General features: G+C 52.8%; 7 protein-coding genes and 29 non-coding genes across 38 annotated transcripts; 16 read left to right on the forward strand and 20 right to left on the reverse strand.

Annotated features, from left to right (window-relative positions):
• Positions 1-127: 127 nt before the first annotated feature.
• LOC142821694 (U1 spliceosomal RNA) lies at positions 128-291 on the reverse strand. Its single transcript, XR_012898383.2, has one exon. It is a non-coding gene; the product is annotated as a U1 spliceosomal RNA (small nuclear RNA).
• A 1147-nt stretch (positions 292-1438) lies between these two features.
• LOC149522844 (U5 spliceosomal RNA) lies at positions 1439-1554 on the reverse strand. The gene has a single exon (XR_016347440.1). It is a non-coding gene; the product is annotated as a U5 spliceosomal RNA (small nuclear RNA).
• Positions 1555-3856: 2302 nt separating this feature from the next.
• On the reverse strand, positions 3857-3930 carry TRNAT-CGU (transfer RNA threonine (anticodon CGU)). Its single transcript has one exon. It is a non-coding gene; the product is annotated as a tRNA-Thr (tRNA).
• Positions 3931-8008: 4078 nt separating this feature from the next.
• Positions 8009-8082, forward strand: TRNAI-AAU (transfer RNA isoleucine (anticodon AAU)). Its single transcript has one exon. It is a non-coding gene; the product is annotated as a tRNA-Ile (tRNA).
• Positions 8083-10047: 1965 nt separating this feature from the next.
• On the forward strand, positions 10048-10121 carry TRNAT-AGU (transfer RNA threonine (anticodon AGU)). The gene has a single exon. It is a non-coding gene; the product is annotated as a tRNA-Thr (tRNA).
• Positions 10122-11316: 1195 nt separating this feature from the next.
• TRNAQ-UUG (transfer RNA glutamine (anticodon UUG)) lies at positions 11317-11388 on the reverse strand. The gene has a single exon. It is a non-coding gene; the product is annotated as a tRNA-Gln (tRNA).
• A 604-nt stretch (positions 11389-11992) lies between these two features.
• Positions 11993-12102, reverse strand: TRNAY-GUA (transfer RNA tyrosine (anticodon GUA)). Its single transcript has 2 exons — positions 12066-12102; positions 11993-12028 (listed from the first exon to the last, which is right to left on the reverse strand). It is a non-coding gene; the product is annotated as a tRNA-Tyr (tRNA).
• A 3414-nt stretch (positions 12103-15516) lies between these two features.
• On the reverse strand, positions 15517-15598 carry TRNAS-GCU (transfer RNA serine (anticodon GCU)). Its single transcript has one exon. It is a non-coding gene; the product is annotated as a tRNA-Ser (tRNA).
• Positions 15599-17451: 1853 nt separating this feature from the next.
• TRNAV-GAC (transfer RNA valine (anticodon GAC)) lies at positions 17452-17524 on the reverse strand. Its single transcript has one exon. It is a non-coding gene; the product is annotated as a tRNA-Val (tRNA).
• Positions 17525-17957: 433 nt separating this feature from the next.
• On the reverse strand, positions 17958-18030 carry TRNAK-CUU (transfer RNA lysine (anticodon CUU)). Its single transcript has one exon. It is a non-coding gene; the product is annotated as a tRNA-Lys (tRNA).
• Positions 18031-19953: 1923 nt separating this feature from the next.
• Positions 19954-20025, forward strand: TRNAE-UUC (transfer RNA glutamic acid (anticodon UUC)). The gene has a single exon. It is a non-coding gene; the product is annotated as a tRNA-Glu (tRNA).
• A 584-nt stretch (positions 20026-20609) lies between these two features.
• On the forward strand, positions 20610-20682 carry TRNAF-GAA (transfer RNA phenylalanine (anticodon GAA)). Its single transcript has one exon. It is a non-coding gene; the product is annotated as a tRNA-Phe (tRNA).
• Positions 20683-21719: 1037 nt separating this feature from the next.
• On the reverse strand, positions 21720-21801 carry TRNAS-AGA (transfer RNA serine (anticodon AGA)). Its single transcript has one exon. It is a non-coding gene; the product is annotated as a tRNA-Ser (tRNA).
• Positions 21802-23689: 1888 nt separating this feature from the next.
• On the forward strand, positions 23690-23761 carry TRNAG-UCC (transfer RNA glycine (anticodon UCC)). Its single transcript has one exon. It is a non-coding gene; the product is annotated as a tRNA-Gly (tRNA).
• A 14513-nt stretch (positions 23762-38274) lies between these two features.
• TRNAE-CUC (transfer RNA glutamic acid (anticodon CUC)) lies at positions 38275-38346 on the reverse strand. Its single transcript has one exon. It is a non-coding gene; the product is annotated as a tRNA-Glu (tRNA).
• Positions 38347-41687: 3341 nt separating this feature from the next.
• On the reverse strand, positions 41688-41777 carry TRNAY-GUA (transfer RNA tyrosine (anticodon GUA)). Its single transcript is given in 2 exon segments — positions 41688-41723; positions 41741-41777. It is a non-coding gene; the product is annotated as a tRNA-Tyr (tRNA).
• A 1870-nt stretch (positions 41778-43647) lies between these two features.
• On the forward strand, positions 43648-43721 carry TRNAT-AGU (transfer RNA threonine (anticodon AGU)). The gene has a single exon. It is a non-coding gene; the product is annotated as a tRNA-Thr (tRNA).
• A 2040-nt stretch (positions 43722-45761) lies between these two features.
• On the reverse strand, positions 45762-45834 carry TRNAF-GAA (transfer RNA phenylalanine (anticodon GAA)). Its single transcript has one exon. It is a non-coding gene; the product is annotated as a tRNA-Phe (tRNA).
• A 5642-nt stretch (positions 45835-51476) lies between these two features.
• On the reverse strand, positions 51477-105686 carry LOC142821519 (uncharacterized). The gene is made up of 10 exons (XM_089771200.1): positions 105220-105686; positions 101839-101934; positions 101050-101262; positions 100719-100741; positions 99952-100067; positions 99348-99407; positions 97617-97817; positions 94571-94684; positions 93303-94274; positions 51477-53913 (listed from the first exon to the last, which is right to left on the reverse strand). The coding sequence occupies exons 1-10, from the start codon at positions 105589-105591 to the stop codon at positions 52790-52792; spliced, it is 3291 nt and encodes a 1096-aa protein (XP_089627326.1). The 5' UTR covers positions 105592-105686; the 3' UTR covers positions 51477-52789.
• LOC149522849 (zinc finger protein RFP-like) lies at positions 54053-63840 on the reverse strand. Of its 2 annotated transcripts, XM_089771170.1 has the most exons (7): positions 63371-63840; positions 61273-61368; positions 60636-60658; positions 59833-59948; positions 59222-59281; positions 54513-54623; positions 54053-54272 (listed from the first exon to the last, which is right to left on the reverse strand). In XM_089771170.1, the coding sequence occupies exons 1-7, from the start codon at positions 63740-63742 to the stop codon at positions 54196-54198; spliced, it is 855 nt and encodes a 284-aa protein (XP_089627296.1). In that variant the 5' UTR covers positions 63743-63840; the 3' UTR covers positions 54053-54195. The 2 variants fall into 2 exon arrangements, with proteins under 2 accessions (XP_089627296.1, XP_089627295.1); XM_089771169.1 differs by lacking the exons at positions 54053-54272; positions 54513-54623 and having other exon boundaries at positions 58743-59281.
• On the forward strand, positions 65427-114220 carry LOC142821523 (zinc finger protein RFP-like). Of its 2 annotated transcripts, XM_089771145.1 has the most exons (8): positions 65427-65864; positions 66166-66634; positions 68536-68631; positions 69206-69436; positions 69749-69771; positions 70324-70439; positions 112199-112258; positions 113132-114220. In XM_089771145.1, the coding sequence occupies exons 2-8, from the start codon at positions 66263-66265 to the stop codon at positions 113641-113643; spliced, it is 1410 nt and encodes a 469-aa protein (XP_089627271.1). In that variant the 5' UTR covers positions 65427-65864; positions 66166-66262; the 3' UTR covers positions 113644-114220. The 2 variants fall into 2 exon arrangements, with proteins under 2 accessions (XP_089627271.1, XP_089627270.1); XM_089771144.1 differs by lacking the exons at positions 65427-65864; positions 66166-66634; positions 68536-68631; ... (2 more) ...; positions 112199-112258; positions 113132-114220 and adding exons at positions 70987-71046; positions 72453-72566; positions 72873-78013 and having other exon boundaries at positions 70097-70439.
• TRNAT-AGU (transfer RNA threonine (anticodon AGU)) lies at positions 80892-80965 on the reverse strand. The gene has a single exon. It is a non-coding gene; the product is annotated as a tRNA-Thr (tRNA).
• Positions 114221-115904: 1684 nt separating the features above from the next.
• LOC102463042 (E3 ubiquitin-protein ligase TRIM10-like) lies at positions 115905-125307 on the reverse strand. Its single transcript, XM_089771199.1, has 6 exons — positions 125071-125307; positions 122192-122658; positions 120738-120833; positions 119914-120144; positions 119595-119617; positions 115905-118340 (listed from the first exon to the last, which is right to left on the reverse strand). The coding sequence occupies exons 4-6, from the start codon at positions 120118-120120 to the stop codon at positions 118331-118333; spliced, it is 240 nt and encodes a 79-aa protein (XP_089627325.1). The 5' UTR covers positions 120121-120144; positions 120738-120833; positions 122192-122658; positions 125071-125307; the 3' UTR covers positions 115905-118330.
• Positions 125308-126065: 758 nt separating this feature from the next.
• On the forward strand, positions 126066-146512 carry LOC142821550 (zinc finger protein RFP-like). The gene is made up of 8 exons (XM_089771107.1): positions 126066-127750; positions 128034-128129; positions 129157-129387; positions 129726-129748; positions 130485-130597; positions 137614-137634; positions 137894-137920; positions 145805-146512. The coding sequence occupies exons 1-8, from the start codon at positions 127334-127336 to the stop codon at positions 146362-146364; spliced, it is 1488 nt and encodes a 495-aa protein (XP_089627233.1). The 5' UTR covers positions 126066-127333; the 3' UTR covers positions 146365-146512.
• A 2352-nt stretch (positions 146513-148864) lies between these two features.
• Positions 148865-148946, forward strand: TRNAS-AGA (transfer RNA serine (anticodon AGA)). Its single transcript has one exon. It is a non-coding gene; the product is annotated as a tRNA-Phe (tRNA).
• Positions 148947-157085: 8139 nt separating this feature from the next.
• TRNAC-GCA (transfer RNA cysteine (anticodon GCA)) lies at positions 157086-157157 on the reverse strand. The gene has a single exon. It is a non-coding gene; the product is annotated as a tRNA-Cys (tRNA).
• Positions 157158-159815: 2658 nt separating this feature from the next.
• TRNAS-GCU (transfer RNA serine (anticodon GCU)) lies at positions 159816-159897 on the forward strand. Its single transcript has one exon. It is a non-coding gene; the product is annotated as a tRNA-Ser (tRNA).
• Positions 159898-161301: 1404 nt separating this feature from the next.
• Positions 161302-161373, forward strand: TRNAE-UUC (transfer RNA glutamic acid (anticodon UUC)). The gene has a single exon. It is a non-coding gene; the product is annotated as a tRNA-Glu (tRNA).
• A 972-nt stretch (positions 161374-162345) lies between these two features.
• On the reverse strand, positions 162346-162419 carry TRNAI-AAU (transfer RNA isoleucine (anticodon AAU)). The gene has a single exon. It is a non-coding gene; the product is annotated as a tRNA-Ile (tRNA).
• A 1956-nt stretch (positions 162420-164375) lies between these two features.
• TRNAS-AGA (transfer RNA serine (anticodon AGA)) lies at positions 164376-164457 on the forward strand. Its single transcript has one exon. It is a non-coding gene; the product is annotated as a tRNA-Ser (tRNA).
• A 1207-nt stretch (positions 164458-165664) lies between these two features.
• On the reverse strand, positions 165665-165738 carry TRNAT-AGU (transfer RNA threonine (anticodon AGU)). The gene has a single exon. It is a non-coding gene; the product is annotated as a tRNA-Thr (tRNA).
• A 1557-nt stretch (positions 165739-167295) lies between these two features.
• TRNAL-UAA (transfer RNA leucine (anticodon UAA)) lies at positions 167296-167378 on the forward strand. Its single transcript has one exon. It is a non-coding gene; the product is annotated as a tRNA-Leu (tRNA).
• A 1920-nt stretch (positions 167379-169298) lies between these two features.
• LOC142821722 (small nucleolar RNA U3) lies at positions 169299-169514 on the forward strand. Its single transcript, XR_012898410.2, has one exon. It is a non-coding gene; the product is annotated as a small nucleolar RNA U3 (small nucleolar RNA).
• A 14813-nt stretch (positions 169515-184327) lies between these two features.
• On the forward strand, positions 184328-184433 carry TRNAR-UCU (transfer RNA arginine (anticodon UCU)). The gene is made up of 2 exons: positions 184328-184364; positions 184398-184433. It is a non-coding gene; the product is annotated as a tRNA-Arg (tRNA).
• Positions 184434-192351: 7918 nt separating this feature from the next.
• On the reverse strand, positions 192352-207206 carry LOC149522855 (uncharacterized). Its single transcript, XM_089770973.1, has 8 exons — positions 206749-207206; positions 204468-204563; positions 203672-203902; positions 201529-201551; positions 200725-200840; positions 200120-200179; positions 195378-195491; positions 192352-195071 (listed from the first exon to the last, which is right to left on the reverse strand). The coding sequence occupies exons 1-8, from the start codon at positions 207118-207120 to the stop codon at positions 193732-193734; spliced, it is 2352 nt and encodes a 783-aa protein (XP_089627099.1). The 5' UTR covers positions 207121-207206; the 3' UTR covers positions 192352-193731.
• Positions 207207-209866: 2660 nt separating this feature from the next.
• On the forward strand, positions 209867-218742 carry LOC149522856 (uncharacterized). Its single transcript, XM_089771067.1, is given in 7 exon segments — positions 209867-210557; positions 211260-211375; positions 211941-212000; positions 213762-213962; positions 215205-215318; positions 215627-216311; positions 216313-218742. Coding segments are annotated over 7 exon segments (1593 nt in total). The 5' UTR covers positions 209867-210555; the 3' UTR covers positions 216728-218742.
• The last annotated feature ends 12221 nt before the right edge of the window (positions 218743-230963 follow it).

The raw sequence follows: 230963 nt of genomic DNA on the forward strand, positions 1-230963 counted from the left end.
GAGCAGAGAAAAATGCAAAAAACAAGCAATGCTCGCCACAGAGAGAAAAAAGAGCAAGGACAGGAGCAGTAATGTCCCCTCTTCATTTGCCTTGGTCATTTGTCAGTCTATTGTTCACAGCGAGCACCAGGGGAAAGCGCGAACGCAGTCCCCCACTACCACAAATTATGCAGTTGAGTTTCTCACATTTGGGGAAATCACAGGGGTCAGCACACCCGCAGTGCAATGGATGAGCCTCACCCTGGGAAAACAACCTTCATGATCATGGTATCTTCCCTGCCAGGTAAGTATGAGTTCCACCTGCACAACCACCGCCTGCCCCCCACCGCCCAAACCCTTTCACATCATGGGGGACGCCGCCTCGCGCACCCACACCGCCACGCCCCAAACGCTCCCCTACCGCCCACACCCGCCCTCAAGCCGCCCCCGACACCCACACCGAGCCCTGCGTGCCCAAGGCGGGCCCTGCTTGCCAGCCCGCTCCCGCTCCCACAAGCCTCTGCTCGCGCCCGCATCTGTATACATGCTCACACCGCTCCGCCTCTCCGCCCCGGACACGCCCCCGCCTGCCTGTCTGCCCGGGCCCGGCGCTTTATCCCCTCTCTGGCCTGAGTCCCGCTTCGGCAGTGAGGAGCCCAGCGGTGCTGCTGCACCCCGATTCCCGACCCCGCCAGCGCTCTCCCCAGCTGCGGCCCGCACACCCAGCAGGGGCTGGCTCGGGCAGAAGCTGCCACTCGGGAGGCACCGGGTCCGTGCGGCTTCTGCTCTCGCCCCGACACCCCTGGCCCAGCCGGGCCCGTCACCCTCCAGAGCCGGGTGCATCCGGGCTGTGTCTACACTGGCCACTTATTCCAGAAAATCAGCCGCTTTTCTGGAAGAACTTGCCAGCTGTCTACACTGGCCCCTTGAATTTCCGCAAGAACACTGACGATCTCATGTAAGATCGTCAGTGTTCTTGCGGAAATACTGTGCTGCTCCCGTTCGGGCAAAAGCCCTCTTGCACAAATCATTTGCGCAAGAGGGCCACTGTAGACAGCACAGTACTGTTTTCCGCAAAAAAGCCCCAATTGCGAAAATGGAGATCGGGGCTTTTTTGTGGAAAACCACATCTAGATTGGCCACGGACACTTTTCCGCAAAAAGTACTTTTGGGGAAAAGTATCTGTGCCAATCTAGAGGCTCTGTTCCAAAAATGCTTTTAATGGAAAACTTTTCCATTAAAAGCATTTCCGAAAAATCATGCCAGTCTAGACGTCGCCCCTCTTTTTAGCACTACATAGCTCTATTTTTTGTTTTAGCTAGACTAGACTAACACAACTACTACTATTAAAAAAGATAGTACACCATAAGATACAACAACATTTTCAAATAGACAGAGGCATTTACAAGCCTCACTACAAAAGCTAATGGTTCAGTTCTGTTTTTTCACACCATTGGGTAGCTTCACCAGAACGAAGCCTCAAAAAATTGAGTACAAACTCACAAATGTGCCTCTCCATGGAAATCTTTAGTAAAAGGTGAAAGATTTATACAATCTGAAGAGAAACCAGAGTATACCGCAGTTGCTGCAGAGGCGCTGCCAGAAAAATGGCGTCTGTTTCTCAACTCACGGTGGCTACCCCGGACCTTCTGCAAATCCCCACCCCTTCTGCAGCCTGTTGCTCTGCCACGCTGATAGCCCGAGTTTTGCATGGGAGCCAGGGGCTTTAGGAGCAAACTCTGCCCCATGGACGCGGGTCGTGAATCACTGTGCGCAATGCATCATGGATATGTAAATGAGCACCCCTGGGTATACCCGAGCACGCGGAGGAGCCCAGATCTCCGAGCTGCGGCTGCAGCCCCTAGCTCGCTGCTGCGGGCCGGGCTGGGCAGCTGCTGCCAGTCCCACCGCTGTTCCGGGCGCAGGCTGCGTGCTGGTTCCCCGCGGGCCCTCAGGCCGGTAGCTTGGGGGTGCTGGGCTCCGCGCTTCCCTCGGGAGGGGCAGGCGGGCTTGGGGCTCTGGTTCCTGCCGCGTGTAAGGGCTGGGGCACGAGCTGCTGAACTGCCCCGGGGGAGGGTGGGTCAGCCACGGAGCCTACAGAGGACCCAGCCCGCCCTGCGGCAGCAAAGTCCCCAGTCTCCAACGCTGCAGCCTGCACCTGCAGCCCTTCTCCGTAGCCCACCCGCTGTGATCGAGCCAGACCTGGGGACACCCGAGTGCGATTCTCCCCCGCCTGGGCCGGCTGGTGCTGCCCCCAGTTTGCTTGCGCTGTTTAAACACCTCAGTCTCCGCCCCTAGGAGCTTCCGCTCCCTAAAGGAGCCGGGTTGGTTCCAACCTTCTCAGGAACGTTCACAGCGCGGAACAGAACAGGAACAGCCGCGCTGGTGACAGAAAACCTGGCACGGGGTCTAGCGCGGGGTTTGTAACCCCCTCGTCTGGGAGCGTCACTGGAACAATTCTCTGACACGCTGTGCTTCTATTGCATTATCTACACGACGAGTTTTCTCAGCAAAAAAAGGTGCTAATTAGGGTCTCATTTGCATGAGTCATGATCTTATTTGCATATTTTCTGGCAAACTGATTTTGCGCTGGGGTTGTTGTGCAAAAACAAGCAGTATGGAAGTTTTCTTTTTGCACAAAACCCCCTTTTTCTGGAAGATCAATATACCTCTTTTGGGGGGGCATAAGAATCTTTTGGGAAAAGGGGGTTTTGTGCCAAAAAAGTGTTCTCACTGCTTATTCTTGCACAAAAATCCCATTGGCAGAAAATATGCAAATGAGATTGTGACACATGCAATTGAGTCCCTCATTAACATATTTTTTTAAGGAGAAAACTTCTAGTGTAGATGTAGCCTCTGTGGCTACGTCTAGATTGGCATGATTTTCCGCAAATGATTTAAACGGAAAAGTTTTTCCGTTAAAAGCATTTGCGGAAAAGTGCATCTAGATTGGCACGGACGCTTTTGCACAAAAGCACTCTTTGCAGTAAAGCGTCCATGCCAGTCTAGACACGGTTTTGCGCAAGAAAGCCCCAATCGCCATTTTTGCCATCGGGGCTTTTTTGCACAAAACAGTCCTGAGCTGTCTACACTGGCCCTCTTGCGCAAATACGTTTGCGAAAGAGGGCTTTTTCCCGAATGGGAGCAGCATAGTATTTGCGCAGGAACACTGACAATCTTACATTAGATCGTCAGTGTTCTTGCACAAATTCAAGCGGACAGTGTAGACAGCTGGCAAGTTTTTCCACAAAAGTGGCCAGTTTTGTGGAAAAACTTGCCAGTCTAGACGTAGCCAGTGAGTTACCAGCAGTGGGGCTGTTAGTGTCGGCATCTAACTAATTGCATCATTAGGCCATGTCTTCACTCAGGTGGAGATGGCTGCTGCAATCCATCTTCCAGAGCTTGATTTAGCAAGTCTAGCTAAGCCGCAGTAAATCAAACCCCTAGGGCACCTCCTGCTCTTTGCTACTATCCTACTCCTAAGCTACGTCTACACTGGCCCCTTTTCCGAAAGGAGCATGCTAATTTTCAACTTCAGAATAGGGAAATCTGCGGGGGATTTTGAAGTAGGAATAAGAGATCTTCCGGAATAGGGTTTTATTCCAGATGATCAGGCCAGTCTAGACGCTTTTTTCCGGCTTTTCCCCAAGCCGGAAAAAGGCAGTGGACATCTTTATTTAAATCCCGCGGGGGATATTTAAATCCCCCGCAGATTTCCGTATTCTGAAGTTGAAAATTAGCATGCCCCTTTCAGAAAAGAGGCCAGTGTAGACGTAACCCCACTGTGAGGGCACCACCAAGCTCAGCTGAAGGTAAAACCAACTCCAGATACATGTTGAAGAATGGTGGGAAGAAAAGACCCATTGACCTGGCAACAAGGCACCACTGGGAGTTGAACCCAGGATCTCCTACTTACGAGGCAAGTGCTTTAGCCAACTAAGCCATGGTGCCCTCCTTAAAAAGGGGCATGAAATTGTTCTACTTTATGGTGCCAGACACCCCCTTCCCGTTCCAAAGGGCAGCCGCTCCCCATTCCCCTCCAGCTCTTGCCATGACTCAAGGCCTGCGCAGCCCAAGAAATTTGATCAGCAGCTGGAACCCAAAACCTTTTTGTCAATTGTAGCCCCAAGCCCCAAAGAGACAGACCCAAGGCAGCCGCCTGGTCCTAAGGCCGGGCCTGCCGCCAGGGGGAGGGAGAAGAATCTCTCCTTTCAGCTGGAGTTGAATCAGCAACTTAAGGACACTTGCCCAGCACCCGCTACAGGCCTCTGCTCTGCCAGCTGAGCTACGTAATGGTACCTGCAGCAGGCTGCTTTGCCCAGGTGAGTTTTTTGACCAGTGTCAGGGCAAGAGCCCCCCGAAGGGGACGGCCTCCCAGGGGAGGGGCAGAGGAACCCAGCAGCACAGGAGTGTCACAGGCGCTTCACCCGCAGAAGGACCCTTGAGTGATCCAGGCAGAAACGCCGCGTCTCGCTCCCTGCAGCTCCCCTTGCTGTCCTGGCAGGCGCTGCCCCTTCTCCCACCGGCCTGGGCCTGGCCTCCCTCCCCCGCCCGGCACCACAGAAAGCCCCTTGGCGTGAGCCTGGGCAAGCCAGAGGCCTCAGGCCTGTCCCCTCTGAGGGGCTTGTGCCTTGGCCTCCTCTGCCCTTGGTGCCTGCTCTCCCGCCTGCCCCTGAGCGCTGCTGGCCAAAGGAGGCAGCAAGGCAGGAGAGGGGGGAGGAGCAAGTCCCGCTGAGGCCGACAGCTCAGGCTCAAGCCTCCAGCCCCAGCACAAAACCTTCAGCCGGGCCCGTGTGGCTCCCTCCTGACCCCGCACACGCTCACAGGGGGAAACGTGCCCCATGTCCCATCCCCGCGCCAGGCCTGGGCGACGGGCTCAGCCCTCCAGCAGCCCACAGGGCCTGTGAGGGACGGACTGAGAGCAGGGCCCCACTGACACCCCCCGTCCTGCCCCACTGGCCTGCGTGCGGCGCTGGCACGGGACAGGCAGGAACGGCAGCCGGGGAGAAAGCAGCTTGGACTGACGGGTGAGTCTCACTTGCAGACCAGACTCCCGGGTCCTGGGCTTTGGGGACAGCCTGGGGGGGGGGAGCGGGGAGGAGAGAGGGTGTGAAGAAATTCCAGGGGGGGCATGAGGGTTTTCACAAATCAAAAAGGGGGGGGCGTGATGCCAAAAAGTTTGGGAACCACTGCAAGGTGACGACCCAGCAGGGACTAAAAGTGAGTGCTCCACATGAGGTTTGAACTCACAACCTCAGCACGTCTCCTACAAGTACTGCCTTATAAGTACTGTGCGCTGACCCATTGCACCACTGGAACAGATATTTGAAGTCCTTCTTCAAAGTCCTTAGATTGAAAAAGTCAAGACGCACAAAGTGGAATTGAAGTTTCTGCCTGTGCCCTTGTTCTTTCTTTTCACAGGCAGAGCCGGGGGGCTCCGCACATCCAGAGACCCCTCCCTCTTCCTCTCTGGTCTCTGAAATAACCCACCCTAGTGGGGCACAAAGCTGCTGGAGGCCAGAGCACTAGAGATGAGTTGCACGTGGGTTAGTGCTCCCTTTGCACGTGAGAGGTAGCAGGATTCACTCCCATCTTCTCCCACCTGCTCGCTGGTGCTGAGGGGCCGGCCTCTTTCCTGCTGCCCCAACTCTCATTCCCACAATGCACTTTGTGCAGGGACCATTGGTCTTTGTTGCAAGGCGTGTGGCTGGGAGCCAGGACCCTTCCCAAAGTATACAACTCCCCCGCCCCCGTTCTGCTCACACTCTCTGGCTGCCTCCAGCATGGGCTGAGCTCAGGGGTCAGATGGGCGACCTGCCCTGACGCTGTGATGGCATCAGGCACCTGAGCACAAGTCTGCTCACAAAGCTCTAATGGGCTTCAGACAAGCAAAACCCCCCTTAGTGAACCTCAGGACAAGGAAGCCAAAAAGCCTGGAGCACGAGGACCTCCCAGCAACCACCCCAGCCCGTCCCACTGAGATTTAAACTCAGATTGGAGGATTCAGAGTCATTAGTGCTGCCCCTTACACCTGGGACCTAGACAGAAGGCCTGGGGTAGACACCTGGGGCACTCAGCTCTCAGACTGGCCTCTGCTCTCCTGGCTTCCCTCCGGCTGCTTCATCTCTCAGGACTCTCTGGCTACATCTACACGGCACGTTTATTTTGGAATAAGCTCTTCCGGAACAGTTATTTCAAAATAGCACGTCTACACTGCAGGGAAACCTCAAAATGAGTCTGAGGAGACTTCCCTAATCTAGACATGTTACCTTGATTTAGAGCCCCAGGGGGAATAACTTAGAATGGCCCTGGGGAGGGGATATTTTGAAATAGCAGAAGTGGAGCATGTACACGCACCTCATTTTGAAATAGCTATTTCAGAATAGGCATTTTTCTGCGTACAGTGAGGTCTACAGAAGTTGGAATTAGCCGTCCGTTATTTCAGAGTTACTTCAAAATAACGGAATTGCTGTCTAGACTCTTGCCTTGTTATTTTGGAATAACAGCCATTGTTTCAAAATAACTTTTCTGTGTGGACAGAACCTCTGTCCTGCCCCAGTTCTGCTGCTTTCTGGACAAACTCCATGTTAGGACCAGTCACAATCTGGGGTCAGTGAGGGTCCGTCCCACCTGAGATGTGTGTTCTACAAAAGCCTCCTGTTCCCCACCCACTTCTCAATACTGACTGCAGACACTTTTCTTCATATTGGGGTGTAGCTCAGTGGCAGAGTGTTTGACTGTGGATCCCAAGGTCCTTGGTTCAAATCCAAGTGCCACCTGCAAGAGTGTCTATTTAATAGAGACATTTCATTTGTATGTGAACTCTTTGAATGAATACAAACCTGTAGGCTACATCTACATGGCAGGGTTTTTGCTCAATGTTCTTGCACAAAAACGTGCAGAGCACAGCACGAGTGTTCTTGCATAAGTAAATTTGCACTACAGCGTTGGAAAACAGTGCTTCTTCCAGAAGAGTTATTCCTCTCCCCACGAGGAATAAGCCCTCTTGCACAAGAGCTCTTCCACAAGAGGGCAGTGTAGACAGGCAACATGAATTTCTTGTGCAAGAAACCCATATGGCTAAAATGCCCATCAGAGTTTTCTTGCACAAGAGAGCAACCACACTGCCATGGACGCTCTTGCACAAAGGCACATCTCTTGTGCAAAGCACTTGGCAGTGTGGACGTGCTCTTGTGGAAGATCTTTTGCAAAAGAACTCTTGCGCAAACAGTTCTTGCACAAGAAGGTTGCAGTGTAGACGTAGCAGTCGTGTTATGATGGTGTTTAGGTCAGTAACTGGGGCCACTAAATGGTGCTTGTGACCTGTGACCTAGGGATCCATGTTGGATCAGCTCAGGCAATGGCTGCTCAGAGACTGGTCAGAACTGGATTTTCCTGCCAAGTGGCACGAGGGTTCCTGACAATAAGCAGCAGAACGGCTCTGCACAAGAGGGTTTTTTTGTGCAAGAAGGAGCAGTGTAGACAGCTCCTTCTTGTGCAAAAGCCTGTGCTGCAAAAATGATGGCTCATTAGGTATGCAAATGATGTGCAGCAATATTCATTTGCATATCTTATTGCTCAGCAATGCGCAGCGTAGTCACAGCTAAGGAAGCCAAACACTGGAATTACCAAGGATTTGCAGCAAACCAGTATTTCGCCAGCGGGTCCCACTGAGGTCGTGGTGCAGGATTCAGACTCACTTGCTGAGGAAGGTTCTAGAATCTCCCTGCTTCACACAAAATTTTTTAAGCTTACACAGAAAGCACAGGGGCCATGTTTACACTGATGGGCTCTTGTGCAAACAATAGGCCAATGAGGCTAAGCGTGGACTATCACACTGCTCCTTCATGCACAAGAAACCCCTGTGACAATAAGCAGCGGAACGGCTCTGCACACGAAGGCTCTGTCTACACTGGCAGCGTCTTGCTCAAGAACAAGAATTCTTGCTGCCCCTGGGTGCACCCAAATGCCCTTCTGGGGGGGAAGGTTCCACAGCTTGAAAGGGCCACTGGTGAGCTGTATTTTCGTAGGCCAGCTAGCTCAGCTGGTTAGAGCATGGTGCTAATAACGCCAAGGTCATGGGTTCAAGCCCCATGCTGGCCACAGGGGTGTTTGGGTCTCTGACTTCCCTTCATTTAGTTGCCTGCTATGGACAGGGAAGCAGAAACAAGCAAAAAGCTGAGAGCTTTGCAGGAAGCAGGGCAGAGATCTGGTAGGGGGAGGCTCCAGTCTGCACAGCTCCAGTGGCTAAAAGGGCCTCGGCCTGGCTTCCTGTCCCCAAAAGCAGGGGACCTGATGTCCAAATTCCTGCTGCTGCAGTGGCTACCTCAAGGCACCAGCTGGGGGGCAGGCTCTGGAGCCCAAGCCACACGGGGAGACTCAATATGACTGGAAGGCCTGGAGCGTGTGAGCCCTGCAGAGAGGCTGCTGCTGGGGGCCTGCTTCAGTGGCCCATCTGCTTAAGTTCCTCTGAACCAGCTTCTCTCCCTGGAGCCACCCCCCAGCGCTGCTGAGGCCCCTGACATGAGGCAGTGGGACCATCAGAGGAAGGTGCCAGCCTTAGCCCTTCCTCCCAGCCTCCTCCCCCTCCCAGGGTCTTTCCCCAGCCCCTCCCCAGTTCTACATTCCCCACATAAACACCAGAGAGTTTGTTCTTTCAACAGGGAAAAGTCCTGTTTGTGTTACCAGCAGAGGGAGGGGGAGAGGGAGAGGGAAGGGGATAGCAGTGAGAGCACTGGATCCTAACCACTAGACCATCAGGGACACATGAAACAAATCTCTTTGCTCACCTACACTAGCCTTTCGCAGGCCATTTTCTGTCCACTTCAGGATGAGGGGGGGTCCATTCTCCCTTGCCCAGAGGGGACAAGAACAGCCAAATAGAACATCAAAGCAGCCAGACTGGGCCATGCCAGTTGTCCAACTAGCCCAGGATCCTGTCTCACAACAGCAGCCAATTTCATTGTCCGGAGGGAATCCTCAGGACAGACAGTTATTAAGTGATCCCTCCATTCCCAGCTTCAGGTATACACCAGCTAGGGACACCTCCCCTGTCCATCCTGGTTAAATGCCATTGATTGACCTTTCCTGCATTAAATTATCCAGTTCTTTTTTGGACCTTCTTGTAGATTTCACCTTCACAACATCCTCTGGCAAGGAGTTCCACTGGGCGCAAAAATGCTTCTTTTTTAACTTGGTTACTTACCAGTTTCATTCTGTCACCCTGGTTCTTAAGTAGGCGAAAAAATAATTTCTTATTTGCTTTCTGCACCCCTGTCATCATCACATAAACCCCTGTCCCGTCGCCCCTTGCTTGTCCCTTTCCCAAGCTGAGAAGAAGTTCCATGAACTCCTGGGAGCTGCTTTCCAAAGAAGAGGCATTTCCAGCAGAGAAGATGGCGAAGCCCAATCCCCTACACAAAGCCCCAGGAAATACCAGTGGAGACTGGGAAAGCTCCCTCTCGGGCAGCGCTACGGAATGGATCCGGCTGGCCATCGGGCTGACTAACCCATCAACAGACGAGTCCCCGTGAGACTTCTCAGCCCAAGTGCAGAGACTGTGGGGTCTCCCACTCCCAGCCCAGTGGCAGAGGGGCAGCGCCCTGAGGAGGCGGGTCCTGAGGCAGAGGAGACCTTTGAAGGGAACAGAAACAAGGGAGACGTGAGGTGAGAGGAAGGGGAGACGTGGTGGGAAACTGCCGGTTCCGGTGCAAGCCGAGCTCCAAGGGCTGGTTCCTGCCCTGGTGGCTTCTTGCAGGGCCTGGCTTGAGACGCACCAAGAAGTGCCATGTGTGGCCAGGAGAGAGAGTGTTTACAATCCAGACAATCAATGTTTGCTGCACTTCTCCCTCCCCTCAGTGATGCTAAAGCTCAAGGCCAACTCCCCAGGCCAAGCAGCTGGGGGAGATGTGCATGTCAGAGCCTCTGCCCACTGAGCTGTAGCCTTCTGTGCCCAGGGAGCCAGACACTGCCAGGGCGGGAGGGAAATGGGGATTGGCTGCACTTTGGGAGGCAAAGGTGTTGTCTGGGACCATAGAGTAGAACAGTTTCACCAGGCTCCCTGAGGAAGGCACCATGGCTTAGTTGGCTAAAGCACCTGTCTAGTAAACAGGAGATCCTGGGTTCAACTCCCAGTGGTGCCTTGTGGTGAACTTTGTTTACTTTTTCCTATGTCTTTCTGGCCTCTGACACTCCAGCACTGGGGCACTTGAGCCCTTCAGTCCGATTCAGACCAGACCAGTCAGAGTCTCTCATGCTCATCGAGGGGGATTCTGCACTTGATGCTTTGGGAGCCAGGGTCACATTGCAGAGCTCCCCCGGGGCCGTCCCACGGTGCCACCAGCCCAGCACTAGCTGCTCTTTCTGCCCTCAGCAATGTGGCTGCATTTTATCCTTCCCCTTCAGTGACAACTGCCCATTCCCCGCCAGCCCCAGCCCCTGTAGCACCCATTCCTTTCCCCAGGAGCAGCGTGAGCGCCAGTGCAGTGCCCTGCTGAGGCTGCGGCTGTGGGAGACTAGCCCCTGGCTTTGGAAGGGAGACATGATGTCAAGGTGTTAAGTTTCACCCATGTCTAGTGTGGGGTGACCCACAGTTGGGGGGCAGCTGGAGGTGCCTCCTGAGAGCTGATTTTCAGCCCTTCCTGTGTTTCTGGTTCCTTCCAACAGCTCGACTCGGTTATCTAAAAGTTGAGTAATGTGTATTGGGAAGAGGGAATTTCCGTCTTTTCAGTGTCACTAGTGTGGCGTAGTGGACAAAGCTTTGGTCTCCTAATCTTGGATTTGTGGGTTCAAGTCCCATCTGAAGTGATAGTTATGACATTTCCTAGTAAGTGCAATTCTCTTTGGCTTCCTTTTTGCCATATTATCTGTTAGATGTTTGAACACTGGAGAAGTGTCCCCTGGAACTGCCATTCCAGGGTTATGAGTTTAATTCTTGAAGGAGCCATTTAGAGATGTCTGAGGTAAATCTGTCAGGGATGGCTCTTGGCCCTGCCATGAGCATGGGGAGTGGACTAGATGACCTCTCAAAGTTCTCTCCAGCTCTATGAAATGGTTTATCTCCTTATAAAGAGCATCTGTGGAGACTCTCTTGTGCAAGAAAGTTCTAATGGCTGTTTTAGGCACAAGAAATCCCTCGTGCCTGTGCACACTGCCTTCTTGTGCAAGAAGCCCTCTTTTCCAATGGTTAACTGTACATTTTTTTGCGCAAGAATGCACATGCAGGGTAAACACTCAGCTAGTTTTTGCACAAGAATGGCTATTCTTGTGCAAAAGGCCTGCAGCATAGACAGAGCTGTGCAGTGTGAAAAAACCTCACAATAACAAGTTCAAACCAACAGGTCCCACTGAGACTTGAACTCAGATTGCAGGATTCAAAGTCCTGAGTGCTACCCCTTACACCATGGGACCTACCCACTGACCTCTTCATGGGCATTGGGGACACTCAGTTTTCAGGCTGGCCTCTGCACTCCTGGCTTTCCTCCTGCTGCTTCATCCCCCTGGCTATGACTACACATAGTGATTCCAAAATAGTTTATTTTGAACTAGCACATCTACACTGCAGGGAAACCGCAGAATAGTCTGAGGCAGGCTCCCCAGTGTAGACGACCTGTCTCAGAAGAATAAATTAGTATGTCCACAAGAAGGGGCTAGTTCAAACTAGCAGCAGTGGTGCATCTACACAGACCTTATTTGGAAATAGCTAATTTGGAATAGGAGTTAGTCTTTGTAGAATGAGGTTTGCAGAAGTCGGAAAAAGCCGTCTGATACTTCAGAATTATTTCAAACTAACGGAATTGCTGTGTAGACTCTTGCATTGTTATTGTGGAATAACGGCCATTGTTCCAAAAGAACTTTTGTGTGTGGACAGAACCTGCACAGCCCAAGAAATGTGATTGGCAGCTCCTCCCCACCATTGTTTTGTCAATTGCAGTGCAGGGTTCTGAAGACATGGACCCAAGGTAACCACCTTGGTTGTCTTCTGCTAAGGCCAGGCTGGAGGGAAAAGAATGGCTCCTTTGAGCTGGAGTTGAACCAGCGACCTAAAGATCACTTGCCACACACACACACACACACACACACACACACTACAGCCTTCCGCTCTGCCAGCTGAGCTATCAAAGGGTGCCTGAGTATGTCCTCTTTGTCCAGGTTGTCCTTTCTGCAAGTCTCAGGGCAAGAGCTCCCCCAAGTATATGGCATTGCTGATGAGGGGCAGAGGAGCACAGAGGCCGTTACAGGTACTTCACACGCAGATAGACCCCGTGAGTGAAACCTGATCTAGATCCATCCATGTCACAGCAAAAGGAAGAAAGTTGGGTGCTTCTCATGTGTCTTCTTTGTTCCAGAGTCTCTAGGGGTGCGGAAGGGTCAGGTCTACAAAAAAACAAACCAATTGAATGAACCTTAGTCTAGAAGCACCCCTGAGGGTTTCCTTCTATCTTTGGCCTGGAAAGGTCATCTGTAACAATGTGGTTTCTCTGTAACCCTATTGGAAGGCCTGTAGCTATTCAGTAGGTCTAAACTAAAGCCTTCTTCTGCAGCCAGACTGAAGAGCAGCAGCAATTAGCTGTAAAGCCTGGAGTCACATACTCACATTCCAGATAAATGACACTGAAATAGTGTCACACTAGACTGTGAGAAGGGGATCCTGTCCTAATGGCACCCACTGTTACCAGATAAGAAACAGACCTCAAGATGGGTAGAGAAAACTTAGTTAAACACCGTTTTGTCCGGCAAGAAACTGCTTATCAGTAGTTGTGGTTGTGCAATGGGCATTCTATGATTCTTGTCCTCCCTTTCCTATTGTTTGTCTGTGTGGTCGCTGTCTGGCTTGGATCTGTTTCTGTCTGCTGTAAAATTAATTTTGCTAGATGTAAATCAACTAAGGTGGTGGAGTATGATTGGTTAGGTAAATCACAATAGTATCTTATGACTGGTTAGTAAAATTATACTAAAGTAATTGGTTAAGATATTGCTAAGCAGGACTCAATTTTCACTATATAAACTGGGGTCCAAGAAGGAGACCAGCAAGAAGAACTCGCCTGTGAAAGAGCCTTCGACCAGAGCTTCCAGGACGCCTCTGCACAACAAGGGACCCAAGCCCTGAGACCCCCAGCTCAGAGTAGAACATGTCTGTCCCATCAGAGAGGGCACCTCAAGAGCCTGTGTTTCTATAGGGCTTTGAACTAAGGAGCTGCTGTACGTTAAATAAACACAGTGATCACTACACCACAGAGGCTTTTCTTTCCTCTATTTAAACTTGGGCAAATATTCTGTTACTAACTCTTTAGCCAACTCAGCTTGCTGCGGGGGAAGGAATTCTCTCTTGTTAATTCTGTGCCCTCAGGAAGGGACCAAACCCCCTTTCCCGTCCCAGGGACTCCAACCCAAACCCTGAGACCCAAACCCTGCCCTGAGGGAGCTCTGCAATGTGACCCTGGCTCCCAAGGCAGCAAGTGCAGAATCCCCCTTGGTGATCGCAAGAGGCTCCAACCAGCCTGGTCTGAATCCAGCTGAAAGGCTGGACGGCCCCGCTGCTGGAGTGTCACAGCCCCTGTCAACCAGCCCTGTGTTTGTCCCGTCTCTTTCAAGAAAGGGCACGGCAGGGCCCACACACCCACCAGGAGTCTCAGGCACGTCTCTCACACCCAGCTGACCATGGAGCAGGTCTCCGTGGCCCGTGTGTGATACCCAGGGGCTCTCTCCTGTGAGCCCCCCCGAGGGGAGTCTCACACAGAGATCTTGGGATCACAAGCTTCCTGACACTCTCATCATGCAACAGGGGCAGGTCCAGCCCTTTCTGTAAAAGCTGCTCTGGAAATCAGAGAGCACCTAAAGTGACTCCGGTGGGATTTGAATCCACAATGTTGGAATGACTACTCTAGCTCACACTAATAGCTACAGCTTAGAAACCCAAGACCCTGAATATTGCACTGCAGCTCACAGAAACCCTTGTCTTTTCACTCTGCTTTGCAGCAGGGCAATTGCTGGGCTAGAATAAAGGGAAAAGCTGAACCAGAGGAACACACGCTCCCCCTCCCACACTCAGACCCCCCATACCCAGCCTCCTGCCCAGAGCCTCAGCTGTGGCTTAAACCTGGTTCCAGGGAGAAGAGGCCAATGCAAACAGCCCCATGGCAGCGAGGGAGTCAGCACGTCGGTGGGTGGGGCAGGGAGCTGGGGGCAGATCTTGGCTCTAACTCACTAGGCGACCTTGGCCTGTTCAGTGAATCTCTCCCTGTCTCCATGGCCCTGTCTGTACCGCAGGGACAGCAACACTCACAGCCCCACAGGAGGGGGCTGGTTTAATGCTTCACCCCACGGCCCAGCAATGAGCCCCCAACTCCCCCTGTGCTCGGGGAGCCAGGTTTGATGTGTGAATTCTGTGGGGCAGGTGCCGTCAGCCCTGGGCACTGGGGTTAGTTACCAGTTTCCCCTGCCCTCTGGCACTGCTCAGATCAGAGCTGAGGCGGCTGAGTAGTTCAGGTTTTCGAGTAGAAGCCAATAGACTAAGCAGGTCCACAAAATCCACGAGTTCTGCTGCCCCAGAAAAGTAAATGTGAACCTCAGTCCTGCCCGTCCCTTCCCCTCACGCCATGGGGGCTGGAACACCAGAGGAGGGAGGTGACTGAGTTGGGGGCCACATCAGAGAGGGCTGGGGGCCTGTGGAGGAGGTTTTTTGTCTCTCACTTTTGTGGCCCCTAATTTTTATGTGGGTCAGTGGCCCCCGACCCAGAAAAGGTTCCCCTCCCCTGCCATAAATAAAGCAACATTGAAACCTTGTGTACTGGCCGTAATGTTTTCCTTTCTTTAAAATGAAGTTTGAGCAACTAACATGAGACAGTTCAAACGCTTAATCATTTAATGATTTAAATGAAACTTTTCTCCCCAGCTGCAGCCCTAGCAAAATGGCTGGGGTGTGATTATGTCATTAGTGGCGAGTGTCCATTAGTAACCAAGAGTCCATGGAAAGATTTGGGGAGGGCAGGGGCTCAGCAAAGGGGTGGGGTGTTGGGGAAGGGACGGGATAGATCCTGGCTTGCCCTGACATTGAAAAGGTGACCCTGGGGGCATGTGGCCCCCTGAGCAGCCTCTGATGTTCCCTGCTTGAGCCCCAGAACCAGCCCTGAGTGACAGTGGAAGGGGGAAGTAGCTCACACATGCCAAGGGGCTGGCCAGGGGCAGGACATGAGCCTGCAAGGCAGCAGTGACATCACAAGGGCCTTGTGCAGCACCTCAGCTCATTGGTTGGGAGACAGTGACCTCACAGAGGGTCCATGGCAACAGCCAGGTGGGAGAGGCTGCAGGGCTCGGGCAGCTCAGAGACCACCATGGCCTGGCTGCCTGGAGCCTCCTTTGTGAGGTTTCCCCTTGAGGGCAGAAGGGATTGAGGGTCCCAGCTGGGAGTGTCTCTGTGGAGATTTCCCCTTTCCCCAGGCTGCAGTGGGAGGAGCTGGGGCAGGCAGGGGTACAGGAGGGGCTGGTACTGAACTGAAGAGAGATCTGGAAGAAGCAAGAGGAAGGGCTGAAAACATCCAATGAGGATGGGATTTGAACCCATGCGTGCAGAGGACAATGGATTAGCAGTCCATCGCCTTAACCACTCGGCCACCTCATCTCATCTTTTGGGGTTTGTTATCAATTAACCAAAGCCATCACTGCCAGGAACCTTTGTGCCACTCGCTGCCTGGCCAGTGAAACCCAGGGTGGGAAGGTTTTGGCTTTTCACAATGTTCCCTGGGCTGTTGTACAAAGCTCAGCGCTGGTAACAAACCCAAACACCCCCTGGCTACATCTACCCTGCAGGCTTCCTACACAAGAACTGTTTTGTGCAAGAGTACTTGCGCAAAATGTCTTGTGCAAGAGCATGTCCACACTGCCATGTGCTGGCTCCCCTTTCTTTGCCACCAGCAGTTGCCATGCTGCAAAGCAGAGAGTGGCGATATCAGGCTCTGTGGTGCAATGGAAAGCATGTTGGACTTTTAAGCTGCAACAAAATACAGGACTATGTAGCACTTTAAAGACTAACAAAATGGTTTATTAGATGATGAGCTTTCGTGGGCCAGACCCACTTCCTCAGATCAAATAGTGGAAGAAAATTGTCACAACCATATATATCAACGGATACTATTAAAAAAACCGAACACATATGAAAAGGAGAAATCAAATTTCAGAACAGAACGGGGATGCGGGGGGGAAGGTAAATGTCTGTGAGCTAATGATATTAGAGGTGATAATTGGGGAAGCTATCTTTGTAATGGGTAAGATAACTAGAGTCTTTGTTAGGACCCCGCCGTAAAGTATCGAATTTTAGCATGAATAACAGTTCAGAGGATTCCCTTTAAAGTGCAGTTTTAAAAGGCTTTTGAAGCAGGATGCAGGTAATTAAGTCATTGAGATAATGTCCTTTCTGAGTTAAAATGGCAAGAAACTGGTTTTTTTCTGTATTTTGTTTCAGCTACCCTAGACTAAGGGTGTGTCTGGACTACTTAGTTTTGTCGACAAAAGTGGACTTTTGTCGACAAAACAATACCAGCGTCTACACTACCGCAGAGAACTGTCGACATAGCGTCGACAGAACTCCGCGGTTTTGTCAACGCTGGTATACCTCATTTTACGAGGCAAAACACCTTCTGTCGACGGAAGGTGTTATTGCCTGTAACGTTGCGTCCAGACTACGGAGTTCTGTCAACAAAGCGGCTTGCTTTGTCGACAGAACTCCATGTGTCTGGACGCAAATTGTCGATGGAAGTTTTGTCGACAGTATCTGTCGACAAAACTTCCGTCGACAAAACGCGGTTGTCTAGACGTACCCTAAGATGGCTACTTTTCTATCACTATTTTAAGCTGCAGTGATTCATGTGAGCCCAGCTAGACATTCAAAGTTTGTGGGATCAAGTCCCACGAGTGTCACTTTAGCTGCTTTCTCATTTCCAGGGCGCAGCTTTTACAGAACAGGCAATCCTTAGGGTGAAACTGGGGTGGGCTTGAGTCCAGACAGTTCCCAGCAGACCCCAGTGAGGATGGAGGGAAGAGCTGGTTCTTGCGGTTGGGGCTGGGAGTTGTTCTGAAAGGGTTCAGGTGCCATTAGATCGTTTTATCCCTCCCTGTCTCCTACCGGTGCTGAGCAACACTCAGGCTATGTCTGCCCTACACTGCTCTTCTGGGAAAAGCTACGCACATTTCAAAACCCAATTTGTGCAGCTTTTTCTTCTGCTTTTTTTTGGGGGGGGGGAAGAGGCTTTTCCGACATTTGGCCTGTTACACTGGGCAAGTCACACAAGGGAGGCAGCAGGCAGAGCCAGCCCAATGCACCAGCCTCCCAGGGCAGGGGAGGCCAAGGCACAAGCAGCTGCCCAGCCTAATTTATCTGGCTTCCCCAGGTTGGCACCCAGGGGCATTATCAGCTGACATTACCCCCTCTCCCCCCAGTCACATGAGCGTTGGGCACCGCAATAAGAGAAGACCCTGTGTTTCTGCCTGGTTTTGAACCAGGGACCTTTTGCGTGTTAGGCAAACATGATAACCACTACACCACAGAAACACATTTCAAGGGATGGGACTTGTCTGACTGTTCTGTTTCTGGCTCTTTCTAACACCCTGCTCTGCAGCGGAGGGGGATGCTCCTTGTGAACACTCCACCTCTTGTTCTCAGGGAAGTGCCTAATTTCCTCACCAGCCCCTTGAGATTTGTAGCTCAAAGCTGGAGCTGCTGTGGAAGGAGGTGAAGCTACAGAAGCTGACGGGGGACAATCAGCGGGTGGAGGGTTATTTTTTCTCCTCCCTGGGCTGATGTGGCTAGAACTGAGGAGAAGAAAATCCTCTTCCCTTCTCCCCAGAAGATGGAAATTGCAGTTGGTTCTCTCTTTGGTTCTACTAAAGCTGGACCCCAGGACTAGACTTTTTCTTTCTAAAACTCTGGTGAAAACTGAGAGCTAATTGCTCAGAGGCTGAGAATGTGAGTTTAGGAAGGGCACTGCCCAGCATAGGGCTTGAACCTATAACCCTGAGATTAAGAGTCTCATGCTCTACCAACTGAGCTAGCCAGGCTGCAGAGATGAAGTTTCCTAATATCCCATCTCAATATAACAGGAGCCAAGTGTTCTCCACTGCCTGAGTCAAGGCTCTTTCTTGCCCCTAAAGTGGGGTTCTGGTCTGTGGAGAGGTTTGAACTCGAATCCCACTCCCGACACACCCACTTCGTTCCCCACAAGGAACGGCCCCATTTCCATCTCTCCAGGGACAGGAGAAGGGCTCTGGCTTGTTCTCTGCAAAATGCTCAGCCTGCTTCATTTTCTGCAGGAACGAGTGGGATCCATGCTCCCTGTTCAGCAGTGACAAGTGTGTGTCCTCTCCCCCCTTTCTACAGACACAGCAGGCCAGGGGGCTATGAGCCTCCAGAGGCCCCTTCCTACTTGGCCTCCCACAAAGCTGGGGGGAAAAGCTGCTAGACCCCAGCCCTCCTGGGCCAAGCCATGGCAGAGGTAGCAGGAATCACTCCCATCTTCTCCTGCCTGTGCCCTGGTATCCCCCAGGTGTCCATGTTGTTCACTTACCTCTGGGCTTTGGGCACCTGCCCCCATCAAACCTAGTTTAAAGCCTCCTCACTAGGTTAGCCAGTCTGCACCCAAATACTCTTCCCTTCCTCGACAGGTGAACCCCATCCCTGCTGAGCAGCCCTTCCTGCAACAGCATCCCATGGGCAAGGAAGCCAAAGTCCCCTGCCCGCTGAGCTGTAGCTTTCTGTGCCCAGGGGGCCAGACACCACCTGGGCTCGATGGCTGGAGGGAAGTGGGGAATGGCTGCACTTTGGGAGTCAAAAGTGTTGTCTGGAAACATAAAGAGTCATTTTAAAAAAACTTTGGAGGAGGGCACCGTGGCTTAGCTGGCTCAAGCGCCTGTGTCATAAACAGGAAATCCTGGGTTCAACACCCAGTGGTGCTTTGTTGTAGCCCTTGCTCACATTTACTTATGCCCTTCTGGGACACAGAAGAGGCCTCCCCTGGCCACCCATGGAACTGCTGGTTCAGGAAAAGGCTGATTTGAGAGGGGTATTGGGAAGAAGGAAACCACAACCCGGGAGCCCCTGCAGAAGCTGCTGGCACTGGCAAGGCAGGGCTCTGACTGCAATTGCTGGGACAGGAGAGCCAGCACCACACGCCCTTGTGATTCCCTCTGGGGGTCAGGTCAGGGCCTAGAGATCCTGAGGGAGCAACCACTGCAGCTCCTGCAGCCATAGAGAGTCAGGGTCTGTGGGCATCAGGTGCTTCTCACCTGTTGTTTCCTTCTTCCAAACACCCCTCCCCAATCAGCCTTTTCCTGAACCAGCAGTTCCATGGGTGGCCAGTAGAGACCTCTTCTGTGTCCCAAAAGGGCCTAAGTAAATGTGAGCAAAGGTTACAACAACACACCACTGGGACTTGAACCCAAGATCCACCGTTTATAAGAAAGGCACTTTCGCCAGCTAAGCCATGGTGCCCTCCTTGAAAAGGGCTTTGAAACTGTTCTACTTTATGGTGCCAGACACCCCCTTCCCATTCCAAAGTGCAGCCGTTCCCCATTCCCCTCCAGCTCTTGCCATGACTCAAGGCCTGCGCAGCCCAAGACATTTGATCCAAAACAGAACTGGATCATTTAATGCAGGAAAGGTCAATCAATGGCATTTAACCAGGATGGACAGGGCAGGTGTCCCTAGCTGGTGTATTCCAGAAGCTGGGAATGGGCAACAGGAGGGATCACTTAACAATTGTCTGTCCTGAGGATTCCCACTGGGCAATGAAATCGGCTGCTGTTGTGAGACAGGATCCTGGGCTAGTTTGGCAACTGGCATGGCCCCGTCTGGCTGTTCTGATGTTCTGTTTGGTTTCTGTTCTTGTCCCCTCTGGCCAATGGAAAATGGACCCATGTCCTGAAGGGGACAGAAAGTGGCCTGTGAAAGGCTAGTGTAGGTGAGCAGAAAAGCATCTTGATGTGTCCCTGATGGTCTAGTGGTTAGGATTCAGCATTTTCACTGCTGAGGCCTGGGTTCGATTCCCAGTCAGGGAAACCAGCCTCATCTGTATTAATGAAATGTGCCAAGTCTTTGCCCTTTTCCATCACAGGGAGGGCCAGATGTCTGAGGGAAGGGAGGGGCTGGGGTGCCAGAGGCAGGCTGTGGCTCGGAGACACTCCCAGGAGCCAAGCACATTTCTCAGGCAGCCCCTTCCCTGCGCAGGGGGTACAGGTCACACGCCTGGGTGAATAAGAGCTTGTGGGGACTGGCCAGGGCTTCAAGCAGGCAGCTCCCATTGGCCACAAACAAGCCTGGAGCAGGGACCAGGCCTGAAGCCTTTTCCTCTACAGCTGAGAGACACAAAGGGCCCAGCAGCCCCTTCTCTCAGCTGTGCGTGGGGGCAGGGCCAGCAGGGAATCTGCCTGAGGCTTCTTGCTGCCATGTTGGGTGGCTTCATGGGCTGGATCCAGCCCGCTGGCCTGTCTTGCCCAGGCCTGGCTTAGAGAGAACCTTGGCTCTGGGCTGTGGGAGAGGGGCACTGTGGAAAGGCCAGTCTGGCCTTCCTGGGCAGGGCATGACGACATGCGGCCAAACATCCTGGACAGAGAATTACAGGCCACACGAGACTTGTATCACAGCCAAAGTAGCTCAGTGGGGAGAGCATTAAACTGAAGATCTAAAGGTCCATGGTTCAATTCCAGGCTTTGGCATGCTCCAATAGGGGCTAATTACTTCAAGTCAATGGTTTTGCTTAGAGCTGTTCTCACAACCTGCACTGCAGGAGAAAAGGGGAGATGAGCTGCATCCTGGGGCCCTTCCTGCTTTCTCTTGGCCCTGGGTCTCTATCCTGCCACAGGGCAGGTACAAGGGCTACAGTTGGGGGCAATCAGGTGACACCACAAAAAACACTCCCTGTTGGCAGTGCTGGAACATGGCACCACATGAGCATGTTGCTAACACCCATGTCTCCCCCCCTCAGGACCACTAGAGACATCCAGCTGCTCTGTCCTTGCACCCTGGGGCTGTCTGTCTGGGCCATGCACTCACACACACTGGCCCCTCCCTTTCTAGGGCAGGGCTCCTGTTGTTCCTTCCTTTACTCAACCTGGGAGTTGGGCTTATCCCAAGCAGCAGGGGCTGTGTTTACCTGGGGAGACACAAATAGGAGCAGAACCCCCTGTTCCCACTTTTTGCTTGGCTTTGAACCAGGAGCCTTTTGCAAATTAAGCAAACACGATCACCACCACCCCACAGAAACATGCTTGTCAGTTTTTTTCTGTACATAAACTTGGACAAATATTCTGTTACTAATTCTTTGCCCAAGGCAGAGCAAGAGCAGGGAACAAGACCCCCCCCCCCCCCAATACTTCTCTAGAACCTTTGCTCCCAACACGGGGGGGGGGGGGTGTGCACCTCGGGAGGAGTGACCCACATCATATCCCCAGCATTTCTGCCCTTCATGGATGGACCTTTGGGGGAGGCCCAGATGCTCCATCCTCTCACTCAACTCCTATCACACACTGGAGCAGGGCAGCACCCAGGGGTAGGGCTGAGCCATGGGGTGCTGGGCAAGGGACAGAGGCTGCAGGAGCTGAGAGTTTCCCCAGAGCCCACGGACCCATAAGGAGGCACCATGCCCTGTGTCTCTCTCGGAAGGCGCAGAAAGGGATTGACTGGGGTTGGGGAGAGTGGCTCAGGGGTTGTGCAGCTTGTTGCCCTGGTTAGGGCGTGGCCAAAACACAGGCCGCGCTGTGAGCAGGATTTGAACCTGCGCAGGGAAACCCTATTGGATTTCTAGTCCACCGCCTTAACCACTCGGCCACCACAGCTGTGAAGTCAGCAGTGTCCCAGGATAAGGGAAACTGGTAAATAATCCCAGTGCTCAGGCCTGACCTCACCCGCCCCACAGAATTCACACAGCAAACCTGGCTTCCAGCACACAGGGCAAGATTGGGGGCTCATTGCTGGGCCCTGGGGTAAAGCATTAAACCAGCCCCCTCCTGTGGGCCTGTGAGTGTTGCTCTCCCTGCTGTACAGACAGGGCCATGGAGACAGGGAGAGGTTCACTGAATGGGCCAAGGTCACCCAGCTAGTTAGAGTCAAAATCTGCCCCCAGCTCCCTGCCCCACCCACCGACATGCTGACTCCCTCGCTGCCAGGGGCTGTTTGCATTGGCCTCTTTTGCTGTCTTTTCTGCTTTGAGACATTGGGACAGTTGGCCACGGAGTCCCGCAGTTGCCATCTCCCTCTGCGCAGGTGCTGTCCAGAGCCCCGACTAGCAAACGCTGACACTGCTGTTAGGTCCAGACCAGAGGGGAGTGCTTAAGGGTTATTTCAGAAGAAGGGTTTTCTCCCCAAATAACTGCATCTAAACGGTGTTTTTTATTTCATAATAAAGTATTTTGAAACAGCGCCCGGACACGATTATGCAAATATAGCGCGGGATATTTAAATCCCGGTTTCATTTACAATTTTGAATGTCTCCATTTGGATCCCTCTCCTGAAGGAGACTGCAAGTGTCAACATGTCCTGGGTGTTGCAACCTCCCAGCACTCACCTGATGTTCCCTCCCTGCTACCTGAAGACGTTTGGGAGTCCTCCTGCATCCCCTGGAGCTGCAGGACATCAGCGTTGTCATCCTGAAGCTGCAGCCGCTGCTTCCCAGGTGTCTCCATGCCAGACTCCACAACTATCCCTGGAGACAGGGGCTCCCCACACCCCGGGATTCAGTCCAGTTCCTCACAGTATGCACAGTGCTGCAGTGCTTCCCCAGAGCGGGACCTGTCCTCACGGGCCCTCGCATACCCCTCCCGCAATTCGTTGACCTTGGGTCTGACTTGGTCTAGGATGCAGGAGGGGGGAGGTGGCCTTTCTCTGCAAGGCCATCAGCCATTGGGCCATATGTTAGATAATTTCATGGAGGTTAGGTCCATAAAAGCTATTAGCCAGGGGATAAAATGGTGTCCCTGGCCTCTGTTTGTCAGAGGCTGGAGAAGGATGGCAGGAGACAAATCGCTTGATCATTGTATTTGGTCCACCCCCTCTGGGGCACCTGGTGCTGGCCATTGTCGGCAGACAGGACACTGGGCTAGACGGACCTTTGATCTGACCCAGTACGGCCGTTCTGATGTTTTTATGTTTATAAATGTCTGCAATCCTCCCCCTGGACTGCCGGGCCTGCAGAGACTCCCCCTCGGATCACAGCTCCAAGAGGGTCTTTATCTCTGGCCCAGACACTGACAGTGTCCAGTGTTTCTGCCCCGTGCTTGGTCCTGTGATGTGTCCCTGGAGGGGTCTCTGGGGGCTTGTGCCCGTGACATGGCTCTCCGGAAGGCAGACGTGCTCGATCTTAGGCAAAGGACCCGGAAACAACACTTTACGGCAAAAAACACAACGACGGCTCTTGGTCCGCATCCCCGGACCACACAGAGTATCCAGAAGTCACTTCCCCACCTCTCCCTTGGCTGCTCTAGAGCTTAGCCCAAAGGCCGATAAACTCTACTCTCCCACCCAACAACCTCTGGGACTCCTCTCCTGCCCGGCTCCTCACACCACGGAGAGCGCAGAGCAGCCACTACTCTAGCATCACCACTTCTGGACTTTGACTAATGGCCAAGAAGTTCTGCTTTACCCAAACCACACGGGCACCCTCTCGCCTCTGGCCAGCCTCATGGCAGACATGGGTTTCCCTCACTAATTTTCCCAGCATTTTGGCAGGCATTGGTGGTATAGTGGTGAGCATAGCTGCCTTCCAAGCAGTTGACCTGGGTTCGATTCCCAGCCAATGCAATGTAAAGAGGGAGCATCAAAGCTCCTTGCTGAGGTTTTACTTGAACCCTGAAAAAACAGGCACAAATGGGTCCTGCAGCTGTGGGCTGCCTCTCGCCGCTTTTCATCCTCTCCGAAAGCATGCACAGTAATGCGGTTCCTCCCTACCTCTGCTGCGATTCCTTGACCTTGGCTCTGACTTGGTCTAGGATGCAGGGGTAGGAGGGACAAACGGCCATTTAGCCATAAATGTCCACATTCCTCCGCATGGACTGCAGGGCCTGCAGAGACTCCTCCTGGGACCACAGCTCCAAGAGGGTCATTATCTGTGGCCCAGACAATGACAGTGCCTGGTGTTTGCTGTCCCTTGCTTGATTTGATTCCCAGCCAATGCAAGGTGGGAAGGGAACAGGCGACCTCCAGGGGGAGATCTTATTTAACCCTGAACAACAGGCACAAGTGGGTCCCACAGCCAAGGGCTCCCTCTCACTGCTTTTCGTGGGGAGCAGCTCAAACAAAACTAATTTGGCTGTTGTGGGGTCTGCATGGGGCTTGTACCTGTGACCTGGGCATTATTAGCATCAAGCTCTAAACAGCTGAGCCAGCAGGCCCAAAGGTGACCCCACAAGAGCAGGAAGAGAAGAGTTTTCCCTCCTATTGGGGAAAGGAGGCCAGGCCAAGGGCCTTTCAGCCACTGGGTCTGTGCAGGCTGGAGCCTCCTCCTACCAGTTTTCTGGCCTGTTTCCTGAAAAGCTTGCAGTCTTTTGCCTGTTTCTGCTTCCCTGTCCATAGCAGGCAGCTAAGGGGCGGGGATAGAACAGTCACCACATCAAACATATCTGTGCCTAGCACAGGGTTTGAATCCATGACCTTGGCATTACTAGCTCCATGCACTAACCAACTGAGCTAGCCAGCCAAACAAAACACAGCCCACAAATAGCCCTTTCAGAAAGGCGCGTCCAGCAGCTGAAGGGCTGTCTCTGCAGCTGCCAATGGCTCTTCTCTGACTGGGCCACTAGTGACTCACTGTGACGTGGGCTGGCTCATCCAGCTGGTTTGAGGGTTGGTCAAGGTGGCTGGTGGCCAGCATGGTGCACTGACACCCAGGGAAAAGAGGCAGCCGCAATCTCTTGTTGCCAGCACCTTGCTTTAGTCTAGAGAACACATCTGCTCTTCCATAAAATTTTTTGGAAGAGCAGACATGCTTTTTTCGTATCTCTGTGTACTTCATTTTATGAAGAAGAAGGTGTGACGGACCGGGCCGTGTCTGGGCACAGCTGAGGGCGTCCGCTCAGGGCGAACTGCTCGAATCTGGGGCTACTTACAGCCCCCGACTGGTGACCTCTCCACACAGGCCACAAACCAGTCCCACAGAGCGCTTCAGCAACCTGCCTGAAGCCTCCCGAGAAAACCCCTCCTACACCCCAGCAATATCCGTGCCCCAGATGGCCCCAGGCCTTATACACAGGTGGGGGGTCCTAGCACCTAATCCCACCTACCCCAAACAAGTTCTGTCCGGTTCCAAGAAACCAGCCACAGATCCCTGGTCAATTTACCCTCTGGACCTTACCCACAAATCACGCTGGGCCAATCCTTTAGAATCTATATCTAAAGGTTTATTATTACAAGAAAGAAAAGCACGAGAGTAAGTTTATTAAAGTACAGTACGTTACATGCACCGAATCTCCCAGTTCTCGATGCAGGCTCTAGCAGAGATGTTACAGCTGCTGGTTTAAAAGTTCTTATTGCACATCCTACGATCAGGATGGGTTCACAGGTCTTCCGGGCTCTTCAATCCCTGCAGTGCTGCCTCTGGGATGAAGTGCTGAGCTGAGAACAAAATGGCATCGACCGCATGGCCTCTTTATACCTCCTTCTTGGCCTCTTCTGGTATGCAGCAGGTCACCTGGTCCCCAGCCTCTCTCTGCTGGCCGCTCTTAGATGTCCGCCCTCCTGCTTTAGGTGTGTCCTTGGGCCATCAAGTGCCATTGTTCTACAGGGCTTCACTACTCAGCCTGTCCATAGCAATGCTTAACCACATTCCAAGAAATATTCAGCTTCCACACAGATTAAAGATCTACACACACAGACATTATGTACTCACATAAACAGTGTACACAGGATCAGAAAACAACAAGCTCCCATTCAATACCCCACATGGCTCCCTTTCATACCAATTTCTGGGGCCAACACCCCCACCTAGGGGTGCAGCAGCGATCTGGCTGCTTCCCTCCAATTCGGTAATGTGACAGAAGGGATGTTCCAAAACAGATGATTTTTCCCCAAAATTTGGCCCAGTGTACACAGGCTAAATGTTGGAAAAGCCTCTTCCAAAAAAAGAAGCAGAAAAAGCTATGCAAATTGGGGTTCACACACTTCTTTTTCCAGAAGAACAGTGCAGTGTAGACATAGCCTGCCTGTTGCACAGCAGTGGTAGGAGACATGGAGGGACAAAAGGGTCTAACAGCACCAGCAGCCTCTCAGAACCACCCCTGTCCCAAACCCCAAGTCCTAGCCCTTCCGTCCACCCTTACTGGGGCCTACTGGGAATTGCCTGGATGCCAGCCCACCCCAGTGTCAGCCTAAGGACTGAGAGGTCTGTAAAAGCTGCATCCTGGAAATGAGGAAGCAGCTAAAGTGACTCTGGTGGGACTCGAACCCACAACCTCTGAATGTCTAGCTGGGCTCACATTAACCAATGCAGCTTAGAAGTGCTGGAACTAAGTGCTGTGTAGCCAGCGCCAAATTACAAAATAAGCTATTTCAAAATTGACTTGAAATAAGCTACCCAATTGCATCGCTTATTCTGAGCTATGGGATGCATCCTAGTGAGTTAGAGCCCAGCTCTCTGCTCCACCCACCCACGTACTGACTCCCTTGCTGCCATGGGGCTGTTTGCATTGGCCTCTTCTCTCTGTAGCCAGGCTTCAGCCAGGACTGAGACTCAGGCAGGAGAATGTGACCCGGCTCCCTGCACCTGGGCCCTGCATTTCTTATCCCTTCAGAGACACTTGCTAGTGGAGGAATAAATCAGTCACATTAGTGTAGATTATGAAATGTTGTTGTTGCCTTGGAAACTCCCCACAGACCTTCTCCCGGGGGCCCTGGGCAGCCAATCACACTGCACAGGTTACTTGGAGGTGAGTGTGCTGTATAGACGTGCCCGTCCTGTTGAGGGCCAGCCTGATAGCGGGAGGCTCTGGCCACTTCCTTTCCTTGTCTCTCTCAGGCTGTGTCTATACTGCAGGGCTACGTCTACACTGCAGGCTTTTTGTGCAAGAGGAGAAGTTCTTGCGCAAAAACTTGCAGAGCGTCTACACTGCACATACGTTCTTGCACATGTAAATTTATAGTGCAGCATCAGAAAACAGGGCTTCTTGCACAAGGGTTATTCCTCTCCCCATGAGGAATAAGCCCTCTTGCGCAATAACTCATCCACAAGGAGGCACTGTGGAGAGCCAACAGGGGTTTCTTGCTCAAGGAAGCCCTATGGCTAAAATGGCCATCAGAGCTTTCCTGCGCAGGAGAACGTCCACACTGCCATGGGCGCTCTTACAGAAAAGCACTTCTCTTGTGCAACACCACATGGGAGTGTAGACACACTGTTGTGCAAGACCTTTTGCACAAAACAGTTCTTGAGCAAGAAGTCTGCAGGGTAGGTGTAGCCAGGGGGTGTTTGGGTTTTTTACTAGCACTGAGCTTTAGGGACTGGTCCTAGCCAGGAATGTGTCTGGTGCTGGTTTGTGACACTCTAAGGCCGTGTCTACACTGGGCGTAAGAGCGACGCTGCCGTGGTTGATGTTCCAGGCTCTAGGGAAGACCCACTGATTAGAACTGAGCTGTGCAGAGTCTTGTAAAGGGAACCGCAACTTCTCTGGAGATTTGCTGAGTTTTATATGAGGGTTTATCAGAAGGGACGTTGTGGGCTCTGGAACAAGGTGGGTGGGGCAGAAAAACTCTTCAGAGGTAGGGGAATTAACTCAAGTGGTAGAGCGCTTGCTTTGCATGTGAGAGGCAGTGGGATCGATACCCACATTCTCCAGTTGTAAATTTTTGCTGCTTCCTCTTTTCCACAGACAGAGCCAGCCAGGGGCTAAGTGCTTCCAGGGCCTTCTTCCCTCTTCCATAAGGCAATGGGCTGGGTTCAGCAGTGTAGGAGGCGTCACGTTTGCCTCCCAGGGAGCAGTTCCCTGGCTAAAAGTCAGGCAGACAAAGTCCAGCCTGTAACACCCAGTGGAGAGGATTTGCCTGCCAGGGGAGGGCAGACACAGACCAGCACTTGGGAGCTTGGCTGCCAGCTGCTTAGCACATCTGGACACAGAAGAATCCCAAGGCTTGGTTCTGCCAGGCAGCAGTTTCCCCTCTTCTGTTTCTTTTCAGCTCCCTGCAAACTGCCTCCCAGCTGTGGGTGAGGCTGAGTGTGTGTGAAACCAGCTGCACTTTGGATGATTTTGTTAATTGTTTAAAAAGCCTCAGGCACCTCTTCTGCCTGGGGAGGTGGCTGTAACCATCCTTCCCGTGTGTCTATACCAGAGTCCAAGAGACAGATTAGAGTTTACTTCTCAGTGGTCCCGCGTCCCTCCTTTATCTCTGCTGTTACAGCCCCTGCTCCCTCCCATTTCTGGCCCATCCCCCAGGTGTCCATGTTGTTCACTTGCCTGTGGGCTTTGGGCACCTGCCCCCATCAAACCTAGTTTAAAGCCTCCTCACTAGGTTAGCCAGTCTGCACCCAAATACTCTTCCCTTCTTCGACAGGTGAACCCCAACCCTGCTGAGCAGCCCTTCCTGCAACAGCATCCCATTGGCAAGGAAGCCAAAGCCCCCTGCCCATGGAGCTGTAGCTCTCTGTGCCCAGGGGGCCAGACACCGCCTGGGCTCGATGGCTGGAGGGAAGTGGGGAATGGTTGCACTTTGGGAATCAAAAGTGTTGCCTGGAAACATAAAGAGCTTAGTTGGCTAAAGCACCTGCTTCATAAACAGATGGAGCTGTAGCATTCTGTGCCCAGGGGGCCAGACCCCACCAGGGCTGGAAGGCAGGAGGGAAGAGGACACCCTCACTGGGGTCTGCTGGGAACTGTCTGGACTCAAGCCCACCCCAGTGTCAGCTTAAGGATTGCCTGCTCTGTAAAAGGTGCCCTGGAAATGAGAAAGTAGCTAAAGTGACACTTGAACCCACAACCTTTGAATGTCTAGCTGGGCTCACATTAACCAGTGGAGCTTAAAAGTCCAACATGATTTCCATTGCACCACAGAAACCAATGGACTGGTGAGCTTCATATCTCCACTCTCTGCTTTGCAGCATGGCAATTGCTGGGAGTAAAGAAAGGGGAGCCAGGTCTGTCTCTTTTGGGAAAGCAGGTAGGAAGAGGGAGGGGCCACTGAGCTGAGTCAAAATAGGGGATGAAAACTGAGCTGTAGTTGGAGAATGTGGGTATCAATCCTCCCACCGCCTCTCACATGCTAAGTGAGCGCTCTACCACTTGAGCTAATTCTTCTGAATGTGAAAGTCTCTACTGCCCCACCCACCTTGTTCCAGAGCCCACAACATCCATGCGGCTGCCCAAGGCTCCTTTCTGAAAGGGCCACTTGCTCAAGAAATGGCTAAAATGGCCATCAGAGCTTTCTTGGAAGGAGAGCGTCCACACTGCCATGTGCACTCTTGCAGAAAAGCACTTCTCTTGTGCAACAGCACATGGCAGTGCGGAGACACTGTTGCGCAAGACCTTTTGCACAAGAATTCTTGCAAAACAGTTCTTGAGCAAGAAGTCTGCAGGGTAGATGTAGCCAGGGGGTGTTTGGGTTTGTTACCAGCACTGAGCTTTGTACAACAGCCCAGGGAACATTGTGAAAAGGCAAAACCTTCCTGCCCTGGGTGTCCCTGGCCAGCTAGTGAGTGGCACAAAGGTTCCCTGAAGTGCTGACTTCAGGTGGCTTGAAATAAATTTTTATCATTCAGTTGAGGTGGCCAAGTGGTTAAGGGGCTGAACTGCTAATGTGTTGTGCTCTGCACGCATGGGTTTGAATCCCATTGTTGTTGGGTGTTAATGACCCTCTCTGTTGCTTCTCCCAGAAGTTCAGTGCCAGCCCCTCCTGTTACCCTGCCTGCCCCAGCCCCTCCCACTGCAGCCTGGGGAAAGGGGAAATCTCCACAGAGACACTCCCAGCTCACAAAGGAGATTCCAGGCAGCCAGGCCATGGGGGTCTCTGAGATGCCCCAGCCCTGCAGCCTGTCCCACCTGGCTGTTGCCATGGCCCCTCTGTGAGGTCACTGCCTCCCAGCCAATGAGCTGAGGTGCTGTACAAGGCCCTTGTGATGTCACTGCTGCCTGGCAGGCTCATGTCCTGCCCCTGGCCAGCCCCTTGGCATGTGTGAGCTGCTCCCCCTTCCACTGTCACTCAGGGCTGGTTCTGGGGCTCACACAGGGAACCTCAGAGGCTGCTCAGGGGGCCACATTGCTAGGCCAGGGGCCCTGCTGTGAGTGTTGCTGTCCCTGCTGTACAGACAGGGCCATAGAGCCTCAGGAGGCTGTAGCCGTGGGAGACACTTCCCTGATTTCAGGAGGGAGGTGAGACGTCACTGCCAATGACTGGGAGCCAGCTACAGATACCCATGGAAAGCTGATTTTCAGAGGGGTGTGATCAGCCCTTCCTGTGTATCTGGATTCTTCAGAGGGGCTTAATCAGGAGCTAAAAGTTGAAGAGGGGACATTTAGAAGGGTGAATTTCTGTCTCTGGGAGTGTTTTCTGTGTTCTCCTTTGCCCTAATGGACAAGGCAGAGGCGTCTTCAGTCAGGGGTTATGTGTTTAAGTCCCACTTGGGGTGATAGTTTCCTCTTACTGACAAAAAACTTATCTTTCTTTGCTCTCTGAGACAGTTGGCAAGGATGCTCCTTACTCGGTCTGTCTCTCTACAGAAGTTGTTCAGACCCTTCAATAGCAAATGCTGGTGTTAGGTGCACGTCTGAGTTCTAAAAGCCCAGGGCTGCATCTAGACTGGCACGATTTTCCACAAATGCTTTTACGGAAAAGTGTCCATGCCAATCTAGACGTGGTTTTGTGCAAGAAAGCCCCGATCGCCATTTTCACCATCGCGACTTTTTGTGCAAAACAGTTTTTAGCTGTCTACACTGGCCCTCTTGCGGAAAAACATTTCCGGAAAAGGGCTTTTGCCCTAACGGGAATGTCAAAGCCGCTTGTCATATGGGCTCTGGAACAAGGTGGGTGGGGCAGGGCATTTGTTCCCATGCACGGGAATTAGCTCAAGTGGTAGAGCGCTTGCTTTGCATGTGAGAGGCAGTGGGATCAATACCCACATTCTCCAGTGAGAGATGGCTGCTTTTTCCTTTACTTTACAGGCAGAGACAACAAGGGGACCTAAGTGCTTCTAGGGGCCTCTTTGCAATAGGCAGTGGACTGGTTTCTGCAGTGCAGGGGGTGTCACGTTTGCCGGGCATAGAAAAGTTCCCTGGCTAAAAGCCAGACAGGCAAAGTCCTGGCTGTAACACCTAGCGGGGGGATTCGCCTGCCTGGGGAGGGCAGGAACAGACCAGCACTTGGCTGCCAGTTGTTTGCACATCTGGACACAGAAGCATCCTGAGCCTTGGTTTTACCAGCCAGTTTATTTTCAGCTCCCTGCAAACTGCCTCCCAGCTGTGGGTGAGGCTGAGTGTGAGTGAAACCAGCTTCACATTGGATGATTTTGTTAATTGTTTAAGAAGCCTCAGGCACCTCTTCTGCCTGGGGAGGTGTCTGTAATAGACGCCTAGTGTGACAACACCCTGGGGTTTTACCCCTTTAACCACACCCAGAGACTCTCAACAAGTCCACTCCTGTGTCCATCTCCGCCTCAGGCCAAGTGTTCGCATGTTTCATATCTAAGGAAACTCCTCCTCCCTTTTTCCTGCAAATCCAGAGCAAGCTCTACCCTTCTGTGCCAATATTCCAATAAAGTGCATTATCCCACCAAGTCCCTGTGATACCAACTTCTTCCTGCTTATTACCCATAGTCCTGTGTGTCTGTACCAGCATCTAAGACGCAGATTAGATTTTGCTTCCCAGTGGTCCCGCGTCCCTCCTTTATCTCTGCTGTTACAGCCCCTGCTCCCTCCCATTTCTGCCCCATCTCCCAGGTGTCCATGTTGTTCACTTACCTGTGGGCTTTGGGCACCTGCCCCCATCAAACCTAGTTTAAAGCCTCCTCACTAGGTTAGCCAGTCTGCACCCAAATACTCTTCCCTTCCTCGACAGGTGAACCCCAACCCTGCTGAGCAGCCCTTCCTGCAACAGCATCCCGTGGGCAAGGAAGCCAAAGCCCCCTGCCCATGGAGCTGTAGCTTTCTGTGCCCAGGGAGCCAGACACCACCTGGGCTCCATGGCTGGAGGGAAGTGGGGAACGGCTGCACTTTGGGAGGCAAAAGTGTTGTCTGGAAACATAAAAAGCCATTTTGGAGGAGGGTACCATGGCTTAGGTGGCTGAAGCACCTGCTTCATTAACAAAAAATCCTGGGTTCAACTCCCAGTGGTGCCTTGTTGTAACCTTTGCTCACATTTTCCTACGTCATTCTTCCCCACACACCTCTCCACTCAGCCTTTTCCTGAACCAGCAGTTCCATGGGTGGCCAGGGGAGGCCTCTTCTGTGTCCCAGAAGGGGCATAAGTAAATGTGAGCAAAGGCTGCAGCAGTAACTGAATCCAGGTGCTGCTTTTTATTAGACAAGTGCTTTAACCAGCTAAGCCACGGTGCCCTACTCAGACCCACCTCTAAACTGTTCTACTGTATGGTCCCTGACAACACCATTGTCTCGCAAAGTTCGTCCATTCCCCATTTCCCTCCTGCCTTCCCACCCTGGTGGTGTCTGGCTCCCTGGGCACAAAAAGCTACAGCTCAGTGGGCAGAGGCTCTAATATTCACATCTCCCCCAGCCGCTGGGGCTGTGGAGTCGCCTTTGAGGTTCTCCAGGGTTGGGGGAGGGCAAAATTGAGCAAACTTTGATTCTCTGGCTTGTAAACCCCTTGGCCTCAGGGTTTAGGTTGGAGTCCCCAGGTGGGGGCCCTGCCTCCTTCAGTTTGGTCCCTTCCTGAGGGCACAAAATAGACAACAGAGAATTCCTTTGCCCTGCAGCAATCTCTGTTGGCCAAAGGGTTAGCAACTGAATATTTGCCCAAGCTTAAGTGCAGTAGCAGAAAACATTTTTCAGTGTGCTTCTGTGGTGTAGTGGTTATCCCATTTACTTAACACGCAAAAGGTCCCTGGTTCAAAGCCAGGCAGAAACACAGGGTCTTCTCTTATTGCGGTTCCCCTGGGTGCCCACAAGGCAGTTCTAGGGCCTGCCCCCTGGTGCAGGGTTTGGCAGCATGTGTGCTGGCTTTCAGGAGCTTGTGGGAGACAGCTCAGCATGTTAGGCTGAGAAAGGAGAACGCTGAGGGGGGGGGCCTGAGACTTCTCAGTGGTGCCTTGCCTGACACCAGGTCATTGCGGCCACTCAGTCCAGGGCCCACCCTGGAAGTGCCACTACTGTGGCTGTGCACCTGCGGGGCAGTGTGGCTGTCACCTTTGGTGCAAGTGGACACAAAGCCACATAATGTCCCGCCTCATGCCCAGACCCCAGCCACCCCATTCCCCTCACTTTCTTCCCACCCAGCACCCCCAGCTTCCTTTGACACCCTCCCTTGTTCCTGCTCCCCCACCCTGATCCTTCATCCACGTTCCTTCTGCTCCCTCTCTCCTGCCCACACACGGCTCCTTGGCGCTTCTCAAGCCAGGCCCTGCAAGGAGCCACCAGGCAGGAACCAGCCCTTGGAGCTCGGCTTGCACCGGATCTGGTAGTTTCCCACCACATCTCACCTGGGAAGAGGTGACTTGTTCTCCTTCCTTCTGACCTAGCAGATCAGTGATTGCAGTTATCTACACTTAAAAATTCACAGAGGAAATTCCCTTCAGGCTCCTGGGGGGGGGGGGCAGCTCTTCCCCCCGGGGGACTGGTGCCTGCAGAGGGAGGGGCGCAGGAAGAGGCACCCACAGAGGCAGGGGGCATTTGCGACACCCTGGTTATAAACTTCAGAAATGTTGTTGGGGCAGAGAAGTTGGTGCCCTCAAGTGCCACGACCAGTCACCTCTGCCCTCCCCTCTTGCCCCACGGTGGTGGGGGAGCTGCCATTGTATCTTTCCCCATCTCCTTCTGTACAAGCCCTGCCCTGTGTCTCCCCTTCCCCAGCCAGGCTGCTCTTGCTCCCCCTGGCCCCTCCCAACCTCCCCTGCCCCCTTTCCCTTCCTGTGACCCCCCCAAGTTTCCCTCCATTGCACCCCTACTCCCAGCCACCCACTGACTGGCATGATCCCCCAACCTCCCTTCAGCACCTCCTGCCTCCCCTTCCTGCCCCCACCTCACACATCCCTGTTCCCTTCACCTCTCTTATCTTCCCCCACCCCACTTGATCCCCCTCCCCACCCTCTCTGGGGTGGCTCTCCCCGCCTCGCACGAGCTGGTAGCAGCTTCCCTGGCCCCAGGCTGGGATCACAGCCCCCTCTGCTGAGAGCAGCCCTGGGCCAGATACCCCCACAGAGTTCACACAGCAAACCATTGCAACAGCTGTGCAGAGGAGTCCCGGCCGTTCTGCTTCAAGGTCTTCTCTCCTCCTTCTTGGTCTTCCTTTCCCTTTCCCTTCCTCTTCTCTTCTCCCCTTTTCCTTCTTCTTGCTGGTCTCCTTCTTGGACCCCAGTTTATAAAGAGAAATTCAAGTACCGCTTAGTTCTACCTTAACCAATTATTTTAGTATAATTTCACTATCCAGTCGGCTAAGATCGAGCGCTTCCAGCCTCTTGGAGAGCCATGTCACAGGCACAAGCCCCCAGAGATCCCTCTGGCCCTTCCAGGGATACATCGCAGGAGCAAGCAAGTGGCAGCAAGTGCTGGGCACTCTCATGGTAGGGGCCAGAGATAAAGCTGTGGTCCAAGGAGAAGTCTTTGCAAGCCCTGCAGTCCAGGCGGAGGAATGCAGATATTTATGGCTGAATGGTTGACGGCCTTGCAAGGAAAGGCCACCTCCCCCCACCCCAGACCAAGTCAGAGCCAAGGTCAAGAAATTGCGGCAGGGGTATGTGAGGACCTGTGAGCGCAGTTCCCGCACTGGGGAAGCATCGCAGCACTGTGCATACTATGAGGAACTGGACCAAGTCCTGGGGGTAAGGGAACCCTATCTCCAGGGACAGTTGTGGAGTCGGGGATGGAGACACCTGGGCAGCAGCGGCCGCAGCTTCAGGATGACAACCCTGCTGACCAGCAGCTCCAGGATGAGGAGAAGGAGGATTCCAGGAACGTCGTGACCCTCACCCTGGAACCGGTCCCCCAGATACAGGAGGCTTCCCAAATGTCTTCGGGCACCCGGGAGGGAACATCAGGTGAGTGCTGTGAGGTTGCAACACACACAGGGCAGGCGGGAGCACAGGGGGTGATGTGCTATCGTGACGTGTCATGCTGATCGTAGGTGGGGGGACACCACACATGTGTGACCCCATAGAGGGCCGTGCTCCCGCCACCATGTGTGCAAGGCATCACCTGCTCCTGCAGAATGTGCTGCCAACGGCTAATTTCCTAACACTGGATGCAAACAAGCAAGTGTAATGGGGGTGTAGCTCAGTGGTAGAGTAACTGTAGGCAAAGTGGTTCCTCGTTCAACTCCAAGTGCCTGCTGAAAGGTTGGTCAACTTCATTGAAACCTTTGCATCTCCAATTGCATCACATTCTGTATTTCTGCTGTGCAGAGATTCCTAAATTACTGCAAACCCCTAGGCTGTGTCTACACTGGGCCATTTATTCCAGAAAAGCAGCTACTTTTCTGGAATAACTTGCCAGCTGTCTACACTGGCCCCTTGAATTTCTGGAAAAGCACTGATGATCTACTGTAAAATTGGCAGTGTTTTTCCAGAAAAACTATGCTGCTCCCGTTCAGGCAAAAGGCCTTTTCCGGAAAAACTGTTCCGGAAAAGGGCCAGTGTAGACAGCCCAGTAGTCTTTTCCGCAAAAAAGCCCCAATCGCGAAAATGACGTTCGGGGTTCTTTGCGGAAAAGCGCGTCTACATTGGCCACGGACGCTTTTCCGGAAAAAGTGCTTTTCTGGAAAAGCATCCTGCCAATGTAGACGCGCTTTTTCCGGAAATACTTATAACGGAAAACTGTTCCATTTTAAGCATTTCTGGAAAAGGGTGCCAGTGTAGACGTAGCCCTAATGTGTTTCTGTGTCAATGCACATAAACCAGGCAAACCCATCTCAACTGAAACAAGTTAAAATCTGCTGTGTCTGGTTTCTATTCCCATCAATTCAGCAAGGGTGTGATCTGAAAGTCCTTGGTCTACCTGGGCTGTTCTGTGCTGGGTGAACAAGAATCACACCCAGTGGGGGAGGAATGGCCACTATCTTTCAATCTTCCGGAGTTTGATTTAGCAAGTCCAACTAAGACTCACTAAATCAAATTCAGAGGGTACCCCACCAGTTTCCAGTACTTCTGCTCTTTGCTCCCTTTGGGTTCCTAAAGTAGGGACATAGCCAGGCTCAACTGATGGAGGCCAACTCTCCCTATGTAGGGTATGTTTACACTTGCACCCTCTTTCCAAAAAGGGATGCAAATGTAAAGACTCAAAACTATAAATGAAGCCACCAGGGACACATACAATGGGCCTGCAAAAAAATGAAACAGCTGAGCACTTTGCAGAGAACAGGCCATCGCCCTGCTGGGAGAGGCTCCATCATGCACAGACTCTGCGCAGGGCCAGACTGCTGGGAGGAGGCTCTGGCCATGGACTTTCCTCCCCTCTCTGTTACCTCCTGCACCTGGGGCTGAAAGGGACGTGGGCTGCAGGCTGGTCCTGCCCAGCTGCCTTCCCCAGTGGGAGCAGAAAATGCTCATGGAAGGGCTCACACATTGTCCCCAATGCACTCGCCTGAGGGCCTGAATTCTTGCTGCCCCTGGGTGCACCCAAATGCCCTTCTGGGGGGGCGGGCTCCCCAGCTCACACCCCTCCTGTCACACAAAGCTTGCAAATGGGGTTGATTTTCCTGCATCTCCTCTTGCTGCTGCGCTAAAAGAAATCTTGAAACCAGCCCCGTCTCCTGTCACCGGAGAGATGGCCCTGTGCTGGGATATGAGAAACCATCCCAGTGATGCTCCTCGCAGCCAGGAGAAGAAGGGGGCTCTGGGTGGAAGGAACCCAAGTAAAACAGGTCCCAGAGGGCATGAACTGGGCACCAGCTTGGCCCAGTTGAATGAGGGGAGGTTGGTCCCATGGTGTCAAGGGCAGCGTTCAGGAGTCTGCTGCTGCTGGCAGGGAAGAAGCTGGGAGGGGAGGTGCTGGCAGCAAGAGATTCCGGCTTCTCTTTGTCCTGGGTCTGCCGGCCACCAGCCACCTTGACCATCCCTCAAACCAGCTGGCCTAGCCAGCCCATGTCACAGTGAGTCGCTAGTGGCCCTGTCAGAGAAGAGCCATTGGCAGCTTCAGAGACGTCCCTGCAGCTGCCTGCAGCGCCTCTCTTGAATGGGCCACTGGTGAGGTGTGCTTTCGTAGGCCGGCTCGCTCAGCTGGTTAGAGCATGGGGCTAATAATGCCAAGGTCATGTGTTCAAGCCCCATGCTGGCCACAGGGGTGTTTGGTTCGGTGACTTCCCTTCCTTTAGTTGCCTGCTATGGACAGGGAAACAGAAACAAGCAAAAGGCTGAGAGCTTTGCAGGAAGCAGGGCAGAGATCTGGTAGGGGGAGGCTCCACCCTGCACAGCTCCAGTGGCTAAAAGGGCCTGGGCCTGGCTTCCTGTCCCCAAAAGCAGGGGAACTGATGCCCAAATTCCTGCTGCTGCAGTGGCTACCTCAAGGCACCAGCTGGGGGGCAGACTCTGGAGCCCAAGCCACAGTGGGAGACTCAATATGTCCGGGAGGCCTGGAGCGTGTGAGCCCTGCACAGAGGCTGCTGCTGGGGGCCTGCTTCAGTGGCCCAGCAGCTCAAGTTCCCCTGAACCAGCTTCTCCCCCTGGAGCCACCCCCCAGCGCTGCTGAGGCCCCTGACATGAGGCAGTGGGACCATCAGAGGAAGGTGCCAGCCTTAGCCCTTCCTCCCAGCCTCCTCCCCCTCCCAGGGTCTTTCTCCAGCCCCTCCCCAGTTCTACATTCCCCAACCAGAGAGTTTGTTCTTTCAACAGGGAAAAGTCCTGATTGTGTTACCAGCAAGGGGAGGGGGAGGGGGAGGAGGGGGGGATGCGTTGGGGTATGTTGAGGTTGGGAGGGAGGCACAGAGGGCAAACAATGAGGAGTAATATTAGTTAGTTGGAACCAAGGGGCTGGGTTTGCACTACTGCAGAAGAAAGGACTCTGCCCCTGGAGCTGCCCTGTCCTCTCCAGAGCCCTTAGGCTGGCACCGGGGAGGCCTGAGTCCAGGCAGTGCCCAGCCAAGGGGGAGGGGTTAGAGTTAGCCCCATGCTAGGTCTCAGCTGCTGTAACATGTGGCAAGAAGATTGACGAGGGACATGTTTTGGGAAAGTTGCAGCACATTTCCCTGATTGGGAATTGAACCCAGGCCACAGCAGTGAGAGTGCTGGATCCTAACCACTAGACCATCAGGGATACATGAAACAAGTCTCTTTGCTCACTTACACTAGCCTTTCGCAGGCCATTTTCTGTCCCCTTCAGGATGAGGCGGGGGGTCCATTCTCTCTTGCCCAGAGGGGACAAGAACAGCCAAACAGAACATCAAAGCAGCCAGACTGGGCCATGCCAGTTGTCCAACTAGCCCAGGATCCTGTCTCACAACAACAGCCAATTTCATTGTCCCGAGGGAATCCTCAGGACAGACAGTTATTAAGTGATCCCTCCATTCCTGCTTCAGGTATACACCAGCTAGGGACACCTCCCCTGTCCATCCTGGTTAAATGCCATTGATTGACCTTTCCTGCATTAAATTATCCAATTCTTTTTTGGACCTTCTTGTAGATTTCACCTTCGCAACATCCTCTGGCAAGGAGTTCCACTGGCGCAAAAATGCTTCCTTTTTAACTCGGTTACTTACCAGTTTCATTCTGTCACCCTGGTTCTTAAGTAGGCGAAAAAATAATTTCTTATTTGCTTTCTGCACCCCTGTCATCATCACATAAACCCCTGTCCCATCGCCCCTTGATTGTCCCTTTTCCAAGCTGAGAAGAAGTTCCATGAGCTCCTGGGAGCTGCTTTCCCAAGAAGAGGCATTTCCAGCAGAGAAGATGGCCAAGCCCAATCCCCCTACACAAAGCCCCAGGAAATACCAATGGAGATTGGGAAAGCGCCCTCTCCGGCAGCACTACGGAATGGATCCGGCTAGCCATCGGGCTGACTAACGCCATCAACAGACGAGTCCCCATGAGACTTCTCAGCCCAAGTGCAGAGACTGAGGAGTTTCCCACTCCCAGCCCAGTGGCAGAGGGGCAGCGCCCTGAGGAGGCAGGCCCCGAGGCAGAGAAGACCTCTGAAGGGAACGGAGACAAGGGAGACGTGAGGTGAGAGGAAGGGGAACAAGTCACCTCTTCTCAAGCGAGACGTGGTGGGAAACTGCCGGTTCTGGTGCAAGCCGAGCTCCAAGGGCTGGTTCCTGCCCCGGTGGCTCCTTGTAGGGCCTGGCTTGACATGCACCAAGAAGTGCCGTGTGTGGCCAGGAGAGAGGGTGAGGAGAACGGAAGGTGTTGAAGCAAGCTGGGGCTGCCGGGTCTTGGGGATCTGGGCATCAGGGGGGAACCTTACGTGGTTTTGTGTCCCCTTGCAGCAAAGGCCACAGATTTCCCAGAGGCTGGAGGTGCTGCCATTGACCTTGGCCTATGTGGTTGCCATGCCCTGGTCCCTGCCAAGCCACCACTGAGGACCCTCAACCCCAGCGGCGCCTCCTCCCATCTCAGCCTAACCTGCCTAGAGCTATGTCTACACTCGTGGCTTTTTGCGTGAGTAATATGCAAATGACGCTAAGCATGGAATATCACTGAGCATCATTTGCATACCTAATGAGCCACCATTTGTTTCAGAAGAGGCTCTTGTGCCAGAAGGAGCATCTACACTGCCCCTTCTGGCACAAGAAAAACCCTCTTGTGCAATGCCGTTCTTCCTGAAAGGTAATAGATGTAACGGCATTGCACAAAAGCGTTTCTCTTGTGCAAGAAGGGGCAGCGTAGACAGCTCCTTCTTGCGCAAGAGCCTCTTCCGCAATTTCTGCTGAGATGTGTTTTAGTAGTTAAATTCCTGGATTGCCCTTGCTCATTAAAACTGCTGTCATGTGGTTGGAAATGGGGAAAATATTGAATTTTATTAACATCAGCAGAACTGACTTACATAGGGCCTGTGTGTTGTGTAGTCTTGCCTTAATCTTTGTATTCATGCCCATTAGTGTGAAAGAAGATATTGAATATATATTTGCATATACAGACAACTGAAGATAATTCCCTGTAATATTATCACCCTCATATAACTTTGTATTAACATCTCCTTTTAGATATATCTCTAAGGCTATGTCTACACTCGCAGCTTCTTGCGCAAGAACATCTTGCACAAGGGTTCTTGTGCAACAAGTCGTGCGCAAGAAAATGTCCATACTTCCACGTGCACGCTGTGCTTTTGTGCAAGAGCTCTCTTGGCAGTGTGGACGCTCTCCTGTGCAAGAAAGGGGTGAGGATGTGGAAGGTAGAGAAGTCAGGGCACAGGATTTGGGATGGGAAGGAGGCTTGGGGCTGGGACTGTGTGTGTGTGTTGAGGGGATCCCTCTGCTCTGGGCTCTCCGACACCCTTTAGCACTCACGGGCTTTTTCTGCAGCGCACTTGGTGCCGTGAGAACAAAGCTTGGAAAGAGGGTTGATTTTCCTCCATCTCCCCTTGCTGCTGTGCTAAACGAAATTCTGAAATGGGCCTCTTTACCTGTCACTGGAGAGATGGTTCTGTGATGGAAGACTTCTGCAGCATAGAGCCTGGCTAGCTCAGTTGGCAGAGCATGAGACTTTTAATCTCAGGGTCATGGGTTCAAGCCCCATGCTAGGTGATGTCCTTCTTTAACTCACATTCTAAGTCTACAAGCAAATCACTTTCAGTTTTCACCAGGGTTCTAGAAAGAAAAAGTCTAGTCCTCGGGTCCAGCTTTAGTAGAACCAGAGAGAGGGGAACAAGCTGCATTTTCTATCTTCTGAGGAGAAGGGAAGAGGATTTCTTCTCTTCAGTTCTCGCCACATCAGCCCAGGGAGGAGAAAAAATAACCCTCCACCTGCTGATTGTCCCCCGTCAGCTTCTGTAGCTTCACCTCCTTCCACAGCAGCTCCAGCTTTGAGCTACAAATCTCTGTGTGTAGCCATATGGAATACTGAGTTTTCAGGCTGGCCTCTGCACTTCTGGCTTCCCTCCTTCTGGCTTCGACTACACGGCACATTTATTTTGGAATAAGCTGGCCTTGAATAGTTATTACAAAATATCTTATTTCAAACTAGCACGTCTACACTGCAGGGAAACCTCAGAATAGTCCGAGGCAGGCTCCCCAGTGTAGACGAGCTACCTCGATTTAGAGCCCCAGGAAGAATAACTTAGAATGGCCCCGGGGAGGGGATAGTTCAAACTAGCAGCAGTGGCGCAGCTACACAGGCCTTTTTTTAAAATAGCTAATTGGAACAGGCATTATTCTTTGTAGAATGAGGTTTGCAGAAGTCGAAATAAGCCATCTGTTACTTCAGAATTATTTCAAAATAACGGAATTGCTGTGTAGACTCTTGCATTGTTGTTGTGGAATAACGGCCATTGTTCCAAAAGAACTTTTGTGTGTAGAGAACCTGCGCAGCCCAAGAAATGTGATTGGCAGCTTGTACCCACAATCTTTCTGTCAATTGCAGCGAAGGGCTCCGAAGACATGGACCCAAGGCAACCACCTTGATTGCCTTCTGCTAAGGCCAGGCCGGAGGGAAAACAATCACTCCTTCGAGCTGGAGTTGAACCAGCAACCTAAGGATCACTTGTCAAACACACACTACAGTCCTCCGCTCTGCCAGCTGAGCTATCGAAGGGAGCCTGACTAAGGGTGGCTAGTCCAGGTTGTCCCTTCTATAAGTCTCGGGGCACATGCTCCCCCAAGTATATGGCATTGCTGATGAGGGGCAGAAGCGCACAGGTGCTGTCACAGGTGTTGTACCAATAAAAGCAAGCAGGCTCTTATGAGGGGGATAAGGCAAAAAGCCACATTTATTGTAAAGATAATAATAAAGAATAAAGAAAAGATAGAAGCAAACAACGTTGTTTAACTATTTATTCCTATCACTACTTAACCCTTATAAATATATATATATATATAAACATTCATTCAATCATTCATCCATTCATCCAGGTTCTGTGTAGTTGTTATAGTTACCAGCCTGGAAGTTGCTTGTGACAGAATACTGGCCAGGTATTCTGTACACAAGTGAGGGTAGTGGGGAGCAAAGTCCTGATCAGATGCGCATCTGAAGCTCCCGGTGGGCTGGCAGCAGAACGTTGGACTCTGACTCCATAGTCTTTTAGTCCAGTTCTTATAGGAATTTCTTCCTATGCCAGTCTATGGGAATTGCTGCATCATGTTCAGGGTGGCTGTCAGGTGCTCATCAGTGATCTCATAGGGTGGACCTCCAGTACTTGGTTTTCTCCACTTGACACCTTTTGGTTGCCCTGGCACCTGACGCCTTCTTCAGCCCTTTGTTGCTGCATTCTCAGGCTGGCACCTCTCAAAACCATTCATTCATCGTCCAAGCAATCTCTCTCTCTTACATACATTCCCTAATTAATGTTTCCCATACAGTATTTTGTATAATAATAACTTTACATATACAAGAGTTGTAGTTACAAAAAGTCACAGGTTTCTGGGTGGCATTTCTTAAAACATTCTCTGAGTGCTGAGTTAGTTACTGTTATAGTTACAATGTTTCACTTTGCGATTAGGGTTAATTGCTTCACAATGCTTTGAAGAGAATGGGCGTTAACTGTGTAACAATAAGTTTGAGCGTGTCCTGGGTCACAGAGAGGGGAGCTGTTTCTAGCGACATAGTATTATATTTTTAACAGTTTTCAGTTACAAGACCTAATATTACATTCCTAACAAATTATATTCTAGAGGGGCAATAATTATAAATCTAAACATTTAACAATCTTAACAAATAATAATAATAATAAATCTAAACACTTTAAGTTGTGGGGAACAAATTATGGGGAGTCACTTCCACTTGAGGGAATCATTTTTAATACATTTATATGTTATCCCTACACAGGTACTTCACATGCAGATGGACCCCTTGAGTGAAACCTGAGCTAGATCCATCCATGTCACAGCAAAAGGAAGAAAGTTGTGTTCTTCTCATGTGTCTTCTTTGTTCCAGAGTCTCTAGGGGTGCGGTCAGAGCAGGTCCACAAAAAAAAAAAAAAAACACTTGAATGAACTTCGGTCCAGAAACACACAGAAACACCCCTGAGGGTTTCCTTGCCTCTACTTAAATGTTGACAAAAAATTTGTTGCTAACTCCTTGGCCAACTCTGGTTGCTGTGGGGTTAAGAAATTTTCTCTTGTTAATTCTGTGCCCTCAGGAAGGGAGCAAATTGAAGAAGGCCAGGTCCCCTCATTGGGGCTCTAACCCAAACCCTAGGACCAAGGGATTTACAAGCCAGCTGATTAATGTTTGTTGCATTTCTCCCTCCCCACATCTGGGCCAAACCGCAAAGGCCACTCTATAGCCCCAGCGGCTGGGGGAGATGTGCATGTTAGAGACTCTGCCAACTGAGCTGTAGCTTTCTGTGCCCAGGGAGCCAGACACCCCCAGGGCTGGAGGGAAATGGGGATGGGCTGCACTTTGGGAGTCAAAGATATTGTCTGGGACCATGCAATAGAACAGTTTCACCAGCTTTCCTGAGGAGGGCACCATGGCTCAGTTGGCTAAAGCACCTATTTAGTAAACAGGAGATCCTGGGTTCAACTCCCAGTGGTGCCTTTTGACACCCTTTAATCACATTTTCCTATGTGTTTCTGGGACAGAGAAGAGGCCTCCCCTGGCTACCCATGGAACTGCTGCTTCAGGAAAAGGCTGACTGGGGAGGAGTGTCGGGAAGACGGAAACCACAAGTGAGAAGCACCTGCTGCCCACGGACCCTGACTCTCCATGGCTGCAGGACCTGCAGAGGTTGCACCCTCAGGCTTTCTAGGTGCTGACCCCCCTCAGGGAATCACAAGGGCATGTGGTGCTGGCTCTCCTGTCCCAGCAATTGCAGTCAGAGCCCTGCCTTGCCAGTGCCAGTCACAGCAGCCTCTGCACCCGCTCCAGGCTTGTGGTTTCCTTCTTCCCAATGTTCCTCCCCAATCAGCCTTTTCCTGAACCAGCAGCTCCATGGGTGGCCAGGGGAGGCCTCTTCTGGGTCCCAGGAGGACCTAGGAAAATGTGAGCTGTCACCTGGGAAACGTTCCTGGCTTTAGGCAACGTGTCCTGTCTAGGGCTTCATCAGCCTGGGAGCAAAGGGCAGGCAGCATCCCCCATGATGCAGAGAGGCAGGTCCACATCTCCGGCCCTGAGGGTGCAGCCAGGGGAAAAGTACTGGGGAGCATCTATGCTGGCATCATGCGCCTTCTCCGAGAACGGACCCACGTCCTGAAAGGGAGAGAAAGTGGCCTGGGATGACTAGTGTAGCTGAGCCAACACTGCAGGTTTGTGTCTGTTGAGTGGCTAGGATTGAGCACTTCCACTGCTGCGGCCGGGGTTGGGCTCCCAGTCAGGGGAAATAGCCTCCTCTATATTCATGAATTCTGCCAAGTCTTTGCTCTTTCCGCATGGGAAGAGAGGGGCTGGGGTGCCAGAGGCAGGCTCTGGCTGGGAGACTCACCTGGTTGAGCCCTGGCCAACACCCCAGCACATTTCCCAGGTAGCTCCTTTCCTGCACAGGCTGCAGGTGTCAGGTGCCTGGGGAAATAAGAGCCTGAGTGGAGGAGGGGGGAGGGCTTCATGCAGGCAGCTGCCATTGGCATTGGAAACAGTCCAGAAAAGTACGACAAAAATGATGAAAGTTTGAATCAGCTGCCATAGTTAGTATAAACAATTAGTAACACACATACTAAATGAAAGCGAATATGCTACAACAAGTCACAGCTGGAGAGATTTCTGAAAACATCCACTCCCTGTGCAGCCACAAATGTGATGTTAGAAATTATTTTAAAAGGCCTTGACAAGAAGACAGTGACTATCATATTACATCTCTATAAATCCACGCGGTGCCCACAACTTGAGCACTGACTGGAAATGTGGTTGCCTTATCCTCTGCCCCCCAAAAAACCATACCTTGGCATTGGAAACTTCAGAAAAGCACAAGAAAAATGATGAAAGGTTTGGATCAGCTGCCACATGAGGAGAGATTGGGACTTTTCACCTTAGAAAAGTGGAGACAAGGGGAGATAAGATAGAGGTCTATACATCATGGCTGTTGTTGAGACTGTAAATAAGGAAAGGGATTGTTCTTGTTCCCATAATAGAAGCACTAAGGGTGTGCCATGATATTAGCAGGTTGAAAACAAACAAAAGGAAGAATTTCTTCACACAAGCGCAGTCAACCTGTGGAACTCCTTGCCAGCGGATGTTGTGAAGACCAAGACTATAAGGACATGTCTATACTTGGAAACTATTTTGAAATTGCTTAAATCAACTTAATAACTTACAGTCTAAGAAAACAGAAATATTGTGTCCTATGTATGGAGAAGCCTCAGAATTATTCCGAGGCAGGCTCTGTTACTGTTCCTTTCTGGGGGCATGGAATTAAAAACAGAGTTGCAAGGCTGGGAGCAGCTGAAGCCAAGAGCTCTGTTCTACTGTGTCAACAACCTCTGAGGTGTCATGAAATCCCCTTTCTAGTTTCTATCCCTGAAATATGATCATCTTTATGATGTAATTCCAGGCCTCTTGGTTCAGCTTTCAACTCTGACTGCAGATGTTTGCTTACCAGAGATGGAGAGATGCCAAAACAGACTATGCCATATTGGCAAAGGTTTCTGCCAAAGCCCGGGATTGAACCAGGGACCTTTAGATCTTCAGTCTAATGCTCTCCCAACTGAGCTACTTTGGCAACTGCCTCAAGAAATCTGAGCAAATATCCAAAATAGCAGCAAAACTTGAGGAACAAAAGAAAAAAAACAGCTGGGTCACCTCATTCCCCCCCCTGAAATTTCTTCATGCCTACTCCGGGGGGCATCCCCCACCCCAGTTTGGGAACCCATGCCTTGCAGTGAATGCTGGGGGAGCTGGGATTCCACCCCAGAGGATGGGATAAGTGAAAATTCCCACTGCACATATTATGGCCTTATCAGAGTGAATGCTGGGTGGCCAGGGTCTTGTTGCACATCTTCCCCACCCCGTCAGCAGCCACAGCCCCTTTCAGCCACTGGGTCAGCCCAGGAAAAGAAGTGGGAAATGGGACAAAGTAGCTTGTCTCTGTTCATGAGCTTCTCCAATGGCTGAAAGGGATGGTGGCAAGAGGAGAAAATGGGCAACAAAGACCCTCCACTGAGCTGGAATCACAGCTCCCCCAGCGTTCACTGGAAGGGGCCAGAGAAGCAGGGAGTAGAAACCATCACTCCAGGGGAGGTTTGAACTCACAACCTCAGCATGACTCCCACAAGTACTGTCTTAGAAGTACTGTGCACAGGCCTTTTGCACCACTGGAGCAGCTACTATAGCTGTAGGAGCTTTGCACTTACAGGATCTCTGGGTGCTGACCCCCACCCACCCAAGGGAATCACAAGGGCAGGTGCTGCTGGCTTTTTTGTCCCAGCAATTGCAGCAAGAGCCCTGCTTTGCCAGTACCAGTCACAGTAGCCTCTGTACCCACTCCAGGATTGGGGTTTCCTTCTTCCCAATGTTCCTCCCCAATCAGCCTTTTCCTGAACCAGCAGTTCCATGGGTGGCCAGGGGAGGACTCCTCTGTGTCCCAGGAAGACATAAGAAAATGTGAGCAAAGGCTACACCAAGGTACCACTGGGAGTTGAACCAAAGACCTCCTGTTTACTAAACAAGCACTTTAGCCAGCTTAGCCATGGTGCCCTCCTCAGGAAGGCTGATGAAACCGTTCTACTCTATGGTCCCAGACAACACCTTTGACTCCTAAAGTGCAGCCATTCCCCATTTCCCTCCAGCCCTGGTGATGTCTGGCTCCCTGGGCACAGAAAGCTACAGCTCAGTGGGCAGAGGCTCTAACATGCACATCTCCCCCAGCCACTGGAACTGTAGAGTTGGCCTTGAGATTTAGTGTTGCTGGGGGGAGGGAAAAGTGAAGCAAACATTGATCCTCTCGATTATAAACCCCTGGGTCTCAGGGTTTGGGTTGGAGTCCCTGGGACTGAAAACCACCCCGAGATCTTATCTGCCCTGAGTAAGGGCAGCAACTGTGAGTGTGGTATGGAGAAAGTTTGGGCACGTGAGTGGGACACTTATATGGCTGGACTAACATTGCTGGCAACGGACACTGCTCAATCCTCTTGAGCAGGGACTTACTTGTGGGTTGGTTCTGAACCCTGCTTGTGTCCAAGCCTGACATAACCTGCCCCACAGAATTCACACAGCAAACGGGGCTCTCAGAACACAGGGGGAGGTTGGGGGCTTGTTGCCAGGCCATGGGGTGAAGCATCAAACCAGACCCCCTCCTGTGGGGCCTGTGAGTGTTGCAGAATCTGGGCCTCCTGCACCTGGACAAGAGCAAACAAAATGTCTCAGGGCCCCACAGAGACCCACCTGGACTGCCTGGGCCTGGGTCATGAAGCAGGAAGTGGCTGAGGCTGCGGCCAACCAGAGAGCTCCCTGGCCCCTGCGATTGCAGGCATTAGGGTTGCCAGATGGTTCCACAGAAATACTGGACTCACTTGACACCACCTCACAATCGACATTCCAGCTTATTTAGAAAATACCCGACATTTCTATTTCCTCATTTACACTTTCTCAGTTTGTTTCCCGAACAGAAAGCTCAAATACTGGACAGTCCGGTTCAGAACTGGACCCCTGGCAACCCTAGCCAGCATGGAAGCAAAGCGTAAGGCTGTGAGAGGAGGCCTCCTGTCGCCTCCCCCGGCCTGAGGCAACAGGGCTTCTTCCTCCCCTCTGAGGAGGGAGCAACAGAGGCCAGGCTGAAGGTTTTGTGCTGGGGCTGGAGGCTTAAGCCCGAGCTGTCAGCCTCAGTGGGACTTGCTTCTTCTCCCCACTCCTGCCTTGGTGCCTCCTTTGGCCAGCAGCGCACAGGGGGCAGCAGGGAGAGCCGGCCGCCATGGGCAGAGGAGGCCAAGGCACAAGCGTCTTGGGGGTGACAGGCCTGAGGCCTCTAGCTTTCCCAGGCTCACGCCAAGGGGCTTTCTGTGGTGCTGGTAGGAGAGGGATGCCAGGCCCAGACCAGTGGGAGAAGGGGCAACGCCTGCCAGGGCAGAAAGGGTTGCTGCAGAACGTGAGACGTGGCGTTTCTGCCTGGTTTCACTCAGGGGACCTTCCCTTTCTGCTACTGACTCTTCTCCTGTTACCTGAGAGACTGAAATGGGGCCATTCTTGTGGTAAAAGAGGCCAGTGTGCCTAGGCCTCCCCACACAGACCAGAGCACCCCATTGGGGACAGGCCAGAGCCTTGAATCAAGCATTTGAGAACACGCTGATCCTCTATCCTGTGACAGGGTATTGGGGGCAAGACACTGCACAGAGAGTGGCTAGCTCAGGCGGTAGAGTATGTGACTCTTAATTTCAGAGTCATAGATTCAAGCCCCATGCTAGACAATGCCCTCCCTTCAGTTATGTTCTCTGCATATAAAGCAATTCAGTCTTAGCTTTCTCAAGCTCTCAGGTAGGAAAAGTCTCTGATTTCTCTAGTAGAACCCAGGAGGAAGGACACTAACTGACATGTCCAGCCTCATAGGAGAGCAGAAACAAATTTCCCCCAAGCAAGAAAAAAGGGGGGGGGGAACCCCTCTCAGTATCTGATTGCTCCCCTTCAGCACTCTGAAGCTTCCTGTCCTTTGGCATCAGCTCTGTGATGGGACAATAAGAGCATGTCTGCACTGGAGAGCTATTTGGAAATAAAGTGCCTGTCTACACAGCAAGCTGTTATTTCTAATTAAGTACAAGTTGGCAGGCTTCCTACTCTGACTCCAGTAACCCCCATATCATGAAGAGTAAGGGAAGTCAAAGGGAAAGGTCTCTTCCTGTCAATAGCACCCAAAGCCAAGTTAAGCTATTTTGACTTCAGCTACACAAACAAGAAGCTGAAGTTGTGCATCTTAGTTTGACTTTTGCCCTGCTGTGTAAACATGCCCTAAATGAGCTACTAGTTAAGAAGCTGGCAAAGGATCCCTTCCCATGGTATTATAGCGCCAGGGAAGGGTACACACCGGGGCAGAAGGCAAAGCAGCTGGGGCTGTGTGAGAGACTGGAGTGGGCCTGAGGGTGCAGAGAAGGAATTGAATGGAGAAAGAGGGGGGCTCTTTCCACCTGGGTTTGACACAGACCTTTTGCATGGCAGACAAATAGGATAACACCAGGGAGCAGAAACAAAAGGCAGAGGAAATTTTTCAATGAAAGCTTCAAACCCCTCACTTGCAGGAACCGTTTACATCCATCGACATTTACAAAATGCTTCCCCACAAACATCTTTCCAGCCTGTGTGTCTCTGGGAAAGATTTCTGCCAAGCCCGGTCCCAGCCCACTGGTCAGAACCCCCTGAGAAACAGGACACCCTCACTCCCAGCCATGTCCCCGCCCAGGTGAGGAAGGTGAAATGAGCCAGAGGCTGCTGCCCGCTGGGTCAACAGAAGAGTGGGTTGACTGTTCTCAGGGACACCACAGCAACATCCCTGCTTCCCCCTCGGAGGGGGTTTCCTCAGGGCCAGACAGAGCCATTCCAGCACCCTGGGTAGTCAGGTTAATTGTACCCTGCGTTGGGGAAGGGCGCAAGCATGGCCCAGCCCTTGCCCGGAATGTGGGAGAGGGCGCATGGAGCTGGCGGTGGCCGGAGGCATGTGCCTTGCCTGGCCACCGCTGCTGGTGCTCAGCCTGGTGCCACAGAGCAGACCGAGCCTGACCGTGCAAGGGCCTCGTAGCCGTGGGGGGAAGGGTGCTGCTGGGTAGTGCTGCGGGGATTAACGCAGCCCCTGTCTTGGGCGGCCGCTGTAGGGTGACTGGTGGGAGCTGCTGCAGCTTGCAATACGGGCCCGTGGCACCTGAAGGCAGTTATCAGCTGTAAGGGTTGCACAGCACCCCTTATATCAGGCGCCTCAGGCAGCTGCCCAGCTAGCCCATGCCTTAATCCGGCCCTGGATTTCCTGCATAGAACGGCACAAGCCCCAGCCTCCAGAAGAGGGGTTCCCAGTTGGGGATCTCCGGTAGTAGCCATGGGATGGTGGGAGCCAGTTACTACAGAACAAAGGACACCAGGGCTATGTCTACACTCGTGGCTTCTTGCACAAGTACAGCCGTTTTTGGGCAAGAATCAGCAGAGTGTCCACACTGCCTGCCTGCTCTTGCTCAAGGAAATTTACAGTACCGCGTGGTAAGAGAGGGCTCCATGCGCAAGAGTGACGCTCTTTTTTAACAGGTGTAAGCCCTCTTGCGCAGGAGCTCCTACTCAAGAGGGCAGTGTGGACGCTCGGCAGGGATTTCTTGTGCAAGAAAGCCCTATGGCTAAAATGACCATCAGAGCTTTCTTGCGCAAGAGAGCTCCTACACTGCCATGGGCGCTCTTGCACAAAAGCACAGCTCACAGATGGCAGTGTGGATGTTTTCTTGCACAAGAACCCTTGCACAAGATGTTCTTGTGCAAGAAGCCATGAGTGTAGACATAGCTCAGGAGTGGGAGAAACTAACCATCTGCTTTATTTGCAAAGGAGAAACAAAGACAAACTCTTGTCCCCATCTCCACCCCCCTCAGCCTGGCACTTTGCACCCCAGCCAGGGCCGGATTAACGCATGGGCTAGCAGGGGTGCCAACCTATGAAAGCACCTGATTGAAGTGGTAAGGGATGCCGCATCAGGTGCCCCCATAGGTTGCCACCCTGGGGCAGAGATGTGCATGCAGCACGCGCCCGCTGCCCAGGGTGCAAGAATGGCTTGGGCCGGCCCTGCAACCAGCCCAACTCTCCCAGGCACCCCCAGAGAGCAGCACTCACATATGGGGGGCAGGAAAGTGGAGAGACTCCCTGAGACACCAACTCAAAAGGAATCTTTCTGGGTATGTCTGCACTGATATAGCAGCCCAGTGGCCAGGCTGTAGCTAGCCCAGCTCAGCTGTACCTGGCCTGGAGAGTTTTGGTTGGGAGATTAGAAACCTACAGACAGGGGCATCTCTGGGAGGTGGGGGGGATGTCACCATGTCAGGGCAACTGTCATGCCCCCCCATCTTCCTTTGCTCCAGCCCCACCACTGAGATATACTGACCATTGTCATTGCTTAAACTGCACACAGAGCTTGTGGCAAAGGCTAGCATATGGTTAAAATACAATGAACATTCTGGTAAATTATCAGAGGGGTAGCCGTGTTAGTCTGAATCTGCAAAAGCGGCGAGGAGTCCTGTGGCACCTTATGCTCCAACACTTCAGTTAGCCTATAAGGTGCCACAGGACTCCTCGCCGCTTTTATTCTGGTAAGTTCTCGTTTGTGTTGTGCTGTCTGCACATCTAACTAACCAGAGATCAAAGTGCATGACCCGATGGCCTTCACAGAGAGACAAAACCCACAACACAGGGTAGGTTATTCAACACGTTCACATTTATAAGAGTGAAACATAAGGAAATCTTTTAAGCCTCAGAATCTAGGAAATAAATAAACTTACTTTTCTTCTGCAGTGGCTAAACCTGCTTTATTTCTTGCCTCATTACATGTCTGTGTTAGTTAAAAAGTTCTATATGTCATTGTACTAAAAAAAAAACACAAGTTCACATGAACAAATGATCTGGAGTAGTCCAGAAAAGCCCAGCAGGAACTATACCCAGAGACGGAACCAGGGCTCTGAGATGGGACCAGTCACACTCTGCTGGGAGGTTCATTGGGATTTCCCTGTCCACACCAGGTCTTTCTCCTGCAGCCCTCAGACGCCGGACTTAGGACCACAGAAACCACACTGGGATTCCTGAGTATGGGGAGCCCAGGCCACTGGTCAGTGACCCTTGGGGTGCATCTACACAGCAGCCTTATTTCGGAATTACAGTGCATGTCTACACCGCAAGCCATTATTTGGAAATAACATCCACCTGGAAGACTTGGTCTTTTGACCAGGCTGCATCTGAAGGAAGGAGCCAAAGACCCCAGGGTGGGGGAGAGCCCTGGTTTGGAGGGGTAGCTGGGAAAGAGGTTTTAGGGGGAGTTTGTAAAAGTTTGTACTGAAGTTTCAGTGGAGCACTAACAAAACATTGTTTGTTACCTTTGAGTCTGTAACCTGCTTTGCTCTGCCTGTTCTCACTTATCACTACTTAACTCACAGAGCTTGTACTTAATAAAACCACTTTTACTTACTATCAAGCCCAGTGTAAACAATTACTACCTATGGGAGCAATCGGTGTGCACTTTCCCCTTTCATTACTAAATGGGGCTTACCCCATTCTTTGGGGTTTGATCCCATTTGGGGAGTGCTATCCCAGGAAGCTGGGCCCTAAACTGCTCTCTCCTCAGACCTGAAGAGGTTCAGCATCTGTAGCACTGCTCAGAGGCGGGGGTGGGGGCAGGAATCTCAGCTCAGGGGAGACTAAGGAGCTGAACCAGCAGGACCAGGTGGTGAGAAGCCCCAGAGAGTAGAAAGGTGAGTGGCAGTGGCCAGGTCAGTACCCCAGGAGGCCCTTCCAGAGAGGTCTTCTGAGACCACAGCCACTTGGCCAGGCAGCTTAAAGGGAACTCAGGTTATATGTTTCTCCCCTCTGTGGCTCCTCCAAAGGCTAAGAAGATTTGAGCTCTGACTGAAGCTTTCCCCACAGTCAGAATAACTGAATGGTTTTCTCCCCTCTGTGGACTGTCTAATCTTTAACAAAGTCTGACCTGTGTTTGAAGCCTTTTCTGCAATCAGAGCTTTTATAAGGCGACACTCTTGTATGTATTCTGATAGCTAGTAATGCAGGAGCACTGACTGAAGCTTTTCCCACAGTCAGAGCAATTGAAAAGTTTCTTTCCTGTGTGGGTTCTCTTATGGTATAAAAGGCTTGAGCTGCGACTGAAGCTTTTCCCGCAGTCAGAGCAACTGTAAGGTTTCTCTCCTGTGTGGATCCTGCTATGGATAACAAGGTCTGCGTTTCTTTTGAAGCTTTTCCCGCAGTCAGAGCAATTGAAAGGTCTCTCTCCAGTGTGGGTCCTCCTATGGGCAACAAGAATTGAGCTACTACTGAAGTTTTTCCCGCAGTCAGAGCAAGTGAAGGGTTTCTCTCCTGTGTGGGTCCTCCTATGGTTAAGAAGGTGTGAGCTTCTTCTGAAGCTTTTCCCACACTCAGAGCAGCTGAAGGGTTTCTCTCCTGTGTGGGTAATCCTATGTCTAACAAGGTCTGAGCTTAAACTGAAGCTTTGTCCACAGTCAGAGCAATGGAAAGGTTTCTCTCCTGTGTGGCTCTTCCTATGGGTAACAAGGTTTGACTTCTGACTGAAGCTTTTCCCGCAGTCAGAGCAATTGAAAGGTTTCTCTCCTGTGTGGATCCTCCAATGGTTAATAAGTTCTCCATTACTACTGAAGCTTTTCCCACAGTCAGAGCAGTAGAAGGGTTTTTCCCCTGTGTGGGTCCTGCTATGTCTAACAAGGTTTGAAATCTGACTGAAGCTTTTCTCGCAGTCAGAGCAATTGAAAGGTTTCTCCCCTGTGTGGCTCCTCCTATGGGCAACAAGGTATGAGCTACTACTGAAGTTTTTCCCGCAGTCAGAGCAAGTGAAGGGTTTCTCTCCTGTGTGGCTCTTCCTATGGGTAACAAGGTTTGACTTCTGACTGAAGTTTTTCCCACACGCAGAGCAATTGAAAGGCTTCTCTCCTGTGTGAGCCATCCTATGGATAACGAAGTGTGAGTTTGTACTGAAGTTTTTCCCACAGTCAGAGCAGTTATGGGGTGTGTCTCTTGTATGTATTTTCTGATGGTTTGTAAAGTGTGAGTGCTCACTGAAGCTTTTCCCAGAGTCAGAGCACTTGAAGGGCTTCTCTCCCGTATGGACCCTTTGATGTTCAGGAAGAGTTTCACAGTCACTACACGTGCAGGGTGACTGTTGATGGGGGATTTCCTGTTGGACGGTTTCTGTGTTTCTTTTCTCCCGTGTGCTCCTGGAGGTACCCTGTCCCTCTCCTAGATGATTTCCCTGCTGCTTTTCTGGGCTATGCTGACTCTCACAGCTCTCTCCTTGCTCACGTATCTGGAAAACATGTCCTTCAGATCGTCTCAATAATAGTCCACATGGAGACACTTGCTCCAGTTCTTCCTGCTGAAGACTCTTTTCATGGTTCTCAGTCAGTGTCCCGTCACCTGTTGGAATAGAGGAATGATCCAGACAGGAGTTATTCTCCACGATGAACTGCAAGGAAACTCTAAAAGAGCAATAGAAAAGGGGACACACGCTCAAATAATGGTCAAATTATCATGAGCTGAGTTCATTGTCCTCCTTCACAACCCATCCACAGAGAAGAGAACCCAGCCTTTCCTCGCCCACCACACTCTTACTGGAGTTGAAGACAAGCTGAACAGTCAGACTTCATGAAAACACACAAGTTACATCTGCTATAAGGAGACAGAAATTGGTTTCTGAGTCAGTTTAACTGATTGCTCACCTGTCTGGGTGTTGCTGATGATCTCCCCTTCCTCACAGCTCGGAGGATCTGGGATCCGCAGTTCCTCTTGCTCCACCCAGGAGATCACATCAGTTTCGGAGACTGGAAATGCTGTTTGAAGAACAAAAAACCAAGTACTGATCTTGTTCATTAAGGTCTTTGCCATTCCTGCTTTCAGAGCCAGGATCCGAGTCACCGACCCAGAGAGGCTCCGTTCCCCACCTTGCAGAGACTGGGCTCTGGCTGGTACAAGATCCCAGGACACACTCACCTGCAGTAAAGATGCATCACTCACCCATCTTGGGAATGGCCCAGCTCATTCCCCAGGGCAGCTAAGCGCTCTGCTGCACTCTCTAGGGTACAACTCAGACCCCCTCACAGCCCGGTCTATCCGCCCGGAATCCCACAGTTGGACAGGAACACACTGCTCAGAAGGGGAGCTCTAGTGAGGGCATGAAGGTGTGACACCAAGGTCCCCAGGTAGGGCTCAGACAGCAGCTGCCACATGGCAGGTCACTAGAACTTGGAGATGAAGGACCCCGCAGATGTCTAGCTCCCCAAGCTCTGTCCACAAAACCCCTGGCTGGTGGGCTGGGCTTGCCCTGATCTTTGGCTCAGATGTTCTACTTGGGCCAGGAGGAGGCAGAGGAAGTTGCCTGAGCATCTAAGTGAATCCTTGGCTGGTTGCTTCACGCCCTGCCTATGTGTCACACTCCTGATCCCAACGGCCTGTGTATGGGTGGGCCCTGCCAGCTGCCCACAACAGTTGCCATTCCCATGGCTGCCCAGGGTGGCGCTGGGCTTCTGTTGGGGCAAGCCAGGGCGGAGCCGGGCCGTGCTGCTTCTCTCGTGCTTGTGACTGTTGCTCAGCTCCCCCTCTGCAACCTCCATTCTACTCTGCCAGCAGCAGCCTTTGTGTGGTTTCCCAGTCTGGCTCTTGTGGCCAGCCTGGCCTTTGATTTGGTGCCCCTCCAGGGTTGCACTGAATCTATCACCTTTACACCTTGTGAGTGTGTTTCCCTCGGCTTTGGCCCACCCCTTCTTGGAACTTCATTTTCTGTTCAGAAGATCCACCTGGGACATGACCATGGAGATCACTGTGCTACTGCTGTTAAATAAGATAATCATAGTCATCACATCAGAACATTCCCATTGACGTGGCACCCAGCACACTTCGCAAAAGGTTTATTGCAGCTGTGTATGTCCATTCTTTTTGAACTAGAACAGGCTGGGCTTTGGCAGAATGGTGGAACACTGGGGACCAACTAACCAGGAAAGCGCATTCCTGAGCAGGAAGAGGCCAATCAACACACATCTCCACAGTAACTGGAAAAACAGTCCTAAGAGATGGCTCAGAAAGACACTGACCCTTGTGCACAAGAGCGGGATGAGGGGATAATGGATACGGATGTTTTGTTCAAAATAAACAGGCAGGAGGCTAAGGGGGTAGAACACATGGAACATGCATCTTGTTTGTGTCAATGTATGAGAAGTCACAAGAGGGGCATGTTGATGCTGGCTGAGGGGCAGCATTCTCACTGCTGACTTATTGGTACCGTTATTGGGTTGGGACAAGTCTCACTATACCTGTGCCTAAGGAGCTGGGACACTAGCATCCTGCTCCTTTTCACAGTAAACTTGGCCGAGTGCCTTAGCCTCCAAATGGAGCCTGAATCTTTCTTAGCAGCAACCCTGAGCTGTGCTGCATGGATAAGCCGCAGGCTCTGCCAGTGCTGCTGGCATCAGAGCTCCAGAAAGAGCCACACTGAACAGCCATAACAACGCTCTGTGGCATTAGCAGAAATTCTAATGGCACTGCAGTCACTGTGGGAAGAAAAATTATCAATCACAGCAGCACTGGGGAACTCTGGTGTAAATCAGGACCTAACTGTGCTATTGGGGTGCACATATGAAGCTAAGCATTATCACTCTTTAATGTAGGTATCTTTCCCAGCTCTGAGAAACAGCTCTCTCTTTAATAGCTATTAAAGAGAGAGGTGACTGCACACAGAGGCTGCGTCTAGATTGGAATGATTTTCCGCAAATACTTTCCAACAGAAAAGTTTTTCCGTTAAAAGCATTTCTGGAAAAGAGCGTCTAGATTGACACGGATGCTTTTGCGCAAAAGCATGTGTCAATATAGACGCGGTTTGGCACAAGACAGCTCTGGTGGCCATTTTCGCCATCGGGGCTTTTTTGCGCAAAACAGTTTTTACCTATCTACACTGGCCCTCTTGCGCAAAAGCATTTGTGCAAGAGGGCTTTTTCCCGAGCGAGAGCATCAGTGTATCTGCGCAAGAAAGCTGACAATCATACATTAGATAGTCAGTGTTCTTGCACAAATTCAAACGGCCAGTGTAGACAGCTGGCAAGTTTTTGCCAGCCTAGACACAGAGAGAGAGTTTGAGGGACTTGATTAAGGTCACACAGGAAGACTGTGACGGCCAGAGAACTGAACACAGGTTTCCTGAGCATGAAGCCAGACATACACACAGGAAGAAAAAGTCCCTACTCGAAAATATTTCACTCTAAAAACACAACACAGATGATGTGATTTATCTCCACTGCACACAGAGGCAAGTGAGCCCCAGAGAGAATAAAGCTGAACTCTTGAAAGGAAACCCAACCTGTGCCTGAAATGCAAGAAGAGCTCTGCTCACGTTTCTCTACTACAGAGCTACCTCGGACAAAATACTCACAGAGCGTTAACTGCCTCACCCACCCTCCCTCAGCCCCAGCATCCAGCCCCTGTCACTGACAAGAACAGCATGTCACAGAGATTAGCTACAGGCAGAAAGGACTTAGGGAACTGCACCCACCTAATACTGGCTCAGCCCACTGCCACAAGGTGAACCTGCAGGCACAAAGATCAGACAAACCAAGAGCCAGACCCAGATCTCTAGTACCTGCTGTTCCTGCCTGAGCCCTTCTACTCACACCTCCAGTCAAGGCACAAGATGGGCAAGATAGGGGGGGAAGCGCACTGAGACCTTAGCTGTGGGAAGAGCAGCTCCACTCTTACGTCCCTCAACCTGCTTTCCCTGGGAGGCAGTATGGAGGGGACAGTCTTTCACAGAAGAGCCAGGATTATTGGGGCAGATACTCATGATATTGGGGGCAAAGACAATGAATGATATTGAACCAAACCCAACCCAGCTACTCCAGAGCCCACCCAGCTTCCGATACCCGAGGGGACAGGAATCCTTACTTAGCCAGTTCACAGCCTCATAATTCTCCTGCATCAGATCCCTGTAGAGGGATCTCTGGCCTGGGTCCAGCAAAGCCGATTCCTCCTCAGAGAAATACACAGCCACCTCTTGGAAGCTAACCAGCTCCGCCACAGCCATTTCCTGTCCCTGGCTCTGAAGGCCAGGGGCTGAGCTAGAGACAGACATGGGTGTTCTGCAGCCTGGCAGGGGGAGAAGGTGAATTGGAGACATTTCAGAAGGGGCTTTAATCCTTTCCACACCCCCATTCTCCCCACACTCTGTCCCTAGTGACGTGACACACGTGTTAAACTTTTGTCCACAGTGGTAGAATCTTAGTCTAGATATTCCATTAACAGCGCACGGGATTTAGATCCCAAAACCATATTCATTTCTCTCTGCACCTGGCTTGAGTTAAAAGATTACTGCATCTGCAACAATGGGATATAGTTCTCAGCACCCAGTGTTTCTGATAACAAGGCACATATTCATCTGCCTGAACATGGACATAAGCCAAATGTAGGCTGTTGTATTTGAAAGCCTTAGTCTTCATTCACAGATTTGCAGCATAAACATTGCTCTCATCTCAGAGACGTTATAATCCCTTTCCAAAATAGAGAATCAGTGAAGGTAAGCATCTGAATGGTGGTGTTATAATTAAATACGTGTGCTTATTATTAAACACTTGTGCTGAGTGTTTGCAGGATGAGATCCTAAGATTCAGAAGATATCCTCAGTTATGCAGTCTGACCCCCTCAGTGGCACAAGCCATTACACTTAGTCCAGTTACCCAGGCACAAAGCTCTGTTTTCCCACAGTGTATTTTCTAGAAAGCCCCCAGTGATTTGAAGACATCAAGAGATGGGAGAATCCACCAGCTCTTTGTTCATTTGTTTCAGCAGCTAAACCGCTTCCCTATCAAACATTTGTGCCTCTTTTCTTGTCTAAAATAGTCTTGCTTCACCTTTCAATTATTGGCTCTCACTGAGCCGTATCCACTCGACAGGGTGGGTAATTAATTTTCATGGGGTGGCCAAATGGAAAGTGGCTGAGAGCTGCACTCTTCCGTGACATAAATGCAGGAAATGGAGGATCCGGGATGGGCACTGGGAGGAGGAGGATGCTTGGGGTAACGGTTTGGGATACAGGACAGATAGAGGGGTCTAGGAGGGAGTTTGGGTGAAGGAGCCTTTCAGCCTATTTATTGTTTGAAACCAACCTTATATTGAAACTGACTGAGCAGTGAAATCTGAGCCTGAAGGTGCCGTCCGTTTTGTGCTTTAACTTCACCCCTTTAGCATCACAAACCTATAGACCAGTGTTTCTCCAAATGTCCACAGGACCCCATGCAGCACCCCTGGGGCTCCTCACTGATCACTGGGTGATTTAGGGCTGTGTGCACCGTGGTCACTGGGTTTGGTTGGTAACTCCAATGACAATCCCATGAAGATGTTTTCACAGGAATTCTCACATCACTTAAAGAATTTCCACCAGCAAACTCACCTTGTCTGAAAGCTCCAAGGGATTTTCCTCTTGCTCTCTCCAGTGCACAGGGCAGAGTGTCTAGTGGGGGAAGGGATAAGAGAGGTGAGATTCCAGGCTCTCCTATTCATAACAATGTCCCACTCTGAACTCTGCATTTCAATTCTATAAGAGACACACTCAGGTATTTAGTATGAAAGAGTCTGAAACTTTCATTTCCTCTCTCACTCGGGCACCTTCCAGCAATGGAGCCAACATCCCTGCAGCCTCACACCTGTCCCAGGAGAGACAAGCTGAAAATGAGATTTACTCTTCCCTCCTCAGCCCCTTCCACTTGGTTTCCCATTCACTTACTGCCTCTTGTCATAAACTGGAGCTGTGGTGGCGGAACACGTGGCCATCACAGTAACTTAGCCATTTTGATCTCTGAATGGGAGGTTCAGTGTTTGCAAACCTCTGGTTCTATCTGCAAGCAGTTGGGTCTGTTCGCTCAGTGTCTCTAAGGAGAGCAGACTGATGGGGCCGTCATTCTCCACGTGGGAATTGAGGCAGGGGAAGTTTGGCTTCAGAGGCCAGATTCAATAGTCTCAGATACTTGAACCACTTTCCCCTCATCCATCTCTTCCAGGTACCTTTGAACTCCCTCAGAGTCTCCGACAGAGCAATCGTTCTCTGGGAGAAACCTCTGACTTGTTCTTCCAGTTCAGGGGAAATCTCTTCCGGCAGCTGAAATTGCCCTGTCTCACACCTGGACAGAAACAATTCAATGTGATTGTATGTCATTTGCAGCTGATAAGTTCTGGCTAGTAAGTCTCAGCTCTAACAGGCCTGGAGTTAGAATCCTCCAATTCTCGCAGCCTGAGAACAGGGACAACACATCCCATGGCCATGCAACCTTCCCCTCAAAGATCCCATTTCTGTTCTCCACTTCTGTCCTGGGGAGACTGGCTGGGGAAGTAGAGGGGAATAGAGTCTCCATGGCCAACTCACTCCTTGGCCTCTAGATGCTGAGGGACAGGAGGTTCCCATGTGAAGGGCTGAAGGAATCTGACCACTAGGGATTAGATTGAAACACCAGCTCCCCTCAACCCAGCTCCATCCACACAGGTCTCCAAACAGCCCTCAAGTGGGACAGACTCTTGATCCCTGCTGTCCTGGGCTGAATGTGCTCAGTGCCCAGCAGTGACAGGCCCATGTTCCACCCCACAGTCCTGCGGCAACCAATCCCCAGGGAGGTGACAGTTCTAAGAAACACTTGATCCTGAATGGGGAATTCCAGAGTCTCAAGTGCGAGGATGAGACCCTCAGAATTAAATGCGTCAGAGATATTCATGTCTAACATCTGGCTGTAGAGCTCTGGGGAGATGTGGTGCTAACATCCGCTCCAAGCCTTTTCCCTGCTCTGTGCAGTGTGAGGGGAGTGAGAGCCACGTACCTACTCAGGGCGCTTCTGCCATCCTAGAAAAAAGACACAGAAAAGAATCTCAGCCCCATTGGACACACACAGGGGACCTCTGAGAAGGGATTTTGCAAACCTGGGAAGAGAGGCCCTGCCCTGGCCCCAGGAACATGGACCCCCTGAGTGAATGGGGCTTTGCCATCTCTAATAGATCTGTGCCTGTAACTCTACAAAGCACAAGAGTCACTCACATGGCAGCAATGCACAAGGTGTTACACTGAGATCTGACAACTGGGACTGAGCACTTGTGATTCAGAAGCCCCCCTTCGCTGTGTGAGGAGCTGAGATGTTTGTCCCTCAGTCTCACTTGCAAGAATTCACTTGCTGGCTTCTGACATGTCCCCTCCAGCTCACCGATCCCCTCGCTGATACGGGAAATCTGCACAGAGAGGTTCCTGACAGTGTCAATCTGGAACCTCACGACCGCCTCATCTAATTTCTCCAGCTGCACTCATGCACTGACACGGATGCTCAAGGCCTTTTTACAGCCAGCGATTCATAATCCAGGAGAAACGCAAACAAGCCCAACCTCACCAAGGCCACATAGGAGTCTGCCTCCTAACACAGCCCTCCCACTGCCAGTCCCTGCTGGTCCATAGCCACAAGCACTTACCAGATGCTCCTGGCTTTTCCCTTCTGCTGTTGTTTTCCTTCTCAGCAGCTTTTCTCTCTCCTCCTTCAGAGTCTTCAAATGAGTCTCCAGTTTTTCCTGAAGAAACAGATATAAGCACGAGGGCAAACCACATTAGATGTTGGGAGCCTATGTGTCTGCCTTTAGGAGAGTCCCAGTTTTGTGGAGCTCTGCCTCTGTCCAGTAGGGAGTCAGCCCTGGACATGGCTTTGTCCATAGAAAAATACACAGGAGGAGACTGCGGATGCAGCAGGACACCTACGAGCATGGGGGACAGATCGGTGGTGGCACCTTCATAAAGAATGATGCAGGTGGTTAATAATATTAATCACGTAACCGATTACAATTTTACCAGTGACAGTATTTTTTAACCTGCTGACAGGCAGGGTTGGTAGCGGAAAGGGGCTCTCCTGGGGCCAGGGATCTCTTGCGAGGTCTGCCGGGGTGGCCACAAGAACTGCTGGCCAATGGGAACTCCCAGCAGCTGCAGGCTGACATCAGCTGCCAGAGGCAAGTGGGCACTTCAGGGGCAGTGGGGAGTTTAACCGGTAACTGGTCCAGATAAACATTAGCTCATCAGTTAACCAGTTTGAACTTTTGCTACAATCCAGTTGAATCCCAGTTCTGCCTGGCATAGACCTGCACTTCCTGAAGCCCTGCTATGGGTGGAGTGAAGGTGCTCGGGGCCCCACACAGCATCCAGCCAGCAACCTCATCTAGTGCCAGCTGCTGCATCAGAGTTTAACCCCTCATGGAGCAGCCCTGAAGTTCAGCATCCCAGTGGGAAACCTCTTCTCCCTGCCGAGCCTAGGGCTTTATCGAGGCATCTTTTTCTCCTAAGAGCCACACTTCATCACTGTTCAGTGATGCTGAGGGACAGGGAGCAGTGTAGTCTATCAATTGGACCAGGGTTCAGGACCAAACTCTATCCCTGATCTGTTTGGCGACTATGAGCAACTTGCTGCCCCACCTTCCCTTCCCACAGTTTGTCTAACTGGACTGTGACCTGCTCAGAGCAGGGACTTCCCCGTGCTGGGTATTGTGCAGGGTCACTGGAGATCTGTAAGGCAAATGACAGCTTATTATTCCTGTTCATCCAATCAGTAACAGCTTGTAACCTCCACTTCTCCAGTCCCAAGGCAGCTCACTGACAGAGTGGCCTGTAGCTCCTGTAATCTAAACCTCTCTGATTATTAACACCTTCCCTTGTGCAAACACCCCTCCTGCCACCAGTGAGGGCTGGGTTTAAGGATTTAGAGCCTCAGAGAAACATTTCCCACATCAGGTATCTGTAAAGACTTGACATAAGTTGCCACAAAGCCAGAACATTTACTTTTTGCTGCATCTCTTTAATCATGAAGGCTTTACAGAAGTGGTCACCAACCAGAAGATTGGGATCTACAGGTAGATCTTGGAGCCTCTGACAGGTGATCTTGACTGATTTGGCTAAGAGACTATCAAGTGCAGCACTTCAGCTGCCCCCTCTCCCTGCTGCTGCACATCTCCTGCCCTTTGCCTTGGAGCTGTTTCCTTCTCCCACCCTGCATTCTATCTCCACAAACAGAGGGAGTCTGTAGGCTGCTTTTGAGAGTGGTGCAGGGGCGAGCCTTCCTCAGCCCCACTACACCACCACAGAGGAGCCACCTGTGGTAAGCAGTGTGCAGCTGGAGCCTGTATCCTGAATCCCTGTTCTAGTCATGTACCTCTCCTGCACCCCAAGCCTCTTCTCTAACCCTGAGCCCCCTGAGCTCAAACTCCCTTACAGAGTGTGAACCCCCTCCTGCACTCCAACCCTCTGCCCCCTGCTTGATGAAAGGGAGAAAGGATGGGGAAGGGAGAAGGGATGCAGTGAGCAGAGATGGGGCCCCAGAAAAGGGTCACAAAGGAGGTGGGGCAAGGGTATTTGGGTTTGAGGTAGAATCCTGGATTGCACTTAAATTCAAAAAGTGATACTTTAAAAGGCTGGAGACCACTGCTTTACACTGGTTGGTTCACATCTGTGGGCGGTAACAGTCAGTGAAATTAGCCTGTAATTAAAACCCAATGTTATTTCCCATCACACTGGACAGTCACTCTGTACCTTGTACTCCTGGGCAGCTTCCTGTAAGGGCACCACCATGTGAGCCTGGGATCTGTCACACACCACACAGATGGGAGTTTGATCCGCTTCACAGAACAGCTTCAGAGCCTTCTGGTGCTCCCCACACACCCCGTCCCATCTTGCTCTCTTTGATGACTGGAAACTCAGCGGCTTGGCTAGTTCCACCATGTTTGCCAGCTGCCGGTTGGGCTGGAGGGGTTCCTGCTGCTCAGTGTCTCTGCCTTGAGGGCTGAAGGGGACCTGGCAGGAATTGTGCCCACACTCCAGAGTGACAGGGGCTGTGAAATCCTCCAGACAGACGGGACGCGGCGCTTCCTCCCGGACACTTTCCACAGAGCTCTCTGCAGCCATGGCTGCCTCTGGGCTGAGGGTCGTGTCACTCTCCTGAGCTCAGCAATGGAGGGGCAGGTCCGGGGGAGGAGGCGTGAGGCATCAGCACTGAGGACAAAAAAACCCATCAAATTTAAAAATCAAAAAAGCCCCAAAAGCTTCGCCCCCCCCCCCCAGCAGGGTCTCCATTGGGCCTCCCCCGCCCCCCCATCGCTGTGCCCCTCATGGCAGGGCCCTCCCCACCCTGTGTTCAAATCCCCCCCCCGCACACTCTGCAGCCCCCTCACAGCAACAGGAAGCGCCAACAGCCCGGGGGGGGGGGCGACCGCAGCGGTGGGAGAGGTCATCACCCAGCTGGACCCGCCCCCAACGGGCACGCCCCAATACCCAGCCCCTCCCCCACCCCGCCCCTCCCCCACCCCGCAGCGAGTAACGGTCCCAACGGCCTCTCACAACGGCTCCCGGCTCAGGGAGCGCGGCGCATGCGCAGTAACCGCGGCGCAGTCTGGTCCCTTTCCCTGCCCGCGCGCGGAGCGATGAGCGGGACCCGCCGAAAACCCGACCGCGGCGGAGTAGAACGGGGCGGCCCATCAGACCGCGCATGCGCAGAAGCTCCGTGACTCCGACCAGACTCCAGCGCCAGGGCTTCGCTCAGACCGGGCTGCTTGGCCCGGCCCCCCCGGCCAGAGGCTACTTCCGCTTCTCGGAGCCTGGGCCGGTGTATAGGCATTAAGTGAAACCTCTCAGTTTTTGTGACCGTCACAGTTTCTGTCAAACATACATGACATTCGGTACAACTGCTCAGGAATTGCTACCTTTGCTCCCCCTCCCTAAACGGGGGTTTTGTCCGCGCACAGGGTCTGGCAGTGTCCCCCCGCCCAGGGTTAACCAAGGCTACCACCCCCCCACCCCCCTGATTTTTCAAATTTCGCCCCCCTTCTGCAGCTAAAAAAAGAAGATTGATGCCTCCAGCCGGTAAATATCTGCCCCATGCTCAGAACCTGACACACACACACCCCTGCAATTTGCCCCCCTTCATCATTTTAAACACCTCCGAAGAGGAGGGAGCAAATCTGAGGAGGCAGTGAGGGCAGAGAGAGGGCAGCGGCTACAGCGCAGGCTACTGAGTTTGCTCAGTTCGGTGCGCATGCTCAGTGCACCCAAAGTAGCAAATCCTGAGAAGTTAAATGTTCCGGTCGCACGCGCACCCTCGGCCCCACGTGGCCCGCACTGGCCGGCGCCGGGGAATTTCGAAAGTGCGGCACAATCCTCCCCCCCCCCCCCTCCTCCTCCTCCTCCAGCCGCCGCCCCATCCCGCTGGCGCGGGGCATGTTGAAGCCTCCCCGAGTCCCCGCTCGCCCTAGAACCCACCAGACCCGAGTCCACGTGGAGCCGCGTCCCCCTCGGGACACTCGCAGCGCGCGGGCAGAGAGACGCGCCAGGGCTGCGCCAGAACCGCTGCGCATGCGCAGTGCCCGGTCAGGAGCCCACAGTGGCACCGCCTCTCAGGTGAGCATCCCCCGCCCCCCTCCGCGCGCCGCCCCGGGACCCACCAGACGCGCTGGGCAGAAGCCGGGACTGGCCCACGTGGGCATCTCTCGGCCCCGCCCCCACAACAAAGGGCCGGTCCCAGCCTCCCCCCCCCGTGCAGCCACGTGGGGCTCAGAGCGAACCCTGCAACCCCAGCAGCGCGCGCCGGCCCCGCCCACCTCGGGATACCCCCCCCGCTCCCAGCCCGGCAGGGAGGGAATCCCCCGGGTCGCTCCACGCGCTGCAAAAGCCCCGCCCCACCTGCGAGCCGGCCCGGGCTCCGAGAAGCGGAAGTAGCCTCTGGCCGGGGGGGCGGGGCCAAGCAGCGCCCGGTCTGAGCTAAGCCCTGGCGCTGGAGTCTGGTCGGAGTCACGGAGCTGCTGCGCATGCGCGGTCTGACGGGCCGCCCCGTTCTACTCCGCCGCGGTCGGGTTTTCGGCGGGTCCCGCCCATCGCTCCGCGCGCGGGCAGGGAAAGGGACCAGACTGCGCCGCGGTTACTGCGCATGCGCCGCGCTCCCTGAGCCGTTGTGAGGGGCCGTTGTGGCCGTTACTCGCTGCGGGGAGGAGTCGCCCGAGCGTGAGGGGCTGGGACCCGCCGTCCTGCGCTGCTGGTGGGTCCGGCTGGGCAATGGCCCCCCCCGCCGCTGCGGTCGCCCCCCCCACTCTCCCGGTCTGGCTGTTGGCGCTTCCTTATGCTCGCGCTGGCCTGGGGGGGAGGGGGGCTGTGAGGGGGCTGCAGAGTGTGCGAGGGGGGGGGATTTGAACACAGGGGGGCTGGCCTGAGGGGCGCAGCGATGGGGGGGCGGTTCTGGCCGGGGCAGTTAGCGGGGGAGGCCCAATGGACCCTGCAGGGGGAGCGAAGCTTTTGGGGCTTTTTCGATTTTTAAGTTTGATTTTTTTTTTTGTCCTCAGTGCTGGTACCTCACGGCTCTGCCCCCCTGGATCTGCCTCCCCCCACTGCTGAGCTCAGGAATGTGACACGGCCCCGGTCCCCAGCCCAGAGGCAGCCATGGCTGCAGAGAGCCCCGTGGAAAGTGTCCGGGAGGAAGCGCCGCGTCCCGTCTGTCTGGAGGATTTCACAGCCCCTGTCACTCTGGAGTGTGGGCACAATTCCTGCCAGGCCCCCCTCAGCCCTCAGGGCAGAGACACTGAGCAGCAGGGACCCCTCCGGCCCAACCGGCAGCTGGCAAACGTGGTGGAACTAGCCAAGCCGCTGAGTTTCCAGGCAGCACAGAGAGCAAGATGGGACGGGGTGTGCGGGGAGCACCAGGAGGCTCTGAAACTGTTCTGTGAAGAAAATCAAACTCCCGTCTGTGTAGTGTCTGACAGAACCCAGGCTCACATGGTGGTGCCTTTACAGGAAGCTGCCCAGGAGTACAAGGTACAGAGTGGCTGTCCAGTGTGATGGGAAATAACATTGGGTTTTAATTACAGGCTAATTTCACTGACTGTTACCAGCCACAGATGTGAACCAACCAGTGTAAAGCAGTGGTCTCCAGCCTTTTAAAGTATCACTTTTTGAATTTAAGTGCAATCCAGGATCTATCTCAAACCCAAATACCCTTGCCCCACCTCCTTTGTGACCCTTTTCCGAGGCCCCGCCTCTGCTCACTGCATCCCTTCTCCCTCCCCCATCTCTTCTCCCTTTCATCAGGCAGGGGCAGAGGGTTGGAGTGCAGGAGGGGGTTCAGGCTCTGTAAGAGAGTTTGAGTTCAGGGGGCTCAGAGTTAGAGAAGGGACTTGGGGTGCGGAAGAGGTACATGACTAGGACAGGGATACAGGCTCCAGCTGCACACTGCTTACCACAGGTGGCTCCTCTGTGGTGGTGCAGTGGGGCTAAGGAAGGCTCGCCCCTGCACCACTCTCAAAAGCAGCCTACACACTCTGTTTGTGGAGATAGAATGCAGAGTGGGAGAAGGAAACAGCTTCAAGGCAAAGGGAAGGAGATGTGCAGCAGCAGGGAGAGGGGGCAGCTGAAGTGCTGCACTTGATAGCCTCTTAGCCAAACCAGTCAACATCACCTGTCAGAGGCTCCAAGATCTACCTGTAGATCCCGATCTACTGGTTGGTGACCACTTCTGTAAAGCCTTCATGATTCAAGAGGTGCAGTAAAAAGTAAATGTTCTGGCTTTGTGGCAATTTATGTCAAGTCTTCACAGATACCTGATGTGGGAAATGTTTCTCTGAGGCTGTAAATCCTGAAACCCCGCTCTCACTGGTGGCAGGAGGGGTGTTTGCACAAGGGAAGGTGTTAATAATCAGAGAGGCTTAGATTGCAGGAGCTACAGGCCACTCTGTCAGTGAGCTGCCTTGGGACTAGAGAAGAGGAGGTTACAAGCTGCTACTGGTTGGATGAACAGGAATAATAATCTGTCATTTGCCTTATAGATCCGCAATGACATCTGGGCCCTGCACAATAACCAGCACGGGAAAGTCCCTGCTCTGAGCAGGTCACAGTCCAGTTAGACAAACTGTGGAAAGGGAAGGTGGGGCAGCAAGTTGCTCATAGTCACCAAATACGTCAGGGATAGAGTTTGGTCCTGAACCCTGGTCCAGTTGTTAGACTACACTGCTCCCTGTCCCTCAGCATCACTGAACAGTGATGAAGTGTGGCTGTTAGGAGAGAAAGATGCCTTGATAAAGCTCTGGGCTCAGCTGGGAGAAGAGGTTTCCCACTGGGATGCTGAACCTCTGGGCTGCTCCGTGAGGGGTTAAACTCTGATGCAGCAGCTGGCACTAGATGAGGTTGCTGGGCTGGATGCTGTGTTCAAACTGGTTAACTGATGAGCTAATGTTTATCGGTGCCAATTACCGGTTAAACTCCCCACTGCCCCTGAAGTGCCCACTTGCCTCTGGCAGCTTACGTCAGTCTGCAGCTGCTGGGTGTTCCCATTGGCCAGCAGTTCTTGTGGCCACCCTGGCAGACCTCGCAAGAGATCCCTGGCCCCAGGAGAGCCCATTTCCGCTACCAACCCTGCCTGTCAGCAGGTTAAAAAATACTGTCACTGATAAAATTGTAATCGGTTACTTGATTAGTATTGTTAACCACCTGCATCATTCTTTATGAAGGTGCCACCACTGATCTGTCCTCCACCCTCGCAGGTGTCCTGCTGCATCCGCAGTCTCCTCCTGTGTATTTTTCTATAGACAAAGCCATGTCCAGGGCTGAGTCCCTACTGGACAGGGGCAGAGCTCCACAAAACTGGGACTCTCTTAAAGGCAGACAAATAGGCTCCCAACATCTAATGGGGTTTGCCCTCGTGCTTATTTCTATTTCTCCAGGAAAATTTGGAGACTCATTTGAAGACTCTGAGGAAGGGGAGAGAAAAGCTGCTGAGAAGGAAAACAACAGCAGAAGGGAAAAGCCAGGAGTATCTGGTAAGTGCTTGTGGCTATGGACCAGCCATAGGGCTGTGTTAGGAGGCAGACTCCTTTGTGGCCTTGGTGAGGTTGGGCTTGTTTGTGTTTCTCCTGGATCATGAATTGCTGGGTGAGATCCATGTGTAGAAAGGCCTTGAGCATCCTTGTCAGTGCATGAGTTAATGTCCATCCTTTGTGGCTTTCCCAGACATCTTCCCCAGGTGAGCTCAATGTGCCCCTGACGGACTGTCTGCTCACTTGGTGCATTTATATGTTTGCTTCTTTTTCCTCCATGGGTATCTCTGTCAGGCTGGTGCTGAGTCGTGCCTCCTGGTGCTCTGGATATGAATTCCCAGAGTCCATGAATAACACAAGATGCTGCCCATGACAGACATGGGAACATCCCTTTCAGAGGGACACGGGGCAAAGGAGATGCTGGGAGAGACGCATCTGCCTAGTAATCACAAAGAGTCAAATGTCGCACATTTTAGGGTTTTCCAAGAAATTCTCCCTACTGCGCACTCAGCTCCCCGTGAAAGGGCCGTGGGCTCCATCCATGCCCCTGACCAGCCCTTTCCCTGTTTTCACACAGAAATGGACCCAAGCAGAGAGGCAGATGATTGTGGCTGAGTTTCAGCAGCTGCTGCAGTTTCTGGAGGAACAAAAGCAGCGACTCCTAGCCCAGCTTGAGAAATTAGATGAGGTGATTGAGAGGTTCCAGATTGACACTGTCAGGAACCTCTCTGTGCAGATTTCCCGTATCAGTGAGGGGATCGGCGAGCTGGAGGGGACATGTCAGAATCCAGCAAGTGAATTTCTGCAGGTGAGACTGAGGGACAAACATCCCAGCTCCTCACACAGCGAAGGGGGGGGGCTCCTGAATCACAAGTGCTGGATCCCAGTTGTCAGATCTCAGTGTAACACCTTGTGCATTGCTGCCATGTGAGTGACTCTTGTGCTTTGTAGAGTTACAGGCACAGAGCTATTAGAGATGGCAACGCCCCATTCACTCAGGGGATCCATGTTCCTGGGGCCAGGGCAGGGCCTCTCTTCCCAGGTTTTCAATATCCCTTCTCAGAGGTCCCCTGTGTGTGTCCAATGGGGCTGAGATTCTTTTCTGTGTCTTTTTTTCTAGGATGGCAGAAGCGCCCTGAGTAGGTACGTGGCTCTCACTCCCCTCACACTGCAGAGAGCAGGGAAAAGGCTTGGAGCAGATGTTAGCACCACATCTCCCCAGAGCTCTGCAGCCCGATGGGTTGGAACATGGACTGTCACTCCTGGGCTTTGAGCATATTCAGCCCAGGACAGCAGGGATGAAGAGTCTGTCCCACTTGAGGGCTGTTTGGAGACCTGTGTGGAAGGAGCTGGGTTGAGGGGAGCTGGTGTCTCGGTGTAGTCCCTAGTGGACAGATTCCTTCAGCCCATCACATGGGAACCTCCTGTCCCTCGGCATCTGGAAGCCAAGGAGTGAGTTGGCCGTGGAGACTCTATTCTCCTTTGCTCCCCCAGCCAGTCTCCCCAGGCCAGAAGTGAAGAACTGAAATGGGATCTTTGAGGGGAAGGTTGCATGGCCATGGCATGTGTTGTCCCTTTTCTCAGGCTGGGAGAATTGGAGGAATTCTAACTCCAGGCCTGTTAGAGCTGAGACTTACTAGCCAGAACTTATCAGCAGTAAACGACATACAATCATATGGAATTGTTTCTGTCCAGGTGTAAGATGGGGCAATTCCAGCTGCCGGAAGATATTTCCCCTGAACTAGAAGAACAAGTCAGAGGTTTCTCCCAGAAAACGATTGCTCTGTCGGAGACTCTGAGGGAGTTCAAAGGTACCTGGAAGGGATGGATGAGGGGAAAGCGGTTCAAGTATCTGAGACTATTGAATCTGGCCTCTGAAGCCAACCTTCCCCTGCCTCAATTCCCATGTACACAATGACGGACCCATCATGCTGCTCTCCTTAGAGGCACTGAGCAAACAGACCCAACTGCTTGCAGATAGAGCCAGGGGTTTGCAAACTCTGAACCTCCCATTCAGAGATCAAAATGGCTAAAGTTACTGTGATGGCCACGTGTTCCGCCACCACAGCTCAGGTTATGATAAGGGGCAGTAAGTGAATGAGAAACCAGGTGGAAGGGGCTGAGGAGGGAAGAGTAAATCTCATTTACGGCTTGTCTCTTCTGGGATAGTTGTGAGGCTGCAGGGATATTGGCTCCATTGCTGGAAGGTGCCCGAGTGAGAGGAAATGAAAGTTTGACTCTTTCATTCTAAATACCTGAGTGTGTCTCTGATAGAATTGAAACGCAGAGATCAGAGTGGGACATTGTTATAAATAGGAGAGCCTGGAATCTCACCTCTTTTATCCCTTCCCCCACTAGACACTCTGCCCTCTGCACTGGAGAGAGCAAGAGGAAAATGCGTTGGAGTTTTCAGACAAGGTGAGTTTGCTGGTGGAAGTTTTGTGATGTGAGAATTCCTGTGAAAACATCTTCATGTGATTGTCATTGGTGTTACCAACCAAACCCAGCAACCACGGTGCACACAGCCCTAAATCACCCAGTGATCAGTGAGGAGCCCCAGGGGTGCTGCATGGGGACCTGTGGACATTTGGAGAAACACTGGTCTATAGGTTTGTGATGCTAAAGGGGTGAAGTTAAAGCACAAAACGGACGGCAACTTCAGGCTCAGATTTCACTGCGCAGTTTCAATTTGGGGTTGGTTTCAAACAATAAATAGGGTGTAAGGCTGTATCATGCAAACTCCCTCCTAGACCCCTCTATCTGTCCTGCATCCCAAACCATTACCAGAAGCATCCTCCTTCTCCCAGTGCCCATCTCGGATCCTCCATTTCGTGCATTTATGTCATGGAAAAGAGCAGCTCTCGGCCACTTTCTATTCCCCCCCCCCTCCCCCCCATGAAAATTTGGTCCACCTCTTTGAATGGATACAGCTCAGTGAGAGCCAATAATTGAAAGCTGATGCCAGACTATTTCAGACAAGAAAAGAGGCACAAATGTTTGATAGGGAAGCCGATTAGCTGCTGAAACGAACAAAGAACTGGTGGATTCTCCCATCTCTTGATGTCTTCAAATCACTGGGGGACTTTCTAGAAAATACACTTTGGGGAAACAGAGCTTTGTGCCTGGGTAACCGGACTAAGGGTAATGGCTTGTGCCACTGAGGGGGTCAGACTGCATAACAGGATATCTTCTGATCCCATGAATCTTAAGATCTCATCCTGCAAACACTCAGCACAAGTGTTTAATAATAAGCACACGTATTTAATAATAACACCACCATTCAGATGCTTAATGTCACTGATTCTCTGTTGTGGAAAGGGTTTATAACGTCTCTGTGAGATGAGAGCAAAGTTTGTGCTGCAAATCTGTGAATGAAGACTAAGGATTTTAAATACAACAGCCTGCATTTAACCTATGTCCATGTTCAGGCAGATGAATATGTGCCTTGTTATCAGAAACACTGGGTGCTGAGAACTGGATTCCATTGTTGCAGACACAGTAATCTTGTAACTCAAGCCAGGTACGGAGAGAAATGAATATGGATTTGGGATCTAACTCCCATGAGCTGTTAAGAGAATATCTAGAGTGCAGCAGAGTGCTTAGCTGCCCTGGGGAATGAGCTAGGCCATTCCCAAGGTGGGGGAGTGATGCATTTTTACTGCAGGTGAGTGTGTCCTGGGCTCTTGTACCAGATAGAGCCCAGTCTCTGCAAGGTGGGGAAAGGAGCCTCTGTGGGTGGGTGACTCAGATCCCAGCTCTGGAAGCAGTAATGGGAAAGACCTTAATGAACAAAATCAGCACTTGGTTCATTGCTCTCCAAACAGGATTTCCAGTCTCCGAAACTGATGTGATCTCCTGGGTGGAGAGAGAGGAGGAGTTGCGAGTCCCAGATCCTCTGAGCTGTGAGGAAGGGGAGATCATCAGCAACACCCAGACAGGTGAGCAATCAGTTAAACTGACTCAGAAACCAATTTCTGTCCCCTTATAGCAGATGTAACTTGTGTGTTTTCATGAAGTGTGATTGACTGTTCAGCTTGTCTTCAACTCCAGTCAGAGTGTGGTGGGCGAGGAAAGGCTGGGTTCTCTTCTCTGTGGAAGGGTTGTGAAGGAGGACAATGAACTCAGCTCATGATAATTTGACCATTATTTGAGAGCGTATCCCCTTTTCTATTCCTCCTTTAGAGTTTCCTTGCAGTTCATCGTGGAGAATAACTCCTGTCTGGATCATTCCTCTATTCCAACAGGTGATGGGACACTGACTGAGAACCATGAAAAGAGTCTTCAGCAGGAAGGACTGGAGCAAGTGTCTCCATGTGGACTATTATTGAGACGATCTGAAGAATATGTTTTCCAGATACGTGAGCAAGGAGAGAGCTGTGAGAGTCAGCATAGCCCAGAAAAGCAGCAGGGAAACTATCTAGGAGAGGGACAGGCTAACTCCAGTAGCAGGAGCACAGGGGAGAAAAGAAACACAGAAACCATTCAACAGGAAATCCCCCATCAACAGTCACCCTGCATGTGTAGTGACTGTGAAATTCTTCCCGAACATCAAAGTGTCCATACGGGAGAGAAGCCCTTCAAGTGCTCTGACTCTGGGAAAAGCTTCAGTGAGCACTCACACTTTACAAACCATCAGAATATACATACAAGAGATGCGCCCCATAACTGCTCTGACTGTGGGAAAAATTTCAGTACAAACTCACAATTTGTTATCCATAGGATGGCTCACACAGGAGAGAAGCCTTTCAATTGCTCTGCGTGTGGGAAAAGCTTCAGTCAGAAGTCAAACCTTGTTACCCATAGGAGGACCCACACAGGAGAGAAACCCTTCAATTGCTCTGACTGCGGGAAAAACTTCAGTAGTAGCTCATACCTTGTTACCCATAGGAGGAGCCACACAGGGGAGAAACCTTTCAATTGCTCTGACTGCGAGAAAAGCTTCACTCAGATTTCACACCTTGTTAGTCATAGGATGAGCCACACAGGAGAGAAACCCTTCTATTGCTCTGACTGTGGGAAAAGCTTCACTAGAGGCTCACACCTTGTTACCCATAGGAGGATCCACACAGGAGAGAAACCCTTCTATTGCTCTGACTGTGGGAAAAGCTTCACTAGAGGCTCATACCTTGTTACCCATAGGAGGATCCACACAGGAGAGAAACCTTTCAATTGCTCTGACTGCGGAAAAAGCTTCAGTCACCGCACAAGCCTTTTAAACCATAAGAGGACCCACACAGGAAAGAAACTTTTAAGTTGCTCTGACTGCGGGAAAAGCTTCAGTCAGTGCTCGTGCATTACTAGTCATCAGAATACATACACGAGAGTCGCCTTATAAAAGCTCTGATTGCAGAAAAGGCTTCAAACACAGGTCAGACTTTGTTAAAGATTAGACAGTCCACAGAGGGGAGAAAACCATTGTTATTTTTTACTGTGGGGAACGCTTCAGTCAGAGCTGAAATCATCTTAGTCTTTGTAGGACCCACAGAGGGGAGAAACGTATAACCTGAGTTCCCTTTAAACTGCCCGGTCGGGTGGCTCTGGTCCCAGAAGACCCCTTGGGGAGGGCCTCCTGGGGTACTGACCTGTCCATTGCCACTCACCTTTCTGCTCTCTGGGGCTTCTCACCATCCGGTCCTGCTGGGGCAGCTCCTTAGTCTCCCCTGGCCAAGGCCCCGAGCTGAGATTCCCGCCCCCACCCCTGCCTCTGAGCAGCAGTACAGACGCTGAACCTCTTCAGGTCTGAGGAGAGAGCAGTTTAGGGCCCAGCTTCCTGGGATAGCACTCCCCAAATGGGATCAAACCCCAAAGAATGGGGTAAGCCCCATTTAGCAATGAAAGGGGAATGTGCACACCGATTGCTCCCATAGGTAGTAATTGTTTTCACTAGGCTTGATAGTAAGTAAAAGTGGTTTTATTAAGTACAAGCTGTAGCATTTAAGTGGTGATAAGTGGGAACAGGCTGAGCAAAGCAGATTACAAACTCAAAGGTAACAAATGCATCTGATGAAGTGGGTCTTTGTCCACGAAAGCTTATGCTCCAACACTTCAGTTAGTCTATAAGGTGCCACAGGACTCCTCGCCGCTTTTTCAGATTCAGACTAACACAGCTACCCCTCTGATAACTTACCAGAATGTTCATTGTATTTTAACCATATGCTAGCCTTTGCCATAAGCTCTGTGTGCAGTTTAAGCAATGACAGTGGTCAGTATCTCTCAGCAGTGGGGCTGGAGCAAAGGAAGATTGGGGGGAGGCATGACAGCTGCCCTGACACTGTGACATCCCCTCCTATCCCCCAGAGATGCCCCTGTCTGCAGGCTTCTAATCTCCTAACCAAAGCCCTCCAGGCCAGCTACAGCTGAGGTGGGCCAGCTACAGCCTGGCCACTGGGCTGCTATCTCAGTGCAGACATACCGAGAGCCATTTCTTTTGAGTTGGTGTCTCAGGGAGTCTCTCCACTTTCCAGCCCCCCATGTGTGAGTGCTGCTCTCTGGGGGTGCCTGGGAGAGTTGGGCTGGGGGCAGGGCTGACCTGAGCCATTTTTGCACCCTGAGCAGCAGGTGCATGCTGCATGCACGCTTCCTCCCCAGGGTGGCAACCTATGGGGGGCACCTGATGCGGCGTCCCTTACCCCTTCAATCAGGTGCCTCTATAGGTTGGTTCCCATGCATTAATCTGGCCCTGGCTGGAGGTGCAAGTGCCAGGTTGAGCAGGGTGGGGATGGGCACAAGAGTTTGTATTTGTTTCTCCTTTGAAAATAAAGCAGATGGTTAATTTCTCCCACTCCTGAGCTATGTCTACACTTGTGGCTTCTTGCGCAAGAACATCTTGCACAAGGGTACTTGTGCAAGAAGTCTTGCACAAGAAAATGTCCACACTGCCATGTGCATGCTGTGCTTTTGTGCAAGAGCGCCCATGGCAGTATAGGCGCTCTGGTGCGCAAAAAAGCTCTGATGGCCATTTTAGCCATAGGGCTTTCTTGCACAAATCCCTGCCAAGCGTCCACACTGCCCTCTTGCGTAAGAGCTCATGCGCAAGAGAGCTTACACCTGTTAAGGAGCATTGCGGAAGAAGCCCTTTTACCACGCCATACTGTAAATTTCCTTGAGCAAGAGCAGGCGGGCAGTGTGGACACTTTGCAGATTCTTTCCCAAGAATGGCTGTACTTGCACTTGCTCAAGAAGCCGTGAGTGTACACATAGCCCTGGTGTCCTTTGTTCTGCAGGAACTGGCTCCCACCATCCCATGGCTGCTGCCGGAGATCCCCAGCTGTGAACCCCTCTCTTGGAGGCTGGGGCTTGGCCCATTCTATGCAGGAAACCCAGGGCCGGATTAAGGCATGGGCTAGCTGGGCAGCTGCCCGGGGTACCTGATATAAGGGGCGCTGCGTGCCCTTTACAGCTGATAACTGCCATCAGGCACCACACGCCCGTATCGTGAGCTGCAGCAGCTCTCACTAGCTACCCTGCCGCGGTCACCTGAGGCAGGGTCCGCGTTAACCCCCTCAGCGCTGGCCAGCAGCACTCTTCCCCCCACGGCTGCGGGGCCCTGCATGGCCAGGCTCGGCCTGCTCCTGGCGGCACCAGGCTGAGCACCAGCAGCGGTGGCCGGGCAATGCATGTGCCTCCTCCTGCTGCCAGCTTGAACCTATGACTCTGAAATTAAGAGTCACATACTCTAACTACTGAGCAAGCCACTCTGTGCAGGGTCCCTCCTGCAATACCCTGTCACAGGATAGAGGATCAGCACGTTCTCAAATGCTTGATTCAGGGCTCTGTCGTGTCCCCGATGGGGTGCTCTGGTCTGTGTGGGGAGGCCTAGGCACACTGGCCTCTTTTACCACAAGAATGGCCCATTTCAGTCTCTCAAGTAACAGGAGAAGAGTCAGTAGCAACAAGGGAAGGTCCCCTGAGTGAAACCAGGCAGAAACGCCATGTCTCCCGTTCTGCAGCAAACCTTTCAGCTCTGGCAGGCACTGCCTCTTCTCACACTGGCCTGGGCCTGGCATCCCTCTCCTCCCAGCACCACAGAAAGCCCCTTGGCATGAGCCTGGGAAAGCTAGAGGCCTCAGGCCTGTTGCTCCCGAGAGGCTTGTACCTTGGCCTCCTCTGCCCATGGTGGCTGGCTCTCCCGGCTGCCCCCTGTGCGCTGCTGGCCAAAGAAGGCAGCAAGGCAGGAGTGGGGAGAAGCAGCAAGTCCCACTGAGGCCGACAGCTCGGGCTTAAGCCTCCAGCCCCAGCACAAAACCTTCAGCCTGGCCTCTGTTGCTCCCTCCTCAGAGGGGAGGAAGAAGCCCTGTTGCCTCAGGCCGGGGGAGGCGACAGGAGGCCTCTTCTCACAGCCTTACGCTTTGCATCAATGCCGGCTAGGGTTGCCAGGTGTCCAGTTCTGAACCGGACTGTCCAGTATTTGAGCTTTCTGTTCGGGAAACAAGCTGAGAAAATGTAAATGCGGAAATAGAAATGTTGGGTATTTTCTAAATAAGCTGTAATGTAGATTGCGAGGTAGTGTCAAGTGAGTTCAGTATTTCTGTGGAACCATCTGGCAACCCTAATGCCGTCAATCGCAGGGGCCAGGGAGCTCCCAGGCTGGTCGCAGCCTCAGCCACTTCCTGCTTCATGGCCCAGGCCCAGGCAGTCCAGGTGGGTCTCTGTGGGGCCCCGAGACATTTTGTTTGCTGTTGTCCAGGTGCAGGGGCCCAGATTCTGCAACACTCACAGGCCCCACAGGAGGGGGCTGGTTTGATGCTTCACCCCACGGCCCGGCAACAAGCCCCCAAACTCCCCCTGTGCTCTGAGAGCCCCGTTTGCTGTGTGAATTCTGTGGGGCAGGTTATGTCAGGCCTGGGCACAAGCAGGGTTCAGAACCAACCCACAAGTAAGTCCCTGCTCAAGAGGATTGAGCAGTGTCCTTTGCCAGCAATGTTAGTCTAGCCATGTAAGTGTCCCACTCACGTGCCCAAACTTTCTCCATACCCCACTAACAGTTGCTGCTTGCTCAGGGCAGATAAGATCTCAGGGGTGGTTTTCAGTCCCAGGGACTCCAACCCAAACCCTGAGACCCAGGGGTTTATAATCGAGAGGATCAATGTTTGCTTCACTTTTTCCTCCTCCCAGCAACACTAAATCTCAAGGCCAACTCCACAGTCCCAGCAGCTGGGGGAGATGTGCATGTTAGAGCCTCTGCCCACTGAGCTGTAGCTTTCTGTGCCCAGGGAGCCAGACACTGCCAGGGCTGGAGGGAAATGGGGATTGGCTGCACTTTGGGAGTCAAAGGTGTTGTCTGGGACCATAGAATCTAACAGTTTCACTGGACTTCCTGAGAAGGGCACCATGGCTTAACTGGCTAAAGTGTTTGTCTAGTAAACAGGAGATCTTTGATTCAACTCCCAGTGGTACCTTGGTGTAGCCTTTGCTCACATTTTCTTGTGTCTTCCTGGGATACAGAGGAGTCCTCTCCTGGCCATCCATGGAACTGCTGGTTCAGGAAAAGGCTGATTGGGGAGGAACATTGGGAAGAAGGAAACCACAAGCCTGGAGCGGGTACAGAGGCTACTGTGACTGGTACTGGAAAGGCAGGGCTCTTGCTGCAATTGCTGGGTCAGAAAAGCCAGCAACACATGCCTTTGTGATTCCCTCGGGTGGGGGGTGGGGAGTCAGCACCCAGAGATCCTGCAAGTACAAAGCTCCTACACCTATAGTAGCTGCTCCAGTGCTGCAAAAGGCCTGTGCACAGTACTTATAAGGCAGTACTTGTGGGAAACATGCTGAGGTTGTGAGTTCAAACCTCCCTTGGAGTAATGGTTTCTACTCCCTTCTGTTCTGGTCCCTTCCAGTGAATGCTGGGGGAGCTGTGATTCCAGCTCAGTGGAGGGTGTTTGTTGCTCATTTTCTGCTCTCGCCACCATCCCTGGCACGTGCAGTGGGAATTTTCACTTATCCCATCCTCTGGGGTGGAATCCCAGCTCCCCCAGCGTTCACTGCAAGGCATGGGTTCCCAAACTAGGGGGGAGGGGGATGCCCCCCGGAGTAGGCATGAAGAAATTTCAGGGGGGGGAATGAGGTGACCCAGCTGGGTTTTTTTCCTCAAGTTTTGCTGCTATTTTGGATATTTGCTCAGAGCTGTTGTGGCAGTTGCCAAAGTAGTTCAGTTGGGAGAGCATTAGAGTGAAGATCTAATAGTTCCTGGTTCAATCCTGGGCTTTGGTAGAAACCTTTGCCAATATGGCATAGTCTGTTTTGGCATCTCTACATCTCTGGTAAGCAAACATCTACAGTCAGAGTTGAAAGCTGAACCAAGAGGCCCGGAATTACATCATAAAGATGATCATATTTCAGGGATAGAAACTAGAAAGGGGATTTCATGACACCTCAGAGGTTGTTGACACAGGAGAACAGAGCTCTTCGCTTCAGCTGCTCCCAGCCTTGCAACTCTGTTTTTAATTCCATGTCCCCAGAAAGGAACAGTAACAGAGCCTGCCTCGGACTAATTCTTAGGCTTCCCCATATGGAGGACACACTATTTCTGTTTTCTTAGACTGTAAGTTATTAAGTTGATTTAAGCAATTTCAGAATAGTTTCCAAGTATAGACATGCCCTTATAGTCCTGGTCTTCACAACATCCGCTGGCAAGTTCCATAGGTTGACTGCGCTTGTGTGAAGAAATTCTTCCTTTTGTTTGTTTTCAACCTGCTAATATCATGGCACACCCTTAGTTCTTCTATTATAGGAACAAGAAAAATATCTTTCCTTATTTACAGTCTCAACAACTGCCATGATGTATAGACCTCTATCTTATCTCCCCTTTGTCTCCACTTTTCTAAGGTGAAAAGTCCCAGTCTCTCCTCATGTGGCAGCTGATCCAAACCTTTCATCATTTTTCTTGAGCTTTTCTGAAGTTTCCAATGCCAAGGTCTGGTTTTATGGGGGGCAGGGGATAAGGCAACCACATTTCCAGTCAGTGCTCAAGTTGTGGGCACCGCGTGGATTTATAGAGATGTAATATGATAGTCACTGTCTTCTTGTCAGGCCTTTTAAAATAATTTCTAACATCACATTTGTGGCTGCACATGGAGTGGATGTTTTCAAAGATCTCTCCAGCTGTGACTTGTTGTAGCATATTCGCTTTCATTTAGTATGTGTGTTACTAATTGTTTATACTAACTATGGCAGCTGATTCAAACTTTCATCATTTTTCTCGTACTTTTCTGGGCTGTTTCCAATGCCAATGGCAGCTGCCTGCATGAAGCCCTCCCCCCTCCTCCACTCAGGCTCTTATTTCCCCAGGCACCTGACACCTGCAGCCTGTGCAGGAAAGGAGCTGCCTGGGAAATGTGCTGGGGTGTTGGCCAGGGCTCAGCCAGGTGAGTCTCCCAGCCAGAGCCTGCCTCTGGCACCCCAGCCCCTCCCTTCCCTCAACCTATTGCCCCTTCCCATGCTGAAAGAGCAAAGACTTGGCAGAATTCATGAATATAGAGGAGGCTATTTCCCCTGACTGGGAGCCCAACCCCGGCCGCAGCAGTGGAAGTGCTCAATCCTAGCCACTCAACAGACACAAACCTGCAGTGTTGGCTCAGCTACACTAGTCATCCCAGGTCACTTTCTCTCCCTTTCAGGACGTGGGTCCATTCTCGGAGAAGGCGCGTGATGCCAGCATAGATGCTCCCCAGCACTTCTCCCCTGGCTGCACCCTCAGGGCCAGAGATGTGGACCTGCCCCTCTGCATCATGGGGGATGCTGCCTGCCCTTTGCTCCCAGGCTGATGAAGCCCTAGACAGGACACGTTGCCTAAAGCCAGGAACGTTTCCCAGGTGACAGCTCACATTTTCCTAGGTCCTCCTGGGACACAGAATAGGCCTCCCCTGGCCACCCATGGAGCTGCTGGTTCAGGAAAAGGCTGATTGGGGAGGAGTGTTGGGAAGAAGGAAACCACAAGCCTGGAGCGGGTACAGAGGCTGCTGTGACTGGCACTGACAAGGCAGGGCTCTGACTGCAATTGCTGGGACAGGAGAGACAGCATCACATGCCCTTGTGATTCCCTGAGGGGAGTCAGCACCTAGAGAGCCTGAGGGTGCAACCTCTGCAGCTCCTGCGGCCATGGAGAGTGAGGGTGTGTGGGCTGCAGGCGCTTCTCACTTGTGGTTTCCGTCTTCCCAACACTCCTCCCCAATTAGCCTTTTCCTGAACCAGCAGCTCCATGGGTGGCCAGGGGAGGCCTCTTCTGTGTCCCAGAAACACATAGGAAAATGTGATTAAAGGGTGTCAAAAGGCACCACTGGGAGTTGAACCCAGGATCTCCTGTTTACTAGACAGGTGCTTTAGCCAACTGAGCCATGGTGCCCTCCTCCGGAAGTCTGGTGAAACTGTTCTATTCCATGGTCCCAGACAACATCTTTGACTCCCGAAGTACAGCCAATCTCCATTTCCCTCCAGCGCTGGGGGTGTCTGGCTCCCTGGGCACAGAAAGGTACAGCTCAGTAGGCAGAGGCTCTAACATGCTCATCTCCCCCAGCCGCTGGGGCTGTAGAGTGGCCTTTGAGGTTTGGCCCAGATGTGGGGAGGGAGAAGTACAACAAACATTAATCTGCTGGCTTGTAAATCCCTTGGTCCTAGGGTTTGGGTTAGAGCCCCAATAAGGGGACCTGGCCTTCTTCAATTTGCTCCCTTCCTGAGGGCACAGAATTAACAAGAGAAAATGTCTTAATCCCACAGCAATCAGAACTGGCCAAGGAGTTAGCAACAAAATTTTTGTGAACATTTAAGTAAAGGAAGGAAACCCTCGGGTGTTTCTGGACCAAGGTTCATTCAAGTGTTTTTTTTTTTTTTTTTGTGGACCTGCCCCGACCGCACCCCTAGAGACTCTGGAACAAAGAAGACACATGAGAAGAACTCAACTTTCTTCCTTTTGCTGTGACATGGATGGATCTAGCTCAGCTTTCACTCAAGGGGTCCGTCTGCATGTGAAGTACCTGTGTAGGGATAACATAATTGTATTAAAAATAATTCCCTCAAGTGGAAGTGACTCCCCATAATTTGTTCCCCACAACTTAAAGGCTGTGTCTACACTGGCATGAATTTCCGGAACTGCTTAAAACGGAATACTATTCCGTTTTAAAGAAGCGTCTACATTGGCAGGCTGCTTTTCCGGAAAAGCCCTTTTTCCGGCAAAGCGTTTGCGGCCAATGTAGGCGCGCTTTTCCGGAAAAGAGCCCCGAGCGCCATTTCCGCGATCGGGGCTTTTTTCCGGAAAAGACTACTGGGCTGTCTACACTGGCCCTTTTCCGGAACAGTGTTCCAGAATAAGGACTTATGCCCGAGCGGGAGCAGAATAGTTTTTCCGGAATAGCGGCTGATTTTGTACAGTAGAGCATCGTTGCTTTTCCGGAAATTCAAGGGCCAGTGTAGACAGCTCGCAGCTTATTCCGGAAAAGCGGCTGATTTTCCAGAATAAGTGGCCCAGTGTAGACACAGCCAAAGTGTTTAGATTTATTATTATTATTTGTTAAGATTGTTAAATGTTTAGATTTATAATTATTGCCCCTCTAGAATATAATTTGTTAGGAATGTAATATTAGGTCATGTAACTTAAAACTGTTAAAAATATAATACTATGTAGCCAGAAACAGCTCCCCTCTCTGTGTCCCAGGGCACGCTCAAACTTATTGTTACACAATTGACACCCATTCTCTTCAAAGCATTGTGAAGCAATTAACCCTAATTGCGAAGTGAAACATTGTAACAGTAACTCAGCACTCAGAGAGAGACTGTTTTAAGAAATGCCACCCAGAAACTTGTGACTTTTTGTAACTACAACTCTTGTACATGTAAAGTTATTATTATACAAAATACTGTATGGGAAACATTAATTAGGGAATGTATGTAAGAGAGAGAGAGTGCTTGGACGATGAATGAATGGTTCTGAGAGGTGCCAGCCTGTGAATGCAGCAACAAAGGGCTGAAGAAGGCATCAGGTGCCAGTGCAACCAAAAGATGTCAAGTGGAGAAAACCAAGTACTGGAGGCCCACCCTATGAGATCATTGACGAGCACCTGGCAGCCACCCTGGACATCAGCATGATGCAGCGATTCCCATAGACTGGCATAGGAAGAAATTCCTGTAAGAACTGAACTAAAAGACTATGGAGTCAGAGTCCAACATTCTGCTGCCAGCCCACCAGGAGCTTCAGATGCGCATCTGATCAGGACTTTGCTCCCCACTACCATCACTTGTGTACAGAATACCAGTACAAGCAACTTTCAGGCTAGTAACTATAACAACTACACAGAACCTGACTGAATGGATGAATGATTGAATGAATGTTTATATATATATAAGTGTATAAGTGTTAAGTAGTGATAGGAATAAGTAGCTAAACAACATTGTTTGCTTCTATCTTTATTCTTTATTATTATCTCTACAATAAATGTGGCTTTTTGCCTTATCCCCCTCATAAGATCCTGCTTGATTTTATTGGTACAATACCTGTGACAGCACCTGGCTCCTCTGCCCCCTCATCAGCAATGCCGTATACTTGGGGGAGCACGCGCTCCGAGACTTATAGAAGGGACAAACTGGACCAGCCACCCTTAGTTAGGCTCCCTTCGATAGCTCAGCTGGCAGAGCGGAGGACTATAGCGTGTGCTTCGTAAGTGATCCTGAAGTTGCTGGTTCAACTCTGGCTCGAAGGAGTGATTGTTTTCCCTCCGGCCTGGCCTTAGTAGAAGGCAATCAAGGTGATTGCCTTGGGTCCATGTCTTCAGAGCCCTCCACTTCAATTGACAGAAAGATTGTGGGTACGAGCTGCCAATCACATTTCTTGGGCTGCGCAGGTTCTGTCCACACACAAAAGTTCTTTTGGAACAATGGCCGTTATTCCACAACAACACTGCAAGAGTCTACACAGCAATTCCGTTATTTTGAAATAATTCTGACGTAACAGACGGCTTATTCCGACTTCTGCAAACCTCATTCTACGAAGAATAACGCCTATTCCAAATTAGCTATTTTAAAAAAAAGGCCTGTGTAGATGCGCCACTGCTGCTAGTTTGAAATAGCCCTTCCCCGGGGCCATTCTAAGTTATTCTTCCCGGGGCTCTATATCGAGGTGACAGGAGACGGGGCTGGTTTCAGGATTTCTTTTAGTGCAGCAGCAAGGGGAGATGGAGGAAAATCAACCCCGTTTGCAAGCTTTGTGTGACAGGAGGGGTGAGAGCTGGGCAGCCCATCTCTTCAAAAAGGGCATTTGGGTGCACCCAGGGGCAGCAAGAATTCAGGCCCTCTGGCCAGTGCATTGGGGACAACGTGAGAGCCCTTCCATGAGCATTTTCTGCTCCCACTGGGGAAGGCAGCTGGGCTCCCTCTCGGGCACAAAGGCAGCAGTGCCTGGCCCAGAAGGGCTGGTGTCCAGCAGATCTCTGCCTCAGTGTGGCTGGCTTTTGGGGAGAGCAACTAGGAAATGGGGCGGGGGGGACTAGTGCAGCCACTTAGCCCCTGGCTGGCTCTGCCAGTAAAAAGATGATGATGATCACCCTGAACACTGGAGAATGTGGGAATCAATCCCACTGCCTCACACATGTAAAGCAAGTGCCCTACCACTTGAGCTAATTCCCTTACTGTGTTAAGTTTGGCCTTCTTGGAGGCTCTTCTCTTCTCCACAGGGACGTCTGTCTTCTAGGTCAGTTAGTCCTGGGAAAGGAGCAGGCTCCAAAAAGGCCACAAGGGCAACTCTCAGGAAGGAGACTCCCTGCAGCAAAGCCATGGAGGGGGAGGGGGGGGCGGCAGCAGAACGTGGTCTCTTTGATGATCCCTGCCCTGCAGCCTGTCCCACCTGGTCATTGTCATGGACTCTCTGTGAGGTCATCACCTCCCAACCTCCTTTAGCCAATAAGCTGAGGGGCTGAAAAAGCCCCTTGTGATGTCACTGCCACACCCACTCCTGCCCTCCAGGGCTAATGTCCTGCCCCAGGCAGCCCCTTTGCATGGCTGAGTTGCTCCCAGGGGTGAAAGTGACACATTTCTTAGAGGGATTGTTCTATTGGGCACCACCCCTTGGGCAGAGGGAGGCTCAAGGCAGGAAGTTGGGGGAGGGGTTGTGATAGGACAGTACCTGTAAGAAATTAAAATGTGGAGTGTGGGAGGCTCAGGGCAGGGATTTGGGGAGTGTGTGAGAGTGGGGGGGTCTCAGGGCAGGGGTGAGGATGTGGAAGGGTAGAGAAGTCAGGGCACATGCAGCCTTTGTTACTCACCTGGCTCGGCTGAAGCTGACACTTTGTTCCTCGCTTCCCTTCTGCTGCTTCATATCTTAGGGTGCCTCCACCTGCCCCATGCTGAGATCCAGGCCCAAGCAGGAAAGAGGCGGGTGGGCCCTGTTGGCATCAGGGTCTCACCACCCATCTTCTTCCCACCATCCGCAGCCACAGCCCCTTTCAGCCACTGGGTCAGCCCAGGAAGGGAGGCAGGAAATGGGGCTAAGTAGCGAGTCAGGCTGTGAGGGGCAGGCAAAGCTCATCTTGCCTTGCAGGGCCACCAGTAACAGCATCTGTCCTGTGCGCTGCTGTGGAGTAAAGCATCCCTGAGGGAGAACCAGTGCCATCAATGTACTCACTGCAGCTGCTGAAGTAGTTTAGGGAGAAGTGCATTAGTGAGAAGAGTTAAGAGTCCCTGGTTCAGTCCTAGTCCTTGGTGGAAATCTTGGTGGTGCTCCTGTGGCTGAGCCCTTGTGTGGGTCTATCTATACTAGTAGTGCCCGTGGGTGCCATGGCTCCTGCTGGGCCATTTATGTGTGCCTGCCGAGTGACTGAGGCTGGACCGCCCCCAGGTGCATAGAGCAAGTGCTGAGCTGGCCCTGGGCACATGGTGTATGGGTGTGGTGCTGGCCTTGGGTGCATGGCACAGAGGTGGTACCAGCCCTGGGAGTGTGGTGCATGGGTGGCACTGGCCCTGGGCACATGATGTAAGGGTGACTCTTCCCCTGGGTGTGGGTGTGGCCCTGCCCCTGGGCGCTGGACAGCTCCAAGAGGTTGGGAACCACTGGTCTAGACTGTGTTGTTATTTCTAGCTAAGAATGCAAAGTAGAGAAAGTAGAGACACCAGAGTTGCAAATGAAGCAGGGATTTAAATAGCATGTGCTTCATTTGCATACTCTCACCCATGTGCTGTTTTGAAAGTGAAAGGGCGTCTGGGGCTGCTAGTTCAAGCCCCTTGGTTTGAACTAACGTGATTCTTCATTTTTTGCCCTCTGTGCATCCCCCCCCACCAACATACCCCAATCCCCCCCTCACACCTGTCCCCAACACACCCCTTTCCCACTTTCCTCTCCCCCTTCCCCTACTGGTAACACAAACAGGACTTTTCTCTATTGAAAGAACAAACTCTCTGGGGAATGTGGGGAATGTAGAACTGGGGAGGGGCTGGGGAAAGAACCTGGGAGGAGGGTGGAGGCTGGGGGGGAAGGGGAGGTGGGGCTCATGGCTAAGGCTAGGACTGACACCTTCCTCTGATGGTCCCACTGCCTCATGTCAGGGGCCTCAGCAGCGCTGGGGGGTGGCTCCAGGGGGAGAAGCTGGTTCAAGGGAATTTGAGCTGCTGGGCCACTAAAGCAGGCCACCAGCAGCAGCCTCTGTGCAGGGCACACATGCTCCAGGCCTCCCGCTCATATTGAGTCTCCCCACATGGCTTGGGCTCACCACCTGGTGCCCTGAGGTAGCCACTGCAGCAGCAGGAATTTGGGCATCAGGTCCCCTGCTTTTCAGGAAAGGAAGACAGGTGACAAGGCCCTTTTTAGCCACTGGATCTGTGCAGGCTGGAGCCTCCCCCTACCAGATCTCTGCCCTGCTTCCTGCAAAGCTCACATTTTTGCTTGTTTCTGCTTCCCTGTCCATAGCAGGCAGCTAAAGGAAGGGACGTCACCAAACTGAACATCCCAATGGGGTTTGAACCCACCACCTTAGTGTTATCAGTATCACACACTAACCAACTGAGCTAGTCAGGATGTCTCTGCAGCTGCCAATGGCTCTTCTCCGACAGGGCCACTAGTGACTCACTGTGATGTGGGCTGGCTAGTCCAGATGCTTTGAGGTTTGGTCACGGTGGCTAGCGGTCGACATGGCGCACTGAGATCCAGGGTAAAAAGGCAGCCAGAATCTCTAGCTGCCAGCACCTTGCCTCCCAGCTTCTTCCCTGTCAGCAGCAGCCGCAGCCCCTTTCAACCACTGGGTCAGCCCAGGAAGGGAGGCAGGAATGGGGCCTCAGATTTCAGGATTCAGAGTCCTGAGCGCTGCCCTTGACACCATGGGACCTGAACCAACCACCCTTCACTCAACTGGGCCAAACTGGTGCCCCAGTTCATGCCCACGGGGACCTGCTTTACTTGGTTTCCTTCCGACTTCTTCTCCTGGGCTGAAAGGAGCATCCCTGGGATTCCCTGGGACAGGCACAGGACTCTGCCTCCCTACAGTCGGCCCCACCACACAGGCTTTGGCAGAACGGAGGGGAGGGGCTCTGCTCACCCCACTGAATCCCATAGAGGTGCTGAGCTCGTGCCCTGCCCCCCTCAGCTTGGCTTCCCTCCTCTGCCCCATTCCTGCCTCATTTCCTCTTTGTGCCAGTCACACAAGGGAGACAGCAGGAAGAGCCAACCCCCAAGGGGAGGGGAGGCCAAGCCACAAGCCTCCAGCCTGACCCATCTGGCTTCCCCAGTCTGGCACCAATGGGCATTCTCAGCTGATGTCACTCCCCTGTCACATGGGATTTGGGCTCATCTCAGACACAGGCCTGGCAGCAGGAACTGCACTTACCTGGCCACCAAGGGGAACTGCAATAGGGGAAGACCCTGTGTTTCTACCTGGTTTTAAACTAGAAACCTTTGGTATGTCGGGTAACCATGATGACCACTATACCACAGAAACACACACTGGTGGGGGTGGAACTTGGCTGACTGTTCTGTTCCTAGCTCTTGGCTGACTGTTCTGTTCCCTCCTTTGTCACGTGGGGAGTTGGGCTCATCCCAGGCACAGGCTGGTCAGCAGCAGCTTTACGTACCTGGGCACCCAGGGGAGCAGCAATAAGAGGAAAACCTGTGTTTCTGAACCAGGGACCTTTTGCATGTTAAACAAGTGTGATAACCACTACACCACAGAAACATAACTCAATGGGGCAGGAACTTGGCTGACTGTTCTGTTCCTGGCTCTTTCCAACACCCTGCTCTGCAGGGGAGGGGAATGCACCTTGTGAACACTACACCTCTTGTTCTCAGGGAAGCCACTAACCCGAGCTGCCAGCTCCTCATTTCCTCACCAGCCCCTTGAGATTTGTAGCTCAAAGCTGGAGCTGCTGTGGAAGGAGGTGAAGCTACAGAAGCTGACGGGGACAATCAGCGGCAGAGGGTTATTTTTTCTCCTCCCTGGGTTGATGTGGCTAGAACTGAGGAGAAGAAAATCCTCTTCCCTTCTCCTCAGAAGATGGAAATTGTTCTCTCTTTGGTTCTCCTAAAGCTGAACCCCAGGACTACACTTTTTCTTTCTAAAACCCTAGTGAAAGCAGAGACTAAATTGTTTGCAAACTGAGAATGTGACTTGAAGAAGGGCATCGCCCAACATAGGGCTTGAACCTATGACCCTGAGATTAAGAGTCTCATGTTCTACCAACTGAGCTAGCCAGTTTGGGTGCCAAAAAGCCTTCTCACACCCCATTACAGGGCATCAGGAGCCAAGTGTTCGCCACTGCCTGACAAGTCTTTTTTTTGCCCTCCGTGACCAAGAGTCTTGGTGCCAGCCTGGGGAAGAGAGATGAGTGAGGCCAGGAACCTATTGGAGAACCTTGTGGAATATTTGTCCAAGTTAAAGTCCATCAGAAAATGGATTTATAGGTGTTTCTGTGGCGTAGTGGTTCTCACATTTGCCTAACACACAAAGGCTAGGTTTACACTGGAGGGCTCTTGCTCAAGAATGGCTGTTCTTGCACAAGAATCCTCAGAGCATCCATACCGCCCACCTACTCTTGCACAAGGAGATTAACAGTACGGTGTCAGAAGACAGGGCTTCTTGTGCAACAGCTACGCTCTTTTCTGACAAGTGTAAGCCCTTCCAGTTCCTGTGCTTTGACTTCCTTTTCCACAGGCTCTCTAGAGAGAATTTTGTGCCTCCTGATGGGTGTCTGACACACCTGGAGCTCAGTCTCTGGTTCGGAGGCGCCCTGGAACTTACATCTGGCTGGAGCTTGCTGCTTCCCCTGATGTTCTCATGTGTGGTTCCAGCAGCTGCAAGACTCCAACTCTTGCCCCCATGGCGCTAACAGGTGCCCACCTCTAAGCGCTCATCTAAATTGGTTTTTATGGTCCCTTTCAGTGCATTTTTCTCCTCAGCAGCACACAAGAGAGAAGCTGTTGCCAGCGGCCCTGCAAGGCAAGACGAGCTTTTCCTGCCTTCCTCAGACTGACTCGCTACTTGGCCCCATTCCTGCCTCCCTTCCTGGCCTGACCATGTGGTTGAAAGGGGCTGTGGCTGCTGCTGACAGGGAAGAAGCTGGGAGGAAAGGTGCTAGCAGCAAGAGATTCTGGCTGCCTCTTTGCCCTGGGTCTCAGTGCGCCATGCCGGCCACCAGCCACCTCGACCAAACCTCAAAGCATCTGGACTAGCCAGCCCACATCACAGTGAGTCACTAGTGTCCCTGCCAGGGAAGAGCCCTTAGCAGCTGCAGAGACATCCCTGCAGCTGCCTGTGATGCCCCCCTGAAAGGGCTACTTACGAGGTAGGTTTCTGTAGGCTGGTGGCAAGTTTGTTTTACTGGCAGGGGCAGGGGGAGAGGAAAGTGGGAAGGGAGAGCAGGGGAAAGGTGGGTGGGTGGGGGGAAGAGGCACAGAGGGCAATGTAGAGGCCCTTGTGGGGATGCCCAGGGGAGAATCTCACAGGTGTCCTTGTCTGAGACTCTCCTCCAGAGCCTCTTGGAGGTACAAGCCACCAATGGGCTCCTGGTGGCATCACGGGCACTGAGTTCTTCGGTGGCTCCAGCCTGGTAGGGCAGCTGCTGCATAGAAGAAAGTGGCTCAGGGAGGGAATACTTGAATGGCCCAGTGGGGGTTGGTGAGTTTTGGCTCATTCGTACCAACCCGGTCAGTGGACTGTTTCCCTGCGCTTAGGGCTCTGATTTGGGACCCAGTGGAGGAAGAGGGCCTGGGTCCCGCTACCTCCAACCCAGGGGCCAACCCCTTTGCTAGCCCACATTAAAAGTTCCCTGTCATTGGTCTTGAGCTGAGAAGGCTGTGCACTGGTGAACTAGAGACACTTACCTGTGGACTTGAGCCGAGAAGGCTGTGCACTTGCTAAGTAAAGACATTTCTTGCGGGACCTTAGCCTGGAAGGCTGTGTTTCTGTTGATTCAAACCCCTCAATGAGGAGCCTCAGCCTGGAGAAGGCGAGGCTTGTGTTAATCAAGGACTCTACTCATAGACCTTAGCTGAGGTGGTGATGCTTCTGTTAATTAAGGGGCTGGGTTTCAGTAATAAAAGGGCCTCTGCTGGACAATTAGAAACAGGATATTAGGATTTGTTTTTCAGGGATTCCAGGACACAGCTTGGGCTCAGCCCGACTGCGTGACAGGGTACCCACAGGGAGGGAATGTGTGACACACAATCTCTGTATTGGTACAAAAAAGTTAGCTCATGTGGCCGGAGTGAGGCTCAGAGGACTTGGATTGTGGGAAGGGACTTAGGGTTGGGGCAAAGAGTTGGAGGTGTGAGGTCTGGCTCTGAGGATAGAAGTTTGCAGTGTGGAGAGTAGGGTTCCCTCTAAGGCTGAGGCCCACCCACCTCCAAAGCAGAGCCACGCAGTGCCTACTCAACTGCTCCAGGGTGGGCTGTGTGGCAGACAGTGCTTATTCTAGCAGTCCTGGACAGTGGCAGGGCCAGAGCCAGAGCCAGAATGGGGGCCTGCTCCAGCCGTAGCTGTGTTGTGAGTACTACATGCTTTGACAGACTTGGCCAGAGTCCGAGCCGCAGCGGCATCACAGGCAGTGAGGGCTTCAGCAGCCCCAGCCCAGAGCCATGTGGTGGGGAGGCTCACTTCAGCAGCTGCTCCAGCAGCCAAGGCCAAAGCCAAGGACCCAGAGTGGTGAGGGACTGGCTGCTCTAGAGACCGGGGCCATGTGGTAGAGGTCTGGTTCTAATTCCTCTTAATTAAAGATCTCCACCTTGGGATCTCAAAAGGTAAATCTGCAGGTTATCTGAGGGATAAAATAGATGGCAAATGACTAGAGAAATGTTCTGCGCCCTGTTCATATTTAACAGCCTAAATCATGTCAAGGAGAACAATTCTCTCTGACCCTCAATATTCTTGTCATTTGTGAAGGCATCAATCACATCAATAGTGTTGATTGTGCCAATGATTATTTTCGTGCCTGTGGAAGTTATTTCTCTCACACAAACGTGCACTGTGTAGAGGCAACTAAAACTTTAATGCTGTTGATTATCTTCTATTGATGCTAAATCAATATGCAACTGATGACATATTAAAGGGACTTTTCTATGATTGACAGGTGTCTAAACCATGCAGATACTATACAAAATATAATCTATAATTAGATTATGTCCTATATACAGTGAATTAATGTGGTCTGAAGAAAAAGAGCTGGATAGTTTTCTGGTGATATCCCTAAATTCATCTTCTGAATGTCATTAACTTGCAGCTGCAGAATGAGTTTTAGAATCAAGGAGTAGGGATGGTGCATTCATTTTTTATCCTTTACAAATTACTACACTATGGCTACGTGTAGACCGGCATGCTTTTCCGGAAATGCTTCTAATGGAAAAGTTTTCCATTAAAAGCATTTTCGGAACAGAGCGTCTAGATTGGCACGAACGCTTTTCCTCAAAAGCACTTTTTGTGAAAAAGCTTCCGTGGTCAATCTAGATGCGCTTTTCTGCAAAAAAGCCCCGATTGCCATTTTTGCGATCGGGACTTTTTTGCGGAAAACAAATAGCTGTCTACACTGTCCCTTTTGCCCAAACAGGAACAGCATAGTATTTCCGCAAAAAGCACTGATTTCTTACAGTAGGAAGTCAGTGCTTTTGCGGAAATTCAAGTGGCCAGTGTAGACAGCTGGCAAGTCTTTCCAGAAAAGCGGCTGATTTTCCGGAAAAACTGGCCAGTCTAGACACAGCCTATGACTAGATTAGACTGGGAGGAAAGTGCAGGGGTTGGGATGAAGGGGACACTGCAGAAGTTAGGGGCACAATGCAGGGCTGGTGGCAAAGGGTGCACAGGGTGGGGGTGCAGGAGATGGGAAGCTCATGGATGCAGGAACAGTAGAGCAAGGCTGGGTGGGAATGAGACTGCGTGCCAAGCTGGTACATTTTCAGGGTGCATGTGTGCAGGGTCACGCACCTTGTTAATTATCCTTTGGTTTAGTATATTTCTTCCATAATTTAAATTGCATGTGTGCATGTAAAACTCTCAATAACTCGTGGGTGCCACGTAGGCACACATCTGAACAAGCACACAGGATGTCACTCTTTGTGCACAAGAAAAAACTCACTCTACTCATGGATGGAAAATCTTAGGACTACTGGTTGAAAGCTCTAGCTGGGGCTGTGATCTTAAAGATGGAGGGGACTGACATGTAGGCCACTGAAAGGAGACATCAAGGAGAAAAGACTCCCACGAGCTCTCGCTGCCCCAGCACACGTGTTACTGTGAAGGGGGAGGAGGGAGACCCACCTCTCCCTGCCATGGTAACTCTGGCCCTGGGGCCATGGGATGGCCAACTGTCCTCTGGCCACAGCAGGACTGGGGTTGAGACCAGTGGATAGAGGTCTCTCTCCCCACCAAAGCCCTATAAGCTCATATGGCATTTAATAGGCTGAGGCACAGCCACCTGGCCACATAGCTTACAAGGAACTCAGGTTCTAGGTTTCTTCCCACTGTAGGTTCTCCAATGGCTAACAAGAGTTGAGCTCTGACTGAAGCTTTCCCCACAGTCAAAGCAGCTGAATAGTTCTCTCTCATCTGTAGATTGTCTTATGTTTAACACACACGTGAACAAGGGGGAAATCGAGTACATACAGTGTACTTAGATTTCCAAAAAAGCCTTTAACAAGGTCCATCACAAAAGGCTCTTGTGTAAATTAAGTTATCATGGGATAACCAGGAAGATCCTTCCATGGATTGAGAAATGGTTAAAAGACAGGAAACAAAGGGTAGGAATAAATGGTAAATTTTCAGAATGGAGAGGTGTAACCAGTGGTGTTACCCCAGAGTCAGTCCTACAACCAATCCTATTCAGCTTAATAAATGATTTAGAGAAATGGGTGAGCAGTGAGGTAGCCAAGTTTGCGGACGTTACTAAACTGTTCAAGATAGTCAAAACCAAAGCAGGCTATGAAGAACTTCAAAAAAAGATCTCACCAAACTGAGTGACTGGACAATAAAATGGCAAATGAAATTTAATGTGGATAAGTGTAAAATTATGCACATTGGAAAAAATAAACCTAAGTATACATACAATATGATGGGGGCTAATTTAGCTACAACTAATCAGGAAAGAGATCTTGGAGTTATTGTCAGAAGTCAGGGCACAGGATCTGGGATATGGGGGAGGCTTGGGGCTGGGACTGTGTGTGTGTGTGTAATCACCGACTATGCAGTCAGAGCAGGTAAAGGGTAGCTCTCACGTGTGGGTTCTCCTATGTCTAATAAGGTGTGAACGTCTACTGAAGCTTTTCCAACAGTCAGAGCAATTGAAAGGTTTCTCTCTTGTGTGTCTCCTCCTATGTCTAACAAGGTTTGACCTCTTCCTGAAGCTTTTCCCACAGTCAGAGCAATTGAAAGGTTTCTCTCCTGTGTGGGTTCTCCTATGTATAACAAGGTGTGACTTCTCATTGAAGCTTTTCCCGCAGTCAAAGCAATTGAAAGGTTTCTCCCCTGTGTGGCTCCTCCTATGTCTTACAAGGTGTTCGCTTCTACTGAAGCTTTTCCCACACTCAGAGCAATTGAAAGGTTTGTCTCCTGAGTGGGTCTTCCTATGGTTAACAAGGTGTGAGTTCTGACGGAAGCTTTTCCCACAGTCAGAGCAGTTGAAGGGTTTCTCCCCTGTATGGGCTCTCCTATGTGTAACAAGGTGTGAGCTCCTCAGAAAGCTTTTCCCACAGTCAGAGCAATTGAAAGGTTTGTCTCCTGTGTGGGTCCTCCTATGTCTTACAAGGTGATCGCTTTTACTGAAGCTTTTCCCACAGACAGAGCAGTTATGGCGTGTCTCTCTTATATGTAGTATCTGATGGTTCGTAAAGTGCAAGTGCTGACTGAAGCTTTTCCCAGAGTCAGAGCACTTGAAGGGCTTCTCTCCTGTGTGGGCTCTTTGATGTTCAATAGGAGTTTCACAGTCACTAGAAGTGCAGGGTGACTGTTGATAGGGGATTTTCTGTTGAATGGTTTCTGTGTTTCTTTTCTCCCATCGGCTCCTGTGACTGGATTTATCCTGTCCCCCTCCTGGATGATTTCCATGCTGCATTTCTGGGCTATGCTGACTCTCACAAGTCTCTCCCTGCTCACGTATCTGGGAAACATGCCCTTCAGGTCTTCCCAGTAACATCCCACATGGAGACACTTGCTCCGATCCCTCCTGCTGCACAAGATCATAGTTCTCAGTCAGCATCCCATCACCTGTTGGGATAGAGAAATAATCCAGACAGGAGTTATTGTCTATGATGAGCTGAAAGAAAACTCTAAAAGAGGAATAGAAAAGGGGACACACGCTCAAATAATGATTGAATTATCATGAGATGAGTTCACCCTCCTTCTTCACAACTCTTCCACAGAAGAGAAAACCCAGCCTTTCCTCATCCACCATGCTCTGGCTCAAGTTGAAGACAGGCTAAAGAATCAGACAGACTTCATGAAAACACACAAGTAACACCTGCTATAAGTTGGTTTCTGAGGCTATTTAACTGACTGCTCACCTGTGTGGATGCCACTGATGATCTCCCCTTCCTCACAGCTCTGGTGATCTGGGACCTGCAACTCCTCCTCTCGCTCCACCCAGGAGATCACATGAACTTCAGAGACTGGAAATCCTGTTTGGAGAGCAATTAATCAAGTGCTGATCTTGTTCATTAAGGTCTGTGCCATTACTGCTTCCAGAGTCAGGATCTGAGGGTGTGTCTACACTGCACCCCTTTTCTGGAAAAGGGATGCAGATTAGAAACTTTGGAATAGCAAGATCCAAAGTAGGAATCTTGAAAGTAGGAATAAAAGATCCTCCGGAAAAGGGTTTGTTTTCCAGAGAATCACGTCTAGACTGCCGCTTTTCTCCGGCTTATCCCCAAGCCGGAAAAAAGTGGCAGCCATGTTAATGCAAATACCACGGGGGATATTTAAATCCCCCGCGGATTTTGCTATTCCAAAGTATCTAATCTGCATCCCTTTTCCGGAAAAGGGGTGCAGTGTAGACACAGCCTGAGTCACCCATCCAGAGAGGCTCCTTTCCAAGAGCCCAGGACACACACACACCTGCAGTAAAGGCGCATCCCCTCCCCGCACCTTGAGAATGGCCCAGCTCTTTCCCCAGGGGAGCTGAGCACTCTGCTGCACTCTCTAGGGTACAACTCAGTCCCCCTCAAAGCCCATTCCATCCCCCTCATCCCCAGTATCTCAGGGCAGGACAGGAACACACTGCTCACAAGGGGAGCTCTAGGGAGTGCTGGCAGGTCTGACACCAAGACCCCCAGACAGGGCTCAGACTATAGTGGCCACATGCCAGGTCACTAGGACTTGGGAGAAGGACTAGCTCTAGCTCCCCAAGGCTCTGTCCACAAAGCTCCTGGCTGGTGGGCTGGGCTCCCCCTGCTCTTTGGCTCAGATGTTCTACTTGGGCCAGAAGGAGGCAGAGGAAGTTGTCTGAGCAGCTAAGTGAATCCTTGGCAGGCTGCTTCAGGCCCTGCCTATGCTCCCGACTACCTGTGTCTGGGTGGGCCTTGCTAACTGCCTACAACAGTTGCCTTTCCCGCAGCTGCCCAGGGTGGCACTAGGCTTCTCCAGCGACCAGCCAGGGTGGAGCTGGGCCGTGCTGCTTCTCTGGTGCTTGTGGCTGTTACTCAGCTCCCCGTCTGTAGCCTTAGTTCTATTCTGCCAGCAGCAGCTTTTGTGTGGTTTCCCAGTCTGCCTCTTCTAGTGAGCCTGGCCTTTGATTTGGGGTCACTCCAGGGAGGCACAGAATCTACCACATTTGCACCTTGTGAGCGCCTTCCCCTCAGCTTTGCCTCCACCCCTTCTCAGACCTGCATTTAGTGTTCGGAAGAGCCACCTGTGATGTGACCATGGAGATCATTGTGCTACCACTGTCACACAATCACAGAAACCTTGTGCAAAGTGTGCTGTGTGACGAGTCAATGGGAAAATTCTGATCTGATGACTAGGATTATCTTGTTTATGTCCATTATTTTGGAACTAAAACAAGCCAGGCTTTGGCAGAATGGTGGAGCACTGGGTACCAACTAACCAAGAAATCACATTCCTGAGCAGGAGGAGGGCAATCAACACACCGCTCTCTGCAGGAACTGCAAACACACAGTCCTAACAGATAGCTCACTGACTCTTGTGCACAAGAGCGGGATGAGGGGATAATGGATATGGATGTTTTGTTCAAACAAACAGGCAGAAGGCCAAGTGGGGTAGCAACACGTAGAACGCAACATGCATTTTATTTTGGTCAATATGAGAGAGGAAGCCACAGGAGGGGCATGTTGATACTGGCTGAGGGGCAGTGTTCTAGCTGCTGACTGAGCTGGTACCATTATTGGGTAGGGACAAGTCTCACTATAACTGTGCCTGAGGTGCTGGGACACTAGCACCCTGCTCTTTTCACAATAAACCTGGCCGAGTGCCTTAGCCTCTGAATGGAGCCTGGGTCTTTCTTAGCGGCAACCCTGTGGTGTGCTCAATGGATAAACTTCACGTTCTGCCAGTGCCGCTGGCATCAAAGCTCCAGAAAGATCCGCCCTGAACAGCCGTATCAACGCTCTGTGGTGCTAGTAGCAACTCCTATGGCACTGCAGTCACTGCAGGAAGCAAAATTATCAATCACAGCAGCACCTGGGAACTCTGGTTTAAATCAGGACCACACTGTGCTATTGCAGTGCTCATATGGAGCTAAGCATCACCCCTCTTTAGTGTAAGTATCCTGCCCAGCCCTGAGAAACAGGGACACTCTATAAAAGCTAGTAAAGAGAGAGCTGACCGCACACAGAGAGTCTAAGGGACTTGATCAAGGTCACACAGGAGGACTTTGACAGGCAGAAAACTGAACACAGGTCTCCTGAGCATGAACCCAGACATTCACACAGGAAGAAAAAGTTCCTACCTGAAGATATAAAAATACAAGACAGGTGACATGATTTATCTCCGCTGCACAGAGAGACAAGTGAGCCCCAGAGAGAATGAAGCTGAACTTTTGAAAGGAGACCGAGCCTGTGCCTGAAATGCATCGAGAGCTCTGCTCACTTTTCTCTACTACAGAGCTACCTCGGACAAAATACTCACAGAGCGTGAACTGCCTCATCCACCCTCCCTCAGCGCCAGCATCCAGCCCCTCTCACTGACAAGTACCAGCATGTCACAGAGATTAGCTACAGGCAGGGAAGGACTCTGGCAACCGCACTCTCCTTCCAGTGCCTGAGCACACTGCCACAAGGGGACCCTGCAGCCACTAACAGCAGACAGACCCAGACCCAAACCTCTGGTACCTGCTGTTCCTGCCTGAGCCCTTCCACTCACACCTCTGGTCAAAGCACAAGATGGGCAAGATAGGGGGGAAGTGGAATGAGACCTGAACCTGCTTTCCCTGGGATGGAGAACGGAGGGGACAGTCTTTCACACAAGAGCCAGGATTATTGGGGCAGATACTCCTGACATTGGAGGCAGAGGCAATGAATAACCCTGAACCAAACCCAACCCAGATGCTCCAGACCCCACCCAGCTGCTGTTACCCAAAGGGACAGGAATCCTTACTCAGCCAGTTCACAGCCTCATAATTCTCCTGCATCACACCCCTGTAGAGGGCTCTCTGGCCTGGGTCCAGCAGAGCCCATTCCTCCTCAGAGAAACACACAGCCACCTCCTTGAAGCTCACAGGCTCCGCCACGGCCATTTCCTGTCCCTGGCTCTGCAGGCCGGGGGCTGAGCTGGAGACAAACATGGGTGTTCTGCAGCCTGGCAGGGGGAGAAGAGGGAGACATTTCAAAAGGGGCTTTAATCCTTTCTACATCCCCATTCTGCCCAGACTCTGCCATTGTGGGCAAAAGTTTTAGTCTAGATATGCCATAAACAGCACACAGGAGTTAGATCCCAAATACATATTTATTTCTGTCTGTACCTGGCGTGAGTTACAACATTACTGCCTCTGCAACAATGGGATTTAGTTCTCAGCACCCTGTGTTTCTGATAACAAGCCACATATTCATCTGCTTGAATATGGACATAGGCTAAATGTAGACTGTTGTATTTGAAACCCTTAGTCTTCATTCATGGATTTGCAGCACAAACTTTGCTCTCTCATCTGACAGAGACGTTATAAACCCTTTCCACAACACAGAGTCAGTGAAGTTAACACCACCATTCAGATGCTTATTATTAAACACGTGTGCTGAGTGTTTCCAGGGTGAGATCTTAAAATTCATGAATTAATGGGATCAGAAGATACCCTCAGTCATGCAGTCTGACCCCCTCAGTGGCACAAGCCATTACACGTAGTCCAGTTACCCAGGCACAAAGCTCTGTTTTCCCACGGTGTATTTTCTAGAAAGTCCCCCAGTAACTTGAAGACATCAAGAGATGGAGAATCCACCAGTTCTTTGTTCAGTTGTGGACAAATAAGGGACTGTGGGTTTCTGACCAGCGAGAGCTCTTGCATATATAGCTGCAGGAGGAGGACAGAGTTTGGGTATGCAGAGTGCGGGACAGGAGTGGGGAGCAGAGATTAGGAGGGGAAGGGAGAGGTTGGGGTGGCAGAGGCAAGCTCTGGACAGGAGACTTATCTGAGTGACTCCTGGCCAGAGGCCAAGCACCTCAGGAAGGCAGGGAGCCTGCCCAACCCTCTCACAGGCTGCAGGGCCATGTGGGTGTGTGAATAATTATGACCCAGAGGGAAGGGGGCACGGTGCTTTGTTTCTGTCCAGAAACTGGCCAATGAGATTGTCCTGGGGGTGGAAGCAGCACCTGAAGCCTTCCCTCCTCCCCTCCAGGCTCACAGTAGCTTTCTGAGTGACTTGAGATGGGGAGTGGCATCTGTGGGCTGGATCCAATGGCTTGGTAGGGTGGATCCGACCCATGGGCTGTATTTTACCCAGGCCTGCACTAGACGTAACAGCCCTTGGGGATCCAGCAGTTTCTTGCCTTGAACGAACTGATATAGTGGAAGCAAGGCAGCTCACAGACTATTTATTGCTGGAAATCAACCCCATATTGAAACTGACTGAGCAGTGTAATCTGCGCTTGAAGGTGCTTTCCATTGTGTGCTTTAACTTCACCCATTTAGCATCATACCTCATAGATCACTGTTTCTCAAAGTGTTTGCAGGTCTCCATGCAGCACCCCTGGGGCTTCTCACAGATCAGTGGGTGAGGTATAGGGCTGTGTGCACCATGGTTGCTGGGTTTGGTTGGTAACTTCAATGACAATCCCATGAAGATGTTTTCACTGGAATTTTCTCATCATTTAAAGAATCTCCACCTGCAAACTCACCTTGTCTGAAAGCTCCCAAGGATTTTCCTCTTGCTCTCTCCAGTGCAGAGGGCAGAGTGTCTGGTGGGGGAAGGGATAAGAGAGGTGAGATTCCAGGCTCTCCTATTTATAACAATGTCCCACTCTGAACTCTGCATTTCAATTGTATCAGAGACCAGACAGAGACACACTCAGGAATTGAGTATGAAAGTCTGAAACTTTCATTCTCACTCGGGCACCTCCCAGCAATGGAACCAACATCCCCGCAACCTGTCCCAGGAGAGAAGCTGTAAGTGAGATTTACTCTTCCCTCCTCACACTCTCCCACTTGGTTTCTCATTCACTTACTGCCTCTTATTATAACGTGGAGCAGTGGTGGTGGAACACGTGGCCATCACAGTAACTTTAGCCATTTTGATCTCTGAAAGGGAGGTTCAGAGTTTGCAAACCCCTGGCTATCTGCAAGCAGTTGGGTCTGTTCGCTCAGTGTCTCTAAGGAGAGCAGTGTGATGGGACCGTCATTCTCCATGTGGGAATTGAGGCAGGGGAAGGTTGGCTTCATAGGCCAGATTCAGTGGTCTCAGATACTTGAACTACTTTCCCCTCCGCCATCCCTTCTAGGTACCTTTGAACTCCCTCAGAGTCTCCGACAGAGCAATCGTTTTCTGGGAGAAACCTCTGACTTGTTCTTCTAGTTCAAGAGAAATCTCTTCCGGAACCTGGAACTGCCCCGTCTCACACCTGGACAGAAACAATTCCATGTGATTGTATTTCATTTACTGCTGATAAGTTCTGGCTAGTGAGTCTCAGCTCTAACAGGCCTGGAGTCAGAATTCCTCCAATTTTCCCAGCAACACAGTCCATGCAACCTTCTCCTGAAAGGTCCCATTGCTGTTCTTCACTTCTGTCCTGGGGAGACTAGCTGGGGGACAAAAGGGGAATTGAGTCTTCATGACCAACTCACTCCTTGGCCTCTAGGCGTTGAGGGACAGGAGGTTCCCAGGTGAAAGGCTGAAGGAATCTGTCTAGTAGGGACTAGACTGAGACACCAGCTCCTTCCACACAGGTCTCCGAACAGCCCTCAGGTGGGACAGACTCTTGGTCCTTGCTGCCCTGGGCTGAATGTGCCCAGTGCACAGCAGTGACAGGCCCATGTTCCACCCCACAGTACACAGGGAGGTGACAGCTCCAGGAAACACTTGAAGTCAGACTGTGCCCTGAATGGGGAATTCCAGAGTCTGCTGTGTGAGGGTGAGACCCGCAGAATTAAATGAGTCAGAGATATTCATCTCTAACATCTGCCTCTTGGCACCCTGTGGAGATGTGGTGCTAACATCAGCTCCAAGCTCTTTCCCTGAGCTGTGCAGCGTGAGGGGAGTGAGAGCCACGTACCTACTCAGAGTGCTCCTGACGTCCTAGAAAAAAGACAGAGAAAAGACTCTCAGCCCCATTGGACACACACAGGGGACCTCAGGGACGGGATTTTGCAAACATGGGAAGAGAGTCTCTGCCCTGACCCCAGGAACATGGATCCCCTGAGCAAATGGGGCTTTACGATCTCTAGTAGCTCTGTGCCTGTAACTTTACAAAGCATGGCAGTTACTCACATGGCAGCAATGCACATGGAGTTACACCAAGATCTAATAGCTGGACCTCAGCACTTGTGATTCAGGAGCCTCCCTTCCCTGAGTGGGGAGCTGGGACGTTTCTCCCTCAGTCTCACCTGCAGGAATTCATTCGCTGGCTTCTGACACTTCCCCTTGCTGAGATGGGAAATCTGCGCAGAGAGTTTCCCGACCGTGTCAGTTTGGAGCCTCTCAATCGCCTCGTCCAGCTTCTCCAGCTGGGCCAGCAGGAGTCGCTCTTGTTCCTCCAGGAACTGCCGCAGCTGCTGAAACTCGGCCACAATCATCTGCCTCTTGGCTTGGGTCCATTTCTGTATGGAAACAGGGAAAGGGTTGGTCAAGGGCATGTATGGAGCCCAGGGCCCTTTCATGGAGAGCTGAGTGCGCAGCAGGGAGAATTTCTTAGAAAACCCTAAAATGTGTCACATTTGACTGTACTTTGTGGTTAGTAGGCAGAGGTGGCTCTCCCAGCATCTCCTTTGGGCCCTGTGTCCCTCTGAAAGGGATGTTCCCATGTCTGTCATGGGCAGCATCTTTTGATATTCATGGGCTCTGGAAATTCAGACCCTGAGCAGCACGAGGCAAGACTCAGCACTAGCCTGACAGAGATACCCAGGAGGAAAAAGGAGAAACATGTTAATACACCAAGTGAGCAGACAGCCCTTTAGGGGGACACTCAGCTCCCTTGAGGAGGATTTCTGGGAAAGCTACAAAGGCTGGACATTAACTCATGCGCTGACATGGATGCTCAGGGCCTGTCTACACATGGATCTCACCCTGCAATCCACAATCCAGGAGAAACACAAACAAGCCCAATGTCACATGAGTCTGCCTCCTAACAGTCCTCCCACTGCCAGTCTCTGCTGTTTCAAACCACAGGCACCTACCAGATACTCCTGGCGTGTCCCTTCTGCTGTTGTTTTCCTTCCCAGCACCTTTTCTCTCTCTTCCCTCAGAGTCTTCAAATGGGCCTCCAATTTTTCCTGAAGAAACAGATAAGCACAGGGGCAAACCCCATCAGATGTCGGGAGCCCATTTGTCTGCCTTTAAGAGAGTCCCAGTTTTGTGGAGCTCTGCCCCTCTTCAGCAGGGACTCTGCCCTGGACATGATTGTGTCCATAGAAAAAGACACAAGAAGATACTGAGGATGCAGCAGGACACCTACAAGGGTGGGGGAAGGATCAGTGGTGGCACCTTTATAAAGAATGAAGCAGGTGGGGATTAGGGAGGTAAAAATGCTTAACAATACTAATTATGTAACTGATCACAATTTTATCAGAGACAGGAGTTTTTTAACCTGCTGACAGGTAGGGCTGGTAGCGGAAATGGGCTCTCCTGGGCCGGGGATCTCTCGCGAGGTCTGCCGGGGGTGGCCACAAGGACAGCTGGCTGATGGGAACTCCCAGCAGCTGCAGACTGATGTTAGCTGCCAGAGGGAACCAGGCACTGCTGGGGCAGTGGGGAGTTTAACCAGTAACTGGCACCGATAAGCATTAGCTCTTCAGTTAACCAGTTTGAACTCTTGCTACAATCCAGTTGAATCCTAGTTGTGTCTGGCATGGACCTGCACTTCCTGAAGTCCTGCTATGGGTGGAGTGAAGGCGCTCGGGGCCCCGCACAGCATGCAGCCCAGCAACCTCATCTAGTGTCAGTGGCTGCATTGAAGTTTAACCCCTCACGGAGCACCCCAGAAGTTCAGTATCCCTATTAGAAACCTTCACTCCCTGCTGGACCTAGGGCTTTATCAAGGCATCTTTCCCTCCTAAAGGGCCACACTTCATCACTATTCAGTGATGCTGAGGGGCAGGGAGCAGTGTAAGTCTAACAGGGTACGGTGCTAAACTCTATCCCTGACATGCTTGGCGACTATGAGCGACTAGGTGCTGCCCCACCTTCCCTTCCCACAGTTTGTCTAAGTGGACTGTGACCTGCTCAGAGAAGGGATTTTCCCTTGCTGGATGTTCTGCAGGTCCCTGCTGCCATTGCGGATCTATAAGGCAAATGACAGATTGTTCTTCTGATCATTAACAGCTTGTAACCTCCTCTTCTCCAATCCCAAGGCAGCTCACTGACAGAGTGGCTTGTACCTCCTGCGATCTAAACCTCTTCGAGGGTATGTCTACACTACAAATTTAATTCGAACTAACAGCTGTTAGTTCGAATTAACTTTCATAGGCGCTAGACAGGCAAACCGCTAGTTCGAACTTAATTCGAACCAGCAGAGCGCTTAATTCGAACTAGGTAAACCTCATTCTACGAGGATTAACGCCTAGTTCGAATTAAGGGCTGTGTAGCCACTTAATTCAAACTAGTGGGAGGCTAGCCCTTCCCAGCTTGCCCTGGTGGCCACTCTGGGCACCACCAGGGAAACTCATCTGCCCCCCTCCCGGCCCCGGAGCCCTTAAAGGGGCACGGTCTGGCTACGGTGCCCATGCCAGGTGCAAGCCTCCCAGCACCCAGCCAGCAGACCCTGCACCTGGCATGGCATGAGCCAGCCACCCGCTGCCACCCAACCCTCCGCCTCTTCCCGGGACCAGGCTGGTGGCTCCCAGGAGTCTGCCCGGGGCTGCAAAAGGTGGGTGCCCGCCTGGTCTAGTGCGGAGATTGTGGACTTCATCCAGGTTTGGGGGGAGGCGTCCAACGTCCACGACCTCCGCACTAGGCACAGGAAAGTGGCCATCTAGGGCAGGACAGCTGCCAGTCTGGCCACCTAGGAGCAGGTTTGCATGAAAATCAAGGTGGTCCAGTGAGACCCCCGACCCTGAGCTTAGAACATAAGAATGGCCGTACTGGGTCAGACCAAAGGTCCATCTAGCTCAGTACCCTGTCTGCCGACAGTGGCCAACACTAGGTACCCTGGAAGGGATGGACCCAAGACAATGACCAAGCCATTTGTCTCATGCCATGCATCTCCAGCCTTCCACAAACAGAGGCCAGGGACACCATTTCTATCCCCTGGCTAATACCACTCCATGGACCTAATCTCCATGACTTTATCTAACTTCTCTTTAAACTCTGTTATAGTTCTAGCCTGCGGCAAGGAGTTCCACAGGTTGACTATTTGCTTTGTGAAGAAGAACTGTCTGTTATTAGTTTGAAGCCTGCTACCTATTCATTTCATTTGGTGTCCTCTAGGCCTTCTATTATAGGAACTAATGAAGAACTTTTCTTTATGCACCCTCTCCACACCACTTATGCTTTTATAGATCTCTATCATATCCCCCCTCAGTCTTCTCTTTTCTAAGCTGAAAAGTCCCAGTCTCTTTAGCCTCTCTTCATATGGGACCTGTTCCAAACCCCTGATCATTTTAGTTGCCCTTTTCTGAACCCTTTCCAAGGCCAAAATCTCTTTTCTGGGGTGAGGAGATCACATCTGTATTCCCCTCCTCCTTGTTCCCCTGGCTTCCCCCTTCCAGCTCCCTCCTCCCCTCTCTCACCCTCTCTCTTCCCCTCTTCCACCTCCTTTTCCCAGTCTCCCCCAGTTTTGTTAAATAAAGAGAGTTTCTATTTTTGACCACACGTGTCCTTTATTTTGTACATCAGGAAGGGGGGCGAGGGATGGGTAAGTGGAAGGATGTGAGCGATGAATGGGGTATGAGCCCCCGATGAGGAGGACTGGGGTGGCTCTGCGGGCTCCTCGGGATGGAAACTCTCCTGTAGCCCCCCGATTGGCAGCCTGCGGCAAGTGCAGACGGGCTGATGGCCGAGTGCTGTGATGTGCCGAGTGTGGGCACTCAGGGCACTCCAAGCCAGGACCTCATCGAGGTAGACAAGCAAGCGGGGAACCCTGAACTGTCTGTCCGGGGTGGGGTTCGGGTCCCTTGAAGCACAGCCCTCGGCTAGCCTGAGGAAGCAGCTCTTAAGTCCTAACCTGATGCCCCGCCGGCACTGCTTCCGGCCAGCCTTAACTTTGGTTCAGGGTCCACTCAATGTGGACATACTAGTTCGAATTAGCTTAGTTCAAATTAACTAATTCGAATTAAGTTAGTTCGAATTAGTGCTGTAGTGTAGACATACCCTGATTGTTAACACCGTCCCTTGTGCAAACACCCCCCCCCCCCCGTCACCAGTGAGGGCTGGGTTTCAGGATTTAGAGCCTCAGAGAAACATTTCCCACATCAGGTATCTTACGTAAGTTGCCACAAAGCCAGAACATTTACTTTTTACAGCATCTCTTGTAGGCTTTACAGAGCTGTGTCACAACTGTGCCTGGTAACTGTCAGTGACATAACACTGTAATTAAAACACACTGGACAGTAACTCGGTACCTTGTAGTCCTGGGCAGCTTCCTGTTTGGATACCACCATGTGAGCCTGGGATCTGTCACACACCACACAGATGGGAGTTTGATCCTCTTCACAGAACAGCTTCAGAGCCTCCTGGTGCTCCCCGCACACCCCGTCCCATCTTGCTCTCTGTGCTGCCTGGAAACTCAGCGGCTTGGCTAGTTCCACCACGTTTGCCAGCTGCCGGTTGGGCCGGAGGGGTCCCTGCTGCTCAGTGTCTCTGCACTGAGGGCTGAGGGGGGCCTGGCAGGAATTGTGCCCACACTCCAGAGTGACAGGGGCTGTGAAATCCTCCAGGCAGACGGGACGCGGCGCTTCCTCCCGGACACTTTCCACGGGGCTCTCTGCTGCCATGGCTGCCTCTGGGCTGGGGGACCGGGGCCGTGTCACTGTCCTGAGCTCAGCAATGGGGGGTCAGGCCCGGGGGGGGGGGGGGGGGGGTCTGAGGCACCAGCACTGAGGATACAAAAAAAAATCAAAAATAAAAACCAAAAAAGTCCCCCAAAGCTTCGCTCACCCCCCCCCCCCCCCGGCCCCTCAGCCCCCTGCCCCAGCCAGACCCCCCCACCGGTCTCTGAGCCCCTCCCCACCCTGTGTTTAAATCCCCCCCCCGCACACTCTGCAGCCCCCTCACAGCCCCGCAGACACCCCGAGCATCAGGAAGCCCGAGGTGGGGGGGGGGCACGCGCGGGGCTGAGTGTTTGTGACGCGCCAATTCCCTCCCGCTGGGCTGCGGCCTCCCCCGCAGCGAGTAACGGCGCCAACGGCTCCCACCACAGGGCGCGCGGCGCGTGACGCTGCTGCAACCGCTGCGAGGTGGGCGGGGCCTGAGCACGGTCGGGAACGCGCTGAAAACCCGGCCACGGGGCTCCGAATGGGGCGGGCCCGGTCAGACCGCGCATGCGCAGCGGGTCAGTGATTCCGGTCAGAATCCAGCGCCCGGGCTTAGCTCAGACCGAGAGATGCCTGGCCACGCCCCCAGGCCCCGGGCAGATGCTGCTTCCGCTGCTGGGCGCCGGGCCGGGGCGATGCGCTGCCCTTTCCCACGGGTCCGATCTCCCCCCGAGCCCCATGCGCCCCCTCGCAGCCTGACACCCGGCAGCGCCCCCCTCCCCCGCCGCGGTGCAACCCCTGCCCCTCCCCCCGCCCCTCCCCTGTCTCTGCATCCCGGCGCCCCCAGCGCTCCCCGTGCAGCCACTGGCCGCAGCTGGTGCCCAACGGACCCCGCCCCCCACTGTGACGTTGCTTGCTCCGCTCCTTGCTCTCGCTCCGATTGACAGGGGTTCCCCGGGCTGTCACGCCCCAGTGACGCACAATTGCCCGCCCCCGTGGCCGCATCATCAGTGACATGAATTGCCCCGCCCCTTGCTCTGACGGGGATTCCCCTGACCCCGCTGTCAGGCCGGGAGTGACGGGGCCGCCCAGAGACGCTGAGGGCGGGGCAGGGACTCGGAAGGGGGCGGGGCTCCACGAACCAATGAGAGCGCGGAACCCAGTGACGCGCCTGCTGCCGCCTGCCCCCCTCAGGCGCGAGACACGGACCCGCCTCTCCGGCCACTGGGGCGGGAGCGCGCGGACTCGGCCGGGCTCGGGCCCCGGAACGTGTCACCTGCGGGGGGGCCGGGTCCTCGCCCTGGGCAGGCAGCTCCTGCCCCCCACCCCGCCCCCCCCGCCCCTGGGCTCTGTTTGCAGGACGCTGGGAACGGGCCGCAGGGGGCGGGTCACTGGGGATCCCTGTTCTGTTCCCTCCCCCTGGGGCACCCGCACTGGGCACTGGGCAGACAGGACACGGGGCTGGGGGGGCCTTTGTCTGACCCGGCCTGGCCGCTCCTGTGCGGGACCCGTAAAGTCATTAACATCGGCAGCGCTATGGACACTGAGGCTCCTTTAGAACGAGCCAAGCAGCCTGAGCGCACGTCAGGATCGGGCCCCGGAAACATGGATTCCAGCTGGGATAAGTGTTTGGCCTGAGAATTGGGTGTCACTGGGCTTGGAGGGAGCAGATGCCAGCGAACCTCGATTTCACTGTCCACTCACAAACCGAGGGGAAAATCTTTCCCTTCATAGTAACTGAAAGTTCCACACAGGCCCAGGAAGAGCCGGGCTGCTTGAGAACTTCTTATGGTTGAAGGACTTTGACTTAGTCTGTTTTGAGAGTCACATTGACAATTTGTGGTTTAATAATAAAGATTTTCCTGTTTGAATCTCAGTGCCTGTCACTAAATAGTTACTGTCTGAGCCAAGTACTGCCTGCCCCTTCCCCTGTCATTTTCCACTGCTGTGAAAATCAAACATGGTAAAACTGAGAGCATGTAACCAGATCCATGTAAATACTCAACTATTACTTTATCTGTCAACATCAAACACAATGAATTCTGCACAAGCTTCACTCTCACTCCTTATGGGCACAGTTCTGGGAGCTGAGCAGCAGAGGCTGGTGGATTCTGGGCAACATGTGACACCCCAAAGACCCTCCACACCAGCCCAGGGGCAGGTGCCAGAGCCAGAGTATGGGACATTTCTCATCATCCAGGGTTGGGGTGTCTCCTGCTGGCTCTTCCCTTTCCAGGAAACTGCCTGAGTCAGCTCCAGGGAGAGGAACAGCTCATTGTTGCTGGAGGCAGGTAGAGCCTGAGCTCAGGAAATTGAAACTGATCCTCTTCCCCAGCCCAGAGGGAGCCATGGCCGCAGCAAGTGCAGTGGAAAGTCTCCGAAAGGAAGTAACTTGTACTGTCTGCTTGGAGTATTTCATGGACCCGGTGATCACAGCCTGCGGGCATAATTTCTGCTGCACCTGCCTCAGACGGTGCTGGGAAAGACCCGACCCAGCCATCCCCTGCCCGCTGTGCAGGGACCCTGTGCAGCAGGGATCCCTCCAGCCCAACAGGCAGCTGGCGAACGTGGTGGAGCTAGTCAGGCAGCTCCGTTTTCAGGTAATGAAGGGAGCGGGCACAGGTGGGATATGTGGGGAGCACTAGGAAGCGCTGAAGCTGTTCTGTGAGGAGGATCAAGCCGAGAGTCCTGTGTGCACCAAGCGCACATGGTGCTGCCCATCTGCGGGGAATTACTCTAAGTTTTAGTCACTGGCTAATTTCCCTGACTGTTCTCTGGTCCAGTGCAACTCACCAACCAGCTGAAGCCTGCCTGTCTTGGGAGAAGCTGGGGGGCAACAGAGGCCAAATTCCAAGTCTTTAAAGACACCAGATGTGAGAAACTTCTCTGAGATGCTCAGTGAAATCCTTCTGTACTCAGCCCCCCTTGGGGGAAATGAGGACCCGTTACCGAATGGGAGGCGTATGAATCAGTGGCAGGCTGACCTATGGGAACATGCTGCCGTCAGCCTGGAGAAGGGAGGTTAGAAGCTGTTGGTGTTACAGATTTGATGACTAGAATTTAATGTTATTACTTGTATTTGCTTCACAGTAACCCTCACGAAACCCACATGAGATCCAGGCTCTGCACAAAACCCAGCCAGGGACAATCCCTGCCCTGAGCAGTTTACAATCTAGAGCCGTGGTCCCCAACACGGTGCCCGCGGACGCCATGGCGCCCGCGGGGGCATTTGCATGCGCCCGCCAGGTGCTCCGGGCTGGTGTGGCCCCGGGCACATGGCGCAGCGCTTGCGGGGAGCGTCGGCCCCGGGCGCGCGGCGCTTGCGGGGGGGGGGGGCTGGCCCCGGCCCCAGGTGCGCGACGCTTGCGGGGGGAAGCGCTGGCCCCGGGCGCACGGCGCTTGCGGGGGGAGGGGGAGCGCCGGCCCCGGGCGCGCAGCGCTTGCAGGAGGGGAGGGGAAGGAGCGCCGGCCCCGGGCGCGCGGCTATGGGGGGGCCCCGGCCCCGGGCGTGTGGCTATGGGGGAGCCCCGGCCCCGGGCAAGTGGCTATGGGGGGACCCCAGCCCCGGGCATGCGGCTATGGGGGGGGCCGCCCCTGGGCATGCGGCTATGGGGGGGCTGCCCCCGGGCATGCGGCTATGGTGGGGGCGCCCCCGGCGCGCAAGTGTCCCCGCCCCCTGGCGCCCGGCGGGCGAACGGCCACGCCCCCTGGCGCCCGACAACCTCAAAAGGTTGGGGACCACTGGTCTAGAGAAACAAAAGTTGGGAAGAAAACTGAGGCACAAAGGGCAGAGAAAGGAGGGTGAATCAGCTAGGTGGTTAGTGGCTGCAGGCAGTTTAGAACCCCAGTTTCTCTAAATGCAGTTCACAACCTTGGCCTCAGGGCTGAAACGTGTTGGTTAGGAGAGAAAGATGCCCAGCAGAGAGCGGCAGTTTCCCACTGGGATGCTGAACTCCTGGGCTGCTCCAGGAGGGGTTAAACTCAGATGCTGTGACCGGCACTAGAGGAGATCGCTGGGCTGAACACTGTGTGGGACCCAAGAACCTCGAGTCCACCCACCACAGGACTCCAGGCAGCGCAGGGCCATGCCAGGCACCACTGGGATCAGACTGGGTTGGACCAAAACTACCCCCAGGTTGGAGCAGCCTGGTGTGAGTCTGACCTGTGACAGGCAGCCTTTGGGAATCTCCCAGAATGCACTGCTGCCAGCAGCTGTACCAGGCACTGGGGCAGTGGGTACCTGCCCCAAGGGCATTACCACTGCAGGGCAGCGCTGGGGCAAACCCCAGCCACCCTGAACAGAAATCAACCTCTTTAATTAAGGGAGTCACAGACCCATCCGCAGAGCACAGGACATGCCCACGCCTGCCTGCCGGGCCCCCACCACCTGCATTGGTCGGCCTCTGTGGGCCTGTCCCTGCCTCTGTCAGACCATCCCCACCTACGTCATTCTGTGTGGAGGTGCCGCCCTCTCCTGCCCCCATCCTCAGCCTCAGTCTCCTGAGCTATGGCTACGCTGTAGCCTTCTTCCGGAAAAGCTTATGCAAATGAAGCGCAGTGTGGAATATCGTCATGCTTCATTTGAATAATTAATTAGCATCCCCTTTTATGCAAGAGGCTTTTGCGCAAAAAGGAGCTGTGTAGACAGCAGATAGAGGCAGCAAAGTGGAAACGGAAAAGTGGAAAAGTGGATACTTGAAAGCGGCAGCGATGCACAGCTAGGCCTGGGATCAGCTGTGTGACACTGCTGCTTTGAAACGCCAAGGCAGCGTTCAAAGGGGCAGCACTGCTGAGCTGACCCCTGGCTTGGTGTTTCAAAGTGGCAGCGCTGCACAGCTGATTCCAGGCTCAGCTGAGCATTGCTGCGCGTGTGGAGCCCGGGGTCAGCTAGGGACTCCACAGCTGGTCTCAAGTTCCACGTGGCATTTCAAAGCAGCAGCGCAGCATGGAGCCCGGGGTCAGCAGGGGACTCTGACTCCCACTGGGGACTCTTGTGCATTTCAAAGCAGGCACCCACCTGCAGCCTGGAGTCAGCAGGACTTCCCACCTGCCTTGGGCTGCACGCAGAGTTCTGCATTCCTCCTTTGAAACGTACTAGAACCCCAGCGGGAGCTCCTTTACATTTAAAAGGAGGAATGCAGAAGTGCCTATTGACTAATCGAGTGGTCAAGGGAAATTCCATCGACTACTCGACTAGAGAATTAACCACTAGTTAGCATCCTGAGTTTCTCCATGATCTTGGGTGTGGACAGGCCCTGAGCTTCCATATCAGGGGATGAGTTAATGTCCAGCCCTGTTGGCTTTCCCAGAAATCCTCCCCCAATGACCTGCATGTCCCCGGCAAGGGCTGTCTGCTGGGTCTGTCATTTCCTGCACTAACGGGTTTGCTTCTGTGTACTCCCTGGCTGTGTCTAGACTGGCCAGTTTTTCCGGAAAATCAGCCGCTTTTCCAGAAAAACTTGCCAGCTGTCTACACTGGCCGCTTGAATTTCTGCAAAAGCACTGACTTCCTACTGTAAGAAATCAGTGCTTTTTGTGGAAATACTATGCTGCTCCCGTTCGGGCAAAAGTCCCTTTTGCGCAAAAGGGCCAGCTGAGATTTCTTTTTGCGTAAAAGCGCGTCTAGATTGGCCACAGATGCTTTTCCGCAAAAACTTCTTTTGCGGAAAAGCGTCCGTACCAATCTAGACGCTCTTTTCAGAAAATGCTTTTAACAGAAAACTTTTCCGTTAAAAGCATTTCTGGAAAATCATGCCAGTCTAGATGTAGCCCCTGGGTACCTGCACCAGTGTGGGGCTGAGCAGTGTTCCCAGTACACTGAGTGCTTGGGCAGCAGCTCAGGAGTGATCCAGATGCTGCCCAGCTGTCCACAGCTAGGTGTTGTTTCAGCTGGTGGTGCACATTTACACATGCCTCAGTGCACATAGAAAAATTTATTCAACACATTGAAGAGAACCTGGCTGCTGAGTCCTGCCTCCTGCTGTTCCCAGAGCCCATGAATAACAGAACATGCTGCCCATGACAGACATGGAAACATCCCTTTCAGATGGACACAGGGCCCAAAGGGGAAACAGATGCCTCAGCCTAGTACCCATAGGGTGGAGTCAAGTGCCAGAAATCTGTGGGTTTGCCAAGTTCTCCCTGCTGCGCACTCAGCTCCCCATGAAAGGGCCCCGGGCTCCATCCATGTCCCCGACCAGCCCTTTCCCTGTTTTCATTCAGCAACAGACAGAAACCGAGAGGCAGAAGATTGTGGCCGAGTTTCAGCAGCTGCGGCAGTTCCTGGGGGAACAAGAGCGACTCCTGCTGGCCCAGCTGGAGAAGCTGGACGAGGAGACTGGGAGACTCCAGACTGACACTGAACTGGAAGAACAAGTCAGGGGTTTCTCCCGGAAAACCACTGCGCTGTCGGAGACTCTGAGGGAGTTCACAGGTACCTAGAAGGGATGGGGGAGGGGACAGTGAGCTGGGAAATCAACAGCAGCAGCCTCGATCTTCCCTGCAGTGTAAACACACCTGGAGTGTGTCTCTGCTGTAATGGAAACCCAGGGCTGTGTGTTAGGATTGGGGGTGTTGTGGGCAATATGGACTCCTGAAATCTCACCTCTCTTCTCCCTTCCCCCACCAGACACGCTGCCCTCTGTCCTGGAAGGAGCAGGAGGAAAGTCCCCGGGAGCTTTCAGACAGGGTGAGGTTTCAAGTGGAGACTGAAAACACCTTCCTGAGTGTGTAGCTCAAGTCACCAACCAAACCCCCAGTGACCACGACAGGCAGAGCCCCAAACCTGCCCACTGAGCGGTGAGGTGCCCCAGGGGCACTGGATCAGAAGGACGAGGGGCCGTGTCCTGCCCCTTTAAGAAATGGGATGGTCGGACCCTACACTTCTCACTATGGGCACAGTTTGCAGGCAGGGGCTGCGCTTTGTGTCTGGGCAGCTGATCAGCGCAGCCCCTCCCTGGGCACCAGCCTCTGCCCTGTGCTGGCCTCTCCCAGTGACCCCACCCCAGATCCCCTTCCCCAGAGGCCCTGCCCCCGGCCAGGCCAGAAGCCAGAGCTGGGCTCCCCACATTGAGCCCAGATGCCCTGAAGAGCCCTGGACTCTCCACTGCCCTGGGGGTGACTAATGCCCAGGCCCTGCTCTGTGGGGTGAGGTGGCTCTTCCCCCGCGCTGCCCCCTCCCCCTGAGCCCTGGGCAGGGGGTGGAGGCTGCAGCGGGGAGGGAGTTTCCCTCCGGGGGTTAAAGCTGGAACCTGCCTCCTCTGTCCCTCCTCCCCCCTCCACTGAACCCTCCTGCTCTGGGCCTGGGCCTGGAGCAGCCCGACCAGGGGGCAGGAGGCTGCAGCCTCTGCACACAAATGAGAAGCTGATGAAGCGGGTCCCATTGCCCAGGCTGAGGCGCTGCAGTGACAGCTCGGCTCAGTCTCAGGGCCCAGGGCAGAGGCAGCTCCCTGGGGCCCAGGCCTGTCCCAGCCACAACAGGGCTGCTGGGGAGGGTGAGAAATGGCCCCAGCCACCCCCAGGGCTGAGCTCTGCCCCTCACGCCCTGATTCTCTCTCCCCAGCGACAGTGACTCTGGATCCAGACACGGCGAATCCCCACCTCGTCCTGTCTGGTGATCGGAAACATGTGAGATGGACAGACACATGGCAGCCACTGCCCAATAACCCAGAGAGATTTGACTCTGAGCCCTGTGTGCTGGGCCGTGAGGGGTTCACCTCGGGGAGACATTGCTGGGAGGTGGAGGTGGGGGATGGGCGAGACTGGGCTGTGGGGGTGGCCAGAGAGTCTGTGAGCAGGAAGGGAGGAATCAGCCGTAGCCCTGAGGGGGGGATCTGGGCTGTGCAGCGGTGGGGAAGTCAGTTCCGGGCTCTCACCTCCTCTGTGACCTCCCTGCCTCTGAGCCCCTCCCGCCAGATCCGGGTTTGTCTGGACTGTGACCGGGGGCAGGTGACATTTATCGATGCTGGTGCCGAGGCCCCGATCTTCACTTTCCCGCCGGGCTCCCTCCCTGAGGAGAGAATCCGACCCTGGCTCTGGGTTGGGTGGAAATCCCAGCTCAGATTGTGTCCCTGAAATCAGCCTCTCTGGCTTCACACACCCCAGTCTCTGTGACCTCACAGGACTCCCCTGACCCAGCCCCTGGCCCCTCATCTCTGATGCCTGAAAGCTTCTCCCCCTCCCTCCCTGCAGTCCCAGAGATAGGAGGGGTAAGAAGGCTCCTTTGGGCTGCCACAGGGGCAGAGGTGGAGATTGGGCAGAGGCAGAATTAACAGCTGGGCTGGGGACAGGCAGAGGTGGGGGTGGCAGGACACAGAATTAACCCATCAGGGTTTGGGGATGGGGGGAAGCTGGAAGCTGCGCAGCAGCAGGGAGCGACTGGTACCAGTCTGTGTCCTGAGATCTCACTGGGGTCTCCAGCCAGAGCTCCTGCCACAGGAGCCAAAGTCGCCTTCCCCTGTGGTGCAGCTAGCAACACTTGTCACCAGTGTTCCCCTAAGTTTTTCCATCCCTGAGTGGAGGGAGTTTGGCCTTGTGCGCCCATACTGAGGTCATGGGCGCCTGTTGGGACGTGTGCCATGAACATTCATATTTAAACATGAGTCTTGTTACTTCTGCACAAATAACTTTTTAATAAATGTTATTCATTTCTGTTTGGTTCATGTGGGTATTTCCCTTAAAATGGGAGTTTTCACTGAAGTTCCTTTGAAGAATACTGCTGATAGATTTCCAAAACCGTGACATGTTCCAAAACAAAACAAATCGCTTTTGTACAAGCCCCACATGTACCACAAAATGCAAGTCTCAGTTTCTTCTCCCCTGTTGAGGGCTCACTTTAATATTTGCTGCTTTCTAAAGGTTACGTTTATACTGCAGAGCTATTTCGGGATACCGGAAGCATCCCAAAATAGCTATTCTGCGTCTATTCAAGCAGCCCATTATTTTGAAATAGATTTCAAAATAAGGGCAGGTTATTCCAACGTCCCGGTAACCCTCGTTCCACCAGTCTTAAGGGCATTTCGGAATAGCGAGTTATTTTGAAATTTGGTTCTGTGAATATAACACCAAATTATAAAATAAGCTATTTTGAAATAGCCTCAAAATAAGCTACGCAATTTGCTTAATGTGTATTGCGTAGCTTATTTCAAGCTAAGGGTGCTCTATAGACACAGCCTTAATGTTTACAGATCTATCATGTGGTCTGGAAATTTGTCTTTAAAATAGTGCTTGTAATTTTACATAATACAGATCTATGACACAAACGTAACAGCACCCCCTCACGGTGATCCACAAACTCCTCCGATACAACGTAAGAACAGGGGCAAGATGCTGTTAATGTTGTACTATACAAGAGTCACTTCCCAAAGAGTAAAGTGTATCATGTCCCCCCTGGATTCCTGTGGCAGGAAGGCAAGGCCACACTCCACCACAGGGAAATCCTGACGGGCCCACTGTGCTGGGCAGCAACTTAGCTTGCACCTGGTGTGGCTTGGTCATCTTGCTGGAGCTTGGCTTGTTTTGCAAGGTATTTACAGGCCCTAGGTCACCTCTTCAAAATGCTTGTTGAGGTCGAGCTGGAGGGAAACTGTTTTTTGTTTGTTTCAACAGAGTAGAAAACGACTGAGTTAGGAACAGGCTGTTTTTCTAGGTGGCTGAGACTCAGCTGAGCCACATCCTCCATCCCCGAGAGTGTTTTTTTTATTCTCCTTGGCTCAGACATGTCTCCTACTGAGGCCACACCTGGGTGTGGGCCGCCCGTTTTCTACCAGTGTCTCTCACGAGAACACTCCATTGGCTATGGCTGTGTGATATCTATAATAAGCAATGACGTTGAGGAACCTTTGGTCAAAACCAAACCGATAACGTGTGCTTTGGACAAAACCAAGCCAGTGAAACACACACAGAGGAGAGCCCTTGTCCAGCCATCACTTGAAAGCGTGTTAGGCACAATAAGGTGCTTTCCATGCACCACAGACTCAGCCCTGGTCCCAGGAGCAGCCACCACATGGCCCTTGCCCCCACACTCCCAAGTCCTCCTCCCTGCAATTTAGTTTCCAAGGGAGGAGGGTGCTGCACAGTGGTTCTGCTGAGGAGGGGGGCGGGATTCAAATTCTTTGTGCGCCCCCTGGAGGGAACTGAGGTTGTGACCTGTCCCTGGGCTCAAGGGGAAACATTGTCATTGCCAGGCAAGGACAAAATCTGGCTCTCGTGGTGGAGGGAGGGTTTTGAAAAGTCTGGTCCATGTTTCTGGAAACTCCTGGGACCATCCCGGCTTTTACCCTTCACTAGAAGCTCAGGAGAACCTGATGAAGCCGGGTCCATTCTCCACTGCTGCAGGGGTCAGAACAGGGAGTGAGGGATCCCCCCTCTGCTCAGAGAGGTCTGGGTCAAAGAGGTGACCAGTGGACGGGCCTGAGCCCAACCAAACCCACTGACACAAACTCCAATTAACCTCCAGATTCATCCACCAGGGTCACAAGACCAACCCAAACAACCCCCTGAGAGGAGCCATTGACCTCTGCTTTCATTTACCCCACAGCAAGCCTCTGTACTGCTTCTCCTGCCCCTCTAGGGGGTTCTCCAGCAGGACATGGGGAGCCGGCAGAAATTCTCTGCTAGCAGCCTAGGGAGGGGCTGGGACACCTCCTCCCCTGAGCCCCCAGGAATTTGATTCCATGGAAGCCCAGGGAGCCCCAGGAGTGTCAGAGAAGGGAGCAACTCCTTGTCCTAGGAGGGGTTTTGGGTTTCTCCTCCACATCAACTCACCGTGCTAAACCCCCGCAGGGAGCAGTACGGGAACCAGGAACTTAGAGCTTGTGTGCACAGTGCTGGAAAAACAAGAGGTTCCGTGTGACAAGGTGAGATGGAAAAACTGTGATTTGAAGAAGGAAAAGTGATGTTTGTGTGGCCGGGTCAGAGATTCCCCAAGGATTATTTTCAGGTTTAAAAAAAAAAAAAAAAAGGAAAGAAAATCCAGTTTGCAATGCAAAGGAAGCTCTTCTTGCTTCTGTACCTTGCCACAAGGTAGACCAAGGTCAGCTACCTTTCCAAGGTGGAGTGACGTGATTTGACTTACTCACCTCCATGTGCAGGTCTGCGTGCCTCTGATACTTTTAAAGTCAATAATAGTGCTACTTGCAGCAGCTTCATTAATAAAGAAATTAAGACGCAGATCTCACCATTCAGTAAAACCTTAAAAAATAATAGTCTGGTAGCATTTCAAGACTAACAAAACATGTAAATGGTGTCATGAGCTTTCGTGGGCACAGACCACTTCTTCAGATGACCAGATGATCCATGGCCTTGCTTTGCCTTGCCGACTTCTCTGATCTCAGGCTCCTGGTTTGATACTTTAAGCAGCACACAAGCCTCTGAGTGTTCAGTTGTTAACCGGCTCCGAGATGGACATATGTGAAAATGCATGTTCATAGGTGTGTAGATCCAAAGGCTGAGAGCTGTGAAAATGCCACTTTCTTCAAACAGTCAAATTTCACAGGCAGGGCGTTCCAACAGGCCATGATAGAGACCCCATGATCTGTATCAGTAGCCTCAAGTGTGTGCTGCAGATCCCGAAACTTTGAGACCCATAAGTCTGAGCATTGCGATTCAATGCACTGCCTTTCGAAATCGTCAACACCCATCCACTGAAGCACTGTTGAATCCATGTCACTGGCAACAAAGTTGTCTGGTTTGCTTAGAAAGGAATACATCGGGCCAATTGGAAAACTTGAAATCTGACAGAAAATTCAGCGGTGAGTTCGTGTATGTACATTTTAATCTCAGCAACACTGGCGATGTTTCAATAGTTCTTTCAAATGCTAGAAATAGCAAAAAGTTGAGGTGTCAATATCCTGAGAAAAAAATGGCAAGTTTCACAACAAATACCTTCTCTGTTTTAAAAAACACGCGGAAGAGTCCGGTTTGCACCCTGTTGAGGGAGGTTGAGTTTATTTAGGTGTGCGGTGATGTCAGCTAGAAACATTAGTTGCATGAGCCATTTGTACATCCAGTTCAGGGAAGTTTTGACCTTTTTCTGGCAAAAAGATCTTAATTTCATCAGGAGAGTCCACAAAGTGCATTCAAACCATCCCATGGCGCAACCTACGAACACTGCTGGGAAATGGAAAGCCCTTCTGTGCATTGTCCATCTTCTCAAGCAGGGCTTGGAACTGCCAATGCATCAAGGCAGATCAAACAACAAGAAAATTCACCATTTTCACTGCTGTAGCCATCCCATTGTGAAGCTCAGAGTCAGAAATCTTGACACAAAGATTTTCTTGGTGAATAATATAATGAAAATGTACCATCAGGTGGCCAATGGGATCCTCAATGATCTTTACAAATCTCTTCCACTTTCCCACTGTTGCAGGGCACTGTCACGTGTCAGAGAAAACATTTTTGTGATGTCAACGCCTCTTTTCTCAAAATGAATAACACGTGTTTCCTACATCATCCTGTTGTGTTGCCATGCATGGGATTTAGGCAGCACGGCTCTTCTTGGATTTTATCCTAGGCCTATGGGTCTGTCTCCCAGAGCTTCTTGGAGGTAGTATCCTGTTCCAGTATAGATTGAAGTTTATTGATAAAGTGTTGGACGGGTTTAAGTTGGGGGCTATAGGACAAGTGGTGTTCTATTGTTGGTTCTCTTAGGTCTGTCTTGAAGTAGATGGTTTCTGTTCTTTCAATTTGCTTTTTTATTTCTCCAGGTGGGTAATTGAGGTTTATAAATGCTTGTTAGAGATCCTGAAGTTTCTGGTCTCTGTCAGTGGGATCTGAGCACATGCAGTAGTATCAAAGGGTTTGGCTATAGACAATGGATCGATACAATTGCATCTGCTCATTTATAAACCCATAGTCTCCTATAGACAACCACCTAACCTCAGGATGATTCTTACCAATAACCACAGGACATACCACACTAATACCAACCCTGGTACCTTCCCTTGCAACAAACCCCGTTGCCAGCTTTGTCCACATATTCATTCTGCTGATACCATTATTGGACCTAACCAATTCAGTTATAAGATCAAGAACACGTAGTCCTGCTCATCCAGAAATATAATTGATGCCATCATGTGCCAACAGTGTCCGTCTGCTATATATATTGGACAATCGTCTCAGACACTTCACCAAAGAATCAATGCCCACAAAACGCTCTGTGGTCAACATCCAAAGCCTTTGTGGATCGCCCCGTTATGCCTCGTGGCATGAGGTTTACCAGGGCAGTCGACAAAGGCTTTTGATGTCAACCGCGGAGCATCCAGACCCCTGCGCTTAGCCGACAAATAGCTGATGGGCACAGCGTGGCAGCCATTTTAATTTAAATGAAGCGGTGATTATTTAAATCGCCACTTCATTTTCATATGTCTACAAATCTAATCTACATGGCTCCATCGACGGAGCCATGTAGTGCAGACATACCCTCACAGGCATGGCATTAGAACTCCTCCAGTTCTCCCAGCCTGAGAACAGGGGCAACACAGCCCATGACTGTGCAACCTTCCTCTGAAAGGTCCCATTGCTGTTCTTCACCTCTGGCCCGGAGACCAGCTGGGGGATAAAAGTGGAATTGAGACTCCACGTCCATGGCCATCTCACTCCTTGGCCTCCACCTGGGAACCTCCTGGTCCTTAGCACCTTAAGGGCTGTAGAAATCTGCCCACTGGGAACTAGACTGAGACACCAGCTCCCCGCTCCCCAGCTCCTTCCACACAGGTCTCCAAACAGCCGTTGGGTGGGACAGACTCTTGGTCCCTGCTGCCCTGGGCTGAATGTGCCCAGCAGTGACAGGCCCATATTTCAGCCCTACAGTCCTGAGGCAGCTAGACCCCAGGGAGGTGATAGCTCTAGGAAACACCTGACATCAGACAGTGCCCCTGAATGGGGAATTCCAGAGTCTGCTGTGTGAGAGTGAGACACTCAGAATTAAACGAGTCAAAGACATCTGTATCCAACATCTGGTGCTAACATCAGCTCCAAGCTCTTTCTCTGTGTGGTGCAGCATGAGGGGAGAGAGAGCAACGTACCTGCTCAAGGTGCTTCTGACATCCTAGAGAAAAGAGACAAAAGAATCTTAGCCCCATCAGACACACACAGGGGACCTCAGGGAAGGGATTTTACAAATATGGGGAAGAGGCCCTGGTCTGGCCCCTGGATTCCCTTGCACATGTGGCTTTGCCATCTCTAATGTCTCTGTGCCTGTAACTCTACAAAGCACAATATCACTCACATGTCAGCAATGCAAAAGGTGTTACACTGAGATCTGACAACTGGACCCCAGCGCTTGTGATATAGGAGACTGCTTTCCCTGTGTAGGGAGCTGGGATGTTTCTCCCTCACTCTCACATGCAGGAATTCACTTGCTGGCTTTGGACACTTCCCCTCCAGCTCCTCAATAAGCTCGCTAAGACGAGAAATCTGGGCGGAGAGTTTCCTGAGTACACCAGTCTGGAGTTTCACAATCTCCTCATCCAACTTCTCCAGCTGGGCCAGCAGGAGTCGCTCTTGTTCCACCAGGAACTGATGCAGCTGCTGAAACTCAGCGACAATCATCTGCCTCCCGGCTTGTGTCTATTTCTGTATGAAAAGAGGGAGAGGGCTGTTTGGGACATGGATGCAGCCCTTTCATTGGGAGGTGAATGCGCAGCAGGGAGAACTTTTTGGAAAAACCTAAAATTTGTGTGACATTTGACTCTACTCTGTGGTTACTAGGCAGAGGCATCTCTCCCAGCATCTCCTTTGGCCCCTGTGTCCCTCTGAAAGGGATGTTCCCATGTCTGTAATGGGCAGCATCTTCTGTTTTTTATGGGCACTGGGAATTCAGATCCAGAGCACCATGAGGCAGGACTCAGCACCAGCCTGACAGAGATACCCAGAGAGGAAAAAGAAGCAAACATGTTAATGCACCAAGTGAGGAGACCCAGCAGACAGCCTTTCAGGGGGACATTCAGCTTCCTCAGGGATGATTTCTGAGAAAGTCACAGGGACTGGACATTAACTCATGCACTGACATGAATGCTCAGGGCCTGTCTACATGGATCTCACCCTGCAATCCATGATCCAGGAGAGAGACAAATTATCCCAACCTCACCAAGGCCACACAGGAGTCTGCCTCCTAACACAGCCCTCCCACTGCCAGTCCCTGCTAGTCCATAGCCACAGGCACCTACCAGACACTCCTGGCTTTTTCCTTCAGCTGACATTTTCCATCCCAGCAGCTTCTCTCTCTCTTCCCTCAGAAACTTCAAATGCGCCTCACGTTTTTCCTGAAGAAACGGAAATAAACCCCATAAGATGTTGGGAGCCTGTTTTGTCTGCCTTTAAGCTGCACAGTCCCAGTTTTGTGGCGCTCTGTCCCTGTCTGGCAGGGATTCAGCCCCAGATGTGGCTTTGTCCATAGAAAAAGAGACAGGAGGAGAGGGTGGATGCAGCAGGACGCCTGTTAGGGTGGGGGACAGATCTGTAGTGGCACCTTTATAAAGAATGATGCAAGAGGGGATGTGGGAGGTAAAAAGGGTTAAGAATATTAATCATGTAACCAATTACAATTTTATCAGTGACAGTATTTTTTAACCTGCTGACAGGCAAGGCCAGTAGCAGACATGGGTTCTCCTGGGGGCAGGGCTCTCTCGTGGGGTCTTCCAGAAGTGGCCACAATGACTGCCGGCAGGTGGGGACTCCCAGCAGCTGCAGACTGATGTTAGCTGCTAGGGGAAGCGGGCATTGCCGAGAGCAGTGGGGAGTGTAACTAGTAACTGGCACCGATAAACATTAGCTCATCAGTTAACCAGTTTGAACTCTTGCTACAATCCAGTCGAATCCCAGTGGTGCCTGACATGGCCCTGCGCAGCCTGGAGTGGTGCTGTGGGTGGACTCAAGGCCCCACACAGCATCCAGCCCAATGACCTCCTCTAGCACTCTCCCTGCTGGACTGGGGCCTGTAGCAAAGCCTCTTTCCCTCCAACGGCCACACTTCATCATTGTTCAGAGATGCTGAGGGGTGGGGGGACTGCGGACTAGTGGTTAGTGTAGCCGTGGACTGAGCCTGGAGAGAGCAGGGGTCTGAGCTAAACTCTGCCACTGATTTGCTTGCTGACCATGAGGGAACTTGCTGCCTCACTTTCCCTTCCCACCATTTGTCTAACTAGACTGTGACCTGCTCAGGGCAGGGATTGTCCCTTGCTGGGTGCTGTGCAGGGCCCTGATTGCATTGTGGGTCTATAAGGCAACTGACAGATGACTACCGGTACTGCTTCTCAGCCAGTCAGTAACAGCTTGTAACCTCCTCTTCTCCAGTCCTAAGGCAACTCATTCCCATAGACTGGCCTGTCGCTCCTGTGAGCTAAACCCCTCTGATTGTTAACACCTTCCCTCATACAAAAACCCCTCCTGTCACCAGTGAGGGCTGGGTCTCAGGATTCAGAGACACATTTCCCACCTCAGGTATCTGTAAAGACTTGATGTAAGTTGCCACGCAGCCAGAGCATTTACTTTTTACAGCATCTCTTGTACCATGAAGGCTTTAAAGTGCCATGTCACACATCTGCCAGGTAACAGTCAATGAAATTAGCTTGTAATTAAAACCCAACCTTATTTCCCATCACACTGGACAGCAACTCTGTACCTTGTACTCCTGGGCAGCTTCCTGTATAGGCACCACCGTTTGATCCCAGGATCTGTCACACCCCACACAGATGGGAGTTTGATCCTCTTCACAGAACAGCTTCAGAGCCTCCTGGTGCTCTCCACATACACTGTCCCATCTTGCTCTCTATGCTGCCTGGAAACTTAGCGGCTTGGCTAGTTCCACCATCGTTGTCAGCTGCCGGATGGGCTGGAGGGGACTCTGATGCCCAGTGTCTCTGCACTGACGTCTTAGGGTTGCCTGGCAGAAATTGTTCCCACACTGCAGAGTGACAGGGGCTGTGAAATCCTCCAGACAGACGGGACACAGCGCTTCCTCCTAGACACTTTTCACCGGGGACTCTGCAGCCATGGCTGCTTCTGGGCTGGGGAACAGGGGTAGTTTCAATTTCCTGAGCTCAGCAATGTGGGGGTAGGTCTGGAGGGCGTGTGCGTGATACACCAGCACTGATGATAAAAAAATCAAAATTTAAAAGCTTTACTCACCCACTGCCCACTCCAGCCAGTTGGGCCCCCTCAGCCAACTGCCCCAGCCAGAACCCTTCCCCCTGTGTCTGTGCCTCTCATGCCAGGGCCCCTCCTCATCCTGTGTTCAAATCCCTCACCTGCACACTCTGCAGTCCCCTCTCACAGCCCCTCTGTGCACCTCCAGCCTGCACCCAGCTCTCAGCCCCCCCCCCCCCCCACCCCTCAAAAGCCTGTCAGGGAGAGCATCAGGAAGCACCAACAGCCAGAGAGAAGGAGGCAAGGCCATTGCACAGCCAGAGCAGAGCCCCCAGACGGTGCACCGATACCCAAAGCCTGAACAACAAGAAGCACAGGATGGTGCATCACAACCGCTCCTCCTCCCCCAGTCCAGCTGTGCCAATCTCCCCAACTCCCACAAGCTGAGCTGCAGCCCCTCAGCCTTTCCATGCCCCCTCCCCCACAGCATGCATGTGCCCCTTGGACAGATCCCCTCCCCACACACTGATGCCCTGCAAGTGCCAGATGGGTGGTGATGCCGTCCCCACACAAAACCCAACTCCCCCAACTCTCCTGCCCCACCAACCCACCCTGCTGCTGGGAGCCAGGCACAGCCACTCACCCAGCAGCTGCCACCCCACAACAAGGCTACCCCAGCACTGAGCCTGGTCCCACAGCTATGTGGTGGTGAAGCAGGAGTGAGAGCAAAGCCCCCAGTAACCATAAGGCCCAAAAGTCAAACCAGCACAGGTGCAGCATGGGGCTGTCCCAGCTGTTTGGAGCAGCAACTTCATGTGCAGCCCGGGGGGGGGGGGGGGGGATATGCTCCCCGCAGCACTTTTACCTTTGAAGAGTAGTAACAGCCAATGAAGCTAAATGTAACATCCCTGCCCTACTCAACACACAAACCAGTGGAAAATTCTTCAGGTCATAATGACAGTAACCCCGATGCCAGGTAAGAATAACGCTGCCCGAGAACTTAGTTGTTCGGTTTAAGGCCAGAGACTTTGCATGTTTTGAGAGGTGATGCTGCCAATCTGGCGACAAAGCCTTAATGTTTGGAATCCCAGTGCCTGCTGCCATGCATTGTGGTCTCACTCGCTAGTGACCTATTCCCCCCTCGGTCCCTGCACCTGTGAAAACTCCGATTTGTAATAAGGGCACAGAAATGCTCATTTTCTTGCCATTGTGAAAGTTAACTGGAGTTACTGAAAAAATGTTTCAATCCAGCAGTGCTGCTACCCATACTTACATACATCAGTGAATCTTGCCTAGCCTGGCCACAGATAATGCCCCAAGGGTTCCTCCTGACCTGGGTGGAGTGAGGAGGGAAGAACACACCCACAAAGGCGCCCCACGGGCACATGGGCCCAACATCCTACAGGCTGGAATATTCCCGGGGGCTGCTCCCAGCTCCACGTGAAGCCCAGGCCAGGCCGGGAGAGGTTTGTGCTGCTACTGCAGCCTAACCCCATGGTGTCATGCAGCTGCTGTTTGGCTGGGCTGGGGCTGCCCGGGTTGGGGTTTCTGCTTTTCCCTTCACTTAGCTGGGCATGGGGCTTGTTTGCGCGATTGGCCCCAGGTGGGCCCGCTGCTCCAGCAGCTGGGACAGCCCCGTGCTGCGCATTGTGACGTGGGGGGGGGGGGGGGGGGTACTTGCAGGGCTGTGGTGACCTCTGCTGTCTGGAGCAAGACCCAGCAGGGAAAACCTCATTATGCAAAGGTAACGCCAAACCTGTTGAACCAGACACCCCCTATGGAGAGGAACAAAGGAAGGTGGATGCTGCCCTGGCTGGGGGGCAGGGCTGGAAGAGTGTTGGTTAGTTGCTGTCTGGGAGCATGGAGGAGACAGCCTAGGGAAAGGGGCTGGAGTTTAGGGGCCCGGTCTCCCCCATCTCAAGGGGGCCTGAGGCATCCTAGCCCAGCTCTGTGACCAGATTACATCTGTGCTGTGCTGTACCCTGGAGAGGCAAAAAACTTCCTCTATTCCACCGGCGGGTGCAGTCTGTTTGTGCCATTTCGGGGTGCAGGAGACGGGGGACCCCAACGCGCCATCACACGCATGCGCGGGTTTGACTTTGGGCCTTACGTGTCCTGGGAGCCTCGCTCTCACTCCCGGCCCCCCCCCCCCACGTAGCTGTGGGGCGAGGCTCGGTACCGGAGCAGCCTGGGGGGGTTTGTGTGGGGACGCCCCCGGCCACTATCCCCGCGCGCCGCGCCCGGCAGGAGCACTCCCCCCCGCGGCAGGTGGGGCCCTTGTCCCCAACACACCAGCACGGGCCACGCAGCCAGCCTGGTGCCAGCCCCGCACCCCCCAGAGATTTGGGCCCAAGAGCCCCCCCCCGTCGCCCCCGCAGCGATTGAACCCCGCCCCCCTCGCGGCTCCCGCCTCACCCCGCTCGGCGCCTCCGCGCTCGTCCCGTCCCGGCCCGGCCCCGCCCCGCCCCGCCCGAAGCGGACGCAGCAGCGCGCCGAGTAACGGCCCCAACGGCTCCCCCAGAACTCGCCCCGGGCAGGGCGCGGCGCATGCGCAGTGGCGGCCGCCTCTCTACCCGCGCGCGGAGTCAGACGCTGCTGCGGGCTCCGCCCAGGGGCCAATCGCAGCGGGGCCTGGGCAGGGGCCGGGAGCCATGGGCGGGGGCAGACGCATTGAAAACCCGGCCGGGGCGCTGAGGAAGGGCGGGGTCAGACTGCGCGTGCGCAGCGCATCCGTGACTCCGCTCCCGGATCAGCGCCGGGGCTTAGCTCAGACCCGGAGCTGCCTGGCCGCGCCCCCGCCCCGCGGGTTTGGAGCAGCTGTTGGGGGCGGGGCAGGGCACCGCGTGTCACAATACGGGGGCGGGTCCCCACGTGCCGGGGAGGGGGCGGAGCCAGAGCGGCTGCTGGGGGCGGGGCTCGTGCTGCTGCGCGTTCAGCCCGACGGGGCCTTTCCGTGCGCTGAGCCCCGGGCGGGAGAGCGGAGCGGAGCGGAGCGGAGCGGAGCGGAGCGGGGGGGGGGGAATCTTGTGTCCGCCTCGCCCCCCTCTCCTGCTGCGTCAGCGGCCCCGCCCCCAGGAAGTTTCTGCCCTTAGTATGGGGGGGCGAAGTGCGAGCTCTGGGGCCGAGGGGTCAACCCCCCCCCCAGCAGGGAGCAGCTGCCCGGGGGGGGGGGGGCAGGAACACTGGTCGGACAGAAAAGGGCAAACGGGGGAGGGGGGGTTAATCGGATCAAAACGCAGTGAATCCCTGGGCAGCCTGTGCACACACAATCCCACCCCCCCCATGCTGGCCCAGCCTCTGACCCAGGCAGCAGGGCGCCCTGGGGGGACAGAGTCACAGGGGCGGGGGTGGCGGGGGGGGGGATGGAGCCAGTTGGGGGAACAGCAGCTGGGAGGGGCAGAGTGGGGCTGAGTCTCAGTGTGGGGGGGTGACTCTACCCTCTATCCCAGTTGACCCAGTTGTGCCCTGTCACTGGCACAGAACAGCCACGTACCCACCCAGGCCTTGGCTGTGTCTGAGCAATGGGGGCAGCCACCCCCTGGGACCACAGGGCCTGAGCTTGTGGGGCCTGAGGAGAGGGGAACGCAAGGGGCTGGAGCAGGCGTCTGTGACCACTCTGGGTGCTGCCCAAGGAAATGGGGCAACAAAGCAGAGAGCAGCCCCCTGAGGGGGGAGGGGAGGGTAGCATCTCTTATCACCCCCATTCTCCACCCCACCTGGGGCAGTAAAAAGCCTGTTGGAGGTGGCCAGCCCTGCCTTAGCAGCTGGGGGACACTGGTCCCCAAATGGGTCCTGGCTCTGATGATCTTAATGATGGGGTGAATCACGTGCCTCAGCAGCATGTTGCTTTTATTGGGTGCAAAGGGGAACAGAATTTGATTGTGACACATGAGGGGTAAATGGGGAGATTAATCCCTTTGCCCCTTCAGCCCCCCCTCCCCAAGGAGAATGACTCAGGGCAGTAGTTTCCCTCCAGGAAGGGGACTACGCTGCAATTAGAAGCTCTGAGGAAAACCCCCAGACCTGAGGATTTTCTCTCAGTAACGTGGGACCATCCTGTTGATGACACTGAGCAAAACCCCAATGCATCCACCAGACAGTGAACACACCCAAGAAAGTAGGAGCAAACTATCTACATAGACACCCCAATCCCAGCTCCCCAGTCCCAGCTCACAATAAGGGACACAGTCCTTCAGCTCCTGCCTACGCCTATAAACAGGAGCACCACCAGCTTCTGGATGCCTTAAGAAACCCCTGGCCCTGTAGCATCTGAGAGACTAGCAAAAAATCTGGAGAGTGTCATGAGCTTTTGTGGCACAACCCACTGCCTCAGACAACAAACACGGAGCAGGGGGAGGTGCCCATAAAAGCTTGTTGGGTTTTAAGCTTCTTTTAGTTACAGACTAACATGGCTCCCCCTGAGACTTTTAACCAGGCAAGGGTCTGTGTGTCTGTAACTGCCTGGGAGTTTTCTTAGGTAGCTTGGTGCTTGTTTGGGGCATTTCTGGGGCTCTGACTTCTGTGGCGTTTTTTTTTTCTTCATTTCCGTCCAGCGAGTGTGACTGGCTCCCAGTTGTGCAACCTGCTTTTAAAAAAAGAAGGCAGCTTGAACAGGCTACGCTGCTTCCTTACTCTCAGGAAACGAAACTAACCTGCAGGGCCAGGTTGCAGAGTGGCCATGGCTGCCGGGGACCTGGCCGGGAGCTTCCAGGACGAGGTGACCTGTCCCATCTGCCTGGAATATTTCACAGACCCGGTGACCATTGAGTGTGGGCACAACTTCTGCCGGGCCTGCCTCAGCCAGTGCTGGGGGGAGTTGGAGCCGAACTTCTCCTGCCCCCAGTGCAGAGAGACCATCCTGCAGAGACACCTGCGGCCCAACTACCAGCTGGGGAACCTGGTGGAGCTGGTGAAACGCCTGCGGCTCCCGGCAGGACCAGCACCCAAGGGGCAGCCAGGGTGCGAGAGGCACCAGGAGGCCCTGAAGCTTTTCTGCCAGGAGGATCAAGACCCCATCTGTGTGATATGCAGAGAGTCCCGGGAGCATCGGGAGCACACGGTGGTGCCCATCGAGGAGGCTGCCCAGGAGTGCAAGGTAGGGACCAGGCTCTGCAGGACAGGGAGTTACAGGAGCAGTTTCTCTGCAGCGACGGAGCCTCCTGCGTGTGGCTGACCTGCTCTGGGTAAAGCCAGGGGCCTGCCTGGGAACTGCACCCAGTCACATGGAGCTGGGCCAGGCCCAGCAGCGCTGCTGGGCAGTTACCGTGGGCTGGAGGGGGGGACCTGCTCCCCCAGCCTCACTGCTCCGTGGCGCTGTTCTCGCTGGGCACGAGCCAGTGGCCGCAAGCAGCCCCCAGCGCCGCTGTCTGTGTTTGCAGGAGCAAATCCTGAGCCGCCTGCAGCGTCTGCGGGAGGAGAGAGACGCGCTCCGGGGCCTGGAATCCGACTGGGACGAGGAGAGCGAGAGGCTCCTGGTAGGTGCCTGGCCCTGCCCAGCCGCTTTGCATGGGGGCGGGGGGGGGGGAGGGGGAAGCAGTGACAGCAGGGGGGGGTATGTCTCTGTGCTGGCTGGTGTCTGGGTCATTCAGAAGGTTAAAGGGTTTCAGGGTCGGTGCAGGGACACAGCTCAGAGTCACCTGAACCCATGGGGGGCAGCCTCCGCTAGGGTTGCCAGATGGTTTAACAAAAAATACCAAACAGCCCCCCTTCTCCCTCCAAAAACAAAACACTGGGAAAAAATTATGTTGAGGAAAAAAAAGGGGGGAGACCAAAGTTATTAAGCAAAAAAAAAGGGGGGGGGAAGGCGCTTCACCTTTAAATGGCCCCGTACTCCTCACTCCCCACCTGCGCCAGACACGACAGGGGAAAATTGTCCCTGCCTGGCTTCCATCCAAGGGAAATAGGAAATACTGGACATTTCACATGTCTGGTATTTTAGGAGTTTTTTTACCAAGTGGGAGACCCGAATAACAGACGGGTCAGGCAAAAACCGGACACGTGGCAACCCTAGCCTCCACTCGCAGCTACCTGGTGTAAATCTGGAGAGTGACCCCACTGGGGTTCGGGTCAGGCTCCTCTGTTACCCTGGTGTTAGTTCCCACTGGGGTCAGTGGGTTCACCCCCGGGTAGCTGGGAGCAGCCTCTGGCTCTGCCTCTCTCCTGCGGAGGTCAGGGGTGAGGCCTGTCAAAGTGCTGCATGTGCCCAGCTGTGGGGGAGATCTGTGCTGACCCCCGGGTGTGAGTGTCAGACACCCCAGGGATGCCAGCGGCTGGTTTGGGCCCCATTTCCCACGGCCTGGGCTGCACCTCAGTCTGTTGGTGTCGTGACAGAGGTTGGGGTGATTTTCAGTGACACTTTTGCCCTGGGACAAGTCCTGGGCCAGACCCAGCCGGCCTGGCAAAGACACAGAGTGAAACGCTCTGCACAGCCCGGACAAGGCCCTGCCACTTCCCACGGCCCCTCTCACTGGTGTCCCGGCCCCGCCCGCTCTGCGCCCCCAGAGGCAGACGGACGTGGAGCGACAGCTGGTGCGCTGGAAGTGCGAGCGGCTGCGGCAGTTCCTGGCGGAGCGAGAGTGCCTCCTGCTGGCCCGGCTGGGGGAGCTGGACGAGGAGATTGGGAGGAGGAGGGAGGAACACGCCGCTCGCCTGGGCGAGGAGATTTCCCGGCTCAGCGCCCTGATCTCGGAGCTGGAGGAGACGTGTCGGCAGCCGGCGCTGGAATTGCTGCAGGTGAGATGGGGTCAGATGTGCCCGGAGCCCAGTGTGGGGAGGGGACCCCCTGAGTCACTGGGGGCTCATAGGGTAAGAGCAGGGCCCGGGGTGGCTGCAGGGCTGGGGCCCCAGGGCTGCAGAGAGGCAGGAGTTTGGCCCATTAGGAAGGCTGGTGAAAAAGTGGGCCTGGCCCCCTGCAAAGCAGCTGATGTAAAAGGGGCTCGGCTCCCCCTAGCACAGCCCTTCAGTGGGTCTGCCACCTGGGGGAGCAACCTGTGGGGCAGGGGAGCCATTTGGGGCAGGGGCTGAGCTGGGCCATGGGCACTGACTCTCTGCTCTGTCTCCTTCCACTCTAGGGTGTGAGAAGTGCCGTGAGCAGGTACGTCCGGGCTCCATCTGCCCCTCACCCCCTGTCATGCTGGGAGAAGGCTCAGAGCCCAGGCAGTGAATCCAGCCCCATCCCCCCACCATGGGATTGCCTCACCCTCTGAACCCTGCCTCCTCCGTATCACTGCCCTAGGGCCACTGCCACTGTGGGGGTGTGAGGCACCCTGGGGGGGGACTGCCCCACAGCTCTGGGCTGGGGAACCCTCCCCGGGGGCCGGGCTGGCTCAGGGGAATGTTAATAGGGCTGAGGCCTGTCACCCCAAGGGCCCAGCTGGGACCCGGCCCCAGCTTTGGTTTGGCCCATGAGGGGGCCTCTGGGGAAAGAGCCGAGTGTCCCAGGCCAGGCCTTGGGGGGAGTGTCCCCATCCCACAGTCCTCACCCCATGGCGAATGACCCGGCCCCTGGGGGCTGAGCGGAGAACCTGAGGAGCGGCTGGGCCTGGAGAACGGGCCCCTCTCTCAGCCCTGGGAGCCGCCCAGCCAGGTCCTAGGGGGGCACATGGGCCAGGCCGGGTGTGCGGGAGCTGGGCCTGGTGCTGCCTGGGCTGTTTTCCCTCTGGCTGGAGAGAGGCCCCCAGGCTGTGTCCGCAGGAAAAACTCCCTGGGCAGCCGAGGTCCAGGCCCTGTGAGCTCTGCCTGTGGCCCAGCCCCCACCCGCTCCCCTGTCTGGCTTGGGGGGGGGGGGGGGGGCGAGGCAGGAGGCCAATAACACCCTCGCGTCTCTACAGGGACGAGGAGGCGACGTCGCCGCATCCTGCGCCCAAGTGCCCGGAGCTGGAGCGGAGAATCCGGGACTTCCCAGGAGAGAACAGTCTCCAGGGGGCCGTGACAGGATTCCTGGGTACGGGGCGGCGCTGCTGGGGGCTCCTCTCTCACTGTCTGTGTTGCATAAATTGCTGGTTTCGTCCCCTTGGAGGCTAGTCTGATTTACCCCAAGAAGAGAGTCACACTTTCAGGCTGGGTCCAACTCAAGTTTATTGGTTGCAAGCAATGGTCAGCCAAGGAGCTATTGCTCAAAGCAAAGCTGACCCTGAGCGTTGGCTAAGCATCCTTTTTTATACTTTCTTTAACTTTCTTATCTAACTTGGCACATCTTGATTTGTTACCTTAGCTTCGTGTTGCCGCGTTATTGGTTAGCATATTTCAACTCTATTCCATTCAGTAACAACCACCAGTATAGCTTACTTAAGCAATAGCAATTAGCAAATTTCCCTAACTCAAGTAATACGTGTAATCCAGTCCTTGAGAAATGGGTCTAAACGGCTAGTTCCCCTTTTTACTACAGCTTCTAAAACATGCTCAATTAGCTAAATGATATGTGCTGTTTCAAGCTTAAGTAATGGAAGGGGGAAGAAGCACACATAGTCTTTACTATATTTTACTACAATTCCCTCCTCAAGATGCTTTCTTCGAATTATACTTAATCTGTTTCAGCCATTGCTAGTTTCTGGTAATGTACATTTCACGTTTTACAACTGACTGCACAGTCCGCTGTACAAGAGCTATAAGACACGGTGCTGGACAAGGCAATAAGCATAACATTATCATAACAAAACAGAACTAAACAGGAATGTGTACCAACATAGCACAATAAGATTCGTGTTCATGTTCTTCTTACTAATTTTCAGTTTTAGTCTTTTTGTAGTCAGAAATCTTTGGGCTTTGGCGGTGTCCTAGAAGCTGAGTTTTCCTCTTTTTCTTTGCATGCAGGGGAGAGGTTACTAGCACATCACCCTGTAATATTTTATTTTGGTTCTTCTGGTATCCAACAGGTGGGAAAGCAGGACCAGAAGAGAGAGGCTTATCAGCAGTCGGGGTAGGATCATTTTGAGATGGAGGGATCTTTTTGCAGTGAGAAGCCTTGGCCAACAGTCAGTTCTTGGTACTTCACAGCAGTGTTGGTGGTTAGCAAAACTTGGTAAAGGTCTTTCTAGAGTGGTCTTTCGCTGATGGACATAAGAGTATTCTCTGAGCCAAAAGCCAGCTAGCTCTTTTAGAACCAAGGTTATTTCCTAGGAATGAAGCACACCGTAAAAACAATCCCGCGCGGTTGTTTGACACCGGCCTTATCAAAGTGAGGCCTTTTTTGGCATGTGGTTGCCAGGGGAACCAGGGTCACAGTAACTGCTGTAGCATATGCTTCTCAGGCTGACTTAATGATTTGAGTTTGTCAGTCCTCAGCAAGATACCATGGACTGCCTCAGTTTACTCCTATAGTTCTTTTCTCTTGACTTTGGGGTTCTTCTTAATCTACTAGGTTAAATACAACAATTTAAGGGGTTTTAATTTACTCTGGAAGTGCCGGTACAGCACTAACATTATTATAAATGTTAAAATCAAAACTCCTCACATAATTTGGCAAACACTATTCAAATCCATCCCCAAGATATTTCGTCGCCTTACTGGCGCTGCCCATGATTATAGGTTTGACCTCTACTGCCTGGTTGAGTGCTGCAGAGATAGGTGTTTGGCATGGTCCACGGTGTTTCCCCATCTGTGCGTACCTCAGACAGCCAGCCCCAATATATCTTTGGGCATTGGCCACCAACTTCTTGATCTTTGCCTGCAGGGCCAGTAAACCCTCCTCTGGTACTTACTTCCGCCGTGCCACTCAGCATCTCAGGCCACTTGATGAGGGACTGTTATGCACACAGACGGATATATAGAGGGGCAGGATGGAGTGATCTGTCTGGGTAGTCAAACACCAGTAGGTACCGTTCATTTGGACCAGCTCAATGTTCATTTGTTTCTCTGAGACAACCACATCAAACCTAGGCAGATTCGTCATGATGTTAAATGGGCAGATACATAAAATTTCCTTATCAAAGTGGGTGCAACAATCCCTGGGTATAGGGAGGCTCCCACACCTTCAGAATAAACAATGCTTCTTATTTTATCTATATGCCCCTGCTTTGGTACAGGCAGGGAAGTTACTATTCTGATCTGATCTGAGTGAGGAATCCCCAGAGAGGCCAAAAACGAATGGTTGTACTATGCCCTGTCCAGGTGGGCCTTTGGGTCCTCATGGATTCTTTCTTTCCCCACTCCCATGGGTAGGCACAGGGGAGATAATCTCCAGTCCAAACATCAGGTTAGGTCTAGTGAAGTAGACACAGAGCTGGACAGATCCTTCAAACTATTTAGGATCAATTGATTAGCTTGGCTGGTGTGTAGGCCTTCACGGGCACTGGATATTACTGCATTTACAAGCCTGGATTCTCATACAATTTCTGGGCTTTGACATAAGTGTTGCTGACAGAGTTTCCAGGCCCAAACCAATCTGCGATGGTATCTGCTAAGCCTTGTCATTGCCTACTCAGGCATTTGCCAATTTGATTAGCCAGTCTAGCACACAGCTGGTCTGTACCAGTGTGGAACATCATCAAGGTAAAGATCAGTGACAGTTGTCCTGGTTCTGGGACAGGGGCCTGTTCAGGGCATGATGCACAATTGGGAGGCTCTATTTTGTCCTTAAAGTCCTGGTTGATGATATCCAAATGAGGGCAAGTTAGCAGTGGCCATTCATTAAAGCAAAACCAAACCAGTCTGGTGGGAAGGGGCTAGTACCCATCTCCCATCCTTCTGTTCACGTGATGCACTCTTTGCTTCCTTCCAGTTCTTTTTGTTCACCTGTGGAGACATTGTTAACATTCTCCTAGCCTAAACAATTTTCTATACATATCATTTGCAATACGTATTACAATTAAGACACACAAGACAAACTTGGACAGAACACAAACTCATTATGTCATGACACAGAACCATGGTTTTTTTTGTTGTTGTTGTTTTTCTTCAACTGGCACCAGCGCTTTCTGATGATCTGAAAGACAAGAAAACATTTCTCCCCCATCGGGGTGACCTATTATAACTTAAAATACTGCCTAAGATCTGTTAGGGGAACCGGTTACAGCTAGTTCCTTACCACTTTCATGTGCGAGTGAGCTGCAACTTTCTGAGAACAAGAGCGCTTCATCGGTACTCGTGACCTTCCACTCCCTTGAATTACCTTAGAGTTGCTAGCCCTCCCCAACAATGGCATGGCTCAGTTTCCCTCTTGTATTGCAGACCGGGCTTTTTTTTTTTTTTTTTTTTTTTATCTTATGATCTGTCTTGATCCTGCTAAATGACTTTTCTTAATTACACAGATTTGTCTAGCATTAATTTGGTAAGGAGAGTGGGCTTTCCAATTAGCCCCCACACCTCCTAATTCTTTTCAGTATAAGGTTTTTATAACGTCCAGGCTGCAGCAGTTGATCTATGCTGCTGACTCTGGGGTGGATCACTTGCTCATGCTCTGTAAGGAGATTTATGTTGCAGAATGTGTCTCCTTGTTAGGGCAGATTTAGTTTTTAGTGATTACATCTTCACATTCAATTTCTACTGGTTGACATTTGGGTGGCTTTTAACTTACCTTCCCCCACGCCCTCGAACTAATTATAACGGCGTGTGAGGGAAAGGTTTTAACTTTTTTTGTTCTCTTCTTCTTCTTTCTGGACGGCCCCTACTCATGTGTTGTGAAACATCCTTGGGTTGCCTGCGATTCCAGCCGGAGAGGCTGTCGTTATCTATTTGCTAAGAAGGGCTTGAGAATTTCCTGAAGTTGCTTGGATTCGATCCTTGCTCAAAGCTCGCACTCTCTTTTTAATCGCATAGCCTAAGAAGGTGACCTTTGGCTGGGGCTTTTTCTTGTGAGACTTTATATCTCCTTTTTTCCTAGGGCATCCAACAGGGACTCCATTGCCCTTTTCTAGTTTTCTAAGTCTTTCTGCAATGTGATCACAAAGACATGGGGAGCTGATACAAAACCCTGGGGCAACACAGTCCACAACAACTGAGTTTTGTCATGGGTATGTGGGTCCTCCCACTCAAAGGCAAATAGTTTCTAACTGTCTTTATGCAAAAGGATAGAGAAGAAAGCATCTTTTAAATCTAACACTGAGAACACCTTTGCATCTGCCAGAACTTGTGTTACAATGGTGTGTGGATTTGGGACCATAAGGTGATCCACAAGAACCTTCTTATTTACAGCCTTCAGGTCCCGCACTAATCTATACGAGGTGCCATCTGCTTTGCGTACTCCTAAAACCGGGGTGTTAAAAGGGGAAGAGCCCCGTTTCACTGGCAGCTGCACTACAATCCGATCACCACGGAAGAAAATTTCAGCCTGCAGCTTAGTTAGCATATCTCGCCCTAGTTAGGCAACTGGGCATGCAGATGAAACTACAAAGGCATGCTCCAGCATATTACCTCTAATCTTCGTGAGGAGGGGCTTACATACAGGTAGCTTGCTTCGCCTTCTTCCTTCCCCTCCTCATGTTGCTCCACCATGGGAGTTTTTCTACGCCTGCCTTGAGTCAGATCAACTTCACTACTAGAATCATTTAAAACCTTGGGGCACGCTCTCTTGCCTCCCGTGGCCTTAGTTTTTGCTATCATAACTCTACAAGCTCCTATACTACACTTCAGCAGCCACGCAGGTCGCCTCTGCATGTGATTCAACCAACAATTAATATATGGGAACTAATCTCAGTGCCTACCTCGAGTAACAATACTATGCACAGAGGCAACTAGATTTACATTAAAAGACTCTGTATCTAGCCAGCCTATCCCAAAGGTTGGCCACTCTAGCTGACAGAATTTGATTAAATAATCCTTTGTCATTTTAATCCCAAAATCACCCTTAAATTTGCTGAAATTGCGCAACATGCATCCCAATGGGGTTACGGAGTTTTCTACCCGGGAGCGACCTGGACTCATGTCTATATATTTATTACACACACACACACACACACAGTCAACACGCTTTTACCACGGCTCCGCATGTCGATAGAATGACACCACACCAGCTTTTAGCGTCCGAACTCAGAGAGGGTCCAGCGCTTGGCTGCCTCACTAGAGACACCGGTGTGCCCTTGTGGAACCGTGACACTTAAGACAGGTCTATCAGACAGCAACAAATATAGACAAACAGGGGGCTTGGAGACTCACTGGGTCACGAGGTTCGGCTGACCCCCCTTGCAATCAAGAAATCCTGGTCCTCGGGTTTCCCCTTGCAGGATTCTTGGGGCGGCTGGAGTCAGCTTAAGTCTCAGACCTGGTCAGCGACAGTCATTCTTACACACAAACTTTTAGTTTAACAATTTAGGTTTCTAACAAATCATTAATATCAAGAACAGAAGTACTCCTACTAAAAACAAAAGCAATCCCCTGGGGTTTTTCTAACTCCTCATAATTTCCCTACGCAACCCACTGGTTCGTGGTGTTCCTTCTGGGGCTTACAGAGGTTTTTACCATTTGGGTGCGACCCAATTCCACAATATTGTGTTCTTTCCAATGTTCAGACCTATGTGCTGAACGCAACGCCCCCGGGGGACAAACAAATACTCAGACCTCTGTGCTGAGTGCAAACTTACAGATCAATATCTACAAGAACACAGGAATAGGTATACTCACTCCGTCTATACCCCGGCGCCTTCCTCTTTTCTTCGGACCTGACAGCCTCGTGTGACTCATTCAATAGAGACTCCTTTAACTTTCCGGATGTCCCGACTCACGCTTTCGGTGCCGTGACGGACTCAAACAGTCCGGTGCGCACTTCACGGTCACCTACAGCGAATCTTGTCGTCCGACTCCGGAGTAGTCCAAGGGAGGTCCCATCTGGGGTGCCAATTTGTTGCATAAATTGCTGGTTTCGTCCCCTTGGAGGCTAGTCTGATTTACCCCAAGAAGAGAGTCACACTTTCAGGCTGGGTCCAACTCAAGTTTATTGGTTGCAAGCAATGGTCAGCCAAGGAGCTATTGCTCAAAGCAAAGCTGACCCTGAGCGTTGGCTAAGCATCCTTTTTTATACTTTCTTTAACTTTCTTATCTAACTTGGCACATCTTGATTTGTTACCTTAGCTTCGTGTTGCCGCGTTATTGGTTAGCATATTTCAACTCTATTCCATTCAGTAACAACCACCAGTATAGCTTACTTAAGCAATAGCAATTAGCAAATTTCCCTAACTCAAGTAATACGTGTAATCCAGTCCTTGAGAAATGGGTCTAAACGGCTAGTTCCCCTTTTTACTACAGCTTCTAAAACATGCTCAATTAGCTAAATGATATGTGCTGTTTCAAGCTTAAGTAATGGAAGGGGGAAGAAGCACACATAGTCTTTACTATATTTTACTACATCTGGGGGTATGGGGAGGGGCGTGGAAAGGCCCAGCCGGGTTCCTGAGACTCCAGGGTCTGCTCCTGGAGGGCTGGCAGGTTCCTGAGCCCTGGAAGGGTCGGGGGGGGGGGGGGGCGGCGGCGAGCTGCTCTGAGCAGAACGGCAGGATCCCAGCGGGATGCGAATGGCAGAGAACAGGCGCGGGGAGTGAAGGTGCCTCCCCTGCTGTCCCTACAGCTGCCCCCTCCTGCTGCCGAGCAGAGAGTCCCCCAGCCCAGCCTGCGCGGGCCGAGGGGCAGGGGGAGGTTTCTGGGGACGCTGGGAGCTGGTTGCCGTGGGAGACGTCACAGACTCAGGGCTCGAGTCCCAGCCGCGCGCCTGGGCCCGGTGTCTGAACCCCTTGGGCCAGACGCTCAGAGCTAGGCAGGTGCTCGGTGAGTCACACAGGTGCCTGGTGGGAGTTTCAGAATCCCCAGAGCAGCTGGGCCCCTAATTCCCTCTGGTGGCCATAGGAGTTGGGCACCTCTCCTGTTCTTGTGCGTGTGAAATCCCAGGGGCTGCGTGGCTGGGGATGGAAATACTTGAGAGAAGCTGGCTCCGGGGCCTTGCTCCCCAGGGACCCACTGGCAGCGCTGGGCAGAGCTGGGCTGTGAGCCCTGGGCACTGCCTCCCCAGTGACGGGTTTTTCTCTTCCCTTGCAGGGGCGCTGGCTGCGGAGAGAGGTGAGGATCCCGGGTGCTGCCTTAGGGCTGGGCAAGGCAGCTGCTGGGAGCCTGTTCCCCCCACCCAGAGCAGCTCCATGGTTGGGCGGGCACGAGGGGATCGGTGCAGGGGGGAATCCAGCTGGAGAGTGTGGGACAGAGCAGCCGAGGGGAGACAGAGGCTGTGGGGAGCCAGGGCAGATCCGAGGGTGGTGGAAGGAGCCAGGACATCCCTGCTCTGCGGTGGGAATTCTCACCTCTCTCTCTCTGCTTGTTCCAGGACTCAGGCGAGCCCGAGGATTCGCAGGTAACTGGCCTTGCTCTGGTGTCGGTGACTCCAGCTCCCACCCTTGGGAGAGACTGGCTCCCGGAAGCCCCCCCACCGCGCCTCCGGCACCGTGCCTGGGAGATGGCCCGGCCCTTGGGGAGCAATAACCCCAGACCCTTGGGCCCACCCCTCTGCAGGGACCCCGCAGGCAGGGGCTGGGAGCCAGGGTGCCTCACACACTGTGCTGGCAAAGCTGGAGCCTGGGGAGAGGCTGGGGGTGTTATGGAGCCGGGTTGTGACTCCAGAGCTAAGGCCAGGAGCCGCTTCCCACCTGAACCCTGCTCATCCCCCCTTGGTCTGGGACAGGAAGCGGCTTCCTGGCAGGGTCCCCTCGGCGCTCTGCAGCCTGGGGAGAAAACTCCGGGCGTGTCAAGTCAGTGGGGCTGGGCTGAGGGCCCGTCTCCTGTTTAAACAAAAGGGCTATGTCTGTACTGAACTATTTTGTGCAAGAAATATGCAAATGAGGCAAAGCATGGAATATTGCCATGCCTCATTTGCATAATTAATTCAGCTTCATTTTTGCACACGAGGTTTTTGCACAAAAAGGCACCGTCTACACCGCTCCTTTTTGTGCAACAGTCTCTTGTGCAAAAAGCGGCCGCTCGTAAATTATGCAAATGAGGTGTGATGGTATTCCACGCTTTGCCTCATTTGCATATTTCTTGCACAAAACAGCGCAGTAGCCAAGGGGTCTGTCTGCTTGGCCCAGGGCAGTGAGTCTCCAAGCCAGGGGGAGCACACAACAGGGGGGTGGCTGGGTCAGCACAGGCCGGGCGCGGGCCCTGATACCTGGGGGGGCTCAGTAGAGAAGGTCGTGTGAGATCGGCAGTGACAGCCCCCCAAGCTCTTCAGGGCTATTTAGTGCTGGGGCACGAACCCCACAACCAGTGTCTGCCCCTCCCGGCTCTGGGACGCGCTGCCCACCTGTGTAGCCAAACCTGCCATGTCTGCAGAGCCCGGTGTGAGACCCCCAGCGTGTCTGCCCCAGGGCTGGACGAGGGGAGCCAGGAGGGTGTCTGGGGCAGTTGCTAGCTGCCCCCTGGGCTCTATGAGGGGGGCTGTGTGGCCAGTGCCCGTGCTGGGAGACGCCGGGGCAGTGGTAGAGGGTCTGTGCCGCTCGCAGGGCCCAGGGGACACGTCGCTCTGGGCAGAGAGTTCAGGCTGGAGCCGAGTCTCCACTGGCAGCCGGGTCTGTGGGCTGAGATCAGGGCTGGGGGGATTTTCCTGGCCAGGGCACATTTCACAGCCGCTCTGGAGTGTCCCAGCTGGTGCCCTGGTGCTCTGGGTCTGCCCGTCACCGCGTGGGGCTGGGGCTGGGGCTGAGGGTTGGGGACAGTCCCTCCCTGCCGGTCACTGGGCCTGGGCGCCTCAGCTGCTCAGGCAGGTTTGCAGAGGGGCTGGGCAATCGGGTGCTAATGGTTCATCGGCAGAACAATTCGATTTGGGGTCCAGTGAAACTGCTCCCGGCCCCAGGCTGAGTTTGCTGGCGAGTGTCCATGGACAGAGCCAGGTGCCGCCGCTTCCCTTCCAGCCTGTAGCCCAGGGGCTGGGACCCAGCTGGGAGCCCCAGGTCCCATCCCTGTGTGGGGCGGGGCAGGGATGGGAATGTGGGTCCCTCCTCAGGTGGGGGCTGGAACCGCTGGGCTCTGGGGGGTCTGATGTGGGGTCCCTCAGTCTCTGCGGCTGCAGATGCTCCCCGGGTCTAAACACGGCCCTGGGCAGAGTGTGGGGGTGAGCCTGGCTCTGCAGCACAGTGGGGCGGCCCCACCTGGGAACCCAGAGTCCAGCCCCAGTGACCTGCAGTTACTGACCCATAACTCAGTGAGGGGAGGGGCGCGGCCCCGGCACAGCAGTGTCTGAGGCCGTGGGAGCCGGGTTCCCTTGCACCGATGCAGCTGCCCCCGTGCAAATCCCCCAGCGCAGCCACGTGGGTGTGAACTGGGACTGGCCCCAGGGCAGCTTCTCCCAGGTGGAGGGGCAGGAAATGGGGAATTGCCCCTCCCCCTCTCCACTGCCCTCATTAGCAACAGCCCATTGGTTTGCAGTTGCACCCCCCTCCCATCCTCCACTGCCCTGCCCCTACTAGGAGCCCTGGGGGGGGGGGGCTGGGCTGGGGTGGTGGAGGCCTGTCCCCTCCCCTTCCACTCCCCTTCCTATATCCGTCCTTACGCTCCACCCCTCAATCCCCCTGGCACCTGCCCTTTCCCTTCCCCTCCCCACAGCCTCCTGGTTCCGCCTCCTTCCCTCACTGCCCTCCCAACACCTGCCCCCTGCCTCCTTCTTCTCTGTGCCCAGCCCCTCACTGCCCTCTGCCCCCGGTTCTCCTCACGCCCTTCTGCACCCTCACATGTGACTTGCCCCACCCCCCATCTTCCTCATGCCCCCTCCTTTCACCCCCTCTGCCCCGGCACCCACTGCTCCCTCCCCTCCCCCTTCCTTTTGTCTGCCCCTCCTTTCCCCCTTCTCTCCCCTGGCACCTGCCCCTCCCCCTGCCCTCTGGTGCCCTCCCTTCCCTCGCCCCCTTCAGCCTCCAGTAGCTGCTTCACACCTGGCCCCTTCTTGGCCCTGGTGCCTGTCGCACTCCAGGCTGCATCCCCTGAGCCCTGGCACCTGCTGCTTGTACCTTGTAGCCCCTGGCATCCCCCCCATTCCCTTGCCCTCCCACCCCCTGGCACCTGCCCCTCCTCCCACACTTTGTGCCCTCTAGCCCCTGGCATCTGCCCCACGTAGGCCTCAGCATGAGCCCTTCCCTCACCCCCTGTGCCTGCCCCTCCCCTCCCCTCTGCCTCCCGATACCTGCACCTTCCCACACCCCAAACCACTGGTGCCAGCCCCTTTGTGCTCCCTCCCCCGGCCCCCTGGGCCCATCTCTCCTCGCTGCTTTCCCAGCGCAAGTCCCTGCCTTTGGCCCCCTTTGGGCCCCCTGATGTTTGCTCCTTCCCCTCCCTCCTCCTCTAGCCCATTGGTGCCCTTCCCTCCCCTCTGGGTCCTGCCCCTCCCCTCACCTTCCCCTAACTTCTGGGTCCTGCTCCTCCCCTCCCCTTCTCCTAACCTCTGGGTCCTGCCCCTCCACTCACCTTTCCTCTGTCCCCTTGTGCCCTCCCTTCTCCACACCCAACTCTCCACCCTCCTCTGCTCCCCTGTTCCCTTGTCCCCACTCTGCCCCCTGGTGCCTGCCCTGCTCCTCTCTGCCCCTGTGCTCTGCCCCCCGCCAGCCCTGGTACTGCTCCTTCCCTTGCCCATCTCTGTTCTCCTGGCACCTGCCCTGCATGCCCCTCCCCCTTGATAACCACCCTCCCCATGCTGCCCTTTTGCCCCCTGGGGTCTGCCCCCCATGTCCCACCCCTCTATTTCCCCTCATCACCTGGCCGGCCAGTCTCCCACCCCCTCCTTGCCCCTGGGGCCACGTGAGGCCTGGAGAATGTGGGCAGGTGGGGAGAACGTGAGTCAGGAAGTGTCATTTCCTCTTCACTGCACACAGGAGCCAGGGGCACCCAGTGACGTGACCAGGCAGCGAGATTGACCCATGCACAAGGCAGCGTTTCCTCAGGCAGTGCAGTCGGCCGGCGGGACTCTGCCCGGGGGAGGGGGGGGGGTAAAGGCCAAAGTCACAGCATGGTCAGAAAGGGCAAGATCCGTTCACGGAGGGTCGCTCCGCCAGTGGCTCTGAGCCAGGATGGGCAGGGATGCGCCAGCCTGTTCTGAGTGTCCCTAGTCTCTGTGGACTGGATACTGGGAGTGGGTGACAGGAGAGGGATCACGAGACGATTCCCTCCTCTGCTCATTCCCTCTGGCTGCTCCAGGCGCTGCAGTGGCAGGAGGCAGGACACTGGGCAGAGGGACCAGGGGTCTGGCCCAATGTGGCTGATTTTGCATAAATATTAATTATAATAACAACACCATTAATACAGAAACTCCCCCAGACACTGGCCTGTCGCGCTAGCGATGTCGTGACACAACAGCCTTGGCAATGAATGGATTTGAAAAGTCTTGGCCTCCTAGGAAACGTGTTTTTCTATCCGGTTCCCAGGCACTAAGCAGGGCGCTGGAGTGACGTCTCTGAAACAGTCCCACAGACCCATGTTTTGGCTGCTGCTGTTTGCTGCGCCACTGTTCCCTCTACTGCTCTGTCCCCAATGGCCTGGCACCGGCACCTTCTGCTGCCCCCCTCCACGTGCCTCCAGCCAGTCCCTCAAGGTCCCACCAGCTCTGGGCGATGGCAGCTCTGAGCGCAGAACCTCGTGGCTAGTGCAGGCCGGGCTCCCCCTCACCCGCACACTGTCCCCAGCAGGGCTCAGCCCTGAGAGCTCTGTGACTGCAGCTCCATCTGTCACTGAACCAAGCCAAAGGCTCCGTCTGGCCCAGGCAGCTCTGTCTGCTCGGGAGAGAGGGGCCGGCAAACCCCTGGGCCACCCGCCCTCTTTTCACCAGCCCCCGGCAGCCCCACCCTGCTCCCCAGCACAGGGCGTGTGGGGGTGGCCAGGGCTTAACCTGTCACCAGAGAGGGGCCGGGCTCCAGCATGTTTGTTATTTTCCCAACTGATGGGCCAAGCCCAGAGGTGCCGTGGCTGGGAACTGCCAGGCCCAGAGGTCTCAGAGGGGCCAATTGAGTCTGTATCTTAAAAAACCCTCAAAAAACAACGCATGCTCCTGTAGCACCTGAGAAACCAACAACAAATCTAGTCATCTATCAAGGTATGTCTACACTAGCTCCCTAGGCTATCCTGGGCTTCATTTGCATCTTCCCGGACGCCGCCATTTTTAAATCCCCCCTTAGTGCGAATTCCGGCCCGTGGCTACACGTGGCACGGAATAGGTAGCTTGAATTAGGATCTCTGATACTAATTTTGTTTCAGCTACACCAGACTAACACGGCTACATTTCTATCAGTCGTCTCTCTGTTACTCTGTGGGCGCTGCAGGACTGTAAGCCCAGAGGTGCCGGGGCTGGGAACTGACGAGCCCAGAGGGGCCAGAGCTGAGCCCTGGGCAAACCCCAGCACAGATTCGATGCTGAGGGGCCCTCCCCCAGGCAGGCCCAGCCCAGCTCTGCTGCTGCCCGTCACTCAGACACTAAAAGGGCCCCAACATTTCCTGACTCCACATGGCACCTCAGTGGTTTGTGCCCAGCCCCAGGCAGAACGGATCCTGGGCAGCCCAGCTCTGTGGGCCGGGCCCCAGACAGGGCAGGCGTACCCCTGGCAATACAGGTTGGGCCTGGCATCATCCCAATCCGGCTCCTCATGAGCTGTCCCGGGGGAGGGGCTCCCTCAGACTCTGTTTACACACTAAGGCTACGTCTAGACTGGCCACAAATTCCGGAAAAGGGATGCAAATCAGGTAAGTCAGCATAGGGAAATCCGCGGGGGATTTAAATATCCCCCGCGGATTTAAATAAACATGTCCGCCACTTTTTTTCCGGCTTGGGGAAAAGCCGGAAAAAAAGTGTCTAAACTGGTGCGATCCTCCGGAATAAAGCCCTTTTCAGGACGATCTCTTATTCCTACCTGAGTATAAGAGATCCTCCGGAAAATTGCTTTATTCCGGAGGATCGCGCCAGTCTAGACGCTTTTTTCCGGCTTTTCCCCAAGCTGGAAAAAAAGCGGCGGACATGTTTATTTAAATCCACGGGGGATATTTAAATCCCCCGCGGATTTCCCTATGCTGACTTACCTGATTTGCATCCCTTTTCCGGAATTTGTGGCCAGTCTAGACGTAGCCTAGTGGTTCAGCCAGGGCAGCCGCATCAGCCCCATTGACACCGGCACAGACAGCAGCCAGGAGAGCTTGTCCGGGCCCTGCTGTCACACCCGCCCTGCGTTCTCAGGGGAGAGTCAGGAGCTGCCCAGTGGAACAGCAGAGCGTTCACATGGCCACAGCCCGTGTGTCTCCTGGGCGCGCCTCAGTGCACGTCATAAAATGTATTCCACACACGGCTAGGAGCAACTGGAGGGAGCACTGGTGTACACCCCCCCAGAGGTCCTCGGGAAATCCCGGCTGGAATCTGCCCCTTCCTTCACCCCACTCCCTCTGTCCTCATGGTACCTGTTTCTCTTGACGCCATTACCCCCTTCTGCTCCTCTCGTCTGCCCCTCCCCTTCCCTCTCCCAGCATCAGCCTGTCCCCTCCCCCCAGCCCTACCCCACTGACACCTTCCCACTCCTCCTTCCCGTTCCCTTCACTGTCTCCCCCTTGACCCCCGTTAGCCCTGGTGCCTGCCCCTCCCCTGCCCCATTGCTGCCAGCCCACCTGCTTACCTCTGCCCCCTGCCTTTAATCCCTCCCCAAGTGCCTCTCTAGCCCCCTGGCACCCACCCTTCCCACCCACTGCGAATAAAACCTTCTCTCCCCCATCTGCCCTGGTGCCTTCCCCATCCCTGTCCCCCGGCATTTGTCTCTCCCCCACTCTGCCCTTCTTGCTTCCCCTTTGTCCTCCTGCCCTGCCCCCTCCCATCAGCACAAGCCCCTTTCCTCTCCCCCACCCCCATCCTGGTACCTGCCCCCTCCTCTCACATTTCCTCCACCTTCCCCTTAGTTCTCCCTGCCCCTCTCCCTCTGCCCCCCTGACCCTGCATCCCTCATCCCCCTCCAGCCCCTGGTACAAGCCCCTCTGGTCACTGCTCCTCTGCCTCCCTGAGGCCCCTCTCTGCCTTCACCTCCGTCAGAATCACAGAACTGGCAGGGACCTCGAGAGCCATCGAGTCCAGTCCCCTGATCTCACGGCAGGACCAAGCACCATCCAGACCATCCCTGACAGGTGTGTGTCCAACCCGCTCTTCAATAGCCCCAGGGATGGAGACTCCACAACCCCCCCCAGGCAATTTATTCCAGTGTTTCACCCCCAACAGGCAGGAAGTTTTTCCTAATGTCCAACCTCAACCTCCCTTGCTGCAGTTTGAGCCCCTTGCTGCTTGTCCTGTCCTCAGAGGCCAAGGGGAACAATTTGTCTCCCTCCTCTTTGTGACACCCTTTTAGATACTTGCAAATCACTCTCATGTCCCTTCTCAGTCTTCTCCTTTCCAAACCAAACAAGCCCAATTCCTCCAGCCTCCCCTCCTAGCTCATGTTCTCTTGACCTTTCATCATTCTTGTTCTTCTCTGGACCTTCTCCAATTTCTCCACCTCTCCTGAAATGTGGGGCCCAGAACTGGACACAAGACTCCAGCTGAGGCCTGATCAGTGCAGGGCAGAGTGGAAGGACGACTCCTCGTGTCTCGCTCACAGCGCTCCTGGGAATCTGCCTCCCTGGTGCCTGCTCTTCCCTTTGCCCCTCGGCCTGCCTGGGGTCTCCTCCCTGGGCCCCCCTTTGGATCCTGTGGTGTAGGCCCCACCCCATCTCTGCCACACTGGTGCCCACATCTCCTTCCCCCTCTGCCTCCCTAGGGCCTGCCCTTCCCCACACCCCTCTGTCTGCCCCTGTGCCCCTCTGCTCCCTTCCTCCCCCTCTGCCCCCTGGTGTCCACCCCTCCCTCTGTCCTCCTTGCATCTGCCCCTCCACCCAGCCCCCCTGGGGACTGCCCCTTCCCTCACCCCTCTGTCCCCTTGTGCCTGCTCCTCTTGCCCCACATTGACCCTATGGTTGCTCCCTCTGCTCCACCCCTCCCCCTCTGCCCCATCATCTGCCCCTCCCCTTCCTCTCCCAGCATTACCCTGCCCCTCCCCCCACTGTCAGCTTGCCGCCCCTCCCCCGCTCCTTCTGCCCTTTTCCCGCTCTGTGTCTCCTCACGGGCAGAGGGGCCCTGACTCCTCTCAGACAATAACACCCCCCCCCTCGCACAGCGATTAACGGGGGGGGCAGGTTAATTTCCCCCTTAGCCCAGAGACCCGCCCCTCCCCCGGCCCTGACTCTGTGACTCTCTCCCCAGTGGACGTGATGCTGGATCCAGACACGGCTCATCCCAAACTCGTCCTGTCTGAGGGTCGGAAACGTGTGAGATACGGAGACACGCGCCAGGATCTGCCCGACAACCCCGAGAGATTTGATTATTGTTACTGTGTCCTGGGCGCCGAGGGGTTCGCGGGCGGGAGGCGTTACTGGGAGGTGGAGGTGGGAGACAAGACGAAGTGGGACCTGGGGGTCTGCAGGGAATCTGTGCGCAGGAAGGGGCAGGTCACATACTCACCTGAGGATGGATACTGGGTCGTGGTGCTGAGGGACGGGGGATACAAGGCCTGCACCTCCCCCCTGACCCCCCTCCCCGTGAGCGCCAGGCCCAGCCGGGTGGGGGTTTTCCTGGACTACGAGGCGGGCGAGGTCTCGTTTTACAATGTGACTGACGGGTCCCATCTCTTCACCTTCACCGGCACCTTCTCCGGGACGCTCCGCCCCTATTTCAGTCCCGGTCTCAACGCCGGGGGCACCAACGCGGCTCCCCTGGGCATCTGCCCGGTGCCGGCCCAGGCAGGAGGGAATCCCTGCCCCTGACAGTGACCCCGCGGCACCGACCGGCCCCTCCCAGCGCTGCGGCTCTTCCCCCAGGGCAGGGCCGGTTACTGCAGGTACCTGGACGTTTTGTGCCAACCGGTCACTGCCCCTTTCCCTTTGCAACTGGATTCTCCAGTGGAAAACCGGACACCTGGCAGCCCAGCCCAGGCTGGTGAATGGGACCCCCTGGTTGGAAGGAGCCCAGGCTGCCTTTCCCCCCGTCCCGGGTTTGCTCCACCCCAGCACAGGGTGAGGCTGGTAAGAAACATGGCCAGACAGCGGGTGGGGTTTGCTGCCCTCACCTTGCCCCATCCCCTGCCCCACATGAGGGGGGAGGGGACTTTCACTCCTGTCAGAGTTTTCTACTGCTTTGAAATCTCAGTGGCTCAGTGGTGTGAGGCTGGATCTGTTCCAGCAGCCGGGCTGCTTCCTGGCCTAGTTCCAGCCCTTCCCCAGGACTGAAGCCGGGCTGTGGTGTGGCCGCTCCTGGGGCTGCCCCCCCCCATACCTCTCTTTTTCCCCTCAGAGGCCCCTGGCCCCAACCCTCTCTGCCCTAGGTGGGGGCTCACAGCCAGCCTCCCAAGGGGCAGCCTGGGGCTTCCCCTGCCATGCACACAGGCTGCATAGGGAGCAGCGCTCCCCAGCCAGTAGAGGGGCACGTTTCACCATCTCCCCAAGAGGTGTGAAAGAAAAAAACTTTTTCTAATTTAGAAACCTGTCACTGTAACAAGGTGTCAGCACAAGAACATTTTCCTTTACATTTCAAGAGCTTTTTATTAAAAATCTATTTTTAGAAATGGAATTTTTGTCCTTTTTCTTCCCTCACATCAATATCGATGTTTCACTTGCTCACAGAGCATTGTGTGTATTTCCGCTGCGGCACTTCAAGCAATCCGAAACCTTTCTCTGAACCCAATTCATTATGGCATTGTCAGACTGATCAGTGACAATGTCAGTGTGTCATATCCAGCGCAGCCACATACATGTGCGGCTGCTCCCTCGCTCTCTTGCCTTGACCAGCTCTCTCGTGGGTTCTGTAACAGAAGCGTCTCTCACTCTCAGGGCATTTTTACAGTGTCCTTGTGATGGGGTGGTGGGGGCTGAAGGGGTAAGCCCCTCACCCCGCACCAGAGCAGCGCCTGGCCCCAGCGCCACGGTGCGCAAGCGGCTCTGAAGAGCCTGTTCGGCTGCAGCCACTTGAGCAGGCACAGGGATTTCCCCAGATGATGTGCTGGAGGGCCAAGGAGTGCATGCGCCAGCATCCTGGGAAGAGGGCGCTGGCTTTAAAAAGGAGGGTGTCTGCCCTTGGAGGGAGAGGGCAGGAGTCGTGGCGGCTGCAGGAGCCTGCAAGGCAGGCAAGGGGGGGGCGGCCCAAGGAGCAGCGAGACCCCGAGAGGCTGAGGCCAGAGAGGCACCAGGCGACCAGGGGAAGAAAGGTGACTGGAGTGGCCAAGACGGAGCACGGCCAGAGGGAAGGAAGGAGCCCAGGACGGGGCCAGGGAAAGCCTGTGGGCCGGAGAGTTGCGACATTGCCCACCCCCCCGGCTGAACAGGACGTTAGTCACACCTGTTCTTAGGATCCTGGGCTAGAACCTGGAGAGAGGGAGGGTTCAAGTCCCCCTTCCCTCCTGGCAGATATGAGGGCTCCTCGGGCAGTAAGGAGTATCATCACCAGATTAAAGGACACTGGAGTGAAGGGGGGTTGCAATGACTGGGAAGGGGGTCAACCCCAAAAAGGGGGTGAGCCCCCCCAACAGGGGTGAACCCCTAACAGGTGGTGGAGAATGTGGGTGCTGTCCCGGGGACCCTAGACTGAAAGGGGACACACAGTTAGCCCCCAAAGTCAGGAACAGCAGCGACAGCTGGTTAGAGAACTGGTGGAACAAGAAGAAAGATGGGTGCAGCAAGGGGCCACCTTAGGGAGGGCAAGCGTCACACCCCTGGCAGAAGGAGGCGAGGGGACAGCGGGGACAGGCCAATTGCCAATAAGGTTAACAAAGATGGGGCCGTTAGACGACCCGGAGGCCTATCTCGTAACTTTTGAGAGAGTAGCTCAAGCTGCCCGCTGGCCCGAAGAACACTGGGCCACCCTCTTGGTGCCATATCTCACAGGGCCCGCACAACTGGCTTACAGGAGCCTAGTGGCCCAGGATGCGTTAAGGTATTACAGAGTTAAGGGAGCCATACTAGACCAGGCAGGGGTGACCCCCACAGACTTATAGGCAAAAGTTTCGGCATGAGAGGTACCCTACTAGGGCTCGGCCACGAGTCGTGGCACAAAAATTGCGCGAACTGGGGTGGCGCTGGCTTGAACCAGACAAAAGAGTCAGCGCCCAGTTAGCAGACACAGGGGTGCTAGAACAATTCCTCCGGATTCTCCCCCCAGGGCCGCAACAGTGGGTTCATAGACACTATCCCCAGACGTTAATTGATGCAGGCTCCCTAATGGAAAACTATCTAGCCACCGAGCCCCTGGGGGGGGAGCGCTGCTGAGTTCACAGCTGTGATGGCCGAGTGGTTAAGGTGTTGGGCTAAAAATCCAATAGGGTTTCCATGTGCTGGTTCAAATCCTGCTCACAGCAAGGCCTGTTGTTTGGTCACACCCCTCACCAGGACAACAAGCTGCACAACCCCTGAGACACTCTCCTGGTCCCCAGTCAATCCCTTTCTGTGCCTTCCAAGAGAGACACAGGGCATGGTGCCTCATTATGGGTCCCTGAGCTCTCAGGCAAACTTGCAGTCCCTGCCCCTTGCCCAGCACCCCATGGCTCAGCCCTACTTCTGAGGGCTGCCCTGCTGTAGAGTGTGATAGGAGTTGAGTGAGAGGCTGGGCGTCCGGGCGTCCCCCAAAAGTCCATCCTTGAACGGCAGAAATGTTGGGGATATGGTGTGGGTCACCCCTCCCCAGGCACACAGCCCCCCCCCACCCCTGCCCTGTGTTGGGAGCAAAGGGTTTAGAGAAGTATTGTGGGGGCGGGACAGGTCTTGTTCCCTGCTCTTGCTCTGGCTCTTCCTCCAAGAACTTGGCCAAAGAATTGGTAACAGAATATTTGTCCAAGTTTATGTACAGAAAAAAACTGACAAGCATGTTTCTGTGGGGTAGTGGTTACTGTGTTTGCTTAACATGCTGAAAGCCCCTGGTTCACAGAAGGGGGGGGGAGCCTCTCTTATTGCGGCTCCTCTTGATGCCCAGGTAAGCACAGCTCCTGCTGCTTGGCCTGTGCTTGGGATAAGCCCAACTCCCGGGCTGACTGGCCAAGGAGGGGCAGGAGGGGCCAGTGTGTGTGAGGGCGTTGCCCAGATGGGCAGCCCCAGGCTGGGAGGACAGAGCTGCCCGACATCTCTAGGGCTCCTGAGGCCCAGGGGGTCCCAGCACAGACACAAGAGCAGCAGCCTTGGCCAATGGTCCCAGGTTTGCAGGGACCATCCCTGGCTCCCCACTCAGACTGGCCAGGGGGGCACGTCGGTGCTAACAACATGCTCAAGTGGCGCCGTGTTCCAGCCAGGCCGACAGGGAGAGTTTCTTGTAGTGCCACCCAATGCCCACGAGTGTGGCCCTTGCACCTGCTCCCCTGGCCCCTGTGGGGCTGGCAGGAAAGAGGCCCAGGGCTAGGCTGGAGCGAGGGGAAAGCAGGAGGCAGGAAGAGCCCCAGACTGGAGCCCAGCTCCCCTTTCCTCCTCTGGGCACCTTGAGCAGGGGAGCTGGTGCTGACAGCTCCAAGGGAAGGCTCAGAAGCCACAGAGCAACTGAGGCAGGGCAAGAGGGGGGCAGGGCCAGGCCCCCCTCTTGGATGTAGAGCCACAGAGACCCCCGACTGGGCTGCTCCCGCCCTCTGGCTGCCAAACGCTGAGCGAAGGCCCCACCCACCAGATAGCGGGCGGCTGCCGACGCTCTGAGACCAGTGTGAGAAGGGGGCAGGAAAGCAGGTCCAGGCCCCCTCACCACTGCTCCCACAGACCCAGCCTGCTGGGAGGAGGCTCTGGCCACCTCCTTCCTTCCCCTCTCTCTCAGCTCCCTTCTCCTGGGGGCTGAAAGGGACTTGGATCCCGGGCCCAGCCCCCTTCCTCAGGGGGAGGAGAAGATGTCTGTGTCTTGCCCCCATTGTCACCACTCCATTGATGACTCCAATTCTTGCTGCCTGCAGTGTCCAGGTGAGAGAGGGTCTCTGTCCTCCCACCCTGCTTGAGCTGGTTGCTGGGTTTCTCCTCCTGCTCAGCTGGCTGGCTCCAAGGAGCTCACACGAGACTAGTCAAATGTGCCCCCATCAGCACCTCACCCTGAGCCACAGCCCTTGTGCCATTGCTGGGTGGGCATTAGCCAAGGAAGCAGCAACTCCCAGGAAGGGCTGGGAGGAACAGAGGCGAGTCACAGGAACATGATTTGTCAGGGCCCAGCTGTGGCCAAAAAGGGTGAAATGATCATTAAATAAAGGGGAACGTTAGAAAGGATTACCTATTAACACCTGGCAAAGGCTGGGATTGAACCAGGGACCTTCAGAGCTTCAGTTTAACACTCTCCCAAGTGAGCTACTTTAACTGACACATTTGGCCTGTAATTCTCCTCAGAAGATGGAAATTGCAGTTGGTTCGCTCTCTGGTTCTACTAAAGCTGGACCCAGGGCTAGACTTTTTCTTTCTAAAACCCTGGTGAAAAGGGAAAGCCAATTGCTTGCAGGTTGAGAAAGTGAGTTAAAGAAGGGCACCGCCCAGCATGGGGCTTGAACCCACAACCCTGAAATTAAGAGTCTCATGTGCTTCCAACTGAGCTAGACAGGCTATGCGGGAAAAGTTTCCTAATATCCCATCACAGCATAACAGGAGCCAAGTGTTCTCCACTGCCTGACTCAAGGCTCTTCCTTGCCCCTAATGTGGAGTTCTGCTCTGTGGAAAGGTTTGAACTCGAACCCCACTCCCGACACACCCACTTCTTTCCCCACAAGGAACGGCCCCATTTCCATCTCTCCAGGGACAGGAGAAGGGCTCTGGCCTGTTCTCTGCAAAATGCTCAGCCTGTTTCATTTTCTGCAGGAACGAGTGGGATCCATGCGCCCTGTTCCCGAGTGAGAGGTATATGTCCTCTTCCCCCCTTTCCACAGACACAGCAGGCCAGGGGGCTATGAGCCTCCAGAGGCCCCTTCCTACATGGCCTCCCACAAAGCTGGGGTGAAAAGCTGCTAGATCCCAGAGGTAGCAGGATTCACTCCCATCTTCTCCTGCCCGTGCCCTGGTGCTGAGGGGCCGGCCCCTTTCCTGCTGCCCCAACTCTTATTCCCACAATGCACTTTGTGCAGGGGCCCTTGGTCTTTCTGCCAAGGTGCGTGGCTGGCAGCCAGGACTCAGGACCCTTCCCCCAAACCCCCCTCTGACCCGCTCACACTGTCTGGCTGCCTCCAGCATGGGCTGAGCTCAGGGGTCAGGTGGGTGACCTGCCCTGCAGCTGTGATGGCATCAGGCCCTTCCCGCCGGCCTGCTCCGTCTGGAGATGGAGCTCCAGTGGCCTCAGACACCCAGCAAGAGGAACAAAACTCTCTCTGTTGAACCTCAGGGAATGGAAGCCAAAGCACCTGAAACTCGTAGCAACCACCTGAGTCTCAGGAGGTCCCACTCTGAAATTTGAACTCAGATTGCAGGATTCAGAGTCCTGAGTGCTGCCCCTTACACCATGGGACCTACACATACAGCTTCTGGTGGGGACCTGGGATATCCAGGTCTCAGGCTGGCCTCTGCTCTCCTGGCTTCCCACCAAGGCTATGTCTATACTCGCGGCTTCTTGTGTGAGTAATATGCAAATGAGGCTAAATGTGGAACATCTCCAAACCTCATTTGCATACCTAATGAGACACCATTTTTTTCAGAAGAGGCTTTTGTGCAAGAATGAGTTACATCTATTACTTTTCAGGAAGAACGGCATTGCGTAAGAGGGTTTTTCTTGCACAAGAAGGGGCAGTGTAGACACTCCTTCTTGCGCAAGAACCTCTTCTGAAAAAAATGGTGGCTCATTAGGTATGCAAATGAGGGTCAGCTAGATTCCATGCTTAGCCTCATTTGCATATTACTCACGCAAGAAGCCGCGAGTGTAGACATAGCCCAACAGTTTCATCTCTCAGGGCTCTCTGGCTACATCTCCATGGCACATTTATTTTGGAATAAGCTATTCTTGAACAGTGATTTCAAAATAGCACGTCTACACTGCAGGGAAACTTCAGAATGAGTCCGAGTCAGGCTCCGGTAATGTAGACGAGTTATCTCGATTTAGAGCCCTGGTAGAAATAACTTAGAATGGGCCTAGGGAGGGGCCATTTTGAAATAGCGGAAGTGGAGCATCTCCACACGCATTATTCTGAAATAGCTATTTGGGAATAGGTGTTATTCTTTGTAGGATGAGGTTTACAGAAGTTGGAATAAACCATCTATTACTTCAGATTATTTCACATTAACGGAATTGCTGCACAGACTTTGGCATTGTTATTCTAAATGGCCATTATTCCAAAATAACTTTTCTGTGTAGACAGAACCTGTGTCCTGCCCCAGCTCTGCTGCGTTCAGGACAAATTCCTCGTTAGGGTCCATCTCAGTCTGGGGTCAGTGAGAGTCCATCCCACCTGAGATGTGTGTTACACAAAAGCCTCGTGTTCCCTGTGTAGAAGCAATTTTATGTTTAGCTAGAAGCCATCTTGTATATCAGAAACCATTTCAGCTTTTCTCTCAAGCACGTAGACCAGAGTGAACTTTGGGTGTGTCTAGACTACTGAGTTTTGTCGACAAAAGTGGACTTTTGTCGACTAAACTATACCAGCGTCTACACTACCGCTGAGTTCTGTCGACATAACGTCGACAGAACTCAGCAGTTTTGTCGACGCTGGTATACCTCATTTTACGAGGCATAACACCTTCTGTCGACAGAGTTCTGTCGACAGAAGGTGTTATTGCCTGTAGGGTTGCGTCTAGACTACAGGGTTCTGTCGACAAAGCAGCTTGCTTTGTCGACAGAACTCAATGTGTCTGCATGCTCTATGTCGACAGAAGTTTTGTCGACAGTATCTGTCGACAAAACTTCTGTCGACAAAACCCTGTAGTCTAGACGTACTCTTTCTGTCACCCCGTGAGAAGAGGCCTACAGGATGGGCTATTGGTATGTGTTAATTGGGCTGGTTGGGACAGGAGATGTACTCCCTCGTACCTGTCCGCCATCTTGTTGATAAAGCTATGTTTTTTTCCAAATTTAATTGAGGATTTCTGTGATTGGATGCCCTGACGTCAGACTGTTTGGCTAAGGGTATAAAGATACTAGGATTGATTGTATTAGCAGCCTTACTGGGCCCGGCTCTGCTGTGACCACGTTTGGCTCATGCTGTGCTTTATTAATTAATAAAGCTGTTTGTTAGCTGCCGAAACACAGAGGAGCGTGTTTTTGCTTCGACACCTGACTAGTGCACAATACGGGCTGCAGGTATCTGTTTTGTGTGGGGGTGTAGCTCAAGGTACGTCTAGACTACATGCCTCTGTCGCCAGAGGCATGTAGATTAGGCTACCCGACAGAGTAAAATGAAGCGGCGATTTAAATAATCGCCGCTTCATTTAAATTTACATGGCTGCCGCGTTGAGCCGACAAACAGCTGATCAGCTGTTTGTCGGCTCAGCGCGATAGTCTGGACGCTCCCCTGCCGACATCAAAGGGAGTTGTCGACAACCCAGGTATGCCTCCTGGGATGAGGCATACCTGGGTTGTCGACAACTCCCTTTGATGTCGGCAGGGGAGCGTCCAGACTATCGCGCTGAGCCGACAAACAGCTGATCAGCTGTTTGTCGGCTCAGCGCGGCAGCCATGTAAATTTAAATGAAGCGGCGATTATTTAAATCGCCGCTTCATTTTACTCTGTCTGGTAGCCTAATCTACATGCCTCTGGCGACAGAGGCATGTAGTCTAGACGTACCCTCAGTGGCGGAGTGTTCGACTGTAGATCAAGTGGTTCTTGGTTCAACGTCAAGTGCCCCCTTAGGAAATCTTCCTTTAATAGAAACATTTACCTCTCCAGTTCTATTGCACCCTGGATTTCTGTTGTATGTGGACTCTTTAAATGAATACAAACCCTTAATGTTTTCTGGCACCAATACACATAAACCAGGCAAACCTGTTCCTCAGCTGGAACCAGCTCAAACCCGCTGTGTGTCTGGTTTGTGTTTCCAGCAATTCAACAAGGGTGTGCTGTAGATGCCCATTGGCATGTCCTTGGTCTCTAAGGGCTGGGCTGTGCAGAAGAACAAGAACCACACCCAGCTGGGGAGGAAGGGCTGCGGTCAACCTTCAGGAGTTCGATTTAGTGAGTCCAACTAAGACCAGAGAGCACCTGACTAGGGGTCAGAAGTCTGCTCTTGCTGCCTTTGGCTTCCTGCTGTGAGGACATGGCCAAGCTCAACTGAAGGAAGCTGCCTCCAGCTACATAAGGGGGGATGGTGGGAGGAGCAGACACATTGGCCAGGCACCACTGGGGGCTGCCTCCCTCACCTCCCCCGTACTTGGGAGGTGCCTGGGCCAGCTTAGCCATGGGGCCGCTCTCTGGGACAGCAAACATGGACACAAGGCAGGATTCTCTCATTCTAGGACCATTTGTTGGTTTTTAAGCTTTTACAGCTACAGACTAGCAGGGCCCCACCGAAGGGAACGACTATGTGGCCCTCAGACCTTTTGTTTGCTGGTGCCCACACACTGCTGAGCTCACAGCTGTGATGGCCAAGGGGTTAAGGTGTTGCACTTGCAATTCAATAGGCTAACCCTGCAAAGGTTCAAATCCTGCTCACAGCAAGGCCTGTGTTTTGGCCACACCTCTAACCAGAGCAACAAACCCCTGAGTCACTCTCCCCACACTCTCCATCCCCTGTCAATCCCCTTCTACTTCTTTCAGTGCCACGTCCAGACTGAAGAGGACGCTCTTTCTACGAGGCAGAAGGGACGTGTCCAAAGAACAGGGTTTTCCAAAATTTGGTGCCATGTAGCAGCAGATGGCAGGAGCCAAAGAGGCTTGACAGCCTGTTCCATCCCAGCGCGCCGCCCTCCCAGCCTGCTGCTGCTCCAGGAGGGGGTGTCAAGTCATGTGCATCGGGGCATTCGTGATGTCACGTGTGATACCAACACACAAAGCCCTGCCCCCCACCCCAGGAGCTACTGGCAGGCAGGCACAGACCCTCTGTCCTCACCTCCGCAACCAGCCGTTCCCAAGGGGGTGAGTCTGGGCAGAAGGTGATTCCAGGATTCTGTTCCTGGCCTTGTGGACAGAGATACCAGGACAGAGAAGCAGCCCCAACAGGCCCCTCCATAGCTCAGCTTATAGAGCAGAGGACTGGAGCAGCTGCCCCTAGGTGGCTGGTTTGACTCTACTTCTAAGGAGAGTTCTTTTCCCCTCCCCTGGATGAGGCAGAGCAGGCAAGGCCCTTTTAGGGGGGACAGACAGGCTCTCTACAGAGGACCCAACCAACAGCTCAGCCCCGGAAACAAAGGTCTCCTGCCAGAGCCAGGAAATGAACCAGACACCTTTAAATCTTCAGTTTAACACTGTCCCCCACCAAGCTAGTTCAGCAGCTGTCAGGGAAGCTTTTCCCCACAGCAGCACACAAGAGAGCAGCTGTTGTCAGTGGCCCTGTAGGGCAAGATGAGCTTGATCAAGCCTCAGACCAGCTGGACTAGCCAGCCCACATCACAGTGAGTCACTAGTGACCCCATCAGAGAAAAGCCCTTGGCAGCTGCAGAGACGTCCCTGTAGCTTTCTCTGGTGTCTTTTCCAAGAGATCTCTCGTGGGGCTGCTGGCTTGGGAGTTTAATGCTTGATACTAGTAATGCCAAGGTTATGGGTTCAAGCCCCATGCTAGTGCCAAGGCTGTTTGGTTTGGTACCTCGTCTTTGTGTACCTACCTGCTATGAATAAGGAAAGAGAAAAAAGGCCTGAGATGTGAAACAGAGGAAAGGAAGCATGGAGCAGAGTGTCAGCCCCTTTTCCTCTTCCTGTAGCGCTGCCCATGCAGGAGAGAGAAGGGGCAGTTTGAGTCACCCAGCTCTGCCCCATGTGAAAATGGCAAGTGTTGCCTTAGAATTGAGGGAGTGGTGGGAAGGAGCCTGAAGTCACCTCTTGGGTCACAGCTGCTGTTACATGTGACAATGAGACACTGAGGTGAGAAAAATGACTAGACAGTGGCCATGTGAAACATCAGGCTGGTTTCCCTGAGTGGGAATCAGACCAGACCAGCAAGAGTTTTGTATCCTAGCCACTAGACCACCAGAGACACCTGACACATGCCTCTTTGCTCACCTACATTAGCCTTGCGCAGGATGAGGGTGATGAGGGTCCATTCTCCCTTGCCCAAAGGGGACAAGAACAGAAACCAAACAGAACATCAAAGCAGCCAGACAGGGCCATGCCAGTTGCCCAACTAGCCCAGGATCCTGTCTCACAACAGCAGCCAATTCCATTGTCCCGAGGGAATCCTCAGGACAGACAGTTATTAAATGATCCCTCCCGTCACCCATTCCCAGCTCCTGGAATACACTAACTAGGGACACCTGCCCTGTCCATCCTGGTGAAATGCCATTCATTGTGGCCACCAGGGCTTCCAAAGTTGAGTAGCTCTGCATTATGGGTTCTTAGTAATGTCAAGAACCTCAAGCAATGTAAAGCCAGAGTGTGATGGAACTGGAAAGGAAAATATTTCAACTAGAAGGAAACTTTCTAAGGGGGCACTTGGATTTGAACCAAGGACCACTTGATCTGCAGTCAAACACTCTGCCACTGAGCTACACCGCCACAGAAATTGGCATCTGCAGCCAATGTTGGGAACTGGATAAGGAACAAGAGACAAGAGGCTTTTGTGTAACTCACATCCCAGGTGCCACCCTTGGGCTTGGTCTCCACACTGAGCAGGCGTGTGGCAGGGGTCTGATGCTGTCACAGCTGCAAGGCAAGTCACCCACCTGGCCCCTGAGCTCCATGTGGGCAGCAGCCAGACCGTGTGAGTGGAACAGAGGGTCATGGGGGGCGGGGATTTGTATATTTTAGGAAGGGTCCTGAGTCCTGGCTCCCAGCCATGCACGTTGGCAGAAAGACCAGCGGCCCCTGCACAAAGCGCATTGTGGGAATAAGAGTTGGGGCGGCAGGAAAGGGGCCGGCCCCTCAGCACCAGAGAGCCGGTGGGAGAAGATGGGAGTGAATCCTGCTACCTCATGAGCAAAGGCAGCACTTTTCCAATGCAGCTAATTCTGCCCCACCTGCAACCTGTCTCCAGTGCTTCTGCCACTGTCTGGCCCAGGAGGGCTGGTGTCCAGCAGCTCTCTGCCCCAATGTGGCTGGCTTTTGGGGAGAGCAAGTAGGAAGTGGGGACCGGGCCGGGGAGGGGGGGCTACTGGAGCCACTTAGCCCCCGGCTGGCTCTGCTGGTAAAAAGAAAAAATGGAAATTTCTCCCCGCATTGGAGAATGTGGGTATCGATCCCACTACCTCTCACATGCGAAGCAAGCACTCTCCCACTTGAGCTAATTCCCCTGCTAGATGCACAATGGTTTTCTTGGAAGCTCTTCCCTTCTCCACAGAGACGTCGGCCTTCCAGGTCAGTTAGTCGTGGGAAAGGAGAAGGCTCCAAAAAGGCCTCAAGGGCAGATCTCAAGGAGACTCCCTGCAGCAAAGCCATGAGGGGGGGGGGGGGGGGGGGGGGGGGGGGCTCTGAGATGGCCCCTGCCCTGCAGCCTGTCCCACCTGGCCATTGTCATGGACTCTCTGTGAGGTCATCACCTCCCAACCTCCATTAGCCAATAAGCTGAGGGGCTGCAAAAGGCCCTTGTGATGTCACTGCCACACCCACCCCTGCCCTCCAGGGCTAATGTCCTGCCCCAGGCAGCCCCTTTGCATGGCTGAGCTGCTCCCAGGGGTGAAAGTGACACATTTCTCACAGGGCCTGTTCTATTGGGCACCACCCCTTGGGCTGGGCAGGAGGGAGGGGAAGGCTCAAGGCAGGAAGTTGGGGGAGGGGTTGTGATAGGACAGTACCTGTAAGAAATTAAAATGTGGAGTGTGGGAGGCTCAAGGCAGGGATTTGGGGAGTGTGTGAGAGTGGGGGGGGGGGGGGCTCAGGGCAGGGGTGAGGATGTGGGAGGTAGAGAAGTCAGGGCACAGGATCTGGGATATGGGGGAGGCTTGGGGCTGGGACTGTGTGTGTGTGTTGAGGGGATCCCTCTGCTTCCTGGAATCAGCCGCTGATCAGTTTCAGCAGCAGCTGACTTGGGGATGCCTGGGGTTCTTAAGTTGAATCTGTATGTAGGTCAGAACTGGCGTCCAGATTCAGCCACTGTTGAAACTGATCAGCAGCAGCTGAATCTGGACGCCAGTTCCGACTTACATACAGATTCAACTTAAGAACAAACCTACAGTCCCTATCTTGTACGTAACCCAGGGACTGCCTGTAGGCGCATTGATTATTTTGAACTATGGGATGCACCCCTAGTGAGTTAGAGCTGAACTCTGCCCCCAGCTCCCTGCTCCACCCACCCACCTACCTACTGACTCCCTCGCTGCCATGGGGCTGTTTGCACTGGCCTCTTCTCTCTGTAGCCAGGCTTCAGCCAGGACTGAGACTCAGGCAGGAGAATGTGACCCGGCTCCCTGCACCTGGGCCCTGCATTTCTCATCCCTTCAGAGACACTTGCTAATGGAGGAATCAATCACAGTCACGTGAGTGTAGATTATGAAACTTTGTAGCTATTGTTGCCTTGGAAACTCCCCACAGACCTTCCCCTCGGGTCCCGGGCAGCCCACTCACACTGCACAGCTTTCTTCGAGGTGAGGGTGCTGTGTAGACGTGCCCGTCCTGTTGAGGGCCAGCCTGCTGGGGGGAGGCTCTGGCCACTTCCTTTCCTTGTCTCTCTCAGGCTGTGTCTACACTGCAGGGCTACGTCTACACTGCAGGCTTTTTGTGCAAGAGCAACTGCTCTTGTGTAAAATCTTGCAGAGCGTCTACACTGAAGGCACATTTTTGCGCAAGTAAATTTATAGTGCAGCATCAGACAACAGGGCTTCTTGCACAGAAGTTATTGCTCTCCCCACGAGTAATAAGCCCTCTTGTGCAAGAACTCGTCCACAAGGTGGCAGTGTGGACGGGCAACAGGGGTTTCTTGCTCAAGAAAGCCAAATATCTAAAATGCCCGTCAGAGCTTTCCTGTGCAGGAGAGCGTCCACACTGCCATGGCTGCTTTTACAGAAAAGCACTTCTCTTGTGCAACAGCACAAAACAGGGTAGATGTAGCCAGGGGGTGTTTGGGTTTGTTACGAGCACTGAGCTTTGTACAACAGCCCAGGGAACATTGTGAAAAGCCAAAACCTTCCGGCCCTGGGTGTCCTTGGCCAGTCAGCAAGTGGCAGAAAGGTTCCCTGAAGTGCTGACTTCAGGTGATTTGAAGCAAATTGTAACAGCTCAGATGAGATGGCCGAGTGGTTAAGGCGATGGACTGCTAATCCATTGTGCTCTGCACGCATGGGTTCGAATCCCATCCTCATCGGGTGTTTGCAGCCCTTCCTCTTGCCTCTCTCAGAGGTTCAGTGCCAGCCTCTCCTGCAACCCTGCCTGCCCCACAGGGGAAATCTCCACAGAGACACTCCCAGATGGGACCCTCAATCCCTTCTGCCCTCAAGGGGAAACCTCACAAAGGAGATTCCAGGCAGCCAGGCCATGGGGGTCTCTGAGATGCCCCAGCCCTGCAGCCTGTCCCACCTGGCTGTTGCCATGGTCCCTCTGTGAGGTCACTGCCTCCCAGCCAATGAGCTGAGGTGCTGCAAAAGTTTCTTGTGATGTCACTGCTGCCTTGTAGGCTCATGTCCTTCCCCTGGCCAGCCCCTTGGCATGTGTGAGCTGCTTTCCCTGCCCCCGTCACTCAGGGCTGGTTCTGGGGCTCACACAGGGAACATCAGAGGCTGCTCAGGGGGCCACATTGCTAGGCCAGGGGCCCTCCTGTGGGGCTGTGAGTGTTGCTGTCCCTGCTGTATAGACAGGGCCATAGAGCCTCAGGAGGCTGCAGTGGTGATAGACACTTCCCTGGTTTTGGGAGCTAGACGAGATTTCAAGTCCCATGACTTGGAGGCAGCTACCGATACCCATGGAAAACTGATTTTCAGAGGGGTGTGATCAGCCCTTCCTGTGTATCTGGCTTCTTCAAAGGGGCTTAATCAGGAGCTAAAAGTTGAAGAAGGGACAGTTAGAAGGTGAATTTCTGTCTCTGGCACTGTCCCACCTGACAAAGAATTTACATTCCTCTGCTTTCTGAGACAGTTGGCAAGGATGCTCCACAATGGCTCTCTCTCTCTCCCTCTCTGCAGAAGCTGTTCAGACCCCTCACTAGCCAATGCTGGTGTCAGGTGCAGCTCTGAGTGCTAAAACCCCAGGTGTGCAAAGTCAGAATGAAGGGAAGCATTTTGCTCTAGAAGTGACAGCCGGAGGGAGGTGGCTGTAGCAGAGCAGGGTCTGTCTGGAGACAAAGCGGAGCCTGAGGATGAGAAGGCCCATGAGAGGCAGAGACTCCAGAGCGGGAGGGTGGGAGGGCTAGGTATTTGGTCCAAAAAAGAACTGGATAATTGAATGCAGGAAAGGTCAATCAAAGGCATTTAACCAGTATGGACAGGGCAAGTGTCCCTAGCTGATGTATACCTGAAGCTGGGAATGGAGGGATCACTTAATAACTGTCTGTCCTGAGGATTCCCTCCGGACAATGAAATTGGCTGGTGTTGTGAGAAAGGATCCTGGGCTAGTTGGACAACTGGCATGGCCCAGTCTGGCTGCTTTGATGTTCTATTTGGCTGTTCTTGTCCCCTCTGGGCAAGGGAGAATGGACCCTCCCTGCATCCTGAAGTGGACATTAAATGGCCTGTGAAAGGCTAGTGTAGGTGAGCAAGGAGACATGCTTTATGTTTCCCTGATGGTCTAGTGGTTAGGATCCAGTACTTTCATTGCTCTGGCCTGGGTTCAATTCCCAGTCAGGGAAGCCCCTGGCAACTTTTACCAAACAACTCCATAGTCAACTTTCATGGCCTTAGTCAACTTTCTTGCCACATGTTACAGCAGCTATGACCCAAGAGGTTAACTCAGGCTCCTTTCCCACCTCTCCCTCACTGCTAAAAAAAGGGTCTAATGGTGCCAGCAGCCTTTCAGAACATCCCCCAACCCTTCCCTCCCCCTTTGGCTGGGCACTGTCTGGGCTCAGGCCTCCCCGGTGCCAGACTAAGGGCTCTGGAGAGGACAGGGCAGCTCCAGGGGCAGAGTCCTTTTTTCTGAAGTAGCTCAAACCCAGCCCCTTCGTTCCAACTGACTTTACTCCTCATTTTTTGCCCTCTGTGTCTCCCCCCCAACAAACCCTCTTTCCCACTTCCCCCCGCGGTAACACAATCAGGACTTTTCCCTTGAAAGAACAAATTCTCTGGTTTTTATGTGGGGACTGTAGAACTGGGGAGGGGCTGGGGAAAGACCCTGGGAGGGGGAGGAGGCTGGGAGGAAGGGCTGAGGCTGGCACATTCCTCTGATGGTCCCACTGCTTCATATCAGGGGCCTCAGCAGCGCTGGGGGGTGGCTCCAGGGGGAGAAGCTGGTTCAGGTGAACTTGAGCTGCTGGGCCACTGAAGCAGGCCCCCAGCAGCAGCCTCTGTGCAGGGCTCACACGCTCCAGGCCTCCCAGTCATATTGAGTCTCCCCATGTGGCTTGGGCTCCAGAGCCTGCCCCCCAGCTGGTGCCTTGAGGTAGCCACTGCAGCAGCAGGAATTTGGGCATCAGTTGCCCTGCTTTTGGGGACAGGAAGCCAGGCCAAGGCCCTTTTAGCCACTGGAGCTGTACAGGCTGGAGCCTCCCCCTACCAGATCTCTGCCCTGCTTCCTGCAAAGCTCTCAGCCTTTTGCTTGTTTCTGTTTCCCTGTCCATAGCAGGCAGCTAAAGGAAGGGAAGTTACCAAACCAAACACCCCTGTGGCCAACATGGGGCTTGAACCCATCACCTTGGCGTTATTAGCACCACGCTCTAACCAGCTGAGCTAGCCGGCCCACAGAAGTGCAGCTCACCAGTGGCCCTTTCAAGAAAGGCACCTCAGGCAGCTGCAGGGACGTCTCTGCAGCTGCCAATGGCTCTTCTCTGACAGGGCCACTAGTGACTCTCTGTGACGTGGGCTGGCTCGTCCAGCTGGTTTGAGGTTTGGTCAAGGTGGCTGGTGGCCGGCAGACCCAGGGCAAAGAGGCAGCCGGAATCTCTTGCTGCCAGCACCTTGCCTCCCAGCTTCTTCCGTGTCGGCAGCAGCCGCAGCCCCTTTCGGCCACTGTGAAGAGAGGCAGGAATGGGGCCAAGTAACGAGTCAGGCTGAGGGGGGCAGGCAAAGCTCATCTTGCCTTGCAGGGCCACTGGCAACAGCTTCTCTCTTGTGCGCTGCTGCTGAGGAGAAAAACACCCTGAGAGGGACCAGAAAGACCAATTTAAAAGATTGTTTAGAGGGGGGGGGCACCTGCTAGCGCGAGGGGGGCAAGAGTCAGAGGCTGGCAGCTCCTGGGGACCACAAAAGAGACCACAAGGGTAAGCAGCAAGCTCCAGGCAGGTTACGTTTTAGGGCCCAGCCCATCTCAGCCAGGCAGACCATAGCATCAGACTGAGCTCCAGGGGGCATCGGACACAAAACTCTCTCTCTGGGGATTCTACTTATGAGGAGCCCAAAGCTCATAAAGTTGGAAGGTTTTGCAGCAACCAACCCAGCCCCAGCAAGTCCCACTGAGATTTGAACTCAGCTCACAGGATTCAGAGTCTGAGTGCTGCCCCTTACAACATGGGACCTACATGAGCCTGCAGTGACTCAATTACGCTGAACTGGAGCCTCAGCTCATGCCCACTGGGACCAGCTTTGCTTGTTTCCTTCCACCCAGAGCCCCCTTCTTCTCCTGGGCTGCAAGGAGCCTCCCTGGGACGCCCTGAGACAGGCACAGGGCTCTGCCTCCCCATAAGCAGGACTGTCCCATAACCAGCCCCACCCAACCCCACCCCACCCAACCGGCTTTGGCAGAACAAAGGGGGCGGGGCTAGCTAGACTGCTCCCTTCTTACACACTTCAAAAAGTCCATTTGTAAACAGGCCAAGACTGTGTGGCCTAAAAGATAAAGCATCTGACTTTGGGTTGGATGACTACAGGGTTTGAGTCCCTTTGCAGTTGTGTTGACTGTGCTTGTGGGTTCTGGTATCTCGTGCTTGGAAAGGTTCTTCGTAACGATGTGTATCCATTGGAAGGCCTCTAGCTATTCAGCAAATCTAACCTTTACCATTCTGCAGAGAGGCAGCAATTAACTGTAAAGCCTGGGCTCACATTCCATCTAAATAGCATTTCAATAGGGTCACACTAGGCTGTGAGAAGGGGCTTGGATCCTAAGGACACCCACTGTCACCAAGTAAGAAACAGATCTCAGGGTGGGTAGAGAAAACTTAGTTAACAGCACTTTGTCTGGCAAAAAACTGCTTATCAGTGTTTGTGCAATTGGCATTCTATGATTATCATCCTCACTTTCCTATTGTTTGTCTGTGATCACTGTCTGGTTTGTAACTGTTTCTGTCTGCTGTATCATTAATGTTGCTGGGGGAAAATCAACAAAGGTGGTGGGATATGATTGGTTAGGTAAATCATAATAGTATGTTATCTTTGGTTAATAAAATTTAACTAAAATAATTGGTTAAACAGGACTCAATTTTCACTCTAATAACTGGGGTCCAAGAAGGAGACCAGGGAGAAGAAGGAAAAGGGGAGACGAGAAGAGGAAGAAGGAGGAAAAGGGAAAGGAAGGGAGAAGACCAAGAAGGAGGAGAGAAGCCCTGGAAGCAGAACTCACCTCCAAGGCAGCCTCAGACCAGAGCAGCCAGGACTCCTATGCATGACTGTTGAAATGGTTTCCTGTGTGAATTTTGTCAGGTGATGTCAGGCCTGCACACTGGAATTAGTTACCAGTTTCCCTGAGCTGTTAAGTTTCAGACCTGTGATGGCCAAGTGGTTAAGGCATTGGACTAGAAATCCAATAGGGTTTCCCTGTGCAGGTTCAAATCCTGCTCACAGAGAGGCCTGTGTTTTGGTCACACCCCTTCCTAGGCCAACAAGGTACCCAAACTCTGAGACCCGGGAGAAGAACCTGCCAGTCCCATCAGAAGGGACACCTGGGCTATGTCTACACTCACAGCTTCTTCCATGAGTAATATGCAAATGAAGCTAAGTTTGGAATATTACTGAGCCTCATTTGCATAGCTAATGAGCCACCATTTTTTTCAGAAGAGACTCTTGCACCAGAAGGAGCGTCTACACTGCCCCTTCTTGCGCAAGAAAAACCCTCCTGCGCACTGCGATTACACCTATTACTTTTCACTAAACACAATTATCAGACTACCCGGTGCACATTCCTACCTTCCATTGTGCACACAACATACATGGGGCTCTAATTACTGGCCACCTGCCTTTCACACAGATCATTGATCCTTGTGACTTTCAGGTACATTCACATGGCAGCTGTTTGAACATAATGTGCTTCTATTGCATGACCAGCACCAGAGTCTCCGGTTGTGTCTACACTGTGAGTTTTCTCAGCAAAAGACGTGCTAATGAGCAGGGCTTGCCAAGCAGCGGGGAGCTCTGCTCGCCAGCCACGTGGTTTCGCATGGTTCTGCGCTCTGCGCACACGCAGATCGTTCTGCGCATGTGCAGATCGCTCTGCTCCAGCTCTTCCGGGATGTAATTACTTACATCCATGGGCGAGTAGATTACATTATTTGCAGAGCCCTGGTAATGAGGGTCTCATTTACATGAATCATGATCTCATTTGCATATTTTCTGACAAACTGGTTTTGTGCTAGGGTTGTTGTGCAAAAAACAAGCAGCATGGAAGTTTTCTGTTTGTGCAAAACCCCCTTTTTCTGCAAGATCAGGATACCTCTTTTTTGGGAGCATAAGAATCTTGTGGAAAAAGGGAAATTTGTGCAAAAAAATGTTCACACTGCTTGTTTTTGCACAGCAATCCCATTGGCTGAAAATATGCAAATGAGATTGTGACTCATGCAATTGAGTCCCTCATTAACATATTTTTTACAGAGAAAACTTCTAGTGTAGCTGTAGTCTCTATGAGCCTCACTAAATCAAACCCCTAGGGCACCTCCTGATCTTTGCTACTATCCTATTCCCACTGTGAGGGCACCACCAAGCTCAACTGAAGGTAAAACCAACTCCAGATACATGTTGAAGAATGGTGGGAAGAAAAGGCCCATTGACCTGGCAACAAGGCACCACTGGGAGTTGAACCCAGGATCTCCTGCTTACGAGGCAGGCACTTTAGCCAACTAAGCCATGGTGCCCTCCTTGGAAGTAGCCCTCAAACTGTTCTACTTTATGGTCCCAGACACCCCCTTCCCATTCCAAAGTGCAGCCGTTCCCCATTCCCCTCCAGCTCTTGCTCTTGCCATGACTCAAGGCCTGCGCAGCCCAAGACATTTGATTGGCAGCTGGTACCCAAAACCTTTGTGTCAATTGTAGCACCAGGCCCCAAAGGGACAGACCCAAGGCAGCCGCCTGGTCCTAAGGCCGGGCCTGCAGCCAGGGGGAGGGAGAAGAATCTCTCCTTTCAGCTGGAGTTGAATCAGCCACCTAAGGGCACTTGCCGAGCACCCGCTACAGGCCTCTGCTCTGCCAGCTGAGCTATGGAAGGTGCCTGGGGCAGGCTGCTTTGCCTATGTTGGCCCTCTCATGAGTGCCAGGGCAAGAGTCCCCCGAATGGGAGGGGCAGGAGATCCCAGCAGCACAGGGGTGTCACTGGCGCTTCACCCACAGAAGGACCCTTGAGTGATCCAGGCAGAAACGCCGCGTCTCGCTCCCTGCAGTTCCCCTTGCTGCCCTGGCAGGCGCTGCCCCTTCTCCCACCGGCCTGGGCCTGGCCTCCCTCCCCCGCCCGGCACCACAGAAAGCCCCTTGGTATGAGCCTGGGCAAGCTTAGGCCCTGGGCTCTGGGGCCAGCCCCGTTGTGTGTCAGAGCCCCCTGGCCACAATGCTACTCCAGGGGGCCTGGTTCCAGGGCCTCCTAATCCCAGGGACTGGGGGGCTGGAGGCCTTTGCCCTGGAGCCTCAGAGCTCCCTCAGTGCCACCTTCCAGGAGGGGGAATCTCCCGCAGGGCCGGTGCGATGTAGGAACCTCTCCCAGGGCAGTGCCCCCAGCCCAGTCCCTGCCCCTTGCGGGGGCAGGTAAGAGATACCCCCTCCCCTCCCCCAGAGAGCAGCCCCCCAGGGCTATAGGGGGCGGATCTGGCCCAGGGCTGCTCCCAGCAGAGGTGGCTTTGATCCCAGCCTGGGTCCAGGGAAACTGCTCCCAGCTCCCAGCACATGCTTGGTTGGGGGAGGGAGCAGATCAGCGTTTGCAGATATTTACACTTATTTGCATAATGCGTATGCAGATATGCAGGGCTCGGCAATTAGGGCAATCTGCCCGCCCGTGGTGAGTAGATTTTAGCCCGGTGCGGTGCTCAGTGCAGTCTGTGCATGCGCAGTGATATGTAAATAAAATGTTACTGGTCTGGCAAAGGTTTGTGAATGGTTTGTCTGTCCATGGTATAAACACAAAGGCTGGAAACACTGGCCTGATCCCTGGGGGCTTGCCGAATGCAAGGCAGGGAAAACATTGGGTGAAGGAAGGGGGCATATTTTCCCCACCAGGCCTTTGTTCCTCGGAATCCCTGGGGACGTTGGGTTTTGTCTCATTTTTCTTCCCTTTTCCCTGCTTCCCTCTTTGCTGTGAGGAGGGGGCAGCTCTCGCCCTCGCGGTGGGAAGCCATGGTACAGGGATGGGACGGGCACATGCTCTGAGAGGGAGTCCCTGGGCTGTTTGGGGAGAAAAGTTTCTCATGTCTGTTCTCCTCCACACCACCAGGATGGCCGAGTGGTTAAGGCGTTGGACTTAAGATCCAATAGATGTTTGTCTGCGTGGGTTCAAACCCCACTCCTGGTAACTTCCCTTCTTTGGTGAGACGTTGATCAGGATGGTGTTTAATCCTGCTGTGAGGCAGGGGACTGGACTTTGTCTCTGAAGGTCCCTTGGGCTATATCTGCACTGGCAGGTTCTTGTGCAAGAACACATCCATGCTGGTGTGTGTGAGCTGTGCTTCTGTGCAAGAGCATCCATGGCAGTGTGGATGCTCTCTTGTGCAAGAAACCCCTGTCCTGAGCTCTTGTGCAAGAAGCCCTTTCTTACCACACTTTACTATAAAACTTCTTGCACAAGAGCGAGTGGGCAGCGAGTGGGCAGTGTGGCCCTTCTTGCGCAATAACCGACCAGTGTAGACACAGCCTTCCAGTTCTAGTCCCAGTTCTGATTGGCTGAGCAGGGGCCAGTCACAGGGGGGAGACTCAGGACTTTGTTAAAGCGACGAGGAGTCCTGTGGCACCTTATAGACTACCTGAAGTGTAGGAGCATAAGCTTTCGTGAGCAAAGACCCACTTCGTCAGATGCATCTGACAAAGTGGGTCTTTGCCCACGAAAGCTTATGCTCCTACACTTCAGGTAGTCTATAAGGTGCCACAGGACTCTTTGTCGCTTTTGCAGATTCAGACTAACACGGCTACCCCTCTGATACTTGATTCAGGACTTTGTTGTTCTCCTTAAGTCCCAGCAAATGAGCCAGAACCAATCGACTGCTGGGGGAATTGTTCTGCTTCTCGCCAGTGCTTGTCTCTGAGCAGCTCCTGAGTCTCTCTGTGTCCTGGTGCTTCTAACCCACTGGCTGAGCCATCCCTAGGCTGGGCTGTGGGGCTGTAGCTCCTTTGAGGCACTTTATTCTGATCCGTCAGGGTGTGAAACTCCAGACTGAGGGGGAGTTTCAGCATCATGCTTCTGGGTCCTTTTCTTCAGTCCCCACCCCACTCAGTAACCCACCCCCAGCCTCTTCCAGCACAGCCTGCCCCACCTTCCCCTATAGGGCTTCCACAGGGGCCTCTGTCCCAGGGGGAATGGGGAGCCCCTGCCCCTGGCACCCACCCAGCCTGCTGCTGCTCCCACAAGAGCATTCACCCGACACAAGTAAGTGCCTCTGTCCCCCCTGACCCCCGCTGCTGGGTTTCCCTCCTATGTAGCTTGCTGGCCTAGGTAAGGTCACATGAGACTGCTCATATCACCCCTCACCTCTCCCCCGCCAGCATGGAGCCCTGGGCAGCCGCCCTGCTCGCTCAGGTCTCAGGCTGGCAGGGCCTGCAGGGATACTGGGTTTGAATGACAAGGTGTTGGAGCAGGTATTAAAAGGCTTCTTCCTTGGCAGGGGCATTGTGCTTGTGGATTGGCTATTTCTTGGATGACTGGTGCTTGCACATGCAGCTGGGCTTTAGCAAATCAGAATGAAGTGAGTCATGAGTAACCCAGTGCCTCTGGAAATGGGAGTGGAGTAAAAAGTACAATATTGTCTAAAAAAAATAAAATAACTTGAATAAAAATCAAAGTGTAACTAAAATAAATGACTTGAGTAAAGTACAAATACCCAAAAAAGGTCTTGAGCAGTGTGATCAAGTATTTCTACTTAGTTATTTTCCACCTCTGCCCGGCAGGCAGGGGTTCCTGGCCCCTTGCTGGTCTGTGGACTGGCAGTTTGTTACCACTGACTTAGAGGAGCCCCAGGAACTGCAGTTTCAGGAAGAAACAGCAAGAGATTTTGATTGGCTGCCAGGTGCTCCACATGCTAATCAGGAGGCGTGTTTCTGTAAACAGGGACATGGAGCATATTCTAATATACAGATTTCTAAACCTAGTGGAGTGTGTTTGAATGGGACAAGCATTTTGCTGAGATTATTTCTGTTTCACACAGATGTTGTGTGAAAACATTCCTCATGAGGAGAAAGTGAATGCACATGAGTGTGGGTGTGTAGCGAGCAGGCTGCTGTTAAGACTGTGCTTTCAGGGATCATTTCTATAGTTGGTAACTAGAGAAATACAGCTGAAAGTGGTTGGTCTTGCTAGCCATGAGGATGAGTGACAGTGTTCTCTTCTGAGCATGAAACAAGCAGACAGTGTTGTTTTAATGTAATTGTGGTCTGCTGTTGATGATTGTTCCTTCTTTCCTGTTGGGAAGCTGGAGGAAGAGAGCACAGGCTGAGTGGTTGGCTACTGTCAAAATGTTTAAAATTAGTTTTCAAGTAGAAAGGAGCAGGGATTTCACTTTATAATCCTTTCCTGGCTTTTCTTGAATTCCTGGTTTTACATGTGCTACCCTGATCCTGATGTCTTCATGTTGTTCTCTCACCAGCTTTTGGGTCTTTTTCCCTGTGCTTCTCACACTCAACTTAGCTAGTATCTTAGATCTGCTTCATGCGTTGTCCCTCATCTGTTCCTTAGTGGCCCTGGGGGAGACAGATACTAGGTGCAGCCAGGTGTTAATTATCCCTTGGGTTAGTGTCTTTCTCCCATAACTTGTAGCTAAGATATTTGTTAGTAACTGACAGAGGCCGCTGGGGCTCACCCCCGAACAGGCACCCACAGACTCAATATTGGTGCACAAGATGAAACTCACCCTGCTCCTGGAACAGAAACACTGATGAGCAGTGAGGCCCCTCCCTGGCAGCACCGAGCAGTGAGAGCTGAGTGACAGGGGAGGCAGGTCCAGGGGAAGAAGGCTCCATGACTGCGTGAGAGGGAGGCTCTGCCCTGGCCAGTGGGGAATCGTTGCCTCTCTGAGGGGCCCAGGCCTGGTGAGTCATTTCCCCAGGTTACTGAGTGGGGGCTGGAGCCAGTTCCGTGTTGTCTCCTTCAACAATCAAAGCAAACCAATGGATCTTGTGCAGACCTGACTGTGCTGGGCTAGTGCTGTGTGTGCCACAGAGCTTCCTGCAGGGCTGCCCACACAGTAGAGGGGAGGGGCAGTTTGAGTCACCCATCTCTGCCCCTTCTGAAAATGGCAGGTGCTGTCTTAGCAGTGAGGGAGAGGTGGGAAGGAGCCTGAAGTAACCTCTTGGGTCACAGCTGCTGTAACGTGTGATAGTGAAATAAAAGGTTAGGCAGTTGTCCAGAGGGTAAATTGACCAGGGATCTGTGGCTGGTTTCTTGGAACCAGACAGGACTTGTTCGGGGTAGGTGGGATTGGGTGCTAGGACCCCCCACCTGTGTATTAGGCCCGGGGCCATCTGGGGCATGGATATTGCTGAGGTGTCGGAGGGGTTTTGCTCGTGAGGCTTCAGGCAGGCAGCTGAAGCACTCTGAGACTGGTTTGTGGCCTATTTGGAGAGGTCACCAGTCTGGGGGCTATAAGGAGCCCCAGATTTGAGCAATTCGCCCTGAGCGGACGCCCTCAGCTGTGCCCAGATACGGCCCGGTCCGTCACAGGGGACCATTCTCCCTTGTCCAGAGGGACAAGAACAGCCAAACAGAACATCAAAGCAGTCAGACTGGGCCATGCCACTTGTCCAACTAGCCCAGAATCCTGTCTCAGGACAGCAGACAGTTATTAAGTGATCCTTCCCATCTCCCATTCCCAGCTTCTGGAATGCACCAGCTAGGGACACCTGCCCTGTCCATCCCAGTTAAATGCCATTGATTGACTTTTCCTGCATTAAATTATCCAATTTTGTTTTGGGCCTTCTTGCAGATTTCAGTTTTGCAACATCCTCTGGCAAGGAGTTCCACTGGGTGCAAAAATGCTTCCTTTTGGTTTATTTTTAACTTGGTTACTTATCAGTTTCATTCTCTCACCCTGGTTCTTTAGCAGGAGAAAAAATAATTTCTGCACCCCTGTCATCATCACATAAACCCCTGTCCCGTTGCCCCTTGCTTGTCCCTTTCCCAAGCTGAGAAGAAGAAGTTCCATGAACTCCTGGGAGCTGCTTACCAAAGAAGAGGCATTTCCTGTGGAGAAGATGCCAAGCCCAATCCCCTACACAGAGCCCCAGGAAATACCAATGGACATTGGGAAAGCTCCCTCTCGGGCACAAAGGCAGCACTTTTCCAATGGAGCTAATTCTGCCCCACCTGCCCCCTGCCTCCAGTGTTCCTGGCACTGCCTGGCCCAGGAGGGCTGGTGTCCAGCAGCTCTCTGCCTCAGTGTGGCTGGCTTTTGGGGAGAGCAACTAGGAAGTGGGGGAGGGGGGCTAGGGCAGCCACTTAGCCCCTGGCTGGCTCTGCCAGTAAAAAGATGATGATGATCTCCCTGAACACTGGAGAATGTGGGCATTGATCCCACTGCCTCTCACATGCAAAGCAAGCGCTCTACCACTTGAGCTAATTCCCCTGCTGTGTTAAGTTTGGCCTTCTTGGAGGCTCTTCCCTTCTCCACAGAGACGTCGGCCTTCTAGGTCAGTTAGTCGTGGGAAAGGAGAAGGCTCCGAAAAGGCCACAAGGGCAACTCTCAGGAAGGAGACTCCCTGCAGCAAAGCCTTGGGCGGGGAGGGCAGCGGCAGGGTGTGGTCTCTTTGATGACCCCTGCCCTGCAGCCTGTCCCACCTGGTCATTGTCATGGACTCTCTGTGAGGTCATCACCTCCCAATCTCCTTTAGCCAATAAGATGTGGTGCTGCAAAAGGCCCTTGTGATGTCACTGCCACACCCACCCCTGCCCTCCAGGGCTAATGTCCTGCCCCAGGCAGCCCCTTTGCCTGGCTGAGCTGCTCCCAGGGGTGAAAGTGACACATTTCTTACAGGAGCTGTTCTATTGGGCACCACCCCTTGGGGGGGGAGGAGGATCAAGGCAGGAAGTCAGGGGAGGGGTTGTGATAGGACAGTACCTGTAAGAAATTAAAATGTGGAGTGTGGGCAGCTCAGGGCAGGGATTTGGGGAGTGTGTGAGAGTGGGGGGGGGGCTCAGGGCAGGGGTGAGGATGTGGAAGGGTAGAGAAGTCAGGGCACACGCGGCCTTTGTTACTCACCTGGCTTGGCTGGCAGCTGACACTCTGTTCCTTGCTTCCCTTCTGCTGCTTCATCTCTTAGGGTGCCCCCCGCCTGCCCCGTGCTGAGAGCCAGGCCGAAGCAGGAAAGAGGAGGCTGGGCCCTCTTGGCGTCAGGGTCCCACCCCCCATCTTCCCACCATCAGCAGGCACAGCCCCTGTCAGCCACTGGGTCAGCCCAGGAAGGGAGGAAGGAAATGGGGCCAAGTAGTGAGTTAGGGTATGAGGGGCAGGCAAAGCTCATCTTGCCTTGCAGGGCCACCAGCAACAGCATGTGTCTTGTGCGCTGCTGTGGAGTAAAGCATCCCTGAGGGAGAACCCTGCCCCCAGGGCTACGTCTAGACTGGCCCCAAATTCCAGAAAAGGGATGCAAATCAGGTAAGTCAGCATAGGGAAATCCGCGGGGGATTTAAATATCCCCCGCGGATTTAAATAAACATGTCCACCGCTTTTTTTCCGGCTTGGAGAAAAGCCGGAAAAAAGCGTGTAGACTGGCCCGATCCTCCGGAATAAAGCCCTTTTCCTGAGGATCTCTAGAAATAAGAGATCCTCCGGAAAAGGGCTTTATTCCGGAGGATCGGGCCAGTCTAGACGTTTTCCGGCTATTCCCCAAGCCGGAAAAAATAGGTGAAGCTACAGAAGCTGATGGGGACAATCAGCGGGCGGAGGGTTATTTTTTCTCCTCCCTGGGCTGATGTGGCTAGAACTGAGGAGAAGAAAATCCTCTTCCCTTCTCCTCAGAAGATGGAAATTGCAGTTGCTTCTCTCTCTGGTTCTACTAAACCTGGACCCCAGGACTAGACTTTTCTTTCTAAAACCCTGGTGAAAACTGAGAGCCAATTGCTTGCAGGCTGAGAATGTGAGTTAAAGAAAGTTATCACCCAGGATGGGGCTTGAACCCATGACCCTGAAACTAAGAGTCTCATGTTTTACCCACTAAGCTAGCCAGGCTGTGTGCAAAAAGATTCCTAATATCCCATCACAGCATAACAGGAGCCAAGTGTTCTCCACTGACTGACTCAAGGCTCTTTCTTGCCCCTAATGTGGGGTTCTGGTCTGTGGAGAGGTTTGAACTCGAACCCCACTCCCTACACACCCACTTCTTTCCCCACAAGGAACGGCCCCATTTCCATCTCTCCAGGGACAGGAGAAGGGCTCTGGCCTGTTCTCTGCAAAATGCTCAGCCTGTTTCATTTTCTGCAGGAACGAGTGGGATCCATGCGCCCTGTTCCCCAGTGAGAGGTATGTGTCCTCTTCCCCCCTTTCCACAGACACAGCAGGCCAGGGGGCTATGAGCCTCCAGAGGCCCCTTCCTACTTGACCTCCCACAAAGCTGGGGTGAAAAGCTGCTAGACCCCATCCCTCCTGGGCCAAGCCATGGCAGAGGTAGCAGGATTCACTCCCATCTTCTCCTGCCTGCGCCCTGGTGCTGTGGGGCCGGCCCCTTTCCTGCTGCCCCAACTCTTATCCCCACAATGCACTTTGTGCAGGGGCCATTGGTCTTTGTGCCAAGGTGCGTGGCTGGGAGCCAGGACTCAGGACCCTTCCCCCAATACCCCCTCTGACCCGCTCACACTGTCTGGCTGCCTCCAGCATGGGCTGAGCTCAGGGGTCAGGTGGGTGACCTGCTCTGCAGCTGTGATGGCATCAGGCCCTTCCAGCCCACCTGCTCAGTCTGGAGATGGAGCTCCAGTGGCCTCAGACACCCAGCAAGAGGAACAAAACTCTCTTTGTTGAACCTTAGTGCATGGAAGCTGAAGCACCAGGACCTTGTAACAACCAGCAGAGTCTTAGTAGGTCCCACTGAAATTTGAACTCAGATTGCAGGATTCAGAGTCCTGAGTGCTGCCCTTACACCATAGGACCTGTGGTGGGAAAGTGCAGTGGGCACCTCTGACTCTCAGCTCTCAGGCTGGCCTCTGCTCTCCTGGCTCCCTCCAGCAGCTTCATCTCCCAGGACTCCCTGTAAGAAATGTGTCACTTTCACCCCTGGGAGCAGCTCAGCCATGCAAAGGGGCTGCCTGGGGCAGGACATTAGCCCTGGAGGGCAGGGGTGGGTGTGGCAGTGACATCACAAGGGCCTTTTGCAGCCCCTCAGCTTATTGGCTAAAGGAGGTTGGGAGGTGGTGACCTCACAGAGAGTCCATGACAGTGGCCAGGTGGGACAGGATGCAGGGCAGGGGCCATCTCAGAGCCCCCCCATGGCTTTGCTGCAGGGAGTCTCCTTGAGATCTGCCCTTGAGGCCTTTTCGGAGCCTTCTCCTTTCCCAAGACTAACTGACCTAGATGACAGACGTCTCTCTGGAGAAGGGAAGTGCCTCCAAGAAGGTCACTGTAAATGCAGCAGGGGAATTAGCTGAAGTGGTAGAGCGCTTGCCTAGCATGCAAGAGGCAGTGGGATCAATGCCCATATTCTCCAACTGCAGCTCATCTCTTATCCCTTATTTTCACTGTCAGGGGCTCAGTGGCCTCCTCCCTCTTCCTACCTGCTCTCCCAAAAGAGACAGACCTGGCTCCCCTTTCTTTGCTACCAGCAATTGCCATGCTGCAAAGCAGAGAGTGGAGATATCAGGCTCTGTGGTGCAATGGAAAGCATGTTGGACTTTTAAGCTGCAACAAAATACAGGACTATGTAGCACTTTAAAGACTAACAAGATGGTTTATTAGATGATGAGCTTTCGTGGGCCAGACCCACTTCCTCAGATCAAATAGTGGAAGAAAATTGTCACAACCATATATACCAAAGGATACAATTAAAAAAAACGAACACATATGAAAAGGACAAATCAAATTTCAGAACAGAACGGGGATGCGGGGGGGAAGCTAAATGTCTGTGAGCTAATGATATTAGAGGTGATAATTGGGGAAGCTATCTTTGTAATGGGTAAGATAACTAGAGTCTTTGTTAGGACCCCACCGTAAAGTGTCGAATTTTAGCATGAATAACAGTTCAGAGGATTCCCTTTAAAGTGCAGTTTTAAAAGGCTTTTGAAGCAGGAGGTAGGTAATTAAGTCATTGAGATAATGTCCTTTCTGAGTTAAAATGGCAAGAAACTGGTTTTTTTCTGTATTTTGTTTCAGCTACCCTAGACTAACATGGCTACTTTTCTATCACGTTACCCCCCTCTGAACTGCTGGTTCAGGAAAAGGCTGACTGAGGAGGAGCATTGGGAAGAAGGAAACCACAAGCCTGGAGCAGGTGCAGAGGCTGCTGTGACTGGCACTGGCAAGGCAGGGCTCTGACTGCAATTGCTGGGACAGGAGAGCCAGCACCACATGCCCTTGTGATTCCCTGGTGGTGTCCGTGATCAGAGAGACCGAGGTGCAACCTCTACAGCTCCTGCAGCCATGGAGAGTTAGGGTACGTGGCCATCAGGTGCTTCTCATCCGTGGTTTCCTTCTTCCCAACACTCCTCCCCAATCAGCCTTTTCCTGAACCAGCAGTTCCATGGGTGGCCAGGGGAGGCCTCTTCTGTGTCCCAGAAACACATAGGAAAATGTGAGCAAAAGCTGTAAAAAGGCACCACTGGGAATTAAACCCTGGTTTGTCTGTTTACAAGGCAGGTGCTTTAGCCACCTAAGCCACGCTGTCTTCCTTGGCCTGATAGGTGTAATTGCTCTACTCTATGGTCCCAGACAACACCTTTAACTCCCAAAGTGCAGCAATTTCCTTCCAGCCCTGGCAGTGTCTGTGGCTGAGCTGCACAAAGGAAGATACAAGATCGCTGGGGGGGTCTTTGCCGGATGAACGTGCCTGAGGAAAGACACTGGAACTGTAACAGACACACAAAAGGGAACGAGGGACAGTTTGAGTCACACACACAGCAGGCGGCACAGCACAGCCAGGGACCATATCCACTCCCAGAACACCCCAGCTTCTCCACCCCACCAGGCAAACTGCCCCATGGGCCTCGCCCGCACCATGCTCAGGGCCTGGGGATTTTCTGTCACTTTGCCAGACCAAATATCTAGCCCCCCCCTGCTCTGGAGTCTCTGCCTCTCATGGGCCTTCTCGTCCTCAGGCTCCACTTTGTCTCCAGACAGACCCTGCTCTGCTACAGCCACCTTCCTCTGGCTGTCACTCCTGGGCCTTCTAGAGCAAAATGTGTCCCTTTGTTCTGACTTTGAATACCTGGGCTTTTAGCACTCAGATCTGCACCTAACACCAGCATTGACTAGTGAGGGGTCTGAACAACTTCTGCTGGGAGGGAGACAACTGTGGAGCGTCCTTTCTGAGAGCAAAAGGACGTAAACTCCTTGTCAGTGAAAGGAAACTGTCATCCCAGGTGGGACTTGAACCCACAATCCCTGGCATAGGAAGCCAGTACCTTGTCCATTAGACCACTGGGGCAAACAGAAAACATTGTCAGGGAAAGAAATTCACCCTTCTAAATGTTCCTTCTTTAACTTTTAGCTCCTGATTAATCCCCTTTGAAGAAGCCAGATACACAGGAAGGGCTGATCACACCCCTCTGAAAATCAGCTTTCCGTGGGTATCAGCAGCTGGCTCCAAGTCATGGGCCTTGACATCTCGTCTCCCTCCCGAAACCAGGGAAGTGTCTCCCACCACTGCAGCCTCCTGAGGCTCTATGGCCGTGTCCGTTCAGCAGGGACAGCAACACTCACAGCCCCACAGGAGGGCCCCTGGCCTAGCAATGTGGCCCCCTGAGAAGCCTCTGATGTTCCCTGCTTGAGCCCCAGAACCAGCCCTGAGTGACGGGGGAAGGGGGGGAGCAGCTCACACATGCCAGGGCCAGGGGCAGGAGTGACATCTCAAGGGCCTTGTGCAGCACCTCAGCTCATTGGTTGGGAGGCAGTGACCTCACAGAGGGACCATGGCAACAGCCAGGTGGGACAGGCTGCAGGGCTGGGGCATCTCAGAGACCCCCATGGCCTGGCTGCCTGGAATCTCCTTTGTGAGGTTTCCCCTTGAGGGCAGAAGGGATTTGAGGGTCCCAGCTGGGAGTGTCTCTGTGGAGATTTCCCCTTTCCCCAGGCTGCAGTGGGAGGGGCTGGGGCAGGCAGGGGTACAGGAGGGGCTGGCACTGAACCTCTGGGAGAGGCAAGAGAGAGGGCTGCAAGCACATTGTGAGAATGGGATTTGAACAGTCCATCACCTTAACCACCTCTCAGGTGCGGGGGTTTGTTTCAAATCAGCTAAAGTCAGCACTTCAGGGAACCTTTGTGCCACTTGCTGACTGGCCAAGGACACCCAGGGCAGGAAGGTTTTGCCTTTTCACAATGTTCCCTGGGCTGCTGTACAAAGCTCAGTGCTGCTAACAAACCCAAACACCCCTGGCTACATCTGCCCTGCAGGCTTCTTGCTCAAGAACTGTTTTGTGCAAGAATTTTTGTGCAAAGGTCTTGTGTAACAGTGCGTCCACACTGCCATGTGCTTTTGCACAAGAAAAGTACTTTTATGCAAGAGAGCCCATGGTAGTGTGGACACTCTCCTTCCAAGAAAGCTCTGATGGGCATTTTAGCCACAGGGCTTTCTTGAGCAAGTGTGACGTAGTGGGGGTACCTGGCTGGTTTCTATGCTGCTGGCTCTGGGGTAACCCCCACTGGCTGCCGTGGGGACCACGACCCAGCAAAACAGGATGAGTCACTATGCAAACCAGTGGCCAGACACCCCCCATGGAGAGGAACAAAGGAAGGTGGAATGCTGCCTTGGCTGGGGGGCAGGGCTGGAAGTTAGTGAGTTGGTTGCTGGCTGTCGGAGGGCATGGAGGAGAGCCTAGGGGAAGGGGCTGGAGTTTAGGGGCCCAGTCTCCCCCATCTCAAGGGGGCCTGAGGCATCCTAGCCCAGTTCCTGTAACCAGATTACATCTGTGCTGCGCTGTGCTGGAGGAGCAATAAACCACCCTCAATTCCACTGGCTGGTGCAGTCTGTTTGTGCCATTTCGGGGTGCAGGAGACGGGGAACCCCCAACGCGCCGTCACACTGGTGTCAGGAGTGGGATGCACTGCACCCCGTGGATGAAGCTCCCAGCGGCAAGCGACAAGGCGCTGTAGAAGCAAGAGCCCTGGAGCCAGGCGTGCTGGAGACAGAGCGAAGCGGTTCCTGGGAATCGTGGGGCGCTGCAGCACTAGACTGGTGAGTCTGCACCAAGGGGACCAGCGGGCAGATGGCCTACGCCCGACTCTTGAAGGCAGAGCTGGTGGGGCTGTGCAGAGAGAGGGGCTTGCCTGTGCGGAAAGCAACCAAGGCCCAGCTGATTGCCCAGCTGGAAGATAATGACCAGCCACAGGGCCAGGATCTTGTCCCCAGGGGAAGCAGCCAGACCCCCCCTGAGAGTGTGTCAGGCTCAGAGAGGGGGAGGAGCGCTGGAACCCAACGGAGAGATGAGACAGCGTCTCCCGGGAGGCCTGCAAGCCGTAGCCCATCTAGGGCAGGGGCCAGCCCAGCGGAGCTGCGGCAGCTGGAGATCCAGCTGCGGATCAGGGAATTGGAAGTAGAGGACCGAGAGAAGGACCGCCAGGATCGAGAAAGGGACCGCCAGGACCGAGAGAGGCAGCGACAGCATGAGCTGGCCATGGCAGAGCGGAGAACCGGCGGGGCACCGGCTGCGCCAAGTGCGGATGGGCCCCAGGGTCCCAGGACTGCCAGATGCTTGGAGAGGCCCGTGGTGGCCCAATTGAAGGACATGGGTGACATAGACGGGTTCCTCAGTGCCTTTGAGAGGGCCTGTGGACTGCAACGGGTTCCCCCAGCTGACTGGCTGCAGGAGCTCATCCCCGCACTGAGCCAGGAGGCGGCCGGAGTGCTCAGTCAGCTGGAGGACCTACAGCCAGGGGATTACAACCGAGTCAAGGAGGCCCTGCTGCACAAGTTCGGGCTGACCCCCGAGATGTACAGGAAGAAGTTCCGGGGGGTACAGAAAGGGCCACGGGAGACCTATGTGGACCTGGCCTCCCGCCTGGCGCAATACTGCCGCAAGTGGGTGTCTGGAGTCGGAGCCCAGACCGCAGAGGAGCTGCTCAAGCTGGTCCTGATGGAGCAGTTCTATGAAGCGTGCCCACCCAAACTGAGGCTGTGGCTCAAGGACCGGAGACCAGAGAACCCCCAGGAGGCCGGGAGACTGGCGGATGAGTTCACGGAGAGCCGGTCCGGGTGTGAACGGGAGTCCCGGAGAGAGAGGGAACCGCGCAGAGACCGGATCTCGGCTGAGCGACGGAGGGAGTCAACTACGGGGCGAGACCAAGGAACAGGTCGTCTGCGCCCCAGAGAACCAGCCAGGGCCTGGACAGAGACAGCCCAAAGCCTAACTTGCCAGCGCTGTGGGCAAAAAGGCCACAAGAGGGCTCAGTGCACCAGGTCCCAGGACCGGGGACTTTCCAGGGTTAACTGGCTGGGGCGGGAGGAAGGGCAGGCTGCCCCAGAGGCAGGGGCTGGCAGGCAAACCTCAGCTCAGAGAGAGGGGAAGGATGCTCAGTGCACCTCCCCTGGGAGGTCTGATTCTCAGGAGGCGGATTTCTCCGTGTACCGGGTGGGGGCAGGACGGCCCCTGCGGAGCGAGTGCCTCATACCCCTGGAGGTGGATGGTAGGAAGGTGACGGGCTTCTGGGACACGGGGGCGGAGGTGACTCTGGCCCGATCCGACATAGTGGCCCCGGAGCGGATACTACCCCACGCGCAGCTGACCCTGAAGGGCATAGATGGGTCCCCGTTTAAGGTGCCTGTAGCCCGGGTGCATCTGAAATGGGGGGCGAAGGAAGGCCTCAAGGAAGTGGGGGTGCACCCGCACTTGCCCACCGAGGTGCTGATGGGGAATGACCTAGAGGAGTGGCCCCATGAATCCCAGCGGGCTCTAGTCACTACCTGGAGCCAGAGCCAGCGGGGGGCTGACAACGTGGGTCCAGGGAAGGACTCCTGGCAGCATCCTCAGGGTCCCATCCCAGTGGACACGGGGTCCAGCCAGGCTGGGACTCCGGACCTAGGCAGAGGTGGGGGACAGGTCCCGATCCCTGCCTCAGCAGCTGAATTCCAGGCTGAGGTGCAGGCAGACCCCTCCTTGCAGAGGATGAGGGACCAGGCTGGCCTCCGTGCAGCTCGGCCCCGGGGGAGAGGTGGCCAGGAGAGATTCCTGCGGGAGCGTGGGCTCCTGTTCCGTGAGTGGCTCCCCCCCAGGAAGGCGAGGGCATGGAGGGTAGAGCGGCAGCTGGTCGTCCCCCGAAAGTATCGCTTCAAGCTGCTGTATTTGGCCCACGATTCCCCCGTTGGGGGCCACCGGGGGATCCGGAGCACCCGGCTGAGGCTGCTCCAGCACTTCTATTGGCCGGGAATCTTTACAGCCGTGCAGCGGTACTGCCGGTCCTGTGACTCCTGCCAGAGGGGCGGGAAGGCCCAAGACAGGAGGAAAGCGGCTTGGGGGTCTCTACCCCAGATAGACCCTCTGGGCTTGCTGAGAGAGTTATGGGAGGGGAAGACCTCCCTGGATGGAGCATCGGGGGTGGAAGCCGCCCTGGCTGTCCAGAGAAGGCTCGCTGGGCTCATGGCCCCGGCCCGAGAGACCCTGGCCAGAGATCAAGGCCAGTGGAAGGGTGGGTGCGACCCCCAAGGACAGGCCTGTGCCAGTCGCCCTGGAGCGGGGCGGCGAGTGGACGGAGGAAACCAACTCATGTGGGGCCTTGCCATGGCCGGCCTGAGTCAAGGGGAGCACCCATGTCCCCAGGGCGGGTTCCCACGCAGAGGACCCGAACTTCCCTAGGTCACGAGCGGAGTGACCCTGCTCAGTTCGCTCTCGGAGGGGGGAGAACTGTGACGTAGTGGGGGTACCTGGCTGGTTTCTATGCTGCTGGCTCTGGGGTAACCCCCACTGGCTGCCGTGGGGACCACGACCCAGCAAAACAGGATGAGTCACTATGCAAACCAGTGGCCAGACACCCCCCATGGAGAGGAACAAAGGAAGGTGGAATGCTGCCTTGGCTGGGGGGCAGGGCTGGAAGTTAGTGAGTTGGTTGCTGGCTGTCGGAGGGCATGGAGGAGAGCCTAGGGGAAGGGGCTGGAGTTTAGGGGCCCAGTCTCCCCCATCTCAAGGGGGCCTGAGGCATCCTAGCCCAGTTCCTGTAACCAGATTACATCTGTGCTGCGCTGTGCTGGAGGAGCAATAAACCACCCTCAATTCCACTGGCTGGTGCAGTCTGTTTGTGCCATTTCGGGGTGCAGGAGACGGGGAACCCCCAACGCGCCGTCACAGCAAGAGACCCCTGTTGCCCATCCACACTGCCACCTTGTGGATGAGTGATTGCACAAGAGGGCTTATTCCTCGTGGGGAGAGAAATAACTCTTGCACAAGAAGCCCTGTTGTCTGATGCTGAACTATAAATTTACTTGAGCAAAAACGTGCCAGCAGTGTAGACACGCAGCAAGATTCTGGGCAAGAACAGCTACTCTTGCACAAAAAGCCTGCAGTGTAGACGTAGCCCTGGAATGTAGACACAGTCTGAGAGAGACAAGGAAAGAAAGTAACCAGAGCCTCCCCCCAGCAGGCTGGCCCTCAACAGGCTGGGTGTGTCTACACAGCACCCTCACCTCCAAGTAAGCTGTGCAATGTGAGCAGGTTGCCAGGGCCCCCAGGGGAAGGTCTGTGGGGACCTTAAAATCACTTAGGAAAGTTAGATGTCAGCAAGTCACCAGGTCCTGATGAAATGCATCCCAGGATACTCAAGGAGCTGATAGAGGAGGTATCTGAGCCTTTAGCTATGATCTTTGAAAAATCATGGCAGACAGGGGAGATTCCAGAAGACTGGAAAAGGGCAAATATTGTGCCCATCTATAAAAAGGGGAATAAGAACAACCCAGGAAACTGCAGACCGGTCAGTTTAACGTCTGTCCCAGGGAAGATAATGGAGCAGGTAATTAAGGAAATCATATGCAAACACTTGGAAGGTAATAAAGTGATAGGGAATAGCCAGCATGGGTTTATGAAGAACAAGTCAATGCCAAACTAATCTGATAGCTTTCTCTGATAAGATAACGAGCCTTGTGGATAAGGGAGAAGCGGTGGATGTCATATACCTAGACTTTAGTAAGGCATTTGATACGGTCTCGCATGATATTCTTATTGATAAACTAGGCAAATATAACTTAGATAGGGCCACGATAAGGTGGGTGCATAATTGGCTGGATAACCGTAGTCAGAGAGTTGTTGTTAATGGTTCTAAATCCTGCTGGAAAGGGATAACAAGTGGAGTTCCTCAAGGGTCTGTTTTGGGACCCGTACTGTTCAATATCTTCATCAATGATGTAGATATTGGGATAGAGAGTATGCTTATTAAGTTTGCAGATGATACCAAACTGGGTGGGGTTGCGACTTCTTTGGAGGATAGGGACATAATTCAAAATGACCTTAGCAAGTTAGAGAAATGGTCAGAGGTAAACAGGATGAGGTTTAATAAAGAGAAATGCAAAGTGCTCCACTTAGGAAGGAACAATCAGTTCCATACATACAAGATGGGAAGCGACTGTCTAGGAAGGAGCATGGCGGAAAGGGATCTAGGGGTCATAGTGGACCACAAGTTGAATATGAGCCAACAGTGTGATGCTGTTGCAAAAAAAGCAAATATGATTCTAGGTTGTATCAACAGGTGTGTTGTAAGCAAAACTCGTGAAGTCATTCTGCCGCTCTACTCTGCACTAGTTAGGCCTCAGCTGGAGTACTGTGTCCAGTTCTGGGCGCCACATTTCAAGAAAGATGTGGAGAAATTGGAAAGGGTACAGAGAAGAGCGACAAGAATGATTAAAGGTTTAGAGAACATGACCTATGAAGCCAGGCTTCATGAACTGGGCTTGTTTAGTTTGGAAAAAAGAAGATTAAGGGGGGACATGATAGCGGTTTTCAAATATCTAAAAGGGTGTCACAAGGAGGAAGGAGAAAATTTGTTCCTCTTGGTTTCTGAGGACAGGACAAGGAGTAATGGGCTTAAAGTGCAGCAGGGGAGGTTTAGATTGGACATTAGGAAAAAATTCCTAACTGTCAGGGTGGTCAAATATCGGAATAAATTGCCAAGGGAGGTGGTAGAATCTCCCTCTCTGGAGATATTTAAGAACAGGTTAGATAGACATCTGTCAGGGATGGTGTAGACGGAGCTTGATCCTGCCTTGAGGGCGGGGGGCTGGACTCAATGACCTCTCGAGGTCCCTTCCAGTCCTATTATTCTATGATTCTATGATTCCAAGGCAACAACAACTACAAAGTTTCATAATCTACACTCATGTGACTGTGATTTATTCCTCCACTAACAAGTGTCTCTGAAGGGATGAGAAATGCAGGGCCCAGGTGCAGGGAGCCGGGTCACATTCTCCTGCCTGAGTCTCAGTCCTGGCTGAAGCCTGGCTACAGAGAGAAGAGGCCAATGCAAACAGCCCCATGGCAGTGAGGGAGTCAGTACGTGGGTGGAGCAGGGAGCTGGGGGCAGAGCTGGGCTCTAACTCACTAGGGGTCGTCCCAGAGCTCAGAATAAGCGATGCAATTGTGTAGCTTATTTCGAGTCAATTTTGAAATAGCTTATTTTGTAATTTGATGCTGGCTGCACAGCACTTAGTTCCAAATAAATCGCTGTTCCGAAACGCCCCTCACTCCTCGCGACATGAGGTTTGCACGACATTGGAATAGTGAGCCCGTTATGGTTTGAAATAAGGGGCTTGCTCTTAAGACACATCTGTGTGATTTGAGCACCACGTCCTAATCCTCAGAACTAGCCGGCCCACGGGTGTCAGTCCCACAAGTGGCCCTTTCAGAAAGGAGCCTCGGGCAGCTCTGGAACAATGTAGGTGAGGCAGATACACTTTTCACAAGTAGGAGAGCTAGCTCAGCTGATAGAGCACTTGCTTAGCATGCAAAATGCAGTGGGATCAATGCCTACATTCTGCAGGTGCAGCTCAGTACTTATCTCTTATTTTCCCTGGCGGGGGCTCAGTGGCCCTCTCCCTCTTTCTACCTGCTCTCCCAAAAGAGACTGACCTGCCGCCCCTTTCTTTTCCCCCAGAAATGTACATGCTACAAAGCAGAGTGGCGATATCAATATCAGCAGTCCATCAGGCTCTGTGGTGCAATGGAAAGCATGTTGGACTTCTAAGCTGTAGGGAGCTGGTGTAAGCCTACCTAGATATTCAAAGGTTGTGGGTTTAAGTCCCATCAGAGTCACTTTAGCTGCTTCCTCATTTCCAAGGCACCTTTTATAGACCAGCAATCCTTAGGCTGGCACTGGGGTGGGCTTGAATCCAGACAGTTTCCAGCAGCAGGCCTGGCCCATGTGGGGCCTGCGTCTGTGGGGGAGAGCATTGCTGGCCTGCACCACAGGGATGCGGGTGAGAAGGTGCTGCGGGAGCTGGGCACGTGATGCCTGATGGCAACTGTAAGGGATGCATCTGCCATCAGGCACCCCACATAGGTTGACATCCTGGGCAGCTACAGGGCTCGCCCATGCCTGCGTCTGGACCTGTCCAGCAGATCCCAGGGAGGGTGGAGGGAAGGACTGGTCCTTGGGGTTGGGGCTGGGGGTTGTTCTGAAAGGCTGCAGGTGCCGTTAGACCATTTTGTCCTTTCCTGTCTCCTGCTAGTGCTGAGCAACACTCAGGCTGTGTCTACACTGCACTGCTCTTCTGGAAAAAGCCCTTCCATGAGCATTTTCTCCTCCCACTGGGGAAGGCAGCTGGGCAGGACCCAGAATGTGGCACAAATGGAAATGCAAAGGCTTCAATGCAGTGCTGGTGGGAGTGGCCTCTGGGTTTGATTTAGTGGGTCTCAGTTGGACTTGGTGTTTGAAATTATGCAAATGAAGCTCAGGAAGTTCAAATCCATGTTTCATTTGAAATTTCACTCATCTGGATTCGCATTCCTCCCTGGAAGGAGGACAGACCCTGTGTGAAACCAAGGGAGGAAGACACTCCTGTCAGTGAGGAACAGGGCGCAGGGAGGTGTCGGTGGAGCAGGTCACCAGCCCGGCCTCGTCTCCTGTCACCGGAGAGATGGCCCTGTGCTGGGATATGAGAAAGGATCCCAGCGATGCTCCTCGCAGCCCAGGAGAAGAAGGGGGCTCTGGATGGAAGGAAACCGAGTAAAGAAGGTCCCAGTGGGCATGAACTGGGGCACCAGTTTGGCCCAGTTGAGGGAGGGGTGGTTGGTGTTAAGAGCAGCGCTCAGCACTCAGAACCCTGCAATCTGAGGTCCCATTCCTGCCTCCTTTCCCAGGCTGAGCCAGTGGCCGAAAGGGGCTGCAGCTGCTGCTGGCAGGGAAGAGGCTGGGAGGCAAGGTGCTGGCAGCAAGAGATTCCGGCTGCCTCTTTGCCCTGGGTCTGCCGGCCGCCAGCCACCTTGACCAACCCTCAAACCAGCTGGACTAGCCAGCCCATGTCACAGTGAGTCGCTAGTGGCCCTGTCAGAGAAGAGCCATTGGCACCTGCAGAGAACGCCCAGCAGCGGTCCGAGGCACCTTTCTTGAAAGGGCCACTGGTGAGCTGTATTCCCCTAGGCTGGCTATCTCAATTAGTTAGTGCGTGGTGCTAATAATGCTAAGGTCAGGGGATCAAACCCCATGCTGCCCACAGTGGCGTTTGGTTTGGTGACTTCCCTTCCTTAAGCTTCCTGCTATGGACAGGGAAGCAGAAACAAGCAAAAATGTGAGCTTTGCAGGAAGCAGGGCAGAGATCTGGTAGGGGGAGGCTCCAGCCTGCACATCCCCAGTGGCTAAAAGGGCCTTGGCCTGGCTTCCTGTCCCCAAAAGCAGGGGAACTGATGCCCAAATTCCTGCTGCTGCAGTGGCTACCTCAAGGCACCAGCTGGGGGGCAGGCTCTGGAGCCCAAGCCACACGGGGAGACTCAATATGACTGGGAGGCCTGGAGCGTGTGAGCCCTGCACAGAGGCTGCTGCTGGGGGCCTGCTTCAGTGGCCCAGCAGCTCAAGTTCCCCTGAACCAGCTTCTCCCCCTGGAGCCACCCTCCAGTGCTGCTGAGGCCCCTGACATGAGGCAGTGGGATCACCAGAGGAAGGTGCCAGCCTTAGCCCTTCCTCCCAGCCTCCTCCCCCTCCCATCCCAGGTCCTTTCCCCAACCCCTCCCCAGTTCTACATTCCCCAACCAGAGAGTTTGTTCTTTCAACAGGGAAAAGTCCTGATTGTGTTACCGGGGGTGGGGGGGGGGAAGGGGAGTGGGAAAGGGGGTGTGTTGGGGGGAGGCACAGAGGGCAAAAAATGAGGAGTAATGTTAGTTTGAACCAAGGGGCTGGGTTTGAACTACTGCAGAAGAAAGGACTCTGCCCCTGGAGCTGCCCTGTCCTCTCCAGAGCCCTTACGCTGGCACCGGGGAGACCTAAGTCCAGACAGTGCCCAGCCAAGGGGGAGGGAAGGGCTGGTACTTGGTGGTGGGGGTGGGGGTTGTTCTGTAAGGCTGCTGGCCCCATTAGACCCCTTTTTTAGCAGTGAGGGAGAGGTGGGAAAGGGTCCCTGAGTTAACCTCTTGGGTCTCAGCTGCTGTAACGTGGCAAGAAAATTGACTAGGGACGTGTTTTGCAAAAGTTGCAGCTGGTTTCCCTGACTGGGAATCAAACCCAGGCCACAGCTGTGAGAGTGCTGGATCTAGCCACTAAATCATCAGGGACAAATAAAAGAAAGCTCTTTGCTCACCTACTCTAGCCTTTCACAGGCCATTTTCTGTCCACTTCAGGATGGCGGGGTGGGAGGTCCATTCTCCCTTGCCCAGAGGGGACACGAACAGCCAAATAGAACATCAAAGCAGCCAGACTGGGCCATGCCAGTTGTCCAACTAGCCCAGGATCCTGTCTCACAACAGCAGCCAATTTCATTGTCCCGAGGGAATCCTCAGGACAGACAGTTATTGAGTGATCCCTCCATTCCCAGATTCTGCACCCCTGTCATCATCACATAAACCCCTGTCCCGTCGCCCCTTGCTTGTCCCTTTCCCAAGCTGAGAAGAAGAAGTTCCATGAGCTCCTGGGAGCTGCTTTCCAAAGAAGAGGCATTTCCAGCAGAGAAGATGCCAAGCCCAATCCTCCTACACAAAGGCCCAGGAAATACCAGTGGAGATTGGGAAAGCTCCCTCTCGGGCAGCTCTATGGAATGGATCCGGCTGGCCATCGGGCTGACTAACGCCATCAGCAGACGAATCTCTGTGAGACTTCTCAGCCCAAGTGCAGAGACTGTGGGATCTCCCGCTCCCAGCCCAGTGGCAGAGGGGCAGCACCCTGAGGAGGCAGGTCCTGAGGCGGAGGAAACCTTGGAAGGGAACAGAGACAAGGGAGACGTGAGGTGAGAAGAAGGGGAACAAGTCACCTCTCCTCAAGCGAGACATGGTGGGAAACTGCCGGTTCCGGTGCAAGCCGAGCTCCAAGGGCTGGTTCCTGCCCCGGTGGCTCCTTGCAGGGCCTGGCTTGAGAAGCACCAAAAAGTGCCGTGTGTGGCCAGGAGAGAGGGTGGGGAGAACAGAAGGTGTTGGAGCAAGCTGGGGCTGCCGGGTCTTGGGGGATCTGGGCATCAGGGGGGAACCTTACTTGGTTTTGTGTCCCCTTGCAGCAAAGGCTACGGACGTCCCAGAGGCTGGAGGTGCTGCCATTGGCCTTGGCCTATGTGGCTGCAATGCCCTGGTCCCTGCCAAGGCACCGCTGAGGAGCGTCAACCCCAGCGCTGCCTCCTCCCACCTCAGCCCAACCTGCCTAGGTCTATGTCTACTCTCGCGGCTTTTTGCGCAAGAACATCTTGCGCAAGGGTGCTTCTGCAACAAGTCGTGCGCAAGAAAACGTCCACACTTCCACGTGCACGCTGTGCTTTCGCGCAAGAGCTCTCACGGCAGTGTGGACGCTCTCTTGTGCAAGACAGGGGTGAGGATGTGGAAGGTAGAGAAGTCAGGGCACAGTATTCGGGATGGGGGGAGTCTTGGGGCTGGGACTGTGTGTGTGTGTTGAGGGGATCCCTCTGCTCTGGGCTCTCCGACGCCCTTTAACACTCAAGGGCTTTCTCTGCAGCGCACTTGGTGCCGTGAGAACAAAGCTTGGAAAGGGGGTTGATTTTCCTCCATCTCCCCTTGCTGCTGCGCTAAAAGAAATCCTGAAACGGGCCTCTTTACCTGTCACTGGAGAGATGGTCCTGTGATGGGGGAAGACTGCAGTATAGAGCCTGGCTAGCTCAGTTGGTAGAGCATGAGACTTTTAATCTCAGGGTCATGGGTTCAAGCCCCATGCTAGGTGATGCCCTTCTTTAACTCACATTCTAAGTCTACAAGCAATTCACTTTCAGCTTTCACCAGGGTTCTAGAAAGAAAAAGTCTAGTCCTGGGGTCCAGCTTTATTTTTGTTCCCATAATAGAAGAACTAAGGGTGCGCCATGATATTAGCAGGTTGAAAACAAACAAAAGGAAGAATTTCTTCACACAAGCGCAGTCAACCTGTGGAACTCCTTGCCAGCGGATGTTGTGAAGACCGGGACTATAAGGGCATGTCTATACTTGGAAACTATTTTGAAATTGCTTAAATCAACTTAATAACTTACAGTCTAAGAAAACAGAAATAGTGTGTCCTCCGTATGGGGAAGCCTCAGAATTAGTCCTAGGCAGGCTCTGTTACTGTTCCTTTCTGGGGGCATGGGAATCACCCCACAGAATTCACACAGCAAACGGGGCTCTCAGAGCACAGGGGAAGTTAGGGGGCTTCTTGCCAGGCCATGGGGTGAAGCATCAAACCAGACCCCCTCCTCTGGGGCCTGTGAGTGTTGCAGAATCTGGGCCTCCTGCACCTGGACAAGAGCAAACAAAATGTCTCAGGGCCCCACAGAGACCCACCTGGACTGCCTGGGTCATGAAACAGGAAGTGGCTGAGGCTGCGGCCAGCCAGGGAGCTCCCTGGCCCCTGCGATTGCAGGCATTAGGGTTGCCAGATGATTCAACAGAAATACTGGACTCACTTGACACTACCTCACAATCGACATTACAGCTTATTTAGAAAATACCCGACATTTCTATTTCCTCATTTACACTTTCTCAGTTTGTTTCCCGAACAGAAAGCTCAAATACTGGACAGCTCGGTTCAGAACTGGACACCTGGCAACCCTAGCCGGCATGGAAGCAAAGTGTAAGGCTGTGAGAGGAGGCCTCCTGTTGCCTCCCCCGGCCTGAGGCAACAGGGCTTCCTCCTCCTGTCTGAGGAGGGAGCAACAGAGACCGGGCTGAAGGTTTTGTGCTGGGGCTGGAGGCTTAAGCCCCAGCCCTCGGCCTCAGTGGGACTTGCTGCTTCTCCCTACTCCTGCCTTGCTGCCTCCTTTGGCCAGCAGCGCTCAGGGGGCAGCCGGGAGAGCCGGCTGCCATGGGCCGAGGAGGCCAAGGCACAAGCCCCTAAGAGGCAACAGGCCTGGGGTCTCTAGCTTTCCCAGGCTCACGCCAAGGGGTTTTATGCGGTGCTGGGAGGGGAGGGATGCTAGGCCAAGGCCAGTGTGAGAAGGGGCAGTGCCTGCCAGGGCAGAAAGGCTTGCTGCAGAACATGAGACATGGCGTTTCTGCCTGGTTTCACTCAGGGGACCTTCCCTTGCTGCTACGGACTCTTCTCCTGTTACCTGAGAGACTGAAATGGGGCCATTCTTGTGGTAAAAGAGGCCAGTGTGCCTAGGCCTCCCCACACAGACCAGAGCGCCCCACTGGGGACAGGACAGAGCCTTGAATCAAGCATTTGAGAACACGCTGATCCTCTATCCTGTGACAGGGTAGTGCGGGAGGGACTCTGCCCACAGAGTGGCTAGCTCAGTCGGTAGAGTATGTGACTCAATTTCAGAATCATAGGTTCAAGCCCATGCTAGACAATGCCCTCCCTTCAGTTACATTCTCTGCATACAAGGCAATTCAGTCTTAGCTTTCTCCAGCTCTCAGATAGGAAAAATCTCTGGGGTTCTAACTGACACTTCCAGCCTCAGAGGAGAGCAGAAGCAAATTCTCCCAACCAAGAAAGAAGGGAGAAAAACCCATCAGTATCTGATTGCTCCCCTTCAGCACTCTGTAGCTTCCTGTCCTTCAGCATCAGCTCTGTGATGGGACAATAAGAGCATGTCTACACTGTAGTGTTATTTGGAAATAAAGTGCCTGTCTACACAGCAAGCTGTTATTTCCAATTAAGTACAAGTTGGCAGACTTCCTACTCTGACTCCAGTAACCCCCATTTCATGAAGAGTAAGTGAAGTCAAAGGGAGAGTTCTCTTCCTTCCACTACCTGCTGTCCATAGCACCAAAAGCCAAGTTAAGCTATTTTGACTTCAGCTACACAAACAAGATGTTGAAGTTGTGTATCTTAGTTTGACTTTTGCCCTGCTGTGTAAACATGCCCTAAATGAGCTACTAGTTAAGAAGCTGGCAAAGGATCCCTTCCCATGGTATTACAGTGCCAGGGAAGGGTACACACCAGGGCAGAGGGCAAAGCAGCTGGGGCTAAGAGACCGGAGCAGGCAGAGAAGGAATTGAATGGAGAAAGAGGGGGGCTCTTTCCACCTGGGTTTGACACAGACCTTTTGCATGGCAGACAAATGGGATAACACCACAGAGCAGAAACAACAGGACAGAGGAAATTTTTAAACGAAAGCTTCAACCCCCCCCCCCACTTGCAGGAACAGTTTACATCCATCAACATTTACAAAATGCTTCCCCACAAACATCTCTCCAGCCTGTGTGTCTCTGGGAAAGATTTCTGCCAAGCCCGGTCCCAGCCCACTGGTCAGAGCCCCCTCAGAAACAGGACACCCTCACTCCCAGCCGTGTCCCCGCCCAGGTGAGGAAGGGGAAATGAGCCACAGGCAGCTGCCCCCTGGGTCAACAGATTAGTGGGTTGACTGTTCTCAGGGACACCACAGCAACATCCCTACTTCCCCTTGGAGGGGGTTTCCTCAGGCCAGACCGAGCCATTCCGGCACGCTGGGCTGGGGAAGGGCACATGCGTGGCCCAGCCCCTGCCCAGAATGTGGGGGAGGAAGCAAGGAGCTGGCAGAGGCAGGAGGCATGTGCCTTGCCCGGCCACCGCCGCTGGTGCTCAGCCTGGTGCCGCTGGGAGCAGGCTGAGGCTGGCCGTGCAGGGCCCCGCAGCCGCGGGGGGAAGGTGCTGCTAGCCAGCGCTGCAGGGGTTAACGCAGACCCTGCCTCGGGCAACCGCTGCAGGGTGGCTGATGGGAGCTGCTGCAGCTCGCGATACGGGCACGTGGTGCCTGATGGCAGTTATCAGCTGTAAGGGGGCACAGCACCCCTTATATCAGGCGCCCCAGGCAGCTGCCCGGCTATCCCATGCCTGATTGAAGTGCTCCAACCATTCGGGATGCCGCATCAGGTACCCCCATAGGTTGCCACCCTGGGGCAGAGGCGTGCATGCAGCACGCGCCTGCTGCCCAGGGTGCAAGAATGGCTTGGGCTGGCCCTGCAACCAGCCCAACTCTCCCAGGCACCCCCAGAGAGCAGCACTCACACATGGGGGGCTGGAAAGTGGAGAGACTCCCTGAGACACCAACTCAAAAGGAATCGCTCTGGGTATGTCTGCACTGAGATAGCAGCCCGGTGGCCAGGCTGTAGCTGGCCCAGCTCAGCTGTACCTGGCCTGGAGGGCTTTGGTTGGGAGATTAGAAACCTACAGACAGGGGCATCTGTGGGAGGTGGGGGGGATGTCACCATGTCAGGGCAACTGTCATGCCCCCCCATCTTCCTTTGCTCCAGCCCCACCGCTGAGAGATACTGACCACTGTCATTGCTTAAACTGTACACAGAGCTTGTGGCAAAGGCTAGCATATGGTTAAAATACAATGAACATTCTGGTAAGTTATCAGAGGGGTAGCCCTGTTAGTCTGAATCTGCAAAAGCAGTGAGGAGTCCTGTGGCACCTTATAGACTAACTGAATGGTTGGAGCATAAGCTTTCGTGGGCAAAGACCCACTTGGTCAGATGCATCTGACGAAGTGGGTCTTTGCCCACGAAAGCTTATGCTCCAACACTTCAGTTAGTCTATAAGGTGCCACAGGACTCCTCGCCACTTTTATTCTGGTAAGTTCTCACTTGTGTTGTGTCATCTGCACATCTAACTAACCAGAGATCAAAGTGCATGACCCAATGGCCTTCACAGAGAGAGAAAACCCACAACACAGGGTAGGTTATTCAACACGTTCACATTTATAAGAGTGAAACATAAGGAAATCTTTTAAGCCTCAGAATCTAGGAAATAAATAAACTTACTCATTTTCTTCTGCAGTGGCTAAACCTGCTTTATTTCTTGCCTCATTACATGTCTGTGTTAGTTTAAAAGTTCTATATGTCATTGTATTAAAACAAAAACACAAGTTCACCTGAACAAATGATCTGGAGTAGTACAGAAAAGCCCAGCAGGAACTATACCCAGAGACGGAACCAGGGCTCTGAGATGGGACCAGTCACGCTCTGCTGGGAGGTTCATTGGGATTTCCCTGTCCACACCAGGTCTTTCTCCTGCAGCCCTCAGAAGCCGGACTTAGGACCACAGAAACCACACTGGGATTCCTGAGTATGGGGAGCCCAGGCCACTGGTCAGTGACCCTTGGGGTGCATCTACACAGCAGCCTTATTTCGGAATTACAGTGCATGTCTACACCGCAAGCCGTTATTTGGAAATAACATCCACCTGGAGAACTTGGTCTTTTGGCTGGGCTGCATCTGAAGGAAGAAGCCAAAGACCCCAGGGTCGGGGAGAGCCCTGGTTTGGAGGGGCAGCTGGGAAAGAGGTTTTAGGGGGAGTTTGTAAAAGTTTGTACTGAAGTTTCAGTGGAGCACTAACAAAACATTTTTTGTTACCTTTGAGTTTGTAATCTGCTTTGCTCTGCCTGTTCTCACTTATTACCACTTAAATCCTACAGCTTGTACTTAATAAAACCACTTTTACTTACTATCAAGCCCAGTGTAAACAATTACTACCTATGGGAGCAGTGTGCACATTCCGCTTTCATTGCTAAATGGGGCTTACCCCATTCTTTGGGGTTTGATCCCATTTGGGGAGTGCTATCCCAGGAAGCTGGGCCCTAAACTGCTCTCTCCTCAGACCTGAAGAGGTTCAGCATCTGTACCAATGCTCAGAGGCGGGGGTGGGGGTGGGGACAGGAATCTCAGCTCAGGGCCTTGGTCAGGGGAGACTAAGGAGCTGCCCCAGCAGGACCGGGTGGTGAGAAGCCCCAGAGAGTAGAAAGGTGAGTGGCAGTGTCCAGGTCAGTACCCCAGGAGGCCCTCCCCAAGAGGTCTTCTGGGACCACAGCCACTTGGCCAGGCAGCTTAAAGGGAACTCAGGGTATATATTTCTCCCCTCTGTGGCTCCTCCAAAGGCTAAGAAGATTTGAGCTCCGACTGAAGCTTTCCCCACAGTCAGAATAACTGAATAGTTTTCTCCCCTCTGTGGACTGTCTAATGTTTAACAAAGTCTGACCTGTGTTTGAAGCCTTTTCTGCAATCAGAGTTTTTATAAGGCGATTCTCTTATATGTATTCTGATGGCTAGTAACGCAGGAGCACTGACTGAAGCTTTTCCCGCAGTCAGAGCAATTGAAAAGTTTCTTTCCTGTGTGGGTTCTCTTATGGTATAAAAGGCTTGAGCTGTGACTGAAGCTTTTCCCGCAGTCAGAGCAATTGTAAGGTTTCTCTCCTGTGTGGGTCCTCCTATGGTCAAAAAGGTGTGAGCTTCTACTGAAGCTTTTCCCACAGTCAGAGCAGTAGAAGGGTTTCTCTCCTGTGTGGGCTCTCTTATGTCTAACAAGGTGTGAGCTTCTACTGAAGCTTTTCCCACAGTCAGAGCAGTGGAAGGGTTTCTCTCCTGTGTGGGTCATCCTATGACTAACAAGGTTAGTGCTGATACTGAAGCTTTGTCCACAGTCAGAGCAATGGAAAGGTTTCTCTCCTGTGTGGCTCTTCCTATGAGTAACAAGGTTTGACTTCTGACTGAAGCTTTTCCCGCAGTCAGAGCAATTGAAAGGTTTCTCTCCTGTGTGTATCCTCCAATGGGCAATAAGTTCTCCGTTACTACCGAAGCTTTTTCCGCAGTCAGAGCAGTAGAAGGGTTTTTCCCCTGTGTGGGTCCTCCTATGTCTAACAAGGTGTGAAATCTGACTGAAGCTTTTCTCGCAGTCAGAGCAATTGAAAGGTTTCTCCCCTGTGTGGCTCCTCCTATGGGTAACAAGCTCTGAGCTACTACTGAAGTTTTTCCCACAGTCAGAGCAATTGAAAGGTTTCTCTCCTGTGTGTGTCCTCCGATGGGCAACAAGGTTTGACTTCTGACTGAAGCTTTTCCCACACACAGAGCAATTGAAAGGCTTCTCTCCTGTGTGAGTCATCCTATGCATAACCAAGTGTGAGTTTTTACTGAAGTTTTTCCCACAGTCAGAGCAGTTATGGGGTGCGTCTCTTGTATGTATTTTCTGATGGTTTGTAAAGTGTGAGTGCTCACTGAAGCTTTTCGCAGAGTCAGAGCACTTGAAGGGCTTCTCTCCCGTATGGACCCTTTGATGTTCAAGAAGAGTTTCACAATCACTACACGTGCAGGGTGACTGTTGATGGGGGATTTCCTGTTGAACGGTTTCTGTGTTTTTCTCCCCTGTGCTTCTGCTACTGGAGTTACCCTGTCCCTCTCCTAGATGGTTTTCCTGTTGCTTTTTTGGGCTATACTGACTCTCACAGCTCTCTCCTTGCTCACGTATCTGGAAAACATGTCTTTCAGATCGTCTCAGTAATAGTCCACATGGAGACACTTGCTCTAGTCCTTCCTGCTGAAGACTCTTCTCATGGTTCTCGGTCAGTGTCCTGTCACCTGTTGGAACAGAGAAATGATCCAGACAGGAGTTATTCTCCATGATGAACTGCAAGGAAACTCTAAAAGCGGAATAGAAAAGGGGACACACGCTCAAATAATGGTCAAATTATCATGAGTTGAGTTCGTTGTCCTCCTTTACAACCCTTCCACAGAGAAGAGAACCCAGCCTTTCCTCGCCGACCACACTCTGACTGGAGTTGACGACAAGCTGAACAATCAGTCAGAGTTCATGAAAACACACAAGTTACATCAGTTAAACTGACTCAGAAACCAATTTCTGTCTCCTTATAATTGATTGCTCACCTGTCTGGGTATTGCTGATGATCTCCCCTTCCTCACAGCTCAGAGGATCTGGGACCTGCAGCTCCTCCTCTTGCTCCACCCAGGAGAGCACATCAGTTTCAGAGACTGGAAATCCTGTTTGGAGAGCAATGAACCAAGTGCTGATCTTGTTCATTAAGGTCTTTGCCATTACTGCTTCCAGAGCCAGGATCCGAGTCCCCCACCCAGAGAGGCTCCTTTCCCCACCTTGCAGAGACTGGGCTCTGGCTGGTACAAGATCCCAGGACACACTCACCTGCAGTAAAGATGCATCACTCCCCCACCTTGGGAATGGCTCAGCTCATTCCCCAGGGCAGCTAAGTGCTCTGCTGCACTCTCTAGGGTACAACTAAGCCCCCCTCACAGCCCGGTCCATCCGCCCGGAATCCCACAGCTGGACAGGAACACACTGCTCAGAAGGGGAGCTCTAGTGAGGGCATGAAGGTGTGACACCAAGGTCCCCGGGCAGGTCTCAGACAGCAGCTGCCACATGGCAGGTCACTAGGGTTTGGAGATGAAGGACCCAGCAGATGTCTAGCTCCCCAAGTCTCTGTCCACAAAACCCCTGGCTGGTGGGCTGGGCTTGCCCTGATCTTTGGCTCAGATGTTCCACTTGGGCCAGGAGGAGGCAGAGGAAGTTGCCTGAGCATCTAAGTGAATCCTTGGCTGCTTGCTTCATGCCCTACCTATGTGCCACACTCCTGATCCCAACTGCCTGTGTCTGGGTGGGCCCTGCCAGCTGCTCACAACAGTTGCCCCAACAGAAGCCCAGCGCCACCCTGGGCAGCCATGCGAATGGCAAGCCAGGGCGGAGCTGGGCCGTGCTGCTTCTCCAGTGCTTGTGGCAGTTGCTCAGCTCCCCCTCTGCAGCCTCCGTTCTACTCTGCCAGAAGCAGCCTTTGTGTGGTTTCCCAGTCTGACTCTTGTGGCCAGCCTGGCCTTTGATTTGGTGCCCCTCCAGGGCTGCACAGAATCTATCACCTTTACACCTTGTGAGTGTGTTTCCCTCAGCTTTGGCCCCACCCCTTCTTGGAACTTCATTTTCTGTTCAGACGATCCACCTGTGACATGACCATGGAGATCACTGTGCTACTGCTGTTAAATAAAATAATCATAGTCATCACATCAGAACATTCCCATTGACATGGCACCCAGCACACTTCGCAAAAGGTTTATTGCACCTGTATATGTCCGTTCTTTTTGAACCAGAACAGGCTGGGCTTTGGAAGAATGGTGCAGCACTGGTACCAACTAACCAGAAAAGCACATTCCTGAGCAGGAAGAGGCTAATCAATACACATCTCCATAGTAGCTTCAAACACGGGCCTAAGAGATGGCTCAGAAAGACACCAACCCTTGTGCACAAGAGCGGGATGAGAGGATAACGGATACGGATGTTTTGTTCAACGAAAAAGTCAGGAGGCTAAGGGGGTAGAACACATGGAACATGCATCTTGTTTGTGTCAATGTATGAGAAGTCACAGGAGGGGCATGTTGATGCTGGCTGAGGGGCAGCATTCTCACTGCTGACTGACTGGTACCGTTATTGGGTTGGCACAAGTCTCACTATACCTATGCCTAAGGAGCTGGGATACTAGCATCCTGCTCCTTTTCACAATAAACTTGGCCGAGTGCCTTAGCCTCCAAATGGAGCCCGGATCTTTCTTAGCGGCAACCCTGAGCTGTGCTGCATGGATAAGCTGCAGGCTCTGCCAGTGCTGCGGGCATCAGAGCTCCAGAAAGAGCCACCCTGAACAGCCATAACAACTCTGTGGCGCTAGCAGCAATTCTAATGGCACTGCAGTCGCTGTGGGAAGCAAAATTATCAATCACAGCAGCATCTGGGAACTCTGGTATAAATCAGGACCCCACTGTGCTATTGGGGTGCACATATGGAGCTAAGCATTATCCCTCTATAATGTAGGTATCTTTCCCAGCCCTGAGAAACAGGGACACTCTATAATAGCTATTGAAGAGAGAGAGGTGACTGCACACAGAGGCTGCGTCTAGACTGGCATGATTTTCTACAAATGCTTTTAACGGAAAAGTTTTTCCGTTAAAAGCATTTGCGGAAAAGAGCATCTAGATTGGCACGGATGCTTTTGTGCAAAAGCATCAGTGCCAACCTAGACGCGGTTTGGCGCAAGAAAGCTCCGGTGGCCATTTTCATCATTGGGGCTTTTTGCGCAAAACAGTTTTTACCTATCTACACTGGCCCTCTTGCGCAACAGCATTTCTAAAAGAGGGCTTTTTCCCGAACGGGAGTGTCACTGTATTTGCGCAAGAAAGCTGACAATCATACATTAGATCGTCAGTGTTCTTGGGCAAATTCAAGGAGTCAGTGTAGACAGCTGGCAAGTTTTTGCGCAAAAGCAGCCACTTTTGTGCAAAATTTTGCCAGTCTAGACACAGCCAGAGAGTCTAAGGGATTTGATCAAGGTCACACAGGAAGACTGTGACGGGCAGAGAAGTGAACACAGGTCTCCTGAGCATGAAGCCAGACATTCACACAGGAAGAAAAAGTCCCTACCCAAAGATATTTCACTCTAAAAAGACAACACAGATGATGTGATTTAGCTCCACTGCACACAGAGGCAAGTGAGCCCCAGAGAGAGTGAAGCTGAACTTTTGAAAGGAAACCCAACCTGTGCCTGAAATGCAAGGGGAGCTCTGCTCACGTTTCTCTACTACAGAGCTACCTCGGACAAAATACTCACAGAACGTGAACTGCCTCACCCACCCTCCCTCAGCCCCAGCATCCAGCCCTTCGCATTGGCAAGAACAGCATGTCATAGAGATTAGCTACAGGAAGAAAGGACTTTGGGAACTGCACCCACCTTCCACTGGCTCAGCCCACTGCCACAAGGGGAACCTGCAGCCACTAACAGCAGCCAGATCCAAAGCCAGACCTCTGGTACCTGCTGTTCCTGCCTGAGCCCTTCTACTCACACCTCCAGTCAAGGCACAAGACAGGCAAGATAAGGAGGAAGCACAGCGAGACTTTAGCTGTGGGAAGAGCAGCTCCACTGTTAAGTCCCTGAACCTGTTTTCCCTGGGAGGGGCCACGGAGGGGACAGTCTTTCACAGAAGAGCCAGGATTATTGGGGCAGATACTCATGACATTGAGGGCAAAGACAATGAATGACCCTGAACCAAACCCAACCCAGGTGCTCGAGCCCACCCAGTTTGTGTTACCCAAGGGGACAAGAATCCTTACTCAGCCAGTTCACAGCCTCATAATTCTCCTGCATCACTTCCCTGTAGAGGGCTCTCTGGCCCGGGTCCAGCAAAGCCCATTCCTCCTCAGAGAAATACACAGACACCTCCTGGACGCTAACCGGCTCCACCATGGCCATCTCCTGTCCCTGGCTCTGAAGGCTGGGGGCTGAGCTAGAGACAAACATGGGTGTTCTGCAGCCTGGCAGGGGGAGAAGGCGAATTAGAGACATTTCAGAAGGGGCTTTAATCCTTTGCACACCCCCATTCTACCCACACTCTGTCTCTAGTGACGTGACACACGTTAGACTCTGCCACTGTGGACAAAAGTTTTAGTCTACATATTCCATTAACAGCACACGGGACTTAGATCCCAAATCCATATTCATTTCTCTCTGCACCTGGCTTGAGTTACAAGATTACTGCATCTGCAACCATGGGATTTAGTTCTCAGCATCCAGTGTTTCTGATAAGGCACATATTCACCTGCCTGAACATGGACATACATTAAATGCAGGCTGTTGTATTTAAAACCCTTAGTCTTCATTCACGGATTTGCAGCACAAACTTTGCTCTCATCTCACAGAGATGTTATAAACCCTTTCCAAAACAGAGAATCAGTGAAGTTAAGCATCTGAATGGTGGCGGTGTTATTAAATATGTGTGCTTATTATTAAACACTAGTGCTGAGTGTTTGCAGGATGAGATCTTAAGATTCATGGGATCAGAAGATATCCTCAGTCATCCAGTCTGACCCCCTCAGTGGCAGAAGCCATTACAATTAGTCCAGTTACCCAGGCACAAAGCTGTTTCCCAACAGTGTATTTTCTACAAAGTCCCCCAGTGATTTGAAGACATCAAGAGGTGGGAGAATCCATCAGATCTTTGTTCATTTGTTTCAGCAGCTAAACCTCTTCCCTATAAAACATTTGTGCCTCTTTCTTGTCTGAAATAGTCTGGCTTCAGCTTTCAATTATTGGCTCTCACTGAGCCGTATCCACTCGACAAGGCGGGTAATTCATTTTCATGGGGGGAGGGGCAAATGGAAAGTGGCTGAGAGCTACACTTTTTGACGACATAAATGCAGGAAATGGAGGATCCAGGATGGGCATTGGGAGGAGGAGGATGCTTGGGGTAACGGTTTGGGATGCAGGACAGATAGAAGGGACTAGGAGGGAGGTTGGGTGAGGGAGTCTTTCAGCCTATTTATTGTTTGAAACCATCCCCATATTGAAACTGACTGAGCAGTGAAATCTGAGCCTGAAGGTGCCGTCCGTTTTGTGTTTTAACTTCACCACTTTAGCATCACAAACCTATAGACCAGTGTTTCTCCAAATGTCCACAGATCCCCACGTAGCACCCCTGGGGCTCCTCACTGATCACTGGGTGATTTAGGGCTGTGTGCACCGTGGTCGCTGGGTTTGGTGGTTAACTCCAATGACAATCCCATGAAGATGTTTTCACAGGAATTCTCACGTCACTTAAAGAATTTCCACCAGCAAACTCACCTTGTCTGAAAGCTCCAAGGGATTTTCCTCTTGCTCTCTCCAATGCAGAGGCCAGAGCGTCTAGTGGGGGAAGGGATAAGTGAGGTGAGATTCCAGGTTCTCCTATTTATAACAATGTCCCACTCTGAACTCTGCGTTTCAATTCTATCAGAGACTCACTCAGGTATTTAGTATGAAAGTCTGAAACTTTCATTTCCTCTCTCACTCGGGCACCTCCCAGCAATGGAGCCAATATCCCTGCAGCCTCACACCTGTCCCAGGAGAGACAAGCTATAAATGAGATTTACTCTTCCCTCCTCATTCATTTGGTTTCCCATTCACTTAACTGCCTCTTGTCATAAACTGGAGCTGTGGTGGCGGAACACGTGGCCATCAGAGCAACTTTAGCCATTTTGATCTCTGAATGGGAGGTTCAGTGTTTGCAAACCCCTGGTTCTATCTGCAAGCAGTTGGGTCTGTTTGCTCAGTGTCTCTAAGGAGAGCAGACTGACGGGGCCATCATTCTCCACGTGGGAATTGAGGCAGGGGAAGTTTGGCTTCAGAGGCCAGATTCAATAGTCTCAGATAATTGAACTGCTTTTCCCTCATCCATCCCTTCCAGGTACCTTTGAACTCCCTCAGAGTCTCCGACAGAGCAATCGTTTTCTGGGAGAAACCTCTGATTTGTTCTTCCAGTTCAGGGGAAATCTCTTCCGGAAACTGGAATTGCCCCATCTCACACCTGGACAGAAACAATTCAATGTGATTGTATGTCGTTTACTGCTGATAAGTTAGTAAGTCTCAGCTCTAAACAGGCCTGGAGTTGGAATTCCTCCAATTCTCCCAGCCTGAGAGCAGGGACAACACATCCCATGGCCATGCAACCTTCCCCTCAAAGATCCTATTTCTGTTCTTCTGGCCTGGGGAGACTGGCTGGGGAAGTAGAGGGGAATAGAGTCTCCATGGCCAACTCACTCCTTGGCCTCTAGATGCTGAGGGACAGGAGGTTCCCATGTGAAGGGCTGAAGGAATCTGTCCACTAGGGATTAGACTGAGACACCAGCTCCCCTCTCCCCAGCTCCTTCTGCACAGGTCTCCAAACAGCCCTCAAGTGGGACAGACTCTTGATCCCTGCTGTCCTGGGCTGAATGTGCTCAGTGCCCAGCAGTGACAGGCCCATGTTCCACCCCACAGTCCTGCGGCAACCAATCCCCAGGGAGGTGACAGCTCTAAGAAACACTTGGTCAGACTGTGCCCTGAATGGGGAATTCCAGAGTCTAAAGTGCAAGAATGAGACCCTCAGAATTAAATGCATCAGAGATATTCATGTCTAACATCTGGCTGTAGAGCTCTAGGGAGATGTGGTGCTAACATCTGCTCCAAGCCTTTTCCCTGCTCTGTGCAGTGTGAGAGGAGTGAGAGCCACGTACCTACTCAGGGTGCTTCTGACGTCCTAGAAAAAAAGACACAGAAAAGAATCTCAGCCCCATTGGACACACACAGGGGACCTCTGAGAAGGAATTTTGCAAACCTAGGAAGAGAGGCCCTGCCCTGGTCCCAGGAACATGGATCCCCTGAGTGAATGGGGCTTTGCCATCTCTGAGGGTACGTCTACACTACGACGTTAATTCGAACTAACGCATCTAGAACTAAAAACTAGTTCGAATTAGCGTTTTGCTAATTCAAACTAGCGCGTCCACATTAAGTGGACCCTGAACCAGGCTTAAGGATGGCCGGAAGCAGTGCCGGCAGGGCATCAGAGGAGGACTTAGAGCGTGGAGATGCTATCTTAGGCTAGCCGAGGGCTGTGCTTAAAGGGTCCCGACCCCCAGCCCAGACAGACAGTTCTCAGGGTGCCCCGTTTGCAAAGCAGTCCTGTCTTGGAGTGCTCGGAGTACCCACACTGGGCACATCACACCACTCGGCCATCAGACCGGCTGCACTTGCCACAGGCTGCCATCTGGGGAGAGGGGGCAATTGGGGGGCTGCAGGAGAGCTTCCACCCCAAAAGCCCGCAGAGCCAGCCCAGTCCTCCCCTTCGGGGGCACGTACCCCATTCGTCCCTCACCTCCTTCCACTTACCCCTCCCTAGCCCCTCTTCTTGATGTACAAAATAAAGGACAATTGTGTTCAAAAATGGAATCTGTCTTTATTGAACAAAACTGGAGGAGACTGGGAAAAGGAGGTGGGAGAGGGGAAGAGAGAGGCTGGGAGAGGGGAGGGCAACTACAATGATCAGGGGTTTGGAACAGGTCCCAGATGAAGAGAGGCTAAAGAGACTGGGACTTTTCAGCTTAGAAAAGAGGAGACGGAGGGGGGACAGGATAGAGGTCTCTAAAAGCAGGAGTGGGGTGGAGAGGGTGCATACAGAAAAGTTCTTCATTAGTTCCCATAAAGAAGGACTAGAGGACACCAAAGGAAAGGAATGGGTAGCAGGCTTCAAACTAGTAACAGAAAGTTGTTCTTCACAAAGCAAAGAGTCAACCTGTGGAACTCCTTGCTGCAGGAGGCTGTGAAGGCTAGAACTAGAACAGAGTTTAAAGGGAAGTGAGATCAAGTCATGGAGGTTGGGTCCATGGAGTGGTATTAGCCAGGGGATAGGAGTGGTGTCCCTGCCCAAGGTTTGTGGAAGGCTGGAGAGGGATGGCACGAGACAAATGGCTTGGTCACTGTCTTCGGTCCATCCCCTCCAGGGTCCCTAGGGTTGGCCGCTGTCGGCAGACAGGCTACTGGGCTAGATGGACCTTTGGTCTGACCCAGGACGGCTATTGTAAGCTCAGGGCTCAGAGTCGGGTGGTCTCAGTGGACCCCCTTGATTTTCATGCACACCTGCTCCTGGGTGGCCAGGCTGGCAGCTCTCCTGCCCTAGACGGCCACTTTCCAGTGCCTAGTGCGGAGATCGTGGACGAGGTCCACGATGTCTGCACTAGCCCAGGCGGGTGCCCGCCTCTTGCGGTCTCGGGCAAGCTCCCGGGAGCCGCCAGCCTGGTCCTGGGAAGAGGGGGAGGGCTGGGGGGACATCGGGTGGGTGGCTCGATCCGTGCCAGGTGCAAGATCTGCTGGCTGGGTGCTGGCAGGCTTGCACCTGGCACGGGCACCGTAGCCAGCCCGTGCCCCTTTAAGGGGTCCGGGGCCGGGAGGGGGGCAGAAGAGTTTCCCTGATGTTGGCCAGAGTGGCCGCCAGGGAAACCTGGGGAGGGCTAGCCTCCCACTAGTTCGAATTAAGGGTCTACACAGCCCTTAATTCGAACTAGGCTTAATCCTCGTGGAATGAGGATTACCTAGTTCGAACTAAGCGCTCCGTTAGTTCGAATTAAATTCGAACTAACGGAGAGCTAGTGTAGCACCTATGAAAGTTAGTTCGAACTAACGTCCATTAGTTTGAACTAACTTTGTAGTGTAGACATACCCTAATAGATCTGTGCCTGTACCTCTACAAAGCACAAGAGTCATTCACATGGCAGCAATGCACAAAGTGTTACACTGAGATCTGACAACTGGGACCGAGCACTTCTGATTCAGGAGCCTCTTTTTGCTGTGTGAGGAGCTGGGATGTTTGTACCTCAGTCTCACCTGCAGGAATTCACTTGCTGGCTTCTGACATGTCCCCTCCAGTTCCCCAATCCCCTCGCTGATACGGGAAATCTGCACAGAGAGGTTCCTGACAGTGTCAATCTGGAACCTCCCAATCTCCTCATCTAATTTCTCTAGCTGGGCTAGGAGTCGCTGCTTTTGTTCCTCCAGAAACTGCTGCAGCTGCTGAAACTCAGCCACAATCATCTGCCTCTTGGCTTGGGTCCATTTCTGTGTGAAAACAGGGAAAGGGCTGGTCAGGGGCATGGATGGAGCCCATGGCCCTTTCACAGGGAGCTGAGTGCGCAGTCGGGACAATTTCTTGGAAAACTCTAAAGTTTGCCTCTTTGTGATTGCTAGGCAGATGCGTCTCTCACAGCATCTCCTTTGCCCCGTGTTCCTCTGAAAGGGATGTTCCCATGTCTGTCATGGGCAGCATCTTTTGTTATTCATGGGCTCTGGGAATTCATATCCAGAGCACCAGGGGGCAGGACTCAGCACCAGCCTGACAGAGATACCCAGGGAGGAAAAAGAAGCAAACATATAAATGCACCAAGTGAGCAGACAGTCCTACAAGGGCACATTCAGCTCACCTGGGGAGGATGTCTGGGGAAGCCACAAAAGATGGACATTAACTCATGCACTGACACGAATGCTCAAGGCCTTTTTACACATGGATCTCACCCAGCAATTCACGATCCAGGAGAAACGCAAACAAGCCGAACCTCACCAAGGCCACACAGGAGTCTGCCTCCTAACACAGCCCTATGGCTGGTCCATAGCCACAAGCACTTACCAGATACTCCTGGCTTTTCCCTTCAGCTGTTGTTTTCCTTCTCAGCAGCTTTTCTCTCTCCTCCCTCAGAGTCCTCAAATGAGTCTCCAATTTTTCCTGAAGAAACAGAGGGCAAACCACAGTAGATGTTGGGAGCCCATTTATCTGCCTTTAAGAGAGTCCCAGTTTTGAGGAACTCTGCCCTTGTCCAGCAGGGACTCAGCCCTGGACATGGCTTTGTCCATAGAAAAATACACAGGAAGAGACTGCGGATGCACCAGGACACCTACGAGCCTAGGGACAGATCGGTGGTGGCATCTTCAGAAAGAATGATGTAGGTGGTTAATAATACTAATCATGTAACCAATTACAATTTTATCAGTGACAGTATTTTTTAACCTGCTGACAGGCAGGATTGGTAGCGGAAATGGGCTCTCTTGGAGCTAGGGATCTCTTGCGAGGTCTGCCAGGGTGGCCACAAGAACTGCTGGCCAATGGGAACGCCCAGCAGCTGCAGACTGACGTTAGCTGCCAGAGGCAAGTGGGCACGTCAGGGGCAGTGGGGAGTTTAACCGGTAATTGGCACCGATAAACGTTAGCTCATCAGTTAACCAGTTTGAACTCTTGCTACAATCCAGTTGAATACCAGTTCTGCCTGGCATAGACCTGTGCTTCCTGAAACCCTGCTATGGGTGGAGTGAAGGCACTCAGGGCCCCACACAGCATCCAGCCCAGCAACCTCATCTAGTGCCAGCTGCTGCATTACAATTTAACCCCTCACGGAGCAGCCCTGAAGTTCAGCATCCCAGTGGGAAACCTCTTCTCCCTGCTGAGCCTAGGACTTTATCAAGGCATCTTTCTCTCCTAACAGCCACACTTCAGCACTGTTCAGTGATGCTGAGGGACAGGGAGCAGTGTAGTCTAACAATTGGACCAGGGTTCAGGACCAAACTCTATCCCCGATGTGTTTGGCGACTATGAGCAACTTGCTGCCTCACCTTCCCTTCCCACAGTTTGTCTAACTGGACTGTGACCTGCTCAGAGCAGGGACTTTCCCGTGCTGGGTATTGTGCAGGGTCACTGCAGATCTGTAAGGCAAATGACAGCTTATTATTCCTGTTCATCCAATCAGTAACAGCTTGTCACCTCCTCTTCTCCAGTCCCAAGGCAGCTCACTGACAGAGTGGCCTGTAGCTCCTGTAATCTAAACCTCTCTGATTATTAACACCTTCCCTTGTGCAAACACCCCTCTCGCCACCAGTGAGGGCTGGGTTTAAGGATTTAGAGCCTCAGAGAAACATTTCCCACATCAGGTATCTGTAAAGACTTGACATAAGTTGCCACAAAGCCAGAACATTTACTTTTTACTGCATCTCTTTAATCATGAAGGCTTTACAGAAGTGGTCACCAACCAAAAGATTGGGATCTACAGGTAGATCTTGGTGCCTCTGACAGGTGATCTTGACTGATTTGGCTAAGAGACTATCAAGTGCAGCACTTCAGCTGCCCCCTCTCCCTCCTGCTTCACATCTCCTGCCCTTTGCCTTGGAGCTGTTTCCTTCTCCCACCCTGCATTCTATCTCCACAAACAACAGAAGTGGTCACCAACCAAAAGATTGGGATCTACAGGTAGATCTTGGAGCCTCTGACAGGTGATCTTGACTGATTTGGCTAAGAGACTATCAAGTGCAGCACTTCAGCTGCCCCCTCTGCCTCCTGCTGCACATCTCCTGCCCTTTGCCTTGGAGCTGTTTCCTTCTCCCACCCTGCATTCTATCTCCACAAACAGAGGGAGTCTGTAGGCTGCTTTTGAGAGTGGTGCAGGTGTGAGCCTTCCTCAGCCCCACTGCACCACCACAGAAGAGCCACCTGTAGCAAGCAGTGTGCAGCTGGAGCCTGTATCCTGAATCCCTGTTCTAGTCATGTACCTCTCCTGCACCCCAAGCCCCTTCTCTAACCCTGAGCCCCCTGAACTGAAACTCTCTTACAGAGCGTGAACCCCCTCCTGCACTCCAACCGTCTGCCCGGCCTGATGAAAGGGAGAAAGGATGGGGGAGGGAGAAGGGATGCAGTGAGCAGAGGCAGGGCCTCGGAAAAGGGTCACAAAGGAGGTGGGGCAAGGGCATTTGGGTTTGAGGTAGATCCTGGATTGCACTTAAATTCAAAAAGTGATACTTTAAAAGGCTGGAGACCACTGCTTTACACTGGTTGGTTCACATCTGTGTCTGGTAACAGTCAGTGAAATTAGCCTGTAATTAAAACCCAATGTTATTTCCCATCACACTGGACAGCAACTCTGTACCTTGTACTCCTGGGCAGCTTCCTGTAAGGGCACCATCATGTGAGCCTGGGATCTGTAACACACCACACAGATGGGAGTTTGAGCCTCTTCACAGAACAGCTTCAGAGCCTCCTGGTGCTCCCCACACACCCCGTCCCATGTTGCTCTCTTTGATGCCTGGAAACTCAGCGGCTTGGCTAGTTCCACCACGTTTGCCAGCTGCCGGTTGGGCCGGAGGGGTCCCTGCTGCTCAGTGTCTCTGCCCTGAGGGCTGAGGGGGGCCTGGCAGGAATTGTGCCCACACTCCAGAGTGACAGGGGCTGTGAAATCCTCCAGGCAGACGGGACGCGGCGCTTCCTCCCGGACACTTTCCACGGGGCTCTCTGCAGCCATGGCTGCCTCTGGGCTGGGGGACCGGGGCCGTGTCACTGTCCTGCGCTCAGGAGTGGAGGGGCAGGTCTGGGGGTGGGTGTGAGAGGCGCCAGCACTGAGAACAAAAAAAAATCAAATTGAAAAATTGAAAAAGCCCCAAAAGCTTCACTCCCCCCTGCAGGGTCCATTGGGCCTCCCCCGCGAACTGCCCCGGCCAGAACCGCCCCCCCATCGCTGTGCCCCTCAGGCCAGGGCCCCCTCACAGCATCAGGAAGCGCCAACAGCCCGAGGAAGGGGGGGGCAACCGCAGTGGGGGGGGGCCATTGCCCAGAAGGACCCGCCCCCACCCGGCCCCCAGCGCCCCGATACCCAGCGCCGGACCCACCAGCAGCGCAGGACGGCGGGTCACAGCCCCCCCCTCCGCAGCGAGTAACGGCCCCAACGGCCCTTCACAACGGCTCCCGGCTCAGGGAGCGCGGCGCATGCGCAGTAACCGCGGCGCAGTCTGGTCCCTTTCCCTGCCCGCGCGCGGAGCGATGGGTGGGACCCGCCGAAACCCGACCGCGGCGGAGTAGAACGGGGCTGCCCGTCAGACCGCGCATGCGCAGCAGCTCCGTGACTCCGACCAGACTCCAGCGCCAGGGCTTCGCTCAGACCGGGCGCTGCTTGGCCCCGCCCCCCCGGCCAGAGGCTACTTCCGCTTCTCGGAGCCCGGGCCGGCTCGCAGGTGGGCGGGGCTTTTGCAGCGCGTGTAGCGACCCGGGGGATTCCCTCCCTGCCGGGCTGGGAGCGGGGGCGTGTCCCGAGGTGGGCGGGGCCGGCGCGCGCTGCTGGGGTTGCAGGGTTCGCTCTGGGCCCCACGTGGCTGCCCGGGCGGGGGGGGAGGCTGCGGCGGGTGCGCGCGCGGGGCGCTGGGACCGGCCCTTTGTTGCGGGGGCGGGGCCGAGCGATGCCCACGTGGGCCAGTCCCGGCTTCTGCCCAGCGCGTCTGGTTGGTCCCGGGGCGGCGCGCGGAGGGGGGCGGGGGATGCTCACCTGAGAGGCGGTGCCACTGTGGGCTCCTGCCCGGGCACTGCGCATGCGCAGCGGTTCTGGCGCAGCCCTGGCCCGTCTCTGCCCGCGCGCTGCGAGTGTCCCGAGGGGGACGCGGCTCCACGTGGACTCAGGTCTGGTGGGGGCGGGGCGCCGGTGGGGGATGTAGGACTCAGGGGGATGTGGCGGCTGCTGGAGGATTGATGCCGCAGCCCCGCACTTTCAAAGGCCAGTGCGGGCCACGTGGGGCCGAGGGTGCGCATGCGCGTGACGCCACGGTCGGTACTTTAACAGCGCGCGGCCCAGCGTTGCACGTGGAAGGCAGAAGGTGGATGGCAGAGGCTTGTGCTGTGGGGGGCGGGGCGGTAGGGTGATGCTCATGCGACAGACTATGCCATGGTTATGGGCCCATTGGTGAAAGCACTAAATATTATCCAAGTACACTAATGCAGATAAGTGCACTTTTCAGGATGGCGGGCGCCAGGGGGCGGGGACACTTGCTGGCCCGGGGGTGGCCCCCCCCCCAGCCGCATGCCCGGGGGCGGGGCCCCCCCATAGCCGTGTGCCCAGGGAAGGCACCCCCTGGCAAGCGCTGCACGCCTGGGGCTGGCGCCCCCCCCGTAAGCGCCCGGGGCCAGGGCACGCGCGGCGCCCCCAGGGGCGGGGCCAAGGCCGGAGTTGGCAAGGGTACGCGCAGCGCCGCCGGGACCGGCCATGCGCCCGGGGCTGGCACCTGCCAACCCAGATTGCTCCGTGGGCGCATGTAAAGAGCCTGGCGGGCGCCATGGCGCCCGCAGGCACCGGGTTGGGGACCACGGCACTAATGGAATGGAATGCAGCTGCGTAAATTATACCAGCTTCAGGGGGTAGCAGAGATTTTTTTTCAGTTCATCCTGTACAGACTAACAGTCTGGTAGCACTTTATAGTCTGCCAATAAAACCAGCTCTGCTAGATTCAGCCTTTTGACCAGCCAATACGTGATGTTAATAAAAATACAGAATGATCAGCGGGGGGGGTTAACAAAAAGAAAAGCATAAAGCGAAGAACTGCTTCTTGCATACTAATTTGGAGTCCTGGGAACACATTTCTCATGGAACTTTCTTGTTCATTCCGTATGCACCGAATTCTCTCCACAGCCGTGAACACAGAGTTCCATCCTTTCTGGCATGGCCGAATAAACTGTGGCTTGCATTCTGCTTCCACCATTTTTGCTCCAATTGCTGGGTGTTCAATTTTAATTTATAGTGCTTAGCATCTGGCAAAAATGGGCCTGGCCATCTTTTTTTAGGGGTCATTTGATTCTTTTTGTACCACATCTATAAATGAAACTAGATTCTGCAAGTGGCAGGCTCAATGTTGGTGTTTTGGTTCAATTTATTCACGGTTGTTATCGCTGTCAGGGACGGCTTCAGTTTTCTGAAATTCAGCTTATCAACATGAAACCCTGTTGTTGAAAACACATTTGAAAGACACCCCCCCCCCCAAAACAAACTCAAGCCACATTAATATGTCCCCCAATTGATATACCATGCTGGGTAAAATACATTGAGTGGATCCTGGGGGAAGCTGTGATTCCACCCCTGAGCCAGACATCCTCTGGTCCATCCCTCTTTCCTGCCCCCTGCACTCCAGCCCCCAGCTGCTCTCCACACCTGAGGATTCCCCTGCCCTTGGCCTCATGACTGCACCATGCCAAGCAGCAGGACTGGCAGTAGGGTGGCCGTTCCCCCCAGGCACTGGAGGAATTGGGTGTGAGGGGTGGCAGAGGGGAGGGGGCTTGGATTAAAGTTAGGAGCCTGGTCAGTGGCCAACCCTATTCACCGTGCTGCCCAAGAGTGGTTCTTGTTCTGCCCTGGCCCAGCTGATTTCCCCCTTCCCCCCCAGTTGCTCCAATGCTAAGAGCCGGATATGCTGACTCAGGGATTTGCGCAGGGGCTGGCAGGGAGCCTATGAAGCCGCAAACTGGGTGTTTGACAGCCTGGGCCAGTAGCGCTGCCTGGCATCTCCAGGAGCCTGTTGGGCCAGGGGCTTCCAGTCCCAAACTGGACACCTGTCTCCCTCAACCTTCCCCCTCTCACCCTGCCCCCATCCCCTCACAGCTCCGCTCTCCCATCCCTCATAATTTCTGCTCCTCAGCTAGAGAGACCCACTATGCAGGCACAAGTGTTGGGGTCCAGCCATCTGATCTGGGTGTAACTCGGCGTGTGCATTGCTGCCATGCGACTGACTGTTGTGCTTTACAGAGTCACAGGCACAGAGCTATTGGAGATGGCAAAGCCCCATGAGCTCACCGAATCTATGGGCCTGGGGCCAGGTCAGGGCGTCTCTTCCTCATATTTGCAAAATGCCTTCCCTGTGTGTGTCCAGTGCAGCTCAGATTCTTTTCTGTCTCTTTTCTCTAGGACATAAGAAACAGCTTGAACATGTAGGTGGCTCGCACGCCTGTCATACTGCACAGCTCAGGGAAAGAGGTTGGAGCTGATGTTGGCACCACATTTCCCCAGGGCTCTACAGCCAGATGTTGGATAGAAATGTCTCTGACTCACTTAATTCTGAGGGTCTGACCCTTGCACAGCAGACTCTGGAATTCCCCATTCAGGAGCACAGTCTGACTTCAGATATTTCCTAGAGCTGTCACATACCTGGGGACTGTCTGCCTCAGACTGTGGGGCTGGAATATGGGTCTGTCACTGCTGGGCACTGGGCACATTTAGACCGGGGCAGCAGGGTCCCAGAGTCTGTATTACCTGAGGGCTGTTTAAAGAGACCTGTGTGGAAGGAGCAGGGGAGGGAGAAGCTGGTGTCTAAGTCTGGTTCCTAGTGGGTAGATTCCTGCAGCCCTTCACCTGGGAACATCCTGTCCCTCATCGCCTGGAAGCTAAAGAGTGAATTAGCAATTGAAACTCAATTCCACTTTTGTCCCCAGCTGGTGTCTCCGGGCCAGAGGTGAAGAACAGCAATGGGACCTTTCAGGGGAAGGTTGCATATCCATGGGCTGTGTTGCCCCTGCTCTCAGGCTGGGGGAATTCAAGGAATTCTAACTCCAGACCTGTTAGAGCTGAGACTCACTAGCCAAATCTTATCATCTGTAAATGAAATAGAATCACATGGAATTGTTTCTGTTCAGGTGTGAGATGGGGCAGTTCCAGCTGCCAGAAGAGATTTCCCCTGAACTGGAAGAACAAGTCGATGCTTTCTCCCAGAAAACGATTGCGCTGTCAGAGACTCTGAGAGAATTCAAAGGTACCTAGAGGGATGGAGTAGGGGAAAGTTGTTTAACTATTAGAAACTATTGAATCTGGCCTCTGAAGCCAACCATCCCCTTCCTCAGTTCCCACATGGAGAATGACGGCCCCATCATGCTGCTCTCTTTAGAGGCACTGAGCAAACAGAGTCAACTGCTTGCAAATAGAGCCAGGTGTTTGCAAACGCTGAGCCTCCCGTTGGTGTCAAGGGATCAAAATAGGTAAAGTTAATGTCATGGCAACGTCTTCGCCCCAGCACAGGTCTAGGTTATGACAAGAGGTGGTTAGTGACTGAGAGAAACCAGGTGGGAGGGGATGAGGAGGGAAAAGTAAATCTCACTTTCAGTTTGTGTCTCCTTGGGCGGGGATGAGGCTGCAGAGATGTTGGCTCCATTGCTGGGAGGTGCCCAAGTGAGAGAGGACACGGAAAGTTTGACCTTTTCATACTAAACCCTTGAGTGTGTCTCTGGTCTCTGATACAAGTGAAATGCAAAGTTCAGTGTGGAGACGTGTTATAAAGAGGAGAGCCTGGAATCTCACCTCTCTTATCCCTTCCCCACCAGACACTCTGCCCTCTGCACTGGAGAGAGCAAGAGGAAAATCCCTGGGAGCTTTCAGACAAGGTGAGTTTTTCAGGTGGAGATTCTTTAAATGAGAAAATTCCTGTGAATAAATCTTCAAGGGATTGTCATTAAAGTTACCAACCAAACCCAGCGACCATAGTGCACATAGCCCTAAATCTCACCCACTGATCAGTGAGGAGACCTGGGGTGCTCAGTCAGTTTCAATATGGGGTTGGTTTCAAACAATAAATAGGCTGAAAGGCTGAGAGCTGAGTGGCTTCCATGGTATCAGTTTGTTCATGGCGAGAAACTGCCGAATACGCAAGGGCTCTTCGGTCTAGTGCAGGCCTGAGCAAAATACAGCCCATGGGATGGATCCAGGTCACCAGGCCATCTGATCCAGCCCACTGATGCTTGGCAAGCAATGGGCTACTTCCATACTTGCAACTTCCCACCTGTAAGCCACTCAGAAAGCGAAGGTGAGTCTGGAGGTGAAGGGGGAAGGCTTCAGGTGCTGCTTCCACCTCCAGGACAATCTTATTGGCTGGCTTCTGGCCAGAAAGGAAGCACCGTGCCCCCTCCTCTCTGGCTCATAGTTATTCACTTACCCACATGGCCCTGCTGCCTGTGCAAGGGTTGGGCAGGCTCCTTTCCTGCCTCAGAGAGGTGCTTGGCTGCTGGCCGGGAGTCACTCAAGTAAGTCTCCTGGCCAGAGCTTGCCTCTGGCACCCCAACCTCTCTCTTCCCCTCCTAATTCTCTGCCTCCCACTCCTGCCTCCCACTCCACATACCCGAACTCTTTGTTTTCTTCCCCCATTCAAGTATGCAAGAAGCTCTTCATGGTCAGAAACCCTCAGCTCCCTATTTGTCCACTCAGCCACTTTTCTAAATGAACCTTACTTTAAATATCTCATGAGTAGTTGGCTAATCCAGTGCCCCAGATCATACCTGCCTCCTTAACCAAACTCCTTCCCAGACCCCTCTTTCCCTCCTGCATCCCAAACCCTCACCCAAAGCTCCTTTCTTCACCCAGTGTCCATCGCATTCGCTGTATTTCCTGCTTAATGTCTTGGAAGAATGCAGCTCTCAACCACTTTCCAAAATCTTGGAGTGCCTCTCCCCCATCAAAATGAATTGCCCATCCTTGGTCTAGTGGATACAACTCAGTGAGAGTCAATAACTGAAAGCTGCAGCCGGAGAATTTCAGGCTAGAGAGGAGGCACAAATATTTGATGGGTAAGAGGATTCACTGCTGAAACATGAGCAAAGAACTGGTGGGTTCTCCATCTCTTGATGTCTTCAAATCAGCACTGGGCAACTTTCTAGAAAACATGCTGTGCAGAAACTATTCCGAAGTAGGAATAAGATCCTCCGGAAAAGGGCGCTTTTTCCGGAGGATCGGGGCCAGTGAAGACGCTCTTTTCCGGCTTTTCTAAAAGCTGGAAAAAAGCGGCAGACATTTTTATTTAAATGCCGCGGGGGATATTTAAATATCCCCCGCGCATTTCCCTATTGCGACTCGTGAAATTAACATGCCCCTTCCGGAAAAGGGGCCAGTGTAGACGAGCCCTGGGTGCTGAGAACTGAATCCCATTGTTGCAGGCAAAGTAATGTAACTCAAGCCAGGTATTGAGAGAAATAAATACGGCTTTCGGATCTAACTCATGTGTGGTGTTTATGGAATATCTAGACTCAGCGTTTGCCCAAAACTGCAGAGTCCAACATGTTTTTCACCAGGGACAGAGTCTGGGCAGAATTGGGGTGTGGAAAGAATTAACGCCCTTTTTGAAATGTCTCCAATTCCCCTTCTCCCCCTGCCAGGCTGCAGAACACCCATTTCTGACTCCAGCTCAGCCCCTCGCCTGCAGAGCCAGGGACAGGAAATGGCCGTGGCAGAGCCGGTGAGCTTCGAGGAAGTGGCTGTGTATTTCTCCGAGGAGGAATGGGCTCTGTTGGACACAGGCCAGAGAGCCCTCTACAGGGATGTGATGCAGGAGAACTACGAGGCTGTGAGCTGGCTGGGTGAGGATTCCTATCCTCTTGTGTAACAGAAGCTGGGTGGGCTCTGGAGTAGCTGGGTTGGGTTTGGTTCAGGGTCCTTCATTGTCTGAACCCCCAATATCAGCAGTATCTGCCCCAGTAATCCTGACTCCTGTGTGAGAGGCGGTTCAGTGACATAATAGTGGTGCTGCTCTTCCCACAGCTAAGGTCTCACTGTGGTTCCCACAATCTTGCCCATGCTGTGCCTTGGCCGGAGGTGTCAGTGGAAGGGCCCAGGCAGGAACAGCAGGGACCAGAGTTGTGGGGCTGGGTGCAGCTGCTCTTAGCGTCTGCAGGGTCCCCTTGTGCTATTGTGCTGAGCCCTTGGAAGGAAGGCGCCAACTCAGAGTCCTTCCTTGCCTCTGGTAGATTCTGTGCAAGCCAGAGAGGCACCAAATGGCAGGCCCGACTGGCCACAAGAGGAGGGCTGCTGCTGCTGACAGAGTAGAAACAAGGCTGCAGAAGGGGAGCTGAGCTGCAGGAGCATCTACAAGCAGCAGAGAAGCAGCCCATCCTGTCTCCACCTTGGCCAGAGTTGTGACAAGAACAGGAACAGGCCAGCACTGCCCTGGCTGTCTGTAGGACTGACCGCTGTTGTGGGCTGCTGACAGGGCCCACCATGGCACAATCAGTCAGGATCAGGAGTGTGGACCATAGGCAGGGCCTAAAGTGGCCAACCAAGGAATCATTTTCCTGATCAGACAATTCCCCTGCCTCCTGGCTCAAGTAGAGCATCTGAGCCCAAGAGCAGGGCAAGTCCAGCCCCCAGCCAAGAGCTTTGTGGACAGGGCCCATAGGGCTCTAGAGCTCTGCTGGATCCTTTCCCTCTCAGCCCTAGAGACCTGACATGTCAGCTCAAATATGAGTCCTGGCTAGAGGCATCTGTCAGTCCTGAAAGTCCTAGAGCTCTCCCCTTATGAGCAGTGTGTTCCTGTCCGGCCCAAGTATGGAACAAGCCCTAAGGGAGACTGAGTTGTATCCTGCAGAGTGCAGCAGAGCGCTCAGTTCCCCATGGGAGTCAGCTGGGCTATTCCCAACATGGTAGTGGTACAGGGGGAGGATGGAATTAGTGTATCCTGGGATCTTGTACCAGCCAAAGACCAGTCTATGGAAGGTGGGGAAGGAGCCTTTCTGGGTAGGAAACTCAGATCCTGGCTTTGGAAGCAACAATGGCAAAGACCTTAATGAAAAAGATCAGCATTTGGTTAATTTCTCCCACAATAGGATTTCCAGTCCCCAAAGCTCATGTGCTCTCCTGGGTGGAGCAAAGGGAAGAGCTGCAGATCCCGGATCTCCAAGGCTGTGAGGAAGGGGAGATCATCAGTGATACTCACACAGGTGAGAATTCAGCTAAACTGACTCAAACCAATTTCTGTGGTCTCATAGCAGGTGTTGGTTGTGTGTTTTCATCAAGTCTGACTGGCCCTTCAGCCTGTCTTCAACTCCAGTCTCAGAGTGCTGTGTGAGGAAAAAGTGATGAGGGAGCAAGGTGAACTCAGCTCATGATTATTGTATCTTTACAGCCATTCTTTGTGTGTCCCTCCCCCCCCCCCCCCCGCCCTCCACATTTTCTGTTCACCATTCAGAGTTTTTCTTTCAGCTCAGCACAGGGAATGACTCCTGTGTGGTTTCTCTCTCTATCCCAGCAGGTGATGAGATGCTGAAAGAGAACAATGAGAGGAGTCTTCAGGAGGAAGGACCTGAGCAAATGGCTTCATGTGGGGTATTAGTGGGAAGATCTGAAGGGCATGTTTCTCAGAGTCCTGATCAAGGAGAGACTTGTGACAGTCAGCGTAGTCTACAAAGGCAGCAGGGAAACCATCCCGGAGCAGAACAGGATAAATCCAGTGACAGGAGCAGAAGGTTGAAAACAAACATAGAAACTGTTCAAACAAAAATCCCCCATCAACATTCACCTTGTTCTTGCAGTGACTGTGCAACTCCTATTAAACATGAAAGAGCCCACACAGGAGAGAAACCCTTCAGCTGCTCTGACTGTGGAAAAAGCTTCAGTCGGAGGTCTCACCTTGTTAACCATAGGAGAGTTCACACCGGAGAGAAACCCTTCAGCTGCTCTGACTGTGGGAAAAGCTTCAGTTGGAGGTCAGACCTTGTTAACCATAGGAGAGCCCACACAGGAGAGAAACCTTTCAGCTGCTCTGACTGTGGGAAACACTTCAGTCAGAGATCAAACCTTGTTAGCCATAGGAGAGTTCACACCGGAGAGAAACCCTTCAGCTGCTCTGACTGTGGGAAAAGTTACAGTCAGAAGTCATACCTTGTTATCCATAGGAGAGCCCACACAGGAGAGAAACCCTTCAGCTGCTCTGACTGGGAAAAGTTACAGTCAGAGGTCAAGCTTTGTTAACCATAGGAGAGTTCACACCGGAGAGAAACCCTTCAGCTGCTCTGACTGTGAGAAAAGGTTCAAACGGAGGTCACACCTTGTTAGGCATAGGAGAACCCACGCAGGAGAGAAACCCTTCAGCTGCCCTGACTGTGGGAAAAGCTTCTGTCGACAGTCACAGCTTGTCAGCCATAGGAGAGCCCACACAGGAGAGAAACCCTTCAGCTGCTCTAACTGTGGGAAAAGCTTCAGTCAGAGGTCGCACATTGTTATGAATAAGAGAACCCACACAGGAGAGAAACCCTTCAGCTGCTCTCACTGTGGGAAAAGCTTCAGTCAGAAGTTGCACCTGGTTAGACGTAGGAAAACCCACATGCAAGAAACCATTCAGCTGTTCTGACTGTAGGAAATGCTGCAGTCAGAGGTCACAGTTTGTTATCCATAAGAGAACTCTCACAAGAGTGAAATCCTTCACCTGCTCTGACTTTGGGAAATGTTATTGCGAGATTTCAAGTTGTATAGAGTTGAAGCCACACATGTGAGAAACCCTATAGTGGTGGTGAGCAAAATTTTCTCTGTTGGCACAATCTAGCCTGCCGAAGGCTTTGATCCTGTCCACAAGGAAATGGCACGCCCCACTTCCAAATGGGCATGTGCTGAGGGGGAAGGAGCTTAGCCCCACCCCCTCTTTGTGTTGTGTAGCTACTAGAGAGGAGGCAGCGCTAGGCTGAGTCCTTGCCACACAACCTAAGGCTGGCATTAGAGGCACTACTGCCACTGCACTGCTGGCCTCCAGGGCTACATGGCCATGTCAGGGGTGCCTCTGCATAGCTGCAGCAGTAGCACCTCTGGCCCTGGATTGAATGGTTATGTCTATACTGGCATGATTTTCCGAAAATGCTTTTAATGGAAAAGTTTTCCGTTAAAAGCATTTTCGGAAAATTGCATCTAGATTGGCAATCTAGACGTGCATTTCTGCAAAAAAGCCTCGATTGCCATTTTCGTGATCGGGGCTTTTTTGCAGAAAACAGTACTGTGCTGTTTCATTGGCCCTCTTGCGCAGATCATTTGCGCAAGAGGGCTTTGGCTCGAATGGGAGCAGAACAGTATTTGCGCAAGAACACTGACGATCTTGCACAAGATCGTCAGTGTTTTTTCGGAAATTCAAATGGCCAGTGTAGACAGGTGGCAAGTTTTTCTGCAAAATCACCTTGCCAGTCTAGACACAGCCAATGGTTGCAGCAGTGGTGTCTCTGGTGTCCGGGGCTGGTCCTGGTCTTTGTGGCTGCTGCTGCAATAGCAGAGCCTCGCTACAGGGTGACCAGGACAGTGTGGCTGCAGATGTTGCTGCAAGGGGGGCCCAAAGCCAGGTAATATTTGCTGTCCTCTCCAGATACTCCCTCCCAATCTCCTCAATTCCCTTTCCCCTGGAAGGCAGCTCCCCCAACTTGCTCTGGCACTCTCCTTTTTTCTTGCACCCTCTCTCCTGGCCCCACACTGCACCCTTCCCCTGGCCAGATAGCTGCCTGCTTCTGCATCCCAGATCCTTCCTTAAGACCCCAACCCTTTCTTGAGCCCCCTGTTACATTATTGGATTTTAAGGTGAGCATACAGATCACTTGCTGTGATCATGGGGAACTGTTTGCCTCAAATTTGGTACAAAGTGGGCCATGGGAGGTATCAAATGAAAGCTGATATTGTGTTGATTCTATGTATGGTATTCATGTACTTGTTTGGAGTTGGTATGGGGAGTTATCATGATGGGCTCAGTTGATGCTGTGTATGGACTGCCTGTCATGGGGAAAGAATGTCCAATGAGTGACTATTCTAATCAGTACGGATCCAAGGACAATGGCTCTCCGGGTGGCCAATACACAGCTGAGGAATGCATGTGGTAAGGTGCAAAGCAGCCAGGTTACAATGGCTGCTGGCATATGAAACATGTCACTTGACCATAGGATTATCTCCAGCTTGGGAAACACCAGGAACGAATATCAAACACCGTGAGGGGGGCTCCATCTTATCTTCAGTCTTGCTACTTATCCAGATGAAGCCTTGCTAAGGACAGAGACAAGGGGAATGAGTGCTGACCCCTCCTGATATACAATGTACGCCAAAGACTTTTGTGCTAGCAGTTTGTAACATCTCCGCTACGATCCTGCATCAAGAATTTGCCGATTGATGTATATAATGTATTCTCCTTAACAACCTTACTCTGAACCTTTGTTTTCTTTTATTAATAAACCTTTAGATTCTAAAGGATTGGTCCGCTGTGATCTTGTAGGTAAGATCTAAAGTATAAATTGACCAGAGATTCATCACTGGTTCTTTGGAACCAGGTGGATCTGTTCTGGGTTGGAGAGATTGGGCTGTATAACCCCTCACCTGTGTGTAAGCCCAAGGCTGATTGTGGCACAGGAAGAGCTGGAGTATCTGAGAGTTTTTACTTATGAGGCTTCCTGTGGGTGGACTGGCAGGTAACGTGCTCTGTATGACTGGTTTGTGACCTATTTCAGAAAGGTCTCCAGTCAAGGGCTGTAAGCAGTCCTGGTTTTGAGCAATTTGCCCTGAGTGGATTCCCTCAGCAGTGCCCAGGCCCAGCCCGGCCCTCTCCAAACCTGTAGACTACTGTTGCTCATGGAAACTCACTGTTAATTACACAATTAGTCAAGCCATTTTGCTAGGGCTGCATCTGGGGAGTTGCATTTAAAAGGTTTAATCTCTTCAGTAATTTAACTTTCATGTTAGTTGATCAAACTTTATTGTATATTATGTAAAATATTTATGTCCAATACATACCAAAAAAATCAATGTTTTTACTTATTGTAGGGGTGGAGAACTTTTTTTGTATTGGGGGCCACTCACCCACAGAAAAATCAGTTCGAGAACACTCAAAGATGTGGCCCCTGACTGAGACACCTCACTCTTGTGGCATTCACAGGATAAGGGGAAGAGACAGAGAGGACTGAAGTTCAGGGCTTCCCATAGGCCAGATTTACTTTCCTGAGGTTCCAGAGTTAGTGGATTTTGTGGATCTCCTTAGGCTCTAGGGTGGAAACAAAAGTGTGCTGACCTGACTCTGCACTGGGCTAGTGCTGTGTGTGCCATGTAGCTTCCGGCAGAGCTGTGGGCAACATTTAAGTCCTGTAGTCACTCTCTGACGTACCTGAAGAAGGTCTCCAAGAAGCCCTGAGGGTTGGGTTCCTGCAGATCCTGGAAGGCAGCTTGCAGAAAGTACTGTATCAGTAGTAAATGCCTTGATAGGTTTCATCACTGTATTGTTTTGACAGATTCCCCACCCCTCCCTTAGGCCTTGCTCCTAACCCTACCCCCTTCCACCACCAGTGTTACCAAAAGACAGACAACATAGAGGGCCACGAGTCTTACATGTGTAACATCTTGTCTCCAGAGTTGGGGGAGGACTATGCATTTTATACGAGAAGAAAAACAAACCCTCTTTTCCTGGTCTTTGGTCTGTTCTAGTCTTCCTGGCATGGGAGTGGGAGACTGGGCCTGCCCACTCCACTGGACTTCTCCCAGGGACCCTACAGGAAGAGCAGCTGGCAGGGCTTCTTGCCCCACTCTAATACCACTACCTCTCCACCGGCCTCTTCACCCACTGCTTCCTTCTATTATCCTCTGCCTTTTACCTTGGGGCTCAGCTTGGCTATGCTCTGCATCTCTCAAAACTCTACCCCTTGCTGCCTGGGAGGAAACCTTTTATAGGGAACGGGAGGCCTTAACTAGCAACAGGTGCTTAATTAACACCTGTTGCAGGCTGATTCCTAATTAGGCCTTCATTATCTGCCCTGATTACTGGGCTGTATTCAGGTGAGGCTAATTGGGAAACAAGAAGGTATTAACCCCTCCTCCCAATATGGCTGCCTTCTATAGCATTTTGTAGACCTTCTGTGAGGCCTTGGTAGTCCCCTGCTCTAGGTGTGCTGTGTATTCTCCTACACCCCTCTCTCCTTTTTGGGTGAGGGGTGCCTATGGAGTGCGTTGCCTTTTTGTGGTTAGCAGGTCCTGGCTACCATTACATTCTAGGCCAGACCCCCTTTTCCACCAGCTTTTTTAGCTATTGAGGGTGTGGGGGGGTTTTCCTGCCCTTCTTCTGGGTGGGGGGAGCTCTCTCCCATCTCTTTCAGGGTCTATTGTCCCCCACCCTTCTCCCCTTCAGTATGCCTGACCTCCACTATTCCTGTTGCTGCTTCTTTCTCTGAGGTAGAGGAGGTAAGGGGGCTGCTTTAGAGCAGCCTCTGAAGTTCTCTCTCCTCCCACAGCTTGTCCTGTGTTGGGGATGTAGGGAATAATTCCGGACACCCTGGCTGTGTCTAGACTGGCCAGTTTTTCCGGAAAATCAGCCGCTTTTCCGGAAAAACTTGCCAGCTGTCTGCACTGGCTGCTTGAATTTCCACAAAAGCACTGACTTCCTACTGTAAGAAATCAGTGCTTTTTGCGGAAATACTATGCTGCTCCTGTTCGGGCAAAAGTCCCTTTTGCACAAAAGTTTTGCGCAAAAGGGCCAGTGTAGACAGTTGAGATTTGTTTTGCACAAAAAAGCCCCAATCGCAAAAATGGTGATCGGGGCTTTTTTGCGGAAAAGCGTCTGTGCCAATCTAGACACGCTTTCCCGAAAATGCTTTTAACTGAAAACTTTTCCGTTAAAAGCATTTCTGGAAAATCATGCCAGTCTAGACGTAGCCTTTGGGTGCAGGTGAAAACAAGCAGAGGATTTATTGATTCACACAGGTGGTGGAGTACCCACTAGGGGTAAACCTGGTGAGCACTAACTTAACCAAACAAACATTAGATTATACATTCAGCAGGTGGGCAGAGGGGAAGTGATTTGCTAGGTCTAGCAGTGGAAACATTATGAGTACATAAGCCAATGGACTACAAGGTTACACAGGATCCCTGCCCATCACCAATTAAACATCTTATCAATAATACAGGTAATTATTCCTAACAAGTAAAATGAGCCAACATAAACAGAGGCATGTTGATGGTAACTCTTTCAACTGGAAATATAATGCGACTGCTGCAGGGGTGATATTGCCTTGGGTTAGCGCAGTCTTAGGGACCCAGGCTTATTTTCTAGGAATAAAGAAGACAGTGAAAAACAATCCTGCAGAGTTGTTTGGTACGAGCCTTATCAAAGTGAAGCCCACTTGTAATGTGGTTGCCAAGGGTCATGGTAGCTACTGTCTGTGTGCTTCCCAGGCCTGGCCTAATGATTTAAGATTTGAGTTCTCATTTCTCAGCAAGATACCATGGACTGCCTCAGTTTACCCCTACAGTTCCCTCCTCTTGATCTTAGGGCTCTTTAACCCACCAGGTTAAGTACAATTTCAGGGTTTTTAATTTACTTTAGAAGTGCTGGTACAGCACCAGTACTATTATAAATGTTATAATCAAAACTCGCCACATGATTTGGCAAAACACTACTCAAATCCATCCCCAAGATATTTTGTCACCAGTAAAGGCACTGCCCGTGATTATAGATTTGACCTCTACTTCCTGGTTGAGTGTTTCAGAGTAAGGTGTTATGGCATGGTCCACGGTTTTCCCTATGTGTGTGTACCTCAGACGGCCAATCCTGATATGCCTTTGGGCACCGTCCACCAACTCCTCAATCTCTGCCTGCAGGGCCAGTAAACCCTCCTCTAGGTACTTACTTCCTCCATGCCACTCAGGATCCCATGTTAGGTTACCCGTCATTGCCGAAGTGCTGTAGTGCCAAGTCCTGTGAATGGTCAGGGTAGCCCAGCAAGGGACTGTTATGCACACGGATGGATATGTAGAGGGCAGGGCCTTCCATTTAGTTCAATGGTGTGGACTGTCTGGGTGGTCAAACACCAGGGCTGTGTCTAGACTAGCATGATTTTCCACAAATGCTTTTAGCGGAAAAGTTTTTCTGTTAAAAGCATTTGCGGAAAAAAGCGTCTAGATTGGCACGGATCCTTTGCTCAAAAGTGCTTTTGTGCAAAAGCATCCGTGGCCAGTCTATACACGATTTTGCACAAAAAAGCTTCGGTGGCCATTTTCACCATTGGGGCTTTTTTGAGCAAAAAATTAAGTGCCTGTCTACACTGGCCGTCTTGTGCAAGAGGGCTTATCCCTGAGTGAGAGCATCATAGTATTTGCGCAAGAAGCACTGATTGTGTACATTACAAAGTCTGTGTTCTTGCACAAATTCAAGTGGCCAGTGTAGACAGCTGGCAAATTTTTGCACAAAAGTGGTCGCTTTTGTGCAAAATCTTGCTAGTCTCATAAACTCATAGACTTTAAGGTCAGAAGGGACCATTATGATCATCTAGTCTGACCCCCTGCACAGTGCAGGCCACAGAATCTCACCCACCCCTCTTAGAATAATCCTCTCACCTATATCTCAGATATTGAAGCCTTCAAATACTTTGAAGGCCCCAATATGCAGAGAATCCTCCAGCTGTGATCTGTGCCAATCTACCCTAGAGGAAAATTCCTTCCCGACCCCAAATATGGCGATCAGCTAAACTCTGAGCATGTGGGCAAGACTCATCAGCCAGACACCCAGAAAGTTCTCTATAGTAACTCCTATCATCCCTCCATTTTCCTATTTCCTACTGATAATGAATGGTCAATTAGTTACCAAGATCATGTTATCTCATCAAACCATCCCCTTATCATAGAATCCTAGAACTGGAAGAATCCTAGGCAGGACCAATCCCATCTAAATCAACCCAGCCAAGGCTTTGTCAAGCCGAGACTTAAACACCTCTAGGGATGGAGACTCCACTACTTCCCTAGAGAACCCATTCCAGTGTTTCACTACCCTCCTAGTGAAATAGTTTTTCCTAATATCCAACCTGGACCTCTCCCACCACAACTTGAGACCATTGCTCCTTGTTCTGCCATCTGTCACTACTGAGAACAGCCTCTCTCCATCCTCTTTGGAACCTCCCTTCAGGAAGTTGAAGGCTGCTATCAAATCCCCCCTCACTCTTCGCTTCTGCAGACTAAACAGACCCAACTCCCTCAGCCTCTCCTCATAAGTCATATGCTCCAGCCCCCTAATCATTTTGGTTGCCCTCCACTGGATCCTCTCCAATGCGTCCACATCCTTTTTGTAGTGGGGGGCCCAGAACTGGACACAATACTCCAGATGTGGCCTCACCAGAGCCGAATAAAGGGGAATAATGGCATCTCTGGATCTGCTGGTGTGGGGAAAATCAAATAACTCCAATTGTGTCTAAGGGGGGACTGTGCAGAAATCATAACTTTCTAAAAGAAAACTGCTGTAAGGGTTAAAAAGTTTTCCAGGCCTCTCTCCCTGTAACAGAGTGAAATCAAATTAGCTCTAATCAAAGACCCTTACAAATGACTATCTCAAATTCATGGAGACTCCTAGTCTGTCACAATTTGTCATGTAAACCCTTATCTTTGTCACGGTTTGCCTTGTAGACTCCTCCACTCAAGTTCTCATGTGACTTTGTGTACTGTAAAAACTTACTTCTAGCACTCCTGGGGTGAACAGAAGTCTCAGAGTACTTCTGCTGAGACTTTGATATGTTAAAGAAGAACAATCCACAACTGAACTGTCTAAGCATTCTGTATATAGGATACCTGAATCTGTCTGTCAGGGCTGCTGCTTCACTCTTGGAAGTGACAGCCTGCATGCATGCATCATAAAGTTTTCTCTTCTAGGTTTCTCTCCTGCCTCACTGATTTGACCTCCGGCCTCGGACCCTTCTGGGGGCTCTGTACCCCAGGGGAGCGAGATTTCCCCCTCAATTTGGTGTCAGAAGTGGGATGGCTTGGAACTCCAGTTGGAAAGGCTGGTGATGAGGAATGGGAACGGACTACAGCGCGCATCTGGAGGGTAAGGGATCCATTTAAAATCCCCCAGTCCGCCTCCCTGTTCTCGTCACCAGCTGGACCGGCTGGCGGTAAGAGTCATCTTTTACTTAAAATTTTTTGTTAAGAGGCTTGAGGGAAATTTAAAACGAAAACACTGGGTATAGCCAAATAGGGGTTGGATTTTGTTGTTGTTGTTGTTGTTGCTGACTGATTGGTGGCGAGTCCAAGCGCATGGTTTTGAGTGAGTGAAGTCCGGAGGGGGACCGCAGCCGCACCAGCGCTGTCAGTGTCACTGCACAGCTGCTGAAAGCAAGGGCGGTTTCCCCCGGCACATAAGGAGTGTGAGTGAAGCTGACAGTTTGTGTGGACTCCCACACTATCCTTGGAGAGGGTAGTGTTGCTGGACGCCTGTGCTATCCTTGGAGAGGGTAGTACTGTTGGGCTCCTGCGCTGTCCTTGGACAAGACAGTGCTAACATGGATAAGATTGCTCCCTCAAGTCTGTCTCCGACTGAGGGAAAAGGTTTCTCACAGCCTGGGACTCCCTTGTCTCAGATGATCAGTCAGCTAGGTATTGCCTGCAGGTTTGAAACTAAGGAGACTTAAGAAATTATTGAGCATTTGGAATGGCTATACTCAGGGGAATTCCCAGAATAAATGGCAATTAGAACTTTGACTTACAAAAGCTTGCTTATCTTAGAGTTTTCCTCGAGGAAAAACATCCTAACCAGATGGAATATTGGTGCCTCTGGGAGGATGTGGCAGTAAAAAAAAATAATCAGAGCATTATGGCTAGCAAAAAAGATTCTATTGAAAAGCTGCAGCAAGAATTGGCTACTCTAAAGAAACAGCTTGATTCCCCAGATGTGCCATCTGCACCCCCACCCGCTTTGGACCCTTGTCAGCTGAACATTCTTTCCTGTTATCTCCCTTTTCTCTTGTAAACCTTATGGGACGTGACTTGTTGTGTAAATTGGGTGCAAACCTTCTCTGTAGAGAGGAAGGGATATTTGTTGACCTTCCCCCCCCATCAGACCCCAAAATTGATGGCATTACTACTCTCAGAGGAATCTGATGAGACCTCAGGACATACACCCCTCCTGGACCTCTCAGATGTCCCAGAGACATTGTGGGCAGCCCATTGTGAATGAAGTGGGGTTGCTAGCCTCTGCAACACCAGTGCAAATAACATACAGACACAATAAGCCTTTCCCAAGGGTAGCCCTGTATCTATTGGCTAGGGAGGCACAAGAGGGCATTAAGCCTGTAATCTCTCCCTCCTTAAACAAGGGATACTTGTTTACACAACTTCACCATGTAATACACCTGTACTACCTGTGAAAAAGCAAATCTATAGATTTGTAGAAGACCTAAGAGCTATTAATAAGTTTGTAATCCCTAGATTTCCAGTAGTACCTAACCTGGTTTTCTGTAATAAATTTATGTTCTGCCTTCTTTTCTATTCCAGTGCATAAGAATTCCCAATTTCTCTTTGCCTTTTCTTTTCAGGGTCATCAATTAACCTGGACATGTTTTTGTAAAGTTATTGTAAAAGCCCTACTCTGTTTTCTCAGTTTTTAAAAAAAGCTGACCTTAATTCTCTCTCTCTTCCCTGCAGTTCTGTGTTAGTTCAGTATGTTGATAATGTGCTAATTGCTAGTAAAACTAAGGAAAGATGTAAAACTGATACCTCCTATGTGTTAAAGTGTCTTGCTAAAAAGGGTCACAAGGCTTCCAAAGCCAAATTGCAATTTGTAAAACAAAGAGTTCAGTACTTAGAACATTTACTTTCAGGAGCTGGCCGCCAGTTAACACCTGAGCGAATCTCACAAGGTTCTTTCCATTCCTCACCCTTTCACCAAAGTCAGGTACACAAATTTCTGGGTACTGCAGGATATTGCAGATGATGGATTCCTAATTTTTCTGGACTCACCAGACCCCTTACTATTCTACTCTTAGACTTAGCTCCTGACCCAGTGACCTGGTCCCCAGAATGTGAATCTGCTTTCCTTTCCCTTAAAACTCTTCTCTCACAGCCACCTGTTCTAGGCTTACCTAAATATAGCAAGCCTTTTACTCTGTTTTGTCATGAACAGGATGGAATTGCAGCTGGAGCTCTCTGTCAACCCCTTGGACCCACACCTCATCCAGTAGCTTATTTTTCTGCAACACTGGACTCAGTAGCCCGTGGGTTCCCACTTTGTCTAAGGGCAGTTGCAGCTACTGTTGAATTACTTAAAAAGGCCCAACCTGTCACATTAGGCCACAGCATTATCTTACAGGTCCCTAATGCTGTCTCTGCTCTCTTACAGCAACACTGCACCCAGCACCTATCTGTTCAAAGACAAACCCGGTATGAGAATGTTATCCTCTCTTCCCCAAATGTGGTAATTCAAAGATGTAATGTACTTAACCCAGCTACTTTTTCTCCTTTACCCTCTAATGGTAAAGCACATACCCATAACTGTAAAGAATTGCTTGAGCACTGTGTAAAACCTCCCCAAAAATTTGTCTGATCAACCGCTGGAAAATGCAAATCTTGTATTGTACACTGATGGCTCATGTAAAAGAAATTCAGTTGGTAAACTAAAGGCTGGATATGCAGTGGTCTCAGATAATAATGTTTTAGAGGTTTTTTTCTCTTCCAGGAATCAAATCAGCTCAGTCTGCTGAGCTCATCGCTTTAATTCACGCTTGCCTTTTAGCGTCCGGACAGTCTGCTGCCATTTATACTGATTCAAAGTATGCTTTCTCTGTCTGTCATGCCACAGGACAAATTTGGAAACAACGAGGTTTCCTTACCTCTTCTGGCTCTGCTATCTCTCATGGTCCCCTTATCTCCCAACTCCTTGATGCTATTCAGCTACCCACATCCCTCTCTATTACCCATTGCCTGGCCCACACAGGTGCCACTGATCCTGTTTTTCTGGGTAATGGGAAAGCTGATGCAACCGCCAGACATGCAGCAGAACATGGACCTCTGGCTCCCTTTCAGATTCTGGTCTCTCTTTCCCTCCCTGTTTCTTTGCAGGACCTGATAAAACTACAGCAAGCTGCTCAACCTGCAGAAAAAAACCTTTGGGAGAAAGGAGGCTGCTCCTTATCCCCAGCTGGCTGTCCAGTCGCCCCAAAAATCTCTCACACGGCAGCTTGCTCAGGTGTCTCATCAAATGACACACATGAGCAAAAGGGGGGTGGCCTCACAAATCCCAAAACAATGGTACGCCCCAGGCGTGCACCTAGAAGCTGTCTCAAGAATATCTAATTCATGTGTGATTTGTAAGCAGTTTAATGTTGCAGGAGGCCCACAGGCTAGCAGCCACACAGAAAAAAGAAACCTAGACATAAAATAACGGTTAGGAGAGCTTGCACCTGCAGGTAAAGGAAGCCCTCCCAGTACCTACTGATGTACCATGCCACAACATCCAACCAGGCGACTACGTGTTCGTGAAGGAACATCGCAGAAAGAATTCCCTGACAGCCCGGTGGGAAGGACCGTTCCAATTGCTGTTCATCACCCACACAGCAGTAAAGGTGAAGGAGGGCTCCTCGTGGATCCACGCAAGTCATGTACGTCGAACTGCAGATCCAACAGAGCTGATTGACCCCGTCACCCAGGACCCGTCCCTGGAGGAATCACCTGAGGACGAGGTTCAGCGGACCGAGGCGGCAGACTCTCAAACCAGACTGTTACCAAACCAGCCTCCACCAGGAGCTTCAAGATACAACCTGAGAGGTAGGACTGTGCCAGAAAAGACCTCCAGGTGAGCCTGACGCCCCATAGCTCTCACAAAGGGGAATCCATTCCAGTATTGAGTGAACTAAGAGACTACGAAATCTCGAAGAGTGCCTGCAGAGGCAAGCCAAACAATACTAAGGGTATGTCTACACTACCCTCCTAGTTCGAACTAGGAGGGTAATGTAGGCATACCGCACTTGCTAATGAAGCCCGGGATTTGAATTTCCCGGGCTTCATTAGCATAAGCGGGGAGCCGCCATTTTTAAATCCCCGCTGCTTCGAACCCCGTGCCGCGCGGCTACACGGGGCTCGAACTAGGTAGTTCGGACTAGGGTGCCTATTCCGAACTACCGGTACACCTCGTTTCACGAGGAGTAAAGGTAGTTCGGAATAGGCACCCTAGTCTGAACTACCTAGTTCGAGCCCCGTGTAGCCGTGCTACACGGGGTTCGAAGCAGCGGGGATTTAAAAATGGCGGCTCCCCGCTTATGCTAATGAAGCCCAGGAAATTCAAATCCCGGGCTTCATTAGCAAGTGCGGTATGCATACATTACCCCGCTAGTTCGAACTAGCGGGGTAGTGTAGACATACCCTCACTGATTAAGCTAGTTAAAGAGACTGCTTTGCTAGTTGCTAGCTAATTACTATATTATTATCCTTCTACTTTAGAGACTTAAAATACTATAATAAGATGGGGATTGTTTTCCTTCTTTTAGTAGTCAGAATAGCCTTAGTATATAACTTTCCCCACCCTTATCGGGAAGCCCTGCAGAAGATTGTGTCCCTCACCAATGCAAGTGACTGTTGGATATGTGAACAGCTCATAAAAGGCTCTGAAGGCCTTTTACCATTACAGTTTATCCCAACTCCTGCCTCTTTGTGGACCAGACCCCTAAAATTGAGATTTACTGGTAGTCAGTATTCTACAGGAGAGCGGGAGTGGGTAGATGCCCAGAATGATAACACTGTACCAGGAATACATAGTCATGGGGAAAACAGGCAGATTTGGCATAAAAATCTGATTGCCTCAGGGATTCCCCTTACTCAAGCATTACATCCATCAGGAACTATGTTTCCATTGTGTTTTGAAAGCAATATTGGCACTGGTAAAGATCTGGGGTTGAATGGGCAGTCGATCATTTACCCAACTGATAAAGAAAACCTCCCTCTAAGATAAGAATTCATCCCAGCAAAAGAAGAATACCTAAGAATGTCCAGAATAAACTTTGAGTAATACTCCAATAGGAGTATTAAAGGGGGGAATTGTGGGGAAAATCCAATAACTCCAATTGTGTCTAAAGGGGGGACTGTGCAGGAAATCAAAACTCTCTAAAGAAAACTGCTGTAAGGGTTAAACGTTTTCCAGACCTCTCGCCCTGTAACAGAGAGAAATCAAATTAGCTCTAATCAAGACCCTTACAATGCCTCCCATCTCAAGTTCATGGATATTCCTAGTCTGTCACAATTTGTCATGTAAACCCTTATCTTTGTCACAGTTTGCCTTGTAGACTTCTCCACTCCACATTCTCATATGGCTTTGTTCTGTAAAACTTACTTCTAGCACTCCTGGGGTGAACAGAAGTCTCAGAGTGCTTCTGCTGAGACTTTGATATGTTAAAGAAAAACAATCCACAACTGAGCTGTCTGAACATACTGTATAAAAAATCCCTGAATCTGTCTGTCAGGGCTGCTGCTTCACTCTTGGTGTGACAGCCTGCATGCATGCATCATAAAGTTTTCTCTTCTAGGTTTCTCTCCTGCCTCACTGATTTGACCTCCGGCCTCGGACCCTTCTGGGGGCTCTGTACCCCAGGGGAGCGAGATTTCCCCCTCAGGTGGCAGAGACGGGCCAGGGAACCAGCCTCCCCCGGGGAAGCTTCTCCCCCTCACCCCACGTCCAGGCTGTTAGTGCTTGAGGGGCTCACGTTGGATAGCTGGGGGGTGAGGTCTCAGTACAGAGCCGCCCCCAGCCTGGGAACAGGCCCTGCTGTGTGACTGCCTGAGGCTGGGAGCAGCTGGAAGGGAGCCTTGAGCCTGGCTCTGCCACGTCCCAGCCGGGGGCTTTAACCAGGGGGTGGGAGTCACGCTGCAGGTGAAATCACCAAACCCCCCTCACCCCACCCACTGCATGTGGGGTGAGGCAGGTGCCTGCCTCATTCTGGCAAGAAATGCCTCAGTTGCCTGAGCCACACGACCCCGGCGCTGTTCCCGCGGGTGGATTGCTAAGCAGGGACTGGCGCCCCCTGCAGGCCAGACTCAGGCACCGTCCTGTGAGTGGGGCGGGGCTTAGTGCACCCCTCCCCTCCTGTCAGCATCTCCCCTGGCTGGCTTAGACGGCTCCCGGGGCCCTGCCTGCTGAGCTGGCTTTTGTGTGTGTGACACCCGCGTGTTGCTTAGGGAGTTTAAGCCCCTAACTCAGCTGTGCAGGTCACAGTCTCTTACTGGGATTTTCTAGTGGCCTAAAAATTAGTCCCCATGACACTCAGCATTGTAACTCCTGGGACCCTTCCTGGATTGCACCTTGTGCACCAGCTACCTCCCCGCAGAGCCCCGTGGAGGAGCTGCTGGTTGACAAGGTGTGGGCAGGACAGAGAGGAGCCCAGACTGGGCAGGGACACAGCGCAGCAAACCCCAAACTCTCCTCCTAGGGGTGGGATATTCCCTGTGGGCACTCCGGGGACGCACCCCCCTCAGGCAGCAAATCCCTGGCCTCTGCCTCCAGGAGCTGCAGCCTGGACAGTGAAGTAGCACAAACAAGAATTGCTTGTCTAGTTTATTTACAGCAAGTCACCGACGCTGGACAGCGAAAGGGCCTGAGAAGGAGGGTTCAAAATCCAGCCTGGAAGGAGATTTTCACCATGTCTCCAGGACTCTCCCTTTAGTCTTGTTTTATTTTAATTTGCATTTTCCTTCTAATCCCCTCTGGCTAAACAAACCCTTTTCCTGCCTCCCCCAGGCCTCAGGATTAAAAAATAAAATAATAATAAAAACCCCTCATGCGACTGGCCCAATGATTTTGAAGGGGATGGTCACCAACCAGTAGAGCTTGGAGGCTCTGA

Source organism: Pelodiscus sinensis, chromosome 19 (genome assembly GCF_052426305.1).
Source record: "Pelodiscus sinensis isolate ZL-2025 chromosome 19, ASM5242630v1, whole genome shotgun sequence".
Lineage (NCBI taxonomy): Eukaryota > Metazoa > Chordata > Testudines > Trionychidae > Pelodiscus > Pelodiscus sinensis.

What these genes read in the sequence shown, in the direction of transcription:
- LOC149522849 (XM_089771169.1), bottom strand. Translation starts at nt 63,742, where the DNA reads ATGGCTGCAGAGAGCTCTGTGGAAAGTGTCCGGGAGGAAGCGCCGCGT. An exon ending in AAGCTGCCCAGGAGTACAAG is followed by an intron (nt 61,369 to 63,370) that starts GTACAGAGTGAC and finishes CTGTTTCTTCAG; the next exon opens with GAAAAACTGGAGACTCATTT. An exon ending in GACTCTGAGGGAGTTCAAAG is followed by an intron (nt 59,282 to 59,832) that starts GTACCTGGAAGA and finishes TTCCCCCACTAG; the next exon opens with ACACTCTGCCCTGTGCACTG.
- LOC142821523 (XM_089771145.1), top strand. Translation starts at nt 66,263, where the DNA reads ATGGCTGCAGAGAGCCCCGTGGAAAGTGTCCGGGAGGAAGCGCCGCGT. An exon ending in CAGCAAGTGAATTTCTGCAG is followed by an intron (nt 69,437 to 69,748) that starts GTGAGACTGAGG and finishes CTTTTTTTCTAG; the next exon opens with GATGGCAGAAGCGCCCTGAG. An exon ending in GACTCTGAGGGAGTTCAAAG is followed by an intron (nt 70,440 to 112,198) that starts GTACCTGGAAGG and finishes TTCCCCCACCAG; the next exon opens with ACACGCTGCCCTCTGTCCTG.
- LOC142821519 (XM_089771200.1), bottom strand. Translation starts at nt 105,591, where the DNA reads ATGGCAGCAGAGAGCCCCGTGGAAAGTGTCCGGGAGGAAGCGCCGCGT. An exon ending in GTCAGGAGCACTCTGAGTAG is followed by an intron (nt 100,068 to 100,718) that starts GTACGTGGCTCT and finishes GTTTCTGTCCAG; the next exon opens with GTGTGAGACGGGGCAGTTCC. An exon ending in TGAGGCTGTGAACTGGCTGA is followed by an intron (nt 94,685 to 97,616) that starts GTAAGGATTCCT and finishes CTCTCCAAACAG; the next exon opens with GATTTCCAGTCTCTGAAGTT.
- LOC102463042 (XM_089771199.1), bottom strand. Translation starts at nt 120,120, where the DNA reads ATGATTGTCGCTGAGTTTCAGCAGCTGCATCAGTTCCTGGTGGAACAA. An exon ending in CAGCAAGTGAATTCCTGCAT is followed by an intron (nt 119,618 to 119,913) that starts GTGAGAGTGAGG and finishes TCTTTTCTCTAG; the next exon opens with GATGTCAGAAGCACCTTGAG.
- LOC142821550 (XM_089771107.1), top strand. Translation starts at nt 127,334, where the DNA reads ATGGCTGCCGGGGACCTGGCCGGGAGCTTCCAGGACGAGGTGACCTGT. An exon ending in CGGCGCTGGAATTGCTGCAG is followed by an intron (nt 129,388 to 129,725) that starts GTGAGATGGGGT and finishes CTTCCACTCTAG; the next exon opens with GGTGTGAGAAGTGCCGTGAG. An exon ending in GGCCGTGACAGGATTCCTGG is followed by an intron (nt 130,598 to 137,613) that starts GTACGGGGCGGC and finishes CTTCCCTTGCAG; the next exon opens with GGGCGCTGGCTGCGGAGAGA.
- LOC149522855 (XM_089770973.1), bottom strand. Translation starts at nt 207,120, where the DNA reads ATGGCTGCAGAGAGCCCCGTGGAAAGTGTCCGGGAGGAAGCGCCGCGT. An exon ending in AAGCTGCCCAGGAGTACAAG is followed by an intron (nt 204,564 to 206,748) that starts GTACAGAGTTGC and finishes CTGTTTCTTCAG; the next exon opens with GAAAAATTGGAGACTCATTT. An exon ending in GTCAGAAGCACCCTGAGTAG is followed by an intron (nt 200,841 to 201,528) that starts GTACGTGGCTCT and finishes GTTTCTGTCCAG; the next exon opens with GTGTGAGATGGGGCAATTCC.